We start from the raw sequence: 288358 nt of genomic DNA, 5'->3' as shown, positions 1-288358 counted from the left end.
TGTAAACTGTGCCACTACCTGGAACCTCACACGTGATTTAATGCTCTGCTGGCACTGTCTAGAAAACACAATAATTTTACCTTTGTGTTTCTCATGTATAATAGAGGGTCAAAAGATCAATGGGAGAGCAACAGTGGCTTGACACATTGTACATGGCACACATATGGAGAGAAGAAACATATGTGACCAAGGAGCACCATCATATGCCATTTGTGTACTTATCTGCATAACCAACCATTTCTGCTGAACATAATTACATAGGAGGAAAGGAAAAGACCTAGCAGCTCAGAGTCCTTTTTCTTTTTGGTCCTTCTTTAAGCATCAGTGACCCCAAGTTAGACTGAGTATGTTTCATTAATTCAAATAAAAACAGCCGGGTTCACCCTACGCAACATTTCTATTCCTCGGGAAAAGGCAAAATACATAAGCATGTAAAAATTACAAAATAGCAATTTTATGATTTCAGGGCTTCCATATATGAATTAAAGGCTGCTATATTCATCTTTAAAGTTCATATTGCACAATGTAAATTGGAATGATGAAACTCAAATTAATTAACAGTTTTAATTTTTATTTCCTAATCACAGCATCAAGCAGAATTAAAAATACTGTAATGCCAAAGGGAACATTTTGATACTACAGCAGAAGTCTTCCAATGACTGTTGTTCCTGTCTTTTGTCAAGTAACCCTTGCCACATTCTTGTGTTACACCAGACCTGCAAATTAAGGCACTACCTTTGCTCAGCCTAGGTGGGTATCTGTTCTCTTTGCTTTTAAGTCACAATACATCACTGTGTTCTGGTGTGGTGTTCCAGATTTTAATGGTGATTATAAGCTTAGAACAAGGAAACAAGGAAGCCTTGTTTAAGTAGTTTTCACATTACATAAGTTGTCATACTTATAATTTCATAGCCAATATTAGGCGCATTTCATTTTGCCCATCTTTGCTTAGCTTCTGGCTTTTAGTTCTGCTCATGATACAGAATGAGTTAAGTGCAGGGGGCATCATGTAGCTATTTATGCAAATTACTGCTTTTGCTCATCATCATTGAGACAGTTACATGCTATTGAAAAAAAAAGGGGGGTGGGGTGGGGCGATGCTTGGTAGAACCTGAAATGTAGGAGGTAACATTTTAGTATTTTTGTTGAATAAATGAACTAGAAAAATGAATAGGCAACTGTTTCTCTGCTGTCTAGATCACAAGTGCAGAAGATGGTTGTGTGGTTATTTTTATGGACCACTGTCTTATTTCTTCACTTTACCCAGTGTTCACATACTGCTCATGAGGAAAGTTGGTTCCTGTGGTGTGATGTCTAGTCTTTGCTGTCAACTTGACTATATCTGGAATCAACTAAAACACAAGCAGCTCAACACATCTATGAAGCCTTCCCTGGATTGGATTCTTAGTCACTTCCTTATTGCTGTGACCAAACATCATGACCAAGGCAACTTATAAAAGAAAGTGTTTGATTTGGGCTTATGATTTCAGAGTCAGGCAGGCATAGTACTGGAGTAGCTGAGAGCCTACTCTTGAGACACAAACACAAGACATAGAAAAAGAGACACACTGGGGGTGGTAAAAATCTTTTGAAATATTAAAGCTTGCCCCAGGGACACTCCTCCAATGAGGCCACACCTACTTCCCAAATAGTCCATGAACTCAGGGCCAAGTCCTCAAATCTATGAGTCTATGCTCACAGGCCTATGTTCACTCAACCACCATCATCATAACTTGAGGTGGGAAAATTCATCCTAAATCTGTATCATCTGGGGTCAAAAGATCTTGGCCACACATTCTACTTCCTGCCTACATGGACAGACATGGGGAAAGCAAGCTTCAACTATTTTCCCTGCTTGCCCTTGCTCTTGCTGGTAAGTTCATCTCTCATGAAACTGAGAGAGTATTAGATTAGAAGCCACTTCTTCAAGATACTAGTGTAGACAACAGACCAACTGAGACATCCAGACTTGTGGACTGAACAACTATTGGATCATGGCTTTTCTTTTGAGTGACAGTCACCATTGGACCTATGGCAAGACCATAGCCTGTAAGCCACCATAATAAGTCGTTTTTTTTTTCTGTCTGCCTTTGTGCATGTGTGCGTGTGTGTGCGTGTGTGTATGTGTGTGTGTGTGAGAGAGAAAGAGAACAAATGAATGTGCATTCTCTCTCTCTCTCTCTATCTCTCTCTATCTCTCTCTCTCTATCTCTCTCTCTGTAACACTTCTTTTCCTCTAAAGAATCCTAACTAGTACATACGGTATGTGGCCAACTCTACTAAATTGAATCAATCTCATGGTTTCCTACTCTTAGTTACTGCTTTGCTTCAGAGTGAATACAGGTGAATTCTGTAGTCTTTCTATAACACCAACTGACAACCCTCTTCATCTCCTGGCTGAGGTCTTTTCCTGTAGGAAAAGTTTCTTAGTTAAGTCCCACTGGAAACCAGTTTTCATTTTGCTTTCAACTTGGTTTGACCTTGTACATGGGAAATAGTTTGAGGCATTCTATATGGTAATCTTAACCAAAATTAAACAACTGTGAACATTTTTATTCATCCATTCACTCATCTATGTCTCATATTTACATTAATAGATGATACATTTGAATACAAATATATTTATATTTCATATAGATTAAGATCATATACTAAATTATGAAAAAGATTTTAAAAAGCCAGAATTGGGGATGCAAGGAGCACCAGGAAGACAGATTTCTGGACCTGCATGACGCTTGGTGCCTTCATAATGGGAGTGGGGCTATCTCTGACTTTGTTGCCTGCCTCTTGATCCGTTTCCCTTAGCTGGGCTTCCTTGTCAGGCCCCAGTAGAAGAGGATGTGCTGAGTCCTGTTTTGACTTGAGGTGCCAGGCTAGGTTGGTACTCCCTCTGAGGAGACAGGGGAATAGGAGGAGGGGTTCATGAGGGTGGGACTGGGAGGATAGGAGGGATGGGGATATGATCAGGCTGTAAAGAGATTAAGTAAGTAAGTAAATAAGTAAATAAACAAATAAATGAAAAACTGCATGGCTGGAAGTCAAGGGTGTTATATGATAATCAATTTTTTGTGATGTCTGGAATCTTGAAATCAAGTGAGCTTTCCATGGAGTGTGGAAATCTGAGAAAAAAGGGAAAGACCTAAATAATTCTTCATGGCCAACAGGTGTTATGTTCTTCTTCCACATATCCCTTGGCTTGGCATCTTGATCTCCTTTTCGAGAATGCAAAGAATTTGACTCAGCACTGAAATAAAAACCTTGTTCATGCTTTCTGTGATGTTGTAAACCCATCAATAATTTCTACTACTTGCTGAAAGTGGCATTGTTACACCCTTACATGGTTATGTTCTGACTTGGAAGACTATAAATAACAACAACAACAATAGTAATAATAATAATAATAATAATGATAATGATAATAACAATAAGTGATTTTTCTATACCAGTACTTCTAAGGTACAATATTCATATATGTTATTTAACCCACAAATTATAATATAAAATAGGTAACATTGTTATTATTATTTTTATAAGATTTTTATCTTTGTGTGTGTGTGTGTGTGTGTGTGTGTGTGCATGTATATGTGCATCTGTGTCTATGTATGTAAGTTCCTGTGGAGGTCAGAAGAGGCATTAGGTTATGTGGAACTATAGTTACAAGTGGTTGTAAGCTGCCAGATGTGAGTGCTAGGAATGTAACCTGAATCCTCTGGAAGAGCATCAAGCCCCCTTAACTTCTGAGCCATCTCTTCACCCTCAAGTTACTGATTATTTCCAATTTTCATAAAGAAACCTAAACAGAGTACGGTGATATTAATTAATCTTTCTAATATCAAATGACAGCAAATTGGCATAGTATGCATTCTCTCTGATGGGAAAATATGAGCCCTTGGACACCTCCCTGAGCTCCTTTCCCTACCTGGATTCTTCTAGGAGGTCCATGGTTTCATTCGCATTCTTAATCACCCATCTCAGATTCTACAGAATCTGAAGCCTTGTTTAAAGAATAAGCAAAGTACTTAGGAGCTACTACCCAATGCACATGCAGATTTGAGATGATCCAAGAGACAAATGTAGTGTCTAAGGATGTGGCTAATAAAGCTGGGGGTTGATTTTCATAAGTTAGCCTGGTTAAATTAGCTTTGGATCGAATTAGCATGAATTGCCATCCAGGCCTAGTCAAACCTAGTGTTGCCAGACCAGTGTGCTAATGTGACATAATTGAAAACATATTAGGCCAGCCTGCACAGAATAACCTGCTCTTTATTCTTCCAAAGCATCTCGGATCAGGGATCAATGTGTGCTCAGGTTCTGAGAAAGGGCAGGTGAAATAACGTATTAACTAAGTAGGTTAGGCTAGTAAAATGTACTTGCATCATTTTCCCTGTCCATGTCAAAACTTTTTATCCCAGGCTTCTTTAATGTTTCCGACTCCTCCTATCCTGTCCATCTTTCTCTTATTGCACAGCCACAGCATGGGAATTTACAGCGTTAGTTCTGTGTTCTGGAGTCTCCTTGAATGTTTCTGTTCACCCCATGTCTACGTTGGCCACACATCATGAGTGTTATCTATCCTGATTTTCTCACTTTTTTTTTTCTCTAAGGAAGAAATGTATCCATTCATTTCTTTAAAAAGGCAGATACACATAGCAAATGATAAAAATTTAAAATCAAGATGCCAAAAGACATCAAAGTGTCAGTCAATGGAATTTCAAGAGAAGTATTTGTTCCAGTCTATATTCTCAATTCATGGCCCAGCCTGTAACAGTACATTACCAGGATGTTCCCTGAAGCAAATTAAAGTAAAGCTGAAATTCCTCGTTATGTCATTACATATGGAAAACACAGCCTGATCAGTCCAGAGAAATATGGAAGCCTAGGTTGCAGAAAAGGAAAGAAGGAAAAGCCAAAAAAGCAATGCCTCTTTCTTCATGTTTCCCATTAGTAGGTTTGGGGCTGCACAGTTTTGTTCCCTGGTTCTTGTTCAGTTTAGGGGAGACATTCTTAAAGATTTTATAGTGCTAACATCTTTAGACTGAAAGGAAAAGCTAGAAGATAATTAGTGCGTCTTAATCACTTCAAACATCTCATAAGAGCTCTCCAATTTCTGAGCTTGCATAAATATTTGGCACTTTGATATGTTTCTTAATACTTGACTTATTTATCTGCATATTCTAGCAAAGTAATGAAAAATGATAGTTTATTGAACTGTTTTTTTTTTTAAATGTGTGTTTCTGAGATACAAACCAAACCCCAAACCATTATTCTGTGCTATTGCCAACCAGCTGAGAAATGTAATATGATCTGTTTCAGTAGCTGATGTGACAGGTTCAGCTGGATAAAGAGAGGTGTTCACATGTCATAATAAGTGAACTGTGGCATTACACAACAGAAGAACTGAAAAGAAAGGTGGATGGCCTAGGAAATCTTAGCCTCAGAATTATACATTTTAAGTAGAGGAGTTTTGAACACTGGTGAAAGGTAAATACAGATATGCAATATTTGATGGAGAATAAGTAACAAAACGCATAGGAATTTTTTGAACACTCCTTAAAGTTCCTGTCTGCATCACACTGATGGAGTTTGTAGCATAGAGAGACGTGTCTATCTTTGACTCTAGTCCAGTTGAAGTCATCCCAAGTATGATGTCGGAGCACAATAACAAAATAAAGACTGTTCTAGACTCAGTATTCATACTTTGGGTACTCCATATAGAAACACAAATACAGCGGTAAACTCCCATACCCTCTATCTCACTTACTGCCACACAACTCTGCCTGCATTCTGGAGGCCTGTGGGTACTAGGGATACCAGCTAAGCCCCTCCACACCCAAGCCCCTGCCTGTCAACTCTCCTGAAATCACCCCCAACAGTGGTAAACTGCACCCCACATGCTGTGTTCAATTTCCCACCTCATAACTCTGCCTACTTTCTTGAAGACCTGCCAGCAACAGAGACATCAGGTAAGCACCTCCCCCCTCCAAGTCTCTGCCTGCCAAATCCCCTGAAAGCACCTTTAACAGCAGTAATTGTACCCCATATCACATGCCCGTTTTGTGCCTCACAACTCTTGTCTGTACTTCTGAAGGCCTGCAGAGTTGTGGGACAAACAGGTAAGACCCTGCCCCAAGCTCTTGTCTGCCATATTCCACTAAAACATATCTATCAGCCTTAAATGGCACCATACCCCCCCAACACCCTGTTCCATTTTTCCACCCCACAACCTGATCTGCTTTTCTGGATGCCCTCAAGCACCAGTTACCCCAGTCACACTGGTACTAGGGACCTGAGAGGCAAGGGGAACATCCAAAACTCCAGAGACCACATGGGCCACAAAACCCCCAGGGAAGACACCATGCTGGTATATTCCTCAGCTATTAAAAACAATTGCATCAGAAAGTCATATCCCACTCTCCATTCAAGTGTAGAGACTGTTCTGACCATTGGCTAGATCTGGGTAGGGGTTTAAAGTTTACCGCCTGTATTGTCCTTGGCTGGTGCCTTAGTTTGAGCGGGACCCCTGGGCCCAAATCTGCCTCACATTTGACCATGTCCCCTGGAGGGGGAGACCTGGTGGCACTCAGAGGAAGGACAAGCATGTTACCGATATAGACTTGATACCTTATGAGCATATACAGGAGGAGGTAAATCCCCCTCAGGAACAGTCATAGGGGAGGGGATAAGAGGAAAAGGTGAGGGAGGGAAGAATGGGAGGACACAAGGGATGGGATAACCATTGAGATGTAACAAGAATAAATTAATAATAAAAAATTTAAAAAAAGAAAAAGAAAAAAAGATAAAAACAATTGCATCATGAAATTTGCAAGCAAATGGATGGAACTAGAAAAGATCATCCTAAGTAAGGTAACCCAGACCCAGAAAGTCACTCTCGATATGAACTCACTTATAAGTGGATAGTAGCCATAAAATACAGGAGGATAACCATGCTACAACTCACTGACCCAAAGATGTTATGTAACAAGGAGGGTCCGGGGAAGGGCCTGTTGAATCTCACCGAGTAAGGGAAATGAATACAACTGTTCAATATCTGAAAATGGAAATAGAAACAATAAAGGAAACACATACAGAGGCAATTTTGGAAATGGAAAATCTGGGTAAGAGAAGAGGAAGCACAGACTCAACCATCACTAACAAAATTCAAGAGAAAGGAAGAAGTAAATGTATCACTATCCCCAGACTATATGATAGTGTACATTAGTGGCCCCCAAAATCCTACCAAGGAACTCCTACAGCTGATAAACACCTCCAGCAAAGTGGTTGAATACAAAATGAAGTAAAAAATTCAGTAGCCCTCCTTAATATAGCCACAATAGGTGAAGATGCAACTGTTTATATTACAACTTGATATGCCAAGGTGGGTTGGTATCTATGGGAGGCCTTCCTTTTTCTGAGCCTTTTCCGAGGAGAAAGGGATGAATGGAGGATCATGGCAGGGAGGTGAGGTGAGAAGGAGGGACTGAGAGGAGAGGAGGGAAGGGAAACCATGTTCGGGATGTAAAAATACTTAATTTTTCTCATCTTCCCATTCCAATATGTATTCTTTGGACTCAAATGACCTTGCCAAGTACAAACTTGTCCATGCATTTGGAACCTGAGACATCTTTATTCCTTTACTAACTCTTACAGGCTGAGTCTATTATGATTGCAAGCCTCCCATCCCCGATCCATTTCCATATTTTTGGCCTTGACTTGTTCCTTAGAGCTTTGTCTATTTCTGTTTTCTTCCCTGGGGTATATGACCTCACAGTTTTAGTCCTCCACCCTTGTATAACTCTTTTGTTTTAATTAGACATTCGACTTCCACTTCTTTTAGTCTAGCACAATTTAGATGATTTAAATGTACTGCATCAACCAAAAATTTCCCCCAAAGTATCTGCTTCTTTAACTCTTGGTGGGAAAGTCCTAAAAGTGAGTCCACATTTGCAGTGCTAGACCTTTATTGATTGTTTCCTTCAGAGAGGCTCAAGTGCTAGTATTTATTAGTAATTATAACAAGAGGTCACGTAGACTCAACAAGAGTGGTAATTTTAGGGCAGATAGGCTTTTCCTTGTGTCCTGAAATGAGAATAGCTAGGAATTATGAGAGCTAGGATTAGCCTTGGCTTGGCAATTTCTAAGTAGGACCAAACTAGCCTGGACAAAGAATTAACCTAGCAAAAAAGATTACCTAAGAAAGAAAGCAACTCAGAGTGTCTAATAAGAAAGTGCATGGATGACTTTTTTTTCCCTTAAAAATTGCCTCATTAATCTTACAGATGTTCAGCTTTCTGGCCCAATATATCTGACAGACATATTTGTGAGTCAGGAAATATTGAGGATTTGCTTACCCTGTCTTGGCAGAGTTTGGCCATTGACTCAGCCTGCATCCAACCTTGCCCTTTTTAAGGCAGATTTCTGTCTGTGGTAGAAATGAGTACATATTGCCCATTCGCTTGTTTGCCACATTTTAAGCCATCACCATAAGAGGTTCTTTGATGCTCATCGTCCTCTTTGAGGTAGGATGGGTGTTGCCAGGATGCTCCAACAATGTAGAGAGTTTGGGGTGACTGCTAAGGTAATAAACTGTCTCTGTCATTTTCTCACTTGGGAAGCTGCACCCTCTTGCTGTAGGTTGTTTATTGTACATATGTGTATAATATAAATGTATATGAAAAAATAAAAAAATTAATAAAAATCTTGCAGTTGTTTTGTGACCATTTGCAAGAAAAATGTCTGAAGTGTGAAATCTCTAGTTTATGTCTCTTTGTCAAAGAGATGACTGTGTGTATTGGGGGTGGTTGTGCTCCTGGGAGTGGGGACCAGGATGTCTTTACTGTCAGACTGAATGGAGGTTGCCTGATCATCATCAGCCAGCCACATAGGAGCCTAAAGTCAGCAGACTTATTCATGCTTCCAGAGGCAGCTGGAATCATAGAGCAAGAAACACTTTCTTTGAGGGAGAGCTCCAGGGCATGGGAGTCATGGGATCTGTGAGCTTACTTCACATAAACAGAATGATTTGCTTTTTACTTAGAGAGGATTTAATTTTTCATTCTTGCATAATGTGTTGGGGCTAAAGATTTTATTGTTGTTTGCTTTAGTCTAACTGTGATTCCTTAAGCACTGATCTAACACTGTTTTGTTTCTGAACCTGGTAAGCAGTTTTGATTCTTCAGCTTTTCCTAGAGCATCAGGGGAAACAGTTCAGGTGTGTGAGCATTTGTCTAAGTTCTACACTCATTATTTCTTCATGTAGACAAAACTGTCAGGGACTCTGATTTTTTGTCTCATTACCAGAGAAACGCCACGGTTTTTTTTGTTTTGTTTTGTTTTTTGTTTTTTTGTTTTTTGTTTTTTTGCAATGCAAAGCCATCATTCCTATTGGTCTGAGTGGATGCTGGAGTTTACAGCTCTTCCCAACCTCTCCATTCACAAGACACAGTCCTCCATTTGGCATGGACTATACTCTCCATTGAGGCATTGTTCCTCTGGATTAACTTTATTTTCAAGTTGCCAAAATACAAGCTCTTACTCTCTTTTGTTTGTTTGTTTTGCCCAACTCCTGCTTATTCTCGCACCAGACTCCATTATTAGTGAGCCTAGGAGTCCATGGTGAATGCTTTGAATGTCTGTGCTAAACCACACCTTGGCTTTAGTCCATCTGCCTACACTGAGAGGCATGCTGAGATGTTGTTCTGGAAGTCAGTCTTTTAATTAAGATGTACTTTTGTATGGATGGATGTTTGCCTGGATGTATGTATGTGCACCACATGTGTGCTGCCTAAAAGAAAGAGTAAGACTCCCTAGAATTTGATCTATAGATGATTGTGAGACAATGTGTGTTAGAAGCCAAACTGAAGTCCACTGAAAGAGAAGAAAATCTTCATAACCATGGTTCCCCAAGCCCCCTTCAACCAATATTAATTACAGTCTACTTTTTCTTTTTATGAAGACTTGAGGGGATTTTTTTATATATCAGCATGGGGGAGTTATTTTATATATCAAGTCTTTTTGTTTTATTTTCTTCTTTTCTGTACCTGAAAATAGCAAGCTCAAATTCTGAACTCAACTGAGATTCCCAGCATATATCATGCATCCTAAGCTCTTTCCTGGGTCAATTCATTCCATTTTTTTGCTTAACACTTTCATTTCTTTAGTTATTATTATCTTATTTTGCATATTCATTTTGTAAATTGAAATATATTTGTATTGTAACAGGGAGTGTGTTGCTCTGGTTGGTTATGAAATGTCTTCTGCTGGTTCATGGCCTTGAACATTTGTTTCCTGCATTGATCTGAAACCTTGTGAGGTGAGGTCTAGCTAGGGGGATTTTCCTTGAGATTATGGTACAGACCCTTTCTTTGTCCTATCTCTGCTTCGGCTTTCTGGACTACGATGCTTTCCCTAACACCATGGACTGGAGTCTCTCAAACTGTGAGTCAAAATCAATTTTTCTTTCTTTAAGTTGATCGTGCTAAGTATTTTATTCACAGCAACAAGAAAAGCAATTCAGGTAGAAAACACTTATTTGTATTCACAGTCATTCAAATAAATGAATGAGATAATTAGAATGTTCAGTTTCAGCTTGTTTCCATGCGATAACAAATAGCTGCCTCAAAGATCATCAAAATCCAGAAAATATTAATATTAAAAGCATATAGTTTTATGTTTTACAATTAATTCTATGATCCAATTCAGATTAATATTTGCATATAATGTGTATGATGCCTTGTCTTTCCCCATACACATATCAGGTGATCCAATATAATTTACTGAAAAGATTTTCTTTCCCATTTAATTACATTGGCCCTTTCAATGGGTTAACTGGCCTTTAAAGGCATCAGATAATTATCTATGGAACCAGTGAGAACATTTTTATAGATGTGATTGCGGATCTCATGATGAGGAAATTATCTTGACTTGTCTAGGTCAACCCTAAACTACTGTAAGTATTCTAAGAAAGAGGCAGAAGAGCAGAGACATTGAGAAGGCAGACAGAAGGGTGAAGATGAGAACATAGGGAGATGTTTGAAGATGTTATCCTGTTAAATTTCAATGTAAAGGAGGCCATGAAGCAATGGACTTGCTCTAGAATGTGGGAAAGGCAAGGAAAAGGTTCTTTTGAGTTCTGGGCAGATTCACTTAATAACTTGATTTCAGCATAATGATATCCATATTGGACTATGGCCTCCAGAATTTTTTTTTATAGAAATCAAGGTAAATGAAACTTTTGGTTATGGTATAAACTAACGAGCAAGGAAATACAAAACCAACAAAGGCCATTTTTCCTTTGTTTCTCCAAAGGATAGGGGGCAAAGGAGAAGAGAATTTAGTCTGTAAGGGAGGTTGGAGGATAATAGACAGGGTGTAGATGCTGCCTTGTCTCTATAGGGATCACCATATCTTCTCTTCTAGTCCTGTGGCAGTTAGGAAGGGCAGAGCAGTATGAACCTCAGGCAGTCCATGTTGGAAATCTGAGAGCAGAGAAGGCTGCTCCTTTTCCTGTTTAGAGTTCAAATCCCAAATGCCAGTATTTTGTGGGTATGGTCAAGGCTCCACAAACCAGAGAAACTTCTAGGAAAGAGGACATGAGGGGAAAGGACATAGCTCAGATCCATATAGACTCATGATGTCCTTGTAGTCTCTGTGAGCCCATGTGAGTCCACTTGGCTCTATGGGCTGTGTTCTCATGGTGTTCTTGACCCATCTGGCTTCTACAGTCTTTCCGAAAACCGAATTAGTGGATCTAGGGGAGAGGAGATGTAGGCGTGGGAGGATTGAGCACAGTGGAGGGAGGGAAAGCTGTGGGCAAGATGTAATGCATGAAATCATCATCATCTTCATCTCCATCCTCATCATCACCACATAGTCCAGAGAAGCTTCCAGAAAGCAACAGATAGTTTCTGAGTACTTATTGGATATATAAAGAAGTGTAGAGAAAGTTGAGTGACAAAATTTTTATCAAGACCAAGAGGGTATAGAAGACAAGCTGATTTTATTTGTAGGCAGTGACTAAGATACTGTGTACAGTGACTGGTGTTGGCTTCATTTCAAAATGTCAGCTTCATAGCTATCAGCTGGGGATTCTCAATGACACAGGAGGCCCATGTTAAGAAGTTAAAGTAAAAGAAATGAGGAATTTACAGCTTAATAATATCCTGTTTCAGGAGTGAGTATTGTATGAGCCTCACTAGAAATTTAAGTCAACCTTGAGATTAATAACTGCGGGGAAAAAAAGGAGGAGACCCTCCAAAGACTGAATTTGTTCTCCTGAATAATTAAAATGACAACCAGATTTAAAAATCACCAAGTGCACCAAATTTACTAAAACTTAATAGAATCATAATTATTATTAATAATCTACCATTTGTGAACTGGAGCTCTATAAGACAATATATAAAATTAAATTTTTATTTAGAAAATTTAACTATTAATGTATGAATTTTAATCCTAGTACCTATGTGCCATCACTCAGTTCTATTACAACCATAAGTAGCACAGATTATCATTTTATGGTTAATTGCTGTAAGCTCAACACGCCAAGGAAACTATGCATGCATACATGCTTTAAAAGTCAGAATTGAGAGCGTAGTCTGACTTCAGTTTGTGTCTTTTCCGTTGTTAACATGCCACACAAAGCATCTGAAACTCATTTACACCATAGAGGCTTGAGTTCACTTTCTTCAGCCTGATGGTTTAAACAAAGGTCCTTTCCAGCTGCAAGAAGTTAAAACTCTATTATGTGACCTGGCAGAAAGAAGAACATAAGTGGCTTTTCTATTAGGTGTTTCAAGAATCACCATCTTGATTACATTAAAGGCAAAGCATGAAAAAAATTAAAAATTGCAGCAGAGTGCAAGAGAAAGATTAACCCATGTCATACTCACGTCTTCCAATTGCTGATACATTTGTGTTTGTCTCTGAGAGAAGGAATGGGGTGTCAGAAAAGACTTGTCTGTGTATGAGAAGTAAAGTAGCTGAATCTTTAGAAAATAATTTTGCAATGTTTGTTCCTTTAAATGCGGGTGATGAGAGACAGCTTCTACATATTTTTGACAATTACGAAAACATTTTGCAGACAAATTTTATTACATAGATTGTTTTGGAGATGTCTGCTTCAATTATAACAAAACATGAAGTGGGAACGAGAATTGAGACTATCTAGATATTTTCTTTCTGTGTGAGTCAGGCATTATGTTGTGTTGACAGAATCACATGTGCACACGCATACACACACACATACACACTTATGCACACACTTATGCACATACATGCACATGAGGTTTATTTTAATTTAAAGTTTCTAAAGAGACTACTTCTTCACTTAATGGAAGGGGCAGGGAAAAAATTTAGCTTCCATGGAAATATCCCCAGTAAGCTGCTTTCTCTAACTAGATCCCACTTCCCACAGTCCCATTATCTTTCAGTAACCTATTCAAATACTGAATCTACCAATGTATTAAATCATTTGTCTCAGAAAACTTTCACAGAGGATGAGCTTTATTAATCCCCAGCCCATTCACTTTAAATAGGATCATTAACTATCATACTTTGTTCTAGGTGATTCTATGAGCATTGATAAAAAATGTATTCTTCAACCAATGCAATCGAGCAGTAGAGATAAATGTTTGATCACTTTAAACAAAAGTCCTGACACTCCATAGTCAAGGCTTTTCTGCATTTTTATAATTTATTTTTAACCTGATTAAAAAACACAATATGGCTAAAAGTCATCACAAATGGCTTAGCATTTTCTCTATTTAATCACTTTAGAACCTGACCCCAGCCCCTCCCTCCTGTCCTCCCAGCCCCACCCCTGCACTCCTTGCCCTTGTTCCTCACTCACTTTTTCAGAGAAGAGGAGGGCCCCAAATGGTACAAACCCATCCTGGTGCCTCAAGTTGCAGCAGGATTAAATGCATCCCCTCCCACTGAGGCCAGACAAGGCAGCCTAGCTAGGGAAAAGGGGTCCAAAGGCAGGCAACAGAAAGCATCTACTCCTGTTATTAGGGGAGCTCACGCCTGCTACATATATGTAGAGGATCTAGGTCCAGCTTTATGCATGCTCTTTGGTTGGTGATTCAGTCTTTTTGAGCCCACAGGTTACTTTACTTTGGAGGTCTTCTTGTGGTCTCCTTGACTGCACCAGCTCCCTCAATCCTTCCTCCCACTCTTTCACAAAACTCCCTGACCTTGGCCTACTATTTTGCTGTGGGTCTCTGCATCTGTTTCCCTCAGCTGCCGGATGAAGCCTCTCAGAACACAGTTATGCCAGGCACTTGTCTGAAAGCACAGCAAAGTATCATTAATAGTGTCAAGTGGTTGATCTCTTCCATGGGGTGGGTCTCAAGTTGGGCCAGTCATTATCTTGCCATTATTCCCTCTGCCCCATCTTTATCCCTACACTTCTTGTAGGTGAGACAAATTTTGGGTGCACCGGTGTCCCTCTTCCTCCACTGGAAGTCCCACGTGGCTACATGAAGTGGTGACTTCAGTCTCTATGTCCCCCATTGCTAGGTGTCTCAGCTAGGGTCATTTCCATAGGCTCCCAGAAGCCTTCCTGTCTCTGAGATGCCCTCCTCAATTTCTGTTCTCTCTCCTGTTCCTTCCTTTCCCCCCACACCCAAATCTCCCTTCACCTGATCTTCACCACTGTCGCCCTCCCCACCCCCTCTCCCAGCCAGTCCCCTCCCTCCATCTACTTCAAATGTCTGTTTTATTTCTCCTTCTGAGTGAGATTCAAGCATCCTCCCCTGGCTTCTTTGAGTCTGTTGATTGTAGCATGGCTATCTTGTACTTTATGGATAATATCCACTTATAAGTGTATTCATACCACGTGTAACTTTCTGGGTCTTGGTTATTTCACTCAGAATGGTCTTTTCTAGTTCCATCCTTTTGCCAGCAAATTGCATGATGTCTTTGTTTTTAAAAGCTGAGTAGTATTCCATTGTGTAAATGTACCACATTTTTTTTATCCATTCTTTGGTTCAGGGGCATCTAGGTTGTTTCTAGTTTCTGACTATTATGAATAAGGCTGCTATGAACAGAGTTGAGCAAGTGTCCTTGTGATATGGTGGAGCATCTTTTGGAAATATGCCCAGGAGTGGTGTTGCTGTATTTTGAGGTAGATATAGTCCCAATTTTCTGAGAAACCAACAGATTGATTTTCACAGTGATTATATAAGTTTGCCGTGTCACCAGCAATAAAGGAATGTTCCCCTTGGTCAACATCCTCACCAGCATGTGCTGTCACTTGAGTTTTTCATCTTAGCCATTCTGATGGCTGTTAGAAGGAATCTCAGAGTCATTCTGATTTGCATTTCCTTGGTGACTAAGGACATCATACAATTATTTAAGTGCTTTTCCATCATTAGAGATTCCTCTGTTGAGCATTCTCTGTGTTTTAATCAGATTCTTTGGCTTCATGGTGTTTAATTTAGTCAAGTCTTTATATATTTTGGATATTATCCCTCTGTCAGATGTAAGGGTAATGAAGATATTTTCCCATTGTGAAGGCTGCCATTTTGTCCTGTTGACAGTGTCTCTTTCAGTTTTTCAGTTTCATGAGGTCCCATTTATTGATTGTTGATCTTAGTGCCTGAGCTGTTGATGTTCTCTACAGAAAGTTGACTCCTGTGCAAAGGAGTACAAAAATATTGCACACTTTCTATTCTATTATATTTAATATGTGCATTTTTATGTGGAGGGGTTTGATCCACTTTGACTTGAGTTTTGTACAATGTAATAAGTATTGATGTATTTGCATTCTTCTATATGCATACATCCAATTAGACCAGGATCATTTATTGAAGATGTTCCCTCTTCCAAATGTATAGTTTTGTCTTCCTTGTCAAAAACAGATGTCCATACATGTGTGGGTTTATTTCTGGGACTTCAGTTTCATTCCATTGATCAGCTTGTCTGTGTTTATGACAATAACATCTGTTTTTTATTACTTATTATTCTGTAATACATCTTGAGATCGGGGAAGGTGATATCTCCAAACTTTCTTTTATTTTACAGGATTGTTTTTTATCTATCCTGGCTTTTTAACTTTTCCATATGAAGTTAAGGACTACTCTTTCAAGTTTGGCAAATAATTGTGTTGAAATTTTGATGAAAATTATATTGAGTCTGTAGATTTCTTTTTGATAAATTGTCTATTTTTCTATGTTAATTCTACAAATCCATGAGAATGGGACATTTTTCCATTTTCTAATAACTTCTTCAATTTCTTTCTTCAAAGACTTGAAGTTCTCCTTATCCAAGTCTTTCACTTGCTTGGTTAGAATGACACCAATATATTTTATATTTTTATAGCTATTTTGAAGGGTGCTGTTTCATTAATTTCTTTCTCAGCACATTAAAGGAGGGCTACTAATATTTTTTAGTTAATTTTTTATCCAATTACTTATCAGCTGTAGGTCTTCTCTTGTAGAATATTGGAGGACATTTAAGTATATCATCTGTGACTAGCAATAATTTGACTTCTTCAGTTCCAATTTGTATCCCCATGATCTCCTTTAGTTCACTTATTGCTCTAGCTAGGATGTTAAGTTCTATACTGAATAGATATGGAGAGAGGTTAGCCTTATCTTGTCCCTGATTTTAGTGGAATTGCATGCATTTTCTTGCCATTTAATTTAATGTGATCTATTGGCTTGCTGGATATTGCTTTTATTATGTTTAGGTAAGTGGACTGAATTCCTGATTTCTCCAAGACCTTTAATATGAAAAAGTTTTGGATTTTGTTTAATTATTTTTTCAGCCTCTAATGAGATTATCATGTGTTTTTTTCATAGTGTTTGTATGGTGGATTACATTAATTGATTTTCATATGTTGAAACACCTCTGCATCCCTGGGATGAAGCCTACTTGATTATGGTGGATGATATTTTTGATGTGTTCTTGGATTTGCTTTGGAAGTATTTTATTGAGAATTTTCCCATTGATGTTCACAAGAGAAACTGGTTTGAATTTCTCTTTCTTTGTTGGGTCTTTGTGTGATTACGGTATCAGAGTGATTGTGGCCTCATAGAATGAGTTTCTCAATGTTCCTTCTATTTCTATTTCGTGGCATATTTTGAGGAGCGTTAGTATTAGCTCTTTTTTGAAAATCTAGTAGAATTCTGTCCCAAACCATCTGTCCCAGGGCTTTTTATTTTTTGGGAGTTGGGATACTTTTAATAACTACTTCTATTTCCTGAAGGGTTATAGGTCTGTTTACATAGCTTACCAGATCATTGGTAAGTGGTATATATCAAGAAAATCATCTATGTTATTTGGATTTTCTAATTTAATGAACTATATATTTTTGAAGTAAGACCTAATGATTATTTGGATTGCCCGAGTGTCTGTTGTCCCATTTCATTTCTGACTTCAATGATTTGGATACTGTCTCGCTGCCTTTTAGTTAATTTGTCTAAAGGCTTGTATGTCTTATTTTTTCTCTCTCAAAGAACCAGCACTTGGATTTGTTGATTCTCTTTGTTTCTAATGTATTGATTTCAACCCTGACTTTCATTATTTCCTGCAATCTAATCCTCTTGCTTATTTTGCTTCTTTTTGATCTAGAGATTTCAGATGTGCTGCTAAGTTGCTAGTATGAAATCTCTCCAAAATTTATTTATGAAAGAACATAGTGCAATGAACTTTCCTCTTAGCATTACTTTCATTGTGCTCCATAAGTTTGGGTATGTTGTGCCTTCATTTCCCTTGAATTCTAAAAGTCTTTAATTTCTGTCTTTATATACTCCCTGGCCCAGTGTATATTGAGTAGAGATTTGCTCAGTTTTCGTGAGTTTATAGGCTTTCTGTTTCTGTGGCTGCGAATGTCCAGCTTTAATCCACGGTGGTCTGATAAAATACAATTTTATAAAATATCAATTTTCGTGAATCTGTTAAGGTTTGTTTTGGGTTTTACCATGTGATTAATTTTTGAGAATATTCTGTGAGGTGCTGAGAAGAAGGTATATTTGTGTGTGTGTGTTTAGGTGGAATATTCTGTAGATATCTGATAGGTCCATTTGATTCATGGCAACTGTTAGTTTCTTTGTTTCTCTGTTTAGTTTAAGTCTAGATGATCTGTCCGTTAGTGAGCTGGGGGTGTTGAAGATTCCTATTATTAATATGTAGAATTCAATGTGTGATTTAAACTTTCATAATGCATTTGAGGCATAGATGTTCAGAATTGAGATGTCTTTTTGGTTGATTATTTCTTGGTTGATTTTTCCTTTGATGAATATCAAGTGTCCTTTCTCATCTTTTTTTATTAATTTTGGTTGATAGTCTAGTTTGTTTGTTTGTTTATTTATTTATTTATTTATTTTTGATAGTCTAGTTTATTATATATTAGAGTGGCTACTCCAGCTTGCTTCTTGGGTCCATTTGCTTGGAAAACATTTTTCCAGCCCTTTACTCTGAGGTAATGTCTATCTTTGTTGCTCAGATGTGTTTCTTGTATGCAGCAGAATGATGGATTCTGTTTTCACATCCAATCTGTTAGCCTATGTTTTTAAAATTAAGGACTTGAGTCCATTGGTGCTGAGAGATATTAATGACCAATGATTGTTTTACATATTTATGTTATTTAAATGTTGGTGGATTAGAATTACACATTTCCTGTATTTTCTAGGATGTTGTTAACCTTCTTAGATTGGTACTTTCCTTCTAGTCTTTTATGTTGGGCTGAATTTGTAGATAGATATTATTTAAATTTGGTTTTGTCTTCATGTATCTTGTTTTCTCCGTCTATGATGATTTAGAATTTTGCTGGGTACAGTGTCCTAGATTGGCATCTGTGTTCTCTTAGGGAATGCAAGACATCTGTCCAGGCCCTTCTAGCGTTTAGAGTCTCTGTTGAGGAGTTAGGTATAATTCTGATAAGTCTTCATTTGCACATTACTTCACCTTTTTTCCTTGCAGCTTTTAGTATTCTTTCTTTGTTCTGTACATTTAGTGTTTTAAACTTTATGTAGACAGAGGATTTTCTTTTCTGCTCCCATCTAATTGGGAAATTTTTCTTCTATTTTCTTGAAAATATTTTCTGGTCCTTGGAGTTGGGATTCTTCAACTTCTCCTGTTCCTGTTAGTTATAGGTTGGATATTTCGTGTCAATAAGTTTTTAGATTTAACTTTTTTTTTAGCTGATGTGTCAGAATCTTCTGTTGTATCTTCTACCCCTGACATATTCTCTAGTCCACCTCTTGTATCCTGTTGGTAGTGCTTGTATCTGTTGTTTATTCTCTCTTCCACAGGTTTTCAATCTATGGAATCAATTTCAATCATTTCCCTCAGTTTGTGTTTACTTTATTGCTTCTGTTCCATTTTCAGGTCTTGAACAGTTTTATCCATTTACTTCAGCTGCTGTATTTTTTTTTTTAAAGGAATTTACTCACTTCTTTAAAGGCCTCTATTTGTTTGATTATCTTTTCCTGTAGCCTTTAAGGGATGTATTCATTACCTCTTTAAAGGCCTCTATTGTCTTTATAAGATTGGATTTATGATCATTTTCTTGTGGCTCGATTTCGTTCAGATACTCAGGACTTGCTGTGCTCTGAAGGTGCTATATTACCCTGGTCCATATTGTATTGTTATCCTGGCCTTTAGCTATCTGGTTTGCCCTGATGTTCCTGGTGTAATAGCTGTCAGGAAGTCTGGCCTAATCTGGATGTTCCTCATGCAGCAGGTCTTCAATGGACAGCCTCGGGCTCGGTGTTCTTGGTGGATCTGTCTTGCTGTGGTGACAAGACAATGGATGTAGTTGATCCTGGGGCTCTGCAGGTCTCTTCAGGAATGCAAGCTATGGGATTTGGAGGACAGCCTGCAGCACACTCTGCAAGTTGTGGCCTGGGTGGACTTGGCAGAGAGGGGACTCTAACCTGGATGTTCCTGCAGCCATGCCTGCCTGGATGTTCCATGGGACCTGCAGGTTTCCTAGGAAATGCAGATGATGGGGATTGGAGGACAGTGGGTAGCTCACCTCTGTTGCCTGTGGCCCATATGTACTTGGCAGGGAGGGAACTAGCAATGTGGGTGAGGGTGTCTAACATGCATGTTTCTGGGGTCTTCACCAGTTTTTTTTTTCTTTCAATGTGTTAAAACTACTGATTCACACACAGCCTTTCTTGCATTGTGCCTTATAAGATATCTGCTAGCATCCTTAATATTACTTTTCCTACTTGAAGCCTGTCTTTTCTTTTTGATTGCTTTTAAATGACTTTTAGTATTATTGCCTATTGGATTTTATGCACTGAAATATGCTTCTCTAAACGCTAACCATTAATGCTATACGATTAGTTGCATTTCTTAGAAAATGAAGGGAGATGGTGGAGTCTCAGTGGCTGAAGTGATTGTCACACATACTTGAGGAAGATAGGTCCAGTCTCCAGAATCCTGGTAAGCAGCAGGTGAGCTTTTGATGTCTATAATTCTAGCACAGGGTAAGTGAAGACATGGAATCTTTAGAGCAAACTGTCTACTCATCCTAGCTTAACAATGAAGCCCTGGGTTCAACTGAGAGGCTCTACCTCAATGAATAAAGTGGAGAGCTAGTGAGGAAAACTCCAATGCCAGCCTTGGGCCTCCACACACATTTGCACACACCACTAATATCCATTTTAAAAGAAAAAAAAAAAAAAAGGTCAGGGTATTCTGTAGTCATGCAACAGAGGCCAAATGAAAACATAGCCAGAAGCTGGTTGTCTCTCATTCAAGGAAAGTGTCCCCACTAGACAGCGACCCCCATTATTACCTTAATCTTGTTTTTCCAAGAGAAAACAAATTTAAGTTACTCAAACCTCTCAAGGCTTTGGTGTGTTCTTTTGGCAGCCTGAGCAGAGTGAGACACCAGCAATCTGGTTATGCAATTAATTGATAGAATGGCTTTCATAGTCTACATTTGGAGCTCATTGAGCCTCTGGGAAATGTAAGTTCATTATTTTCTTCAAATGTAAAACATTTCAGCCTATCATTTTTCAAAAGCTATTTCTTCTAGTTTTCTCAGTACCAGAACTCCATGTATTATGCATATGCTATACCACAAACTTAAAACTCCATATATTATACACGTTATATCAGAACCTTAGACGTCCATGTGTTATAGAGATATTATACATATATTAATGTCTCTAGCCATAGGGAAACCTATAATTTTGTAGTAATACATAAACTTCATACTATGTTTAATGCAACTATCCTACATGTCAAGATGAAGCTTCTCTTAAGAGTCATAGATTATCTGACAAAACTCCTAGTGCAAGGAAAGGGATGCTACCCTTTGACTTGTAAGTAAAGCAGAGGTTGGCAAGTGATGCCCAAACAATATACTATTGCTACTGCTGTTGGCTACTTGCCAGACATCAAGATAAGTCTCTATTGATGAAGACAACACACATTTCCACCACAGGAACTGAGGAACTCAAGCTGGCACCGACTTGGAAGCCTCCTTCTTAAAGGCTAGTTCTTATAGTGTCAGAAAGTTCCAGGTAGTCTTTCAAGAGAGACATTTTATCAACAGTCTCATCTACTTGTAAAGCCTGAGAACCACAACGAAAGGACAAGAATTGTACCCTTATATGTGTAATAGTGGGACTTGTATCTTAGGGGCAACTAACAATTGCCCATTAGACCTAAAGCCTGCTCAGTTGGAGAGAGTTCATATTTAAGACTGTAAATCTAACTGAATATCTGTAGACGAAAAAGCTATAGGCTCTAGAGGATAGCTACTACAGCCATATTACTAAAGTAATGTTGCTTTTAATTGCCTTCTGAACCATCATGGGCAATTCAACTCTCACATTTCATCGATAAAACTGTGTTTAATTGTTTCAGATGGAAAGTATTAGAGAGAACTTTACCTGCTAAAATTATAGGAAATAACTAGCTTTTGGCTTCCGAACACCAAATGAAATGTATGTAACACAAGGGCCATATCAAAATCTCAGGGACATCCCAGAAGTATTGTAAGAGCCAGAGGACCAGGATGGTTGCTATAAGATAGAGTCTTCTGAACCAGGCAGGAATGTTGATCCTATGAATTTTCAACAACATAGTTGCCTGCATAAGACCTAAAATGACAATGCTAGCCCACATGTGAACATGAATGGAGGAAAAAACAAGGTCACACCCTTTGATGAAGAGCTACAGACAACCAGTGTGTCTGCTGGGCAGGGGAAGAACCAGGTTTTTTTTCTATAGATGAGAACCTAATACAAAGGTGTCAACCCTAAACACATGCAAATAATAGCAACACTAATATATATACAAAATATATCTACAAATTTATGTACATATATGCATAGCTACAAGTAGATATAGAAGAGGTTACAAGGTGAGGTGGTTGGCGGGACACAGGAAGAGTTGGAGCAGAGAGAAGTGGTGTGAAATGGATATAAATATAGTGTGCCAATGTATGAAATCATAAAATGTGTTACAGACTAGATGTTTGTGCCTTTCCCTCATGTATTGAAGCTGTAACTTTCAGTATGATGGATGATATCACAAGATTACACTATAATTTAATTTGGAGGAAGTAATGAGGCTGGAGCATGTGTGATGAGGCTGATGACTTTAGTGAGTGGATACAGGGGGCAGTGCTGTCTGAAGCTCAGGTAGCACAACTGTATCAGAAAGCAATCAATTATAAGCCAGCTCGAGTGCCCTCACCGAAATCCAGTCATGTTGCCCCCTGTCACCACATTTGCCATTTTCCAAATTCCTTGCCTCTGGAATTGTAAGAAATTTAAACCACTAGGCCTATGGCTACAGCACCTTGGGCTTATTAATACAGTATTCAGTGTAATCATTGTGTTAATGTTGTCTGTCAATTTTTAATCATCTTTGTAATTTCTATATCTTTTCAGTCATGAGATACATTCTTTATATAATCTTTTAAATCATGAATTACATTTATTTATATGTCTATCAACTTTGATTGGGCCCCAGGCAATGGGAGATGTGTGTTGGTGCATTATAGGTATTTCCATTAAATTTTACTCTAAGACAGTGTAAAATCATGAGGCAATAGTTTGTTCTTTTGAGGGTTATTTTGGGCTTTATTATATGTATTGGAGTGTCTGTAGCTTCCTTTAATCTTCATCTTTGCTTTAGTTTCCTCCCATTTGTATTATCTAGTCAATGTCCTGTGAATTTTGTAGTTTTTCCCACCCTTCTTGGATAAAACCCAGCTATTCTTACTAAGTGTGAACTTTACTTTTCTAAAATTTTGGGTTGTCTTTTTATTCTTCCACATCAGGCCTTTTCCTTACAGCTCTCAGCTCTTGACTCATCAGGACACTTTAGGGATTTCTGTCTGTTCTTGTGCAGACATCGTTTCTCTACCAGAATCTGCCTTGTAAACTACCTGACTTGGCCTGTGCAGATTTTCAGCTCAGTAGTCTGTGTTCAGTTAGAGTCTTGTTCCCTGAACTGTGATCCGAAAACTCTTTCTCAATTACAAGTTGATTAATTCATAAGGCTATTTTTATCTGATATTTGGCATATAAAAGCCATTGTTACATGTGTTTTCAACTGGCTTTTGTTTGTCCACTTGTCTTTTATTCAGGAAGATTAGTATAGCTCTTTTGCTCTATTTTGTCTGTAAGGGAAGTTCATTCAGTTTTATTTACTCCCAGCCTTCTCCTTATATTCAAAGACATTTCACTTTATCTTCACAGACCACCTCCCTCTTGCTTTATCATAAACAAGCCCAATTCATTAACTAAGGTTCTTCAGAAAGACATAACTGATATAGCTATATAGATATAGTAGATGTCATGAATATAATATTGATATAGATAGATGTAGGAGAGAGGCTTTTTTGGGAGTTAGCGACATTCCTGTGGGGCCTAAGCCCCTTGGTGTTTTGTCTGCAATCTAAAGAATAAGAACAGTAGTGGCAGGGCTGAACCTGAGGACCTCGAGGACCCTTAGGGCTTCTGGTTCTAGTTCTGCAGCCTACGGCTGGAGAAATAACAGTCCCAATGTCCAAGAGACCAAGAGCAATAGAAGATACTCCAGCTACAGGAGAGAAAGAGAAGAAAGGAGAAAGGGATGGAGGGAGGCAGGAAGGAATAGAGGAGCAGAGGAAGGGTGGTAGAGATAGATAGATAGATAGATAGATAGATAGATAGATAGATAGATAGATAGACAGATAGATACATGATATGGAAGAGTATAAATGAGAATCTTTACTATGATTTTTTTTTTTTTGTTCTACTGAAGCCTTTACTGCATTAGATGGTACCCAAATATCCTGTTGGGTAACAGTGTATCTTCTTTACTTAGTCTGCTAATATAAATGTCAGTCTCTTCCAGATACATTTTCATAGACATAATCAGTAAAAATACATTACTAATGCACCCCAGTTAGACACTACAGCCAATTACCTATTTGAGATTGGCTAGATGCTTTTCTTTCAGTTTTTTATTGCTCATTTACTTATTTCCTTTGTTTTTATAAGTGTGGGAGTAGTGTGTGTACATCATGGTGCATGCTATGGAGGTGAGTGGACAACTTTTAGAGTTGGTTTTATCCTTCTGCTATGGAGGTTCCTGGAATGGAACTTAGACCATTAGGCTTGATGACAGGTATGTTTACTCACTGAGTCATCTTGCTAGCCCCAGGACCATTTTCTTCAATGTTGCTTTAAGCCTCAGATGTATTTAATTCTGAAATTAAGATAGTTATTTCAATAATATAATACTGGGGACTGGGGAGATATATCAATATGCAAAGGGTCTATGCATTTCAATTATATGATTTTAGATCTTCATTATCTGATGCAGTGGCCAGTTTCTGTATGTTTCTGTTGAGTGTCACATGTCCAAATTGAGATGGGCCTTACATACAAACATTGCCTGCGTTTTAAAACTCAGTGAAAAAAATTCAAGTACCTTTAAAATTATTTCTTATATCTGTTAACATTTTAATGACTATAGTTCACATATAATGTTATATTTCCTTTCACCTTTTCTTTGGTGTTAAATGTATATACTAAAAAATAAAAATAAATAGACTTGTGGTTTGCATTATATTTCTATTGGATGTTGTCTTTTAGAACACTTTGAAAATAACTTGGAAACATCTGTTCTTCATCCTAGGCTCGTTGTCGTCTGCATTTTGAGTGCAGAAAATGTTAGGCAATAAAAAGATGACTTGAATTGTCAGCACAGCTCTCTACAAAGATGTCCCGTGACTTTTACAGTAACCTTGCCACTTTCCCCTGGCTCTTATTAACTTTTTGGCCCAGATAAACTTTTTCTAGCCTTGCATCCCCTGTGCCCTGTTGATATAAATATCCTCCTAGGAGAGTGGTTCACAAAGTGTGGTTTCTTCTGTAGCATCAGAATTATCTGGAAGATTTGTAATATGTGGGAATTCTAACACAGAGGAGATTCAAAAACTGCTCAGGTGAAGCCCAGCCTCCCAATGTATCACTGCAATTCATGCTAATGCTCAAGGATCCCATTGTAGGAGCTGATGCCCAACCTACCACATACCTCTTCCTCTCCCAGAGTTCCTTATTTCTACTGGCTTTTCACCTTGTCGCCAAAGTGATTTGTCCTTGCTCTTATCCTCTGCATTCTAATGGTCATTAGCTCTTCTCAGTACTGATCTCCACAGACCTTAGCTTAGCTCCACTGCCCTTATTATGTGTTTCTATGGTCTTTCTCTTTACTCCCATTTTGCTTCCCTCTGCTTAATTGCTGAACTATTTCTTTCCTTCAGTATTTTTATCACAGATCTGTCTGCTACCTTTCATGCAAATTTCTATCTACCAGTAAAAAACTGTGCTTCATTATTTTTTTTTCTTCCCGAGATAGGGTTTCTCTGTGTAACCATGAGTATCCTGGACTCACTTTGTAGACCAGGCTGGCCTTGAACTCACAGCGATCTGCCTTCTCTGCCTCTTGAGTGCTGGAATTAAAGGTGTGTGCCATCACGCCCAGCCTCTCAAGAACTCACTCGACCACGTGTTTCTAATGCTATGCTGAAATGCACCTTCTAGGATTGTCCGCATTCTCCAACCCATACAGATCCCATTTTTGCCAAGTTGAACAAAATACCTACCTCTTGCGTGTTACATTTTTGCTTCTATCTCTTTTTATTAGTGTGGTTGCTTTATGAATCTCTTGAGACTTCCTAAGAAATAAGGAAGATAAGCTAATACTCCCACATAGCCCATTGTTCTGAGATTTTTATAGTTTTTTTTGTGCCACAAATATCCTTCCTGCAACATCCTTGTTGCTTTTTCCTTCAATTGTTTTTAGTCTCTTTCGAAGCATTACCTATCACTTTGGTAACTCTTCTTCCTATTCTTTTGTTTTTTTTTTTAATTGAAATTTATTTTTAAAAATGTATTCATTTCACATTCTGATCGCAGTCCCTCAGTCATCTCCCCCCTGTCTCACCTTCCCTCCCTCTCTTCCCAATGCCCCTTTCTCCTCTGAGAAAGAGAGCCATCCTCCTCAACAACTGACCCCAGCCTATCAAGTCTCACCAGGAGTGCCTGTATCCTGGCCTGGTAAGACACTCCAGTAGGAGGAAGTGATAGGAGAGTAGGCAACACAGTCCATGGCACGGACAGCCCCTGCTCCTCTTACTAGGGTACCAATATAGAGGCTAAACTGCCCATCGGCTACATTTGAACAGGTTCCTAGGTCCTTTCATGCATGGTCCGTGTTCAGTTCCACTCAAGGGGCCCCTGCTCCCAGATTTTTTGGCTCTTTTGGTCCTTTTATGGGCCTCCTGTCCCTTCCAGGATCTTCCATTCTCCCACTCTTCCATAAGCACTCTGCCCAAGGCTTGGCTCTGAGTTTCAGTATCTGCTTCAATCCCCTGCTGGGTGGAGTCTTCCAGAGGATTTATGGTGAGCGCTATTCCTGTTCCCTCTCGTCAACAGCTTCCAGTGTCTATTCTATCTTCCTTCCTGAATGAGAATTAAGCATCCTCCCAAGATACTCCTTGTTACTTGGCTACTTTAGGTCTGTGTATTGTGGTATGATTATCCTGTATTATATGGCTAATATCTGCTACTAAGTGAGTATATACCATGTGTGTCCTTTTGAGTCTGGATTACCTCACTCAGGATGATCTTTTCCAGATCCATCCATTTTCCTGCAAATTTCATGATGTCCTTGTTTTTAATAGCTGAATCATATTAATGGTGTAAATGTACTACTACCACTTTCAAAACATCTATTCTTTGGTTGAGGGACATCTGAGTTGTTTCAAATTTTACGAGTAATGCTGTTATGAACATAGTTGAGCAAATGTCCTTGTATGGTAGAGCATCTATTAGGTGTATGCCCAGGAGTGGTATTTGATTCTTTTCTTTTTAAAAATCTATCCTTTATTTGCCTTATGTCACCTATTCATATCAGGTCCATATTTTTTCAAGTAATAAGAAATAGAATTATTTATGAGTAGATTTGCTTATTTAATCAGTGAGAAATGCACTTGATTCTTAAGTTCCAGTCATGTACTTAGTGTATGGACAAGTGGCCTTAACCCCGACAAGTTAAAACAATAAGTGGAATGATAGAAAGATATGACATAGTATCTGGTACACCATAACAAGTGACACCTGCAAACCATTGTAGTTGCCATTACCACTTTCATGTAGACTGTTTTAAGGTTCTGACTTCTCTCTTTGGTAGATGTTAGTATATCAGGCACAATGTCTATGGATAATGAGGTTTTCAAGAAGAGACAGAAGGTAAATTATTGCGGAATGCATGACATCAGCACATGACACATCCTAGCTGGATTACAGAGTCTTGATTTGTAAACAAGGGAATGAAAATCTCCCGCATCCTTTGGCCCAAATGTCTGACCAGAAACCTGCTGAACAGACTGTGCTCCTTTTAGTGACATATTCCTCCTTTGAAACTTTACAGTATCCTCAGAGAGAAGCAGTCATGTGCTTCTTGGATCTGATGTTTACCAAAAGGCTCTAAATAGTCTCTTTCCTTTCTCTGTAAAAATACATAAGTATAATTGTCTCCATTTCCTCCTGATTGAACACAGTTCTTTCTGACTTTCTGGTCCCCACCCAATGTATTCTTATGATAAATCAACTGATTTTTTATAGACCATGAAATTTTGGTATTATTGGTATGAATTGTGCTTCAGTGCTTCTCTAACACTGGGGGACAATTGAGGTCCATCACTGTGGTCTATATTAGGGATTCCAAGTGTGTGAACAAAGCCAGTTGTTCTCAGAGCTGGGCTACCATTCTGTCTTCCTAGTCTCACTCTCTGCACATCTCATGAGGAAGCAGCTGTTCCTCTTTGCTGTGATTTCAATGAACTATTTGCTGCAGATTTTGAAGTCTGCCTATCTGACTGATGGCATCTTGCTCATTTTTTTGTGCCATGCCATGGTTTCATCACATAGATGGTAGCTTGATTGTTGAGATGTGACCTTTAATCTGGATTTCCAGAAATGTCAGTAATGAGGTTTGAGTTGTAATTGATTTGACCTGTCTGAGGACAGAACATTTCTGTATAAAAGGAGGGGTTTTTTTTTCTTGGAACATCTGTAATTCTAAGACTGCAGCTATCACCTGAAAATGACACAGAAGCTCAGAGAATCAAGTCCAGGGACTTTAATAAGTCAAGATGGTGACAGAGAGCTTGGGAAGTGGGCTTACCAGATAATTCTTTGATTTCTATGTGACATTCCTACAAGCTTATGAGATTGATCACAAGTGATAAGACATACATCACAGAAGCATTCCATAATATTCTGTTGGGCTATCTGACCTTATTATTTGCTTCAAAGATATCGATATATTAAACCATATATATGTAAAAATATGTGTATGTGTATATATACTCCACAATGCACTTTGTCAAAATATTCAGATAAAAGTCAATTAAGCTAAATTACTTAAGTGCTCTATTTCTCTCTCAAGAGCAAACTATTTTGAATTTTTATCTTTTTTCATCTTTATCTGCTCTGTAGCTATTTCATTTGACTTCAACTGTTCCTATATTTGAGGAAGGAGAGATGCTCACTTTGATATCTATCTATCTATCTATCTATCTATCTATCTATCTATCTATCTATCTATCTACCTATCTATCTATCTATCTATCTATCTATCTATCTATCCATTACTTTGATGTATATATCAATTGATACATATCACATTGAGATTACACACACACACACACACACACACACACACACACACACACACACACACACACACACACAGAGACATTGGCCAGGATACCAAAGTAAGCAGATTATGTGACAAATTGAAACAACTAGTTCTTGTGAATATACAGCTACTCAATAGTTTCTGACATTTTAAAAAGACATGAATGTGTTTGTCTGTCACTTAGTATGATGTCCTCCCTCCTGCTCTTGCTGCCATAGCTCCCTTCCTATGATGTACTCTAACCACCTGGAATCATGGGCCAAAATAAACACAACCTTTCTGAAATCTCTTCAAAGTACTACTTTATTTCTCCTAGATGCTCTAGAGGATGGATTTTCCAATGCCTCCCAGTTCTGAAAACCATCCATATATCCTGACACATAGTCCTGCTGTTCATCTTCTGATCTGTCACTGCAGAGCCTGGTGCTTTCAAATGGCACCACTATACTCTGCTCTTCTGCGTCTCCAAATCTAAGGTCCGATGAGTCCAATTTAATCTCTCTCATTTCAAGACAGCGCATTAGAAACTTTAGTTCTTTTCTACAATCGTCACGTTCCATTGCCATGTCACCTCACCTGCTCATCTTGCCACAGGGTGTGGGTCATCAGTCCAAATCCACCTACATCCTAGGTTGCTACATACATGACAGGTGGATTTTTCATTTCACAAACCTACTTCCTACCTTGTCTTTTTTTAAACCCGGATTTGTTCTTATAAAACAAAACAAAAACAACAAAAAACCACACTTATTTACTTATTTATTCACTTTACATTCTGATCATGGCACCCCCTCTCTTCCCAGTCCCCCTCACACATTCCTTTCCTCATTCTCCTCTCACCTTCTCCTCAAGAAGGATGAGGTCCCCGAAGGGTACCAGTCAGCCCTGGCACATTAAGTCCCTTCAGTACTAGGTACATCCTTTTTTACTGAGGCAAGAAAAGGCAGCCTAGTTAGGAGAGTGGTATCCAAAGGCAGACATCAGAGTCCAAGAGGGACCCCACTCCAGCTGTTGGGGACCCACATAAAGACCAAGCTGTATATCTGCAGAGAGCCTAGGACCAGTCCATGCTTTCATTGGTGTTTCTGTATCTGTGAGACCCCATGGGTCCAGGCTAGCTGTCTCTGTAGATCTTCTTGTGGAGTCCTCAACCCCTCCAGCTCCGTCAATCACTCCACCAACTCTTCCATAGGACTCGCACAGCTCTGTCTAACATTAGGCTGTGGGTCTCTGCATCTGGCTCCATCAGCTGCTGGGTGAAGCCTCTCAGAGGAGTTACGTTAAGCTCCTATCTACAAGCATAGCAGAGTAGCATTAACAGTGTCCAGAATTGGTTCTCTCCCTGCCTTTTACAAAATACCTAACAAGAAATATCATATCTAAAAACTACTTGGAAATTTCAAATCCTTAGCTGAATAGATGGATATGAAAAATAGCACTTAACATAAGAATGGTCACTGGCTAAAATAGAATTATTTGTGTTTTCTATCTTCAATATAGGAAGTAAAAAGGAGTCAAAATTAGAAGAGAAGATGGGAGAAATCCAGTAAAGATGGTGACGATACGCACAAGTTTCACTAGATCTTTACAAACAAAAATAACTGACAATCTACTCAACTCTTAAAATTGAAGTTTGTCACATTTGGCAAAGTCTGATGGTATATGAAGGCCTGTTGTGAATAGCATTGCTGCAGAAAAAAAAAAGGAACAGAGGTTGTGTGCACTTCTGAAAGACATAACACAAAAACTATAGGCTGTAAAGCTAGGATAATAATTTAATAGAGGTGAGGTGTAAGTCCAGGGGAAATTGCCTGAACTTCCTCTCAGAAACTCAAAAAAAAAAAAAACTTAAAAAAAAATCCAAAAATATCTCTTGAGATAACATTTAAGTCAAACTTACTTAGTTCTATAGGTCTGAAAACCCCCAGGTATGCAGTCATGACTACATCATGAGTCTGTCCTGTTTCCCCCACAAAATGCATTCTTTTGTAAGCATACTTGTTTTCCCCAGAATTTCAAAGGCTCTCTTTCCTTTTTCTATCATTTTTATCCAGAAGGAATGCACTGTTTCTTGAGTAAGCCTTGTGGAAAAAATGGGAAGTCAGGAAAGAAAGGAAGAAAATAAGTAAAGAAAGGAAGAAAAAAAATGAAGGAAGAAAAAAGGAAAGAAAGAAAGAAACTGTGTTTGTAGGTAGAAATCAGGGCTAAAATTGAAAATAGAAGCAGTTTTACAGGGCAATGTGTCCAGGATGACACAAAAGGGTACAGATACCAATTTTGGCCAGATTTATGAACTTCCAAAATATTTTTAGCGCTCTTGGTGGCATTTCCTACACTGCAATGAATAGTCCTTCCTGTGGTGTTCAATTGCGCTGCTCGGGACAGAGATGTTCAGAGCAATCAGTTTCCTGAACTGTTTGCCAAATGAAAGTCACGTTGGTGTCTGACACTTCGTTTTTCATGAGTTTTGGAAATGATATGTAGCGAGAGAAGACTGGTCTCTAAGCTAGAGGGAGTTCACAGCTCTGGAGGGAGCAGATAGAAGCTAACTAACCTCACCAAAGGAGGGAATGCTTCCTAACACCTACATATTAAAAAAAAAAAAAAAAAAAAGTTGTGTTTTATGTGCCTAAAACCAAAAGCAGCTTGGAAAACTGTCAGCTTTCTTTTCTCACAATACTTTCTCTTATTTCCCTGGATTTCATTCCTCCCTTCAGTATCCAACTCCTTATTTATCCTGAGCCAGAGCAGTCATTCCTCTTAATAAAAGCATTGGAGAGGATGCTCCCCCAGCATTTCAAGGGCCTCCCCCAAACTCAGTCAGAGGCATAGAGGAGGCTTTGTACTTTACTTCTAATTCATCAGAGACCTCCACATGAAACACCCGAGAGTCTGTCCTATGAAATATTACATAGGCTGTTATTAAGTACCCTCTTTCAAGTCTGTATGGAGACCTGAGGTTACATTGGGGAAAAAGGAAGCTTATAGACAAGCTATTAAGATAATGATATAATACGTTCTTTAGTGATACAGATTTTATATTATTTATTTATTTGTTTGTTTGTTTATTTATTTATTTATTTTAAATGATGTGTTTATAGTTCTGTGCCCTCATAGCCAGAGTTGTAGGCAGTTGTGAGCCAACAGGTATGGGTGCTGGGAACTGAACTCAGGTCTTCTGAAAAAGCAGCATGCACTCTTAAACATTGAGCCCTCTCTCCATCTCCACCTTTTTCTCTCTTCTTCATGAGAAGTAGTGGCTCTTTTCTTATGTGGAAACCTATATTCTCTTTTTGTAGACAGGGTGTCATTACATATACCAGGATGGCCTCAAATGTATGATCCTCTGATCTTCCTATTTTGGCTTCAGCTTACAGGTTTGAGATGCCACATACAGCATGTAAAAGTCATATTTTGAACTGTGGTTTATTTGCACTGTTTATTTTCTCACTCTTTTATACAGTAAGTCAAAAGGGAACTCCCACTGGAAACCAGAGCCCATGACCTACATGGTAAACAAATGGTTCTTGCTCAGATATTTGTTTATGCAAAGAGATGTTGACAGCTCCCTTTCATAGATCAACATATTTTGCAGGCAAACACATTCATTATGGTCACACGCTTGTTACTTCATCAGTCCATGTTGAAAAATGTCACTGCTCCTTCTAATCTTAGACTAGACTTGGTTTGTAAGATATAAAATTGGATTGGACAATAGTGATTTAAGATGGTCCATATCTCCTCTGATGACAAAGCAGGATTAAGTTTTTGATTTTGTCCAACCTAGTCTGTTTTCTGATTCTTCGCCCTATTTTCAGAATCTAGGTTGAAGTTCAGAAACAACCTCTCCCATCTCTATTTCTTTCATCTCTCCTGATCTCCAGTTGACTTAAAGTTGGTAGCACATGATCTATAGTGGTTGAGACTGATATTATGAGACATACAGTGACATTAAGATAGGAAAATGATAAGTGAATAAGACTTACTGAGAGCTTGAGATGCTTGTGTAAGGCACACGTGTTATTGTCTACTACTAAACATGTGCTCTTGCCTCATGGAAACTCACAACCAAGTATGTCTAAAGGTGTAAACATTATTCTAAATGCAGATTTTCTCAAGATTTCCATCTACTCAACTGCCAAATTGGTCTTACTTCCTAACTATTATTCACATCCGTCTACCTACTTCCAGTTTTGCTTCTGTGAGTCATAGCAGCCAACCCTTACCAGACTTTGTGCTTCTGATCTGGGACTCTTCAACTGATTTACTTATAGGTCTCAAAGTCCACTGTGTTTCTCTCTTAAAACTATTAGTTCTTTTAAACCTATTCTTACACCTTCACAGTGCATTGGTGAATCAGAAGCCAATTCTCAACAATCAAAAAAAAAAAAAAAAAAAAAATAGTGCCCCTGGAATGTTGTTTAGTGTCAGGTAGGACTCTTGTTGAAGAAACCAGAAGGGAGATTGCAAGGTAGTTGGCTAGAAATTATTTCTCATTCATTGTGTTTTCTCTGGCAGTTTCTTCACATGTTCTCACATGTAGCCTATATAAACATGCTCTATCTAAACCTAGGGTTTATGTGCACATGATAGTAAATATCTTCAGTCCTAGTTAAAGCAAACATAAGAATTGGCAGATTCTTTTATATCAACTCTGAAAAACAGATAGATATTGCTCTGTAAAAATATTTGAAAATCCCTTGCTGGGTGCAGTTTTTCAGAGGACCTACACGGTAGGTTCCCATCCTGTTCTCTATCTTAAAGCACTTCCTGTGTGTATTCTAGTTGCCATTCCGAATGATAATTAAGCATCCTTCTTAGGGGCCTCCTTGTTATTTACCTTCCTTAGGTCTGTGGATTGTAGTGTGGTTATCCTGTATTACGTGACTAATATCTGCTTATATGTGAGTATATACCATGTGTGTCTTTCTGGGTCTGGGTTACCTCACTCAGGATGATCTTTTCTAGTTTCATCCATTTGCCTTCAAATTTCAAGACTTTTAAAAAAATAACTGAGTATTATTCCACCCAGCAGGGGATCGAAGCAGATGCTGAGACTCACAGGCAAACTTTGGGACAGAGCGCAGGGATACTTAGGAAAAAGTTGGGGAATAAAAGGACCTGAAGGAGACAGGAGAACCACAGGAAGAACAACAGAGCCAACAGATCTGGGCCCAGGGGGACTTTCAGAGACTGATGCACCAACCAAGGACCATGCAGAGTGGACCTAGACCCCTGCTCAGATGTAGTCAGTAGACATCACAGTCTCCATGTCAGCCCCATAATATGGGGAGTAGGGGCTGCCTCTGACATGGATTCTGTTGCCCACTCCTGGCTGCAAGGCCATGCCAGCCTACAGAGGAGGAGGATGCAAGCAGTCTTGATGACACTTGATAGACTGGGGTTAGATGGTAAGGGTTAGGGTACCCCCTTTATGAGAACTGGGGAAATGAGGGTAGGGGGGAAAGGGAGGGAGGCTGGCATCTGGAGTAGATGAAGGGGGGGCACTACATCAGGTTTTAAAGTGGATAAATTAAAAATAAACAATTTTCTTTAAAAATTTTGAAAATATAATGGAAAGGATCAAACAGATAGTTTGTTAATAGAAATGTATGTGTTTTGGGAAATGAGTTAGGTAACCATTTGAGAACTCATTCATCTCTCACAATCCTAACCTGTCCTCCTTGCTATAACTTAGAGTTGACTGATCCCTTCCCAGAACTCCAAGCCTGGTGAGTTCCAGGCACATAGAACAGCTTGTGCCTCTGACTGGTCTGACTAGTGGCTCTCTGAAAAGTGCTGTTTGCTTGAGCTGGATGATGTCATTTCCTGGAGCATTCAAGGAGTCATTTTCTTCAAATTCTTTTTCCAACACTTTCCAAATGAACACGGATTTTCTGCATCATCCTTTACTTTGTTTGGGGTTAGCACGACTAAAACATCTGTCACAGCAAAGGAAACCTAAAGCCCAACAAACCACAAAGATGCCAGCCTTCCACTCCCCAGCCCCCAGGGGACACCTATGTCATGTGCTTCTGAAAGTGGAAGGGCTGTGAGGTGGCTTTCAGGTAAGCGACCCACTGCAATGAAGTTAGACCATTAGTGTCATCCACCTATTTGTTTTAGAGGCAAATCTATGAGATCACGAGGCCCACTGCTTTTTTTTTTTTTTTTTTGGCTTTCATGCTAGGGAAAAGTCAGAAGCCTGGAAAAATGGAGTTGGCATTTCAAAGGGTCATACCATATCCCCAGAAAGAGATTTTTCCCTATCTCCACTCGACTTGCCCTCTCCTCTGTCTGTTGTGTGAGACTCTCAACTTGCAAGCTGCATGTCCTGCAGCAGAGTGGGTGTTTCTGGGGAGGGTGAACCAAGAGCAGCATGGAGGTGGTTTGGAAGAAGGATATGATGTGAATTTTGGAGCAGCAAAATGACTGTCTCCACCCACTTCAGAGAAGGAAGTGGTTTTAGTGGCAAACATCTCAGGTGTGGGAAGTGAGCTCCGATGCCTTTCATTCTGTAGTGTGAGAGGAATAAAAAGGCCTCCTCACCATTCAGCTGCTCAGACTCCCCCACTCTCTCCTTCCTGCCTCCCTCTCCTGCTCTGTAAGCTCAGTTCTTTAGAAGCAAATCTTGCTGCTCCAGCATTTAAAGACGTGCCATTGCTCGGCGATAGTTGGGATCAGAAAAGCAGCTCATCAGCAATTTAGATATTAATCATAGGTTCTGAAGTTTAAATAGATGCCTGAACTCTGGAAATAATCTTGGTTTAAATGGATAAAAAGTACCTAAAGAGCTTCAGTGGGAGTTCAAATGTTATCTTGTTCATTTGGTTTCTGAGGATGTGCATCCAATGTGTTCTTTGGGGACACTCAGAATTTTCTTGCTTCTGGGAGAGCAGGATGCAAAGAATCCATAACATGGTAACTTATTGTGCAGGGTCTGTGGGTTTAAGAGAAAGGCACAGCTCTGAAGTTGCTCACAGCCTTTACTTTCACAGCTCCAATTCACAACCATTGATGAAGCAAATGTACTCTCAGCACTGCGAAAGCAAGTGATGGCTCAGAACTTCATTTAGTGTTAGGCTGGACTCTTTATAGAAGGGACAAGAATGGAGACTGTAAGGTAGTTAGCTAGAAATGCAGATAAAAGATTTCTCCAGAATGTTGGGGCAGATACTCAGCATTTCCTCATGGTTGCTAAGTTACGTAAGAAGCAAGATCACAATCAGACTGCTTCTGCAGCAAACACAGAACTCAGTTTAAAAAGGATGTGGACGATCCTATAAAGAGTTTTTGACGGGAGGTGAGCAGGCTTGCATACAGGACGACGCCTTAGAACTACAAAGGCCAACAGTGCTCTCGTGCACTTGCCCAGGGCACACTCCAGCAAAAGTGTGGACAGAGCCTTTCATTTCATGTTGATGCAGGTTTTCTACGGGGCAGTACATTTTATTTACTCCCTAAAGTTTCACATTCTACAGATTTAACATAGCAATCCCAGAGGGTCACGACTAGGCTCTAGAGCTATTATTCCTCCTCACCATCTGTAAGACTGGCATTTGGGAGGGGCTCCCTTTGATTGGGGCTGCCTTGGGCATTACAGCATGCTTAGCAGCATCCTTGGGCTCTAGTGGGGCGGGAGGGGGGAGGGGGTGCAGCTGCACTAAGCAAATATCAGGTTAAGGCAGGAATTTTCAAGGATTCTAGGTTCTTGTGTCCCTGAACAAAAAATTGGACAGAGAGAGACAGAAAGTAGTGGCAGTCTAGGCAGTGTGTCATGAAGAGAGCAATTTTAAGAGAGAAGGTGGACCAGAGCTGGGAGAGTAGGTTAGAAGGCCGACACTCCCCATGCCCTGCATGCTGGGACCTGTGAAAGTCAGCTGGATACTGCACATGCTTTCTGCACACGCTCTGTACTATTCCGGTTTTTGTGGAGATGGGTTTCTAGCCTGTTTTTCTTTTTTCCTCTGTGTTAATTTTGTTTCTATATACTGTCCTCGCTCCTGCCACTTTCTTCCCACATGACCAGGTCATCATGAAAACAATGGCTCGAGAGTTTTTACGGCCATTTTGTAAGAAGCCCATAGTCATTCGCTTACAATCTTATAGGCTGTTTTAGTGTGTGGTGCCGCGTCTTCTGCTGACTTACTATAGTCCCGCCAATCTACTGTTAAAGAATTAGAGTTCATATTAAGCTTCCAGATTCTCAACAATGAAGTATGGAAGAGAATAGAATATTTGGTGTAGTAGTGTTCGATGGCATGGGCCAAAATACACACCAGATAGATTTTTTTTTTAATGTTTCACTAAATGTAATCACTAAATCTATCTTTATATCAAATGCTTATTATTTTATGTTTTCATGCATTTTAACTTCTCTTACCCCTCTTGATATCATCCCTATGAAATGCCATCTGCCACCTGCCATCTTGCATCCCTGATATTTGACCCAATCTGTTGCTGCAGCAACACCCTCACTCAAGCATTATGTAATAGTCTCAAAATCTTCCACATCCTCCTTCTTTATGCTGTTCACTATTTGAAGAAAACCTGGATGCTTTTTGAGGAAAAGGGTTCTTTCTTTGCTTGTAGGTCACTCTTTTTGTAGCACTGAACACACTATATTACCTGTTTATGTGTCTCTTTCTCTTGGAGAGTGAGCCGCTTGAAGACTGTTCTGTGTATGTGTTTTGCATCATAGGGTGGCCCGCTCAGGAGTGAAACATTGTTTAGTGGATTGTAGTAAGTTCAGCTGCAACTGAAGAGTTCACAAAGACTATATCATAAACCAGAGGCTGTGCCAGAGACCAGCTGGCTTGTTTAGGAGCTACTCTGTGAAATTGCTTTCTCTTTCTCTGCTTTACCACAAGGCCCATCTCCTCTGCCTGCTCCTGTTTGTATGCTCAAGGGCAAAAAAACTTTAGGGGTTATAGATTGAAATGATATAGTGATTTCGGAACCAGATTTCCCTAGGTAGAAACAAGCCTCTATCAGGTAGAATGCAGAGTAGACTTAGGAAGGAAGAAGGATACAATTCTGCTAGAAGAAGCATTACCTTAACAAAACAAGAAGCCCAAATCCTTAAATTATGGATGTTTTTAGATTAATATTTCAGTAAAAGAAAGCAAATCAAAGCAAAAGATAATCATTTCCATCGTTGTCTAAAATTCACTTTTTGCACCTGTATGTGTGTGTGTGGCATGTATGTGTGTTTGTGTATGTGTGTTTGTTTATGTGTGCCTGTGTGGGGAAAGGGCAGAGGTTGATGTTAGGTATGTTCCTCAGTCTCCTGATGTACATAGACCCAGAGATTGGGCTAGTATAGCTAGCCATCTTGGTGTGGGTCCTTAGTCTCTGTTTCCTGAATGCTAGACTTACAGGCACCACTTTCCTGTCATATATGTGGTGCAGGGAAATAGAACTCGGCCTTCACACTTATATGGCAAGAACTTTGCTCACGGAGTCATCTTGATCACCATCCACTCTAATATTTTAAAAGACCTCTTCTAGTGTTCACAAAATAACTAAAGCTCAAAAGATAATTAAATTAAGGACTAAAACCTATATATTCCCCCCAGAGAAACTCAGTGTTTCAAAATAAAAATCTGTAATGGGATCTCAAAGAATTACAGAGCTCTAGATCTGAGTAACCGTGGTTGCCTCGACTGTAAATCTGAGATGTTAGAACATATGATTAATGAAGTATATCTTTGCTCAACATCCAGTGAGATTCTTGAGTCATTGGTGGGTGGTTTGATTGATAAAAACAAACTGAAAAATCAGCCAACCAATCAATCAACAATATTACCCCCAAAGACTGATAATCCTTCAAAACAAAAGGTAAAAAATACCTACTTTCTAATAAAACATTTCAAGCATGTCTACTGTAGACACTATTAGCTCTATGTATTCACATCAGGTGTCTTTGGCTATAGCAGCACTGTGAGGCACATCTGAGGGCTATGGTGATGTTGGCTAACATAGGCAGGTCTTTGGAAGAGAATAACTAGGCAGGAATCTGGAAAAAGCAAGACACACGCTATCCAGGTTCCTGGGTAATGTAGCTCTGCTGACTTACATACCTGTTACCACGGTATCCACTCACAATAACAGCATTCTATGACTGAGACCTTAGTGGTGCACATCTTTGGGTAGGTCTTTGAGGATATTTCCAGTGAGGACTGAGGGGGGAAAATCTCATCCGGAGGGTGAATGGCTTCAGTCTATGGTCTGAAGTCCTAGACTGAATACAAATGGAAAAAGAAGAAAGCCAGCCAAGTGTTCAGATTTCTGCCTCCTGGCCTGCTGAGATATGAGAAAGTGGATGCTATGTGATCTTGATGCCAGGGAGCCATACTCAGACATCCCACTGCTTGCCCCTGTGCCATTCCACTGTGTCTCCTCAAACCATGAGTCCAAATTAGCCCTCTGTTCCTTAAGTTTTTTCGTGTCAGTTGTTTGGCCAAAGCCATGTGGAAAGTAACCACTGTAGTCATCCAGGGCTCAGAGTCATACTTTTTGGCCTTCAGAGTTAAAGAATGTTTCCAGTGGAAAGAAAAGGTGTATCAGAAGGTTTAGCAGGTATGGCTTGTCTGTACAACAGAGTGTCATTTCATTACATATCACTGCCCTAAGGAACATGCTCAAAATTGGATCTCTATTCTACTATTACTGATTTCCATTTAGCATTAGAGATGCTAAGCCCAGAGTTCCTTGCACGTAGCCAGTAATCCCAATATTTCCAAAACAGGTGGTTGTCTCGGACAGATCCGGTCTAGAAGTCGAGTTGATTCTTGCTTCTTCTCCTTGGCTCAGGCCCTTCAAATTAAACCCATTTACGGTTTTTTTTTTTTTTATCTGCTCCTATTTTGATGAGGCCAGTTTTAGAATAATAGTTTACTTCTAGCATGTACTTACTGTTATTCAAAATAGTATCATTTGGCAAAGTGGAGATGATTTGGAGAAGAGAGAACATAAAAAGCTTTTGAAAAGAAAACCCGATCATACGATGGACTATTAAGCAGCAAGAATAGATGCGACGGAAGCAACGGAGGATGCAGCAAATGGTTTCTGTGAGGAAGTGAGTGATGGAAGCTTGGGGAGCCCAGGGGGAAGCAAACAGCACTGCGCTCCAGTCAGGAGTTAGATCAAGTGTCTATTCTGCTAAAAAGCCTTGTGACACGGGGGAGCCAGGTGCCTGGACTGCGGCCTTCTTGCTACAGGCCTTTATTCACTTAAGTGCAAGCCAGGCCAGCTGGATTCTGGTTTCCAAGCTGGGGAAGCTCATCCAGGAAAAAAAAAGTTGCCTAGATTTACAGGAAATCTGAAAGCCTTGGCATTGGCGTGCTTGGACCTCAGGTCAGAAAAGCTGAGCTGAGCGGCAGATATGTGTTCCTCATTATTAGAGGGACACGGGGTATTTACTGATCCAGTTTGGGTTCCACCTGGAAAAGGCTTGGGCCAGCACATGGGATGTGACAAATACTTGGAAAGAACAACATACACATTGAGAGAAGTGTTTGTCCCCTCCTTTTCCACAGTGATAATTTTAGTAAGCAGATATACATACATTGACAGTTGACTAAAATATGCCAAGAAACATGAAGACCAGGGACAAGGGCAGAGGGATACTGTCTGCAGGCTGTATTCGCTGTATTTGAATGCAGTCACCTTACGCCATAAGCTCTAATTCTTTTTTTTCAAATGCAGAAATTATTTTAATCTTGGCATAGCATGAAATTGAAGAAAAAATTCTAAGACACACAATGAATGAGTATATAGAAAACACAATATTCTCACGTAAGCAGAGATTATTTTAAGGTCTAGCTTGATTTTGTTATCAGAAATGTTTAGTTGTAATGCAAAGAAATATTTTATGATGCAGTCTAGCAACCATTTAAGCAAAATTAAATGATCTGACTAGAATTATAAATCACTCAAGATTAGGAATCATTCATTTTATTGATATTTAATAAAGCTAAAATTTCCTTTCTCAGAGATTCTATAGCATAGTACATCTGTTGATAAGCAGACTTTGTCTACTCAATAATAATTACTTAAATTGATGTTCAAATATAGAAATGATCAGTAATTCTTTCAAGAATCAGATAAAATCTGAAAGTATTTGCTAATTTTAAATATTAGCTCATTCTATGGAAGACTAAATCATTATAAGTGGGAAACTCATCATCTTTACTCATCCTTTTTTTTTTCTTTTTTATTAATTTATTCTTGTTACATCTCAATGGTTAGCCCATCCCTTGTATCCTCCCATTCTTCCCTCCCTCCCATTTTCTCATTATTCCCCTCCCCTGTGACTGTTCCTGAGGGGGATTACCTCCCCCTGTATATTCTCATAGGGTATCAAGTCTCTTCTTGGTAACCTGCTGTCCTTCCTCTGAGTGCCACCGGGTCTCCCCCTCTAGGGGACATGGTCAAATGTGAGACACCAGAGTACGTGTAAGCTCTAATTCTTATTAGTACAATTAAGGGGGGGAAAGAGGCAGCAAGTAGTCCCAGTCATTCCTTTGTAATAAATACCCATTTGCAAAGGAAAATCTCTAGTTACTTTTGGTATTTTGCCTTGCTCTCCATTATCTCTAGATCTCCCTCTGGCGGTCACTGCCAGCACTACACTACTATTTTTTCCTCCCAGAAGTCTGCAGAAAGTCCATCTAGGCTCTTCCAAGAAAGATTGCCTTGGGTCTCATTTCCAGAACAAAGCCAGTTGTTTCAAATATTTTTAGCAATTGCCTTTTTACCCAACTAGCATCTCACACAGAATCCCAGTTCACAAAACATGAGAGACAGAATGGGAGAGGGAGAGGGAGTGGGAGTGGGAGAGGGAGAGGGAGAGGGAATATATATCCACCTGGTTTCCATCTGGGTGAGGTTCCATGAGGCACAGCTGGGCCAGCACTGGGTTGAACTCTAGACTAGTGTTGGCCATCTTAGCAGACATACTTTTGATCTGAAGGAGCTTTCTTGACAGCAGTATCTCTTCACCATAACTTTTTAGATTGAAATTAGCAGAGACCAGACTCAAACTATTTAAGGAATATGGGAATTTGTTTACAAATCTTGACAGTGCAAAAGTATGTCCTGAAGTAGAATATGTGTAAAGACTTAAACAGAAAGCATCATTGTGCTTTTGGACAATTTTCTGACCCTCCCTACCACCCTTCGGATCCACGGAAAAGGACACAAGATGGTTTTGGCCCATCCCAACCCTGTGTGTGATTCTGGTGATAGTCTCACTGAGTCCTGTAAGGAATGGGGACATTAGCAGTGCTCCCTGTAAAAGAAAATGCAACCTCTCCTTTTTTAATTACTGGAAGGAATAGATAACATGAAGCGAGAACAGAGGTGACTGGGCATCCTGATGTGCACATAATAGTTAGATCTGCAGCTCCATTTCTATGTGCTTTACTTCCTCTTTTTTCACCATTTCTGCTTTGTCTTTCTGATGACTTCACATGTGCTAAGATGGGTGTTGGGGACCCTCAGACTGGATGCTCTCTGCTCAAATCACCTAGCAGAAGTGCAGGACTGGGGCTTCGCTCTGACTAGATCAACTCAGGAAACACACATGTGTCTGAGATGACCCTGCTGTGGAGGACTGGAGAATGGCTGGCTGACACAGAGGGCTCAGTGGATGTGTTAGCTATGAGCTGAGAAGGGAGGAAAGGGGGGGAGGGAGAGTGAGCTGTTTTTGCTGTAGTGAGAAAGCCAACTTCACACAAAGAATTGAAGCAGTCTGTGTTTTGTGAAAAAAGTAGAAACACCAGGAAAATATGTATTTATGGTGGTCTCTCATTCCCATTTTGTGAACAAGGAGAGCAAAGCCTGGAGATCATTTCTCATATCCTAGCTAAGATGTATAAATAGAAAACAAAACCAAGGAATCCCCGACCCCACAACCAATAAACAACATCACCAAAGATTCCAACCCAGATCTGTTTGGCCACAAACTTCAAAATTAGTTCATGTATGACTCAATGAACACACACACACACACACACACACACACACACACACACACACACACACACACACACACACATTCTACTGCCCTTTCAGACACATTCTGAATCAAACTATATTCTTTCTCTCAGAGCTTAACAAGATCCATGCCTTGAGCTCCTCCAATAGGAGACAGTTCTAGGTGCAGGTTTCATTTCTTGCTCTTGAGGAGAGCCTATAAGAGTAGGAAGTCTTGGGTCTAAGCCAGCTGGGAGCAGAGTGGCTGGTTGATAATGCTGGGAACCCAAAGAGCAAAAATTTTTTTACTGAGTTTTCATCCTAATCTCAGAGTCAAGTACATTACCAAAGAGAAGAAACAAGATGCACTTATTAGTGAAACTCCTGGGTATTCTAAGGGAATATCTAAATTGGCAAAGTAGCAGGAAAGACCAGCCAAACAAACAACAGCTCTCAGGCTTTATTTCTTTCTTTTCAGGGGAAAGAGAGCTTTTGGAATCTCTCAGAGGAAGCAGCTATCCTCCAAGCAGCAAGGAGCAGCTCAGGACCTGTGCTGTTTCCTTGGGCTTCTCCCTCCATCCTTCGTGGCAGGATTTGCCCTTTGGACTCACCAGTTTGCCTGGGATTATCTCTGCATAATTACTCCGTGATCCAAATAGTTGATGAGAGACCCTGCAGTATTCTCTTTGTCAATATGTTACCCTTGCTGCTGCCAAACACAACAGCTTTTTAAAATTATTAAAATGTTCATAATGGTAGTATTTAAAATGAATTTCAGGACTGTGATGGTGACATTGTGAGAAAGGCGTATGTATGTAAGTGGGAAAGTGTTACTCCTAATGACTTCTCCTTTGTCCCAAAGATTCTTTCTATGGACATCTCACTGTAAAACTGCACCAACCACAAAAGGTTCTTGACTATACCTCTATGAACAAATGAGAGTATTATTAGTGTGTGTGTGTGTGTGTGTGTGTGTGTGTGTGTGTGTGTGTGTGAGAGAGAGAGAGAGAGAGAGAGAGAGAGAGAGAGAGAGAGAGAGAGAGAGAGAGAGCCACTATGCCTACACTATGCCTACTTTCATCATTCTGTGTCCACTGTTCTCTGTCAACTCCAGGGTCATCAAATCCAAAAGCATCTCTGCATATGGTGTAGATAATTTGAATGTTTGTGTCCCAAAGTCCATCTGGTAACATTATCATTCTTAAGAACATAACATTGGAAGGCAAAGGCCTTTGGGAAGTGGGATTAGTGTCTTCATGGGAGACCCCAGAGAGATCTCTTATCTCTCTGTCATATGGCATGAGTGTGAAAAGATATGGATGAGGGTCTTCACTAGTCACAGACTCTACCAAGGACTTTATCTTTAACTCTGCACATCCTGAAATATGAGCAGTAAATTTTTGTGATTTAAAAATTGACCCAGTCTGTGTATTTTGGTATTTTGCGATGGCAGCCAAACTAATTAATACAGTAAATATTACTGGTACCTGAAACCTTTCTAAACAAACCTAAGCCATTTGAGACTGCTCATGTTGTCATCATGAGCTCATGTTCCAAGACCTCATTAGAAATATTATTTCTGATTTGAGTGTGCATATGCATTCATGTGTATGGGCACATGAGTGCATATACATACACATATGTGTATATATGTTCTGTACATATAAGCTAGAGGTTGATATCAGGTACCTTTGCTGTATAAACACTGAGGTGTTTATATAAAGTATCTCATAGAATCTGGAGCTCACTGATTCGACTGGGCTGGCTCGTCAGTAAGTCCCGAGCCTCTTTTTAGGTCTGTCCCCAGAACTAAGATTACAAGCATGCGTTACCACACTTGGCTGTTACTATGGGTGTTGGGGATCTTATCACAGACCATCCTTGTTAAACTAGTGTTTAACTGACTAATCTGTCACTTAGGCCCCTATGTCTGAGTTTATGAAGAGTCACAGAGAAATTATAGGGAGAAAATTAAACAGAAAAAGACACCACTGTTTTTTTTTTTTTTTTTCAAAAATGTTTTCTTTTTCTTTTGAAGAAAGACCAAAGTATGTTGCTCCACAGACAGGGTGAGCACTCACTGTTCTTTCCATGGCTTATCTATTCCACCTGGAGATCCAAAACTCATAATTGGCCATAAATGAGTAGCTGATGCTTCTGTATTGATTTGTGGTCTACAGCAGTCTTGCTTCCTCTGCTTTGTGACATCATTTTCCTGTTCATTTCCCACAGTTGCATATGTGGGTTTATGGGATGCAAACTAACCCAACAAATGGAAGAGATTATGCATCATGTCAGAGGCCTTTCAGGAATAGAATTTGGAACAAAGGAGCCAATACTTGACACATCCATAAAATCAAAAGAGCGATGCGATAATGGATGAGGAATGCTTCTTAAGCAAGATGAAAGAGTCCTGCTCCCCGAATGTGTAAGGAGATGGTGTGGGGGTGTTCCTCTTCACCTTTGCTCTTCATTCTCCTCAATATGCCCTTCTAGGTCAGTGGACAAGTTAGACTAATGGACAAATGTTTATTCCACAATGCCCAAACGGTTGATCAAGACTGAATATCCATCAGCAAGACTGGGGAAGGTTTCTTAGAGGTCATGTGGTGTGGTTTCAATGATCTGTAAATGATGAATAAAATTCCAGAAACTAAGGTAATAATACTTTCAGGTGGAGAAAAAGAAAATTTAGAATGTTCTGTTCAAATCAAAAAGCTTTTGCAGAAGACTCTCTGTCCCAAGCTACTGAAATTTCTGGAGTCAACAACTATAACAGTGTTCTTCTACCATGATTCTTGAAATGTTCTATCATGTCAGCCAAGTGTCATAGTTATCTCTAGACTAATGGCTCTTGTACTGAAGGAGGCCAACTTCTTTGCTGTCTTTTTCTGCTGTGTGAAGCCCCTGTGGGAACTGCTGGCTGATGTCTTCTGCTGTGCTTCTGGCATTGTAGCACCTCTTAACTAAAACTCCAGCCTTCTTGCAGTGCATCTTGCTATTTGATGTCTGGTCATGCCTTAGGATCTTCATGCATGAGACACTATAATGCCAGCAACCAGAAGAACTCACATGCCATGGTATCTGCGTATACAAAGCCCATTAATCCAAACAGTTTTTACTCAGAGCTTGCAGAACTATATGAAAGGGTGAGTTCTTGATGTCTTATTATCATGTGGAATCCACAGAAACTCACATAGAATGGAGCCATGTTTGATCGTGGAAAGCTCTCCTGCTAATCAGTAGCAGAAATAAGAAAACTAGATCTAAACTTCAAGTTACCAGTTACCAAGGACAGTGCACAGCACAATACCTGTTGCATGCATGATTGCATGCTACCCAGCTTGGATGGCACCTAAGAGAGATTTTCAGAGTCAGGGAGGTAATCCTCTTACAGGAGATAGAAGGTAACCCTGCAGCTGATGGAAAAATAATGCCTTATGCATCTCTCCAACAGGAAGTGAAGGTCATTGGCATTGGGAGGAAGAGCTTGGTAGTGAAAGAGAGCTTCAGACTTTCAGTTTACTCACTTATAAAATGGGATGATAAGTCCTGCAGGGCCAACACAAATATCAAGTAAGATAGCTGTGGTTGTGAAAGCCCTGTGGATTTGTCTATTTGTGTATTTGTCATATACTATTTTAGATGTGTAGGTATACATATATTCATCTTCATCTAGTAAGGATGGATGACGAGGGGAAAGAATGCACATTGACTGAGTACATAGTGTATAATATGGCATGTGGTATGCTATCTACTGCTTGTGATAGCCCAGTGAGGTGGGCGTCTGTGACTTACAAAACTTGTTTGACTCTCAGAATACTCAGGAGACAGTAAGTGATGAATCTCCAATTTAAATTCAAGCTGAACTGATACCCTAGCCTGTGTTCTGCCATTTGCAAATGATACTTCCTTCTAGTGGTAAGTGCAAATTGGGTGAGAAGCATCTAGAAATGTTGGCTTTTTCTAATTTTAGCATTCAGTTGGTGAAACACAGTTTTCGAGCTGTTTTCAAGAACCTTATGTGAGAAAAAAGTGTGGGAAAGCATTACACCTAATATCTTGCAGCCAATAAAACTCACCTTCAAATCAATTCTTGTCCTTAGGAAGTCAGGTAACAGCTAGTATTTATATTTCACTATTGTTATTTTACTAAACTCCCATTTTAGCATTCTTGAAGTACTAAGATGACTGGATAACAGTTTTTTACTTATGATTTTTCTTATAAGTTTTCAGGTCTTTCTTTTACCAACATGTAATCTTCCTCATGATTTTGGGAATAAAACAACTACCCATAGATATACATATGAAAGTATACATGCTACATAAGTTAAAGAGTTTATTCCTAAAATTCAATTACTTTTGCCAATATAGTGATAGACAGGTAGGCAGGCAGACACACACACACACACACACACACACACACACACACACACACACACTCACGTGCACGCATGAGTGTGCACATGAAATACATACACATTGAGAGAGAGAGAGAGAGAGAGAGAGAGAGAGAGAGAGAGAGAGAGAGAGAGAGAGAGAGAGAGAGAGAGAGAATTCTATTCTGGAAATAACTACAGAAAGACACGTAGAAATAATGTTTTATTAGATACCATGGAATTCCTTAGTCTTATTAGTCTTGATGCAAAATTAACTAGCACAATATATGCATGAACGTAGAATATGTATTTATACCAAGACTGTGTGGACCCCCACATATATACTCCTGCATGTTATGACCTTTGAGACCTAGGAAAATTTTTGTAAGTGTATGGCTTCATTATATACAAATACATTCCATTTAAAAGCATGTGAGCCTATCCTGTCAGTACCACATCTGTCTCTTGGAGATAGTCTGCTGGGCTGATGACCCTGCTTTCTTGGTTTGGTTACAGAATTATCAGTAGACTATGTCCAAGATCTGTTTTCTTTCATTTCAGAGGCACAACAGGCGTGGCCCACTTCAAGCTGTGATGTTTGAGTGTAGCTCCTCAACATTAAAGAAAGTACACTTCAAGATGAAGATTGGCCACAAATAAGAAAGATGAAACAGCTCCTGAGATTCTCCACTTGCTCCTGGTGCCTCTGGACCCTATAACAGATACCAACTATACAAATTCCAATCGAGGGATAGAGGTGATGGTGATGCTATGCCTATGGTGACGTTCTGCATCTAACTTTTTAGTGAACCTTCTATTCTCTGTCACAGCAAGATCCCTGGAGGCTGCCACAAGCCACACTGCCACTGCCACATGTCTATATTGACTGATGCCCCTGTATCTCATCACCACCTTTCATTTGTTAACCTCTTTAGGATGACATTGACAACTGGTATCTGCTGGATCATTAAGTCTGAGCTGACATTACACCACCTGCTTTATACACTGTGTATCTTACAGCATTTGATTCTTTATGAGTTAGGACTACTTAGGCATCTTCTTATAATAAGGATTTTCAGTTGCTTCCCTTGGAAATGAACAAGTGTTGGTAGGTGGGTCTTGAACCACATGTGAGGGAAGTGCCACACCTGACTACTGATTATGATGCCCATCCCCCTGCCCATACTTTAAGGCTGTGAATGAGAATTTCAGACTTCACCACCATCAAACACAAGTATGTGTTCATTTTTACCTTCACCTTCATGGGAATCAAACATACATGTGAGCAAAGTATAACAAGTCTTTCAAGATTCTCAAGATTCACATGTGGTGATGGACTGTCACCCAGGATTGTGAGCCAAATAAGCTATTTCTTCTTTACATTCCTTTTGTCAGAATAATTTACCAAGCAACAGGAAAAGAAACTAAAACAGAAATTGCTACCAAGAGGTGGGGCTATAGCTATGATAAACTGGACCACAAAGTCCTTTAAAACTTCTTGGTGGGAAGAGTTTGAAACTTTGGGCTAGAAGTTCTAAACATTCTAAAAGTGTTTGAATAGTGGAAGAAGAAATTAATGGTTTATGCTGCATGGCATTTTTCTGTCAGAAATGATGAAGGAAACAGAAACAGGGTTCTCATGGTCACCAGATTTCAGAGGGTTACAAGGACTGTAGCAGGAGCAGGGCTAAGGGAAATTTCACGTGATATTTTGACAAAGAGTCTGGCTTCATTCTTCCAGTACACTGAGAGTTTGAATGGAGTTGAATGTAAAGTTAATGTGCTCACTTATTTAATAAGGGAGAGATGTGGAAGAAAGTTAAAGTTTCAGACATGGAGAGTACAGACAGCAAAGCATCTGTAAGTGTTACAGGGATTGGTGCCATTAAAGAGATGCCTGCCACTCTGCAGGAAGACAACAGGAAAGCGTTTCCTCAGGGTTAGCAAACAGTAGCCCATACAGATCTAGTCTCAGGCAGGGTACATTTTGAACTGACCATAGAACTTGGCGATGACATCTACATAGTACTGGTTTTGAAGGCAGAGATACAGTGTTGAGGTCTTCATGGATGGTAGATGAGCCCAAACACTGCATGCCAGGATTTGACTCTCTTCAGTGAGGTCCCAAAAGAATGGTATGTAAAACTGTGAGAGTGAAGCCCAGACTTCAGAGGAGACTCCAGGATATTGGAGATGCCGGGATCATGGGACATCCACTAAGGAGGGCTACAGGTATAGAATGGAGATGGCCTAAGCCTAAGAGAATATGTGTCCTATAGACATCAGTACTGGAGGAGTGGGCTCCACAAGCCTTTTGGAACCCACTTGATTACATTCCTCAGGCACTATGCATATATATATATATATATATATATATATATATATATATATATATATATATATATATATATATATATATGATTTGGTGTTTGCCATGATGGATTTTGGTTCTGTTTCAATGGGATATCTTCTTGTTATGCTTTGATTATGTGATTTTGTAATAGGAATGCTCACTCTGTGCCACTATATGCTGGTGGCATGTAACTTGGTTTTCATTTTGTAAGAGCTCACATTTAAAAGGATGGGTTTTTAAACTGTTATAACTGTTAATAAAATGGGAATTGCTAAAGCTGGACTGAATTTTGTGTGTGTGTGTGTGTGTGTGTGTGTGTGTGTGTGTGTGTGTGTGTTTAAGATGGTCATGAATTTATAGGAACTAAAAATAAAGGAGTTGGGTTAAAATGGCCTTTTTGGATGTCACATTGACCGTGGGTGGAGATAGGACAGTTGCCACTACTGTCAACTCCACACCTAGAAGTCAAGCCCTTGGGCATACCTGTTAGAGATTATGTTGATTATGTTGGTTTTTGTGGGAAGACCCATCTTAATGCTGGGCATGCATGGCCACTCACTGGGTTGGAGAGCCTGTACTGTATGGAAAGGAGAATGCATGCCATTAATTCGTTGTTTCTATTATTGACAGTAATGGGTGTGACTTGTTCTCTGAAGTTCCTGCCAGTGTGGCCTCCTTGCCATGATGAACTATTAGCTGGAATTGTAAGCTACATTAACTCTCTCTGCAGTTGCTTTTTTTAATCAGCATTTTATCACAGCAACAGAAAAATAAACTAAGACACAGGATTCACATGTGGTCAGAATCAACAAGCTCAGTGCTCAATTCCATGTTGCTAGGAGATAATGGATTGTAAGGGTTGACTGGCACCTTGCCCCAAGTCCAACACAATGTGAAGTCAGGGACAGAATAGCCAAGTTTATTACAAGCTTAATTGGAGCTTTGAGATTCTTTTTCAATTCACACAAACTGAGAAAACGATACTGTTTGGTGGCATTTAAAAAAAAATGGATAAAGATGCCAGAAAATTAGCCAACTCCTGGTTTTCACCTACCTGCCATAGAAAGTATGTTTGTTAGTCTACTCACCACATTGCATTTGAGGTCCTCAACTTACACTGGTTTGACTTATGAGTTTTTGGTTTTATTATGATATATAGTTTCCATTTTGACTTTCTGCCATGTTCAATGCAGTATGCTATAGGAGATTCTGACCAGAATCCAACTGCAGTTCCCACTCAGCTGCTTGATCATGAGAGAAACACACCTGATATGCTATGGGTTTTTTCTGTCTTGCTAAGGTACATTATCCAGCTTATGTGTGTTTTAATGTATCAAATGCCTTTCAACTTAGAGTATTTTCAACCTATAGTGAGTTTGTCAAGAACTAACTTCATCACAAGGCAGTGAACATCTGAATACATTATTGAAATACATATGTTCTCCTGAAAAACTGTCCATGCCTATCCTATTTTAAATATCCTCAGATTTAATGAGCGAGCATAAATATTCCACAAAACCCTAAGTGCCACCCACTGTTTCAAAGTGCAGCAGCTTTCTTGATCCCAATGGCACAAGGAGATCTCAGGGAAATAGGGAACTGGACTCAAAGCATATACTAGACACTTCAGATTAACATAATTTGGCCAGAAATTTTCTGTTTAATTATCTCCAAAGATAAACTCCACGTGAGTCCAGAAAGTAGATCAAGTTGGCCTCAGACAGAGTCTTAGAGAGAGGTGGGCACAGAGCATTGTCAAGAGTCATTCCCATGACAGCAGTTGGTTGTTTACAATGATTATGGAGAGTAGACACAAGTTACACCTTACAGCAGAATATTTCACAAGAATGTTTCTTGGAGAAGTTCAGACAGTAAGCCATAGCAACTTATTCTTCATATTGCTGGTCCAAGGTCAAAGTGCCAATCTTGGTTCCGATGAGGGCCTTCTATGAGGGTTATTGACTACAACTTTCTTGGTGTTTTCACATAGTACCAACAAATGTGCTGCTCCAGGCCTCATTATAAAGATGTTGATCTCACTATTGAGGTTCTGCCTCAACAACCTAATTGTTTTCCACAGATTCTACTTCTAATGACATCATCTTAGGAGGTAGAATTTGATCATATGAATTCAGGGAGGACACACACACACTCAGACTTCAGCATCTAACATGATTGTCCTTCAAGAAAAATCTGGAAGTATTCCCCATAAAAGACTCTTCTTTATGCCTCTTCTCAAGGAGCACCTTCTTCATGGTATAATTGCCCTTCATGTGTCATGTGACAATCATGTCTTCAGAGTGTGAACTGTTTAACAGCTGGGACCATATTGTATATGCTTTCCAATCCATAGTAGCATGCAACTATCCAGCAAGTTATCAGATAATTAGTGGCATGAGATTTTTGAGCTCTCCGATGATTATATGTATCATGACTTTGCAGTTGATAAGATGACATGCTATGGTAGTTAAAGGCTGCTAACTATTCAAAAGCTTGGCTGTCCTGTAGTGAGAATTTTGGTATTTTTAAAGATCCAGTTATGCTATGTAAACATGTTTTTATTTTAATCCTAGGTATGGGATATGGGGCTGCTTCAGGTTGTCCACAGCAGCAGACTATTTATTTCCCTCATGCATGCTCTGGCAGGGGTATGATTCTGCTGGATGAAGCTAGTTTAATTTTTGGGAGTTTAGGGGAGTATTTTTAAAAACCAGAGCCCAAAGAGAGGGGCACAGCTGTTCCTCCTCTGGTTTCTGATTCTGCTGTTGCTGATGTGCTCTAGGACAGAAAAAGAGAGGAGGAGATGGAGGAGGAGGAGGAAGAGGAGGAGAAGGAAGAGGAAAAGAAGAAGAAGAAGAAGAAGAAGAAGAAGAAGAAGAAGAAGAAGAAGAAGAAGAAGAAGAAGAAGAAGAAGAAGTTGTAGATATCCTTATGAGATGAAGATTGGACTTGCCCCAAGGAACTCAAAACCCTTAATCATCAGGAAGCAGTTTAAAAACAATTCAGCACCCCTTTCCCCTCTAACCTTCTTTCTCTCCTATCTAGTATTGGGTTTCTGAAGGTAAAAGGATTGGAAGTGAAGTAATGGTTTAAGAACCGAAGTAAAAAAATAAACCATATATGCCTACACTATGCGGATATGTACTTCATGCACTTAAATAAGTCCCTTTAGAGAACCCTAAGTTTCTTAAAGAAACAGTCTCACCAGTGAGCAACTCCCTACCTTATCTGTAAAACTTATAGTAGCTGAGAATATCTCAGAAAGAAGACTCACCTAACAAGTTTAAAATCTGCATCCAGAAATGGAGGTATCAGAATGTGTCTGTCTGATCAGTTCCTAGATGTCTTCTGAAGGAGGACTATTTGATAACCTACTATTTATCTTAATGGATGATTTTGTCTCATCTGAGATCTACTGTATCTCTAAAAGTGCTGAACTTTAAAAGCACCTCCTCCAAGCCAATCATAACATAGACTTTCTTGGTATACAAGATGACATATATGCACAAGACAAGTTAATCACAATGAGCCACACAGAAAGGAATGACTTATTCATCGGAGGCTTGCTCTAAGTGGTCACTGAGATCAGTCTTCTGAACTGCCCTGACTCCTCAAGGTTTTTCTGGCTTTGAAGAGCTAACGGTTCTCTCAGGCCTCTGTTATTTCATCCTGACTTTCCTGGACACAGAAGTGCATGTGCTGCCTTTCGCCTGGATAGCCATGACCTTGTGTGTCCTGCCTACATCATTTATTTATAAGTTGGCAGGGAATAAGTCTGGTACTTTCTGTGCTGAGGAAAGCTGATTAACATTCCCTGTTCCAACACAGCCCTGGAATGCAGATGCTCTCAACCTTCAAAAGAGAGCTCCAGCCATGCCTGTGAACAGCCTGGAAGACCCGGGGCCTTGAAGGCTTCGGTAAATGATACAGCATCACATGGCTGTGGTTACAGGCTGTCTTGCCAAGGCTCTCCAGCTGGTAGCCTGTATGTTGGAAGATGCTGGTGCCCCCCGCTGTACCTGGAGTTGCCAGAGGAACAGTTTCAGTGGGGTTTAAAGAGAGCCCAATTTATCTTTTCTCTGAGGCACCCTTGTTCCCTGGCTTCTGGCAGTTCTCAGTCAGCTCAGGTTGTGGTTATGTCTGTGTTAGAGACTAAGCCATCTGTCTTCCCTAGGGTCAGGACTGATTTATAGCAGAGGCTATAGACAGTGGTTGGCACTGTCCTAGCTTGGATTTTACTTCAGACTGGAACCCCTTGGATATGCTGTACTGTGTTCACTTTCCTGCATGGGATAAACATTAAGCATTCCTTCTCTCTCTCTCTCCCTCCCTCTCTCTCTTGTCTCAAGGGTTTGTTTACTACATGGTTATACAATACCACTGTAGCTATTTTTCAGCTCTTTTAATCTCCTCAAATGAAGTTTGTTTTCACCTTCCCATCAGCTTCTTTTTCTACATCTGCCAGAAGCTCTTCAAATTCATGCTTTTATTAAATATTTAAGCATGTATTTCCAGGGAAGAAATGTATTCTTTACTCAGGGCAGTGCTGGCAGATGAATCTCCTCCACTGGAAGGAAGATGACTTTATGGATGGCTTGTGACATGTCTTCACATAATCCACCAGGAAATAGAGATGCAGGGGGCTCTATGTTATTTGAAGCTTCAGACAGGCCTATATTCCTAGAAGATGCTTGGTATGCGGCAGCATGGCGGGGCCATGAAATTCTAGGTCAACACGACAGAATTAAAACGGATGAATAATGCATGTGGATTTAAAGGAAAACCTGCACCTCCTGAAGAAGATGGTAATGCTTAAACTCTTGCGACGCAAGCGCACATCTTTTATTCAGTGAGTAGGCGTTCACATGCAGGCTTTGCAAATACGAACACGGTTATCATTTGTAGGGAATGATTTGACCCCCACTATTTATTGAGGACGTGACAAGTACTTAGCCTACTAATAGGGAAGAAGAGAAGGGTTGACATAGAGTGTAAAGAAAGGGCTCTGGGATTTGGCTAGTGCATCAAGGGTCCAGGCCAAGCCTATCAGGGCATCCTAGGTTTCCGGTTGAGCTTTGCCCTATTTCTGTTGCTATGCTTTCATGGGGAAAACATAACACAGAAGATGTGCTTTTAGAGAAGCAGAATGAAAAGGGCATAGATGTTACAAATACATGGCATATGCATGTTGTAGGCATGTATAATAGAATGTATTATATACATGCATATATGCTAAGATCATGACATATTAGCCTACATGATGATGGAGGCTGAGAAGTTCCAAGATCTCTCATCCACCAGCTAGAGATTCTATAATTGGTGGTGTGACTGGGAAGTCTAAGAACCAATGATAGAGTTCCAGTCGGAGCCTGAAGTCCCAAGACCCAGATGAAGACCTGTATCCCAAGTGATCATCAGGTAGAGTGCAAATTCGTTGTGTATTTCCCTTTGCATTTTCAGGCCTTCAGCTGATAGGATGAACTGCAGTGAAATCTCCCTCTCTCCACTGTTTTTCACAGTTTACCAGTATAAACACTCATTTTCTCGAGAAATCTGTCACAGACATAACTAAAATTACTGTTTGGTCCACAATATAGGCATCTTATGGCCCCTTTAAGTTGATACAAAATTTAACCAGAAAAGCAGAGGAAGACAGGAAGTTTGGTGTCCAATAAGCAAGTGTCTCCATCAATTCTGAGTTATATATAGCAAGAGAAAGAAAAAGAAATATTCAAATAATCACGAGCTAACTTCCTTTATGTGCTTTACACATATCATATGCTTAAGCACCCTAAGAGGACAACTCAAAAGAAGTGGTGATGTCAATCATCTGGGCATCCTTCCTGCTCCCAAACCAGTCGCCACTACTGGTGATTAGTCTTCTAGTTACAACCTTCAGCCCTAACTTGTCCATTGTACAGTGCATGCTGTTAGAGATCCTCCTGGTAGCCCTTGGCCCACCTGCCTGGCACCCCTCACCTGTCATTACACTCTTACAGTACCCCCCCTTCCCCAAGTCTATTTTCTCTCATTTTATGCTGCTTGATGTTCACTTCCATACACACAATACGATCTTTTCCTGCTTATATTATCTCTTTGTAAGATATGCAATGAGTTAAATTTGTTTCAATTCGTTCTCTCCTTCTGTTGTTACACATTTCTCAAAATTGTCCATCTCAAATGATTAAAGTCTCTAGAAAAGCTACAAAGCAACTTTTCACTTAAAGTTCAAAAGTTGCTACAACTTGTGGGGTTTATTTTTGTAGCATGAAGTTCTCAGAGGGGATCACTTAAAGCAGTGGATCTCAACCTTCCTGACACTATGACCCTTGACTATAGCTCCTCATGTTGTGGTGACCTCCAACCATAAAGTTACTTTCATTGTTACTTAGTATCTGTAAGTTTTTCCTGTTATTAATTGTATGTAAATGTGTGTGTTTTCTGATGGTCCTAGATGACCCCTGTGACTCATAGGTTGAGAAGCACAGCATAGGTTAAAATAAACTCCTGAAGTGTCAGTTTATCTTTCCAGAGAAGACCCCCCAAGTCTAAGGTTTTGAGTCCCGTGTATGATTACACCTCTGGAGAGTCTAATGCATGCCCATGCCTCTAAAGGCCATGGTCTAATGCATGCTCATGCCTCTGAGGATCATGGTGTAATGCATGCCCATGCCGCTGAGGTGAATAATAAGCATCTTTCTAAAAGTCCAGTGTTACTTTTATAGCAACATATGTTAAAGCACATTTCCTTTCACACAAAGAAATATAGAAACAAATAACTTTTCTCACAGTCCATGAATAATCTACTTGAAGCAATAAGCCTTTACACATGCATCAGTTCTGTGTGAGGGTGCTAAGTGAGGTGTGAAAGCACATGGCACCATCAGGAAGAAACCAAGAAGAGCAGGGAAGTATCAGAAGATGGAAACAGGGAGCCATGGGACCCACTGGATGTACGCACGGGACAGAACCAGAAGAAGCGTGGTAGAGTGAAGCCATCAGAGGCCAGCCAGAATCAGTGCAGGAACAAAGTTCCACCCAGGAGGTCTCTTAGTTCTTCCACAGCATTTGAAGAAGGAGGATGTAACCAGCAGAATAATAGAAATGAGGGGAACATAGAGAGACACTCATGAGACAATGGGGTTTTTCTGTCATGGTTTGCTAGCTCTTTAGTAAGAGGTGGGAAAATAATTTTCCTGCTATTATTCCTCCTAATTGATTGTTAATATAGATATGATTAAAATTAGCATTTCCCATGGGTACAGAGAGGTTTTTCTTTTTTTTTTTTTCCCTCCTCTTCCTATATGTCCAGAGTAATGTTTTCCACATTAGATGGGAAAATACAGTTAGTTAACCTCGTAACTTAAAAAAAAAGCCAAAAGAAATGAGATGGGATTGAAAAATTAAGAACCATGTGATTGATGTGAGTTCAAGGCCAGCCTGGTCTACAAAGTGAGTCCAAGACAGGACAGCCACGACTATACAGAGAAACTCTGTCTCGAAAAACCAAAACCAAAACCAAAACAAACAAACAAACAAAAGAATAATCATGTGTCAAAAATGTCAGAAGATATAACAATATACAAAAACTTATAAATATTAACTTTAAATCTTTTTGGTTTTATATTCCATGCATTATAATTATGCTGGCAGCTGGTGTGTGCTTTTGAACATTCTGCAATGTCATCCTTGACAATTCTCAGAATGTTATTCTAATTCCTTGCCTACTAACAATGGCACAGTCTCCTTAGAGCATAGTTGTTGTCTGCAAAAAGGTGATACACATTATAAAGAATTTTTCATGAGTTAGGATATAGGACCAGTAACGGGTCACATGATGATCACATGTGGGGATATAAACTCTTAACTCACTTTGCATGGGAAACAAATGATGTGGTCAGTGGAGATTTGAGGAAATTGCAGAAAGGATTTTTTCCCATGAATATCAGATCTTGTCTCTACCCCACGGAGTTGGTTAGCGTTGATTTTAGTAAGCCTATTGTAGAAGCACCTAAGAACAGCATCAGGACATGGAGTGACAGTTCTTGATCTGTACGCCTCTGTCCTGAGTATGACTGCATCTATCATTTCATGTATCATAATTCGAAGGAGTAAGCTGTGAAAATTATTTATTTGACTGACAATGTCACAAGACAGTTAATAGGGAAGTGCTACATATATCTCTATTTATTCATATTTTGTTTGTAAAGGACTATACCATCTTAAAAGGACAGACCAAGTCCTTAACTCTACTTGCATAATTGTCATTATCGATCCCAATTTTTCTCGACTCTACCTAAGTGAGCCAGCAAGTTTTCTAGGAAGTAATCTACAAACTTTAATCCAGTAGGGATTAACCTGGTTTAAAATGGGAAACATTTAGTTTTCCCTGCTGAAATGACAGTACAATGTATTTCATATTGATTCAGTAAGTAACAAAAACATTAAACCCTATCATTCCTAAGTACGTTCGTGGACCATGTCTATTAAGATACTTCCTGCAAATCTTGAATGTATTTAATTGTCATTAATGAAAGACACAAAAGACCTATGCCAGGTCATAGGCAACAATCTTGGAGCATTTCAGAATTTTGCCACAGTAGTGTTTAAACATACAGAGTAATTTGGGGTTCTGTATTTCCCAGTGAGAGAAATTTGTAATAAAGATTGTTTCATTTAATTTTCTTAGATTGGGCTTTGTATTGTTTAATCATGTGCATGATTGTGGATAGGCCTGTGGGTATGTACACAAGGTGTGAGTGCAAGTTTCTACAGAGGCCAGAAGAGGATATCAGATGCCCTGGAGTTAGAGTTATAGGCAGCTGTGAACTCCATGATGTGGGTGATGGACACTGAACTTGGGTCCTCTGACATATCAGCTGTTACCCATTGAGCTCTCTTCAGCCCTAATGGTTACTGGGCTTTATAAAGTATCTTCAGACAAGTCCCTTTTGAGGAGCCTGTATCCACATTTGAGTCCATGTCTTAGTGTCTTTGAGTCTTCCTGGAGAAGTGTCACCCATGCTCATGGTGCCTTGCCTTCCCCCTGAACAATATCCCCAATCCTCTTTAAGTCTAGGTTAAAATATCTTTATCAAGTCTCATTCCGCTTCAGTTGCTTGTGAGTAGTGACAGATGCCAGAAATACAAAGGCTGAAGAGTATTTTTGACTTGCTGTAGAGGAAATATTATATTATATATTATATCAATATTTTAATATAGGAAGCCTATATATAAGCTTATTAAAATAAGTTTGAATTTATAAATTTATGTTTCTTATGCTTATGTGAGTTTTGGGGGCCTATAATTTGAGGTAATTTCAGTCTATTCAATACATAATTAAAGAATTTGGAATTTGTTTATTCTAGAAGGGTAAGACCCTATTATTCATTTACCTATTTTAAGATGCAGATGTTAGAACATGTAGTGTAGTAATTAGGATGCAGAGTTGGGGATCCCAATCATTTTAAACCTAGGGATTAGATAAAGAGGTGCAAATTCATATCCAGACATAAGACAGCAACATTGTCTCATAGACACCACATGCTGATCTCCTTCCTTTGCTCAAATTTGCACAGCTATTATGAGTTGGACGTGAACTCAGATTTTCTGGGTCTGAACATCAATTTCAAAATGTATCCCCTTTTCCTCTCTTTGGTTCCATCCATAAGATCACTATAACTCTTCCTCTGCACTGTTCTCTGGTCATCGTCCACAGCAGAAACTTGGGATATTTAATATTCTCCTAAAGTATGCATAGTAGCTCAAATTTGTAACTTTAAATTCAACAATGTGTACCTTTCTTAAACTAATAATTAAAATGAATAATAATGTGTCTTGAGAAGAAATGCCGGTATAGACATATTAATGATGTTTATTTCTAGTGTTTTGGGTTACATCTAGAAAATAGTATTAAAGAAGGTATTGCATTACCTTGCTTTTCTTCAGGCAGGTTAATCAATGCACATGTGGTTGGCCCACTGTTTTTCTCCATGGTTTTTTTTTTTTTTAACTGTGCTTTGTATCTACAAGTGGCTAAAGGTTGTTAGTTTCCACGTGGCAATACAATATTTCATTCTGTATCCTGGGGAGGTAGAGGAAAAGGAGTGGGACCTGGATGATGACCGAGGATTAGTGCTGGTCCCAGTTGGACAGAATTTACTCTCATTAAGGAATCTGTGAGACTGGAGAGAGAAGTTCTAAAGCCCCCGGCACAGTCTTGCCTACCATACAAAGGGAGGGAAAGTTAGAGGGTGGAGGAGGCGTAAATGAGGTCTGTCTGGCAGGAACTGTTGCCTTTAGGAAACAGACAAAACAACTACAAGATGACAGAGAAACACCAGTAATCTTGTGACAATGCAGTAGCAACAGGTCAGGATTAGGAACCCCAAGACTTCTCCTCTTGCTCTCCTTTGGTTCCTGTCAGAGTCTTCATGTGGCTGAATCCAAGAAGAAATAAGGGGGCAATCAGGTTTGTGAGGTAAATGTGGAGGTGCACCTTTGGGGGCCACAGAGAGAGGCAGGAGATCTGGGAAAGAGGGCAAACAGCAGGGACTCACAGCTTCTAGTCACAAGAGCTTGTAAGAGGCAAAGGCAGACTTGTCTAATTGTAATGTCTTTGCAGCATATGTAATGAATATGTGAATATTATTCTCTAAACTGAAAGCTTTTGGGAACACAAACGTGTGGTTGATAACACAGTTTCCATCTGGAGAGGAAACATCACTGTGATGAACCTAAAGTGTGGGCTGCCACCAGCCTATCCTATTTTATCCACTGATTACCCTGGACCTATCAGTATAGGCTTCGGGAGGCAGACTAACAAAGAGTTGGTAGCATTTAATTTTTTTAGGGAAACAGAGTAAAATGAATGTAACTAAAAAAATGAGAGAGAGGGCTGCCCTCACATTCAATATTCTATTTCTATAGATTGTTGGAAGCAGAGATTTACTTTTATTTTCACTTATCACAAATAAGATGGCAATTTTGTTGTTGTTGTTGTTGTTTAAAGTCAATTAAACTTGGCTAAGGAGATGATTAAGCAAAGAGTTTTCTCTGAAGGACCTGAGGTTTGATCCATGTAAAAATCCTGGGTGCAATAGCAACATTCTGTAACCACAGAGCTATGGGGGAGGAGCTCCATGGCGCTTGCTGGCCAGGTAAAACAGTGAGCTCCAAGCTAAGTGAGAAACCATGTGTCCAAAATATAAGGTAGGGAGTAAGAGAGCAAGAGACCTGATGTCCACCTTGGCCTACTCACCCACTTCGTTCACACACTGCATGCTACAGACAGACAGACAGACACATGCACCCACATATACAGAGAGGGGGCAAGGGAGAGAGAAAAGGAGCCAATTAAATATCTCTCAGACTGAAATAATTGCACACAATGGTTTTCTCATTTCAAATCAAGGGTTTCAGGGCCGTTTGTGAGAAATCAATGTAACCACATTTATCCTTGGCCTAGTATTGAAAAACTATAGTTACAGTAAAATGATTTTTGGTCTTTTGAAACTGTGGGTAACTTGAGTGATTCTGACAGAATGGAAATTTCAGGCATGGCAGTATAAAATTGCAACTCAGTAATGATGTGGGATTTTCTTCTGGAAGGTGCATTTAATCTATAGATGTGTAGGCAATTTATGTGCAAAAATGTTTTTTAAAAAGTAACTATATTCCAGTAAAGGATGTGACCCTGATATATCCATGGTGTGGGCTTGGCTGCATTGCACAGCCCAGGATATTTTTAGTGCTATTAAATGAATGCTGAGGAAGAAGGTTGGTGTAGATGCTGGTGAGTCTTACACAGACCAGTGTTCTATTTACCTTCTTTCAGAAAAGAGTGCCAAGCATTCATCTGCAATCTGTGAAGACGCACTGTGTTCTTCATTGATAGCTCAGCTGAGAAGGTTTTCAGTTGGGGAAAGTTGAGCAAAGTCAAACTTCATGCTTAGCAAACACATAGAATGGATATTAAAAAATTGGAACTTAAACACATGCTTTGCATTAGAAGTTGGACTACAGTCTAAATACTGAGTATCCTCAAATCACCCTGTGCTCACATGAGCATGCATACACACACACACACACACACATCCACACACCCACACACACACACCTTGGACTTCTATCTCAGCACCTGGTTTCACAAGTGATCCCCTGCCAAGGCCAGTATAACAGTTACTACATATTTCTCAACAGATCTTACCTGTTAAGGATAGAGAAGGGATAAATTCACTCTAAGTATGCTCCGAGAATATGTACAAGGTTCCATAAAACATATCAAAGATTTCACTAACGTATCTTTAATTAAGTAACACTTGAATACATGTGCCACTTTAAAATAAAAACAGTAAGCTTGAATAGCATATCCTGAAAGCTGACATATTCACCTCTAACTGCCTTGTGTGCATGAGAAGAATATCTTAGATTTGGAATGAAGGAAAGAGTAAGAATAACAGGATCTTTCCCTAGACACCTCTTGACTCCATTGGGTGGGTGGTTAAATTCAATGGTGGCAGCAGCAGCAGCAGCAGCAACAACAATAACACTGGCTCCTTTTGAGACGCAGCCCCAGGAAAGTTTACTCACAAACCTGAATGTAGCATGTATGTATGTATGTATGTGTGCTTGTATGTATGAATGAATGTAATGTGTGCACCTGTACTTGACAGAAGCTCTGGTGTTCTAACAGTGGATAGTGACATGCTATCTGTTGATAGAATTGTGGGACTGTTATGTCTCAGTGAGCCCTTTATGTAGCAAGAGTCATGGTGCTACTGTCTTTTTCTTCAACCTAACCAATATTCTTTTATCAGCTCCATAAAAGACTCTTCCATAGCAACATGAAGGAACCAATCAATGTTGGTTAACAGGATTGAAGAGAGAAAAAGTGGCGTGTCATATGGCCCCATCCACTCTGTAGTAGTTTGGATGAGAATCCAACCTTCAAAGGCTCCCATATTTTGAATACTTGGTCCCCAGTTGGTTGGTAGCACTGTTGAGTAGGTTTAGGAGGTGCGACCTTGCTGGAAGAAATATGCTACTGGAGGCACGCTTTGAGGTTTTGAAACCACACATCACTTCCAGTTCTTTCCCTTTCTCTCCCTTCTCACTCCCTCTATCTTTCTCTCTTTCTCTCCTTTGTGCTTGTGGTTGGTGATGTGAACCCTCAAATTCATGCTTCCGGCACACCACCATGCTTTTGTTCCAACACCATGGATCCTAACACCCTGGAACAATAAGCCCAAGTAAACTCTTTCCTCTACAAGTTGCTTTGGTCATGGTGTTTTATCACAGTGATAGAAAAATGGTACATATAGAAGTTAGTACCAGGAATAGAGTATTTCTATGACAGACTCAACCATGCTGGGGTTTTTTTTTATTTGTTTGTTTGTTTGGTTGGTGTTTTGAACTGTTGAAGAGTAGGATGAAAGCAAGTAGACATACTAGGGAGCCACTTCAAGAATCCTAGAAAGAAAAGGCAGAATCTCAGACAAGAGTGATACTACTGGAAATGGCTTTATTCCTAAGTACCGTGGACATTTGAGTGAGAACTAGATCTGACAGGTTCAGTTTTAATAATTTTGTCCCCAGCTGGTGGTGCTAATTTGTATGTTTATGAGACCTTTAAGATCTTTCTTTGCTTTGAAGACTTAGAGCCTCCCCCTACTTGCTGTTCATTCTTTCCTCTTCTTGTGTGTGAAGGAAAATGTGATAGCCAGCTTCCTGCTTCCATTAAGGTCCCTTTCCAGGAATGTAAGCTAAAATAAAATTTTTTCTTAAACTGCTTTTAATCGTGGTATTTTATCACAGTAACAGAATGGAAACAATACACTATCTTTTAGCGTCAGCTTAAATGTCAGAGCTGTAGCTCCACCCTCACTCTCCTACCAGGCTGGGACAAATGTACCTGACAGTTGCTATTTTAATCTAATTTTCACTTCTTATATTATTATGTTAGTATATTTGGACTCAGAAACGTGCTGACGTTTATGAGGCATTAAACCAAAAGTAAGAATGTTCAGTAATAAATGACCAAGAGGGGATTAAAGCGCTATTCCCGCTGCATCGAGTAGTTTTTCACACTGATTTATGAGGTGCATCTCTGATGTGTACTAGGAAAGAACTGGAAAGAGATTCCAGCAGAAGCATCATAGAGAAAATGCAGCACCACTCGTGGTGTTTATACTGGGGAAGAATGTTGCGAGCTCTTGTGTCCTGCTTACTTTAGATGTGAGGGGAAAGACATGCCCTATGTTAGTAAAAGTCCAGGTCATCCACGGACCCCTCCCTTTTTCATTTCATCCCTCACATAGCACCTCATGGAGAAAGAAGGAAGCCTCCTTTCTTTCTAGAATTTCTTCACATTCCTTTGGAACTGTTTACCTCACTCTTAAAGCTATTTCTTATCTGCAGGCCTTTAATTTGCTGAAATTTTTGGGAAAGATGATTTATAGACTGTCAAATAATTCATGTTTGAAGGAACAAATATCAACATTCTGTGTTTGCTGAAAATTTCAAATATGAAAGTATTAAAAGGAAGATGAAATCATCTTTTGAGTCTTTCAAGGCTTTTGTAAGAATTATGTGGCAATGTGCAGTTCTTAATCTGCCAGGCATTCTGATTGCTCAAGTAGTTTCTTCAAATAATCAGTGTTTCAAAGTCCCCCCCCATTCCTTCTTAAGTTATTCCCTTCATTTCACAGCCCCTTTATCCATTCCAAATGGGACTATATAAAGAACCATAGTGAAGAAAGGGCTTATCTTTGGTTACAAATGATTAGAAAATCAGGTTTAAGGAGATCTTGGTTACAAAGTTGGGAGTGAATATATGGAAATCCAGGGAAGTTGGAGATGCTTGTATTTACCCCATGTTGTCTCCAAAGAGAATCCTGTCTATATTAACAACCTAAACAGATAGGATAGAAAAGGACAGTTGACATTATCTACACTCCTTAGAGGCCAGCACTCATAAGCAGTGTTTTAATGCTTGGAACCAGGAATAATGGTTATTCATGGCTCTTTCAATACATCATATTGCCTTGCAGAGTTGTTCTAGCTATTGCTGACATGAGCCCAGCTAACCAGAAACAGAGACCAATCTCTGGTGAATTGGCTTCCCCCTCTACTCAAGAATAACATTAAAATTTGAGAACAACCACTCACTTGTTGAGACACTGAGTGAATTAACATCTTCTACTCTGGGAAGATCTTGTTGGGAATCAATCTACATTTCTAACATAGGTTTGCTTATATTGCTTGCAAAGTGTCTGAAAACTGGAGAGTGACTGATCCATCACTATGCCATTGCACAGAACAACATGGTCAACCATGCAGGAAGGAGTGGGTAAGTGACTGATATTATTATGTTCTACAGAATCAAAAACCTGTCAGACCTATAGGATGACAGAGACTGTGGAGAAGGCATGGCTGGGGCCAAGGTGAGAGACTTTGACTTCCTAGAAAGGGACATGAGTCTCCTAGAAGTATGTAAGGTATAAGCTAAACAAACAGCCACTGTATGATGCTGCATATCCTCAAAAGGTGAAACACATGAAAACCACAGCAGGAAAGCAACAAGACCACCAACTGAGCAAATGTGTTTGTGAAACCTGAGCCTAGCTTAGACACTGTAGGGTTTGAGGTGGTGATGCCCTAGGGATATAAGATTGCATCAAGGAATACAAGAGACATTTGTTTGAATACTAGGTAAAAGCTCCCATCTGGAAGCACCAAGCTCCTTATGTCGAGAAACTAGCAGATAAAAGAGAGTAACTGCTATCTTGTAAAGGCGTCAACAAGGCAAGGCTCATCATAAGAACCTGGAACTGCCTATACGCAATGGAAACAGAAGGCGTGTGTTTAATATCTTACTTGATAGTATCATAGAACTCCGCCTCACCCTAATAACGGGATGGTGTTGAGAGGCAGAGACTCATCTGGAATGAAGAGTGGATGTATCTGTGACACTTAAAAAAAAAAAAACAAAAAAACCCACCTCTTTTATCTTCTTGCTAGTCTGAGCTTTGATAGCAAGCTATTATAAAAGGAAAACTGATGTATAAATGAAATTCAATAAGGACTGATGATTTGTGACTGTAATGCCCCATTATGTATTTAATTAAGTGGTTGGTTTAATAGATAAGTAAAATGATGTTGTAATTTTAAAAATACTTATTAGCCATTACTAAAATTTGTATTACTTTTACTAAAATGTTCTAGGACTAGGGAATGAGTAGAAGGAGGTAAAAGGACAATATCCTTGTTTTTACAAGAATTAATCTTCTAAAAATATGCTGAATTATAAGGAGGGAAGTCAAGGGTTATGTGGGAAAAAAACCTCTGAATAGATAAAATAATGAAATAATTCACCAGCTGCAGTGCAACTTCCTGAGAAAGAGGAAGCTCACTTGAGCTAACTGAAATAAAAGCACACAGCACATCTATCCCACAAGAATCATTAAATAGCTGACTCAGTGAATAAGGGGCACGAAGCACACAAAAGCAAAACAGGCAGCTTTGCAGGCTGATGTCACAGAGTTTTGTGCTTAATCATAAAAAATGAGGATGTGTTGCAGGGGGGCTGTGAGCAAACTGCAGTTCAGACTGTCGAAGGAGAGCGAGGGAAACCTTCAGAGTATGGAAGGGAAAGGAGGACACACTGTACAGCTCAGCCTGGCTGGGGTGGAGGCTCTCAGAAGAAGAGCTGGGGAAGCCAACTGCAGACCGAGGTAATAGTAAAATCGAAACAGATTCTTGTATAGTCTGCTCAGTAGACTAGACTTTGTACAACATGGATGAGTCGCCTCCCAAGGAACTGTCAGCAGGAGAATAGCATGACTGTGTTTGAACTTAAGAAGCATGTTCTTATGGCAACGCAGAAGATGGGCTGGAGCTAGCAGAGTATAAGGTTCTAACTCTATTTCAGAATTAAGCATCGGTCTGGAGAGCCATTTGGAATTGAAGGGTTATACAACTGTGTTATTTGTTACCTATCTAGCTTGTTTCATATTTTTAACAACAGACTCCATTTCATTCGAATAGCGACCCCAAGGGGCTGGTTGTTACAGTATGGTTTGTTTGTGTCCTTCCAAAGTTCACACCCTGAAATCCTTACTCTGAATATCTTTAAATGTTGGATTATTTGAAGACAGATATAACTGGTAAGTATGAGGTTATATTGAAATACGGTGGGCTTTTAATTCAATATCACTGGCTTCCTTATAACAGAGAATTGTGAACACATGTGAACACAGAAAGAACACCAATAGAGGTAAAACACAACACAACAAAACAAAATTAGGGTGATGTGGTAGAGGCTAAGATTAGCCATAAACCACAAGGAAAACAGAATAGAGGCACAGAAGACACTGTTCCTTATGGTTCTCAGAGGAACCAATCCTGCTGACCCTTTAATCTTGAAGTTAAGATTCAGAGCAGTGAGATAATTTCTATTGTTTGAGGCACCTAGAGGTGGATGGTTTGTTATGAAAGACATAGCACAATGGGTGGAGTTGTTTCATCTATTTTATGGAAGAAGAAAATAAAGGCTAGCCCAAGTAACATGCTCTCTAAATGCAAGGAGAATAAGAATTTGAACTTATACTCCTCCTTCCGTACATAATAATCATGCAGCAATGCACCACAGCTCATTAAAATCTGCATCTTGTATTCAGAGTCATTGACTGTTGCCTGTAGAGCCAAACTGGGCATTCTGGGTTCTGGATTCTAGTATCCTAGGGAGACTGTGGTGTTATGATATGGGTTTTACTCTTTAGTGTGGAAACACCTTCTAGGTTTCTGAAGGTAAACATGGGTTATTTGTAGCAAGAGATTTTCTGACAGCCAGTGACAGAATCCAGGTCTCATGTTTTGATTGACTTATGTCTATTCTATGAAGACAGGAAGACATGACTGCAGAGACAAGGTGGGCACCAGCGTGTCTCATGCAGTCTTTTCAGAGACCCAAAAAAACACAATTTTTGAGTTCTGCCAGGAGTTTTGAAACCCTGTCATTACAGATGAAAGCTTGCATACTGAAAGGCGCAAACTATGCAACTGAACTTTTCCTGGTTTATTGTGTTTTATGAAAACAATTTTACCTAATATACAACTTTCAAACACCACAGCTCTGAGATAGAAACAGAACACCTCATTGTGCTGCCATGCTCACTTCTGCTTTCTATTTTTCCACTGACCTTTGGTGTGCTCATCCAGACCTGCAGACACCAAGTGTGACACTCTGACTAGGTCTCTCCTTCAGCACCTGTTTATAGTGGTCTTAGTCCCAGGCCATGGTAGGTATAATGCTAAATGACTATATGCAAAAGTGTTTTATCAAGTTTTCTTTTTTTAATGAAAGAAATAAGACAATGATGGCTTCAGACTTCATTATATTTAGAAAAAATTCAAACATGTTATTAATGCTTTAGACTAAGAATCTATCTGGGAAAAATAGCTTTGATATTTACAACAAATTTTACCTAGTCAAAGATTTTTGACGCTTGTCCTCAGAGAGCAGCCTGTTCTCCACCTAAGTGGTGCTACATGCCACTCAAGCCTTAGAGTGTGGCAGCAGGATAGTATTTAACTCAGCCCTCCCTCTCAGTTCCATGTTTTTAGGGGTTTGTGCTTTGGGTATGATGCCAACAAGCACCAACTTTGAAGGTGCCAAAGGTTTCCTCCCCATGTCCCCACCAAGTTTCTTTCTGTCTTCAAAACATCCTGTTTCCTTTTGCACATTTATAAACCTAATCTAGCACTTCAAATTTCCTTTAGCAAGAAGTCTGTTTCTTCACAAATAATATTGCTTGCTTTAACGAAGCCCCCAGAGCTTGCCAGCTGCCCTCCTTTATTTGAGATGGAGTGGAGAGAGATGAAGCAAACAGGTGATGAACAGGATCCTGTGGGGATAGCAGGGCATGTTTCCCACTCTGATTTATTAGGCTTCTGTTGACAAAGAAACTGTAAGCTCTTAAAGGCTTATTTCATTCAAATTTTTTTTGGCTGATGAAAAGTCTCATGGTTGCCAAACAAATATGCTTCCTTTATTTCCCTCACTTCTGCTGACATATAATTTTATTTTAGAAAGAGTTAATTAGAATCAAAAAGCAGCTGATTCAGCCAGAAGGATTGATGGTGAGGAGGTATTTGGTAGCTGATATTTGCTTTTCCTTTTCTTTCTCTTTCTTTCTTTCTTTCTTTCTTTCTTTCTTTCCTCCTCCTCTCCTCCTCCTCCTCCCCTTCTTCTTCTTCTTCTTCTTCTTCTTCTTCTTCTTCTTCTTCTTCTTCTTCTTCCTTGAGATGAGTTTTCTATAGATGAGAATGAGGAGGTGCAGCTCTTTAGCACTGAGGATCTCCAGTCACACTCTGCAGAACTTTCACTATTTGGAAAGGAGAAAAATGAGAGCTGCATGCTCAGTTCCTGCCAATGGGTACTGCTGACCTTGGGAGTTTCAGAAAAATCAACCTGACTTTATGGTTTTGGAATAGCTACTGCAGTGGAAAAATCTGAATCCCTGATTAATTTTTGCTCCCTCCACTCCCCCCCCCCTCTGTGTGTGTGTGTCCGAATAAGTGAAGGTATCCACAAAGGCCAGAAGAGATCATTGAATCCCCTGGAGGTATAATTTTAGGTACTTTATGAGCCACATAATGTGGATGCTGGAAATCAAACTTCTATTCTCTGGAAGAACAGTGAGTGCTCCTAACCACTGTGGCATCATTCTAGTCCCCAAAGTATGTCTTGAAATATTCTAACCTTGCACATAGACTCAGAAAAAATTAAAGATGTGGAGAAAATAATCATAAGTTTGGGGCACGCTATGCTCCTGTCCACTCAGTGCTGGCAAAATCTTACCTGTATGCGCTTCCATCTCATATAATTGTTCTTCATTTTCTTGTTGATGTTAACATTTAATGAGTGTTAAAATTTTTATTAAGCCCTCCTTGACACATAGAATGAGAAAAAGCCCCCCTTTTCTCTGATTACACAAGTGAGTAGAAAAATAAAATTATAGAACAAGGAAATTCAACAAGTCATACTTGAAGCAACACAACATACAAGTCCCCCTTAAATGGACACAAATTTAACCCAATTTCAGACTTCATGATCATATCATGTGTACTCAAAGAAACAAGGAGGGCCCAAGGGAAGATGCTTATTGATCACTTAGAAGGGGAAATAGAATCAATGATGGAAGGGGGAGAAGGGGGAGTGGGGAGGGAAATGAGTTGAGGATCAGATTTAAGGAGGCCAAGCACAGGAGGACAGTGGGCCTGCAGAGAAACCAGAGCATCTAGATGCATCTCTGTGACAATCTGGAGACCTATGACAGGGTAGGCTTTTGGGAGGATATGTGGGTGACTCAAGCTGAGATTCCTAGTAGCAGGGGTCATGGTGATGGAAAAGGACATGCTCTAACTATATAGGACTCCTAGCGGAGAGAGGAGAATACCAACCAACCAACAAAAACTTTGATCCAAAATTTATCCTGCCTACGAGATATGAAGGGATAAAGATGGATCAGAGATTGAGGGAATGTCCAACCAGGGCCTGGCCCAACCTGAGACTCACCCCATGGGAGAGAGACAACTCCCAACATGACACTGTTAACAAAGCTCTGCTAATCTTGCAGATGGGAGCTGAGCATGGCTGTCCCCAGCAGTGGATTGAAACAGATTTTGAGACATTGGGCAAAGTGTAGGAAGTCTTGTAGAAAAGTTGGGAGAAGGACAGAAGGACGTGGAGGTGACAGGAGATCCACAAGAAGGCCAACAGAGCCAAATAACCAGGGCCCAAAGGGGCTTTCAGAGATTGAGGCACCAATCAAGTACCATGCATAGACTGGACCTAGGCCCCCTATATAGATGTAGACAATGGGCAGCTCAGGCTTAATGTGGGTCATCTAATAAGGGGCTATCTCTGACATAGACTCTGTTGCCTGCCTCCAGGTGGTGCTGCCTTGACAGACCACAGGGTAAGAGAATGTGCTCAGTCCTGATGTAACTTGAGCTGGACTGGGTTAATCAGTGGGAGAGGAAGGGAGAGTGGGACCTGGAGGAGAAGAGGGAGGGGTTCTCTGATTGGGATGTAAATTGAACTACTTAGTTAAGTTAAAAATATCAAGTCAATTAAAAACAAAATAGTAACATCATTAAAAAAGAAAACAGAATATAGAATTAAAGGTTTGTCACATTAGTTTAGACAATTATTTTTAAATTTTGTATATGAGCTCTAAAGTACAGATGACAAAAGCACCAATAAATAAATTAGATTTAATAAATGAGAAACTTCTGAACAGGAAAGGAAACAGGAGACAATATACATACAAATGTGAGAAAATATATGCAGACTGTACGTTGTGTGCAGAGTTACTATCCAAGAAATATAAATGACTCAGTCCAATAATGAGAAAAGGAATAACCTAATTTAAAATGGACAAAAGATCTGAGGAGAAATTTCTCAGAAGAAGTTATATAAACAGCCAAAGGTATGTACAAAATAAATGTGCACCATCATCAATTATCCAGAGAAATGCAAATAAAATATCATTTCAGACTTGTTAGAAATTTTGTAGGTAAAGAGATAGCACCTGAAAAGAAAGAAAGGGGTATATAGAAATATAGAGAGAGGATAGAGCAAAAGGTAGATTATTGAATCTACTCCTCATCTCAAGGCTTTAATTGGCACAAATAAGGTTATTTTTAATTCAATGGTATAGAATTTTGTATATTGATGCAAATCATGGTCATGTCAAATAGTCTAATTATTACAAGACTATATATTCTAGGTCTAATAGATATTATTCTATAGATTTATAAGGTAAAATATTAAATAATATCTTCAAAAGCCTCAGAGACCTACAGAATATGGCACTTGAAGATGTTTTTTATTATTCTAAGGATTCTTTAACAAGACAAGTTAACTCTTGGCAATACCCAGCCTGCCTCAAAAAAGATGATGAGCACCAAGAAATCTCCTTATGGAGTTGGCTTCAAATATGGCAAACCAGCCACTGGAAAAAAATGTCCTCATTTCTGCCACAGACAGAATTCTGTCTAAAAATAGGCAAGCATAGATGTAAGCAGTCAACAGCTGAACTCTGACAACACAGGATAAGCAAGTCCTCAATAGTTCCTGCCTTGCAAATATGTCTGTCAGATATATTGGGCCAGAAAGCTGAAGAAGGTGCTCCAACATTATAGAGAGTGTTGGGCAACAACTGTCAGGGAAACAACTGTCTCTGTCATTTTTTCACTTTGGAAGCTGCTAACCGGCATTTCCGGTTTACTCAGGTATTTAAGCTTTATTCCTTTTCAAATCTTTAATGGGGCTGAAGACCAGATAGCTTAGTCTTATAATTAAGCTTAGTAGGTTAGTGGTTAAAATGTTTTTAGATCAAGAAAGGTGTTTTAAGTTAATAGAGATGAGATATGATCGATATTTATCTTCATTCAGAAATTTAGACCCAGCGAGATAAGAAAGATGTTTACCTCAAGTTTCTAAATATGAATAGCCAAATCACTATGAATGTAACATTTATATAATTCCTGATTGTCTCGTGATTCTTCCAGCTGTACATAGTTTATTTTATTCATGTGTAATAATATAAATGTGTATGTTAAAAAAGAACCATAGTAAAAAGTAAAAGAAAAAAAAGAAATATGATTATTAAAAGTACAAAATAGGTATTTGTGAGGATGTTGAAAAAGGAAATGTGTATTGCATTCACATGGATGTTATTTAGTACAGTAATCATGAATATAGCAAGATTCAAGTAATTAAAATAATCTACTTTATTATCTACAAATATTTTAGTAGATACAATCTGTGGGTAATAAAATCAGCATGACAGAGAGATATCTATAATCTGATGATCATGACAACACTTGTCAGAATTTCCAAGATACAGAATCATGTAAAAGGCCATCAATCAATGAATGATAAAAAAACTATGATGTTCAAGCAATACATAGTACATAGAAACAGCATGTACACAGATATTTGAAGCATAGACATGCATGCAAATATCTGATATATAATATACAGTAGCTAATATACTATATATACATACACATATATATACACACATACATACATACATGTATATATACTCTGTTAGCCTGAAAAATACCCAACAAAGGCAACTTAAGGAAGAAAGAGCTTATTTTGGTTTATGGTTCCTGAAGGGTAGAGTCCATTACGGAAATGAAGGCATGACAATAGAAAGGAAATACATAAAGACAGGAGCAAGAATCTGAGTGGTCATAATTTTACCAGTGCATAGGAAGCTGAGGGGTGGGGGTGTAAGAAGTGAGGTGAGGCTCAGAACTCTCTAAGCCCATACGGAGTGATGAGCTTCCTCCATCAAGGGTCCACCTTAAGTTCTATAACTTTCCCAAATAGCATCACAAACTGGTGTCAAGAAATTAAATGAATAAGTTTATGATAGACAGTCCTTATTCATACCACCACAGAGGCCGAAACGTGTGTGAGCATGTACACGCAAACACACACACACACATACACACACACACACACACACACACAGACACAGACACACACACATACACAACTTCAAGAAAATTTAGCCTTATAAGAATGAAACTTAGTAAATGTAGTAACATTAAATATTCTCTAGGACCTATTGAAAAATCAAAATGAGGCAGAAACAGCAATAAAACATTACATGATTTTACATGTTAGATATAGAAACAGTGATCTCATAGAAGAATTGATGGTTGTTTGCTGAAGGAAAGATCAGAGGGATGTTACTCAAATGATGTGAAATTTTAGTAACAGAGGGAAAGGGTTTGAAAACTCTTTTGATTATCATGGTGATTATTGATAATAGGAATGTATTATGCATTTAAAATTATATGGAAAGAGATTACACCACTGTACAATAAAATTGATTTGTATGTGAAATTATACATAAACTAATCAGCTTACCTATTATATAGTACATGTGTATTTCAAAACACTTATTGCATAATCACATGTATTTCCTTGTTACCGTTATTTTTATATAACTGTATTTGTTTCTCTTAGTTTACTTCTTAACCTGGCTATCACACAGATAATTGAGACTCTTTTATATTTGCTTATAATGCTTTACAAGACAATCTTGAGTAGTTTAAGACTGTTGATAACCCTCTATGTTATTCTGACTCCATCTTTGCCAAAATCCCCAAGTTACATGCTTTTTAGTTCTTTCTTTTCTTCAGATGAATCTTCTTCATCTCTCCCGCACCTCTGCCCATGGCTGATTCTCTTACTGAATCTCCTACTCCCTCCTCTAACTCCATCTCCTGTCTGGCAGGAAGTCCAGTCTGGTTATTTCTCCTGCTCAGTGATTGGCTGTAGGCTGCTTTATTGGTACACCAGGGGAAAAGTGAAGAGCAATATTTACACAACATTGAAACAGAAGATTCTCGGAACAAGGATTGCAACCATGAAAGGGCATGGGGGTACAGAAATCAGCATTTGCATTACACAATAACCTTATGCCTACATTTCCTCTTGCAAATTAAAATGAATGAAAAGCAACACCCCGGAGATTCCAAGATGGCAGTGCCCAGTATGTACCATGTCTAGAAAGCAGAGGAGCAGAGGCTTGGAAACAGAGGGGAACAACCCAGGAGCACCAGGACTCCCCTCATCACAGTTGGACAAGGTCCAGTTCATTAGAAATAAACTTTGAGCACCCTGCACTCCTCTGAATAATGGAGCAACTGCAGACTCCCTGGGGAACAGATGCCAACCCAGACTACTATATCCAGGAAAACTTTCAGTCACCCTAAATGGAGAAAACAAGATATTTCATGACAAAACCAAATTTAAATAATATCTGCGCTCCAGCACAGCTCTATAGAAGATAATAAAAGGAACACCCAAAGACAATGAGGACAATGATATGGATGCAGGCAGAGTCAATGGTGAAACTCTGCCAAAACAGTGTAAGTAATTCCTCAGTAGTTCCTGCCAAATAAATATGTCTGTCGGAAGGCTGAAGATGATGCTCCAATGTTATAGAGAGTTTTAGATGACTGTTCAGGCACTACCTGTCTACCTTGATAATTAATTTTATTCCTTCTCAAGTCTCTGATGAGATTGAATACCAGATAGTTTAGTTTTATAATTCAGCTTAGTTGTTTAGGGGGTTAAGATGTTTTTAGGTCTAGATAGATGTTTTGAGTTGATAAAGATCAGATATGATAAACACTGATTCACATTCAGAATTTTAGACATACCAAGATAGGAAAGATGTTTTGTTCAAGGTGGCCAAATACAAATAACCAAAACACTATGAATGTAACATTTATATAATTTCTTAATTTTTCATGTGTCTTCTTGCTATAGGTAGTTTATATGTGTGTATATATGTGTAATATATGTATATATGTGTATAAATGTGTTATAATATAAATATATATGTAAAAAACCAAAAATAATAAAAAATAAACTAGTATAAAAATTGTAAATAGAAAGAAAAAAGAAAAAAAGCACTGTAAGTATATACCTGTAGCTACATAGCATGGATTAATGAAAAAGAAGTCATGAATTTGAAAGTGAGCAAGGAGGGGTATATGGGAGGTTTGGAGGGAGAAAAAGGAAGGGGGAAATGATGTAATTATATTATAATCTCAAAAAAAATTTAAAAGAAGCAAAGCCCTTCAGGCTAAAATAACCCTCAAATGGCCCCAAAACAATCCACAAAGCCCATTTCAGAATGCTGTGCTACCTAAGAAGGAAGAGATGCAAAGAATATCATTGTTTAATTTTTCTAAAAATATGTAGTTGTGATTTAAATACCATTTTAATAATGTCCAAGAGTCATTCATCTTTCTGTGCTCAGCTTGTCTCAGATCTCACAACCAAATCTGTCAACATGCACACTTTATGAACCACACATTTCCTGACTTTTGTCATATTGATTTCAGGTTAAAATTATCCATTTCTCTGAGATGCGAATGTTAGGTTGAGAAACACTTTCCAGGTAATGACCAATCCTCTAGACTGGGTTCCAAGGAAGCTTCTCTTTGAAAGTGTTCCTTTGGAAGAATATTAACTTTTTAAAGAAAAAAACAAACAAACAAACAAACTTGTATACAGAGGAAATCCAAAGAATCTTTAGGTCTTACTTCAAAAGGCTATATGCCACAAAATTTGCAAATATAAATTATATGAACAAATTTCTTGGTAAATTTCACTTACCAAAGTTGAATGAAGATCAGACAAACAAGTTTAATAGTCCTATATTTCGTAAGGAAATAGAATCAGTCATCAAAAATCTCCCAACCAAAAATGTCAAGGGCCAGATGGATTCAGCTCAGAATTCGATCAGACCTTCAAAGAACTAGTACCAAAACTCGTCAAACTATTCAACAAAATAGAGACAGAAGGATCGCTACCAAACTCATTCTATGAAACCAAGTCACCTTAATGCCTAAGAAACACAAACACCCAACAAAGAAAGGAGGATAGCAGGCTACCAAGAAGAGACTTAATACCTTATGAGCATATACAGGGGTCGGAGGTCCCCCTCAGTCACAGTCATAGGGGCGGGGAGTAAGAGGAAAATCGGAGAGAGGGAGAAATGGGAGGATACAAAGGATGAGACAACAATTGAGATATAACATGAATAAATTAATAAAATATATTAAAAAAGAATTTCAGACCAATTTCTTTTACGAAAACTGATGCAAAAATGCAATAAAATACTTGCAAACTAATTCCAAGAGTACACCAAAAATCTCATCCACTATGACCAAGTAGGGTTCATCCTAGGCATGCAAGCATGGCTCAATATATGGAAATCCATCAATGTAATGAAACATATGAACAAACTGAAGGAAAAACCCACATGATAATCTCTTTAGATGCTAAAAAGCATTTGACAAAAATCCAATAACCTTTCATGTTAAAAGTCTTAGAGAAATTGGGGATACAAGGCACATACCTAAACATAGTAAAGGCAATATACAGCAAGCCTATAGCCAATATCAAACTAAATGGAGAGAAACTTAAATCGTTTCCACTGAAATTAGGGACACGACAAGGCTGTCCACTGTCTCTTTATCACTTCAATATAGTACTTGGTGTCCTAGCTAGGGCAATAAGACAGCTAAAGGAGAACAAAGGGATAAAACAGGAAAGGACGAAGTCAAAGTATCACTATTCTCAGATGATAGATGATGTGATAGTACACATAAATGACCCCAAAAAGTCTACCAATGAACTCCTACAGCTGATAAACACCTTCAGCAAAGTGGCTAGATACAAAATCAACTAAAACAAGTTAGTAGCCCTCCTGTATACAAATGATAAACTGGCTGAGAAAGAAATTAGGGAAATCATAGCCTTCACAATAGCTACAAATAATATAAAATATCTTGGCGTAACTAAAAAAAGAACAAGCAAAAGACTTGTATGAAAACAAAACCTTCAAGTATCTGAAGAAGGAAATTGAAAAAGACATCAGAGTATATAAAGATCCCCATGCTCATGGATTGAGACAATCAACATAGGAAAAATAGCCATCTTACCAAAAGCAATCTACAGACACAATGCAATCCTTTTCAAAAATTACCTACAAAAAAATTTTTTTTACAAACCTTGAAAGAAACACTGAGGCCTTATGTGGCTGACATATTCATAAATGTATGGGGAAGGGATCTTTTACAACAATAGAGTACTCAAATTAATATTCCTGCAATCCCAGAGGCAGTCAGTGATGAAGTTAGGCGTGAAATGGTAGATCCTCCTGAGGAAGGTGTTGATATGTGTAATCAAGGACAATCACAAGCTGTGTCCATTGTCCAAACACAAGACATCACAAGGATTCAGTTTTCAAATTTATAAGAGCCACTGCTGAAACACCAACTGACTTTGAAATTGGTATCAAACAGACCTGTGTGGCAAGAGCAGTGTCCCATAACAAATGAAAAATTGTAGGCACTTGAACAACTTGTAAAGAGCAGCTGGAGGCTTAACGTATAGTAGAGTCTACCAGCCCATGGAGTTCTCCTGTGTTTGTTGTTAAAAAAAAAAAAAAGAAAGAAAAAAAGAAATAAAGAAAAAAAAAAGAGAGAAAGGCAAATGGAGATTTATAACAGATTTAAGAGCAGTGAATAGAGTAATTCAAGAAATGGGTCCTTTAGAGCCTGGATTCCTTTACCTTCTTTGTTACCTAAGTCATGGCCTATAATAATAATAGATTTAAAAGATTGCTTTTTTTCACAATTCCCCTTGCATGAGCAGGATAGGTAAAAGTTTGCTTTTTCAATACCTAATTTTGAAAATACTGATACAAGAAAGAGATATGTTTGGAAATTTTTACCACAGAGAATGTTAAATAGTCCAACTTTATGTCAATATATTGTGCAACAACTGCTATAAATAATTTAAATGGAATATCCTCAATCTATTGTTTGTGTTTTATAAGGTGCTCCAGACCTTAGTGTGGGTCCTTTCACTATCCAGAACCCTGGCCTAAAAGTATGGTCATTGAGGTATCTATAGAATGCTGATAATTTTCTTTTTTAATTTTAAAATAATTTATTCAGATTACATCCGGATTGTTATCCCCTTACTTTTCTCTTTCTGTTCCCTCTCCCTCCTCTTTCATCCTATTCCTTTCCCCTAGGTATGTGACAGAAGGGGACCTCCTCCCCCACCATATGATCACAGCCTATCAGGTCTTATCTGGATAGCCTGCTTCCTCTTCCTCTGAGTGCCACCATGCCTCCCAACCAAGGGAAAGTGGTCAAATAAGAGGTACCAGAGTTCATGTCAGAGGCAGTCCCCAATCTCCTCATAACCATGGAGAATGAGCTGTCCATTGGCTAGACCTGAATATGGGATCTAGGTTTACTAAATGCATTGTCCTTGGTTTGTACAACAGTTTGTGCAGGCTCCCTTGGGTCCATATATGCCAGCCTAGATGGTCTTCTTATGGGGTTCCTGGACCCTCTGGGTCCTTCTATCTACCCATTCTTCCATACCACTCTCATGTGGAGTCTATTAGAGAGTTTAAGCATCTTCCCTCATCCCCCACTGAGTGAAGACTCTCAGAGGAAATCCATGTTGGGCTAATATGTAAAGAACTCAAGAAATTAAACAACATCAAACCTCAATCTATTGTTTATCATTACATGGATGCTATTTTGTTGGCTGATTCTGACAAAGGTACTTTAGAGAAAATATTTAAGGAAATACAAAGAATTCTGACATGCTGGAAATTACAGATTGTTCCAGAAAAAAAAATACAGAGAGGAGATTCTATTAGTTCTTTGGGTTATAAAATAAGTCAACAAAAAAGTCCACCACGAAAGGTATAGATCCATAGAGATCAGTTGCAAACTCTAAATTATTTTCAAAACTCAATGTGAGATGTTAAATATATAAAACAATATACGATAAGGATATATGGACAACATAGTGGAAACTTAAAATAGTTTTGAGATGGGGATATGGTTTTGCTTACATATATAGAGGTAATAAAAAATATGGTTACCAACAAAACTTTATAAAAATTTGGTTTGACCATGGAAGACCTCCTACTAGCTGAGACATGAATGTCTTCAGAAGGCAAATGAATCTTACTGGGTAACTGGTCCTCATGACATCCCATCCTTTCATATAGTATGAATGAAGATTTATATTATAGTCCAAACAGACTTATAAAGTTGACAGATGCCTTTCACCTGCTCATACAGAAAATTATCTGTATATATACATATATATGTATATATACAGATTATATATGTATATATATGGAGAGAGAGAGGGAGAGAGAGAGGGAGAGAGAGAGAGAGAGAGAGAGAGAGAGAGAGAGAGAGAGAGAGAGAGAGAGAGAGTTCGTTCTTATCCTCTCCAACTATTCAAACTAAGAAGGCTCCCAGTCTACATATATATAATATATATATATATATATATATACATACATGTATATAATATTACCTTTAAAGTTTATTTTCAGAGCTAAAAACCAAAAAGCAATGAAGAAAAAGCAAGTAACCCAGGTGATTCAGACTCACAGACTGCCTCAGTTACTATTTCCTCAAAAACTTGCATCCAGGTCAATGTCAAAAGGGCTAGTCTAACAGCTGGCTGACATCCCAGGTATTTTAGGGTACCCAAAAGATAACTTTTCCCCCCAAAAAGAGAGGAGTAACTTTAAGAATATGACTCCCCCATTTGCAAAAGATGATGTGATGTTTTTGTCCATTTGGTGGGTTATCGATGTTTGTTGTCATCTAGCGGCCTTGATTATAAGTTGTAATTGATCATGGTCATGAAAGAAACAAAGTAAAGGTTGGAATCATGGATCTCTTTCTTTCTCTCTTCTAGGTCTTTTCTCTTATTTTTCTTTCCTATTTAGTGTTAGGAGAAAGGAGGGAAAGGGGTAATAATAAAAGAAAAGGGGGGATATAGGATGAAAGGCAAGTTATAGAATTTACTAGTCCCAAATACAATGTTATTGATTATTTTATGGTGATAAAAATTTAATATTATTTTGTTCAACTCTTGCTTAATGTATTGTACATATGTAACTCATTTATTAATAGGAATTTACAGTTATTTTGTTCAACTTCTGTTTAAAATATAACTCATTTGGAAATGTGATATGAAGTTCTAGTCTTATGAAAGCTATCGATTATAAACTGTGTAGGATGATTGGAGATTCAAGTTAGTAGTTAGTCACCTATAAATAACCTTAATTGTAGTCTTGTTATGTACTAGTTAAGTTAATTACATAAATAAGCTTTATTTAGCCTTGTATATGTTTTCAACATTAAGCAGATAGTACGTAGCTAGAATCAAGCAATGCTTGTCTATTTAAATGTAATGAGATAGATAGATGGTCTTCAAACATTTTGGATATCTATAGAATATGGCATTTAAAGATATTTTAATAATAAAAGGCTTTACTGACAGAGAGACACAGCTGCTCCTGGCAGTGCCCCTAATCTACTTCAAAGAAGTGATGGGCATCAAAGAAACAAATGTGGCAAGAGAGTCACTGGACAATAAAAAACTGTTCCTACTTCTACTGCAGGCATCAAATTGTCCAAAGTGTTAACAGGCAGGATACTTGGAAACTGACAGTCCAACTTTACAGAGACTAGGTGGGTCAGTCTAGGCTAGTAGGCTGAAGAATGGATGTCCCAGTGACACTGAAACCTCTGATGACTGTCTAGGTTGTCAACTGTCTCTACCATTTCTATATATTTGGAAGCTACTTGCTCTATGCTTCCTATATACTTTGGTAAATTTACTTTTTTCTCAAGTCTCTGATGGGGCTGAAGACTGGATAGTCATAGTTTTACTACAATTAATCTTAGTAGTTTAGAAATGAAAACAATGATTAAGGTCTAAAAAGATGATTCTCAGATGATAAATACAAGTTACAAGAAAGTGATTTAGGTATTAAACTTGGACTCAACAGGATAGGATAGGTAGTGGAATACTTTTCCAAGGTTGCCAAATACAAATGGACTGGACGTTGTAAATGCAATTCTTACTTGAGGCATCTCATAATTATTCTTATTGTATATAGTTTATTACTGTTAGAGAAAAGCCATTTTGGCGATTTAAAAAAAAAAAAGGGGGGGGAATGTGTAGTGGAAGTTTTGGTTTCTTTAAAAATCCCATTATGTTATGTAAACAGATTTTGTTTTAATCCCAAGTGTGGTATATGGAACTTCTTTTAGTTTATCCAGTTGTCTAGTGTGGCTTGAAGAGGGGCGTGATCTATATCAGCTGATAACAGTCTCATGCTGCTCAGAAAGGGGCATGGTCTTTGCCAGATAGAGATAGTTTCACTTTGAGGATTCTGAGAGGATATAAATATCAGATCCCAGGAAGAAAAGGATGTTTTGAAGAGCACTTCAAGGAGAAGGAGAAAGAAGAAGGCTTCTATTTCTGCTGGACTGATGTACATCCTGACAACTGAAATTGATATTTTCCCAAAGGACCTGACACCTGGAACCAGGCAAAACTGTGTCTAAATAAGTATATATCCATGTTCCTTTCTAACATCATTTCTCTCCTACATAGGGTCAGGGTGTTGGAAGGGAGGTACACATAAATTTATTTGGAGTCCTAAGGGACCCCAAATAAATATGAGTAAAGAGTATACCGACATAGTGATTATAAAACTTCTACATGTTTATATAGTAAAAAATGTATTACTTTAAATTTTTTAATGTTGTTCATTGAGTGGAAAAGTTTTGTGTCTACTGTATAAACTCTTACAGTCAACATGATGCCAACATGTATCACAGTCCTCCATCACTCACCCTAACAGAGAACTTTGCTCCACCTCTCACACACTAAAAATTGACATTGGTGATAATCTTTTCTGAAATCAAATTCTCTCCTTACAGTGTAAGTCCTGATTGGAGAGGCACAGAAGGGTGTGGCAAGGCATTTGTTATTTTCCGGAGCAGATCAGGAAATTTATATGTTATGATCAGTGTGTGTCCTGCCTGTCCTTAGTGTAACCAGCATTTGGTTTGTGGTGTTTTCAGGCAGTAAGGTACTGGCCATTCATCATCTCATAACATTTTATTTTCTTAAAAGTAAGAATAATGTTAAAAGGAAAGTTTCAGTCTTCCAATTGAGAAAAGATAATGCTAAATTGATGAGTATATTTGTCCAGTGAAGAATTTGCAGCATCTTTACAAGGCCACAGAAGAATATTACATTGTTGGAATTAGTTTGTCTACTTACAGGTAAAAGTAACGTTTTCAATTTCATGTGCTTAATGTCCCTCCAACTTAGTTATCCCACATTTCCACTGTAATCATCTCCAAAATTAGCCTCAAACAGAACACAAGCTTCCTCTCCAAATATAGCCTCTACCACCACCAAAATAGCAACATTTTTTTTCTTTCCTAATTTTCTTGGCCATAATCAGAAAGGGGAGAATATAGTATAATTCTTCCCTGTGAATATCATGCTGGGCGTAATTCAAGTCCCACTGGGGAAATAACAAATTGTTACAGATGTGTCACTGGCAGGTTTTTACCTATTAATAGTTCATATGGCCACAGTTCCTTCAGCTCTAGAAAGGAATTTGGTTAAATGTGTTGACTTCTCAAGAAGCTAGCTGATGAAGACAAGGCTGTCAGTTTATTTCCTCTGTATATTTTCTTTGTTACAAATTTGCACATTAAACCAATCTTGAGATACAAAACTATTGAAATAAGGAAGGCTTGAGTAGAAAACCCAATTAGAAAATAGAATATGAGATGGGAGTAGTGGAGTAGCTCAACTATTTACTATAAACATTATAAACACAGAAAAAAAAGATGAGGAGAACAACATTATCAGATACCACACATGTTGGATAACTGGCTCGTTCTGAAAATGTCAGCCTTAGCCAAAGAGGTACATGGTAAAGCTTTATAGAGCTTTTCCATGATAGAAAATTAAGAGCACAAAAGAGCTAGGAGATCTCATGCAGAATAAATGTTCAGATAAGTACCTTTCATACCTTCAAAGGGAGAACTTTATACTGAAGCAAGCAAAAAAATATATGCAAGAAGAAATGTAGATTTGGATTTTAAAAAGCTTTTGAAGGAGCTTCTGAGAGGAATCTTCTTATTGTACCACATGCAAGATACTTATGCTTTTTCTATTTCTCTGCTCCAGCCTGAATCTTTGGGTTTTTTCTTGCTTAACATGGGCATGGTTGCACTCACTTCTATGGAATGTAATTTCTGAAAGTGTTTATTACAACGTTAGACCTATGATGAATGGTCATGAAATCATACTTATAAACATGTCAGAGCCTTAAATGTAGCTTTCCTTGAGTTCATTTGTTTGCTTTGATTTTGACAAACAACTTAATGCTGTCACAGGCGGCACTCTTTGCTCTTTATGTGGACAAATCAGGCAATGCACAGATGACTTGAAGTATCACGATGTGTGTTAACCACTTTGAAATTATAAATATATTAGTTTTAGTTTACTGTCACTCTGGCTAAGAATAGGAGAGAACAGAGGGAAGGAGAAAATACTTGTTTTTGCACATGGCATAAGAGGATTTTTACCCATCACCTGCTTGCCAAGGTAGAACTTGCTGATTGCAAGAACACATGGGAAAGGAAGCTATTTACTTCTTGACAGGCAAGCATCAGAATGAAGAAGGGCCTGGGGAGTAGGTGTGACCTACAGAGTCATGTCCCTACTGATATGTTTACTTCAGAAGGCCACACTTTCTGAAGTTTCCACAATTTCCCCAAGTATCATCTCCAACTGCTTACCGATTAACCCACACTCAAGCCCGGAAGGTCATTTTATTTGTGAAATATAGCATTGCACTCCAAAGGCTCATGGCCACCGTATAGTGTGAAATGCATTTATTCCATCTCCAGGAGTCCTCAAAAGTCTCAATAGTTCTAACATTGCTCAAAAGGTTAAGTTCAGTCTCCCCTGGGGCTCCTTGCTGTGAGGCCCTATAATAACATCAAAGACAAATTACACACTTCAGTATTCCATGGCATGCAGCAAACATTCCAGTTCCAAGGGGGAGGAACAGGACAATAGAAAAGAAGGATTGCACCACACCGAGACTGAAATGCAGGGAGGCAAACATTAAATCCTGTGTCTACATGTCCAGCAGCTGGGTCTGGTAGTGTCATGATATGAGTGTCAATAGGCTTGGCCAGCCCCACCCCTTAAGGCCTTGCCATTTGTTTTCCATATGTCCCGTGTCTTGGAGTGTCTCCACTCATTGTCTGCAGCATTTCTTGGCAGGCATTCCATGTTCCTGGCGTCTCCAATGCAGCTTTAGCTTCATCTTCACAGCTTCACATGTTGCCTTCTCAAGAGCCGCCTCCAAGGACTCCAATCCCCATTATACATTGCCTGGCCTCCCAGGCCTTCTGTTGAAATGTGGCTAGAAGTCTCTATGGCTTTGTAACCCTACATGTCTGCACAAGCTTCATGTGGACCATGCCAAGGTCTGCTGCCAGCTGACCAGTAGCTGCTGCACAGTGGACCATGCCAAGGTCTGCTGCCAGCTTGACCAGTAGCTTCTTGCCTTGCACAGTGACTGAAGCTGCCTCTGGATGACTTAGCAGCTGAGCAAGGTAAAGAGAATTACAGAGAAGCAATTGACTTGGCATCTCTGGTGCACAGGCTGACTTGAAAGCAGTCTCTTCTCAGAGGGAATCCCTTCCAATGAAATTCCTCTTTCATGCCTTCAACCTGCAATAGACAGGGTGTGGCCACTTCCCAAGATGCCTTCAAAGCACCTTTCCTTCTATTGTCCAAATTCAAAGAGCATAGATTCTTTTTAACAGGAGTGATCTGTTTAGAGGCCAAGGCTTCCTTGGCCCCAACTTTCTCCAAGCCTTTCTAAGTAAAATGAAATATTTAAAAGCCTTTCTGCTATTCACGCCACCCCAGTTCTTTATTATAAGCACAGAGCGATATTGCATTTGTCAGTCCAAAAGATGGGATTTCTTGACGTTTTCCTCAGCAGGTTAGTTTGTCTACTGCCTTCAGATGCAGCCTTCCACAAAGTCTAGAGTCAGGGACAAAAGTAGACAAGTTACTTGTGAATATATATAATTCACAATATGACACAAAGGATGTCAAGTCCAAATATCAATAAAGTTTTCACCCCCACCCAAAACCTTGTGGACTGGGGCATTACTGTTTTTTGCTAACTACAAGATCCTGAGGTCTTCTAGCCCTGGAGCTCCCACCAGGATCATCCATTGCTCTCCATTTAAAGTATTTTTAGGTTTTCTCTAGCCCACATCTTCCAACTTTTACACTTTCTTCAAACAAACCTGTTTCAAAGGTTTAGGAAACAAGTCCTCATGTTGAGCTACAACAATGACCCCTTTTCTGATCATCCCCTGCATTTCAATAAAGCAGCTTACAGCCAATCACTGAGCAGGAGAGAGAATAAGACTGGATTTCCTGCCAGCCAGGGGAGGAGGCATGAGAAGAGGAAGTAAGGCATTCAGCCATAGGCAGAAGTGCCGGAGAGATGAAGAAGATTCAGCTGGAATAAAGAAAGAACTAAAATACAAACAACTTGGGGATTTGGCAAAGATGGAGTCAGGAAAGCAGAAAGGGTTAAAAACAGACTTAAACTGCTCAAGATTGTGTTGTAAAGGCCTATAAAAATTATAAAAGAGTCTCAATTATTTGTGTGAGAGCCAGGTTAAGAAATACACTAAGAGAAATAAACACTGTTTTATAGAAATAATCTTCAATATGTACCCGTCAATCTTCAAAAAAGTCAGTGAAAAGATGTTTTTCATAGAATACTTTTATTATTGGGAGTATATCCCATTTTTGTTTTGCATAAAAGTAAGAATGTTCCTAGGACAAAACCACCCCAGCCTTCTTGAGTTAAGGTTTCACTGTATAAACCTAGTTTGCTTGGAACTCACTGTGTTCGTCAAGCTGCCCTCAAAACCCACAAAGATCCCCCCTCTCTCTGCTTCTGAGTGCTTGCATTAAAGGCAAACACTACCATGGCTGACTTGAGTATCTTAGAGGAGGGATATAGAAAACCTATCTCCTAACTGTCATATGAGGCATGCACAAGTCAGGGTGCACAAGATGTCTAACACTCTCTTTCACAAAATAAATAAATAAATAAATAAATAAATAAATAAATAAATAAAAATAGCTGATAATGCTAGTTAAGGATGAGCACTAAATACTTCATCCCAAATCCAACAACATCTGGGGTGCTTCAGTTATGGTTGTAGAAATCCAGTATCTTTTAGAAAAACACTCTGATCATCTGTTTCAGTCTTTCAACCAGACGTTTCATTTCCTTTGAATGATATGTAAGAATACTATGAATTTTTCTGGTTATATACACATATTTAGAATTAGTGGGGCATTTCTCCAGTATTCTTATTGCTGTTTTGTCAACATTATATTAACTGCCCTCTTTCCTTCTCAGAACTTCTCTTGCCATGCTCAGAATTTTGTTGTCTTCCTCCCTATCCCAACGTAGGACTGGGCGTGGTGCACTGAGGGTCAGAAACTATTCTCTTGTAGAATGAAAAGATAATTAAGTAGAAACTGGTGACAAACAATGTCCAAACACACAAATTGGGGGTGAAGAAGTCAGGACAGTTTTGTGCCCACCAGCATTTTAACATGATAAAAATTGCCTTGTTAAAGCAATTTGTAATGGCCTATTACTGTCATGCAAACAAAATACTTTCCAGCTGGACTCATTATTTTTCACTTGGCCACTGTGTAGCCTTCATAATCCTTACAAACACATTAAGTTAGCTAAACGGAACTTGAACAGGAGTCATTATTAAAGTTACGCCGCATTGTCATTCTGTATATTCTTAATTTCTTTTAGGTCTGTTACCTAGAGATGTTTCCTATTTTCATATTCATAGTGTCCAAGTTAAGTTATTTCTTCAATGCCAGTTATAGTGTTATATTTCTTATATTTTATCGATGAACATCAAAACATTATGTTACCCTGCTGAGAAGACATATTAGTAAGCATAGCATCACTTGGCCTCTTTGCAGGAGGCAAGTGTAAGGATGGTTTTGCAAACTAGGATTCCCACCTGCGTCAAACTATACACTCCTCCCCTGCAAAACAGAACCACCAGTGCTTCTGACTCAATAACTACTAATAGTTTCCTGACAATCCCCCTTTGTGACCAAACACAATCTAAAGCATATCTTAGAAATAGAGGCAGTGACTCAATCCATCATGAACTGTCGTTGGGTGCATGCACAAGGAGTTGAATTTTGTCTTCTGAGTAAAACTTTAAGGGAAATATTTGTTATCTCATGTTTTGAAATGGTTGGACATGCAAAGGATTAAAATCTAATGCATCATGGGAAATGACATGAACTGTGAACAGCTTATATAACCCATGTCTATCAGTCAAAACAGGAAACCATCATACCCCCAATACCCACTTTCTTCTCTTTTGGGACCTAGAAAATGAATCCCTGAATAATAGCTAGGGACTCTTAAGGAAATTTCTCTCAGGCCTACTGTGGCCTGCATTGTCCTCTGTTCTTTCCTTTTGCTTTTGAACAAAACCCTTGCTGCTTTGATGTTAGGGTGTACTTTTTCCATCGTAGTTGCACAATCAGCAATCCATTCCATGAGATGATTAGTATTTTCTCACACTTTTCATGAAGAATGTAAGAATACAGGAAGTTAAATTTCTCCTAAATTCATGAATCTGGAGAATGACAGTGCCACACACAGCCTGATCATCTGAGTCCTTTAGTGTCCCACCACTGGAACTTTCAATGCTGTTTTAAGTTGCTAGTATTACTGTAATGGAAAAATCTCTAAAGATGCCAACCTACAGAGAAGTGTTCAGACCATTTATTGTTTGCACTGATAATTAGTATCACAACTGGGATTAGAACACAGGACAGGACGTCAAATGTTTAGACTAGTATTTCTTCATATACACTAAATTATTTCCAAATCCCAGTGGTTTAGGTGAACACACTAAAGATGAATTGAAATATTTTTTTTAAAAATCATGTTCATTCATTTTAGAAAATTGTTATTTGTTGCTATAAGATGTCCTTTTTCTAAAAGTTAGGAAATCTTAGTTTTTCTACTAGTATGAGGGAAACGTTTGAGATTAACAGCCTTCTATGAAATCTTCTGTTCGTGCCTTTTTTTTTTAAGGGTAAAATGTCTATATGGAAAATTCCGTATTCCAAGATTAGAGTAACAGGGATTTAGCTTATCCACCTCTTTGGAAAGTAAGAAAAACTTAGGAAAGATAAAGAGAGCAAGAGCCTCTGAGAGTCCCTTGACAACAGATAGCAAGGAGAAGAATTCGTTACATGGGATCGAGGAGGGGTGAGGGGGCATTTCTAAGACTAGCTCAGCCTGTGGTCTTAGGGGATGCTATGGTCTAATGATGATTTCTCCTCTAAATTCTTATATTGAAACTTAATCTTCAATGTAATTATGTTGATAGGTAAGACTTGAAGATGATTGGAAAACGAAAGCTCTGCCTTCATAAATGGAATCTGAAAATTATGAAAGAGACCTGAGGGAATCAGACAAGGAAGAACAAGGTGATGTCTGAAGCAGAAATACCTTACAGAATAAAAAAAAGCCTTCTAATACTTTATTTCTAACTTAATAACTCCAGAATTGTAAAGTAATTTTCATTATATCGTATTTTATATTGTATAATATATTTTATCATAACACATAAATTACAAATATTATACTTATGTGTACATGTATTTCCCTTCCCCCTCCCTTGTGTGTGTGTATGTGTGTGTGTGTGTGTGTGTGTGTGTGTGTGTGTGTGTGTGTGTGCTACACACTGAAGAGTGCATTGTCTCACGTGGAGCTAGAGTTACCAGTAGTTGTGAGCTACCACACATGGGTTAGGGAAATTGAACTTCTGTCCTCAAGCAGAGCAACAAGTGTTCTTGACCACTGAGCCACCTCTTTAATACAATTTGCATTACTTTTAACTTATCCAATTCATGCTATGTGGATATAGAATCCCAAATAGATTAGACAAAGGTTTTCTCCAGGCTATGGTATAGGAATGAGGAACTTCAAATGAACACAAGAAACCCTGAGATGAGGAGATAAAACTTAGATGCCAGGGTATGGATTCAAAGCTTTAAGAGTTCAGATGAGGAACATGTTAACCAAATGCATGAAAAGAACTTGCCAGAAGCCATAAAGAAGGGTCTATGTGAGAGCTTCTGAAGAACTAGTTTTCTCTGCTTATATAGGACCAGCAAAGTGCCTGATGTCAACTGTCTGAGAAACCACATCATTCATGAATCTCTTTGCCAAAACCTCAGAAAGTCTTGCTTGGCTTTAAGGCAATAATTAACATTTGACCAGAAGCTGCTTTTGTCCCGTTTTAACTTTAAAAACATCTCATTCAAGGATCAAACCGTTTTCAAGTAACTTAGCCTCATTCGGGAATTAAACTCAAGAATCGTCATAAGAGCATCAATTAGTCCACACACCACACTGTGAAATTCATATATCTGTCATTCACCCAAGAGCTGAAGGGAGCAATATTCATACTAAAGAGAAAAAAAATCATCAAAATGGTAAAATCATCAGGTGAGGGCATGGTAACCACCAAAACTGTTCCATGTGTTCAAGATGTGGATGAGAAATGTAATAGATGTGGAAATAGGAGCTTGATGGCTTGTTCAGGCCAGAGTCCTTCATCATGGCTGTTTGTGCCACACTCAGTTCCAGCAGCACATCCTGGCCAAAAATGCCCAGCTCACTAGGAGCTCCTGTAAAATTCACTGGCCGTTTCCTAGTGGAACTTCTCTAGGCTAAGAATATCCTCTCCAGAAGCTTTTCCTGGCAGTCAAGAGGGAAAAAAATTCCAGAAAGTTCCATTTGTGCAGTTCCACAGTGACTTTCCTACCTATGCTGAGTCACAGCTCATGCCCTCTCAATCAGACACTGGTGGCTTCTTTTATTTTATTATTTCTAATTTCTTTGAGACAGGGTCTCCTTTATCTCCTGAGCCTCCTGGTTTACCTTTTGAATACTAGGATTACAGACATGCACTACTGTGCCTGTCTAGGCACTCATTTTTTCATAGGCACAGGATTATTCCTTGAATATTATATTTTTGTTTTATGCATAGTTGCTTCTCTTTGTATTTGATGTTCTAGGATTTTATTATTTTCTTCCTAGGCATAGTTACTACTCTTTACATTTGATATTCTATTTTCTTTAGAGTTATAGTTAGTTTGAAGATCATTTTAATTGCTAATAGGTTTACACTAGGACACACAACTCAACAGATAAACAACCAAAAGAGGACAAGAAGTCTTATTCTTGAGTTACACAGATTTCTGATTATAAAATCAATATACAAGATGGATGAATAGACAGAAGGTAAAAATAACAAAGTAATACCATTCTGGAGGTATCACCATCCCTAGTTAGAAGATGTACTACAGATCAATAGAAATACAAATCATATGGTATTGGCATTAAAACAGACAGGTTGATCAATGGAATCTAATTAAAGATCCAGAAATAATCCCACACACCTATGGACAGTTGAATTTTGACAAAGAAGCCGAAACCAACAATGGAAAAAAGAAAGTATCTTCAACAAATGGTGCTGGTCTAGCTGGATGTCTGCATGTGGAAGGATGCAAATAGATCTGTATCTATCACCCTGCACAAAACTCAAGTCCAAGTGAATCAAAGACCTCAACATAAAACCAGATACACTAAACCTGTTAAAAGAAAAAGTGGGCAAAAGCCTTGAACTTATTTCCACAGGAGACAACTTCCTGATCAGAAGAATACCATCAATTTAGGCACTAAGATCAACAATTAATAAATGGGACCTCCCAAAAATGAAAAGCTTCCGACACTGTTAATAAAACAAACAAAACAGTTCCCTAAAGACTGGGAAAAGATATTCACCACGCCTAATTCTGACAAAGGGCCAGTATCCAAATTGTATAAAGAACTCAAGAAATTAAACAACAACAAACCGAATAACCCAATTAAAAGTGGGGCACGTATCTAAACTGAGAATTCTCAAAAGAGGAATTACTAATGGCTTAGAAGCACTTAAAGAAATGTTCAACATCTTTATTCATTATGGAAATGCAAATCAAAACAACTCTGAGATTCCATCTTACACCCATCAGAATGGCAAGGTCAAGAAATCAAGTGACAGCACATGCTGCCAAGATGTGGAGAAAGGGGAACACTCCTCCATTACTGGTTTGAATGCAACCTTGTACAACCACTTTGGAAATCAGTCTGTCGGCTCCTTATAAAATTGGGAATAGTTCTACCTCGAGACCCAGCTATATCAGTTCTTGGCATATACTCAAAAGATGCTCCACCATACTACAAGAAAACTTGCTCAACTATGTTCATAGCAGCTTTATTTGTAATAGTCAGAAACTGGATGTCCCAGATATCCCTTAACCAAAGACTGGAGAAAGAAAATGTGTTACATTAAACAATGGAATACTACTCGGTTATTAAAAACAAGGAAATCTCTTGATACCCTATGAGCATATACAGGGGGAGGAGGTCCCCCTCAGTCACAGTCATAGGGGAGGGGAGTTAGGGGAAAATAGGAGGGAAGGAGGGATGGGAGGATACAAGGGTGGGGATAACTATTGAGATATAATATGAATAAATTAATAAAATATATTTTAAAAAGCAAGGAAATCATGAAAATTTGCAGTCAAATAGATGGAACTAGAAAATATCCTGAGTCAGGCAATCCAGGTCCAGAAAGACACGCATGATATGTACTCACTTATTAGTGGATATTAACCACAAAAAACAGGACAACCAGATTAAAATCAACAGACCACAGAAGTCAAGTAACAAGGAGGTCCCAAGGGAGGATAGTTGACTCTCACTCAGAAGGGGAAATAAAATAGACATCTGAAGTAGATGGAGGGAGGAAACTGCATGGGAGGGAGTAGGGAGGGTAATGTGTTAGGGATCAGGAGAGGAGAAATGAAAGAGCTGGGAGAGAGAATGCAAATCCACAGGGGCGATCTTTGGGACAGGGGAGGGTTCCAGTAGTCTAGGGGGGAAGAGGGTGATCCTAGCTGAGACTAGCAGGAGAAATGGAGCCTGAAGTGGCCACCTCTTGTAGCCAGGCAGGACTTCCAGTAGAGACAGAGGGACAGCAACCCACCCAAAAACTTATGTCCCAAAATTTGTCCTGACTACAAGAATTGTAGTGATAAAGATGGAACAGAGATTGAGGGAATGACCAACCAATAACTTGCTCAATTTGAGACTCACTCAATAGGAGAGCCCCAAACCCTGACCCTATTAATTATACTCTGCTGTGCCTGTAGACAGAAGCCTCACATAAAAATCTTCTGAGAGACTCCACCCAGCAGCTTATGGAAACAGGTGCAGAGATCTATACACAAACAATAGATGTGTTCAAAAGATGCTGCTCAGAGGGTCTAGGGAGGTAGCATTATTGGTAAAGTGCTGACAATACAAACATAAGGATCTGAGGTCAGCCTCCAGTAACCACTTAAAAGCCAAAAGTAGTAGTCTCTGTTCGTAACCCCAGCATTGGCAAAGCAGAAGCAGGCACATTCCTGGGGCTTTCTGCCTAGCAACCTAACCTATAGCCCCAGGTCCAGAGAAAAACTGTGTCACAAGGAAGAAAAAAAAAGGAAGAAAGGAAGGAAGGAAAGAAGGAAGAAGGGGGGAGAGAGGGAGGGATGGAGAGAGGAAAATAGATGGCACCTGAGGAGAAAAGACATCCCAGGTTGATATCTGTTGACATCTTACCTACCCCGACACACATGAGCACATCTGTGTTCATCTACACATATGTGAACACACAAAATGACACCATTAAGAGACAAAAATGATAAACTGAAGAAAAATTTCAGAATACGCATAAGGTAAGACTTTATTTTATTATATATTGTATCCCTCAAAGCTCAATACTTTATAGGAAAAACAACTTCTAAAAATGAACAAAATAATTGAACAGACATCTCACCAACAAAGATTCACAGATGGTAAATAGGCCCCTGAAAAAGGCTCTCCTTAGATGATAGGGAAACACAAACATGCTGTAATTGGATACGTCTAGATACTTATCAGAATAAAATGAAAATTTCCATATCCTACATTTTCAATAACTCGGGAGACTGAGGATTCACATTCCCTGGGGAGAATGTGAAAGGTGCAACTATTTCGGCAAAGTTTGCCTGTTTCTTAAAAACTTGCACCACATGATCTAGCCATCCCATGTAGCCAGTTTTATACAAGAAAAAAACATATTAACTCATACAAAGGCATATACATAAATGTGGACAGCAGATCTACTTATGATATCTAAAAACTAGAGATTACCCAAATGTTTAAATTTAATTTAGTAAATATTCTATAGTTTCTTTCTTAAAATAGAAAACCACGCAGCAGTAAACAGGAACGAACTATTGACACCACTCACTGATACTGGGGAGTCATATTACTATCATGGAGAGGGAAAGAAACCAGACATAACCATGTGTAGGGAAGGGTACAATTTACATTCAGAGCAACAGAGAGCAAATCAGTGTTTGCTTGGGATGGAAAATGACAAATTTGGGGAGATAAAGTACTGGAAGGTGAAACGGCCTTTGATGAGGAGGGCCTTGTCATTACCTAGTTTGTGGCAATGAGGTCCCAGTTGTGTGACCATCTCTAAACTTTAAGATTATAGATATTTCACAAGAATTTTAATTTACATACCTCAAATATATATGCTTAATTGCATACTAGTTATACCTCAAACAAATTATGAGGTGGGTGCACTAGTTCATAGGAGGGTGGGGTTTGTTTGGTTTTTTCTTTTTTTGCCTTCTAAGATGAGTAGTTACACGCAAGTGGACAACTCCATGTATTATTATTTACAGCAAATCATACTTAGGTTAACTTCTTCCTCACAGTGTTAAGTGTTAAGTGCTTTGTTACTTCTTCACCTTTGGCTATCGTTGAAAATATAGTGTTTTTTCATTACAACTGAGTTGTGCAAGTGGTGTGAAGTCATGCTGTGTACCAGCCACTGTGACAGAGTCCCCAGTTCATTGCTGATGATCTGAAGGTCTTTTCAACTTAGCTATGGATAGCTTAGCTTAGACATAAGAAAAGAGAGTCAAGTCCTTTAACCTTCCATGTTACATCAAATTGGAAAAGGCACATAAGATGCACTCAGCAAATTGCAAACACCAACAGCTAATGGCTTCTATCACTACCTTGGCATGAAAGTGTTTGCTCTCATCTTTCTGGATGTCTGTTTTCTAGGGGACATGGGCCCCCAATTCCTGCTGATCTATGAACTACAAAATATGGCCCAGGACCATAATTACTTCAGTTGTATGTGTGTGTGTATATATATATGAAACAAATTACATAGGTTTTTAATCAATGCATTATCTTTTATATTCCCATAAAAATTACAGACACTATATTAGAGTCACTGTTTCACAGGCAAGGAGCAGAGACTTAGAGAGAAAACCTAACCCTCTAATCACCAGGAAACTACTATAGCCACTCCACTCATTTCATTTCAGTAGGATGTGCAGGGAAACTGAACTGTGATTCCCTAACCCTCAACCCACCAGGGTATTGCAAAGTAAAGAGGCTAAGACATTGGCAAGGATATAGGAGACCATACCTCTTCCACACCCTTGGCAGAGGGGTGTGGAGATTTCAGTGGGAAATGCCCATCCTCCACCACAAGCTCATGTGTCAACACTTGGTCCTCAGCTACTGATACTGCTAGGAAGTATGTAAATTCTCAGGAAGATGGAGCCTCACTGGAGGAAGGGTGCCACTGGGGCATGGCTTTGGCGCTTTATAACCCATTCCTGTTTTCCATTTACTTTTCATTTCCTGATTACAGGTGTGATGTGATCAGCCAGCTTCCTGCTCTTACTAGCTTTGCTGATCCTGTTGTGTTGTACTGTATCCCTCTGGAACTGAGAGAAAAAGTAAACTCTTTCTTCTTAAGTTGCTTTTTCAGGATATTTTATCACAGAAATAGAAAAATAGCCAGGACAGTGTAAAACACACAATCATTTGGAGAATCGGACAGCCACTACTAGTAAATTTAAGCATTCCTATCATACAAAGCCATCTCAATTCTGCTTTCATATCTTAGAGAAAGAAATAAATACTTATTTAAAAACCCTCCAATTAATAAAACACTAAACTAGAAACAATATGATATAATCCACCTAGAGGGAAAAAAATGAACTGTGATGAATTTATATCATGGAATACTACAACACGCGACAGTAAAAACCACAGCAGTAGCTAATGCATGGTGGGGCTCAGGTGTTATGATGAATAACAGGAGCCACATACAGAAAGGCATATATACATCTTTGCATCTATATGAAGCTCAAGTACATCTCTCCATAGAGAACAGAACAGTATTTCCTCTTATAGGAGTAAGGCTAGATGGCAAAGGATGTAAGTGCCTTTCTGGGACCATGCTTACACTTAATATATAATCTGGTACACAATAAAAGTCAAAATCATGAAAATTGCAGAGACTGTTTCATGCACATTTGTTTAATTTTTATTTGATTTGTTTATTTAACTGAATGATAGCATGGCCTTGTTAGCTTTTTTTCTTGGAAAAGAGCAATACCGCTTGCTTTCTCTGCAGTTCCCTGAATCATTTCCCACTGCCTTTGACTGTGTACCCTCCCACTGCCAAAAAGCCAGATGCTCTGTCTTTGATCTGTATTTGTTCAATGCTTGTATTGTGTATGCTCTTAATTAGTCGGTTGGGACCTATAATATTTATTTCTTCATGAGCCAAACAATACAAGTTCTATTGAGGGCAGAGAGCAGATGTGGATGTATTTTGCCCTACAGACCTTATTCTGTGAAACATCCATCTGTACTTACATTTGCCCTTCAAAGGGGGGGGGAGTCAATCTTCATCTCACAATTTCAGTTGTATTACCTTCCACCAACCCACCCTAACCCAGAAAACACTTGAAACATTTTATGCAATAACTTTGGCAGTGATATGTATACACATGTTCATGCTTGTGATGTGTGCCTTTCATAAAAACATTCTTCAGTTGATCACACCCCAGAAGCTACCTGGCTGTACTCCTAAACACTTGGCGAAAGCTTGTCCCAGCACAGGTATCCTTGCCCATGGCAATTCTTCATGGTGCCTGGTGATCCTGCGCTTCCTTGATTGAATACACTATCAGGTATGTCTTTATGTTTGTATGATAGTCTCCAAATTCAGACATCTGGGTGCATGTGTCCAGAAAGTGTAGAAATCTTCACTTTCAAGGGACAGTCAGCTGTAAGTACCATGACTCACTGAGTAGCAGAGCCCAAGGAATGATAAGGCTAAGGAGAGGTTGATGAGATATACATTTTGGTTAGTGTCTGTCCACTATTGTGCAAACAGGATCAAAGTTGGATGTGTGCGCTACTGAAGGCAGCTATAGAAGCTACATTCGTCAATCTACTGCATAAGTCCTATATGTAGGTCTGAGTCATTTTGTCTGGAAGGCAGCTGGACTGTCCATGGGCCTTATTCCTAGTGCTTTTAGACTATGTCTTGAAAAAGCTAGGGTTTGACCCATTCAGAACTAAGGTAATTTTCATTATCTCCAAGGTCTCTATAACACTGACTAAATATGGAGAATAATGTATGATTTTGAGTTAGAAAAAAACTTGTATTTATAAGGATAGGTATGAAAATTACTGTTTTTCTACTTCCAATCACTGCCCAGACTCTTGAGTTTTCATGTTTGGAGAAAGTCTACAAACCTCTTGTTTAGATGTGAAACAGTTTGCTCAGATGTAATCTAAATATAGAACACAAAGCAAATGTTATCAACCATTTTTCTATAAAATATACATTTACAATTTTATGAGGAAGTAATAACTTTATAAATGAAAAATCTGAAAAACAGAAAAGGAAAAATTCTTATAAACATAAAAACAGGACACCACTTTGGTCCTTTGGGACTATTTTCTGTGATGGATCCTTTGTTTTTCAAAGCCATCTGGTGATTCCTCTAAAATTGTCCTTATAATATAAAATTTGAACATCTGCTTTAGGTGTTGAGTGAACCACAGAGGAATGAGAGAATAGAGAAGAGTTAGGGTTGGGTGTTGTTAAAATCCATGACATTGTTCCCTGAGCCATTACCTAATGTCTGTGAGCCTCTTGTGTCAAATACTAATAGTACAAATCAGGCAAGGGTACTGTGTGATAAAGGATCTGACAAAATAGTGAACACACACACACACACACACACACACACACACACACACACACACACACACAATGGGGGTGGGGAGTGAAATGGACTAATAAAGATCTCCAATTATTTTCATTTGTGGTGTCAGAAACGCATTAGATACAGCCATAGTCTGCTGTGATTACATTTATTAGGGATAGTGGCTCTTATCTAACTTTGATAGTTAATGAATTATAAATTTCAATTTGACTATAGATATGGAAACATCCAAGAGGCATACCTCTTAAGGTGTTTTTGAGGCATTTCAAAAGAATAATCAAACTAGGAGAAAAGATACCCTAAATATGGGTGACACCATTCCATGGGTTGGGGGCCCAGCCTAACTAAAAATAACAGAGAACAGAGCTAAAGAGAAAGCCTGGTAATCAACAGCATTCATTTCTCTGGGCCTCCTGACTGCTGACACAGTGTGAACTCCTACCTTCCACCCTTGGGTTATATTAGCATTGAAGACACAGTAACATGCTGCATCCTGTTCAGCATGTCTATTCTGTACATCTCAGAGAGGAGGAGTTAGTGAACATGTGTAGAAGAACGTGTCCGTAGGTGAGCAGTCTCAGGCTGTAAACATCCTGGGGGAGGAAGCTGCAGTGGCTAGTTTTGTCATAAACTGGCCAATTATTTGTAAATACTCATATCCAGATCATAGAAAGAGTTCACCGTTCCAAGCCTGGCCCATATGTCAGGAAAATCTTTGCTAATCCCATGGGTCTGAGGTATTGTGTCCTTGATATGGCCATAACCGTGTTAATAATATGCATTCCTCCAGCCTTCATCCATTCCCACACATTCACTGCTGGCGTCCTTGGATTCCCCCTCATTAAGGGGCAATTATTTCCTTCTAGTCAAGATAATGACAAATCTGGCCTGCTTAGAGACCTAACATTCCAGTTGGCCAGGTCAATAACCAGGTGGAGTCTATGGGACTGTCTATGCCTATCTATGGCAAGCAGCTACCATCTTAGAGCATTCAGCTGTGCCTTCATGCAGAAGGTCATCCCAGCTAGGCTTTTTGACAGTTAACAGCTCCACATTGTGAGTACCCTGCTGGCCCCCACCACCTGCAGTACGCAAACCTGCCTTGATTGCATGTGGCCCTGAGGAGGGATAAGAGTGTTAGAGGTACAAAGGACCAGACTCCAATTATACGGCCACTAAGAAGGCCCCATCCTTGCTGGGTAAAGACTTTGCAGGCTTGGCCAATTAGGATGGGGAGGAGAGGCCATACTCCTGTTATTGACCCCTCATATCTCAGTTTGTGGTTGGGATCTTAGGGGAGAGAGTATATCCTGTTTATCTCATACCATAGGAAGGAATTTTAGGAACACATGGGATAAAGAATCACCATCAGGGAGGCAGATTCACCTTAAACCACGCTAAACAGTTAAGAGGAAATATTAGGTTTTTAATGAGACAATGTAGTTTTCCTTCCCAGAATTCCTGGCTGCAGCACATTCCCTCTCATCTGTCATTATGGTTTCACTGGTCTGCCCACCGTTCTAAGGCCTGACTCAGGCTTTGCGTCTCTTTTCTGTCTCTTTCAGATGCTGTCTGGAACCTAAATATGCTTTTTCTGGGATGGTGAGCTTCCTTACTCCTTCTCCGAAGCTTCCCTCTATACCATGTGGCTGCTTCTCTGCTATATCGATGGCCTCATGCTGGCTTAATTTACATACATGGCTTTCCACCATTCTCCATTCTCTGCTCAATGCAGCTGTGGAGATTTACAGCCTGCCTGCCCTTATGTTTTTATTTTAAACTGGAATAAAAATTGTCTGCAAAATTTTGTTTTAATCCAGTCCTAAGTTATTTTTTAATAACACTGAGAACCCCAAGGAAGGAGTACTTTTCCCCGTATCACTCACTGTCATGAATTTTTTGTGATGATAGTCTTCATCTGCTTAACCTGTGGGATAAAAATAAATCCTATTTACTTTAATTCTTTCCTGCTGAGTATTTGGTACAGAAATTAAAATAGTAATTAATATTTTAAAAAATCAGTTATAAGGAAGTAAAACCATTGGCTGAAATAGACCTTACCTTGCCTTTAAAAGTTGGTTGGCAAGAGGAATATGGAAAGATTTGAAGAAAAACCTTAGAGTACTTAAAGCAGAACTCAAGAGGACATTCTGGTGAGTTGCATACAGAAAGATGATGCCCATAAAGTTTCAAAGAGAAACAAGGACTCAGTCAGAAACTGTATAAAGGCTACTTACTAATTTGTTGGGCAGAGGAAGTCATAAGAAAACATAGTGCCCAGGCTGTGGCATGGGTACTGTTTGGTGTTTTTAGCTAGGTCTACAGTGTGTGCATATGTGGAAGGGCAACAGACAAGTAGAACAGAAAGTTATGGAAAGTGTGTTATCTGATAAAGAAAGGAGAATGAGAGAGATTAAGGCTGCTTTCAAGGTATAGACAAAGACCTTTGATTATTTTAAAAGATGGTTCCACGAGGGAGAAACCAGGGAGCTTGGGCTTGCACAATAGAAAAAGTGCTTTGAGGACAAGACCTTACCCATTAAGAGACCTAGAGTGTAACTGTGCCAATTTATGTAAAAGAAAAGTTGCAGGATAGATGGTTTTCAAAGCATCCTGATGTAAAGCTGACAACTGTGGAAGCCTTTCCCTAGATTCACCAAAGAAGGCACACAGAGGTCACTGTAGGTGTGTTCTAAGAGCACCAGTCTATTTCTTGATCTGGCAACACAACATAGTGATATCCACATGTTGCTGGTTTTTCAAGCATGAAACATGCAAGTGATGGTTTCATGGAAATTTGGGTCATAGCTCCAGAAGGCCTCTGAGGCAAGGCAATGTTATGTAGGTCAGGTTCCTAGCAAAAGGGTACCAAGGAGAAATTGTTAGAAAATTTAAAAGCAAAGCTTATATTGCAATGAAGAGTACAAGATATTTGAGAAATGAAACTTATGGGACATTTGCCAATGAAAGCTACATACACAAAGTGGAGCTTGTCTAAGAGAGAGGCCATATGCCCCACATACAATATTGCTGCACTGGTAGGGTTTCCCAAAACCATTTGAGTCTAGATGGTGTTATGGAGAAACCAAGATGCCAGATGTGTAGCTACGAGATTTGACATTTGCTCTTCGGGGTTTGATTGTTGCTTTAGCACAGTTTTCCCCCTATGTCCTCATTGCTTTCTTTTGGAATGTGGTCTTTTGTGTTAGATATATATAACTGTAAAAAAAAAAAACAGTTACAGGAGATCACAATTAAGAGATCATCTTGAGTCTTAGTTAGACTTTGGAGTGATGTTGGAACTGTTAATATGATTGGAGATTAACTAAGTGCATTTTTGGCCATGAGATTTTGAGGGCCAGTGATAGAATATTACAGTATAAAAACTGAGATGTTTCTGGGTCAAATTGACATGACATAGACTTGTGATAGTTGATTGTTTTCTACCCTCCTGAAAGCATTGTCAACTAATATAAAGAGCAATAGATTGAAATAAGAAAATTATTTTTCCAACATGCAAAATCTCAGCAAATGCCAGCATAGAATAAAAGTTAAGAGTATGCATTTGGGGGCCAGTAGTTGAGTCTCAGTCCTACTAATTACACGATATGCTTCTCTGAAATAATATTGCCATATAAATTGTTAAATATATAAATAAATAGTCATTTAGAATACATTTATGACAGTGCCTGGGACATAGAAAGGGCTGTATTTAAATATTGGTTGGTATAGTGGATATTTTTGTTAGCACTCTGACTAAATACTTGTTAAAGTGCAACTTAAGAGAGAGAAGACTTATTTTGGCTCATGGTTTGTGGGCCTACAGTCTTTCATGGCAGGAAACAGTTTTAAATGAAATAATTTAAAGCTGGAACAGTAGAGAAAGAATCTAAATGTTTTCAAGTGAAGATGAAATGAAGTGCTGTAAGCCAAAATAAAATGCCAGTGGCACCCAACTGCCACACATTCCTTTTAATGATATAAACTATATAAAATCACAGGAAAATGCACTCCTTAGGTCCAGGGTTACTCTGCAGAATACTCAGAAAGAGACTGCAAGGGCTTCTGAAAAGAATATAGGGTGGAATTTCTCAGTGCCTAATGATTGTGTGAGTCGCTGGGCTAAGGGTTTCACAGATAACCAAGACCGTTTTTTATGTGTTTATCTATAGAAGTTTCTGGAAGAAATCAACATTTTCATGTAAAGGTTGAGTGAGAAAGATTGCCTCCACCAACTCAGGTGAACATGATGCAACCTGAGAAGAGTCTGAATAGAACAAGTTGAGGGAGAAGTGGCAAATTTTGTCATGTGCACTTGAGCAGATGTCTATCCCTTCCTGCCCTGAAGACCATCATTCTTGAACTTGGGGCCTTCAGATTGAGATAGGGAAACTCTCTCTCTCTCTCTCTCTCTCTCTCTCTCTCTCTCTCTCTCTCTCTCTCTCTCTCTCTCTCTCTCTCTCTCTCTCTCTCTCTTTCTCTCTCTCTCTCTCTCCCCCCTCTCTTTTTCTCCTTTGGAATTGGCCTTTGGTTACACCACTTGCTTTCCTGGCCTCTAGGCTCTGGTTCTCTCTCTGTCTCTCTGTCTATGTCTCTGTCTCTTTTTGTCTCTCTGTCTTTCTGTCTCTCTGTCTCTCTCTCTGTCTGTCTGTCTGTCTGTCTGTCTCTCTCTCTCTCTCTCTCTCTCTCTCTCTCTCTCTCTCTCTCTCTCTCTCTCTCTGTGTGTGTGTGTGTGTGTGTACGTGTGTGTGTCTCCATCTCTCACTTTCTCTGTCCCTCTCTCTAGTCTCTCCTCTCCCTCCCTCTCACTTCTTTCCTTTCCTCTCCACTTTAACAGCTCTTCCTCCCTCCCTTTTTCTTTCCTTCTTCCCTCTCTCCCTCCTTCCCTTCCTTCCTTCCTTCCTTATGGCCTTTATAATTTTTTCCCAATTGGATTGAAATTGTTTTTTGAACTATTCTCAAACTTGTAAAAGGGCAAGCCATACCCACATGAGATAATAGCATACTTGTTAAGCACTACTTGGTACTCTTATGGACAATGTTGGTGTTTATAATAACACCTAGAATGTAGTTGGTAATACTCTTCCCTCGCACATGTTGAGAGGAGACTCTCAGGGGTGAGGGATTTGCTCAGGACTACAAAGTGACTATGAGTTGACCTGCAATTGGAGTGAGGGACAACAAAAACAAAAAGCCCTACAACAGTTTTCCCAACTAAGATCTATCTCAGAAACTTTGAAGCTATCAAGGCTTGGCATAAATTTGGTTTTTAAAATGGAATATTTCCAGAAACGACTACTTAACTCAAGAGCAAGTTGTTATTGCCCCTTACTTGGCTTGACTGACACTAAAGAGGTGTTGGGTCCTGACTTAGCCTGTAAACCATGACAGAAAAAATAAGTTTTATGAGGCATGTATTCTTGAAAGCATGACTCCAACGGGCCAACAAATGAATGAGGGAAATGAGATCGGCAACGCAATGATTCCCCACACCACCCACACAGCCTATAAAACATCTTCCAAACAGGTGTCATGGGGTGGCAGTACTTGGAGAGTGCAGCATGGAGTGAGTCCAGACATTTCTCAACCATACATTATAAAGATCCCTTAAGACCAGGTACTTGGATCTATTACTCTCTACTAAGTAATTAAATCAAATGAAGTTCCCTCTCCCACACTGACTCCCACATGCGTACATGGTTTGGTTAATGGCAGCACAAAGCACTTTAATGTGTTTAGCAGCACCAGGTGTGGGGTATAAATCTGTCTAAGGAGTTAGAGACAAGGCATGGAGAAAGAAACTTCTTCGTGTGTCTTTGAGTAACTTCCAGGAAGAGCGGATAATAAAGAAAAGGCTTAATTCCAGCTCCTTAGTGCTGTTCATCAGAGGGCATCTCCCCAGGCAATAAACCTATGAGTCCTGTGGTACTGTGGATATTGTTTAACCCCTTTCTCTTGGCTGAACCATTATGAAGATCTGCACAGATTCAGCGTTTACAGATCGAGCATCATTCTGTGTTCACTCTTCATCTTTCTACCATGGAGTTATGCTCCATTTGGCACTGATATCACCCTGGGTTTGTGTAGGTGCTTATGCTGCTGTGGATCTTTGGAGTCCACATTGTGTTCATGTGGCTGGATGGCTGGATAAACCAAACTTCAGATTGGTTATTACCATGGATCTCAGTGATCGTTTAACTAGAAAGCCTGGGGAGTAGAACAGTGACATTGACTTTGAGACAGTTGGGTTAGGACAAGCCTGAAGGCCACAGTTTATATCACCTGATACTGTACAAGCCCAGGAATTCCTGTCTGGCTAAGACCACAGCTTCCATACCAACTCCATCCCCTTTAGTTCTTGCTTTCTCTCTGCCTTGCCCTCTATCTTCTCTTCTTCTATCTTCATCTTCTTTTCTGTCTTTCTGACCTCTCTACTCACTCCCCTTTCTCCTTTTTTCTATGACTTCAGGAAAAGAACAAACCCAAAGACTCAATATTAAAATTAGTAACTGTTAATTATAAACTCACAGAAAGATAGAAATGTTGAAATAAAGAATTAATAATACCAGGGAGCATAAAGCTCAAAAATAAATACAGTTAATACATTTCTGATTTATTTATATTTGTGTGTGCACATGAAATCCATCAATCTCTTCTAATATTTTATCCTATATTGATCAATTCTAAGATTTTAGGGTGCTTAACCATGTAAAGTAAATGTGATTTTACCCCTGATTTCCATGAAATAATATTGAAGTTTGAGCACTAAGTTATTGTAATTTGCATTGTCTATAGCAAATTAATATTCTCAATATGCTAACGTGACCATTTAGATAATTTTAATTTTATATACAAGTTACAAGTATAGCAGCAAAGTTTTCTGTAGGACTTTGACTCTGGTTCCCAAGTGTCAACATCCAATCACATTTATTTTTCACTCAAGATCATTGATTTTTTTTCTCTGTAGATGATAGATTGATAGAGAGTATTAAGGAAAAACCCATTTTGCTGTACATGCCAATGGGATGGTCCTTGTGAGCCCCCAAATCACGGGTTTCCTCACCCAGGAATTCCAAAGCTCTCTGCAGACACCAATTGGGTGAGTCATGTTTCAACTCCATCATGATCTTGTTTCCTTAAAACTCTCCAAATCTCACATGCCAAGTGCAAGTTTCAGGTTGCTTGCTGCCCCTTTCTTTAGGTAGATATAAATTGGGGTTCTATGAACTCTTCCTCACATTCATTAATTTGCTTAGTTTACAGATATCGAGAAACATTCTACTTACATTCATCATTGTATTGTGAAGGAGACTGAAGAATAATCTGGGGCAGAATTATGGAGAGTGGGTCATGGTAAGGCACATGGCTCTTTTATGTCCGTCTTCAGTATGCCACCCTTCCCAAACTTGCATGTGTTCACGAGCCTAGAGATGCCCACTCCCATTCTTTTGGGAATTTTATGGAGGTTCCATTATGTAGGCATGATGAATTAACTGGTGACCCATGAATTAATCTCCAGCCCCATTGCCATCTCAGAAGTTATAATTGTAAACAAAGTTGAAGATTCCAATCCTCTAGTGTGATGATTGGTTCATCTGGCAACCAGCCCACAGCCTGAGGCTACCTAGAGGCATTGAGCATGCAGTTACCTCATTATCATAGGAGAGGAGACTTTTTTCAACTGCAGAGACTCCACAATCTTTGAAACTCTTGTGCCAGGAAATGAAGACTAATGTCAAACATTGTAACAGAAGATGCTTCTGTTACCCAGGGCAATGTACAATAACTCTAAAAATGATTACTAGAAGCAAAGATTATACATATATATCTATGTATGTATAATATTTCTAATTATATCACAGTGTCTTAGAGGCACATTTTTTTCTTTCATTTCAAAGTAGGCTCTCAGTTACAAGCACAGTGTTAGTTTATTCATGAATACTTTAGTGTATGGTTCCTAAATGGTCTCCTATATAACTACAATAGAACAATCAAAACCAAAAGTAGTGGTGGTGACATACACCTGCAATTTCAGCTACTTGGGAGACTGATGAAATAGGACTGTGATTTTTGAGGCCAGCTTGGGTTGGGCTATATAGTGGTTTTGAAATCAGTGTGAATAACTTAAGGGATCTTTGTCTCAAAATGAAGATGAAAAAGGGATACTGTAGTTGACGGGGGTGAGATGCTTACCTAGTGTCTACTGAGCCCCTGGGCTCAATTTTCTGTACCACCAATTTATTTATTTATTTATTATACATTTTACTATTTAAAACAAATATTAAATTAAAAAGTTTTTGATTATATGCCCTCACACACCAAGTCTTTTCAGATCTTCTCCCCCTCTACCTACCTAACTTTAACTTCTTTCTCAAAAAGATAAAGAAAGAAGCAATACAACAACAAACCCCCAAATCCAAGAAAGCAACAGGCAAACAGAAAGAACGAAACAAAACAAACAACCTCACAATTCACCAAACTGTAACCAAATAAAAGCACATTTTTTTTTAAACCCATGGAGTCCACTACATGCAGGCCCACTACTCTTGAAAATAAAAACATTTTTAAAGAGTATTAACAAATAACACTGAAAGCACCCCCAGTACTGGCTGACCCCAGGATAGCACTCGGGGAGCAGGCTCAGTAGAGCTGAGAACAAAAGAAGAATGTCTGGCTTGCATCTAGAGCTGATGCCCCAGAGTGAGGCTTCAGACCTTCCTGTGAGGTGCATGGCCCAGCATGTGCGCTAGCTGTGGGAGGAAGCCGTGCCTCCACAAAGCCCTGCTGCTTCCTCAATGTCCACTTTGCTTCCAGTTGCATTTTGCTCATTTTCACCAGCCAATTGGAACTATGACGTACTTTAAACATGTCTGCATCATAAAATTGGATGCATAGAGTTCCAAGCTAGTATGCCACACCTGCCTTTGTGGTTTTTTTTTTTTTCTTGATAATAAACCCCAATTTTAAAAGTGTTAGTCTCCTTGGCACTGGAGGGATGGATCAGACGTTAAGAGTACTGGCTGCTCTCCTAGAGGAATTAGGTTCAATTCCTAGCACCCACACAGTGGCTTACAACCATCTGTAACCCCAGTTCCAGGGGATTAAACACCCTCTTCTGGCCTCTGCAAGCACTAGGCACAAAAATGGTCCACAGATGTAAGAGCAAGCAATATACTCAAACATACAAAATAAAGTGTACTTTTTAAAGGTGTTGCTGTCTGAGATATACTGATGCAATTACTTCACTTTGAAGGCCTGCAGTAACTGGCCCTTGCACTTGAGGCGAAAGGATCTCACGTCGGCCTTCAGGCCCTGCATTCCATGGTTCCCCTCTCACCTCAATTGTCACATGCTGTTCTTTAGACACTACTGCTTCTTCCCAATAAGGATTTTTTTTTCTCCAAATAATGTAATTCACAGTGTGAACAGATTTAGAAATTTTTCTAGGCACCACATAAGATATTTACAGTAGGATAGAAGAGTGGCCAGGAATGCTCGTTGGCCCAAGGAAAGAAGCAGAGCCGACAGTCAATGAACAAGTAAACTGATAGGTAAGTCCTTGCCATGGGGGTTAATGTTACAAAGCAAATAAGCATGGCTTTTTGCTACCCTGGGGATCAATAAGCCTCTTCTATAAAGGACCAGGTAGCAACTGTTTTCAGTTTTGTACTGTTTTGCTACATTAACAACAGGCAAATGAACAAGATGGGCTGTGTTCCAATACATGTTATGAATTTACAAACAGAGGTCAAAAATTTCCAACCTCAGTGATACAAACTGAAGCATACTGTATTCTTGATACTTGCAATGGGATCAGCATGGAAGACTCATCTGAGGACAGTCTTCGAGCAGAGACTTTCATGAAAGTCAGTTTGTTCTGGGAAAGGAGGGAGCAAACACAGGGGTTCTGTGCATTGGGAGTGGCTCTGGCTGTTTCAGGGTTGGCTAGAGTGTGGTCAGCCAGTGGCAAATAAAGAGGAACAGAGGGCAGAGAACATCAGCAGGGTTTGAAGATCAGCATCAGGGATGTGGATTTCCTTCCAAGTGCAAGAGAGAATACTGAAGAGTTTAAAAGTAGAACAGTGGCTTCTGGTATAGGTGCTAAAGGATTCCAGTCAGCAATAGAGAATGGATTGCAAAGAGACTTGAGGAAACAGAGGGCCCAGGATACCCTTGCTCAGATCATGTGAGGATACCAACATTTATTTGGTACCTACCCACTGATTTTATTGACCCTGTAAAAGGTTATCATGCCTGTGAAGTAGTTGCAGATGTTCCAAATTAAAATATAAAAAATAAAATGTTTGTCCAAAGTGATGGAGGCAGGAAGTGCAGTTGGAAAGTTGTATCCTGAAGTCTGTCTTAGCCAATTCCCACAAGCCACTGACAACTGTGTGCTTGGATACTTTTCAGATGTCTTGGTCCTATAGACCTTGAGCCAGGAGGAAGGAGCACCACCCTTGGCTTTGTGGCTTTTGTTTCTGAAAGCCTATGTTCGGTTCCCGAATGCAAGAGATCTAGTGGTCTCCTCAGCAGCCTTCTCATTTCAGACATTGTATGCCAGAGCAAGAATCTCATTTCAGCTACTTAGAACTCCCCTAATGTTGACAACATGACCTGGTCATCATCAAACAGAACTCTGAGGAAGCCTAAGCCCCTGGAGACAGAGAGAGAAAGAGAGAGAGAGGACAGATTGGGGGAGATCAAGAGCAGAGGGGGGGGGGGGCAGAGGGAGGGAGGGAGATATCAAGTGAAGAGGGCTTCCTTCCTGTCGAGCATTTTCTTAGACTGTACTACGTATCTGAATAAGATTTTTAAAAGGAAGGAAAATTTACCATGACAAAACCAAATTAACTACCTACTCTGATGCCTTAATGTTTACAGAAAAGTGAATAAAGACATGGAGAGATCAGACAATATACCTATGATCATACAGAGTTGGTGTGAGAGTAAAAGCTAGAAAGTCAACCCTAACTTGTGACCTTGAGGACTCCTGACTCAGCCCTCTCTAGATGTTCATATGGGCTGCTCATTTTGCCTTTGAAAAGCTCCCTACATAGAAGTGGGTTTTAGCCACAAATGAGAGCTCATGCTGGTGAGGATTTGGAGCAAGTGCTGGTGGGACATCCTCTATGGAAAGCCATATGGCAGAAAATTGGTAATTGATCTACCTCAAAACCCAGATATACCACTCTTGGGCATCTATGTATCCAAAGGACACTCCATCCTATTATAAGGGCCTTTGCTCAACCATGTTTACTGTGCCTTTATTCATAGTAGCAAGAAACTGGAAACAACCAAAAGAACAGATTTTTAAAATGTGGTACATATACACAATGGAGCATTACTCAGCTGTTTTTAAAAATGGCATCATGTAATTTGCAGACAAAAGGGTAGAACTAGGAAAAAACATCCTGAGTGAGGTAACACAGACTCAGAAAGGCAAATGAGGTATGTATTCACTTATAAGTGTATATTAGCCATTAAGTAAATGAAAACCAAGCTATAATCCATAGGCCCAGAGAGGAAGAGGAGGGCTCTAGGGGCACGCATGGCAGTGGGAGGGATCAGGTATAGGGAAGATGTGATGGAGGGAGAGAGTATGGGAAGAGACTACTGGAACTGGGGGTCATTTGGGTGGCACTGTGGAAACCTAGTGTATTGACATCTATGCAGGTGATCCTAGTGAGGACTCCTAGTAATGGGAGATAAGAAGTCTAAACTGGCCATCTCTTGTATCTAGGCAAGGCTCTCAGTGGTAGGACTGGGTTGCATTCAGTTGAGTTGTTTGCTGTGAAGATCCCCAAACAACTAAGGATGATGCTAGGACAGAAGGTTGCTCTCCATACTGACGCCAGAGCCCCATTGTTGAGGACAGCATCCACACAGCTCATTGAATGTGGAGAGCTTGAGCTGGTTCCTGCAAGGAGCCTTCTCCCTGAATTTCCAGACCCTTTGGCATAGGAAGGAATTCTGCAGAGTACTGAAAGAGAAAGATGAACACCAACCCAACCACAAAACCTTTGCCCTATAATCTTTCTTGCCTGCAAGATATGCCGGGGCAACAATAGTGGTAGTGCAGAACTTGTGAGAGTGGCCAACCAGTGTATGATTTAACTTCAGGCCCACATGCCTGACAAGGCTTGGATGGTCAGGAACTGGAGATTGGGTAGCCCAGAGCCCTAGAGTATAACAAAACACAAATAACTAACCAACCAACAAACGAAAACAAAAACAAAACAAAACCATGAAATGATTCCCAGCGATATTCTTCTGTACTCATAGATCGGTGTTTTATCTAGTCATCATCAGAGAGGCTTCCTCTGGCAACCGATGGGAGCAGATGCAGAGACCCACAGCCAGACATTATGTGGAAAGTCTAAGTTGGAGGTCTTCATCACATCCCTCCCTTTGGAGCTTGGGAAAAAGTCATGGAAGAGGTTTGAAGACATCAGGAGAACCTCGGTCACTTCATCAGTTAAGCAGGCCTAATAAAGGCTCACAGCGACTGAAGAGGCAAACATGGGGTCTACATGGGTCTGAACCAGGGCCCCTTCATATATGTTATGGCTGTTAGCTTGGTTCTTTTGTAGGACTCTTAACGTGGAAGTAAGTGTGTCTCTGGCTCTTTTGCCTGCTGTTGGGACTCTTTTACTCCTGTTGGGTGGCCTTGTCTAGACTTGGTGTGAGGGCTTTCATCTTGTCTTATGTATTTTGTTTTTTCGTATTGGGTAGTTGTCTCTCGGAGGCCTGATCTTTTATGGAGGGAGACTGTAAGAGAGTGGACCCTAGTGAGAGGAATGGGGGCTAGGAGGAGTGGAGGGAAAGGGAACTGTGTTGGGATGAGAGAAAAACCTGCTTTCAATTTAAAAAAGAGAAAAGAAAAGGGTTTTAGCTGTATTTTGTTTCTCTTCCTTTCAATACAATTTTTTTTTTTCTCAGAAACGCGATTTTAAACAAGTAGGGAAGGGCAGGACAAAATTTAAAGACAAGGTTGGGGTATTTCTCCTTTCTTTATTGCCCATGTGCGTTCACCAAGAGCACGGAGCATGTTTTCCTGATTTTTTATTTATTATTATTATTAAAGATTGCCAGGCCAGCTCTAAGCAGGAGCTTAATATTTGTGCAATGCATCTGGCTCTACCAACCTCCCAGGATTGGCCTATCTGCTGTGTTCTAAGGGCTGCTAGCCTATTGCTAATAGTGCAATGCCATCTGCTGGTGATGTAAATGTTTACAGTTGCCTGCCTGAAACCAGTATCTTTGAGGTGATAGATCTCTGTTTTTTTATATTGCTTTAACAGTATTTAGAGGAGTGCAGGAAGAGGTTGGATAATTTCATTGTCTTATAAAATAAATCCTTTTAATTTCCCATGGAAAATGATGGGGTCTGTACCCTCACGGGAGAGAGCGCTAACAGCCAGGAAGAAAGTGATTATTGTTTAAATGATTTGCCAGACTGAAGGAGCTGAAGAAGGGAGCAGAGCGCCACCCAGTGGACTCATGGAAGGGTGAAGGCTGGCTTTCGCAGTGAGATCACCAAACCTTTGAAGAAACAAAGCCCAAGTGTCTCTAGTTACCTGAACTGCTATATCTTTAAAACAATATCTCCCCTACCAGCTGTTTCCCAATCATGCCTCCCCACTATGCTCAGCTGAAGGAGTCCAAGGCAGGTTGTTGATGAGTGAGAGTGAGTGAGGCATCTCTCGATTTCATCCATTGGATTTCATTCAAACATGACTGATCTGGAATAACCCTGACGATCGTTAAATCCAACAAGAACTTCTATTTTTCCAGCTTAAAAATAGCCCTTCCGAGTCCTGTCCTTTCTAGTTTAAAGGAATGAGGGATCTGACTTAGCAAGAGGAACTTTGCTGATGGGGTTAAAGCAAACCGTTTGAGATGAAGGCTCACCCTAAAGCAGCGCTTGTTATCTTTCCTAATGCTGTGACCCTTTAACACAGTCCCTCGTGTTGTGGCAACGCCCCACCCAGCATAAAATTATTTTTTGTTGCTACCTCATAACTGTAATTTTATATTTTAAATTGTAATGTAAAGATCTGTCTTAGATGACCCCTGTAAAAGAAAGGTTCATTCAACCCCCAGAGGGGTCACAAGCCTCAGGTTGAGAACTGCTGAACTATGGCAGTAACATCAACACTAGGAATGAAATGCGGGAGTTTGTTTTCTTTGGTTTTGTTTGCAGCACGCAGATGGAATGAGGGCTCTTATACATCCTTACCGCTGCTCTTACTATTACTCTTTTTTTGTTGTTGTTGTTGGTCTATGGATCAAAAAAGTATCCTAAGATAAGGGTACCAAACCACAATCTATCTATAGAATGATAAGATAGAGAGTACACACAGGTAAATGAAAAGTTTCAGTAATTTTAGACACTGTATCCATGGTAATGTGGAGAAAGCAAAGGTCGCAGTGTGGGAACTGCCAGGAAGTAAGGCAGACATGCAGGCACGGAGGTGGACACAGTAACTACTCGAGTGACTTGAGCAGGTGTTTGGAAGAAAGGTCATTCTAGGGTCAGAAACACTAGACTACCCAGAGGAGAGAGTGATAATCTTAGTCGGAGTCCTATGTGCAAAGCTGACCAAAAATAATAAAGGCCACTGTGCATCTGGAAAATTCTTTGTGCAAGCCTGAAAGTCATGCTGCCTGGTTTCTTATCTCAAACTGTCTATAGGAAAAGGGAAGACTCATAAGTCTTATGAAAAGTTTCCCACATAAGTTGTGCCACTCATCTGCAAATGCTTTTCTTTTGTTTAAAGAGTTACTTCGAGAGGACGACCAACAACCGAAACCGTTCCCGGAAGGTTTTTTTTATATATATATTGTTGGGTTTCGTTTGATACAAGGACTCCCTGTATAGCTCAGGCGGCCTCTGACCTTTCAGTAATGCCCCTGCTTCTGCCTCCTGTGGGCCAAGGAGCTTACCAGACATGCTTGCCTTCTATTTGAATCTTCCTTATTTTTGTTTAGGGACCTCGAGGGCTTATGTTGGAATCTCTAGTATAGTTATTGTTTTGTTTAGGGAAAATTACCCCCCATAAATGCTTTCATTCAGCAAGGAGTTATGTGGCTAGCTCCTGGGGAATCAGTACAACTACAGGTGAAAAGTATGACTGAGTATGCTATCACAGTGGTGGGAAGGGGGATGGGCTTCTCTCAGCTGCTGCAGTTTACTCATCATGGCAAAAGACACACCTGCCCTGACCTCAGCCTTCAGTAAGAGCAGGTGCCATCAGATCAAGCGGACATCACCTCTCCTGTCTTTGAAAGCCTGACTGAGAGCTGAGAATGGGGCAAGGGCTACAGTGGTAGTTTGAATAAAAATGGCCTCCGTAGGCTCAAGGGGAGCAGCACTGTTAGAAAGTGTGGCCGTGATGGAGGAAGTCTTTGAGGCCTCAGAAGTTCAAACCAGGCCTGGTGGCTCACTGTCTCTTCTTGCTGTCTGTGGACCAAGGTGTAAAATTGTCGATTTCTCCAGCACCATATCTGCCTGCACACCACCACATTTTCCACCATGACAATACTGAATTAAGCGTCTCAAACTATAAGACAGTCCCAGTTAAGTCTTTGCTTACTAAGAGTTGCTATGGTCATAGTGTGTCTTCCGCAATAGAAATTCTAACTGAGATAGTTATCTAACAATAATTTGTCCTTCACATTGGATGGGGGTTAAAGATCTATAAAATCTGAGATATTAAGTGACCCGCAAAATTCCACCAGAGAACTCCTACAGCTGATAAACACCTTCAGCCAGTTGGCAGGATACAAAATAAACTCAAAAAAGTCAGTAGCTTTCCTATATACAAATGACAAACAGGCAGAGGAAGAAATTAGAAAAACTACTCCCTTCACAATAGCCACAAACAATATGAAATATCTAGCAGTAACTCTAACCAAGCAAGTGAAGGACTTACTCGAAAAAAAACTTCAAACCTCTGAAGAAAGAGATTGAAGATGACATCAGAAGATGGAGGGATTTACCTTGTTCGTGGATCGGGAGAATCAACATAGTAAAAATGGCCATCTTACCAAAAGCAATTTACAGATTCAATGCAATTCCTATCAAAATACCTACAAAATATTTTGAAGATATTGAAAGATCAATTCTCAAATTCATATGGAGAAATAAAAAATCCAGAATAGCAAAAACAATCCTATACAATAAAAGATCCTCTGGAGGAATCTCCATACCTGATCTCAAGCTGTACTACAGAGCAACAGTAATTAAAACATCATGGTACTGGCAAAGCAATAGGCCGGTGGATCAATGGAATCGAATTGAAGACCCAGCGATGAATCCACACACATTTGCTCACTTGATTTTTGACAAAGAAGCCAAATCTATTCAATGGAAAAATGATAGCATCTTCAACAAATGGTGCTGGTCTAACTGGATGTCTACATGTAGAAAAATGCAATTAGACCCTTATTTGTCACCATGCACAAAACTCAAGTCCAAGTGGATTAAAGACCTCAACTTAAAACCAGAGACATTAATTCAGTTAGAGGAAAAAGTGGGGAAGAGCCTGGGACACATAGGTACAGGAAACAACTTCCTGAACAGTACATCAACAGGCCAGGCCTTAATGTCAACAATTAATAAATGGGACCTCATGAGACTGAGAAGCTTCTGTAAGGCAGGAGACACTGTCAGTAGAACTAAGTGACAGCCTACAGACTCGGAAAAGATCTTCACCAACCCTTCATCTGACAAAGGTTTAATATCCAAAATATATATAGAACTCAAGAAATTAAACACCACAAAACCAAACAACCCAATTGGGAAATGGGGGTTGGAACTTACCAGAGAATTCTCAACAGAGGAATATCAAATGGCCGAGAAACACTTAAAGAAATGCTCATCCTCGTTAGTCATCAGAGAAATTCAAATCAAAACGACACTGAGATTCCATCTTACACCCATCAGAATGGCTAAGATCAAAAACTCAAATGACACCACATGCTGGCGAGGATGTGGAGAAAGAGGAACACTCCTTCATTGCTGGTGGGAATGCAAACTAGTACAACCACTTTGGAAAGCTATCTGGCGCTTTCTCAGAAAAATGGGAATAGGGCTTCCTCAAGACCCAGCTATCCCACTCCTTGGAATATACTCAGAAAATGCCCTACCACACAACAGGGACATATGCTCAACCATGTTCATAGCTGCTTTATACATAATAGCCAGAACATGGAAACAGCCTAAGTGTCCCTCAGTAGAAGAATTGAATAAGAAACTGTGGTACATTTACACTATGGAATACTACTCAGCTATTAAAAACAAGGAATTCCCAAAATTTGTGGACAAATGGATTGATCTAGAAATTATCATAATGAGTGAGTTCACCCAGAAGCAAAAAGAGACAAACGGTATATACTCACTTATATCAAAACACTAGTCCCAGGGATACGTACCATGAAAAACTTTACTTTCCAAGAAAGTGGGTCACGGGAGAGGACATCCTATTGAGACTTTAGGCAAGAGTAGCATGGAAGAATAGGGAAATAGTAGGACCCACAGGGTCCTGGAAACCTACAAGAAGAACTTTATGACAGGCAGATCTGGGTCCTGGGGTCCTCCTCAAACTAAGGCACCAGCCAAGGAGAATATAGGCATTAAACTTCGAACCTCTACTAAGACCTAGCCGACAAACATGATATTCTCCACCGTTGAGTGGAGAATGAGATCTGACTCTCACACGAACTCTGGTGCCCCTTTTCTGACCATGTCCCCTGGATGGGGAGGTCTGGTGGCACTCAGAGGAAGGATAGCAAGTTACCAAGAAGAGACTTGATATTCTAAGAGCATATATTAGGGGGAGGAAGTCTCCCTCAATCACAGACATAGGGGAGGGGAGAAGGGGGGAAGTGGGAGGGAGGGAAGAATGGGAGGAAACAGGGGAAGGGCTAACAATCGAGATGTAATATGAATAAATTAATAAAAAATGTAAAAAAAAATAAAGCATGAGGGTTTTTTAAAATTAAAAAAAAATCTGAGATATTTTTAACTCTTGGATTTGTATGTTCCCTCTTATTTGTTATAAAAAGATTCAATTAACCCTGTAGTCTGGTAAGAAAGAGAAGACCTAAAGCTGTGTGATCAAAAGCTGTTTTTTTAATTTTGTAATTTTTAAAATTTTTTATTTATTTATTTATTTTGGTCTTTGGTCATTTGTTATGTAATACATAATAAACTCTTTTTTTCTTTCTGAATTCTTTATTTTATTTTATTAATTTATTCAGACTACAACTCAATTGCCATCCCATCACTTGAATCTTCCCATTCCTCCCTCCCTTCCCACTTTCACCCGATTCCCCTCCTCTAGGTCTATGACCAAGGGGTACCTCTTCCCCCACTATATGGTTGTAAGCTATCAAGTCAGTATGGAAGAATGGGGGAAAGCTATTTTTTTTAAATGCAGGATTTAATTTCCCCACATGAGATCATGTTATAACCCATGAAAATACATTTTATTAGCTTTAAGCATTTATCATTAAATGTTGTAAAGGGCTCCTGGCCTTTTGGGATAAGGAGAATAAGGTCTGGCTTGTCTTCATCTTGTTTATACTCAGTTCATACATTAGAAGAGAAAACCTGCAAAGGACCACAAGATGCAAAGGACCACAAGATGCAAAGGACCACAAGATACAGAGGACCACAAGATGCAAAGGACCACAAGATGCAAAGGACCACATGATACAGAGGACCACAAGATGCAAAGGACCACAAGATGCAAAGGACCACAAGATGCAAAATTACAAAAGTAAGAAACCAGTGCAATGGGCTCTTCTAGAAAACTGAAGAGATTATAGTGCTGAGCACCAAGAAAACGAGGACTGTCTTTTCATGAGTTAATCACCACTAGTAGCTGTGGTAAAATACTTGAGCTAGGGCACTTAATGGATGAGCAGGTGTTCTGGTGCTCAGCTTCAGGGTGCCTTTTATACTCTAGTGAGATGATAGTACATGCTGGTGAAGGCGACTGGCAGTGTTTCCCTCGTGGTGGCAAGGAAGCAGAAGCCTTCAAACGTATGCATCAGTGACCCACCTCTTCCAAGGAAGCCCTGACTCCTAAACCTTCTATTATTGTCCCATGGAGCCACAGCTGAGAATCAAACCTTCTCATGAACATTTGCATGACATTCCAGAAGCAAACCATCACCCTTCTTGGTGGAATGACTGCGCTAAGTTTACTTAGAAAAGACAAGATAGCATCTCTTTTTATAAAGAGAGATGTATATGTTCATATTACCTATGTTTGTAAGGTACCATCAGCCCAGAATGTGCATCCAGAAATGAGGAAAAATGTAACTGAAGAGGGGAAGCAAGCATGGCATTTTGAACTACAGGAGCTGTTGTGTAATTGACATAGACTGAGTCAACCTACAGAGCAAATGGCAGAGAAAAGTCTTTCCCAGTGAATTGGGAATTGTTTGGAAGAACAAAAGCCATGGCTATGTTAGCAATTCAGTAACAGGCCCTGTGGGTTAGAGAAGAGCCTTCCTTCAGAACTGCTAATGACTTGGCTGCTACTGAGACAAAGGTCTAGTAAAATAGTTTCTAATTCACATGTTTGCAATACTCGCTTGGAATTATTCTAGAAATGACAATGTCATTTTAAGATTCTGTGTACCCAAAGCAATTCTTGAAGATTTTTTAGTCTTCATTGTTTAAGTTCTAGGCCATTGCTTCCCATGAAAGTGCCTGCCACAGATCCAGGAAGATCTTTAGCAGCCTGTGATGTGTTTACCTTACAGTTCTTTCATTTGTATATTATAGCTTCTCGTTTTGTGTTGTTATTGGTTTTGTATCCACGTTTGTGTGTTTGTATGTGTGAATGTATATATGTGTGTCTGTGTGTGTACTCATGTATGTGTCTATGTGACTATATATGTCTGTATATGTGTGTTCATGAGTGTGTATCTGTGCATGCATGTGTATGTGTGTGTGTGTGTGAAGGTGTACATATATGTGTGTTTGTATGTGTGTGTGCATATGTGAGTTTCTCCTGGTTTTTCTGTTTTTGTTTGTTCATTTTGTTTATCCTTGTTTGTCTTTTCTATTTGCCTATTTGTTTTATGAGGAGAGAGAATAAAAAGGAGTGGAGTTGGGTCAGGAAGTGTGAAGGATCTGAGAGGAGATGGGGGAGGGTAAGTAGTGATCTGAATATGTTATATAAAAACCTTTATTTTCAATAAAAATAATAAATAAAATATTCTGAGCACTTATTTTTAAGATTCTCTGCATGGCGTATAAACACATGTAGTATCATTAACCAAAAATTTGAAGAAAGGACTCACTTTAAGATGGAAATGCTAACTAGAGATGAGCCAGACAAGTTGCCAACCAATTTTTTTAAACAGGGAATAATTCTTTTTCTTAAACGTTAAGTCACTAAATGTGCCAATTTCCTGGTTGCTTAAAGCATCCTTCCCATGCCACTCTTCTTATTTCCACAACCACAGAACAGGCCCCCTGGTCCTGAAGTCTGTGAATCCATATTTGAAACAACTTACAATGGATGCTCTGAATCTGGGAAACCTAATCACACACATCACAGGCTGCTAAAGATCTTCCTGGATCTATGGCAGGCACTTCCATGGGAAGCAATGGACTAGAACTTAAACACAGCTGCCTTTCACTTAATAGTCTTCAGAAAAAAGGTAAGCCCAAGTACTCTGCTGTGAGACCCAAAGTATGGGCTTGCCCAGTGACGTCCACCACCCTCAGATGCTGTATTCTCAGTTGCCCAGGAGAGCCCACACACACACACACACACACACACACAACCACAGTGTCCATCTGACTTACTGCTTTTGCCTTTCCTCTTTCTGTTTTCTCCTTTTCCATGTGGACTTTGCTCTTTTCCCATAACTCCCAGTTGGTGGGAGAAAATGCGGTTTTGTCTCTGGTGCTTACTTGGGATTGGTGGTTTACTAGGTCATCATCTCCTTTACATCTGGAAATAAGTCTTCTTACAAGTTCCATCCTTAGAAGACAACGAATATGCTGAAGGTACTAAATCATGTGTTCAAAGAAAACACTTATTTTGGAAGTGAAGAAGTATATAATAGATGTATTCCTTTGGACAATCCACATTAAATTAAATTAAATGTCCTATTGGACATTCATATGTCAGCCTTTATTCTTTTTGTTTCAATGGGAAGTGACAGGTTTAAACAGTTATAAAAATTAAACATTATCATGAGGTTCCAATGCTAGGAATATTTTGGTTGTTATCACCTTGTTTGCTTCACAGGTAATCTGAGGCAGGCCTATAACCAATAACCTCCCACACTAAATATCATTCACTAGCAGAAGAATGTTTCCTACAAAATGACTCTGTGACATTTTTTATGTATATTGTGACCCCTCAGAGTAAAGTCACTGTTGGCTTTAGCAGAATGGGCTCAGTTTGTCTTTCTGAACTTTACAGTAATTGTAACCACTGTCTTCTCTAGTTTCTCTCATTTTTACTGGTTACCCCTATTGCAGCTTACCAGCTTCACTAAAGGCTTTCTAAGGTATGGAAACTTCTAGACAGATATTAAGAGAACCCAGGCTAACGTTAGGCTGAAACGCAATTGAGATTTAATTGCAAACAGCTGTTCAGCATCACCCCAAAGTGTCCAAGAACTATTGTATTTCTGCTCCTCATTTGACAACTGTTCTCTGAGCAAATGAACCACCAAATTCTCAACAATTTAAATGTAGAGACTTTGAAATCATAGTTACATGGTATTGAGAACCAGAGCTAAAAATTTATAATTATATTGAAGACAAACTTGATGTAATTCACAAATAAGTGTAGCCATGGGATGTGGAGATGGCTCAGTCATTAGAGCACTTGCCTTGAAAGTGTGAAAACCTTGGATTGGATCTGTAGAACCATGTCAACAAATGGATATGGTAGCACTTGGATACAGTCCTAGCAAAGATGATATGAGAGATGGAGATGGGTGGGTTCTTGGGAACTCATGGACCACCTAGCTTGACCTGTGGGATGAAGTGCCAGGCCAATGGTAGATTTTGTCTCAAACATAAAGGGAAAATGTATGTAGTGGATGTAAACGTGTTTTTGTTTTGATCCCAAGTGTGGGATGTGAAACAGACTTGTGTGAGGGTGTGCAGTGTTTTTCCACTGAAAACAGACTTGTGAGAGAACAGGTAATGTTTGTCCACAAGAAGAGGAACCACCTCTTGTGGGGGCATGGTCCTTGCCAACTCATAAACATCCTACTATGGATTATGAGAGGATAATTACATGCCCGAAATGAGAGGTGGGGCTTTTTTGGTCTTGGCTATTCACCACTCCACTTCAAGATGCTCTTAGAGAGAACTGCTCCAGCCAAGACTTCAAGGCTTAGGGTTCTGGCTGCTGCTCCAGGTTCCAGCTGCTGCTCAGGGTTCCAGCTAGTGCAGTTGCAGTAACCTTCACTGAATTGCTGATTTACTGTTTAACTGCTCTATTGGAATCCTGCCAACTACACCAGTGGAATCACTCCAAGGAAATGGGTGTAAAACAGGTCCATCTCTTCTGTTCCTTTTAACCTTTTTCCTCCCATATCTAGGGTAGATTGGCTGGAAGGGAGGTGTAAGCATTAAAGAACCCCAAATAAAGTAGGTTTAGAACAGTTCAAAGCCTACAAAGGTGTCTGCTGTGGTTTCATTGTGAAGTGTTTCTTAACAAGCTCATGTGATTGCTCATGTCATCTGCAGCAGGTAGAGCTATTCGGGGAGGTTGTGGACTCTTTCATGCCACCTTGAGGCTACTGGTGGCATGCTTCAGTGCTTTGTCGCTCAGCCCCACTTTGTGCTCAAACTCAAGTGTGGATGCAGTATGAAAAACAAGCTGCCTGCTCATGCCACCGTGCCTCCCCTGCTGGCTGGCATGTTTTTCCTGGCATGATGCATTGTGTCCTTTTGCAGCAGTAAGCTGAAGGAAAGCCCTTTTTCTTTCAAGTTGTTTTTGTTGAGGTATTTCATCCCAGCAAAAGTGGCTGAGATAGTGCTTGAAGACTAGCACCTGCACCCCATGAATGTAGACACACACACGCACACACACACACACACACATGCATACACACACACACCACCACCAACAACAACAACAAGAGAAAACAAAATAAAACAACAACAACAACAACAACAACAACAAAACCCTTTAAACTGCAGGCCATGGTGGCACCTATAATCCCAGCTCTTGGGAAAGCAAAGGCAGGAGGATCACTGTGAGTTAGAGGCCAGCCTGGTCTACAAAGTGAGTCCAGAATAGCCAAGGCTACACTCTAGAGACACACTGTCTCACAAAAACAAAACAAAACAAAACAAAAAACCTTAACCCCTTATCCAACCACAGCTATGAAAGGTGGGTGGCAGTATCTAAATAAGCCAAACATGATCTCTTTATGTGATCCAGTCTCGTGGCTGCATGTTTTACTCAAGAATGTGAGCGCTTGGGCATAGACAATTATAGCAGCTCTATTTACTGCTGCCTAAAAGTGGAGGTTGCCAACATGCACTTCATCAGGGAAAAGTCTACCTAAACATTGGTACAAATAGGCAATTGAATGCTATTAAAATATTTTTTTAAGTATTATCTTTGTCTTGTGTTGTTAAAACAGAATACCATGACTAGCCAATTTATAGAGTAAAGCTTCCTTCTCATAGTTCTGGAAACTGGGAAATCCTGTTCAGGTGTTGACATCGGCCAAGGGCCATCATGCTGAATCATGTCATGGCAGAAGGCAGAAAGACAGCAAAGAACACCTGTAATCAGGAGACAGCTGAACAAGTTTTTATCACTAGTTGGTCTTGTGATGGCTAACCCACAGCAAGGATGGGTTATATAGTATTTGTTCATGAGTCTTCATAACCTAGCATTAAAATATCTTCATTTAATTTTCATTATGTGTCTGTGTGTGGGAAAGCACACCTGAGAGCAGGTGCCTAATGAGGTCAGATGTATCTGACCATCCCTCCACCCCAGGATCTGAGGTGGTTGTGAGGCACCCTATATGGGTGCTGAGAACCATACTGGATCCTCTGTAAAAGCTCTATGTGTGGGGAGCCATGCTAAATTCTGCCATGTTAGAAATCCCATGCTTAGGCTGCATGCTGTGACCTTCCAGTTGCTGACCCTTATTGAAGGAGGTCTTGAGTTCTAGGCTGTCTTTGGGTTATTTACCTTTGAAAGAAATAGGGAAGTTCTTGCAGGGAATGGCCCAGAGGATTAAGGAGGTTCCTACAGGGAGCTATTCAGGCTATTGTGTTCTTGCCTGGGGGCTAGAAGAGTGGGGTCAGAATAGATCCTATTGACCTTGCTATATATAGTCTTACTTGTCCACATTCAAGAGAGTCTTGATCAGAAATTTCCAGACTTGACTCAATATTTCTTGCATCTCTGTACCCCACTTTCAATCCCCACTCCCTCTTTCAGGTGAACCCTGGTTCTATTTATCCCACAGGCCGGGCTACACCAAGTATGTACTTTTAACTGCTGAGCCATCTTTGCAGCCCCATAACCCCTTCATTTGATGTTAACACTGAGCTCTGTTGCGTTGAAGGTTGCTTTGGAGACACATTCAAAGCAGAACAACTATTATAGCTGTGCTTCCCATCCATCATCCACCACCAGCCCCACCTATAGGTCCCATCTGAACCACCCACTCTCATCTGGTGGTCTTTTAGTTCCCGTCAAATACTGCATTCCATCCATAAGGACGCAGACAGAGCAAATTCCATGAGAAACTTTTCCTTGTGGTCATCTGCCCTTAAATAATCACCTTTCCTCCTTCCTACTGTTTCCACATTGTAGGACGTAGCATTCTCACAAAAGACTGACTTTCTTTCCTAGTTCTCTAGCCCTGGGCAAGCCTCCTATGGGCTTGCCTATAGGCTGGAGGCTTATGGCAGTATCACATTAGTCCTTAAATTGGATTTTCCTGTGGAGGTCTGCAGTATTTTCTCTCCTCCCCGAGTTCAGTACTTCCTTCTCACCAATCTTCCACTCGCCTTCCTAAATCCCAGCTAGACTCGGGCTCATTTGGCCACCAGTCTCTGTGACTATGCTTGCTTCTGTCAAGCTCACCTCTCTTTAATTAGGTCATTGAGCTCTTCCCATGATAGCATAGTCTCTGCATTGTCTTCACTCTGTAGCCCCCTTTCCACACCCTGTGATCAAGCCATTCCAACTCTTTTCTCCTCAGTGCTCTGGGCTTTCTGACCTCTATGCCTGGAATAACGTTCCTTATCCCAAGTCTGAACTGATGAGGTCAAATCCTTACTCAATCTTTTTAACTTCTTAGTTTTATCTGAAGTTCTAGAAGCTTCTCTTCAACTTTCCTGGTGATCACATGGACCTTGGATTATTTTCCTTTGTACCGAAGGTCATGGGTGAAAGCTAAGTTTCCTGAGTGGAAGACAAATACCAGTATTACCTCATAGAGTCACAATAAAAATTACACACAATGACTGATAACCAATGTGCTCACATATTTTATGAGTTTCTTTTCTGTTGGGTTCAAATTACTCAATTTTTATCTGAGCTCTCTGTAGTAATAAAATATGAAATCCTTCTTTTTCCTCTATCTCTTCTCAAAAAGGAGACTCTAAATGAAACTATTTGACAATTTCACTTTTATTCTCACATTTTCTTGAGGGAGGCAGAAAAAGAACATGAATCATTTTTCCTTGAAATGAACTAAGGAGGAAATATAAAGGAGAGAGATGGAGTGAAAAGGAAAGAAGTGAGAATACGTGGGAGATTAGTAAGGAGTGAAGAGAGAGCTTATCTTTGGATGTGAAAGAGTAACACCTTATTAACTGCAAACTCCGAAGTCCAGGCAAGGCACTGCATTTACAAAGCCAAACTCATACGGATTTCAAACCTGCTGTAAACATGGAGTGGCTGGAAATGGAACACAAATTTCCTGTGAGCTGCGCTGCTGCTCACCCATGCTTTCAGACGTGACCGGATCACTCAGGTCTGCAGATGGCCCTTGAGCAGCTCCTGTTTTCTTAGCATGACTTGGCCTAGAGTTGTGAACTTTGGCTCAGAAGGTCTGCTTTTGCTGTGACCTGCCAAGGAGGCTCATGGCTTAGTGCTGGGCACACACTACACTGAGGAAGACCATGAGCCAAACTGGCTTTGGCTCTGTGGAAAGGAATGATTCTAAGTTACTGAGGAAAAAAGGAAGTGGGGTACCTCTGTTCTGATCATACAAGTAAATTTAACTAAGACTCATCATTTTCCAAAAAATAGCCTCTTTAAATGTGAGAAAAACATCTCAGGCCCTGAATTCTACATAAGACTATTATGTTCCTTTTCTTTATTTATTTTCATCTTTGTTTTTTTTTTTTTTTTGGGTGCTTAAGACTTTGCTTCAAAACAAAACAAAACAAACAAAACAAAAAGCTTAGAACCTAAGTTATGTCGAAGCTGGCACACAACCTGGCTCCGCATCAGTTATCCTAAGAAATTCTAACCTCAGAGTGCATTAATTCCAGGACCTGGGCCTTTGTCACACATTCATCCCCTAGTGTTTTGGAAGTCACCTCATGTCATTGGATTTATTGGTGGCAGGGTCATTTTCCAGTTGTCAAATAATTTTTTCCTATTTAAGAGTCAGAAATAGAAACATTCCCTCATAAAGGAACTGAATAATTTGGAACATGAACAATGTAAGTATTTATTTGAAAAATCATTTTCCATTTCAGTAAAATGGCAAATCAGCTTTAGCAGTTTCTCACTACCAACTCTAGTTTGCCCTCACAGTTGCTTTTAGCCATCATATTCAAAGATATTGCTACAGAAAAACTATTTCACAATTTTTATAGAAAAAAAAATACAGTCTAACTAAAGCAACAAAGCTGGGTGATAGAAAGCTAAGATTTGAAACAAACTGACATGAACACAAATAAATAAATATGTACAGAAGAGACAATGCCAATGAAAATCTTTACATGGTAAGACATAGTGACAAGAATGGAATTTATCTAAGGGCCCTAGACTAAAACTTAACACAACATGGTGAAAAGAGAGGGTGGCCAGTGAATAACCAGACTCTGGATTGGTATTGTTTAACACTTGTCTGTAGGCTGCACTCTGGCTTGCCAGTTGAATCCTGCCCCATTCTTTTGAGGGGCCAAATGCAAATGAGAGCCACATATTTGGAGCTGAAGGTAGAATTTAGATCAGCATTTTAAATCCACTTGCAAATATTTCTAGTCTATTGTTCCTTCATTTTTTTCTTACTTGGTTATTGGGAATTTTTAAAGTGGAGCTGATGTTATTGCCAAATATGAAAAAAAAAAAAAAAAGGTTTTCTCATATCTGAATGCTTGTAAGAAGAAATCAAAGCAAAGCCATTTTTAAGCTAATTCATAATTTCTATTAGCTGAATATTCACTTTGTGCAGAAATCTCACAACAGAAAGCTAATTCAAATCTATCATGAACACCTAACTTTGAGGGGGAGTATGTGAATATTCAGTGACTATTTGAGATTAAAATTTACCTATATGTGTCCTCTGGTACAAGAACAGCCTGCTAAGAGAAATGGATTGTCTCTACTGAGGTGACACTTAGTCCTCTTCAGATTCACTATCCCTTTCTCATACATGGCCTCCTCCTCTGTGAAAACCAGGCTTGGCAAAGTTCACATCCACCAGGATGGCAGGCTAGGCTGCTACAACCCACCACCACATTCTATAAACAACATTTATAGCTTAGCAAATAACTCCATGATTGACACTAGAGAAAGGAGAGGACCCTTTAGCTGGGCAAAGCTACATCTTAGCTGAGAATGAGCTTTCTGCACAGAGGTTCAGTTCTGGTCTCTGCCTTCTAGCTGACTGGCTTTGCCAGAATCTCTCCCCTTGTCATCACCTATCTTACCAAACCTGAAACTTCCCAGAGAAACCTAAGCAAGGTGAAAGGCAGCATGTACTGAAGCCAGTGGATAGGGCTCCATCACTTGAGGTCAGCCCATACCCTCATTGGCAAGCCCACATTGTTTAGGCTAGTTTAAGCCACTAAATGTTACGCATGACTTGCACATCGCAGTCTGATCCATAAAAATTACAATATAGAGTAGTATATCTCGCCACCACCCCCCTGAGGCTCTTATACACTCTGATTGGAGGGCTCAGTGCAAATAGTTTTTAGACTAGCAGTTGTAGACCTAAATATATATGTATAAATTATTGTGACTAACAAAGACAGCTGTGTGCTTCAGTGAATGTTCCTTGGAACAAGATGATCACTTGGGCAAGTCAGATGTCTCTGAAGCTTGTATGATTTGAAATGTCTAGAAAATCATTAAAGAAAGAATAGGACCCCATAGTCTCTAAAGTGTGTTCTCTAAACAGTGAGAGGCCATTGCATACAATGGACTCAACTGGAATTTTCATTCCTCTCATGAGCCTGTGGGCCCATAGCACAGTGGAGGAGGATGGAAGAGGAGCTTGTTCTTAAATCCCATGATGCTTCCTTTAACGCAATGTCCGGATTCCACTGGAACTATGTACATGGGATGATGGTGATGTTTAAGCCGTATGCCTCGAGAGATTAGAAATTTATACATTAACTAGACCAAATTTTTAAAATGCCTTTTTTAGCAAGTTATGTTTATGAACATTCAATATTTGCCATAAAAGGAAAAAAGTATGTTTAATACGTGGGTGAAATATTAAACATTCTTTTCTACTTATGGTTGAAGTTTCACTGAAAGAGAAAAAAAGACGCTGCTATCTTCATACAAATAGCATTGGAACAGAACCAGTGAGCATCCAAAATCACCACAAACATTAATTAGCGTCTTTTCCACACCAGCTTTATAAAAGTCAGGCCACATCAGAACCTAACTATGAGGTGTAGTAAAAGAGATCTAAACTAGAGTTTGTTCTTGGGTTTCTTCTTCCAGCGGCCTCTAATTTTCAGGCCTTTCCTCTTACTCTGATGAGGGGACTGATTCAATTACGTTCTAAACCATCCTCTCTCCTGGCAGTGCTCAGCGTGCCCGTAGTTCTGGAGTGTGGTGACGAAGCTAGTCCACAGAAGGAATATTCTGAAAAGATGAATTCTGCACCTCACAGAAGCTTCCATAACAAGATGCAGTTCTCGAAGCGCTGCAGTTACCTAGGGAACAGCATGTTGACTTCTGCCGGTCATAGCTTTTGCTGCTGGTAATGCTTCACACTTCTCCAGACAGGTTTTCTTTTTCTTTTCTCTCATATTGGTGACATTAGAACTTTGTGCTGTGGCTGAAGGTATCTGACAGGATAATATTTTTATAGAAGTTATCTGAATGAGCATTACAGTAACCCTTGACCTTATCAATAACCTGATGGACGGGGATGATTGACATCTGTTCTCCACCAGCATGGGTCAGTTTTGACAAGGATTTGTCCATGGAAGTGCTGTCTGCAAGAAATGATGAAAGAGATTAGTCCGCAGGATTAGCTTGTCACAAGCCCAAGGCCATGGCACCCAAGAGGAACAGGAATGAATGGAAGGGAGTTCTCTGTTCTCTGACAGGTTATGGAATAGGCAGTGGTTAATTATGCTCCCCCTTCAAATGAACTTTTAATGTTCACTGAACCTCAGCTTGCTTTCAAATAATTTCTGTCGTGGCATGTTATAGGAAAATATCCCCCAAAATGACACTCTTCAGCATTAATGAATAAAATAGTTTAACTTTAAAAAAAATACAGTATGCACCAAATTGCTCCAAAGTCAAAAACAAGGGTAAAAACTTAATGAAAATGTATTGAAACATGCATGAAAAGAGAAATGTGAGGTATATTTTACAAATAATATAGAGTATGAAAAAGTGAGCATATAGCTGCCTCTGAATTTAGGAGTACAAGACTACATTCTACTTACATAAGTTTGACACTGCCTAAATGTTAAATAAAATTTAATTTAAATGATTTTGGAGAGTAAATGTTAATCAAAATAAACATGAAGGGCCTTGTTGAGGGCATTCCCTCATGGCTGTTATTTGTGAGATGAATGGAAGTTAACAAAGGCACTATCCTATTATAAAATCAAAATTATTTTTACTAGAAATGTTTCAAAAGCAATGTGAGAGAAATTAATAGCAATTAAGGGCTACTAGATAAATTTCTAGAATTTTAAAATACTACAATAAGTACATTTTCCTCACAGACTCAGAGACTCTAAAATTGCCTCAGGTAATGATCTGAAACTTGAAAGTCACACTGTCCTCATTATCAGTGTAAAGCTCTGTGTTTATATGAATACAATCAGTGTCTGTCTTCTCCTTCCTAATATGCTTTGGGAAAAGTTTTACCCCCAGATTAACCAAATTACAGATTTCAGAGTGATGATAAAGGGGAAAAAATGGTGTCACTGTTGTCATATCTCCTTTTTGTGAGAGAAACAAACAAGCAAAAAATGCTACCTCCATAACACTGATCTCAATAGCCAGAGCTCCCAAATTGGAGTATTTACTTAAATCCTTTTATGTTTTGAGTATACTGGACCCAATATATGAAATGATTTGTAAAATGCATCATTAAGTATCAAAGTCTAAGACATCAGTGTGGCATCTACTGCTCCACTACTGTTCTGTATTAAGGCAAACACCAAGTCAAAAGAAGGCTAACACAGGAAATGGTCATCTCATCCTAAGCTAAAGAAAACCAGGGAGAAGAGGCGATGGCTTATTGGATGATGGCTGGTGAAATGACGGAATGAATGACTGGCGCATGTCTAGCACTGATTAGGAAAAAAGCCTGGAGGAGTCACATACAAGGGACTGTCCATGAGGCTCTCAGCAAGCTGGTTGATTTTGTGCTGCCTTTGGGCTCACGGATTCACTAGTCACTGGTTTTCTGTTGAGGATTGTCTTATTAAGTTAAATTTTAATAATGAATAATTTGTACTTGAAGTTTTTTAGCAAATCACAGGTCCTTAGAGAAATGTTGATGATGCATCCCTTTTGGCTCTTGGACAGTGTCCAAGGGCATGTATTTTTTAGAGACTGCAATTGGCCTCATTCCAAGAAATTGATCCTACCAGGTGTACTTCATACACTCATAGAGTAAAACTCTCTCTCTCTCTCTCTCTCTCTCTCTCTCTCTCTCTCTCTCTCTCTCTCTCTCTCTCTCTCTCTCTCTCTGTGTGTGTGTGTGAATGCAATACATCATATAAAAACATGATGTCCCATGGCTTCTGCTTAAATATCACATTATAAATAACAAAGATTTAGATTGTGTTTCTGAAAACCAGGGGCTAGAGCTATGAACCATGATTAGGCATATATTGAAGTCTCAAGCAGATAAAAATCACCACAAAGCAGCTTGCAATCAACAATTTCTCAATCAAGACTTCTATGAATGTACCATGACACACCCAGTAATCCAAAAGACAGTAAAAAAAAAAAAAAAAAAAAAAAAAAAGAAAGAAAAAAAAAAAAAAAGAAAAAAATCACATCATATAACAAAAAGTTTATTAAGTACTTCTTTTTTTGCTTTTGTCATTATAACACATGTTATGTGACTCACACATCTGGGGCATGGTACATTTCCTAGAAGGTGCAGCTTGCACAGCCCATGCAGAGAAGAGCCGGCAACAGCCCCCTATCAGAAACTTCAGATTGCAGCTCAGTGCAGGAGTCCCATTGTGCTAGCTGAGAAGAATCGTAAAGGACAAGACATTCTCCTGGTGAAGCAAGCACCTTAGCTTCATCCATGCACATGTTCCCATTACCTTGCACAAATTCATGCATCCAAAAACAAAAATGAAAAGCGGGAAAGATTACCTGAATGTTCCACTTTTGCTGAAGGATTCTCTTAGGAGAAATTATCTACACCGTAAACACATGAATGTCTAAATCAATTTCAAGAAATAAGCCAACTACATATTTATGAGGGACATGGAGTGGCTTTCTGCACACCCCAACCCATCCTCAGTAGACAGCTGTCCCACCAACTGCCAGGGATTTCGACTTGCAAATAAACTGTAATTCAAGTGCTTGCAACATGAGTTGCAAGTATAAAACACCTCACTTGTATCACTCCTTTTTAGAAAAATGTCAAGTACTGGTCTTCTCTGTGCCATTCCCTTATTTCCATCATGCTCTTAGGTGCAATTTAGGATTACAGTGTGCACTAGGACACTGCAGCTGTCGGTCAGGGGATTTAAACTAAAACTAGAAATCCTATCATGAAGTTAAGCGTTTAAAGCCGTTCACACGTCTCACTATCAAGTAGCGCAGACATTATTTCCCTGTTGTAATCAGGGATTTTTTGTGCAGATGCTTAGTGTCAGAACATGTGGCCACCAGAGCTCTGCTGAACAAGCAGCACATGAACAAAGCAAGAGTTCTGACAGTCTATGACATCATGATTGTTGTGTTCCCTATTCTTTCCTATTTTATTAGCAAGCTAAAGGGTAGTTGCCACTTACTGTTTCTCATCTCTTACAATGGTTAACAAGTCAAGTCTTAAACAAAATATTCATCCTACATGGTGCTTCTTCGCCCCCTCCCCATTCCAAATTTCTGGTTTTATACTTGCAAGTTTCACGGTGGGTTGACGGTTGAAATGTTTTGCAATTTGATTTCTATATTTTTTAAATAAAAACTGCTTTAGAACGAAACATCACAATTTCGAAGAGAAAACTGTTTCAAGTCAGACTTTGAAGGTATACTAATATTGAAAGCTAGTGATGCTATAGGCATGGAGATGTAGTTGGATTAAACTATTTGCAGTTTAAAATTTACAAAGCTGATGGCTTGAGTCTTTAGGTGAACAGGATACTTTAGATAAAACAAAACCCATCCCTCCAGTTGGCACTGGGATACACCGGTCATTGCAAGTCAGCATTGTGATGAAAGCACATAAATGGAAACCAACCAGACAGGAGATTTACAGCCCCAGAATGACTCACCTGAGTGGCTGTTTCTTTTGAAATAGGTATTGGAGCTGGATTTTGATTTGGACGTGAGATACGTTGAATTGGAGCCAATGGAACTTGAAGATAATGATTTCCCCAGGTTATCAGAGCTCTTCTTGATGATATTGGTAGCTGTCTTACTCCAATCTGGAAAGAAAAAAGAAGAGTATTTTATGAGTTGTCTTATGAAAAATGCCAGCTGCCCCAGAAACCCATCACTGTGTCATTTAATCTTTCCAGAACAGCCAGTTTCCTCATATAATCAGTGACTTAAAGAGACTGATAAGGCAATCTTAGGAAGCCGAGGAAAGAGAAGTGTCTTCCTCTGACCCTGTGCATATATATACTATTTCGTATTCCACTTCAATACCCTATAGGTGAGAAGTGTTTGCAGGTATTTAAGAACTTAGTGACAGCTTTCTCCAAATGTTTTGTCCCTGAAGAGCAATCTCTTCATGCAAAATGCAACTGAGAATCTGGAAAGGTGGCAAGCAGATCTAGTGTAGTGGAGCCTGCAGACTGGAGTTGTCAAACAGGAGTCAAAGCTAGAGCAGTTTTAAAACCCATTCGGATTTTATGCTTCTTCTCTACAGTATTCAAAGGTGGAGGTCAAATGTGCTCGGATATCTTCCAGCTCTAACATTCCCAGATGCCAACACAGCCTCTTCACACGCTCTGCTTGTAAGGCACTCTCCGTGGATTGGGCTTCTCTGACCACTGTGAGGGGGGATGCCAACAGTTTCAACTGCTTCTCCAAATGAAGCCCAGCTAACCCCGTCCCTTTACCCGAGTTGTCTGCTAGCCGAAATCTGCCGCAGCAGAGGTGACGCCTCCACTGCTTCTGAACGTTCTCCTTCATTGCACAGTGGAAGATGAATATAAATAAGCCTGTGACAAGAGAGCATGAGACTATGTAAGACAAATGGCACATTATTAAGACACACATTAATATGTGTGTAGACTTATCTTAAAATTTTATGACTAAGTCATGGAGGGACAAAAGTCTTAAAGAATGGACTCCCAGTGTAAACAGTAGGCAGTTTACTCTTTACAGAAGAACATATTAACTCAGAACTCACAATAAGTGCATGGATCTGATGCTGTCTTTGCCTGTTCCACCTGGCTGTTGACATAACTACACTCCTAAGATTCAATAATGATGTTCACCTCTGCTTTTATTCCCATCTCTCTCCAATACAAGATTCCAACCCACTTGACTTCTAAATATCTTGCCTTAGCTGAATCTTTCGTTAGCTGCATCTCAAACTTCAGATGCTCTTAATGCAAGTTCTGACTGTGACCCACCCCCCCAAAAAAAAAACACTTGAACATTTTGTTTTGCAGTGTATCAGGCTTGTTCTCACCCGACACCATGCTGAGCACTTATTCTTCAGGTCATATAGTAAAAGTCTCCTGGCCCAGACTAGCCATTAACTCCCTAGAAAGGCCACTGTCTGAAGTTATAGTAATTCATTCTCAATTTAGCGGCTGCTCGTCCTCTTTTGTGTATGCTGATCAGAACACGGCACTCTTGTATTCTTTGCATGCTCATTGGTTTGTTTGATTATCTTTTCCTAGTGGACCATAAGGCTCCAAATACAGCTGTTTGTCTGTTTATCTTTGTGCTGTAGTTGTTCCTGAAATAATGCCAGGAATTATACAACAAATAAATATTTCCTTAATGAGTGAATCTTAGTAATCAGGTTAATAAAATGAATTCACCCTGTGTTCAATACATAAACATATACTCATTTTAAGGATGATATGTGATTAGAAGTAGAGAGTTCAAAATAAGACCTATTTATGGGCTGGGGAGATTTACCAGTGCATAAAGCACCTCTTAGAAAGCCATGAAGAGAAGAATGCAGATGCCTATATCTTACATAAATACTAGGTGGTCAGGGCAATGGTGGAGACATAGGATTCCTGGAGCAAGCTGGCTTGCCAGACTATACTGATTATCTTTAGGTTCACATGAGAGACCCTACCTCAATCAATAAGATAGAAGGCAAGTAAGATGTCCAGTGTCAACCTTGGGTGCCACAGATGTATACAAAGATGTACACACACACACACACACACACACACACACACACACACACACACACACATACACACACACCCCTGAACTCACATATACATGAAAATTAAAAGACAATAGGACTACAATGACAGTACTTTTGAGGCAAAAGTTGCTGAAAAACATGTGAATGAGTTTTAAGGTAACAGTCTTGTTCTGTGTTATACTAATGGCAGTGATGATGTGTCTACATAGGAAGGGCCTTGGAGAAGATGCACGCTTGAATGGAACCTTTAAAAATCTTGGAGAGGAGGGAAAGTGAGGGAAGTATCTAGAAGATTAGGTTGGTCTGTGACTATGTGTAAAGCACTGAACTTGACATTTCAGATTCAGAAGTAGAAGGAAGAGGAGGAGGAGCGGAGGAGGACAAGGAGGAGGCAGAGGAGGAAGGGGAGGCTGACCCTTGTATTCATAGATCCAAGGAGCTACACAGTACACAGAGTGGCATAAAAGTAGTTATTACAGTATTGTTTGGGGACAATTAAGCATATCCATTGCTTTTGAATATGACGTATTCACTAAGAAAACTAAATTATGCCATAGCTTGTATAATTAATAATATGTGGGCAGGCTAGAGGGAGTGCTCTGTTGGTAAAGTGCTTAGCACACAAGGCTGGAGACCTGAGTTTGGTTCTCCAAACCCGTGAAAAGGTGGAAGGAAAGAATCAACTCTGTGAAGTTAATTTCTGACCTCCATGTGTGCCATAGGACATTGTGTATGTCATTTAAGCATATACTCATAAACAAATAATAAATAAAAATGTTTTAGAAGATAGCACAAGAAGGTTTTGAAAGCTTGATATGTAAGTTGTTTTCAAAATATGATGAAACTTATATATGATAGTTACTATTCTAATACCACGTGGTTTCTAATTTTATATGATTGTGTGACAACAGAGATGAAGCTTGCTGTATTTCTGTTCTAGTCTTCACATTAGTGAAACAACTTGGGGTGTTTTCCTCTGTGTTTTGGTTCCTTTTGTCCATCAGCCTCAAGCACAATGCCTAAAATGAGGACGTGACTGTTGGAAATACCTATTAATATGTTGTATTACCTATTCTGACCAGAGGAGAAATGCTAATTTGAAATGTATTAAATATCTTTTTGTCACTGATTTTAAATAAAAGAAGTAGCCTACTAAAATTCATGGTAAATTCAAATATTTATTTAAAAATTTTCACTGTATTTTAGTGTGTGTGTGTGTGTGTGTGTGTGCGTGTGTGGATGACAGAGGTCAAAGGAAGTCAGAGTCTAGTTTCTGTCACATGGGTACAAGGAATGAAATCAAATTATGAGTCTTTGTCAAAGGTCTTTACCTAATTAATGATCTGTCTCACTAGCTCCAAAGACATTTAGCTTTGAGAGGTATGAAAAGTATCCACAAGATATCAGCTCAATAATTCTATCATAATTATCACATAATTTTAGGTTTAGTTATATAAATATGCGGTTTCATTACAATATCATTTATTACTATTTTGCTAGTGATTATGTTTAATAGCCTACTTCTTTGTCAGAAATGTTCTATCAGATAGGTTAATGAAGTTCTGAATCAAGTTTATCCTGGTCATAAGTTTCATCTCTACCGGCTAGCTTTCACATGGGTTCTATGCATGCTGCAGAAGGAGAAAAATAAATATCAGTCTATGAGCCCTGGGTACTACAATACTGACTGATGTGGTATAATATTCACCCTGATGTAACTGGGCATAAATGTGAGAATAACCAGTCACTTTCTCATTAGATTTAAGATCTTGTCCAAAAGATGAAACCGTCACCTGCAACCATTATTAGCCAAGAACCTGTGGCTAGACGGGTCATAAGTCATGGGGTAGAGCCCACTGCTTTCTGGACATTCTCCTAACTGGATGCAACATTAAAGCAGCCTCTAACAACTCATCATTATCCCCACAGATCAGAACACCTCTCAACGCTAAGCCTTGTTTCACAGTAGATAGTCATCAAACACCACAAACACCAATGTTCAGAAAGTAAGAGACTGCAAAGTACTCAGCCCTAAATGGGACATGTACATCACAGTTACAAATCTCAGAGATCATCAGGGAGGAGGGGACAGAAAGGGTGTAAGAGTCAGAGCAAGGAGATGACTAGAGGAAAACAGTGTATTTTAGACACAACATGGCAGTTACCCACATGAACTCATGGTGGCTATGGCTGTATACACAAGATCTGCCTAAGATAGAGCCAGACCAAAAAAAAATCTCAATATGGAGATGGTCACCAAGTCCCACACTCAGCTGGGAGTAACTTGTGCCTGCTAGGATGAGAAGTCATTTTCTATGGTGGTATGGCCCCTGAGAGGGTACCCATGCTCCGGTAGATGATTCGGTTCTCATGTACGTACCAGCAGCATAAGTGGACTGAGAGGGTTATTAAAAAAAAAAAAAAAAGAGCACATGAACTTGGGAAAGAAAAGTGTTGGCAAAGAGAATGGGGAAGAAGTGGAGTGAAGGGGATGGGGTGTGGACTCCAAACCCCACTATACACAAATATGAAAGTCTCAAACAGCAAAGGAGTTTGAGGAGTCCTAAACATGAAAAGCTTTAGTAAATGTGAAATTTTAGTATCCAGAAATACAACTCACCCCAAGATCCCTGTGCTGTGAGTTGGAGGAAGAGGGGAAAGAGGAAGATGCCTGGTCTACTGAAGGCATGAAAGTTCTCAGAGCAAGGAAGGGCTTCCTTCCATACTTGATCACTTAGAAGCAATGCCTTGGGGCTGCCTATCCTCCGCAGGGAGCTGGCAGGAGGCATCAGTCAGACCAGACCTCATCTCTACATCCAAATGACTGAATTTGAGGCCTGTGCCTATCAAATCCAGTGTGCTCCTACAGGACGTTCTATAAACATAATGCATGTGTCACCAATAGTGCCTACACAGAATTGCTTACTAGATGTTTCTAAGTTTCAGGGTGCTGGCAGAGTACAGAATCCAAAGACTGGAGAGTAAGGAGGCCTGAGGTGGGATCTACGGTGCTGAAGACAAAGAAGGCTATTGTTTAGATATTGCCTGCTGGTTTAAGTTTACTCTATTTTTCATTAATGAAGTCAGAATTTTCTAAATTTGTTCTTTGAGGGGTTTCTTGTTACGTAATTTGGAATAGAAGTAATTGTGTGTGATCTTAAACAACTATATGATGCAATCCCCTGTGTCATCTGGAAGCTACTATACTCATTAAAGGATGTTCATTAGCAGCATACATCAAAGGGTTACCTTGGGCCTAACACTGGGTCAATGGTTGTTTTTCAGCTGAGAGCAGAAGGTAGTTTTGTAGTCATTATTTTCCTTCATGCTCTATTAGTATCCTGTTTAACAGTCAGTATTTTCATATGTCATATGGGGAGGAGAAATGAAACTTCAGAGAGCCTTTATGGTATTTTCAGTAAATATTCAGTAGATATTTCACTAGAAAAGAACCAGTCTTTAAACATGACTTTTGAACTTTTGAAAGAGCTAAAATATGTTATTTTTGAGAATCACATACAGATCTTAATCAGAGAGAATAAGTTTAAAATAAATTGACTTAGTGAAACATTTTTCAGGATTATATAACCAGGGGTGGGAGATATGGCCCAATGGTTAAGAGCAATGGTTATGTTTATAGAAGATCTATGCTCAACCTCCCCATACTCATGGGGACAAACAACTGTCTGTGACTCCAATGCGAGAGGGTCTGATGCTATCTTCTGGCTTTTGAGGACATGAGGCACACACTTAATACACAGACATACATGTAGGCAAAACACCCACATGCATAAAATAAAATAAAAAATAAATCTTTAAAAATTGAAGCACCAAGTGCTTCAGTTGCTGTTCTTCATCAGAATAAGACAGCTCCCAGGACATTTTCAAAGAAAGCTTCCAATCTCAACTGGTCCAGAGTTTCAGACTATCCCACACAGGATTCTAATTAAGCCTGCAATTTCAAAACATTTAGAATCTGGACCAAAAATGCTATTCCTAGCTTGGTTAGCCATTTCCACAATTTTATTTGGACACCTATAGAGGTCTATTCATCCCAAATCATCCAGAAGAAACCTTAAAAGAATTATGCCCCATTTCTGTTAAGGGGGTTGGCTAGGTTTTTGGTTGGTTTCTTGGGCTATGGAGGGTTATTATCAATGGAAGTTGCTTACAAGTTATCATTGGTCTTCTTTAGAGAGAAAACAAGGTTAGACTCAGCGATATCTCTCTTTTCCTTTATCTTAGATTCTTAGGTTGGGAGATAAGGGTTGAAAAGAAAAAAAGGAGAATGTAGAAATAAATAGGGACGATAGAATAAAAAATAGGTTAGTGAGTCTACTCCTCAACTTAATGCCTTAATTGTTACTCACAAGGATATTTTTAATTCACTGGTATAGAACTTTGTGTATAGATGCAAAATAAGTTTGATCCTAGATACAGTGGTATATCAATTCAAATGTATATTTGAATTGGTATAGAATTCAAATGTAAGTTTATTCTTCACACATTTTATATATATATATATATATATATATATATATATATATTATTTCTACTCTAATATGAGGTATTGTAGCCATATAACTAAATTATAATACAAAGTTTACTTCTAATACTTTTAAAATGCTATTGCAGGCTGTTTAGGATAAATAAGTTATACAGGTTAATTGTTAGTTGGTAAAATCATGGTCATGTGAATTACTACTCTATTTTTATCAAAAGAATATACATCTTAGGTGTGGCAGATAGATATGATTCTATAGAAAGATAAGGTGGGATAGTTAGATAACTATCAAAAACCTCAGAGGCATGCAGAATATGACATTTAAAATGTTTTTATTATTTTAAATATTCACTTACAATGAGAAAGGTTAACTGCTGCCAACACCCAGCCTACCTCAAAGAGGATGATGAGCATCAAAGAACCTCCTTATGGGGATGGCTTCAAATGTGGCAAACAAGCCACTGGGGAAAATGTCCTCATTTCTACCACAGAATTCTGCCTTTAAAAGGGCAAGCTTGGATGTAGGTAGAGTTGACCGCCAAACTCTGCCTAGATAGGGTAAGGAAGTCCTCATAGTTCCTGCCTCACAAATATGTCTGTCAGATATATTGGGCCAGAAGGATATTGAAGATGCTCAAACATTATAGAGAATTTTGATGACTATTCAGGTAGCAAACTTTCTTTGTCATCTTCTCATTTGGAAAGCTATTAACCTGCAATCAGGTTTATTCCTTCTCAAGTCTCTGATGGAGTTAAAGACCAGGTAGCTTAGTTTTACAATGAAGCTTAGTTGTTTTCGGGTTAAGATGTTTTTTAGGTCTAGATAGATGTTTTAAGTTGATAATGACAATATATGATGGAAAGTTATTTACATTCAGAATTTTATACGTACCAAGATAGGAAAATATTTTCTTCAAGGCTGTCAAATACAAATAGCCAAATCACTAAGAATGTAACATTTATATAATTCCTGATTGTGTCATGGTTCTTCATGCTATAGGTAGTTTATTGTATATATGTGTAATAATAAAAATGTATATGTAAAAAAATAAAAATATTTAATAAAAAATATATATACATTAAAAAAAAAAAAAGAATCCAAGCCAGAATTCCTGAGCAACAGTGTTATCATCTTGTAAACTGCCTTGATTACTTATTTCATCAACTTTAAACCCCTCCATGCTAGATGAGCAATGGATTTCTAACGATTCCCTACTCTCTTGTTTCCCTCTTGCCCTGGTGACTTTTTCAATATCAGTCTCCTACTGTGTGTTCACTTCACACCAATACCACTATTACTTCAGAATGCACATTTTTTAATCTTCAGTAACTGTGACCATTGTTTTTTTTTAATTTTTGAAATTAACACTATTTCTAGCTCTGATGACGAAGGAAGAATACTATAATGCGTGTTGGGAAGCAGGGCCTTCTGTGGGAATTCTGAAGGTAGAAAATGTAACTTAGTCCATCTTATCACATCCTTTTGGAAGGAAGACTGGCTATGCAAACACAGGAGAGGAAGATGGTGAATGGACAGCAGAGAGCACCTACGAAATATTATGAAGGGGTAGATTTGGTTTCTGGCCTTCAATCCTGTCATTGAACCCAGACCTTAGTAGCATTTTACAATATCAATGTCAATATCAATATATATTTGCCTCCTCTTAAATTCTGGCATATATTATGTGACTTGTCTTTAATCTTGATCCTTCTGGAGCTATTTAACTGTTTGAAGGGAAAAGATATTTTGACTAGAGATTTGACTCCCATCTAGAATTCATTCCCTTTGTTTAACTCAGGCAGAAACGTGGCTTTCAGGGATACATATAAAACGAGTAACTATTTCTTAGGTGTTGAGACTAATTATCAAAAGCTTTTAAAAAAAACACCAGAAAGACTTTCCCTAAATATGATGGAGTAAATCCAACTCAGTGTAAGTGGCCATCTGTCACTGTTCCAAAAGGTCTCAGTCAAATCCAGATAGAGGAGGGAAATGATAGCTCTGAGTGCTCACCTGAGAGCTCTTTACTATCTAAAGGAGGCTGGTACTTTCCAAAAAAGGCAACAATAAATTTTGGGGAGGGGGAACCAAAATTTACCTTTTATGAACCTGGATGATAAATCTATAGAAACAGAGGAGAGACATAAATATTAACATAAGCCTAACTTCAGGGGTATAAGAGGAGGTCAGGTGAACCACAGTGGCTGACCGTCATCTTAGACTATGGCTGTAAGTTTTTGAGTTTTGATGGTAAAATGAGTCAATAATTCATCAAACCAGCTCTTTGGGAAGGACGGGTTATGTGTACTACATACTTATCCATTGGCGAAACCATCTGGATGGCTCCTAAGCTCCTGAGTGAGTTGGTACTCAAGACTAAACACATCCTGGGTTCTCTTATTACTCAAACAAAGACAGCTGTTGTTAAATTGGGTTTATGGCTGTTTTTGGGAATGTGTTTTGAGTCTTCTTTTCATACTATAAAGACACCCTTTACAAAATTGTTTCTCTGTGGCACAAAATGCTCTGTCAAAAGATGAGTAATGCGTTTCCTTGCAGTGTGTCATGCTTCACCCCACTTGATGTCATTTCAGGTGTCTGGGGTTGAGAGGTACCCACCTTTTAATTATATGTAATAACTATTTCATTTTTCACCCTGGCAGAATTTACACACATGCATTTTGTGCACTATTGTGTCACAGCCTTAACTTCCATGAGGCTCCTCACAGGCCCAGGAAGATGCAGCTGGTCATTTAGAGTTTGGCCATCTGAAAATGTAACTTAATGTCTTAGTCTGCCAACAGGATTGAAATTAATGACAGTGATAAATTCCCATTAATTTATTGACAGTACATTTACTATCATTTGATAAATGGAGGTTGATCCTCACTTCTTAAATAAGAGCATTGATATGAACTGAAGGAATTTGCCTTAATTCTCAGTTTCTATTAAAATTATACATTTTATACTGTAGCACCTAATAATATGCTCTTTAATTTTCATATACATACATACATATATACATGTATGTTTATATTGTAATTATTTCATTATCAGATGTAAACTGCTCTTGGTAAAGTCATTAGCTTTTCTTACCATCAGTTTACCTATTAAAAAAGAGACTATGGAAAAAAAAGGAGACTATGTCCTCTTTCTGAATTTCTTGGTTTTCAGACCTACAAATCTGATGATAAAATTACAGATGTTAGATTAAAGTGTTTTAATAACTCCCGTGTACTACACAGATATACATGACTTCTGTGGCTCCAGGTGTCCAGGTATCTAAATGTCTTCATTGTAACTAACAGCAGACATCTCTGAGCTGACCGATAATCCCTGTTTTGTGTTCTCCTCAGTAGCTTCTGATTACAGAATTGTGTGATGTATTTATTATGCTCTCACATTTGGGTATGTACAATGGCCTGGTTAGACTTGACTGATAATCTATATTTTTTTTTAATTTCTGGAAATAGAAAATTGAGGATCAAATTCCAGGTATAGATTAAATCTTATAACCTATTGAACTTGTTAGGAAACTCAAAATTCTCCATATGTTGGAAGAATACAAAAGGATGTGGGAATTATATAAAATTTAGATAGTATTTGCACCAAGTCATACTGTAGGGTATTTTTATCCTCTTCATTTTAGAAAGAAAAAGAGAATTTTTTCACTTTCATTGCCTCATGGTTTTACTCCCCTTTCTCTTTAAAAATAAAGCCTCTTTATGTAACCTAGAATTGACTTCAAACTTATTCTCTTTCTGTCTCTGCCTCCTGAGCTCTGGGGTTACTGACATACACCACCACACAAAACTTTATATACTTAGACGAAAACATCAAGTTCTTACAAACATAAGCCTCATGTTGAAGGTAGAAGCTAGCTCACCAACAAAAGCCATTAAAAAAATTTATATACTGCTCCAGGAATCTTTTGTACAGCCTGGCTGGTGAAATAATTGTCCATAGGATCATTTCCTCAGTATCAAGGCCTTTGCATTTAAATTTTTGTTTAGGGGGATGTTTTTATATCACTGGATGTGAATAAAAATGGTCTGAATTTGTATGACTTAAAAGCAGTCTTAAAAGTCAGTGATTTATGAAGAACACTGACTTGGTGACGGTTGGCAACATTTTTCCCTCTCGTCAGGAGACCCATGCTGGGAAAATTAAAGCATCTCAACTCTCGTTAATGGAAACTGAGCCTTAGAGACAACTGGAGCTGCTGAAGTTTGCCAAGGTTGCCAGGAAATCCTAACTGTGAAACCAAGCTTGGCCTGGCAGATGACTGTGCCTTTCATGTACAATCCTGAAATATAAAACCATGGAATGCCTAATGCGAGTGGACACTTTTGTCAATATTTACTTGGGCACTCTTATGTAGTATATCATAAAAGAGATTAAATAGAGGAATATTCCCATTGCCTGGCTGGATTCCTGTGCTACAAATTCCATTTCCAACTTAAGGATATACGCTTGAGGTTTAGTATTCCCACATACTCATGATACAAAGGCTGCAGATTTGGTCTGTCATGAGTCTGAATAAATTTGCTGAATTAATTAATGAGTATTTATGCCAGAGGCATCTCAGATTGGATGCAGGCCATGCCATAGGCCTCTCCTTTCTCTCATCCAGCAATCCACTTATTTAACAGTCACTGAAACACTACTCTGTGACAATTGTTTTCAGTTCAAAAGCTAGTAGAAACTGTGGGGTGACAAGCAGTGAATGCTAATCTCCTTCAGATTAGCAGAGATGTCTTAGAGGGTGGTAATCGGGAACACCCAGTGAGGTTCCTGAATTTGAGGGTTGAGTAACACAATGCTGTTTTCTACCCCAGCTTAGATTTGTTTTGCTTTATTTGGGTGTTGATCCAAGATCCACACATCCGTGGTTGTATGAGCAATAGCGTAGCTTCAGGTAAGCGATTAGTAGTGTCCCCTTTGAAAATGTCAGACTGTGAGGGTAGTGGTAGCAGAGGCCTATAATCCCAGCACTTAAATGGCTGAAGTAGGATTTTGAGTTTGGGGCTAGATGGGACAACACAGTGAAATAAACACACACACACACACACACACACACACACACACACACACACACACACACGAAGGGGCAGGGAATAGAGGGAGGGAATAGGGAGAGAGAGAGAGAGAGAGAGTTCAGATCGTACCATTTAATTTCTTAGGCTGTGTTGACCTCATGGTGCTTCAGCATATGAAAGAGTTTTGCCATAAGATCTAGCCAATGGACAGGACATTCTTCACAGTTGAGTGGAAAATGGGTCTGACTTTCACACGAACTCTGGTGCCCCATATTTGACCACTTCCCCTGGATGGGGAGGCCTTGTGGCACTCAGACAAAGGATAGCAGGCTACCAAGGAGAGACTTGATACCCTATGAGCATATACAGAGGGAAGAGGTCCCTCTCATTCACAGTCATATGGGAGAGGAGTAAGGGGAAAATGGGAGGGAAGGAGGAATGGGAGGATAGAAGGGATGGGATAAAAATTGAGATGTAATATGAATAAATTAATAAAATATAGTTAAAAAAAAGAATGAAGTATGCCAGGTGTCTTAAAGTTTGTTATCAAAAGACTTGTAGTGGAATTCAGGAATCCTCCCTTGGGCTCTCCTTGTTATAGAATAGGCATCAGAAATGGTTGAAGAGACAGGACAGGACAGGAGAGGAAATACAGAGGAAAACAAGGGTGGGGATCAGATGTTGGGAAAGTGGGGACAGGAGGACAAAGGGTTTGCAGAGAGAAGAGAAACTGTGGGAAGGGGCATTTCTGAGGCAAGCTGGAGACGTACAACAGGTTAGGCTCCAAGAGGGTATGGGGGTCCTAATGGAGTCCTACAAAAACCTCAACCCAAAATATACTCTGCCTACAAGATGTACAGTGATAAATACAGAACAGAGATGGAGGTAACATCCAACTAATACCTGGCCCAACCAGAGACCCACCCCATGGAAGAGAGCCAACCTCTGACACTAACAACAACATTCTGCTCTGCATGCAGACAGGAACCTAGCATAGCTGTCTTCTGAGAGGATCCACCGAGAAAAGGATCAAAACAGATGCTGAAAGTCACAGCTAAAGATTGGGAGCCTTGTGGAAGAATTGGGGGAAGCATAGAAGGACCCAGAGGGGACATGAGCTTCACAAGAAGACAAACAGAACCAACTAACATGGGCCCAAGAGGGCCTGAGGAGACTGCAGCACCAAACAAGGACAGTGTGTGGACTGAATTTAGGCCCCCTACACATATGTACCCAATGGGCAACTTGATCTTCTTGTGGGTCCCTTAATAAGGGGAGTGGGACTTGTTTCTGATGGGGACTCTATTGTATGTGTTTTTATCACTGCCCCCTGGTGGAGCTGCCTTGCTAGGCCACGCTGAAAGAGGATGTGCTTAGTCTTGATACAACTTGAAGTCCTGGGGTAGGATAGTGGGGGAGCGGGGACAGGCTCCCTTTTCCTAAGGAGTAGGGGAAGCAGGGGAGAGGGAAGGAGGGTGAGACCAGGAGGAGAGAAGAATGGGAACTATGATTTGGATGTGAAGTGAACAACTAAATAATAAAGTTAAAAGTTAAAAGAAAGAAAGAGACTTTGAAAATAGCTCAGAGGCCTAACATGTGTAAGGCCCTAAGTTTAGCTCTCAGTACCACAAATGAAAGAATGCCATTTAATTTTCAAGACATAATTGACAGAAATCCATCCAGAGGCCACTAGAGGGTGTGTCATGGAATCAAACTTACTATGGTAAGGGCAGGTATGTTGGTGTACGCATTTAATCCTATCACTGAGGAGGCAGAGGCAGGTAGATCTCTGTGGGTCTATGTAACACACACACACACACACACACACACACACACACACACACACACACACACACACACAGCCATGCACACTCATTGTGGTAAGATCCTAGACGAAGATACTTTATAGTTTTCCCCAAATAAAACACTGATATGTTTTAGAGGTTGAATTCATTTCTGCAAGTCAAAAAGTCTAAAATACAGTTGGATTTCATTTCTAAGTCTGAGGAGCTAAGGAAGCAAGGTGAACGGTTCTGCTCATGCATAGAAAACCTACACAGTTTGCAAGAAGGGCAGCATCAGTGCCCTGAGCTAGAAAGAAGACAAAAGTTGGCTGTGCTCCCTTAAAATTCCTGTTAGGCTCTCAGCAAACACTTCATACCACTCCATACTGCTTTCCATGACAGTATATTTATTGAATACCTACTCCCTACCAGGCACTGTTTAAACGTGTCTGGGATATGTTGCTCTATGAACATTCTTCCTTTTTACCTATGCAAGAGATGTTTAATGAATGACCACTTGTGCCTGGACCTATGTATGCTCAACACCTGGAGTAGCAATAGAAACTTGACCTGTGCTGTCAGCAAATATGATAAAATTAGAAAGCAGCCACTGCTCAGGTGCCATTTATCTTACCTTGTAATGAATTGAAGATGGAGAAGAGGTACATGAAAGGGATATTTAAGGGTCCCCAGGCAAAGAAAGCAAAACCCCATGTCATGCCCAACAGGAAGGTCAGGCTGACCACACTGCGCAGGTTTCTTAAAACCTCTTCTCTCAGGGTCCGGTTGCTTCTCTTTCCGTTTCTCCCACAGATCTGTACCATGACCACAATGAACATGGCAACATTCAGGAAGAACATGACTCCAAAGTATCCAGCACAGCTCACATAAAATACCACAGGATCCTGAATCCAGCAGCTTAAAGAAAAAGAAACAAGAATAAGATAAGAGAGTGGCTACCACACCCTGTTTACTTGTAACTTTCCTTAGCCTGGCTTGCACAGCTTGCAGAATTCTTTCTGAAACACCTATGAAAAGTCCACTCACTTCTGTGAGCCTCGGTTTCTTCTTTGATCCTTTCATAGGTGGTTAATCCCTTTGGTTAGTTTTGGATGCCCACTGTCTTAATCTCATTATTTAAGTCAACATTAAAAACCAAACGAGGTTGCTTGTTGAATTCTGGTCAGTATGAGAGTACGCTTGTTTGACCAGCTCTAAACCACATCTGACCCTTTTCTCTTGTATGTCTTTACTTTAACAATGAGTATTTTCAGCACTCAGTTTTGCTGTGCTTTCCTGTCAAAGGGTGGCAGTGTGACCCCATTCCAAGAAACAACATGGAAGTGGTAGTCTAAGATATTTTGTGAGAGCTATAGTAGTCCAGCTGTCAGCTTCTAACCATGTGAAAGAGGCCAGGAGACGTGCTGAGATGTTGGCTCTGGTTGGTTTTAGCCACAATTTCAATGCTAGTGGTTACCTATGTCACTAGTTCCTTGCTGTCTATGATTAGCTAATTTATACTTTTGTCACATAGAATAGATGATTGAGGATCCAAAACAAATATTATTCATATAACTGTTTTAGTCAAAGCAAGATATAGAATTAAAGGATTCCTGTATAATTTGGAGTAGCTCTACAACAAGACCCAGCTATATCACTCCTGGGTGTATACCCAAAATATGCTCCACCATACAACAAGGACACTTGCTCAACTATGTTCACAGCAACTTTATTCATAATATTCTGGAATCTGGAAATGAACTTGATGTCCCTCAACTGAAGAATGGATAAGGAAACTGTGGTACATTTATACAAAGAAATACTATTCAGCTATTAAAAACAAAGAAATCATGAAAATTTTAGGCAAATGGATGGAATTAGAAAAGATCTCTTGAGTAAGGTAACCCATACCAAAAAATACAAATATAGTAGGTACTCACTTATAAGTGGATTTTAGCCATATAGTACAGGGTTAATATGCTACAATGCACAGACCCAAAGAAGATAAATAACAAGGAGGATCCAAGGGAGGATGCTTACATCTCACTCAGAAGGGGAAATAGATTAGCCAGAGGTAGTGGTTGAATAGAGGGAACAAAGTAGGAGAGGAGGTGTAGAGAGATATGAGAGTGGAGAGAAGAGCTGGAGAGAGTGGAGATGGGAGGACAGAAGGCCTGTAGAGAAAAGAGAAACTGTGCGTAGAGGCATCTCTGTGACAAGCTGGAGATCTAAGTAGGCTCCTGGGAGGATATGAGGAGCACTCTAGCAGAGACTCTAGGTAGCAGGGGCCATAGAGATTGAAGAGGACACCCTCTAACTAGACAAGTTTCCTAATAGAGGGAGGGGAACACCAATCCACCCACAAAACCTTTAACCCAAAATTCATCCTGCCTACAAGACATGCAGAGATAAAGGTAGAACAGATAGAGCAAAGATTAAGGGGAGGTTCAACCATTTCCTGGACCAATCCAAGGCCCATCCCTTGGGAAGGAACCAATCCCTGACAGTATTAAGTGTACTCTGCTATGCTTGCAGACAGAAGCCTAGCCAGCAGAGTTGTCTTCTGAGAGGCTCCACCCAGCAGTGTTTTTGAAACAGCTACTTAGTGCTTAGACTCACAGTCAAATATCGGGCAATGCATAGGGAATCTTGTGGGAAAAGGTGGTGGTGGGGTGACTGAGGGGAGCAGGAGGGGACCTGGATGTGACAGGAGCTCCATAAGAAGATGAACAGAGGCAACTAACCAGGGCCCAGAGGGGCCTTCTGAGACTCAAGAACCAACCAAGAACCTTGCAGGGAACCTAGGCCCCCTACGCAGATGTATCAGATGGGCAGTTCATGCTTCATATGAGTCCTCTAGTAAGGGGAGAGGGGACTATCTCTGACAGGGACTCTGTTGCCAGCTTTTTGATCACTTCCTTGTGGTGGCACTAACTTTCCAGGCCACAGAGGAAGAGGACAAGCTCAGTCCTGATGCAACTTGATGAGCAGGGTGGATGAGAAATGGGGCTCCCCTTTTCTGAGGAGTAGAGGAGGGAAAGTGGAGGAGAGGGAGCGAGAGTGAGCCTGGGAGGTGAGGAGGGATAAGGCTATGACCAGGATCTAAAGTGAGTAACTAACTAAATAATAACCAAATAAAAATAAACCCCAAAGTTAACTACTGTATAGATGTTTCTTGCACACAATTATAATGCATATGTAGATGATAATATATCTTTACTAAAAGCATACTCAGAAGGGCAAATAGAATAGATACTAGAAGCAGTTGAAGAGAAAGAACAGGATATGAGCCTATCATAGAGGTCCTCTCAAAGATATCACCCAGCAGGGGGATGAAATAAGATACTGAGAATCATAGCCAAATTTGGGGGTGGAGTGTAGGAAGTCTTATGGAAGAATTGGTGGGGTAGAAGGAACTAGAGGGGACAGGAGCTCGAAGGAGACCAATAGAGTCAACAAATCTGGGTGCATGGGAGCAGGGGGTGAGGTTACTGCAGAGACTAGTGTACCAACCAAGGATCATGCGTGGTGATGATCTAGACCCGCTGCTCAGATGTAGAAGATAGGCAGCACAGTTTCCTTGTGGGTCCCATAATATGGGGAGTAGGCATTGCCTCTGACATGGTCTCTGGTGCCCATTCATTGATCACTTCCCCCTGGGTGGGTAGCCTTGCCAGACCACAGAGGAAGAGGATGAAGGCAGTCCATGTGAGACTCAATAGCCTGAGGTCAGATGATAGGGGAGACGGGCTCCCCCTTTCTGAGGACTAAGGGAGTAGGAGAGTGGGAATGAGAGAGGGAGGGTGTGACCGAATTATACAAGGGAAGAGACTACAATCAGGATGTAAAGTGAACAAATTAAAAATAAAAAATTTTAAATACTTGATTTTCAGAAATATACCAGATAATAGATGGGAAAAATATGCAAACTATTGTGTATTGCAAGGTCTAACATGAATGAAGCTGAAAAGGAATGCAATTTTCAGATGTTCTAAAGCTTCTTTAAGCTATGGAAATTCTTAAGTACCTAAAAAATTCAATAATTTCAGGAAATGCAATTCAACTTAAAATGAATTATCCTCATTGTGTTTACTGAGGTAAATGCTTTCATGAAGATCCTAAGATCTTAGAACTCCGCATAATTTCTAGCATACAATGAATGCTCACTAAACGAGATTTCATGATGGCACAACTTTAAAGAGCTTTAAAATCCTATAACAACTGTGTAAAATAGATTTTAAATTTTCTCATGTAAAACTAATTTAGCTTAAAATTCAGTGTTTCTTGTAAGGGCCCCCTAAAGAACACTGCATGTCATGCCCATGGCACTACATTTTCTCTAAACATGGAAGTCCCAAAGATCCTAGAATTCTTTTTCAGGTCCAATGTGTTGGGGTTTTGTAGTGTTGCTTCAGAAACCCAAAGAAAGGAAGGCCATGAGGGAAGAGAACTGATTATATATACAAATGTAATCTGTCCCTGAAGCTTACACAGACATGAGGCCTCATGGATCTCACACAATAAAAAATGTTCATTAAGTGATCAGTAATTCCTCCAATCAATAGATATTGATGATCCACAATATGGTTAATGAGGAATATGAAAGATAATTTCTTAAACAATATAATAACCATAATCTCAATGACATTAATTTGTGAAGGAAGGTTTTACTCAAGAACTCTTGGGTCTACCTGTTTTCTGTAAACACTCATATTGAGTCATTTCTGCTATTACTAATATGTATGCTTTGATGGAGGCAAGAGTAATCCAGAATTTCCTCAAAGTGAATGAGTCATTTGCGTCTAAAAAAAAAAAAGTATCTCAGCCATCTAACTCTCTAGAGCAAAGAATACAGTGTTATTAAGATAAAGAAAGGTGGCTCTGAGCATTGATATCATTAAAATTAAAACCATTGAAATCTGTGGCAGAAGGTTTTATAATTCAAATAAGATAATAAGATGCCAGACAATGGATAGTATGTGAGATTTATTAAGTGATCCTGGGGAGAGAAGGAAAGAGGGGAGGAGGGGTACCCCAGAAATAGAGAAGGGAAGAGAAGAAAAGAATGGGAAGAGACAGAGAGATAGGGAGATAGAGGAAGAAAGAGAGAGAAGAGAGAGAGCCAAGAGGATGATTTGGCTTTTTATAGTCTTGGGTAGGGCCACGCTCCCAAGGCAGGTAGGCAATGACATCACAAGTAGGCATACTGAGGTAGAATCCTAACAGAAGGACCTCTGACAGTCTCACATGTGAACTAAAACCTTCACAATCAGAGCGTTAATATCACCATAGTAACATCTATTACACTTTAGGAAAGAAAAACCCACATTTCCTCACAATCCCCAACAAACATATGATACTCACAATTCATCCTCCGCCTCCTTCCCATAACTTTCCTTTCCATACACTTCATTTTGTTTTCTGCTCACTAGAGTGACTGACACAATCAAAGCCGGCAGACCTGTTATAGAAAGACCATGACATTGAGACCTCTCCTGAAGACTGTGGAACTGCCTCGTCAGACAGATACTATCAAGCAAGTTGGATGGTTAAAACCAACAACAAACTTCCCTCCTCAGTGTGGGACGTATGACTCTAAGTGGCAGTAGTTTAAGCCTACTCTCTAGTGATAAGATGCTTAAATCTGCTCCTGGGTCTAGTGATACTCACTGGATATGTAGACTGTGATTCTACAGAATTCAGTGCTGGACAGTGTGGTTGGGTTAATGATGCTACACTGGGTCTCCAGTGTTTGGAAAGGTAAGGTGTATACAGCTTCTTTTATGGCATAAATATTGTATAAAAAGTGAGGGTAAGCAGCAAGTGTATGGTGTCTTTTCTTTTTTTCCTCCAAAGAATCCATAATATCCCTATGCCTACTTCATTGACCCAATTCATACCTCATCAGCTCACCAAGAAACCCTTTGATTTCTCAAAGGGGGAACGTGTGAAACTAAGGAATGTCTCAGCTTTGAATACAGTCTCATTTGAAAAAGATTGTGACTGAGCTTTTTCAGATGCCTAATTTGACACAAAATCCAGATAAAGAAAGTTGTTCATTGAGAAGATTCTATACAGGCTAACCTGGCTTTGGGATATCCGACTGAGGATTCATGGTAAAAACTCAAGGCAACAATTCTGAAAATACCCTGTTTGCACACGTAAAAATAACACTCTTTTTCTGGCTTCCACAACATGGATGAGTAGAGCTAGGAGTTTAGCTGCTGCTATATTTGGAAGCATAATGGGCTGTCAGCTGCTGCTTTAGCCCTGGTGGCCTGGCACTGGCATCAGGAAATGAGTTTGTGGTGACTTGGGACTAAGGCTTTTCCTTTACTCCTGAACTTAGTGAGTACTTGTGAGAGCTGCAAACAAATACTGGGGAACTTGGGATGTTCCTTCTTGGCATTGTCTTATCTAATGCATGTTTCTCTATGTGTCTTTTAGGATGGTAATGAGGAAGGATGTTTGGGGGAGGCTTACCCCAGCCAATGATGCAGAATTTTAGAATGTAGCGGTGGATGTAAGTGTTAAATACTTTTACAAGAGCGATGTACATGTGGATGGCTTCCAGCCCCATCCAGGTGAAGGTAGCCAGGAGGAAAAAATGCAGCAGTGCAGCCACAGCCGTGCAGAGTCCAGCCACACCAAAAGAAGTGATCCAGCCATCCAGGAGGAAGATGAGGTTCAGGAAGAGCAGGGCTGAGCTCAGATTCATCAGGATTTTGGAGGGATAATCCCTGCGCAGCTTCCTAGGGGTAGACAAGAGAAAAGTGCACAAGAAGTAACACGGCACACCGACGTTTTAAACACAGAGGTCAATTCCTGTCTTTTGCTGTTATGTGGTGGGTAACTCCATATACAAGATATAGCCCCAACAAGTGCAGGAGTGAAGAAATTTGTGAGTTTCTGCCAGGCTGAAAAGAGTTTTTCAATGTGCTTTTCATTTCAAAGCTGTTTCCAGAATTCCCAATTGTTTCCACAGAATTCATATTTACTGTCTATTCTTGAGTCAGGGTCTTCTGCTGCAGCACAGAGTGACTTGCAATTCACTATGTAGCCCAGTCTGTCCTCCAACTCTTGGAAATGCTCCTGCTTGAACTTTCTGAGTACTGGGATTAGAGACATGAGCCACTATGTTCACAATTTTTTAAATTTAGGTATTTTTTCCAGATTTACAAGAACTACATATTTAATCAATTAATCCATGTGTTTGGTCACGTGTGTATATCTGTGTATGTGTGTGCATCTGCATGTGGATGCTAGAAAAAGCCAGGAGATGGCATTAAGGGCCCTAGAACTAGTGTTACAGAGGGTGTAAATGAAAGATCCAAACTCAGATCCTTCTTCAAGAGCCAGTGCTCATAGCTCCTGAGCCATTCCTCTAGCCCTGGCATTTTTATTTAAAAAGTAATTTCCCAAGAATTGTTTGGCTTTTCTTGATTTTTTTTTTTAATGAGTCAGAAAGCACCCCCCCTTTTTTTTTTCAGAAAGCCCTTTTTAAAAACTTTCCTGTTTCAAGAATGCTTGCATACAATTCAAAAGGCAAATTATCTTTACCTTTACAATGTGAAAGTATTTCATGTCATTCAACTTAAACAAATGCTAATAATCTCTAGCAGACTTGAATCCATTTTACCAATGGATACATAGTAATCATACACTAAAATTTGATACCTAGAAAATTCATGTTGTATGATCTCATGAGAAAGATGAGGATTAAAAGTGAGACACCAAGATGATTAATAAACTGTATAATTGTGTCTTAAGGTGGAGGTAATTTTCATGCTCACATTTGCAATTGTTAGCACTGGGCTTGGCAGATGGAAATATACTTACTCAAAAGCAACATATGTTAGGAGAGTTGCTGCTGAGAAAATAGCTGATATTCCACATCCAATATAGGTGATGAAAGTGAGGGCTTTTGTATTTCTCCCATCTATTTGCGAGGCACTCCTTGGAAGATCCTAACAAAACATGGGAAGCAACTGTAAGTAGTATTCCTCTTCCATGACAGTGATGCTTTATGTTTCTAGAAAGTTTACTGTCAACATTAGGGAGATTCAGTCTCAGGGGCTAAAAGCAGCAATGCCCATCAACACTGTCATAGCCACTTACTGCACTCTTGTGGACCAACACAAGAAAGAAAAAGGAAGCATTATGGTAGAAGTAGATACTCGCTGTCTTAAATGGTCTAAGCTCTTAGTACATTATTATAAGCCAAAGAGTGAAAACACTGGTGTCTCCAACAGAAACGGTGTAGGATGCAGTTGCCTTATATGGTAAGTTAACAGTCACACCTGTTTCTGCAAGGATAGAGGCATGAGTATAAATGTGGGCCACTATGCAAAGATGGCCAATCCCTAGGCCCCTAGATTGTCCAGTGTGTGAGAGGTGCTCAGCCAGGAACAGCCAGAGGTTGCTGTGAGTGGTGTTGAGTTTTTATGGTTATTTCAAATCCTGGCATCTGTAAGGTTAGGCTGATTTTTTATTTTACTTTTTCATAAAAATGAAGCCACCAAATGTATTGGGCTCTAGCAATTAGTCTTTATATATTTAAAATGGCATAATTTGAAGTGTCAGGAGCGGGGCAGAGTGAAGAGAAGCCAACATGAACAGAAACACACTAATTCCACATGTTGAAGTGAACGTAAAAACTCTGGACCTCACAGGAAAACCTTCCTTCTCCTCCTTAAATAGAGTATCGAACAGGGATAAAAATCTGAGATAAGATCACTGATCTTCTCTGGTGGGAGATGAAATTCACTTCCAATGTACAAGTGCTTAAAAGTGAAGGAAGCAAGTTGTTGAACACACAATTTAAACATTTCACTCTTATAGTAAAAGTAAACTGTTCTTTCTACATGTCAATTTCCTTTAATTTTCATCAAACGTCAAGAAAACTGCTACTCTCTCACACTCTCATAGCATCAGTGTTTCTCTGTGTGTGCAAATATGAAGAAGCTGAAGTCAGTTCTAGAGACAACTAAGACAGGAGGAGCATGTGCAGTAATTTTGAGACATTGTCAAATGCACAGTGGCAGAAATTAGAGGTGCGGGATCAGAGCCAGAAAAAGCCTTCCCCGTCTTCAACATCCTGGGAATCCCTCAAAACACAGGGAAGACCTGTGGCCATGGCACATGGGATGGAGTTTAAGTCAATGCCACTAGACTCTAGAAGGGTGCCTATCTGGTACAGTTCCTGCAGGATCAGTTAGAGTAGAGAAATTAAGAGTTTTGAAGAATCGCCAAAGATGAACTCTTCAGGCAACTGTTTCCATCTAGGTAAGACAAATTACTGATAAGCAAATATGTAATGTAAGAAAATATAAAGTAATTCTGCACACTAATAGCAATTCACACACAATTCTGAGACTGATCACATGACAATTTTATCTTTCTAAGCCAGTGACCATGAACATATAAGAACAAAAACAACAGGAAAATCAGTTCTGTAACAAATGTAAGAAAGGACATTAGATTTTTAAAATATTTTTAGATTAAAAGATATAATTATGGGTCATGAAGATTTAAACTCTGAGACTATCTCATACAAATGAACAAGGAGTTTTTAGAAGAAAAAAAAAAACATGACTCAAGAGTTTGTGGTCTGGAAGAGCCAAAAGGATGCTGACACATTTCCAGAAAGGATGAATTTTGGAAAGTGTTTCTTCGAGCAGTTTATAATCTTACCAGACTGGCCAAAAAGGAAAGTGGAAGAGTTCACTAACATGCAAATCTCCATACAGGTAAATGTAACTTTTTATTCAGACAGCAGCAGAAAACACCACATAATAAACCCATAATAAAATTGATGTAGTAAAACTGGCCATCTGAGTAATGTGCAGAAAAATCGGACTGCATATAAATCACTTTTTAGAAGTCACTTCTGTTACTAGCATCTATTTATCTACTAGAAATAAAAGTCATAATCATTTTCAAACATATACATGCACACTGTTGAAATATTTAAACTATTTGAACTGATGTTCATATATCTGAATGACTAATTATACAAAAGAAGCATTTTCTGAAGTATATCTTTAGGTACTTTTAAAGAGAAGATGGGAAGAAATTTGAATTTCTGTTTCAAATGCTTAAGGAAGGCACACTATAGTTTAGTTGTTCATTTTCATGTCCTTGAGAAAACAACATATTTTGAGAGCATTAAAAAGTTACTTTCTGTGACTCATCACCTTTGTCGAGAGAATTTGTATCATTGCATGTCAGTAAATCTACAACTTGTAGAGGTGTCATATGACACCCGCCATTTACATGGGCCAAATAATTCATCATCCAAATACTAAAGACCGCAGTTGCTCATTGCTTCCTCCCAGACCCCACAGGAAGAAGGCCGTAAGATTTCAGGGAGGAGGTGACTACAACTTCGTGTCTGTGACTCCAACTGGAAAAACTGCATCACTTTAATTCCCATTCCTCCCATCGTCTAAGAAAAAGCACGTGTGGTTGGTCCCTTCATAGAATCTTTGTCAAAACAATGGCTACAGTACATTCTAGATGTTCTGCATATTTGATAGGTGCTTTTACAACACAAATGGACCAGATAACTGTATTCAGTCATGGACGAGCTCCAACAGGCCCTTGGGAGTAAGGTGGGTCTTGAGAATTGAATGAGATAAAACAAAAACCCTGATGTGACATAAATTTTTATGCAAAATCTTCAGTATGATGGCTAGGCAGGTTTTTTGTTTGTTTGTTTGTTTGTTTTTTAAGGACAAGGAAAACGGAGAATAGAAAGAATGTTACGAATTTGCCCAAATGAAAGAAACCTCAAACATCTTATTTTTCCTGTAGGACTGACATCACTGCTAGCTGTCCTAACAATTTATACAAATTATACTCTTCAGGAGAAAAATCAGTTGGCACAGACACAATATCAACTGCTTCAGCAAGCATATTAAATTAAACATAAGAATAAAAATCTTACAGTGTTCATAGTTCTCCTTCATGGTAGCACCAACTCAACACTTTCTTCTTCCATTGTTTTTTTCTTTTGTCTCTGTTTCACCAACTCCTTCTTCCTTAACTAAAGGAGTTCCTCTGACCCACTTTCTTGGTAAGTAAAGTTTTTCATGGTATGTATCCCTTGGACTATTGTTTTGATATAAGTGAGTATATACCGTTTGTCTCTTTTTGCTTCTGGGTGAACTCACTCATTATGATAATTTCTAGATCAATCCAGAGAGGACATCCTATTGAGAATTTAGGCGAGAGTAGCATGGAAGAATGGGGAAATAGTAGGACCCACAGAGTCCTGGAAACTTACAAGAAGAACTTTATGACAGGCAGATCTGGGTCCTGGGGTCCTCCTCAAACTAAGGCACCAGCCAAGGAGAATATAGGCAGTAAGCTTCGAACCCCTACCAAGACCTAGCCGACAAACATGATATTCTCCACCACTGAGTGGAGAGTGAGATCTGACTCTCAAACGAGCTCTGGTGCCCCTTTTCTGACCATGTCCCCTGGACGGGGAGGCCTGGCGGCACTCAGAGGAAGGATAGCAAGTTACCAAGAAGAGACTTGATAGTCTGAGAGCATATATTAGGGGGAGGAAGTCTCCCTCAATCACAGACATAGGGGAGGGGAGAAGGGGGGAAGTGGGAGGGAGGGAAGAATGGGAGGAAACAGGGGAAGGGCTAACAATCTAGATGTAATATGAATAAATTAATAAAAAATGTAAAAAAAAAAAAAAAAAAGAGTTCCTAAGGATTTAGGGAAAGTGTGGGAGGGGGTGCCGGAATTGTTTCTTGTTAATGCTACAAGGAACATAAGAGAGAATTCTTCTGTATGATGTTGCTTGGTATAAATACATGGCCTTTGCTAATTGGATGCTTCTTTAGGACTCAAGATCCAGGGTATAGATGGGCATAATTAGGGAATAATTTTTATAATCTATAATCTAAAAAATGTTAGGCTGGCACAAAAGAAGTGTGCTTTTAAAATTATAATGTGTCTAAATGAGCCGAGAAAGCCGTCTTACCATCAGGACTCCAAAGTGAGTGAAGTGGTTACACAGGCAGATGGTCTCACCAGCAACTGAGTCAGAGTGTGCAACACATCCTGAGGTGTTCCATCCTCCAAAACTTTCTGCAGAAAGAAACAATGAACAAAGGACAGCTGTGGCTCAGTGTCCTCTGTAAGGGACAAGCCCTTTATCTGCATCATGGAGTTTAATCCGTGATGTGGGCATCATTCTTGCAGGGACCAAGATGTTGAATGATTTAGAGTCCTTGAAAGTCATCTCAAACTTATTCGGGCAGTGGTTCCCAATTGTGCTCCACTGAAATGCCTCAGGGCTTCTCCAGAAGCCCACATTAAATTTCTAGCAAATTTTAAATAAACTTCTACAAAAACTAAAATTTCTTTTCAAACATTATGCTCTAATAAGCTCTCTGAAGACCAAAGCGTTGTTTCTCTCTCTCTGGGGTCAGACTAACTTTTTGTGAAGACATGAAGAGGTAGGCTTAGACTATTTTGTTATGTACACAGTGGTCATCATTATGAAAATCAGGGCAAATGCTTGGACACATCTTATCTGATTCTTTGGCATTATATTTGTCCATATACTCAAATATATTATGCTACAAGGTGATATTTTTAACCACATATACAAGTCAATCAGGATCTCTATATGTGTGCAGCTAAAACACAAGCAACAATTAAACTATACGTTTGTTATAAGTGAGAGAAAGGCACCACAGGACTGTATTTTTCACAGACAATTTAAAAAGATTTAGAAGCAACGTGGTACTGTGGCATCCATACGAAAGATGACCCTTAGCAGATAAACCCAGGAGTTTTCCTTTCACATCTCCCCTTTTTCATGTCCACACACTCTTAACCTAGTGAGTTGTTGACTCCTTACATGCTCCTTCCTCTCCTGATTGCTCAATATCATCAGAGAGGTCATTTTTCAAGTAATTTCTATTCTTTATAATCATTTCAGTAGGCTCTTTCACCCACCTCAAACTTTTTGTGACTTGTGAACATCAAATCATCTCATCAGATCTACAATGGAATGAGTGTGAGCCTATGTCCACCTGAAAGTGCCTATAATAAACACGCATGTCACATTGCACAAATAACTGAAACAAAAGTGGTTAATTCATTCAAACTGTGAGCCAAATATGCTTACTTACAAAAAGTTATTTTAAAAATAATGGCTTGGTTGTTTCCCAAGCTGTCTAAACTACAGTTTGAAGCTCATTTGCCCTTAAGTTGTGATTTGGGGTGAAATGGGAGAGGGGGATGGGAATGCTTTGACAACACTCGAAATTCTATTAAGTCCCCCAGTATTTTACAACTTACTGTTTTTGTTCAGATCCCAGAAGGCACAGATGGGACGATGCACTTCCTACATTAATATAAGAATAAACATGAAAAATTGTATTTAAAATTGTTTAAAAGTCACAACTGAAAAGAAACTGTCCAGAACCACTTGACAAGGTCAGCAGCCTCAGTAAGTCTTCACTCCTACAGACTTCAAATGAAAATCTTCTAGGAACCCCAGGAAGAACTATGTTCACTTTTCTTCAGGACACTCACTCTATGTTCCATTGTTAAATACTGACTCTACTACCATTTTTCATGCCTAGCCAAGCTTTTTATAATCTAATGTTCATATCATCTTCAAAATTCTCCTGTATGTCTTGGTATAAACAAAAGCAGGCACTCAAGAGACAGTTGTATGCCTACAGCCCGATTGCATTATTCACAAAATGTAGCCAAAAAAAAAAAAACAAAAAAACAAAAAACAAAAAACAAAACAAAAAAAAAAACAGAAGAAGCCCAAATGAGCATCGATGGATGAATGGAGAAAATCTGTTATGTTCACACAATGGAGTATCAGCCAGTCTTTTATTCAGACACATGCTACAACACAGATGGATCCTGGAGGCTTTATGTTAAGGGAAATAAGGCCCTTCTGAAGGATAGCTACTGTAGGGTCCTCTGAGGTGATTGTTAGACTCAAATTAGCACTACAGGAAAGTGAAACTATTAGAGGTTGCTAGAGATTTCTGTGAGTAAGAACAGGGAATTGGTGTTTAGTGGGAACAGAGTTTCATTTGGGGTAGATTTTTAAGAAGTCTAGTAGAGATAGATGGTATATACTGCTGACAAATTGACGTGACTGAACTATATACCTAAAGCGGCAAGTTCTACTAAATGTGTTTCGCCATAGGGAACAAACCCAAGTCTTCTTTTATGGATGCTGAAGCAAATAAGGCCAGAGATGAACAAGAAGATCTCTAAGGGTTTTACACAAGAGAGAGTGAGTTTATCAATGTTTTGACTCCAGTACTCAGCCATTATCAGCCTGCTCGCTTCCTGCCTGACTATTCTCAAACCATGGTCTTCAAGGTCTTCAACAGTGAGTGAACGTATTGTTGGGGCTCAGAGGACAGTACACCTCCTTGTGGCACATAAATGGAGGGCAAAGAGGGTCCTGAGGCAAGAACTCTAACACTTGGCAACATCGTAAGCCACTGCACATCTCTCAGAGGAAGTGTTCACTCTCTTCCGCCGTCCCTTGAGCTTTCTCAGTTGCAATTATCTTTGACTTGAAACATGACAAAGAGACAATTACAACTCCTAACCAAAACTGTGCCTGTGTTCCTGTATTTGGAGATGACCAAGTCTTTTATTAAGAACATTAGCCCTCTTGATTATTTCCATATTCTTTTCTGATTCTTGAGTACGAGGCAAGACTGACTCCCTCACTGGTGGCTGCTGCCATTTATGGTGCCTGTATCCTGTCCCCAGCCTGACCAGCACATCTCCTCTCTGGAGGATGATCTTGCTCCCTGATAAAATGTGTCAGTTGCTCTATATCATTTATAGTTCTCTGAGACAGTGTGCACTCTTCAGTCACTATCTGCAGCATTTTCTTACCTGCGTTCTGGTGTGTTTGATCCTGATTTGAACTGGATCTTTCAGATTCTGGATAGTAATGTTTCCAATGCTGCATGCCATCACATAACTCACTAGAATTTTTCTTTGAGATCCAACATCCTTTTAAAGAAAATAACAAATCGCGTGCACTAGTCATAAGTACACACATTCATGCTCCAAAATAAGCAAACTGTCAGCAACTTTTACACTTAAGATCTTCAGTTCTAGAACATCCTGTTTATAACTTCCAATCACTGGCTTTCCTGAAGGGTCTATGCTACTTCCCTTATTTTAATAAATACATTGAGGGGGCAGCACGAACCAGTGTTTTAAGGGAATGTTCATACTAGTCTATTCTCCATTACTGTGATTGATGGCAGCCAATTGACAACTGAAACAATACAAACTCATAAATCATAGAAACCCATAAAAAGCCGTGAAGCAGTGAGATCATTTCCAGACTTTAGAAAACAAATGAAGTTATTTGCATTGTAAAAATTAAAAAGCAATCCATCATTCACACCCACGCTAACAGCCTGACGTGTTTACCAGCTTATACCTAAGTGTAATTCTAGTGGATTGAAGGTCCACCCAGAACTTCTGCCTTTTACTCTTTTGGACTTGACAGCACTTGCAGATTTCACATAGAAATTAGGTAGCAAGGAAAGTCCCTGAACTTGTGCTGTCCAATGACTTGGAGCACCAGTAAGCCTTTTTAGTAAGTTCTCTGGGGTTTTCCTCCATCTTGGTTTCTTGTCATACTTTAATTTCTCTAAACTATAGTTTGTAAGTCAGCTATATTAAAAGTAATGATAAAATCTCCTAAATTCCAAATAGAATTCTAAAATATAGCTTTTGATTAATTTTATATGTTTGTTACTATCAACACAGTTAACTTTGGCTTGAGGATGATCATCGCTTATTGAAAATACTCCCAGAGGAATGATAGCAGGCTACCAAGAAAAGACTTGATACCCCATGAGCATATACAGGGGGAGGAGGTCCCCCCTCAGTCATAGTCATAGGGGAGGGGAGTAAGGGGAAAATGGGAGGGAGGGAGGAATGGGAGGATACATGGGATGAGATAGCAATTTAGATGTAACATGAATAAATTAATAAAATATATTAAAAAAAAGAAAATATTCCCAATTTTTCTAAAGTATGGGAAGAATGCTCCAGAATATTTACTGGTGTTGTTTGTTTGTTTTAACTTTACTTTTTTACTTTTTTGTTTGTTTACTTTTAAAAATCCAAAAAATGTACTGCTGTAGAAGCATCTTAAAACATATACACATGTGAAAGGAATCCAAGCAGAGTCACCAAGTAACAGGGAAAACAAAACACCAGTTAGACATCTTACACTACCAAGCAAAACCTTCCAGTGCCAGGAAGATTTGTTGAGTCATTGACTAAAGAGGCTCCATACAGGTCCCCAATAATCACAGGCTGCTGTCAAGGCTATTGATTGCTCTCCACAAACCCATGGTAAGGTCCTCTTGCTAAAGATGACACATATTTCATCAAACCTGAAGAAGTCAAGCAGGTCCCTAACTCAAAGCTTGTATAAAAATCTGTTTCATTTATATTATACATAAATATTTTACAAGGCCTGTTCCTAAAATATTTGCAGGTAAAATTTTAAAAATTTTGGAATGACATTTCACCATATTCATTGCCTTTATCCTTTATCTCTCTCTCTCTCTCTCTCTCTCTCTCTCTCTCTCTCTCTCTCTCTCTCTCTCTCATTCTCTCTATGCCTATCCTTATATCTCCCCCCTCTCCTCCTTTTCTTCCCGCTACCTTCCAAGTTCTGGGATTACAAAAGTGTGGCAACAGGCCCAGCCGTTCCCTTCTCTAACTGAGGGATTCATAGGGTGGCCATACAAGAGACATTCCTATGGTCCTATGCTCTCCTGCACAGGGCCCACAGCTGGACAAACTCTGGTACCTTTGATTTAATTGGTAGCTCTTCTGAAGAAAGGGCCCAGCAAGGGCCCAGATGAGCCTGTCCTCATAAAGGCCACCAAGGGTCAGTAGTGTTTTCTGGCAGTGGACCATCTAGTATCTGAGCCGATGCCAATAAAAATGATAATATGTGCTCAGCACAATGCCACCCTACTCTGCGGATATGAGAATGCCAAAGGTCATTTGAAATACTAATGGGAAAAATGATTAAAGCCAAGAATGCCGCGCATTATGTAAAAGATGCTTCCTGCTGAGTTAAAAAAAAAATCCTTTCCTTTGGTGCACGAATGCTTTAACTCCAGAAGCCTCAGGGCCAAAGAACAAAAGGATTAACAAATAATAAATAGTAGTGTCATAACTAACTTAATTTCTCATTATATAATGCAAGTCTTAGCCTGATATTTATTTTTAAAACTCAAGCAAGTACTGTTACATGGAGATTATTTGAAGTAAAATATTTTAATGTTTACATTATTTTTTTAATTTAGAAAATATAGATTAGTTTTTCTATAACTGCGACTGTATTTCAAAGGAACCTGAATGTTTTAACCTTTAAGCAAAGACTTCATTTGAAATTGGAAAAAAAATAATTTAAGAAGTTCTTACCTGGAAAAGTCCAGTTTTGTTGAAGAAAGTGAACTGTGCTCTTCTGACCGATAAAGAATCTTCTTGACTTAAATTCTCAAGCAGGGTTGGAGGCAAAATCACAGAGGCCAATGGATCTGTCTGGCCATTCTCAAAGTCCATCTGCCACACACAAACATGTTGGTAAAACAGTCATCATGAGGGCAATGGTAGCAGAGCCCAGTCCCCAGGCTGAGTCAGATGGGATAGCATCTGCAAGGATCCCCTTAGCCAGAACCAGGGTTGGCCTTGACCTCTACAGAAGGTTGCAATTCCTGGGGAAGCCCCTTGCAGTCAGAGGCAGAGATTGCATCAGGAGTTCACAGGAGAATTCCTTGCTCTAAAGCATCCTAACCATTCTAGAGACCAACTAACAGTTGTTGAGTATGAGGGTGGGATTTAAAAGTGACAGATTTCGATATTTTCTCCATGCTATCGGCATGAACTAACTTTAACTGCAGAGATTTGTTGCCTCTGTGAAGAGGCAGCAGCTGCTTTTGTTTTGTTTTGATATCATGGCCCTCAATGGAAATGAGACAAGTGGACAGTGACCACTTGCATTGGAGGACTCACACAGAACAACTCAGTCTTGACTGACACTTCCCCGGCTGCTTCATGGACAACAGATCGGAAAAACAGCCAGTACTATAAACATGCTTGGTTATCCTAATTCAGGCTTAGAGATTTCCTGCCTTCATCATATGAAGCTAGGACCAATGGAGCTCGTGCTGTTTGAATATGAAAACCCCCGCTGCCCCACTCCCACGAACCCTAATCTAAAATGAACAAAAGTCAAGCCTAGGCCTTTTCTATTTTCAGTGTGATCTGTCTTGAAAGCAAGCAAACAAATAAAACAAACCAAAAAACTCAACTATGTTCCACACAGACACTCTCTCAGGTCAGGAATGGTGCTGTATTCACTGGGTTTGCTCAGCTTGGTGACACTGCTCAGGACATAGTGGGCACATGTAAATGACTGGATGAGCTGTGATTGTAACATATCCAAGAGGGTTAGTGGAGCCCAAGATTACTTGTCAAGTCTTATTGCTTCCTGCCCCTGCCAAGTCTCTTCATTGTGTATTTGCACCACGCAGTCCTCAGAACAGCACCAGCAACAACATCTGAGCTGAGCTGAGCTGATTAAATTGGACACGACAGGGCTCTACACAGAGCCTGTCATCTTAGGGCTCTGAGGCCAAGGGCCAGAATCGTTTTTAACATGTGTTCCCTGGGACTCTAAAGTCCGTTTTGAGAAGCAATGGCACAGAGCAGGCTTCTCCCACACCTCTTCTCATCTGAAGGTCTTTAATAAGACTTTTTAATCTCTTTAAACTGGCTCCCAGCCCATACTTCCAACATGGTGGTCTCTACTCCAGTGCTAGTGTTTAGCTTTGTCTCACCTCCTTTAGAAGGTGCCCTTCCCTGGTCTAGGTTATGGGCCATATGCTCTCCGTGCTTCTACTGGACCTGAGGATGCTGGGGCCATTTTAGCCAACATTCAGATCTGCCTATGGTCTCTAGGATCAAGACTTTCTTGAGGTATCTAATATTAAGGAGCCAGTAAACTCATTCTCTTTCTCACTAGTTAGTTAAAACTAAAGCAAACATGGGCTTGTTACCTGGAAGTATGATTCATTATTGCTTGGAAGGCCAATGCTAAAATTTGAAGGTGCATTCACTCCTGGGATCAGGGATGAGACTCCAAGAGCCAAATTCTGTGTCTCAATATTCACGCGAGGGGTACTATTCAGGTCTATTTTGAAGGCTAGCTCATCAATTGTTTTTAGAGCTCTGAAGAAATGAAAATGACATCACTGTTAGGTTACACTATGTGTTAAGGACTTGCTACCAAGACAAAATACTAATAAAGAAACTATCTTTGAGTTCTCTGATCTTAATGCATAGAGCCATAAAGCATCCCAAACCCCAGTGCTACCAGCTGAAACACAGAATCACAGTAACTGATTCCACCTCAAGAAAACTGTACTGTCCTAAGGGCAATAGCAGCTAAGTCAGCAGGCATGAGTTTTGTTTTCCACAAATAACTGAGAAACAAGAAGATACTGACAGAATGTTAGCAATTAGCACTATAAAGATAAAAATAACCTAGAGGGCACATTAACAAATATATTTTTTCAAAGACATATTACTTAAAGGAAGAAAACAGAAGAAATTAATGATCCTAATGTCAATAACAAATGGAATAATAAAATAAAGAAATGTAATTGCATGTATCCGAGGCACTCTCATTTTAGAAGTTCACATAACTGTAACACAGCTGTCTAGAGTGGCAGATTTATTGCGGCCAGGTCCTGATAACTTTAGACAACCAAATTTTTAGAATGCAAATATATTATACTCTACTGGGTATGTTTGGGGAAAGGCTCTTTATACCAGATGAAAACCAATCACTCTGTAAATTATACTTCTAAAACAGAGACCTGTAGAGTTTACTTTGTAAATGACCATGGGAAATGCTTGTGCATCTTCTAGAGTTGTGAATTATGGAGTGTGAGCACAAAGCAGTCAGAAGGGAGCAGTGCTCTCACAACACATTGATCCAGTTTAGCTCTTCAGAGTGGGAAAGCTACTTACTCAGTAGAAGACTCAAGCAAATCACTATCCGAACTGCTTAAGATATTAGAAAATATATTCATTAGGGTGGAGCCAAGCGTTATGTCAATATTTTCTTCTTTGTTCACGATCCTTTTGACCTGTTCTACAATGCTGTTAATATTGGCTGAGGTTAGGTTCTGCCCATCACTAGTTAAGTCTAATATCTCATTGGCCACTTCATTTGATTGTCCTAAAAGAAGGGAAACAAACAACATAAGGCTTGCCTGGACATTTCTAGAAACAGACAGTATGAACAGTTTATTATACAGCTTCAGGAAGTGGGAGTTCCATGCATACCCCTCACCCATCCTTATAAGGTAACATTTCTTTACACAGGGTGGTAAATTTCTTAAGTATGGTATGACTTAGAGAGATCATTGTTCCCTTGAAATCATTAAGTACATGTTTTCTACTTTAAAAATAATACAGAAATATGAAAAACATTGATAGAAATAGCAACTTGCACATTGCTTTTAAATCCTCTATACAATTTTCTTATCATTTGTGTTTCTCTAGGTTATGCATGTGACACAAAGTATATTTTGTTACTAAGATATGTGAAAGAGTCATTAGCACGAGTTTCAATATTGTAGTACTATCACATGGCAGAATATCACGTCTGAAAAACATAAAGCCTTGACGATGACAAGGTCATTTCACTTTGTTTTTGGGATGGGAAGACAGATTGAACTTACTTGAACAGTTGGAGGCATCAATGGGGCTCCAGAAGGTTGACGTTGCATTAGAAAGGCTGCAGTAATTACCAAACAAGAAGATGGTTTTTTAATATGTGGCACTAGTGCAATTAAAGTTAGCAAAAGCAATTCATAAGTTGCAGGACTTGGCTTGAAATCGAGCTAAATTCCCTTTGAAAATAATACTAAAAAACGATGCTAAGAATCCTTATTGGAAAGCTAGTCAGTAGCTCCCACTCTAGAAGGGAAACGCCCACTACATCCTGCATCCTGACCTCACATACACTGTCAAGTGCTGCTTTAAGGCCTTTACTGGAAAACTCAAATTTTGATTTCACATAACTCTGAAAAGCAGATTTCAATCCATGTTATGAAAGAGGAAATGCATTTCAGAGAAGCCAAGGAATTTTCCCAAGACCTCGAGCCAGGAAGAGGTAGGGCAATGTTTTAAACTCGAGTCCATAAATCTCGCAGCACTTGACTCTCCTCCGCACCAAGTGTCACACACAGCCCTTGATGCAGAGGACTCACACTTGGGCACTTTCTGTTCCTGAATTCCTTCCCATAGAACTAATGGGGCTCCAGGCAGAGGGTGGAGCACAGCAGGGTGGTTTGGCCTTCTCCTGCAACTGTCTCATCTAAGGTTTATTAGTCACACAGGGAATTGTTGTCTCAGCAGCCCATGTCAACAGGCTGTTCAACCTGGGTCTTGTCTTTATTTCCCTTTGCCAATTCTCTCTTCCTCAAACAAGTAGGAATTCATAGAGGTTTTGATCCATGTTCCGAGATCAAGTTAGCTACAGGCTCCTTTACTCTGGAGCCACACTTTGCTTTCCAGCTTCCTCAATCTTGGAGAGAGCTTGATTACTTCACCACTCAGAGGAAAGGAGCCTTGTAGGTAATGCTCTTTCCTTATCTCTATCTGCACGTGAGTGTGTGATTTCTGCCCTACTTCTCCAATCAACACAACGAGTGAGTACTGATGTGGTAGACAGTCAGCTTAGACATGTGGTTTGCAGGTCAAAGAAAGAATTACCATGTCCGTGTCATAAAAAAGCCAGGCTTGTTTGGACATGGTTGCTTGTAGACAGAAGGTAAACTGGCCGGCCAGCTAACGCCCTCTGGATCCTCCAAGGCACTGCACATACCTGGGAGAAATAAGAGCCAACATGAGATAGACTCGCCCTTAATTTTCTGAACTTAAAGGTGTAGGATGAAGCCAATTATAGCTCTGGGAATTCAGTAACTATTTATATACTACTAAAATAAGTAGTGTTTTATATCTAGGGTTTTTTTTTAATTAGGAAGAATAAACATATGCTTCAGACAAAGAATTATTATATCCTACAAAACCATTTTTGAATAAAGGAACATAGTGTAATAATGAAATGTACATGATCATTCATATAAATTATTAACAGGATATTAGTAAATGAGTTTCATCCAAAGACTAAAAATGATAGGAATTGAGAACAAACTTGAAACTTTCGAAATGTAGCGCAATCATTTTTAAATAGGGGAGGGCATCAAAATGTGTATGTATAAAAAACTCCATTGATGAGCTATAAGCAGTGGTTATTGTTTATAGAATAGTCTATGGATTATTCACTAGCAGTTCTTGTAGCGTACACTTCCGACATGCTTACTGAAAAAGAAAAACCAAGGAAGTTCCCACAAGCCAGCTTCATCTGTTTTATCTTCTTTCATTGTCAAACTTTTCCACAGGTGGTTCTCAACCTGTGGGTCATGAGTCCTTTAGGGTTGAAGGACCCCTTCACAGGGGTTGCATATCAGATATTTACAATATGGTTCCTAACACTAACAACATTATAGTTATGAAGTAGCAACAAAAATAATGTTATGGTTGGGGGGGGGGGCGGTCTCCACAACGTGAGGAACTGTATTAAAGGGTCATGACATTAGGAAGGTTAAGAACCGCTACTCTAGGTCATTGTAATGGAAAAAAAAATGTGATTCAGATTTTATCATTTGAAAATGTCAAAGTCACAACAAGATACCAGGCACCACAGTAAAACCTTTTAAATACTGAAAACACAGTGAGTCTTTCTGAGAACCAGTATTATAGGTACTAATTGAAAATTCAAATGACTTTTCCAGTCCGCCCTTTGAGTTTTGGTGGCTTTTCTCTAGTTTTTGTTTTTGTTTTGGATTTGGATTTTTGAGACAGGGTTTCTCTATGTATCCTTGGCTGTCCTGGACTTAGTTTGTAGACCTCAAACTCACAGAGATCCACCTCCCTGAGTGCTACGATTACAGGCATGCCTTGGGAGGTTTTAAGCTTTTGTTTTCAAATGCCACAAACCTTTCTTCACAGAGTCACTTGTAGAGAAACATATAAAACAATATCAAATAACTAGTATAAATTAAATATCCAGGTATGCACAGGAGGCCGTCCTAAGATTGTCCAGCCTTTGAGAACAGATGGGGCTGGTCCCTCAGGGTTCTGTGGTCACATCTTGCTTGCCATTTGTCATAATTCTTCTTTGTGGAGATCCTTGTGCAGGAAATCAGAGCTCTTGCTCCCCTCTGGAAGCCCTGCTTGTGAAAAGGCATGCACTTTCTCAAAGCCCCAGAAACTGTTTAGGGGAATCCTCGCTACTCTGGCTGCTATTTATGCTCATCCTCCTCTCCGAGGGTCTCTGTAACTGCATGTCAACACAGTTTAGAAAATGCAGGTGCTCGCAGAAGTGGGGATTTATCGCACTTAGATCTGGCCTTGGTTGTTTGCAAGTTTTCAGGGGGAACAGCACCCACACCCTCACTGCAGCTTCCTTAGTGCACGGGAGCAAAGCAGAACATCTTCTTTTGTTCCAATTCCTACTCGAGTCTCTGGTTAGAATAGAGTCGTATTCGTAGAATGACATAAGAGCCATCGGAGCAATTACTCTTGTTGTGCATAGTTTTAAACATTTGTCTGTAAACCATTAGGAGTCCATTCACTTATTCGATCGACAAGTGTTCAAGTGCTGGGGCTAAGCATTAAAAAAATAAGGCGCTGTATCATGCTAAAGAGCAAAACATGTAAAGAAAACATGCGTAAGAAGGCAAATAAGTCAATAAAAGACTATACTCTTCTAAGGTATGTGGAGCATGACGTATGTGAGTATCTTGAAACAAGCTAGACAATGGTTGACACGTGTTACGTATGATGATGTCAGAAAAGGGCTCTAGGGACAGGTGGCTTGGTGGCTATTATTGAAGATATATAGGCGAAGGGGAGCGGGTAGTGACAGTATAGGGTATGCACATGATCTAGCTATAAAAAGAGCATGGATGCTCAGGAAAGTACAGGCTGTGCCACACGTATCATGACACTTAGGATGCGGAAGGTGGGTTGCCGAGAATTGATTCTCGGTTCAAGATTCCTGGCTCATTCCTGTGAAGGAAATGACATCATTAATGGGCAAACAACACAATAAAATGAGATGTTTTATAATACGGAGCTTATCTTCATTAAGTATTTTATGAGGGTTCTTGTAAATGCATATATGCAGATTTTTAATCTCGTAAGTAGAAGGTAAGGAAGGTCAAGGTTATTCTGGTACTTTGCTCCTTTTAGATAAAAAAAAAAAAGGATAAACACAAACAGCTCAAACTAAGGCACCAGCCAAGGACAATACAGGAGGTAAACTTTAAACCCCTACCCAGATCTAGCCAATGGTCAGAATATTCTCCACAGTTGAGTGGAGAGTGTGATACGACTTTCTCACGTACTCTGGTGCCTCACATTTGACCATGTCCCCTGGAGGGGGAGACCTGATGGCACTCAGAGGAAGGACAGCAAGTAGCCAAGAAGAGACTTGATACCCTATGAGAATATACAGGGGGACGTAATCCCCCTCAGGAACAGTCATAGGGGAGGGGAATAATGGGAAAATGGGGGTGGGGGGGAGGAATGGGAGGATACAAGGGATGGGATAAACATTGAGATGTAACAAGAATAAATTAATTAAAAAAAAAAAAACACACACACAAACAGCCTGCCTCCTTCCTTCCCTTAGATCCAAGGTATTGAAATGATATTCTTAATGTAATGTTACATACTATTAACAGTTTCTATATAACAAATTTCACCAATTAAAAATGCTTTACACAGACATATAACAAAAGAACACTGTGTGTCGCTTAGCTAACTCTGAATGTGGTAAATGACTTGCGCTCTGAACTCACATACCCAGCTGCTTCACGTCGACTGTGTGCAGCCTCAGGCCATCCTCTAGCGACGCGTTGTTTGTGAGCAGCTTCTTTTCAATCATCTCTCCCTCCAGGTTGATGTTATTGGTGGCATTGTAGACTAGAAGGGCCCACAGCACCAACCTAGAAAAAAGATGTCAGAGAGAACTAGTGCTCCTGGGTTTGCTGACTGACGGGTTGGTTTCTTTGTCTTTGGGAGGGGTGACTAGAACATGGATGCCCTGACACCTTGAGACTGAGAAGATCAACCAAGGTGTCTTGACCTCTGTGGTACAAATTAAAACATTCATACTGCTTCACCTGGAACAGATTTTACAAGATATTTTTTAGAATTTTATCGTGGCCCCCCATTTTTGTCAGGAATATTTAAATGTTTAATATCAATAGTTCATATATTTGATAAGAACACTTGTATCATCTACTCAAGAGGGGACATTAGCTTCGTTCCTCTACATGCGAACCTTAAAATTTCAAAGGAAAGGAAACTGAACAGTAGATTGGACTCTTGAAATTGTTATTGTGGTTATTATTATTATAATTGGTATTATTAACAAAAATGTAGCATGTCCCACAGGTGGAAACTTTTACAAGTTCTTTGTATGTTTAAAATTTGTAAAATAAATACTCAAAGTGATACCCAGTTTGGCTAGTACACTACTACAAATAGTTTTAGAATGTGTGACTTTGAAAACATTTTTATAGGAAGCAAAGAGATAGATTTTAAAACCCTCATCAGAACTTACAGCTGAGCCATAATCACAGTTTCCATCAATAGCAAAAACTCAAGCTAATTCAGTATTGAGGCAGAGGTACATGATGTCATTTTTGTCAGGAAAGGAGTTTTTTGTTTGTTTGTTTGTTTTTGTTTTTGTTTTTTGCTGTTTCACCTGAAAGTGCTGCATTTATATTTTCTCCACCTTCTGAAGAGAAATGAAGAATATTGCAGACATGACTGTTATCCAGATTGATTGCTATTCACATGTCAAAGAGAAGAGGCAGGGTGTAACCTCAAAGTACAGAGGATGGCACATTTTCTTTATGAAATTGTGTTGGTAAGAATAAAAGTAAATACAGAGCTAGTACATTTCTGGTGGTTAAAAAATAAAGAATAAGTTAAATATTTCTTATTCATGGTTAGGTGAAGTAGATGGATTTTATGCTCTAAGTAGCCAATAATCTCAGGAACAAAGTGTGTTTTCTCTCAAAATCTTTACTTGTAAGACGATCCTGTTGCTGAATTGTCCTACATAAGACATACTTCAGCAAGAGGTAAGGATAGATGTCAGCATATGGTGGAGGGTGAGCCCTTGATCAGTTTCTAAATGGCAAATGATGAGGTGCCCTTTGATTAAATGGCTGTTGGAAGAAAAGCACGGCTGAGAAAATTCACTTCCTGAAACTGCACAGCTGTGGCCAGGACAACATCCCGATGTATTGTGGGTGTATTCAATACACAAACCCAGCCATTCAAGAATAAGCCTGCATTTTCACAGTCCTTATCTGTGTTCTCCTTCCCATCTGAAAACAGAAACTACTCCATGGTCCTACAACAGTCCAGGTCTATCGCTTGCTGCCATCAGCCATTCATCGTTGGCATAGGCCACCTCTCCGGTGGTTTCAGGTGCCCCGACTGTCTCGGCAGTGGAACACAACAGCATTATCTGATGCTTGAGCTGCAAAACTGAATTGAAAGGAAGAGTTTGTGGGGGGAAAGAATGGATGTGAAACCAGTAGACTTCAGTGTAAAGGAAAACTAGAGGAGAGACTATAAAGCCTCGTTAGTGAGCACAAGAACAGCAGAGAACAGACTTGTAAAAGAGGGGCGAGCTATAAAACAGACAATGCTGAGAATTTATAACAAAGGAAAAGTAAGTTAAGTGGATTTTCCCACAAGCTGGATTTGTTCACTCTCCCTATAATCTTCTGTGAAATTATTCACTGGCTTGAAAGACTGGGAAATTGAGATTTTATTTATTTCAATGTCTTTCACACAAGAGCTTCTGAGATGCTGACTACACCCACTGTGACTGCTTTTAGTGTTCTCTGTAATAAAATAAACTCTGTGAGAAAACTGATGAGGTGCTCAGTTCCTAAGGAAGTCAACTACTGGTTACGCTCCAAGCTATGTTTGTCCAAATGCTACGTAAAGCACCCACAGGATCCTGGCGGCTGCTGGGTCCACTGTTGGGACACAACATGGTATGGGAAGGGATCATTTTCCTAGGAAGAAGAGAAAAGTCTATCCTTTACTATCTTGAAATATGTTACTCTGTTTTTAGATCATAATGAATGATGTCAGAATAAAAGGCAAATCAAGCAGTAGGATCCAGTTTATTGAATATATATAGAAATGACACAGTTTAAAACATTTGTTTTTCTAATATTAAATAGAAAGAGGAAATGATAATCTGGTCAACTCTCAGATATTATTTTATGTGTGTTTTGTCATAATAGTGATATATCATAGTCTTCAAGGCTGTGTTTTCAGTTTTTAAAAAATATCTAATTATATTTTGGAGTGTGTGTTTGTGTGTGTGTGTGTGTGTGTGTGTGTGTGTGTGTGTGTGTGTGTGTGTTCTGCAGAGCACAAGTGAAAGTCAGAGGACAGCCTCTGGGAGTCAGCTTTCTTCTTCCACCATGTAAGTTTTGAGGATCAAACCTAGGTCACCAGGCTTAGCAGCCAAGTACCTTTACCTAATGAACCATCTCATCACCCAATAGCTATATTTCCATAGCCTCAAATCTGTATATTAAAACCTAGCAAGGTTTCTAAGAACATTAGCCTTTCAAATGATTTTTTCACAATTCTATGGAACTAGGATACACAACCCTAAGACAACTATTTTTTTTTTTTCACTCAAGAGTTGAATTGTTCATTTTGCATCAATCTATCCTTGTGTGCTGACTGCTGGTGCATGCTGGGTGTAGCCATTAATCACCTATGTGGTTAAGTTACCATCTTAGTACAAACCTAAAAATGGAGACCTTAAAAATAATTATGATTATAGATACTAAAATAATTTGCCTCCATTACTTATATTTTTATGTGTGTAATTATAATATTACTCACAATAGAGGTAGCTGGGGTAGTTCCGGGCCTAGAACCCAGGACATGCTAGGCTGGTACTATTAATACACCCCATAGTTTTGCCTTCCACCATAAAATTACTTCCTTTGAAAGTCATTTTGGAATTTTGTATACGGAGTGATGGGTTTTGATGAGCTACGAATGGTAGGCCTGCTCTCTCATCCCTCTTAATTATGCTGCCTCTCAAGGGTTTTTCATACGCTTACATTTCTAGGCCACTTGCTTTCTCTTTCAGCTTCAAATAGGAGAAAAATGTGACATGCATTCATGCTGAGGAGATAATTTGAATGTACTAGGCAACTAAAACATTTTCTCTGACCATTGATTCATTTTTCTTCTAGACAGTCAAAGTTATGAACAAGGAGAAGAAAACCACCGCATTTTCCAGTTTTGTTTGGTATTACCTTTTGTCATCATCCATGGTGTCTCTCTTGACTTTAATCCTGTCCTCTCCCATGCCTTTGTGAAAGCTGTAAAGACAGACACATGTATCCATTATCAAGCTCATCCACTGTGCTGAGTCATCAGGAGCGGAGCTGGGGAAGGTGAAAGAAGGAGAAGAGATGGATGCTCTAACACAGTTTTTCCCAAGTTTGGGTTCTGAGGTGCCCAGTTTTGTACAGCTAGATAACTGTGTGCTTGCACTCTCATGAAGATCCACAGTGCATTTTAGTAGACCACAGACCCTAAGACGTTCCGGGAAAGAACGTGCTTCTCTTTGTTGAGTGAGCTACCTCCTGAGCTTACTGGACAACTTAGTCTTTTTCCTGTGCCATTACATCTCTGAAGTTTAAGTGTTAGATTATAAAAGCATGATCATAGGAGCCTCTGTGGGCATTATTTCCTGAAAAAAAAATAAGTAGAAAAATAATGAAAGTTTATATTTTTTAAATGAGGTTGTAAACAGATTGTTGATATCTTATTTTGTAGAGAAAGTGGTCTTGAAACTGGCTTGACACCTCCAATGCCTACTCAGTATTATCTACTAAGGAAAGATAAACAGAATTTTTGTTTTTAATTCTGATACATTAGAACACATAATATTTTGATTCAGTTATACATATGGAACCATATACACAGGTAGTCAGATACAATCAGAGACAGAAAGAATGATAAATTAAGCATTTCTATTTCTCAGAAAATTAATTGCATTTACCTTATATTAACTACATAAACAGTGTAGTTCCAGTTCTGGAAGGTTGAATTGAGCTGGAAGACACAATGGAAAAGAATGAGTTTCTGTAACATTCTTTTATGAGTCAAGTTTATCTTCCCTCCAAAAGATGAGCTGTCATTGGTAAAACAAAACAAAACAAAATTTTGGGGAATGCTGTAGAACCACAGGAACAAATGATAAAGAAAGGGTTGCTGGACCAGCTAGCCAAGAACACAATTAATGCCACTTCTTTTAGTCTTCACATTAATCAATGAAGTAGATATGACACCACCACTCAAACTCCACCCTCTTATTTATGTAGAAATGGGTGTTTGGAGAGGGGAGACATATTTTCCAGCGTCCTCTGCTAATCAATAGCAGATTTAGCCCAGGAACTCAAGCCAGTATAGAGGAAATACTGTCATTTACCCTCTAGCTAATACTCTCCTAGGACTCCCGCCCCCACTAACACTTTCCTTAGTATACATTTAAATAAGTATTGAAGTCAAACGTCTTTTTGTAATTGCCATCTCAATAAAACAGCAGTTATAAGAAATAGTATAAACAAAAACATGTCTTTGATAAAGCCCAGTGGCATAGGGACCATGTCAACTTTCTGTGGTTAAGAGTGGAATGGGTCTTCATATAAACAGTAAAGTTCCACGGTGCAATGACCAACTCACAGTAACAAACCAAGATCATTAACACGAAATCCTGTTATCTTCAGGTCATCTCCCAGGGCTTAAGTCATACTTCATACACATCTTTATTTTTTCTTCTAAACATTATTAAAATGCAATGAAAATTTTAGAAAATATTGACAAAATAACGATAACTATTTTGTGTATAATTAGGTTGTTTATGCTTTATCTAAATTTAGTACTTGGGCCCAAAAGTATTTCAAGTTTCTGATTTTTTTCCCCTGAGTTTGGAATATTTACATAGACTTCACTGGTTTATCATACCTAATCCATCAGAGTTTGAGTTTTCAGGTTAGATAGCCTGCCTGGAATGGGCTTCGGGGGCATCACTCATACTTGCTGTTTTCGAGCAACTGCCTTGGAAGTTTGAATCACAAAGGAAAGAGCTTGGAAGCTAATAAAGCTTAGCTCAGCTGACAGAGGCTTTGGGATTCAAATTACGCAGGATTGAATATAAGCGTAAAATTGCACCCTGCCTAGTGCAAGCCTCCCAGTTAACACTCAGCTTCATGATTAGTAATATTATCCGTGACTTGAGGCTGAAAATAAATACTTTTATTTTTAGAAATCATTCTGCCTGTAAAAACAAATAAAAAGAATATCATGGAAAGAAGATGGGATGCAAGGAGGCACCCCTTTCCACGGCCTGCTCTCCATCGAGAAACTGAGCACATAACTACTGTTTCTATCCATAAAGATGATTTAGGCTCAGTTTTGTGTCTCTTTATGTACATAAACACAAGACCTTGTTTCTGTTTAGTCATATACTATTTAAAATTTTTTTCGGTTTTATTTTTAATTAGATGTATGTCTTGGGTGGTGGGTAGGTAGGGTAATGGACACATGAGTGCAGTGCCCACACAGACCAGAAGAGAGCAGTAGATCTTCTGGAGAGGGAGTTGCAGGCAGTTGTGAGCCAACGGAAGTGGGTGCTGAGAGCTGAAACTGAATGGTGTGGAAGAACGGTATGCACTCTTGACCCCTGAGCCACTTCTCCAAGTCCCTGTTCATTTATTTATAATGAGAATTATTTGTGCTGCAATGAAATCTATGGTTCCATCCAGAATCTTTACAATCTATAAAGAAGTTACGTTTTAAAGGAAAAAAAAAAAGTCAATGGAATAAGTGACTTACCCACTCCGCTACCTTGCTCTGTACTTTTGCTTCAGGGTGATTAAGGTCATTGTGAATCACAACAGATATTCTGTACATTATTCCATCTGTACGTTGGAAACAGTGTTAACACTTAATTATATTTTATACTAAAAACAAACAATGCAAATTCATAATCACATCATTTCGTATGATTTAGTAGATGTAGGCACAGAAAGTTTGGGACAAGTTTGTCATTAAAATTACTGTTGCAACTGCTAAGATGTAGCTTTTGATTTGTTTTCTCTTACAGATGCTTCACTGCTTCTATATTATCACTTGGTTATGACCGTTGCAATAATTGCAAGCTAGTTTTTACTTCTATAGATCTCTGACACCTAGGGACGATAGAGTGATCAGTTTCCATGTGAAGTTTGATTTTTGATAATAACAAATTATGCTTTTTGTATATGATTAGAAATGGTAGCTGCGAAACACTAAGTAGATTGTTGGCAAGATTTACACTGGAATTGAACAGGCATACACATATCCCCGCTCCAGGAAGTCTTTCCTCCCTTCCCTGTTTCCTCCTCTCCCTCTCCTCAGTGCTCAGTGAAGTATGCAGTTCTAGTTAAAGTACTGGGTTGGAGTTGACCAAATTGTTTTTTCAGTTGCATTTCTAAGGACAGCTCATTTACCAAAGCAGAGAGGAGAACACTAATGTTTGCAGGTAGATTTCTAATTGGCCTAATGGGTTTTATAAAGTTCAAAACCATATTCTAAAAAGAAGGTTCTATTTCTTTTCTTAACGGTTCTTTAAAGTGTTGAGACTTCTCATGCTCATGAAAAATAAACCCATCAAAAAAGGGCTTGATAAGTCCCACTACTCGGGGAAGTAGAGCAGGTGGATCTCTGTGAGTTCGAAGCCAGCCTAGTCTACAAAGAGAATCCAGGACAGCCAAGGCTACACAGGGAAACCTTGTCTCAAAAAAAGAAAGAGTGAAAGAAAGAAAGAAAGGAAGGAAGGAAGAAAGAAAGGGTTTGATAGACTATAGGCACTAACTCTGTGCCACAGGGAACACGACTCAAAGTAGCCAGTGGAAAATTACCACTATAAAATAGAAGTTAAAGAGATGGGGAAATTGGTAGCTATCATTGTTAGCCATCTTTCTCAATGCTGTATAGACAAGTCAAGTAAAAAGCATAAAATATCTAGAGATATATAATTACAAAATGCTGTGGAGTGCAGTCAATGAAAATTGTGGGGCAGCAGTACAAAATACATACAAGTATGTGTCTGGAAAGTCCCAACTATATCAAAAATGCAAATCCCAGTCCTGTGATTCTCATGTGAAATAATATGTATCTATACCTTATTACACAGTTATGCAAATATGTAAAAATAAGCCCAAAGACTGGTGAGCTTAATTTCTACACAGGAGGTTATTTCAATGTCTAAAACTACTGTTTTAATGATCGTGAATTTTTATATTCCTTCAAAACATGACCTGAATGGAAACTATTTAGAACACATATAAATGAGATGGTAATAAGTCAAAAATTTAAAAACTTACACTTGAGGTCTCATCCCATCACACATGGACCTGTTGAGTGGCTTGGAGGATATTCAAACTGTAGAGGTCCAAGTGTGCCAGTATCCCGTCAACAGCCACAGAGGCTTGTTGAGTGTCCAAAATTTACCACTAGGTGGAGCACTAAATATAAGTAATTACTTTTACTTAAACTGAAAATGTTACAAAACAGTAAAAATGTCAGTATTTTCATCACTGACATTTCTGAAATGGAAGCATGCAAATATGTAACCCAGTTTGCTTCAGTTTTAAATGCTTCCTGCCCCACTTCATTTTCAGTTTGTTGTTTTCATAAAATAAAACAATCAGCATCAGATAAGCTTAGTACTCTTCAGTGTTGTTCTTGAAAGACATAAATAGATTAATATCTGAAATAAACTAGTGTCTGCATTGCAGATTCTTTTGTGTTATGAATAATTATCAAGTTGTCTCTATTTGGGAACTTAGCAATTTGGGAGTTGCAAACTTAGCAAAAAAAAAAAAAACAAAAAACAACAACAACAAAAAACTTAGGGAGACCTACTTGTTATTTAAAACTTTTTGCATTATTCATTCAATAGGTAGTTCTATGCTACATCCACGAAGAACCAAAGGAATCAAAGAACCTACTGGTGGTCTGGTGACAGAGATCTTTTTTTTTTTTTTATGAATTAATTTGCTTAAACTTTGTCACTGGGGGAAATGCCATTAGGAAACACAAACAGCCTCCCCTATGTTATCAGAGCAGCAAATCCTTGCCTACGAATAGAAAGTGACATTCTAGTGCTAAAGCCATCCAAATATACATGCATCCACATGACCTCAAACAAGGTATGCATTGTCCTAACAATAGCATGTGCACCAGAAGCACCTATGATAGAATTTAAAAGAAAAAAAATAAAAACAAAGAATCAGACTAAATGAGTACATCTCTCTCTATTTTCCAATCAAGTAACTCTTCTAGCCGTATGAGGCTTCAAAGAGCTATTGCAGACGTGGTATCAAAACTGGTACCCCCTATTGTAAGTCTCTCTTCAGTTACCCATCCAAGTTTCTTGAGGAATTAAAAAAAAAAAAAATCATCATTAAAGTTATAAAATATAAGACTGAAATGATGATACTGAATTCATTTATTTGAAGAGACAAGGTAAAATCCAACTCACATGTCATTTTAGTGTTCACATTCTCCTCCAAAGCGGTGATGAGGCAATTACGACAGTTACACGCATGGCGATGCGGATGGTAATGTGAGCGGCAACCTGCAGAGCCCTATCCACCCAACTGGTGTAAGACCTCTGGCATGTGAGTCTGCAATGACTAGTAGATGCCCACAAATGTCTGATAAGCAACTTGGTTATTTGACTGGCTAGCCAGATGTGAGAATTCGGAAGGAACGTTGCGATTTGCACTGGTGGACTGGATTTTCAGAACAATAATGGGGATGGATGGATCTAATTCCTTTGGTGAACATCACAGACCTTCACTGGGTAGCAGCATCGGTGCTCATTCATGAGCAGACAATATCATGAGGAGTGGAAATAATCATTATTCCAGCCACATTTGGGGGAAGGTCAAGGAAACTGGGCAAAGACCCCTTATTTGTGGGAATACCTAGACTATCTATGACATCTTGAAATACTATGAAAAGTTACCTAAACAATGGCTCTTTTGGTATAGAACATGAGTTTTTGGGTTCAAAGTCTATTAAAAATGGTGAAAAGAACTTTGCAAAGGAAAATAGAAATATTTCACAACAATTAGAACCATTTTGATTGGTATAGTGAGGTAGAAATTCTGACCATCAAGCTATCTAGTTCTCTCTTTCTCTTCCCCCACTGATAGATTATTATTGATGAACTCAATAAAATTCTGACAGGCCAGAGCTAAAAGCACTGGATAAGGTAGATCATCTATTTGACAGATGTCCCTACCTTACTGGCAAAAGGGAAAATAAGATTTTCTAATATATCAGATGATAGCCTGGGAGTGTTTACTGTACCAGTTTCTCAAAGAATAAAAAATTGTTGATATTATGTGAATGACATTAAAGAGTCTGAGGTATGAGATAAGTGTGATTTATTTACACAGAGAAAATAATCTCCCCTCGAGTATTTTAAGTTAGGATAGAGGGGAAACCCTTATTTGAATATCTTTTGTCTGTAATACTTTGTTGCTTTTCTTTTTTAGAAAAGAAAATGGAGAAGTCAGGCTGTAAGCCTTCAGAAGTCTAGTAGAGTATAAAAGATAATTGTGGAACACAGTGGCATTGTTCTTAGTTTAAGTTTTCACTTCTGTTGTTATTGTATCATTATATAATAGTGAAATCCCACATAAATACAGATAAAGGAGCAAGTCAGTAAATGCAAGAAAAACACATGTCTCAAGTATATGATTAAAACTACTTAAAATGATACAAATGATTGGAGCACAAAGTTTTTGAGGCAGTTCTCACCACATTTTATATTTTGACTGTTAAAATTGTATGTTACGCATAGCCGTCTTTCGATTTAGATTCCTCATTATGAATGTGGTCAAGATAAACCATTTTGACTGACTCCAATATTTGCCAGCTTTGGTGAAACTCCATTGAAGGTTATGACGCAGAGAGGGATGGCCCGAACAAGGCCCCCTTCAAGAGTGTCAGAAACGGCATGATTAAATGAATGCAGCTCCAATCCACCAAGTCAAGGGCTCTGAAGCACTCATGTCTGTGTTCTTGGGCAGCAAAGGATGTGCCAGCTCTGAAGGGAGAAGGCCACAGAGGCTCTTTGTGTGCTCAGACAAAGAGGGAAATGCTTAGTTAGAATTATAATATTCTCATCTGCTGGCAGAAGTCCATGTGAAGTGTGCATTGGAAACCTCAGCTGCTGTTGCTGTTTCCTTGGGAGGGGCTGTGTACTGGAATCATAAATCTCCATGGTTTAGCTAGCAGAAAAACCATAAACACTTCCTTGAATCGATGTCTTTATGCCCTAATAAAATTTATATCTATGTTTCATGTAAAATATTCCATACTTCCAATGTAAATGTCCTTACAGAGGAAGTTGACATAACCTCTGAAGCCATAAGGGGAAAATAAAAGGGAATTATGTGGGCTTATTTTTTCCCTGGTTTTTGGACCCCTAGTGATACATTACAGATGATTTGACCTTACAAGCTGAAAGACTGGGTTTTATAAAACTCCTTTCTTCTTGTTATCATGTATGTGAGAATATTACTATGTTGAAGGCAGTGGGACAGTGACTTGATTGAAATTTGTCTTTATTACAAGAAACTGATACCACGAACTTTACATTGCAAATGCCTATATATGTGACACATATGCGTAGCAGAATTGTAAAGAACAGAGTCATCTGGCTTCTCCTCTACTGGTTTCTTAAAAGACATAACTGGTACATTTGAATATTATGATTAGTACCAATAGAAAAATGTAAATGTGGGCTGGAAAGATGGCTCAGCCATTAAAGGCTAGGCTCGCAACCAAAAACATAAGAAAAATATAAGTGGAGAAAAAAAAGGACAGGAAATCCTGGAAATTACTTGAAATTTTATCATTCAAAAATTGGGGCTTCAAGTGGAGCTCAGAGGTAGGGAACTTGCCTAGCATGTGGAAGCCTGGATTTAAACCTCAGCACAAGAAAACTACTTCACAACTGACTGGAGACTTGACTGATAGCACATCCTAACCAGTGTTCCTCAAGGAGTGATAAGAAGGTGCAAACTGTCACCGTGCCACTGATACAAATGCTTAAGTGTTTAAGCACAAAGATGACTTTCATGGAAAATTATATGCCAAGAATCAGGTTTCCCAACTGCCATAACATCCTTTTAAAACCTGTTTCCCCAAGGTACCCTTGTTTCTGCCCAGCCTGTTGCCCTTTGGAGAGAACAGAGAAATCTTATTTCTCAAACAGTTTCTCAATTGTAGTAATTTGTCAAAAACACTATAAAAATGTACATGTAAAAAAGAAAAAAACATTAAAAACAATCACATACAAGCTTGTCTCACACACACACGTGTGTGTGTGTGTGTGTGTGTGTGTGTGTGTGTGTGTGTGTGTGTGTGTGTGTATTATATATTATATAAAATGGTATTTACAAATGATCCAAAATACTGGTTAGGACAACCTGGTGATCCAGAAATAATCTAATATGAATTTACATTTAGCTTATGATTGTATATTGAAAACACTTGTAAATCAAAACTGAAGTAACCTGTGGTTTTCAGTGGACGGTATGATGATCCAGACCCTTTTGGAGCATCACACAAAATGATGTGGAGTAAATATCTTCACAAAAAATCAATTCATTTCTATAGGTCTGCTTCTATCAGATAAATATTTTGTGAAGACAGAGAGAGAGAGAGAGAGAGAGAGAGAGAGAGAGAGAGAGAGAGAGAGAGAGAGAGAGAGAACTTCTTTTTCTCTCAGATGTATTTTCAATGAAAATTAATTCCTTTGAATTAAATAGCTTTTGAAGGTCAAGGGGTGGTTTCTAGACAGGGTTTCTTTGTGTAGCCCTGGCTGTCTTGGAACTATCTTTGTAGACCAGGCTGGCCTTGAACTCACAGAGACCTGACTGCTTCTGCCTCTGACTCCCGAGTGCTGGGATTAAAAGCATGCGCCACCACCACCATTACCCAGGTTTTAGCTCAAGATGAAGAAAAGAAGTGCTTGGAACCACTGGTTCAGTTGGGACTCGAGAAACAGAAAAGATGTTTGCTCCACCGGTCTTCGAATGCGCAAACAAACCACGCGTTTCCAGACATAGGATGTTGCTCGAACATTCTATATTACCACTCTCAGAATACAATTTTACATACTGCAGACACACTACACGTAGCATCTTACCAAATGAGCCTTACCATTCTTTGGTTTATGGATTCTGTTAGTAACAGGTATATTAGTGGTGACAGTGGGTGATGTAGTACTAGGAGGGTTTACAGTAGCTGGCAATAAAGATGAGAAAGATGCAGTTTTACAAGATGCATAAAACAGTTAATACGGCTAAGCAATCTACAGCTAATATATGATAATGCACAGGAGAGCTGAAACTACTTCATGCTATTAATGCAATAGACTAAATGCCTACAATGCATAAAATGAAGCAAGGATTTCTACGGTACACTAACAGCCAGTTTGCATGGCGTTGGTGCTACAGTGCACAAAGCTGACACTGAGGAGCTGGGAAAAAAAAACACAGGTGGATCCTATCCCCACATCTGCTATCAACAGGCTTGTAATTATACGGGAAATTACCATCTCTTTCCAGGAACAAGGTCCCAGAGACTGTTTAAAGAAAGTTAAGACGCAGGCAACGTGAATAGCTGTATACCTTAGGAGTTTCCCAAACTGAGTCAGCCTGGACTGATATGGAGACTAGAGAAATACAATACCAAAGTAAAACATTTCTCTACTTGAAAAGATGAATGTAAAAGAAAAAGGCAAGGGGATGGTGGAAATGGACTAAACCAATCATCCTGAGGCCCCAGAAGCTTCACAAATGCTGATTGAAGTATTCCACAAAGACATCCCATAAAGGGGAGCTATTTTCTAAGCCCTGTGTCTGAAGAGTGCCAATGATACTTTAAAGGGCCCAAACAAGACACCCTTCCGCAATGCTTCCATGGCTTCTTTCTCAGGGACCACATGCCTCTGTAAAAATAAAATTAGCCGAGCACATAACTGTCTTTCCGTTTATCTTACGGGCGCATTTGTGTTAAGAGCACAGTAATGTGTACAATGACTATTATATCTTTTAAATTAAATTTTACTTAAGAATAAAATGAAGGAAGGTACCAGCAAAAAAAAAAAAAAAAAAAAAAAAAAATACTGAACTCCTTGATACAAAAATGTATGCAGCTATAATAATTTTCCATTCCAGAATAATATAAAAACTTAGGGGTGGAAATCATTTGGATTTTTAAAAATTCTGAACAATTGTGTTCATCTTAGCGCAAATACATGGTAAAAATGATTTTGTTCATTAAGTAAAAAACAGGGAACAAAGCAAGAGAAAGCTGAGTTTTCGGTCCTTTGGTCCATGGAATGAGTACTTTACATGCTTATATTAAAATAATAAGAAATATTGAGTTTTTGGAAGCCTCAGGTCACAGTTCGTCTGTTCTATTTTATGCAACTATGTCATAACTGTGTGATGTTCATAGAAAGAAGAAAATTAATTTTTCATATGGAATTGATTGGGAATAATATTCATGTATCTTAAAAGGAAAATCCAAAAATAGTGAGTTCCCTCCTTGCTCTGTCTACATTGATCTTACTGCTCATCTGTCACATTTCTGCCATGAACCTCTTAACAAAGCCACGTTTTATGGAAAAGTAAACCCATGGGTCTCATGTAGAACATAGAAAATGTTACTTTTTTAGAGTCTTTTCATATGGCAATGGATGAAAACAGGTCATGAAAAATTAGAAGGAAAAATGATAACTTTAAGGCAACATATTTTTACATACATACACAATTATATATTAGCATGCAACTACTTAGTATATAAAACAATTTTATTCAAATATGATCATTAAGCATCAAATATTAACACAGGTGATATTAACATTAGATTATTTTAACCATTTTTAATCTTAAGACTTAAGTTTTATATATACAAAGCACCTATTGCCTCCTGGCCTCTCCTTCAAATCATACCTAAATATTCAATGTAAGCTTCCACCTCAGTTTATAGATAGGAGTATTTCTTCAAAGTACTACTTGATTGCATACCCAAGATGCCTGTAATACACTTTAGAAAGACTATGGGGAGAGATGAAATCAACTCTTGTTGAGCAGCAGATAACCATTCACATTTAGAAAACTCAAGCTTTATTGAAATGTCGCCAATGTGACCAATAAGTCCTGACAGCACATTATTCGTGCACACACACTGGTACTGTGCACTCACACAGCTGAGACACACCCAGAACTTCTGTTTTGCTCTTTCTTGGTTTCTAGGTGAAAATTAAGATAAAAACTAAAGTGGTGACAACGACCTCACCCCCAAACAGCAGGTCTAAGAACACAAAAGGATTGAGAAGTCGATGTCAGCTCCCTACCTTGACAAAGAGTCCCCAGATGTGAACAGTTCGCGAGCTCTGCTGCGGGGAGCGGGATCAGGTAGGAACCTGTCAACACAGGTCAACACAGAAGCGTATGCAAACTTAACTTGTGACTTGCTGATAATATCCAAAAAGTAAATATTATGAATCATGTAATTGGGAAAGCAGAAACAGCCCTCAGAGAAACAACTGACAGCGCTCCGACATGAAAATGTCTTTTAATGTGACTGTGCCTTACTTTTCCTGAACTGCAAAATTGTAGAACTGAGACCCCCACTTCGAGATCTTGAGCTCAGTGTTTCAGCCATTCACACATGAAATGGAAGTTTGTCTAAAACATTTGGAGCCTTTTTGAATAAATATGAACACTCAGGGTACTTTAAAAAAAAAAAAAAAGAACTTAGATAATATGGATTACTCATAAGTTGCAGGTTTCTTGGTTTGGGTCTGTACTCCGCAATCCCAGAAATACCTTTCTGTGGTTTCAAGTCAGTCTTCCTTCTTTTAACTTCAGGCTTTCAATGACTCCTCTTCAGCATGAAACAAACACTGAGCTGATTTTTCTAGTAAAAATATTAGATGTCTCTGTTGCTCTAAATTTTCCTGTACTGAGTGTGGCCTGAACTTATTTCAAATGATATGGCATTTTAATACAGACATAAAAATTAATTCAGCATTATATACATAAGTACAATATATTAAACACATACACAATATAATGAAAGACATTAGTGTCATGGTGAATTCATTCTAGTCTTTAAACATTTGCCCACTTTTCTCATGGAGATACTATGTGAAGGCAGAGCAGGTACATGAAGCCCCACAAAGTGTGTCTAGTTAGGTAAGTTATCTATACAAGCAGAAAATCTCAAAGGCATGTAGGAAGGTATGGTTTCCTCTTTCTCGGATGCCATAGGCTCATGGAAAGAAGTGTGGTACAGCAGAAATGAAATGTCCAGCTGTCCTACAGGCACGTCTATCATGTGACATTTGCTGGCAAGAAACTACATGGGTTTCCACAACACAGACACTTTGCTTATAGCTTATAAGGTATGGAGGACAGAAAAATGCTGGTTCCTGCGCCTACTCTCAGAGAGGCTCCAGTGCAGGCTGGCCTCACTGTAACATGGGCCTAGGTGCCACGGGAAGCAGTGACAGCAGCTTGATGAGAAGATTGAACAGGAAGTCCAGCATACAGGTTTCGAGAGCTCTGAGGCCACCAGACAGGATTTCTGGAACATATTCCTGTGAGGCACTGAAAAGGCCTGGCAGCATGTACGCATGGCAGCACTGGAGTAGAGTAATTACAAAGACTTGTGCATATGATCTGATTTGTGTGAGTGCAGCTCGTGAAAGGCCTTCTGGAATACAAGAGCAGGACCACTGAGTCTCTCTCCCAGTGCTGAATCCCGTACACAGTAAGGATGCATGCTCAAGCTTCAAGAAACAAATTACTGAGTGCATTATGATTGACAGCTAAAGGACTGGACTCTTTTTTTCTTAAAAAGCAACTGGAATAAATGAAGGGGCACCTGATGAAGCCATAGACTATCTTTTGAAAACATTTTTTTTAAATGTGGGGAGATGCAAGGAGGTAAAATAATATAAATCATTCAAGCCCGACACCATGAGTGTCAAGAAGATGCACTAGAAGAGACCAACAAAAGAAATATGAAGACAGATTGTGCCAGATTTAGTGACTAATTGGAAAGAGGAAGAGAAAGCAAGGCCTAGAGGACAATTTGCTGGTTTCCAACTTGAGACACTGGGCATGATGACATCATAAATGGAAGAATACAGGTTTGAGAAGACAATGGGATTAAACTTTATAGATATTGCTATATTTAGGTTTCCATTGCAGAGATCTGGGGAGATAAAAACAGCTCTTGGTCAAGGTGGCTTCGCAGAATTGAAGAAAGGAAAGTTGAGTGGAGGGTGTGGCAAAAACAAGTTGAACTGAAAGGTTGAAGTGATAAACACTGAAAAGACCTTTAACTCCACTGTGCAGGAACCCAGTGTCAGTCTCGTGGGAACCATGAAACTCAGACTGCAGAGGTTTGGAGAGTGAATGCAACGGGAGGAAGCCTGGTTGTGCGAGGAAGCAGAGATAGGGAAGGGGAGTTTTTAAGGCTGAAAACCTAAGCAAGTTTGTACCCTGGGAAAGGCATGTGATGTGGCCAAGTGGAGGGAGGGTGGAGATAGAGGGAGAACCTTATCTTGGGAGCTTTCTGCCCCTTGTGCATGTCCACTCTTTTCAGGACCTCGTTTCTACAGTCACTCAGAGTTTAGAAAGGACTTCTGAAAACTAACAAGGCTATCAGACTCATGTGACTGGAGAAATCGCAGCCATTGTAACCCAGCCCAGTGGAGACCCTTGGATGGGGTTTCTGTAGTTCTCAGATTACACACAATGCTGGCAGTCAAGGGCTCCTTAGAGGCTTCTGGAACTGATACGATATCTCTCCAAGACAAAGAGAGATAAGGGACAATGTTGTGGGAAAGAAGTTCTTGGGCTAACTCCATTTCCACTGTAGTGTATCTAAGAGCTCAGAGGTGGGAATAAGGGAAAATATCGGAAGAGCTATGATTTAAAACAAGATCTTGCCATTTTTATCAGATTCACTGTATTCTTTTCAATCTGTGGCTTCCTTTCAGGGAAAATTGTAAACATTTGCTTCTGAATATTTTAATTAGTTATTCTTTTTAGGGGAAGGGCAAGTTTATCAAGTTGCTAGTGTTGTATAAATATTGAGTAGATACCATTGTATTATGATCCCATGGAGCAACAAAAATTACACCTGACTTTTTTTTAATGTGAAAATGGCAAAAAAAAAAAAAAAAAAAAAAAACCAAAAACAAAACAAAAAAAAAAAAACAAATGACATAATTTAATTAGAAGGAGGTTGCGCTGGTAAAGGAAATCTCACATTATAAATATGTGGGGCTATGTAAACAAATAGATGAAACACAAAAAGCAAATCCTGCCGACTATGTTGAAATTTGTACTCTTAGACCCTTGGGAGGTTGAAGCAGTAGCATCAGTTGAGCCCCGAGTTCAAGGCTAGCCTGGTGAACATAGCAAGATGTCACCTCAAGTAAATCAAGAAATACTCCAAACACACGCAAACTCTTCATTTATACTCAGTGGCACTTTTGTTACACAGTTTTCTAGGCTTAAAGATTTACAAATTGGGAAACTGTGAAAGAAGAGATGAATCCTTCTTTGGGGACAATGACCAAGCATCAATGGTGCTTATGTGATCTTTGTGTTTTCTAGCTCTTCAGTCTTCTCAAAGATATTTAAAACTTAAAACAGAGAAATTTAGAGTCATGTTTTATTCATTAAAAAAAAGAAATCTTGAACATGGGGAGCTAGGAATGGGTACAGGTCAGTGGGTAGAGTGCCTGCCCAGAACCCATGATGCCTTGAGTTCCAGTCCTACTGCATAAAAGTGGCATAGGGGCACACATCCTAGCACTTGAGAGGCAGGCACGGGAAGATCACATCAAGCTCATCTTTGGTATATAGGGAATTTCAGACGAGCATCAGTTAGGGATCTTGCCTTGAAAAAGAAAAACAGGAAGTTGGTAAAAAGCCACTAAGTCTTCGGACTTCCCTTTCTACTTCTCTCAGCTACACTGTTGAAAGGAGTCACTATTATTTACGCAGCTTGTGCTAGAATGGACTGATGTGTAGCCAGCAGATCATCTCCTGTCCTCATTAATAATTTTAATAATAGTACAATAGGCTGTAAAATATTTGGAAAGAATATGTTTTTCAAATTTCCCTTTGGTGATGTTACTAAGATAAATTTTATAATTTTTCATAAATAATAAATATATCATAACATTATTTTATAATTTCTATTTTACATTTTTCTTTTTCTAGTTTTTTTCAAGACAGGGTTTCAATGTATAGCCTTGGCTGTCGTGGACTAACTTTGTAGACCAGGCCAGCCTGGAACTCACAGCAATCCGTCTGTCTCTGCCTCCCGAGTGCTGAGATTAAAGGTGTGCGCCACCACTGCCTGGCACATTTCTCTCTTTTTTTTTATTATGTTGTGTGTGTATGTTGGTGTATATACATGTTTGTATGACTATGTGTATATGTGTATAGAGACCCAGAAGTTGATGGCAGATGTCTTCCCCAGTCACTCTTCATCTTATCCTTTGATGGCAAGTCTCATATTCAACCTGGAACTCACTGATTCCACTACACTACCTAGTTAGTGTTCCCCAGGGAGGCCCTGGCCTTGCCTCTCCACCACTGTGGTTACAGACATATCATTAAAGGATATTTAAGTCAGTGCCAGGATCCAAACTCAGGTCCTTTACCATCCCTCCAGTCTTCTTTTATGACACCACCACCACCACCATCATCATCATCATCATCATTTAAGGTCACCTATGTTCCTAATAAGTTTGAACACCCTCAAAGAATAATACTTGTCATGATAAAGCAATTATACTTTCAGTTAAAAGTGATCTAATAATCTAACAATGGTGAACTCAGTAATGTGTTGTGCATGAAACTAAGGACCAGGAATTGAATTTTAGGACTATGAAAGTCAGGACTATGATTTATTACATAGTTAATTATGAGAGGGTTGAAATTAGAGAGTGATTGGGCCTTAGTAGTCAGGAGAAAAATTTTAGATTTGAGAACCAAAGTCCATTTAAAACTCCATAAATTTCTAGAAAAGAATAACAAAAAAAATGTTGGGTACTTACATCTTGTATCTTATCTCTACATCCACAGTGACTAAGACATGGAAGTGCTTAAGAAATCCTGGATAAATAAATATAATTTGTGTAGACTGTTCGTTGAGTTATACTATACCACTCCTCAGGAAAGAGCAGTAATCAGTTAAATAAATAAAACCAGCAGAGAAAGTACTGTCTGCTCTTTGTGAAAATTGGTGGGTATTAGCCAATGTCTAAATTGTAATCATAACATAGGCAAATACTTGTACCTATAATTAGAGGGTCAGAAAAGGAAATGACCTGTCCTAAAGGTCATAAAAGTAGATATGTTTGAAAATTATTCTAAGAAAAATAAAATGCTATATCATTTAAAAAGAACTATTGATAATACAATATTTGTATAAGGAAAGATACAATATTTATATCAGGAAAGAAATGACAAGATTGACTGTGGGTTTTAGAAAGACAAACCAACTAAAAATGTTTGATTCAGAGATAATCCTACAATACTTATAAAAAATATAGGAAAACAAAATAGTATGACTATAAAATTGTTCTAAGAGTTATTAAATGACATTAGTTTTATATTTAAATGTGATATAAGTGACAGCATATTTATATATTAAATATACTCTGTAAAAGTAAGGGGTACCCTTACTTTCACTTTATATAATTTATCCAGTAACACACAGATGGAAAACATATTCATTTTCTATCACAAGTGGATACTAGAATAGTCAATACTTGGCAGGCATTGCCAGTCTACTGGAATGCAAGGAATGAGACTGCATGCTCCCATTGGTTACTGTATTCACTGAAAGCTTGTGGAATTATGATGACTCTAAACAGCAATCACAATGTTTTCTGGGGGGACAAAAAGGAGGTTAAAATGTTAATAGAGCATACTTTATTTTTCTGGATTATTGAAGTTTTGCTTAACCAGCAAGGCCAAGATGCAATCTTAGGTACAGGTATTTCCTGTCAGTTAATAAGTGACTTGGATTCTTCAGCCCCAGGCTGATGATTAAGCAGCAGGAAATTCCTTCTCCAACAATCCTCCTAACATACATAGCAAGCCTTCTGGGTTCACACAGTTGAGGTGTGGGGGTAGTGTCACCCTGGAATGTCAAAGATGACTGCTATAAAGTTCATGAAAATTAAATGTATTGAGTGTGTAAGAATGGGCTGGTCTTACGATGAAATCATTTTGCTGACTTACAGATGTCTAAGTTGTGGGAGCACACATTTGGTGCATTCTGGTAGTAGTCAGACTTTAGGATGAGACCCTCGGGGCCTGTGTTTAGGAAAATAGAAGGAATTCATAATCTCACGTATGTGTGGAATCCCAAGAAGTTGAAATTATAGAAATAGAAATAGAGTATTGGTGATTCACGGGGGCTGGAGGGCAGAAGGTAGGTCACAGGGACTGGACATTATCAACTAAAGGCTACAATCCCAGGAGTAGTGAGTTTAGACGATCTATTACACTACCTAACAGTTGCAGTTGCAAGTAATGTAGTGTGCACTCAAACTTGCTCAGAAAAGACTGACAACGTCACCGTTCTCTGTGTTCCTTCCCCTGAATGCAAAATACTAAAAGGGAATTGCTAAAGATTCAAAGTTTGCTTGCTATGAATACATGGCTAAGTATGAGCTATTAGCTTGGTTAGGCATTTCACAATTTATATAACAAACCATCTACTGAGACGTACAACATAAACACATGCAATTTTGCCAATTAAGATAGCATTGATTAATTAAAAATGTAAAAAAGGGTGAAGTTTCCAGGTAGAAATTGATGATGTGTATATTAGCAAATTAACCACCTCAACAACTGGTCTGTCATATGCTTCATTTCCCTCTCTATTTAGCAAAAGGAGTGGATTAAATTAGATCTTCAAACTTAAATACCAACCAGTGTCAGTCTAAAGAGGAAAAGCAACCCTGGGTGTGTGTGTGTCTGTGTGTCTGTCTGTCTGTCTGTGTGTGTATGTGTGTGTTTGTGTGTGCATGTGTGTGTGTGTAGGGTTTACAAGTGTGATAAAAGCTGGGTGAACTCTAAGGCCTCCTCAAAAGGCATAGTCACAACTTCACTCTAGCTCTATTATTCATGAAGAAATCCTAGCCAGGCACTGGTGTTTGTCAAGAAAACCGAATAAGCCGGGCGGTTGTGGCACATGTCTTTCATCCCAGCATTTGGAAGGCAGAGGCCAGTGGATTCCTGTGAGTTTGAGGCCAGCCTGGTCCAGGACAGCCAAGGCTACACAGAGAAACCCTGTCTTGAAAAAAAAAGAAAGAAAGAAAGAAAAGAAAAGAAAAGAAAACCAAATAATTCATTTTATGTGAAATCTAACATTCTAATATTTGAGTGTTAGAAACAAAGTCACATCGAAAAGCATAATACGTGATAAGTGCAGGTGAAGAACGCAGGTGAGGCCACCAGAACCTCCCAAGCCTAAGGGCTTCATGACCTCTGGACAGTCTTTTCCACTGCTGTTCAAAGTGTGAGTTTCAGCAATTCTTAGGATGCTTTGCAAGCTTTGTTCTAGGGGCTTAGTAAATGTGCTCATGAAGATTAACAGTAAATATTGTAGGATGATAGGACCTAGAGGTATTGATAGCAAATACTTTAAGATTGTGGGCCATGCTATGTCTGTCACTATCAGACAATTTGGCCCTGTTAGCATAATTACAGCCACTTATAGTGCATAAATCTATGGGCATGCTGTGTGTCTATAAGACGTTATTTATGAAGCAAGTTCTCTGCCATAAGCCCTCCCACTTTACCAAACTATCGTCTATCAGATTTTCTCTAATGTCACAGAAAAATTCTTTTGGATAGTAGGCCTCTCTATTTAACTAAAGTTTATGTCACTGACACCTGAGAATCCATGCTATGGTATTTTAAATTGATAACAGAACCATTTTTTGTGGGTGTTTAAATCACTCCCATAATAAAATAAAATTATCTCTAGAATTAACTTGTATGATATAAGGAATAATGAGTAGAAGTCTACTTCAACATGCTTTTTGTTACCTGTAATCACTTCCCTAAATAATTTACACTTGACTATTTCCAATGTTGTTACAGATAAAGTTTCTTAAAAAGGAACCTGGGAGGAAAGAGCATTTAAAATGAGGCACAAATGTTTGCTGTCAAATAAATAGCGATAAAATTTCAAAGAAAAATATTGATACTTCTAGGTTAACCAAAAATTTCCATAAAATACACAGCTTGATATTTGATCATGCTGAATAAACACCATCCTACACAGTGAGTGTTTAGGTAATGCAACTAAAATTATGCTCCAGAATTATAAAGATTGGTATACTAGGGTAGCATTTTGGTGAGTAAAAATTACAAAATGCTTATTAAGTTCTCGTGCTTCAAATCTTGTGACAAAGGTTTTCACCTGTCAGTCCATCATTGTGACTATTTTGTTAGTGATGAACTGACACTTTGTGACCTAGGCAAGCCCATTTTCCCCAAGTAAACATGGCTCATCATCAAATGCATGCTGTGAATGGCTAAACTGGTAACAGCTTTAAAGCGAAAAGAGCTCTTAGTCATAATTCTACAAACAAACAAAACTTCATGCAAATATGATGATTATGCGTATGTATACATAATTTCTTAATGATAAACATTTCCATCTAATAACGTTGAAAACATGAAGAACGTTAAGTTTGCATCGCAAACTTACCACAGCTCAGGTTGTTCTCTGCTTTCAGAGCCTGGGTTGAGATGCTCCAAAAGTCGTTGTGCCAGTCCACGACATTCCCAGACACACTACAGCTGAGGTTAGAGAGGGCTTTCATATCCATTGTGAAATTCCAAAGTCGAAAGTTATAGATGCTGCCCTTTAGAGAGGCAATTCCAACTCTGTCAGAGCCCAACAGCAATGTCCCATCCCCAGGTATGAAAGAACCGATGGTCGAAACACATGGAACTGTTTCATAGTTCTTTTTGAAATTTACACCAATGGAGCCAAAAGTATCATCCCACACAAGACAGAGCTGCTCAAAACTTTCAGTGAAGATGTCTTCGTTCTCCTTCACAGGTAACGCAGGGTTCAACAAGCATCTGGATCCAGAAATGAACAGGAAGTACCCATTGTCGACCTTTTCAAAACTGAGCAACTGTGTAAGGGACTCGTCTGAGTAGGAAAAAGCTATCCAGTCATCATTTTCATTGCCAACTTTGGAGGCTTCAAAGCAGAGTGTGAATGCACTGAACTCCTTAATGGAGACACTTTTTGCAACTGATACCTGGTAAGCATCTAATGTCTGGGGCAAAATGACCTTTTGATTCCTTAAGGACACGGCAACTAGGAAAAAGCATAAAGTAATAACATAATTCCAGAATATGAGCTAAGATACAAAATGTCAACTGTCCCTTAGTCCTGTAGCACATTCTTCTGTTTTTCTACTTACTCTGGGAGCCTTTGTTATCCTCTTCTCTGTCTCTCCTCTATCACCTATCTTTTACCAATGGTCTTACATCAAAAGACAACAATAGGCAATCCCACCCATTTCATCTTTTGTTATGGTTTCATCTCACAATGATGTGAGTGACAACCATGATGTTTTAAAAAATCTCTGTGCAAAAACATTTAAAATTAGGAAACAAATCTTATGAATTAAGAAAGAGCTAGTTTCAGGGTGATTTTACTTGCATATTATGAATTTTTAAAATATGCTCTTTCTTAATTACTTTCTAAGTATTAACTAGCTCCACTTTTCACTAACAATGGCCTTTCACTCTTTCAAATATTTCCAGGCAAATCTCATCCCTTCAGAATTTCTGTACCTCCTCCGTTCCCTTGAACACTGATTTTCAGTTTGTCTTCTAATAAATTTACTTTAAAGAAAACATCTTATACGTCCAAAATAAAGCAATTTCTAAATAGGAGCGTTTACACCTTCTAGTGGGGTGATATTAGAACTACAGATTTTCATTATTACCAGTGGACTTCCTTTAAAAAAAAACAAACAAAATGCAGATCTGGGCATGCGACATACTTGGAAGGCAAAGGCAATCAGCTCTCTGTGAGTTCAAGGCTGACATGATCTACTTAGCAAGATCCATGCCCATCATAGCTACAAATAAAGACCTTAGCTTTAAAAAGTAAACAAATAAATCAAAATAAGATAGATGTTCTCCAGATAGTCTAGAATTCAGCTCTTCTGAAACCAGAGTTTGGATCTAGTAATTCTAGTTTGGTAATGAGGATTCAGAGCCTACTAGATTCTCACCCTTAAATTCTGATCCTGGCCAGTCACATAAAAGAGCACAGCTCTGTTCTCTAGTCCTGATGTTTACTGCAGTGCATGTTAAATGGAAGCATAAAGGCTGGTGTTGCCTGTAGTTTACATACCTCTGATGTAGCTGACATTGAAACCTTTCTTCTGGATGCTAAAGTCACTTGAAAAAGACACGTGCATCTCATTCACACTTGAGTTAAATGACATGCCTTTGGCAGTTACTCCACACAATTTTGTCTGGCTGTCTCCATTATCAAGGGATAGTGAGTCATAGATGCAATTGGGAGCTTCCTCAACATCGAAGTCATTAAACGTTATCTGAATGATGTAGCCGGTAGGGGCTTGGAGGGTCCACGAGCAAGACTGGGCGTTAGGGTAGTCATTAGGGTAGCAAGGAGAGGCGAAGGTCCCAGAAGGATTGGAAAGGACCATCCTGCAGTTGCCACATCCACACACTGTTGGCCATCAAAGGGGGGGGGGGGGAGAAAGGGTGGGGTTAGATGATTGTATAATAATCCAAGAATATGATTTACTGGGAGCAACCAGATAGTAAACATATTTTAAATGAAAATTAAGAGCAAATGAAAGCATCTCAAGGAGAAAAAAAAGAAAGAAAGAAATGCCAAGAGTGTTTCAAAATGTAAAGACAAAAACAAAATTTTAGAGAGCAAAAAACTTGAGGCTCTGAGAATGCAGTAAAGCATAGAGCAACTTTCTTATGCAAGATGGACTGGGCCCCTGCAGGTACCACAAATGAGAGAGAGAAAGGGAGAGAGAGAGAGAGAGAGAGAGAGAGAGAGAGAGAGAGAGAGAGAGAGAGAGAGAGAGAGAGAGAGAGAAACTCTTGGGAAATAAATGCTGAAATATAAAGCAGATAAGTAAATTAGGCAGGTTATCTTTTAGCAGTTTTTTTTCAAATTGAAATAACTGTTATCACTGTCCTTTTTGTTTATCCTGGTTGGCGATAATACTCTTGTGTGATCATCTCCTTTACTCCTACATTCAGCAAATATTTATTGGGTGTCTATTATATAATAAAAATTGTTCTGTATAAAGCATGATAGTCTTTATATGAAAGGTGCACGCTTAGATATAAACAAAACAATAATAGAATATATTGGAAAGTGGTGTGATGGTTTTATTTGTCAGCTTGACACAATCCAAGATAAGCTGGGAAGAGAATCTCAGTGCAGGACTGTGACTTGCCTGCAATGATGGACTATACAATGGAACTGTGAGCTAAAAGAAATCCATTCATCCCCAAGTAGCTTTGTTCAGGGCCCTTTATCACAGCAACAGCAAACATAGCTAACATGAATGATGACAAAGGTAGGAAGAAGAGTAAAGCAAGGGAAAGCTCTGTGGTGTGGTAGATGGGACATAGCATAGTTCTCTAAAGGTGATATTTGAAGAGAAGTCCTTCTGAAGAACCCATGCCAGAAGCACTCTATGAGATAAACAATTCAAAGGATACAACAGAAATAAGGCCCACTGTTTTTAGTCTCTACCATTGAACCATAGGCAGAGACTGAAGTTCCAAAGGCCAAAGGTTCCTTTATACTCCATGATGTCCATGTCAATTGAGTGAATGTATGTAAGAAAGTCTTGTTGGATAAAGAGGGAAATGATACTATAGCATTTTTAGTAAGAGAACATTGAGGATATTTTTGGTTAATCTGAACTATGGTCTTGACACCAGATGGAATGAGAAACAAGGTTTCCCATGTCCTCAGTTACAAGTGCATCTTCAGTTAACATTCATTCTTTAAAAATATTTGTATAACTAAGAATAACGACATTGTGTGCACAACATTCTAAATATATAAATTACTAGAAAACCAATACACAAAGCTTCAAACAATAATACTTTAATTGCGTTGTGTAAACCACTTTAAACCCACTGTACTCCTTCATTTACTGGGTGGAGTAGAATGACTACGCAATAGCTGTTTTAGAGAGCGGCAGCTATTACACATGCCAATTCTTCTTCTTTGATACAATGATACACTCAAAGGCTAATAGCCTGCCGAAGTTAGATTTTTCCTGTTGCCATTCCCTGAGACCAGCTTGTGTCATGATGTTTTTTCAACCCTGTTCTCCATCCAGTCTGTCTAACACTTTCTGTTCTTCCAGAGTTTCTGACATTTTGGACAAGGTCAAGGACAGTAATAAGAAAACAAACTATGGTTGTCAAGTGTCTGCCCAATCCTTCTCTTATCTATCTCCAGAGCATCATGTGCCACTGCTGCCATCATCGCACTAACTGGGGATGTTGTTTTGCTTCTGTTTGTGGGATTATATGCTGTGTGTCTTCTCCCATCAGTCTGCAAGCTCAGTGAACAAAGGCTGCTTACTGGGTAGTTTAGCCAGGCTCCTGGAAATAGTCCAGGGTGTTTCCAACACATGAGACATCAGTGGTCAAGTTTGTAAAGCTATAAAAGAATAGCCTAAATGAACAGAAATGTGTCTAAATTAAAGAATGCACCCAGAGTGTGCAAAACCATGTCCAATGAGTTGTAAGTCTGAAAAACAAATAAAGAAGACAGGAGTTGTAGCACGTCTCTGGATAGGGCTTGGCGTTCTTTCTTGAAATTAATTCATGCATAGCCTGAGACTGAGGCAACTGGGACTCTCAGACAAGTTTAGCTTCTTTTCCTAAATCCTAGGCTCAGGAGAGAAAGAAGTTATCCTAGCCTATAATTTATACACAGCAATAGACACCAGAGTTTAAAAAAGGAAAGAGAAAAAGAGAAGGACTTAAAAAACAAACAAACAAAAAGACCCACCAAGCTTCATGCTGTGTGAGCATGGAGACAAGAGGCATTGTTTCCTTAAGATGAGATACATTTCCCCCATATCTAAGACCCAAGTAACATGCCATACTTCCTGTGTCCATTTACCAAATTCTTCCCTAAAAGCTGAATGGAGAGTACTAAGAATGAAAATTTGGCTTGTACCACTGGCTACGTATCTGGCTTAGGTCTAAAGAGTTATTTATGTGGGATTGGGCGGTGCCCATGTGTGTATGCCACAGTATACCCAAGGATGACAGAGAACAACTTTCAGGAGTCAGGGCCCTCCTTCTACTGTAGGACCTGGGCATTGAACTCAGGTCCTCAGGCTTGCATAATAAGCTCTTTTATCCACAGAACCATCCTGTGGTCCCTTGACCCAGGTTTGTGTCTCAGTTTTACCTCCTTTGCACCAGAGGTAATGAGGAACTTATACCCCTCCTAAGGTTGTTGGCAGGATGAAATGGGTTAATACTGGAGCATCTTGGGACTTGCACAAGGTATGCAGCTCTACTATTTAAGTGTTGACTTTCCTTGCTTATTAGTACAACACAAAATCTTTGCATCAATAATTTCCAAGAGTTAAAATAGCACCCACTGGTAGACTCTTTGTCCCTCAGTAAAGAGAATTAAAATAACTTTAAAAAAATTCTCCCACATGGTCAATCTACAGTGGCCAGACAGCATCTCCAGACAGTGCTGTCATACAGACATTATGTTAATGGGTGAAATGCCATGTCAGGAGCCACAGGAGTGTGTTCATTAAAGTCACAAACTACATCACTACAAATGGGTTTTGCTATGTATTTTCTCATTCAGCATCATAACAACTGATGGCGTTATTCCCGTCTCCACCATTGGCTGAAACAAATATCACTAACAGAGATTATATAACATGCTCAAAGTTATAGATCTAATATTCACCATAATCAAAATCCAAACCATTTATTCTGACTATGAGAATCCTTCATGAAAAATAAAAAAGATGGACACAGTGAAAAGATGCAGGACAAAGTGGAACATGGGGATAGAAATTATTAATGGTAATGTTACAATAAGTAGTGCCACTGTGTAAAGTGAGTATGTTTTCAGAAATTCACTTGCAATGGTAGCAAGTTTAGAATATATTGGTTTGGATCTGAGTATGGAATAATAAAATGTTAGTTGATTCCTATACTATAAGCTATTCCATTGAGAAATTAATTTGCCATAGGAGGCTTATTCTTTTCCAAAAGAGATGTAGAGGAGGAATGGATAGTGTAAAGGTGGGATGGGACTGGAGAAGAGCTGGGAGGAGAGGAAAGAGGGGAAACTGCAGTTGGGATATAAAAATAAATTAATAAAATTAAAGGAAATAAAAAGTAATTAATTTGGGGCTTGGGAAATAGCTCAGCAGGTAAATATACATTCATGAGAAGCAAAGTTCAGATCCTCAGCATCCATGTAGAATGGGCATGGTGGCATATATCTGTAACTCTGTAAGTGTTAGGGGCCTAGAAAAGACAAGTGGATCATGGGCCACATTGGCCAGTAGGTCTAGCTAAAATGGCAAGGTTTGAGTTCAGTGTAGGATGTTACAAGGTGGCAAAGTCATAGAGGGAAACTCTTAGCATCAGCTTCTGTGCTTCCCATATGCACCAGTGATTGCACTCCTGCACACATATGTGCACACAAGCATACATCTTGTGGGCATGCACATGCATGCACACATGTACATACAGGTATGTACCTGCACCACCCACACAACTGTATACAATAATTTATTCTGTTCTAGAAAAGGCTTCTTTCAAAGTTAACCTCTGTAGTAGCCACTGAGTGGGCCTTCAGCAAAACCATGATTGGCATATCTCCTTAAGACCTACCCAAGTAAAAGTCTCTGGCTCACTGTGTCCTCAAAGACATATATAGTAATGTATGTGTTCTCAACTCTAGTTAATAACAGAAAACGTTTTCAGGTAGTGTAAATAATACCAAAGCAAAGCCTAAACTGAGCTTTTCTGTGTGTATAAGTAAATACCTAGCACTAACTTGTTTGTAGCCTATTCTTCAGTTAATCTTAAGTAAACTCCAGGAAACCTGTCTGTAAATGCTTTCATCAGATAGAGTTGCACATAGACTTCATAGCCATTACCTTTTAAAACTTTTTAATTAAATTTATTCACATTACTTTGTGTGTGTGGATGTTTTGCTGCATGTATGTATGTGCATCATATATGTGCCTGGTGCCTGGGGATGATGGATGTATGGGGGCATTGGATCCCCCGGAACTCTAGTTACATATGACTGTGAGCAACTGTATCAGTGCTGGAAATAAAACCCTGGTTGTCTACAAGAGCATCAATTACTCTTAGCTTTCATGTCATCTCCCCAATTCCAGTGAATATTCACTTAATGGCTTCTTTTTTTTTTATTATTATTATTTTAAAGATTTTTATTGTTCCTCTCTGTGAAATCCAATGTGCATGTTCTTTCACTCTTTCACAGGTGGGGACTTCTGATGCACAATTGTTCAGTAAATCAAAGTAGGAATCACTTGTAGCTGATTTTTAAGACCTACTGTTTCTATACTGTGCTAAATGGTAAACAAAACCCAACTGTCTGATACACCTATAATCTCAGCCCTCGAGGCAAAAGAGTCAAAAATTCAAGTGCCGCTTTGCTATGTAGAAAGTTCCAGGCCAAGAAATGCTTCGTGAAACCCTATTTCAACACCACCACCAACAAATTGAAGAAAATAATTACATCTAAATGTTCTTAGTTAGCTATAGATAGGAATTTGAGAAGGTAGACAGTAAACATATTCCGAGAAAAATGTAACTTAAGTTGGTTGTTTCTTTCATAATTCTCCATCATTGTCTGCAACATCTATGGTGATATGTCAAGTTGCAAGGAATTCAGAGCTCATGTGAAGCCTTGAAAGCTTAAAATATCTAGGAGCTCTGGCAGTTTCTAAGGATTAACCCTAAAGTCAACAGTTGCAAATTCTAGGGCAAGATGAATCATTAAAGAGTCAAGATAGTCAAATGTTTCTCCAGATCAAGTCAGCAGGTGCCAGATGGAAGTAACACATTGATGACATGTCAATAACATTCTAGATTCCGACATGACCTGCATGGCTGATAACATTAGGAATGGACAACTTCATCAGGGCAAGTATTTAATTCTTTTCTGGCTACTGTGCACATTTCCAGCATGGGAAGGACTCTGAAGGCAATCTGGCTGTGACATCTGTGATTGTGTTAATGTGACAGACTTGGCAAGGGCCCCAGCCCATGCTCAGCACTCTCTTTAAGCTCTGCTTTCAGAGAGAGCCTTTACATATTGGGGTAGGTCTCTGGCACGCCCGGCTAACACCGGCCGTTCTCATTTCCTACTGGAGCTTCGAGCAGCAATGTGCGGTTCCCACTTCACCCCACACCCTTATGACACCGGTCCCCCCAAAGTTAACCAGATGATTGTTTCATTTCCTCTTGTGATTATTCAACCTCCAAAGCTCTTTGGAAGCAACATTCATAGGAAGTTATCACAATGATTTAAGTCTAAGTTCAAAAGGGGATTATTTACTTGAATTGGTTCAGTTAGGTTTGACACAAAGAGAAACCTAACAAGATACGGGACTGAAAGTTCTCTAATGGGGCAGTGTTCAGTTAGATAACATTTTCAATCTCTAAGTGTATTCCCATGCACCCCACCCTCCAACACATCTTGGTCTTCTGTAATACTGCTCATGTTTTAACTTCGAACCTTGTCTTTCCTTAATCACCTTGTCAAGAGAGCATTCCATACTCACCTACAAAGGCAAATATTTCATTAAGCAAGTGAACTTTTATAAATCCTACTAAAGTCAGCGTGTTCTGTCACTATACTGTAGAGCCCTTGAAAGAAGATTAGACACACAGCGAATGTATGTGTGTATATGCACACCTACACCTACACCCACACCCACATACATTTTCATGGGAAACTTTCCTCTCTCAAGCAGCGGCTGAGCCTTTCCTGTCTCTCATAAAACAGAAACTTGAAGCAACATGAACTGCATGTTCTATTATGTAACCTAATTTTTGGCTTAGCATAATTATGTACTACTCTTTTTCTGTTCATATTCATGGGCTACAAGGGCCCAGCTCTGGATTAATGAAATCAAGGACCTTTTTTAAAAAAAAAAATAGAAAATACCCTTGTAATGTACTGCTGAAATGAATGTGTAGACTCATGATGATTATTCATATTGAGGTTTCTAGTTTTGTATCTCTCATGCTTTACAATATTGATGCCTCTGAAGACACTTCCTTGCTGGTCTGTTAACCTTTCACTCCTACCCTCTCAGCCTTCCTCTACTGTGCTTCCTCTTACTGGCCTTGTTATTTAGAGTGTGGTCCTCAGGCCATCAGAAGTAACTGCCTAAACAAAGCTTTCAGGTTAAGATTTTCAAGCAATTCTAAGATGATGTGTTACTTTAAATAATGACATAAGCTATAATTGCTCTGAAAACAACAGAAATCCTAAAAACAAACAAACAAAAAACCTCCCACATGTACGGCTCAGGGAACATTGCAGAAATTAAAAAAAAAAAAAAAAAAAAACAGTGGAAAGACTGTAAGAGCTATAAGATCAGAGAGATTGCTGTGAGATTGTGTCTCATAGTAATGTCAAAAGCTACACGCATAAATTTGTACCAAGGTGACTAACCAAATGTGAGCTTAACAAGGATGCCACCAATGAACATGCCAAAAAGGATGGGGAAAGGTCCATGAGACCTCAACCATACACAAAGGAAACTGAGGAAAGTTGAGAATAACAGAAGTGGTCTTCCCCAGGGAAAAGCATACCAATTGCTTGTCCAAATGTTTAGCCCTGAAAACATATTATATGAATGGACTGACCAAGTAATACTTAGACATATATATGTATACGCATATATGCAAGCAATAATAAAGTTTAAAAAACAGTCTGAATTTGAAGGAAAATGGGACAGGTATATGGAAGGGCTTGGAGGGAGGGATGGAAAGGGGTAAATGTCATCATTACAGTATAATCTCAAAATAAAACCAAAAAAGAAAAAACAGAAAACACCTAACACTGATTCAAAATAAAAATAAGTGAAAGTAGACATAACAAGGTTTCATCACAGACTGGAAAACAGCTCTTCTCATTAAGGAGGAGAATATCTGCAATTAAGTCCTCCCCTGATCACACAGACAAGGAAGCTGGCATCCCATTGTACTCTTAAATAAGAGAGAGATCTACATTTCCAGCTTAAATTCTACAAGGAGATATTCGAACTGATCAGCTCAGTCCACAGCTCAGTTCCTTCCCTCCAGGGCAGGGCCACACCCACTGGGCCACAGTTAATGACAGTCTCCAGGCACAAAGATGCTCCTGAAAGTCTGTTTCCCCTGCAGCACTTACTGCCATATTTGTACAGCTTGCCCCCAGGGGTGGCCCCTGACCTGATGGGAACCAAATCACTCACTTCCTTAGTTAGATTGTCTTTCTGAGAAGTGAGAGATAGAGACACAGAATATTTATTTTGCCAGAGAATGAAGCAAATGGGGCTGGTAAAGTAAGGGGGTGGGGTGAGAGTGAGGGACAGGATGCGGGAGTGGGTGTAGAAAACACAGATGACAATGATGTGGACCAATGCCACTGCAGCCGAATGTGCTCACCCGCAGCTCACATGCCGCCAAGCACTCCTCTCTATCCAGATCTTTCTCTCTACTCATTCTCTCTGGATACCATATCTGAGCAAAGGCTTCCATGGTGTTCAGGTGGTGGCAGCATACTTGCTGATGTCCACCCTTGCTTGCAAATGTCTGCTAGACATCTTTACTTGGATATTCCTCAGGTCCAACAATCCAAACACCATTCCACAAATACTTTGCATCTTCTCTGATAGTTCTTAGTAGAATGAAAAGACATCCAGGCTGGAACTCTTCTAGTACCTTTCTTCTCTCTTCCTTCTCCAAAGATTCAAATATCTCATCATTTATTGTGTTTGTGGTATTCAAATCCACCTCTTCATTTCCTTTCCTTCCACTGCTGTGCAGCTTAAGCTCTGTATGTTTCCTCTCCAGCAGCTAGTCTCCCAGCTACTCAATACTCTTGCCACCTCCAAGTCACCCTCTGCATCACTACCAGAAAGACCTATCAGAATTCAAGTATAAATTTGAAAGTATGTCATCTCTAACTCTAAAATACTGGAGTGTGACAAGTGACTTGAGTGCGACTTCATTTCTGCCCTGTTCATACTTCCATCTCCTATGTCCATTCACTCAATAAATACTTCTGAAACATTTATGTGTCTGCATAGTCCCAGGCTCTAAAAATATAATATCATATAAGATAGTATCTATGACTGTATGGGATATACAGATTATTAGAAATGCACATATAAATGTATTGTATACATTCTCTCTCTCTCTCTCTCTGTTTCTCTCTCTCTCTCTCTCTCTCTCTCTCTCTCTCTCTCTCTAGCAGATCAAGTAGCTGAGTGCAATACTTTATGAGTATAGCCTTTGTAGAAATGGTGCTATGGTCAACTGTTGAAAAAATAGTCCATAAATTACAAGTACTGCTGGTGGCTCTTCTAGAGGACTTGGGTTAAATTCACACACACCCATGGTGGTTCTCAAACATCTTTAACTGAAATTCTAGGGGACCTGGCTACTGCAGGTGGCTACTGCAGGCACTGCACACACATTATGCACAGATAAGCACACAGGCAAAAATCACATACACATAAAGCCATGGGTGTGGCTTGAGGTATGAACCAGGGGCAGCAGACCATTTCACCAGCACCTTGTAAGGCCCTGGGTTTGGTCCCCAGCATTACAGAAAAGAAAAAGACAAAAGGTGAGTGAAATGAGAAACAAAGAGAAATAAAGGAAAACGAGCAAGGAGAGGAAAGAAGTAAGGGATAGAAGGAAATATGACTAACAGATATGTGAAAACTCAAGACATAAAGATATAGTTTGGATGTAGACCACGTAGGGAGCAAGGCAGGAGAGAAACAGAAAAGTGATTACCAAGGATGACTCTGTGCCTGCAGGTAAGAACAAAGCTGGATTGCTCAAGGAACCTACCACAATAGGGAGAAACAGAGAACAGACAACAAAAATTGAATGAGGTTAGTTTATAGGGTTTCTACAAGCCCTCCCTCCCCAGCTAGGCCAGTAAAGAAAAGAAAATGGATTTAATTATAGGAAAGTAAAATCCTCAGAGATTTGTTTAGCAAACACCGTTTTATATATTCACACATTTATATGAATAAAATATGCCTTTGACAGCCACTGCCACCTTATCCAGAGGACTTGACAGATGGCAAGAAAAAGTACAAATGATGACCAGCCACCTTGACCATCTGCTCCAGGAAGGAGACTGTGGTCTCCGCGGCAGAACACACTAGTTTCTCAAGGGGTCGGTTCGCCAGAGCAAAGCCTGTACTAAGGGCCATCAAAGTGACGTTAAGTGTTCATCAAAGGTCAGCTTTACTTGTCTTCCGTTTTGTTACTCACAAAGAGAGACTGGAGAAACCATGGGCAACACTACCGTTCATTTCACTTGACTTCACCACAGAAAGAGAAGCTTTCCGTGTGAATTGTATAGGCAGCGTTGCAGGGTCAAACTGGCCTACCTGAAAAAATACTGCCAATATCACAGAAGTAGAAAATCCCTGCCCCATAGAAGTTAACTGCTGCTCTTATACCCAGGAAGGCGGTGATGTCATTACTGGCTGCATAACACATTGCTAAGTCTTGAGTGCATGCGTTATCCACACTGAACTGTACTCGGCCTTCAGCAGGATGCTCAAATGGGACATTTTAGTGTTCCTTTCACTATGGTTGTCATTTAACGGCACCTACCATCCATTCGCCTCTCCATCCATCTATCCTACTTTCTGGACGCCTAATTTCATGATACTCAGTCTTCTTTTAGATGTCATTCTAGATAGTCAAGGGAGCGTGGTCAGAGCAGAGGTAGGGGAAAACAAACTCCAAGAGCTGGCAACTGTTAGCACTTCCTATTTACTTCATGTCATGCGGTGCAGGTGATGAACCTGAAATTAATAGTTAGAGCAAATTTGGGTTTGCCAGTTTGCCTTCCCAATAAGGTGAGAGGGGCATATGTGAAGATGGCAGTTGGTAGGGTGGATCTGGATGTTAGCTCAAGTTTTCCACATGAGCCTTTAATTTGAGGGCATTAAAAAAGCCACTTCAGTTGGTGCACCTAAGTAGAATCAGGTTAAATAGTGAAGGGTTAGAGAGAAGCACACTGCAGGCACAACTGACATGCCTTCTGTCTCATTACAGAATATTTCTTTATACAAACTTCTTAGCAATAAGGGAAGCTGGTACAAAATTCTGTAATGCATATCTTTAAGCAGGATTTTCTCAATATGAACATTCTATACGTGAGGAATTCTTGTTTAAATGTGCTGTCCATTTGCTTTAAACCATCACCAGAATTAATTACTTTTAAAATATTCACATAATACTAGCTTATCATAGAGATCTCAAGATTTTAGCAAAGTTCATTGTGAAAGACAAAAGAAAGGGACTACTTTTAAATTTTCCTAAAAAGTCTCACATTGAACTTCTAAAGGTTTTTTCTGACTTTACGTAAATCACAGGGCTTAGCTGATTAAAAAAATATTTTCCATCACTATGGAAAATCATAGTGTGAAGGACAAATTCAGTCAGGAAGCTGAACTGGAAACTCTCCAGATTCTCTAGTTTGAAGTGACCCCTTTCAAGGCACAGTCTGTAAAGTCACAACATGCTTGTGGAAGCACCTACACACTGTCATACGTCACAGTAACATGTAGAGAGACAGAGAAATTAAAATAACAATAAACAACAAGAAGGGAGTGATTATCCTCTCCCACATGGGAGTCACCTCCTCGAAACCATCTAAGGTGACAGTTGCTGTAGGTCCCTATTTCCAGCGCATCCCAGAGGCTCTGGACTTGGCTTTTTTTTTTTTTTTTTTTTTTCCAGTAGCCCACCTTGTGATAGTAAAGAGACACAGAAGCCTTGGTTTCCACATGTTTAAAAAAACTCTTTGGGTCTTAAATCCTCGTATTAAGTTCAGTCTTCATACACAGTAGAGCTCCATCTGTTTCTTTGCAGGAAAGAAAATTCCAGAAAAGTTATGAGGAAATGTGAAGTTTCCCTAAGGAAAAGAGTCATGATGTGCAGTTTATAAGGTCAAGAGGCGAGAGGGTCTCTTTGAGGGTTCATGAGACCCAGACTATTTATGTTCATCTGTCTTCTTTGAAGCCCCAAATCGAAGTCCCGAAGGGACAGCCAACACAGGTTGAATACAAGTGAAGCTAATGGCCAGCAAACATCCTGGCTCCTGGGGTACATCGTTGCTGCTCAAGAAACTTTCCACATCTTGCTAACAGTACTTATTGTGCTATTTTGAATATTGCTGGCCTGGAATTATAGAACAAGCTGTGACAGATCATGAAGATTTAAAGTGTGGCTCTATGCGGAAAAAAAAATCAGCTCCTTTCTATTTAATATAGCTAAGTTAGTGTGCGTGAAATGCCAACCAGTTCCCTTCACAAAGAAAATAGTTTATTGCTTTCATGGAGTTAACATGCTTATTAAGAAGCAGGGGCTGGACTTGGGTTAGCCACACCACTGCCGAAATGGTTATCTAATTGCAGGTTAGGGGCCAGGTGATGGAGGTGCTAACACAGCCCCTGGCAGGTTATAGACATGAAGGCAACCCACAAAATTTGCCTGCAATTCAACAGTTTTTCCTGGGCCCCAGGGGACCTCCACATCAATCCCAGGTCTGCAGCAAACAACACCCTTTAAAAAGTTCACAGGGGTCATGAAAGTTTATAATTGTAAGTTTCCAGGAGGGTATAAAAACTGTCTTGCTTACTATCTTCTTTTGAGCCAGTTGTATTTTTAAACTTCAGGAAAATGGTAGCAAGACTCGGTCTAGGTGAGTGAGGTCACACCTGCAAGCAAGCCAGAGAGAAGCCAAACCACCAAAAGTGGGTGGGCTGGGTGGTCCACCAAGCAAACAGCCCTGTGTGTTTCCAATTGAGGCACAGGCCTAAAAACAGAAGCTCTCTAGAGCCTGTGCAGTCCGGGTGGTGGCAAACCTCACTGTTGCTGGGAGCAGAGTGTAGGAGGGCTCAGCTGCAGGCATCTGTTTCCCTTCTCCTGGAGGAGGTGAATTTACAATTTCAGCCAAATTGCCTCTATGCTCTGGATTACCATTTAGGCTTGTGGGGGTGTCTGCAGCAAGAAAAATATTAATAGATTCCTTTCACGGTCCCCTTGGAATATCAAGTAAGTAGGCTCTGGGTCGTATGAACCGCTGGGTCATACAGTAACAGCCTGTAACTGTAAATTTGGTCTCCCCACTCCCCGTGACAATAACACTAATGAAGAGAATGAGCTCCAGTGTTTACTGGAATTACAGACCATAATAATATAGGGAGCTGTGTCTTCAGTATGAGTAAAAGGAAATTTTCAAGCAAAGGCAATTTGGCTTCCCATATAATAACAAAGCTGAGGCATGTATATTGTTTCCTTAGCAAGGGAATTTATGGTGCCTAGGATGGCAAGAATACTCTGTCCTCAAGTCACCACCAGAAAAGATAAGGAACCTGAGACATACAGATTTTTTTTTTACTAACGAATAAAAACAAGTAGGTATGTGGATAACAAATGTTATTTGCTAAAATAATAAGCTCAATCTCTACTCAAGGAAATCAACATGATTTTCTCATTTCTTTCCACCTCCTTCTTACCCTCCACCGTGTGTGTGTGTGTGTGTGTGTGTGTGTGTGTGTGTGTGTGTGTGCATTTCTAGGGACTGAAGCTAAAGAAAGTAGACTATCACTGAATTATACCTGTAGCTCCCTCTTACTTGCCTTTTGTCTTCTGAGGCTGCGTCTCACTCAGGGGGCCTTGGAGCCACTCTCTATATAGTTCAGGCAGGCATTGGATTTGCTATGTTCTTGCTGCAGATTCTTGAGTGGCTGAGATTAGAGACCCACACCACCAGGTTTAGCTTCAAAATGATTGTTTTCGTGGTTAAGCTTCAGACGTTTTTCTAAAGCATCATCCGGATTATGGCACAAGTTCTAAGTGGAAGTACTGCTAGCCTTCTTCCACCGAAGGGAACTGAAGTTCCAATAGAACATTTGCTTGTAAGTGTATAGAGTTACTTGACATGTACATGACTTTGCTTCAAAGGAATAGATTTTTTTCCACTGTCAAAAATACTTTAATCGTTTTTTTCTGTAAATATTATGTCTTACAAATGCCTTTTCTATAAAAACATTAAGCATGACTCACAAGCAAACAAGGAAATATGGAGTATCTCGATCACTATTTATCTTACCACAAATATAGTATGAAATGTTTCACATTGAATTTAAAATTCATCTCAAGCCATAAAGGAGAGTGTTACAAGGGACTGTGTAACGGACAGGGGAAGCTCATATTTGATCAATCACATCTCAGGTACACAAACATCCCTTTGTGTATAGAAGACTACATGAAGAACACAACTTTACGGACCGCTCACTTCATCGTTTCCATTCTCTAGACTTAACGGAACTCAGAGGAACGTGCTCAGAGAAATGCTGTGTAGTCAACACCTGTAGTTCGTATGTACCAGCCTAAGCCTCTCTCTGAACTACTTCTGTGTTGCTCCAACTCCAACATCTCTACAGCTGCTCTCAGCATGGAATGTAACTGCTGCTGGAGTGGAAAGAGCACACTGCCTGGCTGGAACTTCCAGCTCAGTGTGTCAGTGAAAGACACCACTGTCCTCCAAGCACATTATTCAACCATGTCGATTCAGGCTGCTGGAGCTGGAGACAAAGGAAGTACTATGTCTATCTCCCTTTACCCATGCACTCCATGATGTCATTTTTAGGTACTGTCTTTCAATTCGAAGCATGGACTTTTGTACAAGGAAAAAGTGTACATGCTCTCCCATGGGTCACTCTTCTCAGAAACTACGTGTTTTTTTTTTTTAAGTCTTTGCTTGAAAAAATATCATAAACTTGATTATTCTCTTAAAGCAAGACTATTAATAAAGACAAATTTTTATATTAATAATATCTTAATGGAAAAAGCACACAAACCCTACTCTAATAGGTAGTATACTCCATAACTTCTATTATAATATACTATTATATTATAATAATATATGGATTAAAAAAGAGATATTAAAATAAAAAAATTGATAACAAAGTTCAGTGTATCTGATGTAGAATTTTAGGAGAAAGGTGGAAAACCTTACTCAGTAAGAATATTTGACATAAACCATTATTAAATCATCTAAAACAAGTAGATTTTTAAATATGTATTTAGACTTGCACTGCAGTTGGTTATATGCTATCACATTTTACTCATGATCATTGACCATTGACAGTAAGTATATAGAAGATTTTAAAAAAATATTGGACATTGTTAAGTTGGGAATCCTGTTCTATATACTTCCTTTTGACTTGATTCTTTGAATTTCAGCCAATAGAAATGGAAGTAGAAGGGGAAAGAATAAACAGCAAGTAGCTATCTAAGAGATAGTGGTAATGCTATCAGGAGTTCACACTGTGACATTGGATGATGCCAGAACGGAGTTACAGGCTTTCTTCATCTTGCTGGGACAGCCTGGAGGCTTCTCGGCATGAGGGAGAAGGGAAAAGGAAAAGAGAGATTATCTGAATATAGTGAAATACTCTCTCTGAAATTTAAGACAGTTTTTCTTGGTGTATTTCACCAAATTTTACTCACTTGGTTTCTTCCCTGTTGTTGTTGTTGTTGTTGTTGTTGTTGTTGTTGTTGTTTAATTGATTGAAGACCACAGACTCATAGAAAGATGTCAGGTTTTAAAAGCGCATTCAAAACCACACAAGTACCTTGTATGTCTTCTGGTACTGAAGTGCCATCAACACTTGGTTAATTTTTAACCCTCCAGTGTTTGGCATTCTACCTGCCACTCAAATGTGTAGAAATTGAGCAAAATGATCAAAATATGCATTTTATCCACATGTATCTACAGTTGATAAGTATCTATTGTATGCCTTTTTTGAAATAAGCTTGGATTTTTGACTTGGTAGAAGAAATGATTGAGTTGATTACATTCTCCTTCTGCTGGTCATGCTACTTAAATTCAATTCCATCCCTGGTAAACACTACATTTGTTTTTTGTATAATGTGCGCTTTCCTCATTAGAGTGACTTACACATTCTCAGAACTTATTATGTATAAGGCTCACACTACAAATATCAAGGAGAAGATGAATTTCCTGTGAGAAAGACAGGAAGCCTGGTGCAATGCTGTGACCCTCCCCAGCATAGAATGGCCTCCAACATAAGACTGGCTTCTAACTTTGCTTTATCTTAAACCACAACAAATTCTACCGTCAGCAATAGCTACTTTGGTTTAAATATGATGCTTCATCATCTCGCCCTTTCCCTCTCATCTTTTTAAGCTTTTCCATACCCCCTGCCACTCATTCTAAAGTTTATAGCTTCTTTTTTATTTGACTTATTATTTTTACATATACAACCCACTGAGTCCATTTAATATTGCTTATGTGTATACATTTTCAGGGATGACACCTTGGTATAGGATAATCAACTATGGTGCTCATTTCTGAGACGGCTAGTCTTCCCACTTTGACTGTACCTCTTCATCTATGGGTGGAGGCTCTGAGATTTCGTTACCCACATTAGCGTGACAAATGGTATTGTCATTGTTTAGGTTTTATTTAGATAGCCAAATTATTGAGATTTCATGGGTGTAACTTCCTTGTTAAATCTAGAACAAAAAATTTTGCAGTAGATTTCTTCTTCCTCTGGCTCTTAAAATCTTGGATGAGGGGTGAGAGATACTCTTCTCCATGGGTATTGAGGTAAGTATTTATAAGTTGATTAGGAATTATATCATCTTAAGAAGGTAGTAGGCTGTTTTAGGATTTATGGCCTCACTAGCCACAGACTGTTGACTAGGCTTATTCTGAAAATTTTATAGTATCAGGCCATGAATTCCTTTTTATTGAGTGGGCCTTAAGCCCAATTAAACAGGCACTGGTTACCTCTAAGATATGGGTGCCACTATTGCATCTTTTCAATATCTTGCCATGCTAGTCATCCCTGTGGTCCATATGCATCATAGCTGGGTAGGACGACTGATTGCCTTTATCCTTTGGCATCCTACAGAGCGCTTTCTGGTACTCTGAAAGCTATATTTTAGGGAGGAAGCTTTCATGTCACATCCAGCTTGATCCCTCTGAATCCTATGTTCAAAGTACTTGGCATCTTCAGCCAAAGGGACTTGTCTTTAATTTCTGGGAGGCAACCAAGTGCAGTAAAAATAATCTGTATTGTTTTGAAAGTCTCTGAGATTGCCCTGACCAACCACAAGAAAAAAAGTTTCTCATATTTTGTACAAAGAGATGAATAGCAGTGATATGAAGGAGGAGATATAAAAAGGAGAGGATTTTAACTGTGCAGGGGATGAGGACAATACAGAAGGAGAAAGGGGAGAGAGGAGAGACAGAGAGAGAGAGAGAGAGAGAGAGAGAGAGAGAGAGAGAGAGAGAGAGAGAGAGAGAGAGAGAGAGAAAGGCTATTAATAGTAAAAAGCATGTTTGAAAAAGGTATAGAAAATCATACTATCTTAGATTTACCTAAAATTACACACAATACAAATAAGTATATACACACATATGTATGGTTAAAATGAAGTTATGTCATTTGGGTTGCTAATGATTCCTTGGGAACCATATATTATGTAGCACTTAGTCTGTTATTATTGTGGTATGAACCTGTTTCCCCCAGCCTATCATCCCAACTTTACAGATGAGAAAGGTAAAGCCGAGATATAATCTACTGACTTGCCTAATGAGAAAGAGCTAATAAAAATAAACATAAGGGGAGCTGGAAAGATGGCTCAGTGGGTATTCTTCCAGAGGACCTGGGTTCAATTCCTAATACCCACATGGCAGATCACAACTGTCTATAACTCCAGTCTCAGGGAATCTAGCAGCCTCACACAGATATACACTCAAGCAAAACACCAATGTACATAAAATAGAATAAATCATTTAAATTTAAAAAAGAAAATACTCTTTTTTGAGGAAGGTCAACAGTAGTGAAATAAGTAGTTTCTAATATTTCTTCCTGTACTGAATTAAAATAGAGAAAATAAACCCTAGAGTGTGTAATAAGTAATCTTAGTAGAGTAAATTAAATTATTATAACTTCCATATATACGTGGAGGTCTTAATAAGAAAATCAGTTTTTGCATTTCTTGGTAATGAGTTACTTTACTTCCATGTCCAGTCTATGCCCTAAAAGCTAGAGATGGCATCTAATGTGGCTTAATCAACATTAAGCCCTAAGTCTATCTCTGGTGTTGGTAGTGTTGATGATCACTGTATTAACCAGGACAACAATTCATGTTTTCTCCAGAATCAAATGTTTCAAAAAACCATAACATTGAGTTGGTTCTTTGCCTCATCTCTTATTCTAAAACACAGCTTCTAGGAGGAAGATCATATGCTTTGGGCATTCAATATGATCTTATACAAGTCTAAACATGTCTCTTCTTAGAGCAGGGGAAACATCATAGATTTTGCTGTAGTCACTGTGTGAGCTAGTAGTGTCCTGCACAGAGTGAATTAATTAGCCATGGGCACAGAACACCCATTCCATTAACGAGGACACACTGGAGCACAGTCCAGATTACACTTCCAGATTTTCTGACACGGGCATCTCACTATTGGATATCCCTTGGAAGATGGCCAATAAAAGCAGAGGCACCATACTCAAAGGCATGTTTCCTGTCTGGAGCAAATCCCACTCAGTGACTGAGTAAAGTAGAGGGTACAAGGACCAACTCAATGGTCTAAGGTGTTGGTCCAAAGTCCCTGGCTAACAAATCCTCATCTTGGAATCTGGCATTCTATAATGTAACGTGCAATCTCTGGTTATTTACAGCTTATACTTGCCTGGACCAAAAGGCACCAGGGACACTTAAGAAAGAACTCAGCTCAAACCACAGTAGTGGTGATGACTATGTCATCTTTTTAGGACTTAGAACTCAAGAAGGAGACAAGCCTCTGAGCATTCCTGGGAAGGATTATCTAGATTCAGTTAACTGAAGTGTGGGTGGCACCATTCCATAGGCTATGGTTCCAGAGGGAATGAGTGAGGAAAAAGGAGAAAGAGAGCTGAATATACACATTCATTTCCCTCTGCTTCCTGGCTGAATCCATGATATGGCCAGTTTTCTGGAGTTCCTGCCTTCATGACTTTCCCACTATGATGGATGATATCCTGGGACTGTGTGCCAAAAAAAAAAAAAAAAAGCCCTTTCTTAAGTTACTTCATGCACATATCTGGTTGAACAAAGAAGCAATATAAATACTACTTATGCAGAAATAGAATTTTCTATGTTTCTATCGAGACTGAATTTTAGGATACCATTTTTTTTTCTACAAACTCTAAATCAATAGAGTACTGTATAATCAAATGTTTTTTGTCATGGTCCATGAATACATATTTGCAAAACATATATAGGAAATTGGTTACTGATCTATGCTTTGTATTCATGATGAGGACACCAATACTTTGCAGTGATGCTGTAAACGAGTGAGGATGGTTCTGGTCTACCAATGTATGGGCACTAGAAAATGGTGTCTGTCTGCCCTCCTATTTAATCTAAATATAGACAGCATCTAATCTCCACCCCTGGAGTAACCTATGTCATGCCTGTGCCTAAATGTTGGCTCACACATCTGGTCTTCTAACATGTGATGTCCAGTTCAATCATAAGAAGGCTCAATTGATCAAAGTTGGAGTTTCATGTCCTTTTGATGTAGCCTCTGAAGGGCTTACCAAACCTCATTTTAAAAATATACCATGCCTAGAGCATTAATCTATCACTCATGTTTGTTTTTTATTGAATTTCTGGTAAGCGGGTACTGTGATGATTCTCAAAACCTTAATTCCACCACTCCATTACCATGTAGCTAATGGTTTCAGAAAAATCCAACCACAAAAAACATAATCACAGTAGTTCTCTGTAAGGAGGTACCTGAAACCTCATTGATTACAACACTTAAAATGTTCCTTGTGAAGGTCAAACTCAAAATATATTTATGAAAAATAAACCTTTATGTTTAGATTTTGAATCTGTTGGCCAGAAAAAACATGGCAGTTTGGTCCAGTGTATGAAAAGCTAACATAGCATCCAGGAGAATATTTAGCTACTTTATTCAAATAGAAATTTGTCAGCACTTGGGAGCTATGATGAGGGCTTCCTGGTAATGTAGGGGTCAGGTTGTACTTTGATTATTAAAAGTTAACTAATCTGCTATGATACCAACTGGACAGCTATTTTAGAAAGTAAATCTTTCCTGGAAGATTAGAAATTCACTGTTACCAGACGGAATGAGGAAAAGCACATTGTGCACAGTAAAGGTTGAGTTTCAAAGAGCCCAGTAGTCATTTGCATCCAAGTGTGGTAATGCATCAGCAAGCAACGATCCAAAGTCCAAGTAGAACTGATAAGATCAAGTCTTTCATCAGATCGATTCAGAAAGCTCACTTGGTTTGTAGTATTGAAGATTGGTTCACTTAGACTGTCATTCAGTTTACTATACAGATGGTACTATCTATTACCCTTCTGGCTCCTCTATAATGTTAGTCATTACTTAGTACCAACTGGCTCATTAAAACTTGGTTTCTCAAGTAGAGAGAGAAGCCTCACTACAGTGATATAACATATGTAGCAACCTGTAAGAGTGTGGATGAGGGTCTTGATTGAGCAGAGTAGATACTGACCTAGAGGCAAAACTGCTAAAAAGGGCTGAGTGTGAGCTCTGCTTACAAGATTTTTTCTTAACTTGTAACTAAACATTTATTTGTTCACCATCACTTTCTTAAATGTTGAGTTTCTGTGCACAGGGGTTATGCTTTATTTATTACTGTGGCTTCAAAGAAGATAACTGGAAAAGGCTTCACTCAGAGAATTCATAAAGAAATACATACATAATGTCATGCACGTAGTTTAGTTTAGCTGAATCTACCTTTATTGAATGACATCACTTTAACTATCTTGCAATTTAACAGATGGAGACCAGTCTACAATAAGGTCACCTGGAAGAGTTTAATCAGCCTACCCTGCTATGCTGCTCCAACCTAGACATGGACAATTTTCTCTAGATCATACAGGGCCTTCCACTGGACTATAAATGACCAAAAATAAAGTAGACTCAAAGCCCTCCGTCAAAGGCTTTGATTGATGTCTTTTTCTAAAAACAACTTATTGTATGTTGCTAACCTAAGACTAAACCACAGCACCTAACTGATTTAACAAATTAATGTAATAAGCCGGTTTTGCTGTCAATTAAAGTCTGGCTACAGTAACAACTTTGATTGTTGAAACAGTCAACATCACCTATCTAGTGGGGGAAACTTTTTCTTTTTAATTTGTTGTGCTTTAGCCTCACCCTTGCTGCAATTGGGAAATATATTTTTAGTTGATGAAAAGATTTGATCATAAATTTATATTACACTATGTTGGAGAGCAGTCCAGAACACACTGTTGGAAGATGGAGACCTAATGTTTATGATATTCTGTTTCCTTCCCTTGTGCATGTCAGAAACACCCACTAAAAAATGGTGCATTTAGCTGACATGTAAACCAAAAAGCCTATTTTTGAACTCATAGTTAATCACGCTGTGAATAACATTTCTAAACCAAAGACTAGTTGCTTAATATAGTGCTTAATTTTGTATTTACAAACCAGACTTTATTCCAGTATTTCCATTATGTATACAATGTTTATAGTTATCAGCCACTAAGTGTGGACAGAACAGCCTTTACGTTGCCTGCCAAAGCTATCAAGATGCCATTTTCAACTTGCTCATACTTTCCCTTAAGCAACTTCCTAACTGAAAATTAAGATAATTCAAAGTAGAAGACATTGTTATTTTATTTATTTTTTGTGAGTGAGTTAGGGGGTGAGAGAGAGAGAGAGAGAGAGAGAGAGAGAGAGAGAGAGAGAGAGAGAGAGAGAGAGAGAGAGAATATGAATCAATGCGACCCTACATGGCATATTGCACATGAGGAAGTTAGAGGTTAGACTGACTTGCAAGAGTCAGTCCTCTCATTTTACTGGCTTAGCTATCTGGCCAGACCAGGAAATTACATTTTTATATTAAGAATACTAATTTCTCAGTGAGTCTTTGGAATATATCTTACCCCTTTGCTACTGTGTTGAACACTTTTGTGGTGTGAAATTTTAAAAATACAAATTAACTATTCCTCATATTTCGTGACATTAATAATCAATGATATTTTAAAACCCTACTATTGAAGGACCCATAATTCTAACCTTTTTTGGACAGACTGGAACTCTGTTCTTTATACTCCATGCCCTGTTCTTCCTATGTTCCAGCTTTCAGTTTCCAGAAGTAGTGGGAGAATGGTAGAATCAACTTGGTTCCTGACATCCCAACAGATGAAGTGACTTTGAAATATCCTCATAGGCATTGCTTTGTTTATTGTAAAGTCACCTTGTAGCTACAATTTCAGATTGACCTTGACCATCACTGTTTAAAACATTATTGCTGGGGTGAGTAGTCAAAGACTCCTTCCTATAAATGCTTGCCTGTCAATCATTTCTTCAAACAGAAGCAGGAACTGTTCTTTACTGTTTAAGGTATCAAGTCAATTCAACAGTTGAGTTGAAGGCTGATGATGTACATGCTACTATTTCATGCAGAATCAAATGTCTAAAAACCATCAGTTATAAAATTCACGAGATAAGTTGTCTATAATTCTCCAGTTTCAGAAAATGTCCTTTCTCAGTCCTAGCAACTAAAGCATTTATTTTTCTAATTAAAAAAGTATTTATTTTATATGTCTGAGTGTTTTGTCTGTAAGCACGGGCACCATATGCATGCTTGGTGCCAGCTGAGCCCAGGAAATGGCATCAGGTCCTCTATAACTGGAGTTTCAATGGTTTGAGGCTGCTGGGAACCAAACTTTGGTCCTCTACAAGTGCCCTTAGCTGCTAAGCGATCTCTCTATTTCTATTCAGCATGTGTTCTTCTGCAGTGTTTTATTTAAAACATGTTTTAAGAAATAATCATTCATTGATAATTTTGAATGAACTCAAAGGACTAATCACATCAAAGTTATTTAAGGTGATTTTGCCTGGACACACTGAAAACATAGTCAACGTAAATCAGAGTAGCATGGTAGGATATGATAAAAACAGGAACATGTGCAGACAAAATAAATGAAGCTTCCTTCTGACTCCAAAAATTTCTTGTGACTACAAAATTATACTAAGAAAACCACACATGCATCCTTACACCATGAAACAGGGTTTTCCCAAGAATCTGTTCCTTTTTACCATTTTAGGCTCATGTAATATTTCTTATCACTAATATTTTGGAAACAACCCGTGACACCACCTACTGGATAATTTTTTGCACATTTCACAAAGCAGTAAATCTAGAATAATAAATCATATAAAGCATGTGAGAGGAATCTCTCTGAAGTCTCTCAGAACACTGGTACAGTCTTCCCCTCCCACCCACCCCCAAAAAAAGTCCAGTGGGAACTCTAACTATGGTTCAGGAGCTTTCTCTCTCATATATCGTGAGGCATTTGGACAAGCTCTAGAAACAGAAATTGCATGGTGTGGGTGTCAGGAGTAATGAACTGCCCCAAGTTAAACACTGCAGGATACCATGGATCTTTGTCTTTCAGTTCAGGAGCAAATATATTGAGAATGCCGTCTTTCAAATTTTCTTCCCTTTCACTAGAGCATTTTTATAAAGCTTAACTTTCAGTATTTTACTAATACAAGTGAACTACACATTCTCACGGTTTTAGATTTGTCTATGAAAAAGTTGTAGGAGGTCTAATGTTATAATGTTTAAAAACTTAATGTGCTTTAGAATTACTTGATTATTTCTCTCTTTTCCAATGCTAGCTATAATATTAATAATATTCTTCTACTATTGTAATTTTAAAACTTATAATTTTAAAACTGTAATTTCATAATCTCAAGAAACTGAATTTATGTATGTGTATCTTTCCATCTTTCATGGGTAAAACAACATAACTTAAAAAAATAAATGTTTATTCAGAAATATTGATACCACATCTCATTTTTATTAAGACAAATATCTATAAATTGTTTTTCTGAATGTTGTGTTAAGGAGTTAAAATTTATTATTATTATTTGTTATTCATCAGCTTCTAACTGACTCATGGTCTCTATTTACAGTTCTTAACTATATGCTAATTTATTCCTTCCATGTGCTGATGTAACCAAGTTAGTGTTGCTTAAATTCTTGATGACAATGAATAATTCAAAGGCATTTATTGAGATGACAGAAGATTGTTGAGTTAAAAAATAGAATAGGTGAAAATGGATAGGATATATTTGTCAGAAAGAGGCATCTCAACTCACAGAGACTATAAATATATTTTCCATATATTCAAACTGATATTTTACACAGTTTAGTACAAATAATTCAGTATATGTAACTAACACATGTTACAATATCTATAATAGTATTGCAATTTCAGCTGTATTATCAGCAGAAACTTTATCTATTACGTATTATTCTTATAAAAATGTTGGGACACAATAATTTATGCCAGATGTATATATTTTTGTTTACTTTTCAATTATGTGGTTGACTTTTTCATGGAGTTCTGATAATTTCAAACTTTTTAAATAAGATTTGCAAAGATGTAAACAGATTATTGCAAGAGAAAATTGAAAGAATAGAAGCATCAGTCTTAGGTCTTACGAATGTTGATTTGAATAAAGCAACATCATAGTTGCCAATTGTGATTTTATTAGGTGGCAACATATGAGTAATGCTGAGCAAATTCGAGTCCTCAATAATAAATGTTTAAGCTAATGGTAGAGAACTAATTACATTCAAAAGAATATAAGTATATTTATATATTTTAAATGCATATATATATTACATACACATATTGTGTTCTAAGGAACAATAAAAGTAACCAGCTACCTGCTGTCCTTCCTCTGAGTGCCACCAGGACTCCCCCTCCAGGGGACATGGTCAAATGTGAGGCACCATAGTACGTGAGAAAGTCATATCACACTCTCCACTCAACTGTGGAGAATATTCTGACCATTGGCTAGATCTGGGAAGGGGCTTAAAGTTTACCTCCTGTATTGTCCTTGGCTGGTGCCTTAGTTTGAGCGGGACCCCTGGGCCCAAATCTGCCTATCATATTGTTCTACTTGTAGATTTCTAGGACCCTCTGTATCCTTTTATTTTGCTGTTCTCCCATGCGTCTCTCATTTAGAGTCAAGAAGAGACTTGATACCCTATGAGAATATATAGGGGGAGGTAATCCCTCTCAGGAACAGTCATAGGGGAGGGGAATAATGGGAAAATGGGGGGGGGAGGAATGGGAGGATACAAGGGATGGGATAAACATTGAGATGTAACAAGAATAAATTAAAAAAAAAAAAAAGTAACCAGCATTTGCTTGTTAGTTCATGTTATAAAAATTCCCTATTTTGAGAAATAATCATAGCTGAGCCTTAGAGTAGGGATTAACTAGAACAGCATCCTGGAAACGTACCTCCTTGGGACACATCTCTGGGATAAACTTAGCTTCTTATCAACTTCCTCCCAACAACTTTCTCCAGCCTCTAGCAGAGATTTTCTACTTGGTAAATCTGTCTCTCTCTAATGGCCACATGGCTCCTTCCCTCCAACCCCCACCACGCTAGCATTCTACTCACCTCCATTCCTACTCTGCATGCAGGCTCTTATAACTGAGTCACCAAAATATAAAACTATGTGAACCACACACATAAAAAGTATTTTCTAGATGAACTTTATATAGTGAGCCTTTGGGACATGGCAAAAGGATTCCAGGTTCTACTTTGTTCATTTACAAAACAAGTGTCTTAGTGGGTGGCAATTTCAACATGTCAAGTTTTTCAATTGCTTGGTTTCTATAATTATTATTCATTTGGTAAATTGCTCATAGAGTGACTGAGTTCTCATTGGGATAGAATTAGAAAGCACACAGACTGCCATCTTCATGTATAATTTAGCAGGAAATGGAAAGGGAAGTGTAACCTGTCCAAGATCACTTGATGACTTTGTAACTTAACTACAGTGAGGATCCTGTTCACATCAGAAATATTCAGGAAAATATTTCTAAATAAGCCACAAGCCTAAACTGTGATTTTTGGTGAAAGTATACAACAGCCCTACCACACAGCCCTATTAGAAGTGATAACTCCAAAGCATGGAAGAATTAAGGAATTGCCAAGTCACAATTTAGGAGATGTGGTATAAGGGTTCAGATTCAATGAGTCCAGCTCTCAAAACTTTTTCTGTTGCTTCCCCATATACTTAAGAAATAGGGGTTATATAAATTTCTACTATAATATGCATAATTATACCCATACAACTCAAGTAGAATACAAGGTTTACCTCCAATACTTTGAAAGTGCTATTGCAGGCTGTTTAGGATAGTAAACTATACAAGTTAATTGTTAGTAGATCAAATCATGGTCATGTCAATTACTAGTCTATTTTTATCACAAGACTATATATCCTAGGTGTAGCAGATAGATATGATTCTAGAGATAGGTAAGGCAAAATAGATAAGGTCTTCAAAAACCTCTGAGTCCTACAGAAGGTGGCATTTAAAGATGTTTTTATTGTTTTAAAGATTCTGTGACAAGAAGACAGGGTAACTCCTGGCAACCCCCAGCCTACCTCAAAGAGGATGAACATCAAAGACCTCCTTATGGAGATAGCTTCAAATGTGGGAAATCAGCCACTGGGAAAATGTCCTTGTTTGGGCTACAGATAGAATTCCACCTGAAAATAGGCAAGCTTGGATGCAGGCAGAGTCAACGTCCAAACTCTGCCAAGACGGAGTAAGCAAGTCCTCAATACTTCCTGCCTCACAAATATATCTGTCAGATATACTAGGCCAAAAGGCTGAAGAAGATGCTCCAATGTTATAGAGAGTTTTGGATGATTTTTCAGGTAGCAAACTGTCATTTTCTTCACCTTGAAAACTGCTAACGTGCACTTCTTGTTTACTCAGGTAATTAATTTTACTTCTTTTCAAATCTCTGATGAGGATGAAGACCAAATGGTGTAGTTTTACAATTAAGCTTAGTTGTCTAGGGGTTAAGATGTCTTTAGGTCTAGATAGATGTTTTAAGTTGATAGAGGTAAGATATGACACATATTGATTTACATTCAGAATTTTAGATGCACCAAGATAGGAGAGATGTTTTCTTCAAGGTTACCAAATACAAATAGCCAAAACACTATGGATGTAACATTAATATAATTCCTGATTGTTTAGTGGTTCTCCTTGCTGTATGTAGTTTATTTGATTTTTTTCTATTTTTTCATTTTTATTAAAATTTTACATATATATTTATATACCACCTATATACAATAAACTACCTATAGCAAGAAGAACTATAAAACAATAAGGAATTATATAAATGTTACATTCTTAGTGTTTTGGTTATTTGTATTTGGCAGCCTTGAAGAAAAAAATCTTTCCTATCTTGGTGGGTCTAAAATTCTGAATGTAATCAATGTCTATCACATCTCGTCATTATCAACCAAAAACATCTATCTAGACCTAAAAACATCTTAACCCCTAAACAACTAAGTTTAATTATAAAACTAAACAATCTGGTCTTCAACCCACCTTATATATGTGTAATAATATAAATATATATATGTAAAAAATATTTTTTAAAACAAAGAAACAAGATTTAGCCGGTGTGGTGGTACACCTTAATTCCAGCTCTTGGGAGGAACAGGCAGGTGGATTGATGTGAATTTGAGGACAGCCTGGTCTACAAAGTGAGTCCAGGACAGCCAAGGTTATACAGAGAAACCCTGTCTCAAAAACAAAAGAAAAGAAAACAAAATGTAATCATTTCAGCTGTGCCACTCCTAGGCATATACTCAAAAGATTCTCCACCATACAACAAGGATAGTTGCTCAACTATGTTCATAGCAGCTTTAGTCATAATAGCCAGAATCTGGAAACAACCTAGATGTCCCTCAACCAAACAATGCATACAAAACTGTAGGGCATTTACATGATAGAATACTACTTAGCTATGAAAAACAAGGACATCTTGAAATTTGCAAGCAAATGGATCGAACTAGAAAATCATCATCCTGAATGAGGTAACCCAGGGTCCTAAGGACATGTATGGTATATACTCACTTATAAATGGATATTAGCCAAATAATACAGCATAACCACACTACAATACACAGACCTAAAGAAACTAAATAACAAGGAGGACCCTAGAAAGAATGCTTAATTCTAATTCAGAGGGACAAATAGAGTAGACACTGGAAGGAGTTGAAGAGAATGAGCAGGGAGCCTACCATAGAGATCCTCTTAAAGACTCCAACCACCAGGGGATCCAAGCAGATGCTGAGACTCACAGCCAAACTCCAGGGTGGAGCATGGGGAGTCTTATGAAAGAGCTGGGGAATAGAAGGATGAGGAGGGGTCAGGAGCTCAAAAAGGAGACCAATGGAGCCAACAAAACTTGGGGCAGGGGAAGGCGGGTGGTATAGAAACTGATGTAGAACTCAAGGACCTCGCATGGTGAAGACCTAGACCCTAGGATCAGATGTAGTAGACAGGCAGCACAGTCTCCTTGTGGTTCCCATTATATGGGGAGTAGGGGGCTCTTCTTACATGGACTCTGATCTCCACACATTGATTACTTCCCCTTGGCTGGTGCCCTTGTCTGGCCACAGAGGAAGAGGATACAAGAAGTCCAGATGAGATTTGATAGGCTGAGGTCCGATGTTAGGGGAGGTGGGCTCCTCTTTTCTGAGGACTAGGGGAAGGAGTGAGGGGGTATGAGGAAGGGAAGGTGGGACCAGGAGGCAACCTGGGAGGTGGGCTACAATTTGGATGGAAAGTGAACAAATTTTTAAAAAAAGGAAAAAAGGAAGAAAGGAAGAAAGAAACAGGCGCTAACTCAGGGCTATATCAGTATCTATCTGTAAAGAGTTGTTTTATCCTCAATGGCCTATAACAAGAAGGTTATTTTTTATTACATTTAATTTTAGTTTTTGAGGCCCATTTTAGAGTGTCTATGCACATGTGTGCACATGCTTGCACACTTTCATGCACACACATGCCTACACATACCATCCATGTGGAAGCAGAAGACAATTTTGCAGTCAGTTTTCTCCTCCTCCTCTTTCTCCTCTTCCTCCTCCTCCTCCTCCTCCTTCTTTGTCCTGAGGACCAAGTTCAGGTCCTCAGGTTTGGTTGGCAAGCACGCCTACTTTACATCAGTCCTCTTTCTAATTTTATTTTTTTGAGACAGGGTCTCTCTATTATGCAGTTCTGGCTGTTCTAGAACTCATTACATAGACTAGGCTGACCTCAAACTCACAGAAATCCACCTGCTTCTGCATACTGGAATTAAAGGTACATATTGTCACAGGCAGCTTCTTTTTATTGTTTTAAAGATATGGCTTCCTGGAAAGATCCTATATATACTGAGTCTGTCATTCCTCATACATATTAAAATGTCAAAAGCTACCCATTAATTAGCTTACTAATTAAGAGTTAAAAATTTCTCTGATTATACTTGGAATAAAGTTAGAATGACAAAGTTTCCTTCTTCCTCTCTGGAAATCAGTATCGAATATGAGATGCATTATACAGATTGAGCATGCTATATTTAGAAACACTATACATACATGTGTATGTACATGCACACACATATGCATGTAGTAATTGATGAAAAAGAGGCTATAAATTTGGAAGACAGCAATGAGGAGTGTAAGTGAGCATTTGCAAGGAGAAAAGAAAAGAGCAAAGTGAGTAGTTATCTTATAATCTTAAAAATAAAAGAAATGGTAAATAAAAACAAAACCAAAAAGTATACCGCTGAAAGGACTTCAGGATAAGCACAATGAACACCTCTTTGTTTTTCATTTCCTTCTTAATTATGAAATAAGGACATTCGAGAAGAATTTATACAAAATAGACATGTACATATACAATTATATATTCTGAAATTGTATATATCAATATCTCTATGAATTCTTTATTGCTTTATCACTATGACAACTCTATGTAAATTAAATGCAAATATTGGCATTTGAATAAATACAAACTAATAATGACCCAGAAGATTTGACTTAACATTTAATAAATGCTTGTCAACATATAAATTACTGTGAATGGACTTCTTCCTATGAATACATCTGTATTTCATGTTGTTTTCTCTGCAAAACATTTTACCATTGTTGGTGCGTCAGCACACCGCCCCTTGTTAACCTCACTCCCACTTCTAATGTTCTTCATTTCAACAGATGTGGAGTGACTTACAGGGAGACAGCTTGGTCCAATTGTGTGCAATTGCCCTGTTTAATATTCAGTGTTTTCTATTAAAAGGTAAAATAAGAAATGTGTTAAGCACCACCTATCTACGTCTAATGTTTGAAGACATTTGTATCTCTAAAGCAGAAACTTGAATTCCCAAAGCCAGCTACACCTGCAGTACACATGTGCAACAAGAAAATTCAGGAGGGAGCACTCAGCCTGCTGGGTTAAAAAGCAATACACTAGAGTAGAAAAACAATCACCTAGTTTCAAAGTTTCCATGATGTAAAGCAGTCTAGACACAACCACCTGGGATAAAATGTAGAAAGCTGCAATGGACAGTTAATACAGTCCATTTCGTCGTATATTTTCTTCACAATATGGAATAATCCTTGAAATGAAAACGGTCTAGAAATATGGGTAATCTAGAAAGACCTGCTTATCACTGCCGATTATAAGAGTGCTGGGTGTGTCTAGTCCTTGCTACAACAAAAGAATCATGATTAATAGCATCAATTAGTAGGAACAATCCAAAGGGGAACTCTGGTTGTGAACATAGAATGGCAGAGAGCAAGAAATGGCTATATTCATATCAGCTCTTACCCTTGGCAGTGGGAAGGAGAGGGGGTGTTTTAATTTCTGGAAAGCTCCAAGGTCGACCCTGATTGAAGGATGCTGGGACATTCCCAATCCAACTCCTAATCTCAGTGTGTGCCATGCCAGGTTTTACTGTCTTCAGGTCTCCAGCTACTCGGGAGGCATTTGTAGTGTTGCCATGTTCCTATAGTTATGGGAAGTTTTTAATTTTGGTGGGAGTCTCTGTCTGGTCATGTCTTGTGTCTACCTTTTTGAGTTGTGTACCATGCTAAGGTAAGTGCTCAGGAGATATTATGCATAGGGGGACATTGGATTCTCAAAAGCAAACACAATGCAAAAATGTGAAGAATACCATTAATTATCAGTTCTGGAAATAGAACCTTATGCTAGGAAGAACACTGTACTGAGCTATAATCACCATGCCCTAAACACATAAAAATTCATATAAATAGTAAAATAGTATCTGAGGTTGGACATGCTTATAATACAAGAATGGGAAAGGCTAAGACAGAAGACTTGTTATTAGTTTAAGGACAGCCTGAACAACAACAGCAAGGCCCAGTCTCAAAAACATGTACATTCATATGTGTATGCATACACAAACATATAGTGCAAGTTCACATTTCAACATGGCTGGATAATAGGTTAATAATTAATAACTATCCTGGATGCAATGATTTAGGGACCTAAAGATAGAAAAATCTTCCATTACTTTAGATGACTAAAACAGTATAAATTGCACTGTATATAAATTGCACAGTATGAATTGTATAAAGTGTGGAACATATTTGAAGAGAGATAGGAAGAACTGTAAGTATTAGAACAATCTGTTAGTTGCTGAAAGAAAAAAATAGATTTATGTTTTGATAGTTTTCACATTGACCTGTGGGGATTGAGGGTGGTGTTAGAAAACGGACAGAATAAAAGGACAGATGTGTATGTATTTCTGTAGAGAAAGGAACTTACTCCATAGGGAAGAAGATTAAAAACATCATAATGTGTCCTATTTCTATTAGAGAGTAACACAATTACAAACGCAACAATGTTAACTACTGTTGCTATTAGGATGTAAAGTATACCCCCATGGGTGTGCACACTTGGTCCCCAGATGCCAGTGCTATTATGGGAAATTGTGAAACCTTTGGGGGGTGTAAGGCCTCACTGGAGGAAATAGGTTGGGCCCTGGGATTTATGGCCTGCCTTTTCTATCCAGTCTCTACTTTTTCATCTGCTCAGAGATCAAGTACTTGACACCTGCTCTTGCCACCCCAGGGCCTCCTGTTACCCTGCCTTCTGCACCATGTTGGACAGCATCTCTTCAGATTGCCAGCCAAAACAGACCTCTCCTCTCTTAAGTTGCTTGTGGGGTCTTTTTGGTCAGAAGATCAAAAGGAGTAACTAATAAAACTACTTTATAATTACGTATGAAACAATAATTACTTCAGTAAACTATTATTGAGCTTATTGTATTTAAAAAACCAGACAAAACAAATTTGGACATATATAGGGTTTTGTATCTAAAATGAATTTGATGCTGAGGGTGTGTCTCAGTGGCTAAGAACACAAATGTCACAAGAATAAGGATCTAAGTTCAAATCCCTAGAATCCACTTAAAAGAGAAAGGCGTAGTCATGATTGCTTGTCTCTCCAGCACTGTGGAGGAGGAGAGGCAAGAGGATTTCTATGAACAGCTGCCTATAAGCCTTATTTCCAGGTTTAGTGAAGGACCCTGTCCCAAGGAAATAAGGCACAGAATGACAGAGGAGTCACCCCAATCCTCTTCCTCCTCCACACTCATATACGTATGCATATCTGCACATACATGTGGACATGTACCATACACAACACACACACACACACTTTTAAAAATAAAGGAAATTTGATGATATATGTCAGCTATTACATGCTATTTAATTGTGAAGTATTTTATTTAAATGGTCAAATTTATGGACAATAATGAATCTTTTCTTTAAAGCCTTTATTTAAAAAGATAATACTGAACTATAAATGAAAATAATATGAACATAGTTTAAGAAAAAACTTAAATTATTGGACTTAAATTTGTATTTTTAAATCTCCATATAACTGTAAGATATAAAAATATCTTCATTAGAATATTTGTTCACTTTCAACATATATATATATATATATATATATATATATTCAGTATATTTATATATGACCTGATGAGATAGGAACTACTCACTGTCTGTCTGTCATTCTGTCTGTCTGAAGGCTCCCTGTCAGGGTATATTCCTCTTTACTAAGCTTAAGATAGAAATGGACACTTACAGTAAGAACAGAGTTGCAACAGCATTATGATTCTTCAAAGAGAAGGGCTTATCTCTGAGCTCAGAACCAGGACACTCAAGGTTCTGACACCAACAGTTCATGCACAGGAATCTAAGAGTGGGTCTGTAAAAACATGCTGGAATGCATAATGGCTATCGCTTGGTGGGTGGATAATTTCTTAAAGGAGAGCAACCAGGTTTACTTTTCACAAGCTTTTTTTCCTGGTAATGCACCATTCCACACTATAAGACTATAAGACTATAAAAAAATTTGTCACACAAATTGTAACAAAATTCAAGTGTATTATGCTAAAGGATGCTAATGACCATAAATTTTAATGATGAAAACTGGACAACATGTTCTCTAACATTAGTTCAAGATGCAGCATGCATATGAAGGTATCTTATGGTGGAGAAGATATAGCCGTGGTACATGCAGACCTGCTACCTCCATGCCTTCTTAGCTGGGGATGGACCCCTCTCTGCCTACTAGTTTTCTCACTTGCATATCATGACACTGGACTGGAGAACATCCTGTTTCCAAAAACACTGCCCCACCCCTAATTCTCAGCTCAGTTCTTGAGTCCATTCAGTTTGAACATCTAAACAAAGTTTGCACAAACTAGGGCAGTTAACCAATGTAGCAAAAAAAATACCACTACTCTAAGTGGCTGTTATAAAAGAAGACCAAAGGTATACATTTATGTATTGTGTATGCATAAAATTTTATCTGTATATAATATAGATACATATACATATGAGTGTAAAGGCATAGACACATATGCATAATGCCTTCCATAGTGTACACTACCTAGTATATGCTTCAATATGTAGTAAGTGTTGTATTTCCTATAACATTACTGTACTGAATTAACAGAGCATATAGTTATTACTATTTTTTAAATGAACCATTTGAACCAATTTATTGCAGCTAGTTTCACAATCCCAGGCAGCATACAATAAGGACCAAATATTAACATATTACTCAATCATGACATTATCTGTTTATAGGAAAAATAGTTCCAAAATCAGACTTAGGACAAAGCCATTCTACACAGGACAGCAATGCAGACATAACTGAAAGCTCCATCCTTGTGTATCCCCATCATCTACTTCCCCGTTATTTGATGAAGCATGGTAAAATATGATATAGTTATTCCTAGTTAAAGTGTACCCTTGACAGAAGTGCGAACTGTCACATGAAGAGAACTAGGGTACACCTTGGGCAGAGAGATATACCACAATCACCCAGGAGGGAAGTGAACCATCATCCAAAGTTACTTTGAGAAGCCAACTTTTCCTGACTCCTGTTTACAAAATAATATTTTCACCTGTGCTTGGAGCTCTTGGATTAGCATCCTCTTCAGAAAAGTCCCTTTTGGGACAGTCTTAACTTCGAGTAATTGGTTTCTCATTCTCAGCTTTGTTGCCTTCTACTGAGTATCATCCCTTGGCTTCTCTCTTACTCACTCTTGCTTTCTCCTTGATCCATTGCATAGTCTTTTCTCATCAACATCTCTGATTGCTTTCTTCCTCCTTTCTCTCTATATTCTCCAGCTCCTCATGGTTCAGATTAAAAGTCTCTTTTGTTTTGCTCCATAGTCTTTGCCTTTGCAGTTTCATCAATTTTCATGACTTCAGTTCCATTTGCAACAAAATTCTTGATTCCATGCCTTGGATGCTTGACATCTTGGGTCATTTGCCAATTCTGCATAGGAAGCCACTAAGAGTCAAGATGGGCTTCCCTGCTACTAAGGTCGCTGAAATCTTCTTTCCTCTTGTTTCTTATTTCCAGGAAGCTCACTCAATGTTCTCACGTGTTGACTTTTCCTCTTTATAATTCTAAAACTTCTCTTAGACCCCTTCTATAAGGCCTTGTTCTCAGTGCTTATGGCATAGGCATCCATTTTTCTTTTCTAGATGCTTTACTATTGTCCTTTCCAACCTCTCCCAATTATTCTGCATGACTCCTGTGGGATTGCAGGCAGGGTGCCAAGCCCACTAGCTTTTTTATGTGGGTGCTGGGGATCTGAACTCTAGTTGTAACATTTATGGAGTAAGTATTTCATTCATAAAGTCATAGCCTCATGCCTTTTGTTTTCTTTCTCTTTTTTCTTTTCTTTTTTTTAAATTTATTTTTACTGTTATTTTTTAAAATTTTTGTTTAAGTAATTTATTCAGATTCCATCCTATTTGTTATCCCCTCACTTGTATCTCCCCATTCCCCCTCCCTCCGTCTTTCATCCTATTCCCATCTCCTAGGTCTGTGACAGAAGTGGACTTGTCCACCACTATAAGATCACAGTGAATCAGGTCTCTTCCTGTTAGCCTGCTTAGTCTTACTCTGTCACCAGATCTCCCCACCAAGGGGAAGTGGTCAAATAGGGGCACCAGAGTTCATGTCTGAGTCAGTCCCTGATCTTCACACAGTTGTGGAGAATGTGCTGTCCATTGGCTAGCTCTGGATAGAGGTTCTAGGTTTACTGCATGCATTGACCTTGGTTAGTATAGTAATTTGAACTGACCCTCCTGGGTCCAGACTGCCAGCCTTAATGGTCTTCTTGTAGGCTTTAGGATCCTCTGGTCCCTTCTATTTCCCCATTCTTCCTTACCTCTTTCACCTAGAGTCTCAATAGGAAGTCCCAGTATCTATCCTAATCCCTCAGTTGAAGAATGGATAAAGAAACTGTGGTACATTTACACTATGGAATACTACTCAGCTATTAAAAACAAAGAAATCCCGAAATGTGCAGGCAAATGGATGGAACTAGAAAGGCTCATCCTGAGTGAGTTAACCCAGACCCAGAAAGACACACATGGCATATACTCACTTATAATTGGACAGTAGCCCAACAGAGATGTCCCCTGAAAGTCTTCACTTAATGTTAGGTTTTTTTTGGGGGGGGTTGTGGTTGGTGTTTTGTTGTTTGGTTTTTGGCCTTTTGAGACAGTGTTTCTCTTTGTAACAGAGCCCTGGCTGTCCTGGACTCAATTTGTAGAATAGGTTGGTCTTCAACTCCTGAGTTCTGGGATTAAGGCATGCACCACCATTCTCCCTACCTTTTGTTTTCTTACTACTGTACTCTGTATAAGCGGGTTCACCTGCTAGGATCTCAACAGACAGATTCCTACATGTGTTTGTGTCCACTGCCAGTTTTTAATTCATTCCTCTGAGATTTATGATTCCCATGGCTTCAGACAATAGCACTTTCAGAAGAAGCTCATGCTTTATTTTTCTCTCTAAAGTAAATTTGTTTGAATTTTATCTCATTACTTTTTCAAAAGCTTGTCATAGCTAATCATATTTTGTAAACTCAAGTCCTCCCCTGTGTGCATTGAGGGATATTTGTGAAAATCAATAGGACTTTGAATATGAAAGAGAAATAAGGTGTAACCAAAACAATAATAGAATCATGACTCTTGGCAAAGAACTTTAGATTATTCTGATTCAAACTGTGACCTCATGCTGGAGCTCTCAATGGCATTCCAGCCATGTGATTTGCTAGCTACTACCTGATGCTGCAGTCGGGAGGGTCAATCAGGAGAACAGGACATTCCACTGCCCACAGCTTTGCTTTACTCTGGGCTAAGACATACTTCTTGAACTTTGCCTTACTACCACCAATACCAGGTCTACAAACACTTGTGCTTCTCCTATTTGCCAAGTTTCAGATTCATGTCACTGTTCCACGCACAGGATGCTATAGACTAGGTGGTCTGGATGACCTAGCTACTGTACCTGGTGGTGCTGAATACTAGTTTTGCTTTCTATTCTGTTTTCTTTATTGATCACTCTCTCGCTATCACTGAAGGCTCTGCTTTGATTCTCTGATTCTTAGATGAAATATTTTTATTCTTTTTTTTTAACAGTTTAAAATTTACTTATTTATTTTCCTAAGCATGTTACATTTTTCTTTTAGTGACCATGTTATTTTTAGAATTTCATGTTTAACTGTTATACCTTATAGTTCCCTGGAAATGGTCTGTAACTTCTACAGAATAGTCTGACGAACTCATTGAAACCAGTTATTAGAAACATTTACCCTCATCAACAATGATATATCACTCACACCTGTTCATTTTCAATAAACATTATTTGTCCATGTACAAATTACCAGGTACATTTGTAGTCAGAAGAATGACAGAGTGGGAAAGGGAGACAGAATCATGGCAGACAGCTTCAGTTGAAATTCTTCTCTGGCACATAGTCCTAATAGGATAATTGGAAAACCAATGAACTTCCTAATTTCTTCAATTCAATGAGCTTTTCCACTTTACCCATCCCAGGCAACCTGGTAATTTCCTCATTTCTCAACAATAACAAACTGTACTGTCCCTGAACATCAAGTGTATTGCTCCAGACTCTCTACAGTATAACAGATATATTATTGGATCCATTCTCAACAATGAAACCATTAACTAATATTTCTCAAGGCCCAGAGGTTGTAGCAGAGAGGTGGGGAAGGGGAGCTGTCAGATGCAGCCTGATTACAACATCTCTTCAGTACAAGTCCTGCTAGTATGAGAAGAAAAGGAGCTGACAGTCAAGGTCAGCCAGAACTCATGATTCTAATGATAAGTGCGAACAACTAAAGGATAGTAAAATTATTTGGGGAGCATGGAGTTCTGACAAGGCACACATACACACACACACACACACACACACACACACACACACACACACACACACATGGTGAGGAACTGAAACAAATGAGTCAGCACAATGCTCTTTCTATACTTAATCTGTGTTCTCCATTCCACCCAAATTTGTCCTCTGGATGAGGAGTCTGTTCAATTAGAAATTGATGAATTAGCACATTCAAGAATGAAAATCATTTATCATGATCTTTGTCAAGTCTTGTGTCATGTATTTTCTTTACTCTGAAATTTGAAAGGACATGACAGGCTCATATTCTTCTACTATGTAGTAGATAAAGGTGACTATACAGTCCAATTTGTGAAAGAGAAATGTTATCAGTCAGTAACTAAATGCCAGGCTACATTTACACTCAATTTTCTAATGGAGCAAGGTTAAAAACAAAACACAAAACAAACAACAACAACAAACAAACAAATCTCTACTGCACCCTGACACTGCCCCATGCTTACTTCTCCAGGCCCCTGGACCAAAATCGTCATCCTTTGAGAAGTTCATAGGTTCTTCTGGGCCATGATGGCTCCTCCTTCCTGCCAAGATGCTTAAGCTTTTTCTTTGTTTCTCTCATAGAATAGAATAGGCTCAAGGACATCCTGACACATTTAGAACCCCCCCAGATAGAGAAAATGAATGAATACACAAAACATCAAATACCATTGTCTACTTGTTGCATCTTTTGCAAAAGCAATCACTCTCGGTTCCCAGTAAATAACAATGTTCTGTCAACACAATATTCCAGGACCACAGCAAGATTTATAAAAAAAAAAAAAAAAAAAAAAAAGGAAATCATTTCCTAGAGAAAATGCCTTGGAATGAGGTGGTTCATTATGTGAGCCAAAAGAATGTCAACTCTGCTTAACCCAAGCTTCCTTCACAAGAGACAGAAAAAACATCCTGGTCAAAAACGTTCTGGTTTAACGGAGAACAGAAAGCCAATTGAGGTCATCAAGTCAATAGTTTATGAATTTTCCTTTTGTTAAAAATAAAAGAATTCCAGTGCCCATGTGATGGCATTTAATAGTTATATACAATTAAATATCTGTGAATTGAATTAGAAGAACTATATTTTGAAACATTCTATGTCCTCATGACTATGCTGACATGAACAGGCTCTGCTGAAAAAGTTCAATGTTTGAAGCTTTTGAAACACCTAAATATGCTACAGATAGGGTTATTTTCATAACCAATAATGAACAATCATTCATATTGTGATAACTAATTTTGGTACTTTTGCTGTCAGAAGAATTGCATCCTGCCACCCATATTTATTTATGCTTTTTCTTTTTTTAAATACCAATGATTTACATTTTATATGTGATATGTCATTCTAAAGATTTACATTTCATTACCTCCTCATGGGGTTTTTATCACTACAAAAAGCCACAGTCCTGTTAATTTATAAAAATGCAGTTAGCTATTTTGGGGAACATTTTCTTCACATCTCATTAAAAATATGATGCAACAATTAGGGAAAAAAGTTAACTGGAAAACCTGCCAAATTCCACAAACTGTGAATAAAGATGACTAGGTAATGGGGGGAGGGACAGAGGTGGCAATACATATTCGTCCACTTAGTCACAAGTAGTTTACCCAGTTGGGGGAGGGGCACAGTGGCTTTCATCTATTATTCTGCTTCATTAACTCTGCCAGTAATGAGCAATCAATATTGCTACTTTCTTTCTTTCTTTTTTTTTTCTTTTTTTTTAAGGGATAACAATCTATATCTATATTCAGTAAGTAAGACTACATTCAGGTCTATTTTCCTCAAAGGATGTGACACAAGGACACGTTGACAACATTTCTTAAAAGACTTTTTGCATGGTTTCAGAGGACTGTGTCATTGCTGGATTCCTACAGCCTTTTCACTCACACAGGGTACTGACTGCACAACTTAGACAAACACAGAACAGAAGGGTCTCTTTTCATTTCTGACTCTGCAAGATGAGGTCACAGAAAGCCTCACACAATGCCCATGGGCTGCAGGACATGTTTCACTGGGCCTAAAAAGACACAGTGCTTTTCACTGGAGCTGGTCTTTGAACTGCATGCTTTAAAGGAGTCCCAAGATTCAAGGGAGGAGGGGAAGGAGTAGAAGAGAAGACAAAGCAGAGCCAACATATCCCTCCAACCTGGAAGCAGAGGGATGGCAGGGGTTATACCTTAACTGGGGAGGCCAAGACAATTGAAAACACTGGTTTGATAGCTTCATTTTTAGTACACTTTTCCATTGAATATCATGCTATGTTCAACATATACTCATGGCCATATCTACCTTAACTCCAATTTCCAGACAAAGAGAAGCTCTATATTTGAGCTCACAAAGCAAAACTACTGAACAAGCCTACTTATGTTAATAGAACTTTAAGAAGAATTTTTTTAAAAATCTTTTACATGGGAAAAGATTTTTACATCCTAATAAAAGTACTGGAATATTGGTTCAGTTCTTCCAATGTGTAATAAATTGAAAATGACTTTTCAAGCTAGAAATATGTTTTATAGCTGCAGATTGAAAAAAAGAGTATATTGAAAATTCCTCCTTCTTAATACACCAAATTTATAATCAAAAAGCATATAAAATATTGTCAATGTGCAAGCCCCTAAGTGCACTCACTACTGTGAGTTTTGATAGATCAAAACTAGCTTCTTCACACCCACATGCTGTTTTCATGTTCGTATTTTAATTCTTTTCCTGCAGGGAAAGGCCAGGCATCAAGACTTGGCCACACCATCTGTTTCATGATTGGGAGCAGTGAATAGAAACGTGCAAGGTCAGGAGAGGAACTGGTGACCTGGAGAATTACATGGAAGGTTAAGGAAAGTCCTTTTCTTAATATGGTTTTCATGAGCGAGAGATGCCATTGCCAATGGTTCTCATGAGCGAGGGATGCGTTGCCAATGGTTCTCATGAGCGAGGGATGCCATTGCCAGTGTTTACTCCCACCCTCTTCCGGCTTGCGTGCGCCACTTCGACTAAGAACGCCATCATGGGGAAAGAAATATTTTCACCACTGGATTTTTAACCTCCTTCCCTTGTTGTTCTGCTTTTACAATGACTGCAGTGGCAAGTGGCGAGGATCTCCCAGAAGGACACTTGTCCCTCCCTACCCTGAGCCTGGGAAAAATTAAGAGGAGCATGCTTCTGCAGGTTCTAGAATGTGCGGAAAAGCAAAGCTCCTACACAGGCGGCACCTGTGCTTGCACGGCACTCAGGCCAACTTATGAGGTGGCTGCAACCTTGAAGAGTAGCTGGGAGTGCCTAAGGTTAAGTACTGGGGTACTTGTCCTTAAGTGACAAAAGAGCTCTTGGTGCACAAAACCTATTGACCATCCACATATCTCTTTGAGCTGCTCATAGGTAAACAACAAAGTTTTTTTTTTTTTAAAGCAAGGATAGAATGCACTATTAGATGATGAATATTAAATTCACTGGCTGAATTTCCTTTTTCTTTTTTAAGAAGGATAGGGATATGGCAGTAGATTAATAAGAGAAGATAAGAAATGTTGTAATGATGACTAGGGTACTTATGTAAATTTTTTCTTTACTTTTTTCTTTCTTTCTTTCTTTTTTTTTTTTTTTTTGTTGTTGTTGTTTTGTTTGTTCTGTTTTTCAAGACAGGGTTTCTCCATGTAACCTTGGCTGGCCTGAACTTGCTTTGTGGACCAGGCTGGCCTCAGACTCACAGAGATCCTCCTGCCTCTGCCTTCCAAGTGCTGGGATTAAAGGCGTGTGCAACCTCACCCGGCTTGTTTTCTTTGCTTTTAAATATGAAAGCTTTAGAGAAGTGGGTATCACTTTGAATAAGTTACCTGTAACAGTGTTCACTTCATGCCTGCTTTAGTTATTAACAAGTAATTCTATTAGGACAATAAGCACTAGCAGGAACAGAGCCAGGGACGTTACACACCACAACTGGAAAGTCTTTTAAATTGGTTGTTTCCCCAAAAGATAATTTTCAAGTCCGTAATTAAAACATAACATTCTCAATAACAACATTTACTTGTTCACTCTGCTAATCATTGTGCTGGTGGATGATAAGATTCGTATTTAACACATCACAGGTGCTTCCTATGGAGTCAGACTCCATTAGAAAACATTAGCTGCATTCACTTATTTCTCACAGTGATCCAAATAGTTTGCAGCTCTCATAGCCTCACTTCAGAGCAGTAACTTTCCCAAGTGCATGTAACTTAGAAGTAATAAAACCAGTGTTTCAACTCTCAGGTGGTCTTCGGAGCCTACATCCTGAGGATTGTACCATACTATCTTAGGTAGTCAAGGAGAGGGTGAAGATATAAATAAGAGAGGTATCATAAATGCTAGATTAGCTCCTTACATAGTCTAGAGAGGGAGGATAGGAATGAATCCATAATTGGCCTAAGTTCTAATTGCAGTAACTAAAATTTGAAAATGGTGGTCCTCCATCTTTTAGCTTATATGGGGATTGCATTGAGGGATGGCAAAAGCTGACTGATGTGGTCAGCTCCTAGGTTTCTGATTTAGGGTGAAGTTCCAAAATTTGCACTTTCACAAAGTTCACCCATGTTATTGTCCCATTGGTCTCAAGACCAGATCACAGTTTAAGAACTTCTGTTTTATGGGCTGAGGAGATGGCTCAGTGGGTAAAAAGCATGTGCAACCCCGCCACCCCCCTCACCAATAAAAAAGAGGAATGGTATACTACATTTCTTTGGCAATGCTTATAAGTGAAGCCGGATGGAAGAAAATTGTGTTGAGTACAATTACCGGGTTAAAATTATGTTTAAAAACCACAGCCCTCGTCTTGGCTATCCAGGCAAAATAAAAAGTAAGCATGTAAGGTTGAGGGGTATTTCACAGCCTTGGCTTGATATTGGCAGGTTCTTTGGTAATTTGTGTCTAAAGAAAATGAAGAAATGATGACAGGAGACTGGAAGCCAGAAGAACTACACTCTGGTCTTACTCTATGCGACGTCACTCAACCGTCCCTAAATAAAATTAAACTGTCCTCCTTTATTTACATAAAAAAGAAAAAATAAAACACTTTTTGTGGTGGTAGCGTGTCTGAAATAATCTGCTGAGCAGTCAGTAAGATAATAACTACTTTTTCACACTGAAAAATAATATTCAAAACCAATCGATCAAGTTTGATACAGCATTAAGATGTAAAACCCTTTCCTTTGAAGAAAATTAAGTTCTCTATTCGTTTCAATTGGTGATTATTTACAATGAGGTATTTAACTCAAATATTCCCTTAAAGGTCAATGGAAGAAGCAGAAGCGACAGTGAGATGCTAGTCTTTGAAACTTACTTTATACAGAAATAAGTGACTTTTCAATTCATGGTCATTTAATCCTCTGCAGAGAAGACGAGGGGAAGCTGGAGGAGGCTATGTTATCTAGCACCAAGCAAGGTTGTGAGAGACACAATAACAGAATACAATCCCCTTTGAGTGTCCAGCCATTTGTGTTCAAGTTGAACTGAGTAATAGAATTCTGCTGCAGAAGTTCAACCCAAGTTGATAATAAATGAGGTCTGTATTTTTTTTTCACTGATTTCCATACTGGGCTCAGAAACAACACTCCCTACCATGAAAAGTGAGCTCTTTTTTTGCTAAATTTGAATCCAGGGATTTTTTTTTTTTTTTTTTTTTTTTTTTTTTTTTTTTTTAGTTTACATAGAAAGTTCTGTTGTCATATTTCTAGTTCCTTCTACAGCTCAAAACATAATTTTAAAAGAATTCCTCTTTTTCACTTTTGTTACTGTCATGAAAGCATGCTCCATTTGTTTTGTCTTTTTTTTTTTTTTAATGAGGCTTTAAACAATAAAACATTTTTAGAAAAGTCATAATTTCCCACTGACGGATGCATTACATCTGTAAGCATCAAAGGGTAAATACCCCAAAAAGTACTAAGGATGAAATCCTTGCCTTTCATAATCAGACCAAGCTGAGAAATAATACTTTCACAGCACCCAAGATTTAGTACTGAATCATTAAATGATGGGCTAGAATTTTTCTGGATGCTACAAGTTTCAGAAGATTCTTAAGGTGAAAAACATATACATCAAAAGAGTGTACTGTGTATACAAATGCAAACCCCAAAGTCTACAAAGGGTCCCTGGGCAACTTAGCCTCCCTTCCTCACATCTGTGCACACACTGAGCCCTCCCTTCTAGCTCCGCAGTATGGCCCCTCTGCAGATGTGCTCACTTCAGCCATGAGGTCTGTCTCCACCTAATAACAGTCCTGATAACAGATGACCTCAGTCTCCTAGAATGAGTTTGTTCTTGCACCATTAATTTAAAAGCTCAGTGAGCAGTCAGGGGGCATATAAGAACAAAACAACTTTGTTCTCTGTGCAGAGGGAGCAGGCGCTTTCAGTGTGACACCCATCTTGAACCATATTCAAAGGCAAAAAAAGTCCAAAGTCTGAGAAATTATGCTATTGTAAATAATTAGGCACAAAGAGATATGCTTCATTGTCTTTCTAAAATTCTAACTGTCTTTAGTGCCCATCTATTTTTATATGGGGCTTTAAAAAAATTACGGCTTGCAACAGGCCTGAGAAAGAGAAACACAGCAGCTAGGAGCCACTTGGTACACATAACATTTTTTACAACCACGATGCAGAGGAAACGAAGTACATTTCTAGTTTATCTTTGATAGGCAAGACTGACAATCTTGGCAGCTTACTGGGAGGGAGATAGAGAAGATGAAAACTCATGCCTTTTTGTTAGGGTCAGAAATGCCAGGCTCACCAGCGTAGCTGACTGGTAGGAAAGGTTAGGACAAAGAATGAGTAACGGTGTATGAAGGAAGGGTCATGGAGCTAGGCAGTTAAGGAAATATTCCCAAGGATAAGATGGGAAAGCCCCATGAGGCAGTTGAGGCAGAGCATCTTCTTCTAAGAGACATCTACATGTTTATAGAGCCTGGGCTTTTCTCTCTCCTGCTCTGCACCTTACATGAAGCTTAGGTAGGGATGAGCTTTCAGGCTTTCTCTGCCAACTGCCTTCCTTCAGGCTGTTAAGGAGAGTGCAGGTTTTTCATTTTCAGTCTCTCCTCTCCTGCCACATGCCCAACGTACTGTCAGCAAGTCATCCCATATTCTTGCCCCAGAAGGAACCTGTTGAAAATCAAGTCAAATGCTGGAGAGACGGCTCAGAGGTTAAGAACACTGGCTGCTTTTCCAAAGGTCATGAGTTTGATTCCCAGCAACCACATGATGACTTACAGCCATCTATAATGAAATCTGGTATCCTCTTCTGGCTTGCAGTCACTACATGCAGACAGAATACCATATATAATAAATAAATAAATCTTAAAAAAAAAAAAGAAAATCAAGTCAAATTATTTAAGATCCATTTTGAAAAATTAATAGAGGCAATATTGTTAATTCCTTAGCCTCTATTTTAGTGTCTGCATGCCACATTCCCTTCACCTAGATACATGTGTATTTTGCAAACATGGCACACCTAATATTTAATATCTTATTGCAAAGGGGTATGTTTTACCTGATAATTATGTTTATTTTTGCCATTGTTAATTAAACTATTCTGTATTAATGGAATCTAGCTGTTACTTTGTTTTTCTGTTGTTTCCAGTATTAAAGTATTGTGAACATCTTAACATGTAAAGCTTTTGCTTCTTTTTATGTACACCAGTAACTAATCAAAAGATATAATGTCTCCCTATATGAATATCCCATAGGTTTCTATTTATAAAAACTAAAAGCCCATTAATTATAAGATAGATAAGCTATATTTTAAATTTAAAAGTACTTAAGTATGAAGAGACCTAACATATAATGAAAAACCTGAAACACTAGCATATAATATGTCTAAATGATGGCATAAATAAAGAAAGGGACATTTTAGTCTTAATGTAAAGAAATAGCAAGGAGTTTTCATATATCTAGTCTTTGCTAAATTTAAAAACCAACTAAAATATACTAATTCACCATGTTGCCAAAAAAAAAAAAAAAAAAAAAAAAAAAAAAAAAAAGAAAAAGAAAAAGAAAAGAAAACAAACCATGGTTCAAGTTGGTTATTTGGATCTTAAAATTATTTTCCCCATGGAGATACTATAAAATTCAGTTAAAACCTCAGGCCAACTCATAACATAGCTGAAAAATTAATAACAGCTCTAAGTCCCAGCAACATATACTCCCATGGAGCTTCAACTCAAGATTTTGCTAAACTCTTGGCCTCTTGGGAGGTGAAGGATGAGGCTGGACAAACGCCCCAGTCCATCTGACCTGCTAGGAAATGGGAAGAGGGGTTGCTGAGGGCTGGAAGCAAGTAGCACAGTGCCTCAGGGATGGCTCAGCCAGGAAAATACAGGAAGGCAACTTCATGACCATGTTTAGACATGTTGACTGCAAGTCCAGGCTTCTGATATGATCAACTGAGAAGTTTTCCTTAAAGTCAATGCAAATTTTAGGTGTAGTTGTTCCTGAATGATCACAGAGCAAAAATATCCAATGAACAAAATTGTTCTGTACTTAACATATACATACCTTTTATTGTTTTCTGCCCTGGATCTTACTCTCTAAACAATATACCATAACAACTTACATAGTACTAACATCACATGAAGAACCATAAGTAGCCTGGAGACAGGCTAAAGAATGTGGGGAGGTTTTGAGTTATACGCAAGTACTGTATCATCTTATATAATAGAGTTGAACATCTATAGATTGATACTGACTGGGGCCCTAAAACCAATCCTATCAGGATATTAAACGGAGAGAGGGAGAGAGAGAGAGAGAGAGGGCTGAGAGAGGGAGGAGGAGGGGAGAGGAGAGGAGACAGGGAAGAGAGAATAGAGGTGAGCGAGAGGAGAGGAGAGGAGGGAGAAGAGAGAGAGAGAGTGAGAGAGGAGAGGAGAGAGGGAGCGAGGGAAGAGAGAGAGGATGAGAGAGAGAGAGAGGAGAGAGAGAGAGAGAGAGAGAGAGAGAGAGAGATGAGAGAGAGGATGAGAGAGAGAGAGAGAGAGAGAGAGAGAGAGAGAGAGAGAGAGAGAGAGAGAGAGAGAGAAATAACAAAGCACTCAATGAGTCAACAAAACTAACAGCCTTCTGAATGAGTCCAGCAAATGCGTTCTCAATATAATCAAAATGAAGGTTGCATCTTGCTGTATTTGGTCATATCGTCTGTGGATAGGAAGGCTAGCCCTACATACAAATGCCTCCCTCAGTTTACCTCCTGTATTTCCATTCATTATTAGCACAGAAGATGAACTCTCTTTGTTTTATGGAAAACATAAAAATAAAAGACACACCCTGCCCCTTTAGGCCTAGTAACAAATATGGAAGAAAATATAAATGTATTAATAATCAGAAATGGTAATATGCTAACAAATATTCAAGAAGTGCAAATGGAATTGTGGAATTCCAAAGGAGCTTATGGGGGAGTAAATAAAAATCCTGGACTGCTCTGTTTCTATTTTTAAAACCCTATACCATAGGTAGCTCAGTAGAAACTAAGAAGAAAATAACTGCTTATCTGTCTAGCTCTGTTTTACATGCTCCCTGCATAAGGAAGCATTTGAGAAAAGTCTCAAAATAAGGAAGCATTTTATTAGGTTACAAAGAAACAAAAAAGAGTGAAAAGCCTGGTATGGAAACAGGAATGCATATGGAATGCCGGGGGCGGGGATGTTTCTCAATCTGTTCATGCCCTAGGTTATAGATAAGTAATAAAAATCCCTTTGAAAACACTGGTTGATAAACAGTGAGAGAGAACAACCTCAAATGTTAGTCACTAAGAGCCTTATTTAATTCAGAAATTTAAACTGTCAAAGCACCCAGACAAATTACACTTTAAGAAATGATTGTGTGAAAGTGGTTTCTTGTTAGATTCAAAGTTATTGTTGGATTGCCTATGCTGTCAGCCTGCCCCTTCAGGTAAGGAAAGACAGGAAGCGCCAAAGGTTTGCACTACTATGAAGTTCATCTAGAAAAAAAAAAAAAAAAAAACGATGGTAAACTAAAACAGTTAGCTACCACAGCAGCAGCAGACATGATCTCACAGTTGCTGCCAAGGAGGTGTCAGAGATAGTCTTTGAAATGTTGATTCTGTATGAAAAGAAAATGACTACGTTATGAATAACATTAGAGGTCAGGAGGTAGTTTAACTTGAAGAGTCTAGATTGTTACAGAGAGCTCTTCCTGTAAGGAATTCACAAACATCTTCAATCGATTGATTGACATGTTCTCAGGACTTTTCCTGAAAATGAACTGACTGTGAGTTGTACGATGGTTAGATTTTGTTTTCAAACTTCCTTTTGTTAGTTGTACTCCATATCATGGCAATAAAACTTATCTATATATCTGAGCCAGGAAAGATGACAAAAAAGAAATACATAATTCTGGGAAAGCTTACTTTAATGGCTAAGAAAATTATAAGGATGAACTTTATTGATAAAGATTTGAATTGATCTTTAAGAACTGATGGCAAATTTCATAAAAATAATGATTTTTACAGTCCCTCTCTTCATAAACAGAGTTGAAATAAAAAATATCTCCAACAATTAAGTCAAGATATTATTTAGATACAACAGAAAATCCTGAGGTCCAATGAACACGTCTATCCACAACAACAACAACAAAATTACCTGGCTCTACAAATGGAAAATGAATGCAAGATTGCCTTTTGGATTCAAACACAATGTCAAGGATTCCTGGCTTCAGCAATGGTTAGGTAACAAGTATTGTGTTTCCCCTTGTATTATAAGTAAAACTAAAAGTGAATAAAACATTTTTAACTGTTTTCCATTAACACACTGCTGATGTACAACTAAAGAGCAGTGGTTTTAAAAGATCAAAAACACATCAATTTCCCCCCTCCCCCCGTGTTCTTATCACATAGACTAGGTTCCAAGGTACCACTGTATCTTGCCTGCCGTCTAACATGCTTACAATACTATGAGAATTAACTGTTTTCCTGCTCAGTGGCTACAGTCAATGACACTAAGCTATTGTTATAGGCCCTAATAGCAATGTATCTGCTACATAAGCTTAATTTTAAGCAGTAAGAAACTCACAAATATGCTCAGACTGTAAGAATCAAAGTTGGCTGCCATTGTTTTGTAATACATATTTAAGTCCAAAATTATACTATTCTCACTTTGGGGATTTTTTGCATCAGCCACAGTACATTCTTGCACCACTCACCCAGTGCCTTTCAAGTTCAGATATTTTTTAAAAATAATCTGAGGATCATCTGTGACATGGATATTAAGAGGTGATGATTATGTCTTATTGTTTGGTGTCCATCAATAGCGCTGTTTTCATTATGTTCCTCATAGTGATAAAAATGAACTTTAGCAATGAGCTGCTCATAGCAGGTGTTCATCAGAAATTAGACCATCTTGATTGATGCTTTCAACTCACTACTTAGCAAGTAATGGCTCCAGCCAGTATCCATGGAAGAACAAGCAACCCTTCAGAAGGCACTCACCAGGTGCCAAGGCTAATCTCAAGTGTTTGGCTGGAATTTACATTCTGATTCATGCCTTATATTTGTTGAGCAATCAATCTACTTCATAATGAGATTTTTGGTGTTTTCACAAAGATCACAGGCTTCAAAAAATGATGACTCTATAATAAGCAAGTGATAAACTATTTATTGCAGGAAAAAAAGCAGGTCAACAGACAGACGAACAGATGCATACAACAACAACAGTGGGCAGCGGGCATGCTCCTGGGCCACCCCTTTTAATCTTTAGTTTTTATTAAACTTCACAAACTAAAATTACCTGTCAACCCACATAAGGTCAACTAAATGGCAAAAAATCTATTAGGTAAGTATGAAATATAACTACTTTAAAATAAACTGATTATTAAATTATTTTTTGCTAAGTAAAGGAAAGAAGCTATGAAGGAAGGGGACTCCAAACAAGTGATGTGGACACTTGGAGTTGTGCTGAGCTAGTCAGTAGCCTTTGCAGATGCTGTTGGTCCCTCCCCCTATAACTATTCACGACTACCACTGAACATATGTGAATGAACCACACCAACACAAACACAGTAAAGCTGCATTCACTTTCCCTGCTAGAAACAGGGAAAAGAAAACGCTTCAGCAAACAGCAAAGAAGCTGTGCTGTAGAAAGCCATTACAACTTACCTCCTGGTTGAGCCAGTAAAATACAAACAATTCTGAGGATAATGGAATTCTTATATACTAAATCAATTTCAAATACATATTTCTAATCTAATTAACGAGATTTCTTAAACTTCAGTAATATATTTGTGTGCATGCAAATGTATGTATTATATAAGTATATATGGGCGTATAGTACCTCAATCCATATATGTATGTGTGCATATATATATATATGTGATAAAAATTACAAAATTTAAGTATACTGTTTGATAATATTTTCCATCATTGGGAATGATCATCTACCAAGCCTATCTTACTAAGTCCCCTTGCAAACAGTTGCTCCAATAGGACAGCAGTGTACTGATTTTAAGATTGCCCTCCAGAAAACAGAAGAATCGTGCAGTTTATACTCTACGCCCATTTCTTGGTTCCACATGTCTGAACGATTCATAGCTCACATGGTCGCAGGTCTCTACAGGCCACTTCAATTGCGCTGAATAACATTGTATTTTATGAGAATAATAAAATCTGTTTATCCATTTATAAGTTGATGGGGACTTGAATAGTTTTCAGCTTGGGACTGTAATATGAAACATGGATTTATGAAATTCCTGTAAAGTTGCCTTTTTGTGAACAACGTAGTTAAGTACTCAGTGATTCCGTAGTGTGTGTGTGTGTGTGTGTGTGTGTGTGTGTGTGTGTGTGTGTGTGTGCGCCTAACTTAGAAGGAACAGTTCCACTCAGTACATTAGTTTACATTTGCATATGCAGTGCATCAAAGCTACGGTCATCTCACATCTTCATGAACATTATTTTTAATCTTAGCTAAGTTTGTGAAAATAAATTAGTGCTTCCAGATTCTAAGGCAAGATTATTACTATTTAAACCATTTTTCTTTTATGAAAGTATTAATTACTAAATTATATTAGATAAGCATTATAAATATATATTGTATATATATTCATGAAACAAGCACTACACTTACATATGTCTAGTAAGAATAGGACATATGTACTGATTCTATATTTTTGTTAAATTAATATTTGCTTATAGAAATCATTGTTCTGTTTTTAAAAAGGAAGAAGTTGCTAGATCATAAAAACATGAATGGCTATCTTGCTTCATTTCTTATTTATTCAATTACTTATAACTTAAACTATTGTTTTAAAAATACAATTTGTAGTTTTATGTCACTTTTTGCCTACTATACTTGACAAGGTTACATATATTTGTATCTTTAAAATTGTAAAAGAAACATGATTATTAAAACATTTCTTGTTAAGATACTTAAATTCTCTTAATGGGAGGCTATTACAACTGTTTTGTGATGACAATTCACATGTGATGTTATCCTTAGTAGCTTGCTGTTGTATAAAATGTGATACAATGGGGCTGGAGAGATCGCTCAGAGGTTAAGAGCACTGTCTGCTCTTCCAGGGATCCTGAGTTCAATTCCCAGCAACCACATGGTGCTCACAACCATCTCTAATGGGATCCGATGCCCTCTTCTGACCTGCAGGAGCACATGCAGATAAATCTTTTTTTTTTTTTTTTTTTAATGTGATACAACAATTCGGGTTGTATATATTTAAGGAAAGATTTGAGTATCCAGCTGGGGGCCTCTACGGCCTGTGTTGAAAGTGCATAGGGATTTACCTTCCACCTCTGGAGGGCAACCAAGGGCAGCACCTATAACCTATAGTACTTTGGTAGTCTCTTAGACAAGTCTAACCAACAACATAAAAGAATTCCCTGCCTGGTATTGAGTTTTTGCTAGATGGTCTATGGCTAGTGCGAAAATTTCATTTAAAACATAAATTTATATTTATATAACAACTTTCATGCATTATATGTGTTTTGGGGTAGATAATTAGCAGTATGATTCCTTATAACCTTTTCAGACATTTTATTGTGATTGTAAAGGTACATTGCTACATATTTTCATCCCAAACTCTGCCTTTTATCCTGTGCTAGTGACTGCTTTAGTTAGCCTTGAGACTGATGTGGGAAATAATTATTTTCCCTTGTCAGCTTGGGTACATCCACAAATTTCTTTTCTCTTTTTCCTTGTTTTTTTTTTTTTTTTTTTTTTTTTTTTTTCAAGATAGTGTTTCTCTGTGAAACCTTGCCTGTCCTGGACTTGCTTTGTAGACCAGGCTGGTCTCGAACTCACAGAGATCTGCCTGCCTCTGCCTCTCCCAGTGATGGGGTTATAGGCATACGCCACCACGCCCAGTTTACATGCAGAAATTTCTTGATGTTTCCTCATGTAGTTCACACTGACATAAAATCCAGCAGTTTTACATTTAAAAACCATTCATTCCTTGAAGGCATATTTTTTCTCTCCAACATCATAAATTATACTTACCGATGAAGCCTTATTTCTATGGCTCTTACTCCTGTTTCTAGAAAAATCTTTTGCAATTGCCCACTCCCTGGCTTAGATTCAGCCTTCTCTCAGGCCACACCCATTCTTGTGCTTCCCACTTTCTGCTATCAGTGAAGGTCAAGCTGACACTTGGTAGATATAATTCACCCCCACAGCAGCAGTTTTACAGTCAGCCAGTCAATTAATTCAGTTAGGGGGGAAAATCTGTTAGAATGCCCAATGATGAAGCATACTCACTTTTAAATATTTCACTCTTAGCCCTTACTGGAAGGCCGTTTTATATTATTCCCTCTGCGAACACTTTTCTGAGATGTTTTCTGCCATCAATTGATGTCATGTTTTCAATTCTAGCAAATCACATGTCAGCCTGTATCCTACTATTATGTCCCCTGTCGGTCTTGCTATAAGGTAATAATTTAGCTTTGAATAGATAGGAAACCAGATAGCCATTGAAGGAAGGAGAGAAGGGATGGAGAGAGGGGAGAGGATGGAAAAGAAGGAGAAAAGGAAGGTAGATCTCACGTATGATATTATGACGCAGCCCTTAGCCTTTAAAGTTTATGCTTATCAATATTTACTCTGAAACTTTAATAAGAGATGGGGAGGGAGGAGGCTCTGATTGAGTACAGCGAACATTTAGATAAACTAAGCTCATCTTGCTAGGAGAAATCCAAAATGTCAGTACAGCGGTTTAGAAAGCAACTCGGTCTTTGGAACAGGTTTACTAGACACATTTCCCCACCGTGGAAAAAACGTGTATAATATTATGTTTACAAACAAATACCACCTTAAAAGAGAAGAAATGACTTAAAATCCACAGAACAGCTTCTTCTGATCTGATTCCAGAAGAGGCAGGCCTCTGTACCCTGCAAGTGTAAGGAATGTGAGTGCAAAGCAGGAAGTGGGAAGCAATGGACATCTAACCACACACCAGCTGTGACATCAGCCTTATGAAAGTGAAAATCAAACATGTTACATCACTTTCACAAATCCCACTAGAGAAAAATCTCACAACTTAGTTTTTGTTGAAATGTTAAAGCTTCACTGATATTGAAGCAGAAAGTTTGTAGTCATGACCTTCTCCCAAACAACAGAATTCCAATTTACCATTCTCAAGAGATGAAATTAGGAGTCTAAATAGAGCACTAATACTTCCGTAGGGCCAGGAAGAAAGCAAGTGGCATACGCAATCTGACTAGGAGAATTGAAAAGGGTAGAAGCATAACACAAGGGTAAACACTCTGTAAAGGCCTAGCTCTGTCTTTCATTTAGCACCATTGCTGGAGCCAGTGGTAGCCCTGTGATCAGAGAAATCTCATTTTTCACCTTTAATTTTGCCCAGTAAGGCCACAACTCTTCAAAATTGTTATTCATACTCACTATATACAATTTCTGGACAGGTAGCCAAGAGATAAAAAAATAAAAGAGGGTAACACAGAAGAAATTAGACATGTACACAAAAGCAGGGGATAATGCAGGCTCGTGTTTGAAATGCTTTCCCTTTTCCGGATCTATGTTTTAGTTTAATGGTGGTCTTTCAAGTTTTAGTCAGGCAATGGATCTTCTGAAAAGGAAATTGTATACGTTATGAGCATATGCCTATTCTCATGGCCTGTCTAAAACCAAGACTAAAGAGGAGTGTGATCACATAGTTAATGAACAGGGCCTGATCATTTAAATGGGTTGGCTCATGCTCTCCACAGGCTTCTAGAGCAAATATCTTCTGGTTTTCTAAACTAGAGGCACCAGGCTTGAGGTTGAATGTGCTAGAGGATCCATGGCTTTGGATTCACAGTGGTTGAGTTTGTGAAGAAAGAGGTGGTTTTTTTTTTTTTTTTTATAGCAGGTCATTTCTAAACCACAAACTGATGAAGTTGATTGAATGACTATAAATCAAGATATCTTGACAGAAATACAAAATAAGTTGAAGTGTCTTCATAAAAAAATCCTTCAAATGATTAAAATAGCTTTAGGATATTTTTTAAAGCAAGGAAATGAGCTTCAAGTACAAACTCCCTATTGCATAGCTCCTATTGAGCTACGCCATTGGTCCCAGAGAGTGTGAAGGTTAAGGCTAGTCTGAACAAGCACAGACAAACCCATTTCGCAACTAACAGCCTTGCTTTCTTTCCAGGCGTTTAACTGTTGTAGTTCAATGGTGGGGAAGCATAGTTCTGTGACATCACCACTCATCATGGGAAGAGTATATTTTCTCATTTAACCACCCATGAGCTTCCTTTAAATTATATTTGCTTTGTATATTTGGGCTGTGATTTCTCTCTCTTTGGTTCTTTTCCATTTACTATTTTCCACATTCATTACTTACTGAGAGCCATAATATTATAGTCTCAACGAGAACAGTGTCAAAGCAAAGTCTAGAGTTTGCCAAGTTTAGTTTGTACAAGAAAGTTACCTGTCTGTCCAACTCTAGGTCTAGTTCAGTGTACCAAATGATACAGTAAAATTGAATGGGATGACGCATCAGAGGAAGTTCTAAAGTAAAGTAATTTTGTGTCTGCATACAGAAAACACTGCCCACATAACTCACACAGTTTACAGTAGGCCAGTGGGCTGAAGCTCCCAGCACCAAGGCTCCCAGCACTAGGTTCTCCCAGAGAGAGTTTCCCTCCTTTTCCAACTGATGAGAGAGGATGAGAACAACAAGTGGGTTTATTTTCTTGGTAAGCAGTTGTTGAGAGAGTTGTTTGGAGCTTGGAGCAGCATCTGCTGGGATTGAGATTTGCTCTTTAGGATAAACATCTTCCAAATGGCTGCTTTTCATCTACAGCCATACCATCCTGCACACGCCGATCTCCTCCAAATGACCACTTTTCAATCCTTAAGCCATCTTCTTTGTACTTTTAACCTTACTATTTCAAAGCATCATTTCAGTGTGTGTGTGTGTGTGTGTGTGTGTGTGTGTGTGTGTGTGTGTGTGTGTGTGTGTGTGTAGAATGTGCACACATGAGTGTGCATGCTTGTAGAGACTGGAGGTTGATGTCTGGTGTCTTGATCAATTGCTGTCCACCTTACTTTTTGATGAAGTGTCACCCACTAAACGTGGAGCTCACTGCTTTGGCTAGAATGACTGACCAGAAACACCCAAGGAATCCTCCTATCTCTGCCTCCCCAGGTCTGGTATTCTAGACAGGCCTCAATATTCATCTTTTACATGAGTTCTGGCCATCCAAACTCGACTTGTTGCTTTTGCATCAACAGAAACATAGGAAAGGACACTTGTAGATGTCCCCGAAAGATAGCAACAGCTTACTAGAGGCAGAACAAGCCCTGGACTATTTCCTGAATGGCTGGAGACTCGCCTGACTCTTAGTGTCTACATATCTCTGGGTATGATTTCTTGCTAAATAATGTCACTTGCAATGAGGTAGGAATGCTCAGACCTTGGAAGAGAGGACTCTATGTCAGCATCCTTTTTCTGTAATACCATCTATGTCATGTCAGTCTTATTGGAGACTCCATCATCCTAGTTATCCAGTTGTAGGAGACAATCCACTTCCATTCCATGTTTAATTAATTGACTTTGCAACCTTTCCTGCAGGATTTCTTATTTAATTTCATCAGATTCCACTTTCTAGGCTTTGTTTGTTCAGTCTCACTGGTTCTTTCCACCTGAGGCCTGAGATGGGAAACTGGTCCTTTCAGTCCTTTGCTTGAAAGCTTCTAAAAATAGCAAAGCCAGAGCAGCTTGCCATTGACCAACACATGAATACACTTCAACATATATATATATATATATATATATATATATATATATATATATATATATATCAGTGTCTGCAAAAAATATTGAGTCACTCTACATATACATTAAGACGAAAATAGCTTAAATGCTTGAAGATTTATAAGATGATCATTTCTCTGGACATTTTGGATCAAATCTTAAAATATGTACAGAGTCTATTTACGATAAATGCAGACTTCAGTGCAATAGATAGTAGATTAGAGTTGCTCATTCTATGATCATGAGAAAGATTCAAAGAACAACAGAAATCAAATATTTTGTCATTTGTCCAATCACTTGCCTTATGGAGCAGAAAGTACCCGGCATTTGGGGCCAAATTTACTTTCATAACTGCTTCCTCTTTCTGTAGTTGATGTCTCATGGATATCAGGACACCAACTTGCTGAGACCACTTATTTTCTGGGAAGATGGGAGGCTCCTCCCTCGGTGCTCATGACTCGGTCTGTCCATGTGGAAACTGACTTTTGGTTGCCTAGGAATTCATTGGCTTATGGCTGCTTGTTCCCCACTGTACTTGAAGCCATAATTTCTGCCTTCTTTTATATCATTACTTATCTTCAGAGTCAAAGAGTTCCATGCATAAAAATGCCTGAAACATTTCTAAGAATCTTCAAGTGAAAAAAGAGTGTCAGTTCAGTGACTCAGAAAATTAATCATTTGCCTAAACAGTCAGCCTGACCAGTTTTTTGGTGGGCTCTTTAAAAATTAAACAACAAAATTGATCAAGTTTTCTTTAAGTCAAGTAACTAATACATGCTCTTGGTAAAAAAAACAAAAATTTGGGCAGTGTCATATCTTAGGGAGTAAAGGCACTTCGTCCAGTCTTGCAACCTCAGTTCTACCCCCAAGGCTCACACAGTGGAAAGAGAGGGCGGATTCTCACAAGTTATTCTCTGTCCTTAGTTTGTCTTTCCCCCATCATATATAACAAAGAAAAAATTTAATTATTTTTTAATCTTTAAGTATACAAACCATCACTGTCTTCTCCTTGCCACAGAGATTACTCATTTTAAAAGCTTGGTGTGCTTCATTTAATCTTTTAAATTTTATTAATTTATTCAGATTACATCTCAACTGTTATCCCCTCACTTTTTTCTTCCCATCTCTCCCTCTTTCACCCTTTTCCCCTCCCCCTATGTCTGTAACAGAAGGGGACCTCTTTCCCCACCATATGGTCACAGCCTATCAAGTCCCATCCTGGTAGCCTGCTTATTCTTTCTCTGAGTGCCACCAGGCCTTCCCACTGAAGGGAAGTGGATTTCCTTTTTAATTATGTTTATGAAGCCATACAAACATACAGATACAAAATGTCCCGTTTCTATAATATGACCCATTAGAATGTGGGATAACTTCACTTTCCTCTATAATCTTATTTCTAATTGTGCATTCTTATCTCAGACAAGCCATTACAGTAAGCCAGTACGCATGGTTTTACATTATTAGTCTTAAGGACTCTGCAGAATTTCCTGGTAGGAATGTAAAATAACTCCACGTAAAATATCACCATCATCTTGCTGATGAACAATGAGCACTTTCCAATTTCTTGCTGATACAATAACACACTAACACACATCTCCACAGGTGCACTTTCTACATTTTTATAGACAGACACCCATATGTAGAAGTGGTATCCAAAGACAGTATATACCTTTTCAAGTTTTATGATGTGTTTCCCAATCACTTTCCTGAAAGGGAACGAATAGTGTTTTCTCAGCAGCTTCAATTCTGCTGCCAGATATTTTAAAAGTTGGTCGGCTCACGACAACAAGAGTAACTGTATTAAAGGTTTACAGCACTAAAAGGTTGAGAACCACCGTGGGAGAGGAACAATTACACAGACAAGAGCATAAAAAGGAGTGGGCCAATTCTTTGAGAGAACGCGGGGATTGAAGAAAGGGTTTGATGAGAAGGTAAAGTCAAACCATAGAGGTGTGTCTAAGAAACAGAGGGCTGAGAGAACCTAGAGAGGCTGATAAGGAAATAGAAATGGGACTTGGAGTAGGAATCGAGATTACTGTTTACACATGTAAAATCTGAGAGGTCCTATAAATCTAAGGGAGAAACACATCAGTAAACACATAGGAGACGCTAGGATCCATGACTGAAGATTAGGACTTAGGAGACATTGACATCAAAATGACATTAAAAGACCCCAGGATATGAGAAGGTCCAGTTGTATACAAAGGCATGAAGGGTTGGAATGTGCACATAAGAAACATGACAGCTAAGCTGTAAGTATTGTCTTCAAAAACAAACAGCATTGAGCTGACTTCTGCAAACGGCAACGATGAAAGTTAAGTTTGTCTCAAGTTATGATCAGAATTGTTTTAGACATCTTTGAGATCCCTTTAAGGATGTCACTGCTGAGTTAGTACACAAAGCAAAAATTTTATATCCGAATGTTCCTAATAACATCAGAAGTGTGTTTGTGTGTGTGAGGGGTGGGGGGGTTTCAGATGTTTGGGGGAGTTCAGACATATATGTATGAGGTTGTGGCACACTGAGTGAGAGAAGGCTAAAGAGAGAAATTGTATTTGATGTACTCTAAGGGTAAGGCAGTGGAGAGGTTTGTTAAAAGAATAGACACTTGGGGTCAGAGAGCCACTTCAAATGACCTTCTGATTGCGTTGGCTCCGATGTGCCTGCTAACAGCCTTCACACCCTTAGGCTTCTTGAGGCTCAGCTCCAGTGTCAGCCTGGTTAACTTATTTTAATTGACTTTAAAGTATATGTTTCATTTCACATAGTCAAAAGACAAAACTTCAGGAATGCACATACGTCAGTTAAAATGATGACATGTAAAATACAAAGGCCCAATTTGAGGTACGCTGGTTTGCAGAAATGTTGAAAGTTAACAAACGCATGACCTCACAGAAACGAAAGTAAACAAACCTAAACTCATTTTCGCCTCATAATTCATCTTACATCATCCAACTGGTTCTTGAAAAACCACTTTGAAGGTTAAGAAATAGTTCAGCACTATACATCACAGAAATTCCATCTACAGTTTGCTTTCAGATCTCCTTAAAGCACGTTCTTTTGGCAACAACTAAGGAACAGAAAGACTGACTTTACACAGATATTCTAAAGAACACACACACACACACACACACACACACACACACACACACAAACACAAATGCACCCAGACATTAGTTTTGTTTTGAAAACTTTAAAAAACATGCCAGGGATTTTCCAAGCAACTAGCTGAAAATGCTTGACCTAGAAAAAAAAAGTCTTTACATACAGAGAACAAATTGTGGATCTTGACTCATGAGTAAGCAATTTTGGTGAATAATCAAATTAAAAGATTCCTTAAAGGTATTATTTATAATAGCATACACAATAATTTGGAACTGGTTAATCCTCATTAAACCCTAAGTCGTATCACATAAAAATTAAGTAGTTACTTTCTTAGTCAACATCTTTGGCTCTATCTAATAGAAAATGTAATAAAGCGACTATAACAAGATAAAATAAAGAATTATACACAGTGAACTTAATAGAAAAGCATACAAGGTAACAATTTCCTTGAAAGTATTGTTCACATGGCACAGACTAGATGGTCTACTTATATAATTATTTGTAGAAAATGTAATTTTCAATATCTGAAAAAACCTAGTTCAAGGATTAGGGAACAGTTCAACAGTTCATTTACAAGATAATAAACATTTTAATTTAAAAATGTAAATAAAATGAACCTTTTCGTACCAGATAACATAAGGAAACTATAAGCTAAAATATATAATTTCAAATTCCCTCAGTGAAAATTGCAAAGTCCATATTGTAAAAATTTAATCAAGTCGGGATTAGTGAAATTGGCAAAGTCTGCGTTGTCCATAAGTGACTATATGAAAACTCGGCAGAAGTAAGTGCGGTATATTTATTCAGCAGAAGAAACAGCCAGTGTCTTTTCCCTGTCAGTTAAGTGGTTATCTCATCACTCAGTATAGATTAAATAAACAAATAAAATGAGAAGGAAGACAGCAAAGATTAAAAAAATAAACTCATTAGGAAACAAAACAATGATGGCAGTGATAGACTTCACACAGAACTAGAAGGTGGAGACCAGAGACCAAAGGAAAACATAGAACGGTGTGAAGTAAGGGGGATGGGACTGTAACTGATACAAGTTAAGATCATTTTCTCCACAAGAAAAACCCACAAACCCAACTAACCAGGGCTCATCGAAGTTCACAGAGACTGAACCAACAACAGGAGCCTGTATGGGCCTGACCTACACCTTCTGTATGTGCACTGTCATTGTGTAGCTTGGTCTTCTTGTGAGACTACTAACAATGGGAGTGGGTGCTGTCTCTGACTCTTCTGCCTGCTGTTGGGACCCTTTTACTTTTACTGGGTTGTCTTGTCCAGCCTTCATATGCGTGGAGCAGAGGTTCCTAGTCTTTACACAACTTGACATGTCATGTTTGGTTGATATCCCTGGGAGGGCTGCCTTTTTCTGAAGGGAATAGGAAGAGAGGTGGATTGGGGAGAGAGGAGGCTGTAGGGAAGGCCTGGGAGGAGAGGAGGGAGGAGAAGTTACAGTCAGGATGATTACATGTATGAGAGAAGAAAAGAAAGTTAAGATCATTTCAATAAGATGCACACTTCCTAAAGAGCTCATTGAAATCATCACTAATCCAGTTGTACAGAGTCCTACCTGAGAGAGGAATACACATAATACACAAAGCAAACAGGAGCAGAAGGGCACTTGGCTTCCACCTCCAATGGCAGCACCTCATTCCCCGTGTGTCAAACATCCTGCAATTAATGACAGAAAGTCATAGTCAGGACAGGGACCCTTGAGTAAGGCATTAGGACAAATAATGGAAAATATGGTTCCCAACAGGGACTGAATGTAGAAACATTTTTAGTTTTGTTTTCAAATAAAAAACTTAGTAATAAGGGATAGAACTCGGGACCTCAGGAGAGAGGAACAAGTGCTCTCAGCCACATTCCTAGAGGAGACTTAAAAGGCAGCGAGGACCACATCATTCACTTCAAGCAAAAGAGAAAGAAAGCAAAGGCTGGAGAGCTAGTCAAGTGCTTGCTGGGCAAGTCTAGAGTTCAGATCTCTAGTACCCATGTGAAAAGCCAGGCAGTTCCTGTAACCCCAACACTGAGAACTGGCCAATAAATGAGGACAGTGATTAAGAAGGACACAGGGCACTGATCTCTGGCTTCCATAGGCATCTGCATGCACATGTATGAACACACACATACACACACACACACACAAATTCATCCATTTTATTTGTTTAATGCTCCCTGTCTTTTATCTCCTGTCTGTCTCTTGCATGAGTCAGAATCTGTGTCTGCCTGAAGGCTGTCTTGTGAACCTATGTGCTCTTGTGTCTCTTTCTATCCCTGTGTATGTCTGTTTCAGTGTGTGTGTTTGTGTGTGTGTATGTGTGTGTGTGTAGTGTCTGTATGTCTAAGTATGAATGGTGTCTACCCCTATTGAATAGTATAGGAAGCATCATCACATTGGGAAGGTACTTTTGAGAAATCTTTAACAGAGTTTTAAAAGTGATTAAGTCATAGGCTCCAACTGATCCCAACTGATCCAGACAATAAAAACCACTGTTTAGCAACCAGTAGCCATAAAGGGTTGTATTCAACCTTTATGGTAGATTTCAGGAAGTTGCTTTCAACTTCCATATCTACTGCTTTCAGCAAATGATACACATACACTGTTTTGGGCTGAGGCATAAGGAAGTACATAATTTAGGATTTCAGCTACGCATTAGCTTAGGTTGTGAAAGCTAATTCCAAGGGAAATCCAAGGCAAATAAGGAAGGTTACTACTTTGTTCTCTCAAAGGCAGGCTAAACAAACAGGCTGAGTACACAGTAAGATAGTAGTCCTATCTTTTAAGTGACTCAAGGTGTCCTACTAAGTCTGTCTGTGAGGACCAGCAGAAGTGCCAGTAAATTACTAAGTAATGTTAGATGCAGGTAAAAATGTTCAATCTTTGTGGAGAGCAGGGCTATCTTTTCCCATTTTAAACTTACACTTATTTCTTGTGTGTTTTTGTATGCCTGTACATGTGTGCATATAGAAGTCAGAGAATAATTTCTGGAAGTTAGTTTTCTCCATCATGTGTGCTCTAGGGATCAAACTCTCAGGATATCAGACTTGGTATTCCAGGCCTGTACTGGGTAGGAATCCTATTTTGCTGGACCAGCAGTGTCACATCTAAATTGAAAAATGTATTTACTAAAGATTTCAACAGGATTGCATGTTATCACGACTCACAACAGATTTCATTGAGTCAGTGTGATTAAAAGAGGCAAGCCTGCGAAGGGTGCAACACGAGTACAGGCCATTTGTTCACAGGGGCCACAAGAGGACTGGTACTGAGGGGAGGCAAGGACAGGTACGCTAAAACAATAGAAGGAAATCACCAGATTTTAAAATACCCAGAGAGACAGTAAAGTTCCAATTACCACCAGAGAGTAACAAGACATTTTCTTAAAGTCTACGTTCATGAGCAAGGTGTGTAACACTACATTGGAAGCCAAGAAAACACTCAAGTGAGAAAATATACATGAAAGGATTTCTGTACTTGCCTTAAGAATACGTTTTGAATCATTAATTTTACTTTGAGAGACAAAAAACATGTCTGACTTTGCTATCTTAGACCTGTGCAATCCCAAAATTTTATTTGACCTGTTGCGTCTATGTGTCATCTGTAAAGTTAGGAACAGTGTGCTGTTCCTATCTTCAAAACAAGATGATGGCTTCAAAAGTTGGAGCTGGTACTTCACAAGCGTTCTATAAATAACAGCTGTTATTAAAAATACTGTCATGAACGACATGCCAATGTGAATGTTTGTTCTATCTGCTGTATAATAAAAGGAAGACACTTAAACAATAACATATGGCAGGCTTAATCTCTTATGCCAATATCCATTAAATGACTCTAGGGTCACTTCTAGGGTCACTTGGGAATAAAATAAACTAATTTATGTCTGCTATGAATGGGTGAATTTTATGTAGTGCCTGAAGTTCACAGCACAGTCTTGCACACCACATTCTAGAAGTTCCAGCTACAGACAGCTGCCCTTTTGGAATTTCTAAACTAAGACAAGATTAAGAACTGAAGAAGATTTTTTTTTTTTTTTTGGTGTGGAAGACATGTTTGCATATATATTCTGTCTAATATGTTTGAAGCTAAAAGCAGCCACCAATTAAGAGGAATGTGGTTGAGTAAGTAAAACTACTTAGGATAACAAATCTGGACTCTAGAGTGGCCAGGGTGTATGTCCTGTTCCTCTGTTAACCATATGATTTGGGGGAACAGGCACTTTGAACTGTGTGCCTTGCTGCATTCCTGTAAATGGACTCCTGCTGCCCAGAGAGAGAACTTTTACCTCTAGCTCAGTTAGCAGGGGCTTTTTACAAAAGGCAGTTACATACTTTGTCTCAGAGAAAGGTCACTTATTTGGGAGAATGAGCCTGTTTCCTATTGATGTTACAGGAATGAGGTGTTCCCCATTCATGCTGGGGATGAATTAATTGATTGTGATTCTAAAACAAAGCAACAATTACATAGTCAAAGAAATTTAGGGACCGGGAAATCCAAAAGATGATGAGTAGCTTAACATTTTCACAGAAGAAAAAACTGGGGTCCAGCAAAATGAAAAAGAACAAACAGAGCTGGCTGCCAGCCTCTCTAAGAGACTTACACCAACCTTACATCTTCTTCCTTTCTGTGGCATATGGTAACTCTCATCCATCAATACGTGAGCAGTGTCCCCTCACGTAGGTTCATACACACCCTCACACAGGGTACTAGACACTGTTTATTTTCCATGCAACTTCTTCTTTGCTATAAAAGGTTCTGACATTAGGAACTCTACAACTGACCCATGAGTTGTTTTACCAAAGCTGACTGCAATCCTATCGAGCAAGAGCTGCAAGTGGAGAGCAGGGCTTGATACATTCCAGGACTCAAGGCTCCATCACTTTAGACACAAAAGGAGCCAGGATAGAGTAAGCACTTGTAACTGAACATAAACCATATGACAAGCCAACTTTCATCTACTTTACTGTTTACGGAAGAACAGAAACAAATAAATTGAGAATAGAACAGGGGAGGGAGAGGACTATGGGTCTTCTCAGGGAATCACTTAGCAAGGACATATCTCTGAAATTTAAATAACTTTCTCAGAAGAGTGGAAAATCCCAAGCAGGGTTACTGAGGTTCTACACAGGGACTTCCAGTCTGTACAGTTTCAATAATGGTCTCAGAGTTTGACCAAAGAGAACAGAAATATTTTTTTCAAAGATTTACTTTTATTGGCGTGTCATTGCATGTATATGCCAGGTGCATGAGAATACCTGTGGAGGTCAGAAGAGGTTGTGTATTGGATGCCCAGGAACTGGAGTTACAGGTGGTTTTGAGCCAGATGATGTGGATGATGGAATCAAATCCGACCCTGGTCATCTGAAATGATAGCAAGTGCTCTTAACCACTGAGCCATCTCTCCAGCCCCCAGAAACACATTTTAAAGGAAAATGAATTCATAGCCATATATAACTTGAAACGTCTTTTTCTTTATTCAGACAAACTTATCATTTCACAGGTGAGAAAATAAGAGATTAAATGACTGTGCAGCTTTCAAGATCAGTGGTAAGCCTCAGTCCTTTAGTGTCCCCTAGCTTTCAAATCAGCTGTCCTTTGTGAGGACCAGTTTACTTCTACTTCAACCTTATGTCAAATCAATAGGCTATAAGTATGATATGCTCAAGCTCATTTTGGAAAGCTTTGGGGAAAATACATTTCATAGGAATTTTTTTTTCCAATAGAGATGGTGCACATGACTTTATCCAAAAGTGAGCAAAAGATTTTCAAAAATCTACCACTTCCAATCACTTCCAGTGGTTTACCCAAAGTCACAATTATAAGTGAGATTAGTAAAGACATTTTGAAATTAATAGAGAAATTGAGAAGATATTAATTCTATTAATACCAATAGTCAGAATTCACTTCCTCAACTATATCCTTACCATGTTTCTATGGCAAATCTTTTCATAAAGGGGTTTGGGAGTGGCAGAGAACACCTTGAGATTCTACCAGGATAGAAAGAACAGTAATTTAACATACTCAAGCCTGCACATAATAGCATTTCTTCTTTCGGTGAAAGCTCATGTTCCTGAGACTAAGCAATGGATAAAGAAGAGAAAGTGATATCCTATCACTAAAGTGAGACCCTCTCATTAAGTTGGCTTCACCTCCCACCACTGATGAAGGCTCACTATTCAGGTCTTCACAAAGCTTGCCTTATTTGAACAAGAATATGCACGATTTAATCGTACCATAAAGTCAACTTAATAAGTTATACAAATGCATACACACATACAGAGAGAGAGAGAGAGAGAGAGAGAAAGAGAGAGAGAGAGGAGGGAGACACACACAGGCACAAACACTTGAGTGCATACACATACAGGCACTGAAAAAACTGGGAGAATGGCTGTAATTTGTCAACATATTACAGTTTATTTTGCTCTATAATTGTATAAAATATTCTTAATGAAAAATTAGCCATAGGATATTGTCATATTCTTTTTTACAATTTCGATAGAATCTACAATTATCTTAATATTTTTCAATGAAAAAAATAAATCGCTAAGTTTTGATGTGTGCAACTTAATTTCAGAAGGTTCTGAAAAAGACAAAATTGGGGCTGGAGAGATGGCTCAGAGGTTGAGAACACTGACTGTTCTTCCAAAGGTCATGAGTTCAATTCTCAGCAACCACATGGTGGTTCACAACCATCTCTTCTGGCCTGCAGGCAGAATGCTATAAATATAATAAATAAATAAATCTTTCAAAAAAAAAGAAAAGAAAAACACAAAATTATAGGGTAAGGGTGTGCAGAGAATGATCAAACATGTGATGCTTGATAATTTTTATAATACATAACTAATGTTTATACTATATGACTTTAGGAAAAGGGTTGCTAGGCTGTTCTTGGTATTTTTTAAGAATATATATACTATGTATATGTTAAATGTGTGTGTGTGCTTGTATTTGTGTATGTCTATGTGTGTGTGAAAGCAGCTGTGTGTATGTGCCTTTTGAGACCAGAAGAGGGTGTTGGGGAAGGGGGGGAGCTATAGTCATAGGCAATTGTGAGCCACATATTCAGCTGAAGGCTAGGAACTGAACTAACCTCTCAAGAGCAGCAAGGCTTGTCACTGCTAGGCCATCTCTCCAGATCCCTTTGTATTTTTCTTTTTATTCTTTAAACTTCTTGTAGATTTACAATTATTTAAAAAATAAAATTAAAAAACCCCTTAAATTCCCTCATAATATGCCCTGGGGCACATTAGTGCTGAAACCCTTGTGGGTTTGTGACACCTGTGTGGGTAAGTGGTATTGCTTTGATCACTGTCAGCTGACGGAAGTGTCTCTCTTGGATTTCCTTTATTTGGATTGGCAGGATCGAGTCATATACATACTTTCTATTACAGTATAAATATTTTTTCTTTCTGATTGTGTTTTTTAAATCAAGTCTACCATAAACATGTAAGCGTTCGCTGTATTTGCTGCCTTTTAAATCATCTTGAAAGGGATTCCAAAGAATTCCACTCCAAGTAAATGGAAAGTTAAGATGATCTGTAGGTAGCCACATTTGTTATACTGGAGATTTTCATTCGACTTTGTACCTCCTTTAAATGTCATTTCCCCCAAGCGTATACATCATAATGTCAGCTAGCTTTGATAAGGTAGTTATGTCATTCAAGTAGGCATGGATATATATGTCTTGCCACAATTATTACACACACTTTCTGTTCCACCTAAGCAGTAGATAGTCGCTAGAAAGTTCTTCTTTCATCAGAAATGTAAATTCTATTTAATATGTAGACAGTTAAAAACATGATTGGGTCTAAAGACATTATCATCAGTTTATTTTTAATATATAAATGAAATTTCTCTCAAATCATTATTTGTAGAAATCAGAGTGACACTTCACTTAAGCAGTAACAGCTATGAGCTTCTGTTTTTTCCCACAAGCCAGCAGACAATAGCCTCATTGACCACTCACATTGGAAAGACACAATGTCGTGTAACTTATGGAACAGTATTTTCATGCAGCATGAGACCAACAAAAGCTGGCCTTGCTGAATCTACTGAATTTCTCAGAGAATGAAAACTCCTAAATATATTTATAAAATCTTTACCTTCAAACCGTCTGCTTAACAATATACAAGTTTGTTCTCCATAAGGAAGACATAGCCAAGACATTTAAGTAGCCTGTGTATTTTTATTTGCTGCAATTAAAATCTGAAAAATACAATTTCTGTTTCCCATTTTAGCATTTTCAACAACATAATAGAAATATTTACCTTCATCAGATTGGCATTATCTCCTTGTATTCTAACTCGCCCAATGGCTGAAATGAGTCAACCATCTCAAACCATTGCACAGAAAATATACATAACCACCTTGAAACCCATGGAAGAAAATCCCACTAGAAGAATTAGGTAAAGAAATTTAAACCAAGTGGAAAATCTTTAGATGACTGCTTACTCGTGATTCAACCTGAGAAGACATAAATTTAATCACACTAAATTCAAATGGATTAGGTAACTTAATTGCGTTATCAAGAAAGTTTTCCCATCACCCATTGATCAACTTCATATCCTTTATTTTTAAAACGTGTGTGTGTGTGTGTGTGTGTGTGTGTGTGTGTTGTGCTTTCAATACCATGAGCTCTCAGTACCCAGGGAGGCTGAAAGAAAGCTGCCTAAATATCTCCTGTGAAAAGCCAGGGTATGTTTTCAAGGAAAAACTGAAGTTGGAAACAAACTTAACAGTCCTTCCAAACCTGCATAGGAGAAGGAGTCTTATGTTAGACGGCTGGCTGTATCCCAAAACCAATGCTTACAAGTTATCCCTTCGTCCATTCCACTGCCATAAGCAAAACTGTAAGACTCACAGGTGTGGCATTACTTCACATGGAGTTTTAATAAAAAAAAAAAATAAGTGGTATTTATTACACAGCACAGTGCTGAGATCAGAGCTGCAGAGTGGAGGGTGTGGCTGGGGTTCTCTGTTCCATCTCTCACCTTTTAAAAAAATGTTTAGGGATGCAGCATAGGGGGAAGAAGACGCAAGACCGTAGGTGCTAACCTAAAAGAGGAAACTGAAGCAGAAATAAGAAAGGATGGAGTAAGCGGAGTGGAGGGAAGTATCAATTTTCTATAACTCCTCAACAGCTTAGTGGAAGTGAGTTTAAAAGTCTGTCAAGTTGTCTGCCCAAGAATAAATAAAACAGCAAAGGAAAAAAAAATTACACGCTGTGAGAAAAAGTAACTCCTAAGCTGGCCACAAAGGTAAGTGTGGTCCTTCAGAAAACCATTGTCCAGTGGGGAAGGCCAGGCTGGGTGGTGCGCGAGGCCGTCCTCTCACCAGGTTTCTCAGAGAAGCAATTCCATCCAAGCCAAATCTTGTAGCTGTTTTTGACCCACTCGTTCTCTCCCCTATGCTTGCTGCTTGTAGTTTTACAGAAAGCCCCCATCATGTTCCTCAATTATTTTAATCTGCGTAGTGCGTTGAGAACCTTTTTCTGGGTTCTTCAAAGAAACAGAAACGGGGCAGGGGGCTTTCAACTGAATAAAAAATGCTATTTAAATATCTAAGGGATCTAAGAACGACTTCTACAAGCAAAGATGACAGCTGAAAGCCGAAGTCTTTCTCGGTTAGTAGTACCTTCCCAGGCCCCAGGTGTTGGTCCTGGGAGCGCTGGCTTGGCAGCACCAAAGCCCTGCGACAGCTGCACTGTCAGTTACTCCTTGTTTAATTTGAATCAAAACCACGTTTACCTCATACTTTAAGCCCTGACGTTCTTACTCTGCTTTACACTTCCCCAAACTGAAGTTTACCTCTCTCTAAGGGAAAAGGGGTTAGAGAAAAACACACACACACACACACACACACACACACACACACACACACACACACACACACACACACACACACACACATGCCCAAGCTCCGTTTGGCAAAACTCTGTCCCCGGGGCCTCAAGGAGGCACGCTAAAACCTCTGTACAGCAGTCGGTATCTTTCAGGGAAGCTTTGAGCTTTAGGGGAGAAAGGGACAGATGGAGGTGTGAAGGGCTCCGAACTGGGAAGCGACTTACGTGCTGGCATTACCGCGCAGAGATCCCCAGAGGCCACAGGCTCATCATCCAGCGCTCTTCTGTTCTGCAGCCCGAGAGCTCCACCGACAGGGACCGGGACGGACGGGACCGCGCCCCGCAGGACCCTTCGTCACGCCCTTTCTGGAGAGTTCATAGGGTTTCCCGGCAGCTGCTCCTCGCCTGCGCGCGGGGCGGCGCAAGGTGGACCCCGGGGGCGCGCCGCGGAGTTCAAGAGCTGGTCCCGCGCGCAGGGGCGCGGTCTGACGGCGGCAGGTTCCGCCCGAAGGAGAACTTTCCAAGTAGTTGGGGCGAAGGGCTCCAGCGAGCCGCTCGGGGAGCGATCCTGTCCGGACGGGCAGGAAGTCTGCGACCCGCAGTGTCCAGAGCCTGCGGCGCGGCACCGGCCTCGGTTTCCCCTGCGGCTCAGGTGTGGCTCCGCGCGCCCCGGGGGCGGCCCAGGGCTCTAGACAATCGGAGGCTGGGTTGAGGACAGTCAGCTGCCCCACCCAGAGCCGGCCACCGAAGGACTGAGGGAAACGGAGAAGTCGCTACCACGCGGGGCGGGACCCGGCGCGGGCGGCGGGTTGGGAGACTGGCACAGAGCCAGGCACAGCTCCGGGGAGGAGACCCTGCTGACCCCAAGATCACTCGTCTGCCGCGAGCGCGGAACCCCACAGAGGCTGGGTGAAGGAAAGGAGCTCGGAATGCAGGCGCGCCAAATGGGCATCTGCTCTGCCAGCTGCCAAGCACCCCAGCTGTCCTGTACTTTTCTCCTCTTCAGCTCTTCCTATCCCTGTCACCTCTATCTTCCTCCCTTAAGAAACAAACAAAATGAAAGAACAGAAAACAGAAGAGAGGAGAAGGAAAAATTAATGGGGGCAAAGGAGGGCTTGGGAGATTTGGGGCGATTTGCTCTTTTTAATTTTCTTTCTTTCTTTCTTTGTTTCTTTCTTTGTTTCTTTGTTTCTTTCTTTCTTTTTTTAAACTTTTTCTTTTCTTTTCGAGCAGGATTAATTTACCAATGTAAACCAGCCACTCACTAGGGAAAAGTCAAGCCTGCTGGGCAATGTTTCTGCCTAGAAGCTGCTTTGCAAGGGATGTGGGCACAATTACTTGTTCAAAGACTGGGTAGCACTTGGCAGAGGGTCCCTTCACACTGCATTGCCCAACTAAATTCAGAGTGCTAGGGGAGGCCTTTCCAGACTTGAGCATGTTCAGAGCAGAGCAGTTAGGCTTTCATTGTACGCAGACACATACAACAGCCATAAAAAGCAGATCAACCCTGATTGACTAGTGGTAGAGAAGGGCTGAGGTAGGAGAAGAGGTAAAACAGGATTTGAGGACAGATAATTACAGGCAAAGAAAGAGGAAGCTGGAAGGCCCCCAGCAATCTAGACCACTTCTGGTCCAGCGTGTGTTCTTGAGATTTTTATCAGTATTTGTTTAATGGTTTTTTTTTTGTTTTTTTTTTTTAAGTAGAGTTAGTAGAGACTTACATTGCTCCAATTAAGAAAACTGAGACCTTCTTGGTATTGCAAGTAGGGAAACGAGGCACCAGGAGGTATAGTCTGCACAAACTATTTAGAAATGGCCAGCTAGATTCTCAGGTCCATCGACTCTCAGTTCAAGTCTGTGTCTGTGACACTAGATTGTCCCAAGGAAATATTTAATGTTCCACCCAGAACTTTCCAAACCAACATAATTTCACAGTTTTGTGGGTCTGGAATCTGGGTACAGTGTCGTTCTATGCCTACCACGAGACTAATCAATCAAAACAGGAATTAAAGTTGTGGTGGCTGCTGAAGGCTTCACAGGGAATGTGTCTACCTGGAAGCTCGTCCAGGAAGTTGTTTCAGTCATAAAATTCGGTTTTGCCTCCTTTGACAATGATTATTCTCTTCCCTCGTCTTCTTTTATCTCTCTCTCTTCTCTATGGACCCTAGTCCTTTCTACATCCCCGGATTCATGACTTTGGGTTTGACTTTATAACCATTTACTTTAATCATTGCCATCTGTGTGACTATTGGATTCAAAGTAACACATTGGAGCCTGGTAGGATCACAATGAAAAGCAATGACTCCCCATTCCCTGAATCGGATAGTGTCAAATAATTCATCAATTAGACATAGTGCCACCTGAGTTCCTTTTCTGTCGTAGGATTTGCTGATTTGTGCATTAGTGGTGTTCCTACTACTGGGGTAACAACATTCTAAAGAGATTTGAGACCTGCTCTATAGAAGGAATGCATGCCTGGTTCCATAAGCCTGGCCACAAATCCATGATTGGGAGGTCATATACTTTTGGGGTGGGGTTAACACATAACATTATTTTCCACAGTGGTGGTGAATACAGACACTCATGGTTGTGCAAGGTGCTGAGAATAAGTTACAGATGAGTGCTCAGTCCTGAGCAAGACATATGTATTACCATTTCCACAGAGGACACTATGGAAGAGGGGTATTAAATTTAAAAAAATGTAAGAGCCAGAAAATAGGACAGAAGGCTGTGAAATGACACCTTCTGAGCCAGACACAACCACTGCAATCACAAACTCATAGAAGCTGTATTTGCCTAAACTGGGTCTACACATGCATAAAATTTGCAACCTAAAAGTAACCAGGAAACGAGAGAGACACACAAGTAATGACATTGGCAATGCTCTTCCCCAGAAAAAGAAAATCGCCCAGGCACATGCATGAACACACTGAGATTACTTTCAAGGAATTGGCTCACACAACTATGGATAGACAGGAGGAGTTGCAACCAGATGGCTGAATCCATTCTTGCCTTCAGGAAATTAGCCATTATTCAGTTAATCATTCAGAGACCAGGGATTTTTAAACACATTTTATTAAGATTATTTTATTAGCAAACTATAAATATTTATGGAGTATGATGTAATATTTTACATACATATTACATGAAATAATTCAGCTAAATAGCATTATCTGGGACCTTGTTTATGTCCCGTTTTGTAATGAGGACACTTGAATTTTATTTTCTTGATAATTTTAAAATACACAATATAATTATTATTGATTGTCATCACTATGCTATACAAATTATATAAAAATGTATTCCTAGTTAGGGATGGTGTGTCATACCTGTAATCGTAGCACTGAAGAGGCTGAGACAAGAGGATGGAGAATTTAATATCAGCCTGGGTTATATAGTGAGTTTGAGGCCAGCCTCTGATCCTGTTTGTGTTTGGGAGAAGGTGGTCCTACTGACTGAAATATTGTTTCTTTTGCTAAACAGACCCTCATTTACAGTCATCCCTGACGTTTGGCAACCATCATCCTACTTTCTACTTCCTTGAGTGTCTGGTTTTTTTTTTTTTTTTTTTTTTTTTGTGGTTTTTTTTGAGTGTCTGTTTTATATTTTCCAAATAAGTGCTATCACATGACAATTGCCTTTTGTCCATCAAAAAATAAATGGGTGTCTTACGGTTTCTATTGCTATGAAGAGACACCATGACCATGCCAACTTTATATAAAAGAAAGCATTTAATTATGGCTTAAGTATTTAATTGGGACTTACTTGCACATTCAGAGGTTTAGTTCAGCCTTGTAATTGTGGACGTACAATGACACACAGGCAGACATGGTGCTTAAGAAGTAGTGTGAGTTCTACGTGCTGATCTGCAGGGAGCAAGAAGAGAGAGACACTGGCCTTGACTTGAGGTTCTGAAATCCCAAAGCCTGCCCCCAGTGGCACACTTCCTCCAACCAAACCACACCTACTCCAAGGACCTCCTAATAACTCGCTATGAAACTGTAGGGGCATTTTCATTTAAACCACCACAATAAGGAAAATGAAATACACACACACACACACACACACACACACACACACACACACACACCACATCACATCACATCACATATTCATATACAATGGGAAAAATAAGGGAATTCTTCCATTTTGAAGGCGTCATGCAATGAAAACTGATTTAAATGTTAATTTCGTTCTAAAACCAACCTCTTAGGCACATCCAAAATGACATCTGACCATATAGCTGAGCACCTGATCAAACCAAACTAACAGGTAATATTAATCACCACATTACCCAAAACCAGGTGACATTCTTCTGGGAATAGAGAAGTGGCTATTACCCTGTTACATAATTTCCACATTGAGGTTTCCACAGGGATGGAGGGGGTGGGATGGGGATGTGAATGATGGCAAAATACTCCGCTATGCCTGTGCTGGCCACTGGTCAGTATGTTAGGAGCATCTGCATATTTTGAAATCTGTTCTCACAAAACAGATTGGATATTTATTTTTGGAAGAGTATGTGAGAGAAATGGTGTGTTACGCAAAGTACAGTCTTTTGATGCAATAGACCTGACTTAAAGCGTGGCTGTACTGTTTGCAATCACTGTAAAGTGCAGTTTATCCTGCTTTATAAAATAAGGGTAACCATTAAGCATGTTTCAGTCAGATTCAGTAGTCCACGGACAGAGAATTTGGTTATACCACTTGCCCCTCCTGTTCCATATAGTGTATCACCTTAAAACTGAAAGTGCCGGGACCACATTCCTCTGCACTCAGGAATCTTCTGACAGCATTCCAGACAAAAGGAATTTTGGACATCTGTGCAAATCTTTTAATGCTGATGAGCACTTGGCTATGAAAAACTTCCTTTTTCTATTGATTGACTTAAACATTCCTTTCTTTAGCATCTATTCAGAGCAGGGGTCTGCCTTTCACAATGAGTCTTTCAAATATCTGAAGGCAGAGGTCATCTCTATGTCCCATCTTCCTTTACTCAGTGTTCATAGCCCTAGTTTTTAATTTTAACTATTTAATGCCTGGCTTCTTGCTTTATGTCTGATTTTCTCTTCCCTGTCTCCAAGTAAGCCAACAAGTGTTCATTACCAAGTACACAAAGTGGGTTACACATCATAACTGTGGCATTCTTTCTTCCCTGTACTGGGTATTAGTCTTATGTAAATCTGAGCAGTTGTTGACTTTTTGAGAAGCAATGTGAAAATGCAGTGAAACAGCCATAAAAAAAGTGTTGCTAAAAAATTATAGAAACTTTATTTCACAAGATAAATTGTTCAAGACATATATCATAACTTGTAAACATTCAAACCCAAATGGAAATTTCTGGGTCTTTTATTCTATAATCAAACTATTTTTTTTTCATTAAATGTATTTCTTCAGCAATGAGGAGAGAGAAAACTAATAATTGACTTGTCTGAGTCCATGGATATCAACTTGCCCAGTCCCTAGTGATTGGTCCAGTATGGCCAGTGAGGCTTTTGAGGTTTTCTCTTGATTCCCCATGGCCATGACTGTCTTCACCAGGCCAGTCCTTCCAAACCCTTGACTCACCAAGGGGTCTCTTTCTTAAGCACAAGAACTGATTCAACACCCTTGGGAGCCACTCAGATCTTAGATCTCACAGACTGACTATCCAACTACACCTACCTCTTTTCTGTGTGCACCAGCCATAAGATTGACTGAAGAAAAGGAAGGGGAGATAAATGGGGAGGCAATTAATCTCTCAGAAATATTGTGAATTGACAAAATCAAATTTTCTGTAAATAATTCGTATCCCCACTTTGAAATAGAAAACTGAAATACAAAATGTACTTGTTTTAGAGTCATTTCTATTGTTATGAAACACTTTGGCCAAAAGTAACCTCGTTCATATAGATTTTATATCCTGTAGATCTATTAATGTAAATGTATTTATCCACCCAGAATATGAGCTTGAAGTCAGGAGTTGCTTCAAATAATCCAAAGACAATTTGGGGGGGTTTTATTTGTTTGTTTGTTTGGTTGGTTGGTTGGTTGGTTGGCTGGTTGTTGGTTTGGTTTGGATTTTGGTTTTCTTTCCCATGATTCTTCTTTCTTATTAAAATGAAGAGAACAACTTATATGTTATCTTAAGATTTTCATAATATATGTTGTAAGTCTGGTCCTTATAATTAAGTAACAAATATGGGCTGGAGGAAAATAAGACTGACATTTCCAATTTTCTTTAAAATGTCTGGGGAAAAAAGTCACCAATTGATGTCATTGAAAAAGAGACTTGAGTTAGTGGGAATAAACCCAGTTATGTGGAGCAAGAGTGTTTCAAACAAGGAGAATAAAGTGTGAGACTGGCTTGAGGGGGAAAAGAGCAAATGAGGTTTAAGAGAGCAAAGGGCCAGGAAACAGCCTTGTAGCCAAGAGATTAGTCATCAGGTTTACTGCAAAAGAAGTTAGCAAAGAGGATGAGAATATGCTGCCCCCAAATGCCAACTCTGAATGAAGATTACTTTGAAGCAAACACAATTAAGAGGCAGCAAACACAAAAATAATTCTCTGTCCTCCTTCTATTTGCCCAGTGGCAGAACTTAATTTGTTATGCGATTTTCCCCCTTCCTTTACCTATCCTGGGAGACTCAAAACAGCTCTTTCTATTGGAGATTGGAAATTAACATCTTAGTATGCCTTCACAAATGTTACCAAATTTGTTGTATTTTCCATCAGTTTCCGTGCATATATTTACATTCCCACAATTCACTGTCTCTAAGAACTCAAACATCTTTTTATTTGCTTGTAAACTTTTAGCAAATGTATCGCCCTTTGTTAAGATAGTATATAAGCCCCAGACTCTGACCTTTGAATCATTCATCTTTGATTGTTCTGTGCATATGCTCATTGTATGAATAAATAAGTCCTGAAGTAATTTCCCTGACTTTGTTGATTAACCTTTCTTATTTACGTCTAACTCATGGAACTGAGTCACAACTTAATAAGGAGGAGGACGGTTTTACTTCCTTCCCGGTGGAAGTCTCTGGATGATTCTGAATAGACAAGAGCAAGATTGAGTTTATGGAAGACAGATTCAAAGTAGTTCAAAAAGTGGAAGCGGGGAGACATTTTAACCGGCACAACTCAGTAAGAGATGACAGTAAGTAGTACTGACTAGGGAGGTAGAAATGAAAGTAATTAAATTTTGGGTACTTTGAAGGCAGTTCTAAAATTAGGGCATCAAGAATAAAAAGAAAGGAATACAACTTGAGGTTTGCACGCACGCAACTCAGTGGATCTGAAGTAGTTAGCAAGGACTGGATTTAGAAAGAAAACCCAAAGTTTCAAACTAAACATCTTAAGGCCGGCATCCCTATCAGTCTAACATATTTAACTACACACTACCTAGAACTTACTTAGTGTTTGAATGAAGTAACTGTTAACAAGCAAAAGTATTTTGTTCTCATGTTTTGTCTAAAATCAATGTCAAGCTAGTGAATGCTTGTTCACACAATGAATTTTCCTAGTGAATTAGGATTTTAATGAGTCTTGAAGAATAGACTAGACCGACAATAAAAATAAATAAATAAATAAATAAAAATTTAGGAACACTAGAACCATTTTAGCCATGGTGTAGGAGAAAATGGAAAAAAAAAATAGGAAAATAATTTTCCAGAAAGTTAGCAAACACTCTGGCTGAAGCTGGAGATCTTAGAAACTGGTAGGGCGATAGAGGGCAGAGTGATATTAGAAGGGTGAAGTTTTGTGGTTAAGGAGAGAAGGTGGCCTTAATGTCATGAGATATACTGAACCAGCCAAACTTAGGCTCAAACATTTCCATCTAGGGAGCCACATGGTCCAGGGAGGTTACAAGGATTAATCAGGACGGATGGTGATAAAGAAGACCTCTGCAAGAGAAGGAGATATGGAGCTGTCGTGCAACATAAGAGGAGTAATAATGTGATGCTGTTGAAAATACATGTTAATGTTCTTGTTCCTGTGACCAAATACCTGACAAGAAGTGGCATAGAGGTTTTCTGGTTTGGGGTCTGGATTCTTGTTGTTGTTGTTTTGTTTTGTTTTTAGCATGTTACATAAGAAGGGCTACAGCGCATTGTGGGAAGGAAGTCATGGTAACAGGAGCATGAGGCAGTTCGCCACATTGCATCAGTTATCAGGAAATAGAGAACAATGAATCACGATACACTGCTCGCCTTTCTCTTTTTTAATTCATCAAGGGCTCTTGCCCACACACCGCGCATAGTCAGGACGGGCTTCTAGTCTTAGTTCAAGCTTTCTGGAAACACTGTCTCTGACACACCCAGAGTTGTGTATCCATGGTAACCCTAAATCCAGTCACACTGACAGTGGAGATTAACTATCACAACTATGACAAGTAAAGATTAACTGACTGCTATGAGGTCAGAGATATGTGAGGAGGAAAGTTGAACTCAAGAAGCCACAGTTCCAGTCTAGTCTATCCCTGTAGGACAAGTGTCTGAGGCCTTTATGCCTGACATCATGTAGACAAAGCAGGGTTAGCAGATTCCAGACAGTTTATAGCATCACACACACACACAAACCCTTTCCTATTCTAAATGCCATAATTATGAGAATCATAAGGACTTTTGTGGGGGATGGGGTTTTCCCTTCTCTGCAAATGGGAGAATTTATACATTTTTTTCTTTTTCTTCTTCTCTTGCTTAGGCATGACAAGGAGTTGCTTTAGAAAAAAGAATGTGACTGACATTTCCCCTGTAGTCCAGAAGCTCTTATGAGTGCGACTTATTCTCTTCCCTTGCTCCAGTCCTAGAACACAGCAATATTCTCAGTGATGAAGATGCCCTCAGCCTCGATTCCAAGGTAGGGATGCAGTGTAGCAGGGACTCTAGCCAACTGGCAGGAAAACTTTACAAATCACACATACAGTATGACGCACTATGCCATGAGGGCTTGGGCCTACCTATTAGAGGGGTCTAATTAAACTCCTCGTAACAAACACAAGAACTGTTATGTAAAGAATATATAAGCTAGAAAGTGCTGGGGGAGGCAGAAGCAGGCAGACCTTTGTGAGTTCCAGGCCACCATGGTCTGCAAAGCAAATTGAAGACAGCCAAAGATACACAGAGAAACCCTGTCTCAAAAAACCAAAAAAAAAAAAAAAACAACAACAACAACAAAAAAAAAACCAAAATAAAAACAAAGAAAGAATAAATAAACTAGAATGTAAAAAAAAAAAAAAAAGTAAATAAAGCAACAAATAATTGATTATGAACGGTATTTGAGTAATTTAAAGTATTATTTTATATGAAAAACTTTTTATGATGTTCAGATACTGAACAGCAGATATACCACTGAAATATGATGATATTCATGAGGGTAACCAGCAAAAGACAGGCATAGGCATGAATTCTAGTTCATGTTACATATTTGCTTTGATTTGATTTTATGCAAGTTTTCCTTTTTAAAGTGAAATGAAGTAGTTCTCTAGTGCCCCAGGAAGTGGGAAGTGTGTGATGGGTGAGGTGGGGGAGAATGAAAAACAGATAAGGGGAGGAGAGATCAAATTTTCCACAGGAGACAGGTAAATCTAGAGCTCAATCTAACATTGCGAAACCAATACTTTTCTGTATGAAACTTCTTGTCAGAAAATTTAGTATCAGAGATACTTTTCCTCACCTAGAGGTGAATCTAATACAAAAGAAAAAGGTACATTTTTTAATGCAAAGAATGTCATGCATTTTATTTAGAACTGTGCAGCTCAAACTGTTTATAGAAGGCAATCAGCCAACATCAGATTTAGAGATATTGGTGCACATTTTCTATTACTTTATCTTTTAAAGGAATGTATTGGGAACCTGCAGACCTAGCTAGACTAAACTATGTAGCCAGTGTTTAAAATAACGGAAAAACCATTCTGCGAATAAAGAGTGATAATTTAATGAGGCATGCCTACAGAAAATAGAGTGAGCAAGGTGGTTAGATCTCTGAACAAAGCAGAATCCTATATGCCTCAGCTTAGGAAAGAACGTTCCTTGTTCCTACAGAAAACACATAAAAATAATATGGTCCTTGAGTTGAAAGAAAGCAGGCATATCTCATCATTATCAACTTAAAACATCTATCTAGACCTAAAAACATCTTGCCCCCTAAACAACTAAGCTTAATTGTAAAACTAAACTATGTTGTCTTCAATGCCATCAGAGACTTAAGAAGGAATAAAATTAATTACCTGAGTATACACAGGTGCAGGTTACCAGCTTCCTAAATGAGAAGATGACAGAGATAGTTTGCTACCTGAGCAGTCACCCAAAATGCTCTATAACGTTGGAGCATTATCTTCAACCTTCTGGCCCAGTATAACTGACAGACATATTTGTTTGGCAGGAACTATTGAGGACTTGCTTAACCTGTCTTGGCAGAGTTTGGCCATTGACTCCACCTGCATCCAAGCTTGCCCTTTTTTAGGCAAAATTATGTCTGTGGTTAAAAAAAAAGAGAGAGAGAGAGAAAGAACGTTTTGCCCAGTGGCTTGTTTGCTACATTTGAACTTATCTCCATAAAGAGGTTCTTTGATGCTCATCAGCCTCTTTGAGGTAGGCTGGATGTTTCCAGGAGTTAACCTGTCTCATTGTCAATGAGTCTTTATGAGATATGATACATATTAAATTACATTCAGAATTTTAGATGCACCAACATGTTTTCTTCAAGGCTGCCAAATACAAATAGTCAAAACACTGAGAAAATAATCTTTATATAATTCCTGATTGTTTCATGGTTATTTTTGCTCTAGGTAGTTTATTGTATATATGTGTAATAATATAAATGAATATGTAAAAAAGAAGAAAAGGAAAAGAAAGCAGGCATATCTGAAGAGAATAGAGATGGAGGTCAGAAGGCCAGGTTACACTTTTGAAAGATTCTTAAGTCAGCATACAGACTAGAATTTAATTTACAGTTCTCTGGTGTACTACAAATGGATTCAGACAGGAACTTGGCAATTGCCTACTAAGTTGAAGATTTATTAGAAAAGGACGATAACTAAAAACATGATGTGACAGTTTATTTTGTCTGTCAGCTTAGTGGGTCCACAGGTTGTCCAGATAGTTGGCTAGACATTTCTCTGGATTTTTTTTTTTTTGTAAAGGTGTTTTTCTTTATTAGACTAATGTTTAAAGCAGTGGTCTTAAAATAAAGCAGATTGTCCTCTATAAAAGTAGCTCTCCTCTAATCAGCAGAGATTTGAGTAAGGGAGATGTTGGGGGAAGGAATGTCACGAGTAAGGCAGGAATCTTCAACCTTTGGACTTCTACAACATTATTTAGGACAAGCACCTGTCGAAGCCAAAGGAAACACTGGCTCTTCTGTGTCTCCAGCCTTCCAGAGAGACTCTGCACGTGAACCAATTCAAATTCTCTCTCTCTCTCTCTCTCTCTCTCTCTCTCTCTCTCTCTCTCTCTCTCTCCCCCCATACCCCTCGCCCCTCTCTCTCTCTCTCTCTCTCTCTCTCTCTCTCTCTCCCTACTTCCCCCTTCCATATCTACCTCTTGCTCTCCTGCCTTTGCTTACTCACTTTTGTTCCCTCTCTCCCAGTGATCTCTCCCTGTCCTATTGGTCCTGTTTCTCAGGAAAGTCCTGACTAATAGACAGGATGACCACTTTGGAAGGTGCTGCTGTAATCTTGGTGGAAGATAAAGATGATCCTGTTAAAAGTGTTGATAGTAAAGGGTCCTAAAAGAAGTACATAGTTCTGAGAAGGTTTTAGAGATTGGGGTAATTGGATCCATGATGCTCTGGGTTCAGGAGAGTAAAGGAATGAGAAGGACCAAGATGGATGTTCACGTTTTAGACTTAAACAGCAACACAGATAAAATGAAAGTTAACCCAGGAGAAAGAGTAATTTTGGAAGACTGAGGATGGGCAGAAAGAAGGTAAGCTGCCTGAAGAAGTCTACAGAAATCACCAGATCATTGGCACACATATCTGGAGCTGTTAGCATGTTTGGGAAATCGTCAGCATACAGGTGGCATTTCATGCACTGAGAATGAGTCATATTCTATCTCTATGTACCGATAGAGAAGATAAAGATGCTGAGGCCTTGGCATGGAACAAATGAGCACTTAAGTGGAATGAACTAGCAGAGGAGACTGGGAAGGAAAGCCTTGCAAAGTAGTATAAAAGTAGGAGTTTGACATTCAAACATGTTTCAAGAAGAAAGAAGGATTTGGCATTGGTAGCAATGCAAGGAGAGGCTGGAGGACACTTGAGTATGGAAACTGAGCGCTCCCTCGGCAACTCCAACAGGAATGTGGGTGAACGAAGGAGCCAGAAACCATGATTAAGCAGCATGAGAAGAAGATGAGCTGGGCTAATTTCCCTTAACACAGTGTCCTCCAAGCTCAGCGCTGTTAAAATTACCCCCTTCTTTCTTTTCTTGGAAAGTACTGAATGACCCCACACATACGAGGAGCCTAAAAACAGTCAAACTTAATGGAGTCTGAACCTGAGATGAAGTGAAGCTGGATGTGGAGCTAATATGAGGCACTGACCAACACACAAAGTTCCTGCTAAGCAAGAGGAGTGTTTTTGAGGTCTGTTGCACAGCGTGCAATCACAATAGTAGTCTTCATTTATTTAAAAATCACTCCAACGCTGAATGGCAGTGAGCTAGTTAGCCAGTAAGATACTTGCGGTACAAGCATGAAAACCATGGTTCAAGGCCCAGTGCTTGCATCAAAACTCAGGCATAGTTGTGCACAGTTGTGATCCCGGCTCTTGGGAGGCAGAGACAGGGGAATCTCTGAGGTTTGGAGGCAAGCCTAGCCTAATTATCAAGTTCCAGGTGCCAATGAGAGACTCCATCTCAAAAAAATCAGGTGAGCTTCTTCTAAGAAATGACACCGAGGTTGACCTCTGGCTTTCGAACATAAGCACTTGTGCTCACATACATGAATTGAAAGAAAAAAATTAGTTTATCCATCTCCCCCCAAAAAATGTTCACGAGGTAAAGGTTATTGTCATTTGCTTGATGTTCCTCAACATGTATTTATATAAAAGTACTACATTATACTGCATAAATACGAGCAATTATTATTTGTCAATTAAGACAAATGTAAAGGAAAACGATGGGTAAATAAATTTAGCTCTAAAATAGAGAAGAAACCAATGAAACATCTTCTTGAGAAGGCTAGTAGTCATGTTTTGCTATTTCAGGGGATATAGAAAGTAGTAAAGCTCTGGGGAGAAAAAAATGGAATGGGGGAGTCATCCAACAGAGGAACTAGGTAACCGAGTCTGGCTTTGGACTCAGAACCTTCTCCCTCAGCCTTCCGGGAGTTGGTACTAAAGGAATATAATACCACATCCATCATCTGTTATTCTGTTATATCTCGCTGCAACGACCCAGAAACAAACAGGTGTTATGTCAAGTTTTCTATCGGAAAATATATAACAAATAACAACCGAAACTGACGAATTGCTCAGTTTTCTAAAAAATGTAGCAAACATCACAAAAATGTATACCGTTTATAAATTTCTACTAGAGTTTAGAGGGAAAAAAAAAACTCATCAAAGGTCTGAGGCTACATAGTCTTTACTGTATTTAAAAAGAAAAAGTTGACAGAAATTTAAAATTCACAATTTGGGGCTGGAGAGATAGCTCTATGGTTATGAGAGCTCCTACTCTTGCAGAGGACCCTGTTTCATTTCTCTGTGCTCTCATCAGGCAGAGCACAACCTCCTGGGACTCCATCTCTAGGGGATCTGATGTACCTCTTCTAGTTCTGGCCAGCACAAGCATGTACCCACACAAACATATCCTCAGGGGGAAATACTTACACCTTGGAAATTTGTATATGTATATATCAGCATGTTAAAGACCGTTGCACTTTTTTTCCACTGTAAGTTCATGCATGCTAAACTTTTAAGCTGGATCTTTGGTTGTCTGTTTGCTATTTGATATGCCATTGCCAGAATTTAATCATTTTCATTTCTTTAATAACGGTTTCAATCATATAATCTCTCTGCTGGTCTTGAAGAAGCTAATTTTATTGTTTGAATTGTCTGCCAGAGACAGAACAATTGGAAACAGAAAGTATAGTCTCAGGCCAAGAAATGTGATTGAAAACATGAGCCCTGACTCTTAAATGGGAGATGAGAATGGTTAGGAGAAGCTGTGTGGAATCAATTTTTGCTTGAATTGGTTCACAAAGAGTAGCTGCTTATGAAATGTAACTTTGCAATAGAGGTCTCAGGAAGTAAGAAACTGAAGGTTCTGAGACCTAGAACTAGTAGAATGGGCAAAGAAATTGGAGCAACAGTGGAACTGGGCATCCTACAAGAAAGGCACCCCTTTGAGAGTCACAGGAGCAGAGACTTAAACATAACCTGTGTTGCTCAGTGGCCTCGAGTGAAGACTCCCCAACCTTGGTCTAGCTCCATATCTATAGAATGGAATAATTGCCACCCAGCCTTGTTGACTGATGTGTTTTCATAGTGTTAGTTAAACATCTGGCAAAGCAGAAGTTTAAAAACAAGAATAATTATCATTGGTAATTTAAAAATAGAATCAGATTTTCTATAGGGAGGAAAAAAAGCAAAAAACAAAGAAAAACACCTCAGATTCCCTGAGTAAAGAAAGTAAAGTTCATTAACAGAATAATTAGGCAAAATTACTATTGAACTCATAAGTTGAAATTTGTGATTCTGTTTTGTGTCTTTATGTTCTCGGCATGGAAATGGTTGGTAGTTAGCATTCCTAAAATTGTGGTATAAAAGATCATACCATCTCAAATTTTCATGGTTTGGCTGACACACCCTGCAGTAAGGACATAGATCTTGGACCATGGACGTGTGCTGCAATCACTGAGGAGAAGATAGACTTCGTTTGGCTGAGTGTTTCCCAGATTCACAGAACAGAGAGAGTTCGGTAAAGCGTTTGTTCAGGACATCTGAGCTTACCTCCACCATCCGAACCTACCTTTCCTGAGTTCTATATGAACTGCCTTGGTAAATTTAGAAGAAATCATTCAACTCTTGTTTATGATTTCCCCAGTTTTCTTTGTCTCTTACACAGTTATTTTATTTTATGGTATTGTATTTTAGTACACAGTTATTTTATAGTTTCTTGTTTTTATTGAAGTGTTTCAAAATATCTTTTCAAATTACAGTGAAAGCCATATATTGACATTTTGCTCACTTCTTTATTATAGTAAAATATAGATAACAATTTTATGTGTGAAGTCCTGTGGCATTACTTGCATTCGCACTGATCTCAGGTAGCACCAGGAACCTTCTCCTGAGCCTGTTGATGAGCCAAACCAAAACTGTAAATTCACTAAGTAGCAACTTGCTGCTTTCTCTCTTCCTACCCCTGCTTATGTCTATTCTAGTTTTGTCTCCAGGCCTTTGTCTGTTCCTGAACATCATATTAGGACAATTGTATGATAATTGGCTGCTTATATCTGCTTATTTCACTTAGCATAATGTCTTCATAATTCATCTGTGTTAAAACTTCTATGAGATTCTTATTCTCTGTAAAGTTTCTAGCAGATATAAATTTTGAAAGTTTTATATCTATCTATCTATCTATCTATCTATCTATCTATCTATATATATATATATATATATATATATATATATATATATATATATATATATATGTTCTGAATGAACACAGAAATCTCTCATCCTATTGCTCACTGACATTTGCTAGCATTAAATATTTGAGCAAAAACAAAAGCATTATAAGAGTGATTGTAACAGTATCACAGTACCGGGTAAATGCAAAGGCAAAGTAGATGTCTACAGAACTTGCAGCAACATCTTACTCCTAATGAAAGCCTCTGCTTTGCAGTCAATTTAAATATGCCGCAGAATGAACAATTATATTTTAAAGGTCCATAGTGTGTGAGGATACAAGAAGAGGGTGCCTGTCATTAAATTCATAACTTAAGCTTTGGTTTCAAACTACAAAATATCATTAAACTTTGAGCAAAGTAAGAACAATCTTCCTGCTATTTTCATGTGGGAAGCACAAATAGTCTCAGAAACAATTTTTTTTTAACATGGAAAACTGCTAGTGGATTTGGACATGGGCAGCTATGTCTATAAACCAAGATGATTCAACCAATGAAATAGTTTTTTAAATGAGTGTCATTAAAACAGTTTCTTTTACTATGAAATTAAACTGTGCCTACGCTGACTTTTGTTAATTAAATTATGCTGTATTAACAAACTTTGCTGTCAATTTCTCATCAGTGTCTGAAAATATGGCCAGCATCAAAGTATCATTTGTACTGAAAATCAACCTTTGTTTTATTTTGTTAGTATCCACACATGATATAAAATTTAATAAAGTTGATTATAAAAATCAAACACCCTTTCCAGCTCATGGAATTGATCTCTTTCCATATTTTCTCTTTTTTATCTGGTCACTGACTTAAGTGAAAACTGTTGCCAGGATTAATAAAGTTTACATCTGTCGCCGTGTGGCAGTGTTTTATGGTTTCCCTAAGTGACCGTGAATCATGGATCTTACTTTCCCAGATCAGTTACACTCGATAAACTTTACTCTTACAGTGAAAGCCCAGGCCATTGCTGAGTGAGAACAGACTCCAGGTGGGCTCAGGGGGACTATTCAACTGCTGGTAGGCAGTGTGGGACTCGTCTTCTCACACTGACACAATGCAAAGCCATATTGCATAAGGACTAAATTTGTTCTTCGAATATGCTTGAAATGGTTACAGTCTCTTTACGGAGCCGTTTTCTTTCTAGTGGATCATTGTGAAAATGAACACATGTTTTTTAATTGTGCTCTGTTTTTTGTTTGTTTGTTTAACTTTTGGAGCTAGACTTATAAATAAATTGGGGGTTTTAATTTTTAGTTATTAGCAAGTTAAACTTTTCTGAGTTATAAAGTACACAGAACACATTAAGAGGTGTTTGGTGATTTTTTTTTTTCTAAAGTAGAAGAATAGTCTGAGTCAAATACTTGTTTTGTACGTGTGTTCATATTTAAAGACGTCATTTCCTCACTCAGCACCGCCTTTTCTTGTAAGTGGAGTGCGCATGCTTCAGGGCTGTCCAGTCAGCCCCAAGCTCGGTGTTCCAAGCAGTAACAGATTAGTCTCAAGGTTGGAGGCTTATTACTTATTACCATACTCGTTCTATTTATTTATTTATCTTTATTTACATTTATTTATTTACTACTGAACTTCTGAACAGTTTTCTAAAAGTTTGCTTTTTAGCTGTAATTGAAAGGGGTGATCTACACAAAGCATCTGCTAATTATGGAGTCTGATAACCTGTAAAGGAAGCTATGGTGATTATTATTGGTAACAAATGTATCAGAATTAATTTTCATCATGTTCTTTTATCTTTAAAACAGTCACCAGTCGGCACCTGTCATTAAATGAGTTAATTAATTCCAGTGGTGTGTGTGTGTGTGTGTGTATATATATATATATATATATATAATATATATATATATATATATATATATATATATATATATTTCTTCTTCTTCTTAATTTCTTCCTTAAAATGTGAACTTAATTCCTTTTTGATTTTACAATTGAAGGGCTGAAAAAATGCTTCTTACTGATGACAGTATGGAAACACTTATAATGTTGAATTATAATAGAGGTGCTGAGTATACGGGTACTCTCAGGCACTGCAAGAGAGAATGCAGAGGTGTCAGGCACAGCTTTGCGTTCTTCAAAGTAAGTAATGAGCCTCCAACTTTGAGATCAATATGTCATTGTTTTCAGCAACCAGCTTGGGGTTGACTGGACAGCCCTGAAGCATGCACATTTCAGTTACACGAAAAGGCAGTGCTGAGTGAGGAAATGTAAAAACATGTCATCTATGCCCAAAACAACCCAAAAGCCTAGTAGAAGGTGGAAGAAATCTCACAGCCTGACAGTGCTGCAACTATCAAATTTCATGAGACAAAAGAAAGACATATTTGCATATGTACACATCAAATAAAACATATGTAATTAAAAATTTAAACGCTATCAACATATCAGATATCCTATGGGAAAAAAGTATATAAAATCATATATAAGTCAATACAAAAAGATATAATGATTTTAAATGTATTTATACCTATAACAAAGCTCCTCCAAATTAACAGAATTAAAAGGAGAAATAGTAACATTTGAAGCCATCCAAGATATTCATACCCCTCTTTGTATTTGATAGAGAAAATAATTTCATGAATAGTGTGGAGGGCTAGAACACTATGGATCAGTTGACACATACTAAAGATGCTACAGAATCTCATCATGAACTATCTTTTCAAACCTGTGTGGAGAGCACACTTACAGAGCTGAGATGACAGCACTGTTGTTAAAAACATAAAATACTGAACTCATGCAAAAATGTGTTCCCCAACAAACAGCACAACTAAGATTAAATTTGAAACAGAAATGTATCTGGAAATCGCTCAAGTATTTGGAAGTTAAACAACATGGTTTTAAGTAACTCGTTAGTCAGAAAAGAAAGCAAAAATAATTTCAAAATATTTTGAGACGCTTGATAATGAACATATTTTATATTAAAATTTATGTAATGAAATTAAGTAGTTCACGAGAAACATGGCATTCAATACTTATTTTAAAAGAGAAGAAGATCGATAACTGATTGTGTTGGCTTCTAGTTTAGGACATAAAAAAAACACTAAAATTAATGTTTATCTAAACAGTACAAAAGAAACAAAAATGTAAACATGAATGAAAATATCAGAAAGGAATATAGTGGAAGACCTTCCACTTTCAGAGTTAATGTGCACAATTTTTAAAAACAACCACCAAAGATAAAAACAAAAACAAAGCAACAATAAAACAAAAACAAAAACAAAGCAATGCAAAAACCACCAGCAACAAAGTCGTGGTGTGGGGGCGCACGTGTCTTTAATCTCTGGATGTGGGAAGCAAGGCAGGTGGCTATCTGTGAGTCCTAAACCAGCCCAATCTATATGGTGAGACCCTATCCCAAAGAAAACAAAAAACAAAATAAAACAAAACAACAATAAAACCAAAGGAGGAGGGAAAAATGAAAAAAAGCAAAAGTGATTTCTGAAGAAACAAGAAATCTGAATAGCTGACACTAACTAAACCTAATGAAGCCATAACTAAAATGATTGTTTTCTGTGGCTTGATTGGTATGTTGATTTAAACGTTTTTTTTAAAAAATGTTAATCCTACAGAAATTCCACTTGAAGATCAAGGGAAGGAGATCACTTCCCAACTGACTTTATGGAGCTAATTCACCCAGAACACTTATCAGCATGATAGTTACCACAAACGGTAATCCTCTTAAGCACAGTCGCAAGCGTTTTAACAATTCATGAGCAAATTAACTGCAACATACTGCTGAGAACAGGATGGACCAGGAAGGTCAGGAAGCTGAGAAAGACCTGCATCTTGGAAGGCAGACCTGTAAGATCTCTTTTCTGCTTTAACTCGCTGCTGTGTATTTCCATCAAGATCCTCAATCTAAATGAATGTTTTGGGCTTCATCTAAGTCAAATTGAGGGAATGTGAAATCTAAGGCAGAAGTAGGAGATAAACCGTTCCTCAGGTTTGGAGCTAGATGAACCAAGTGTGATGCTGAAGAAATTGCAGGCATTCCTTTCTTTTCTTTTTTTTAATTGTATAATTAGTTTTATTAGGTCACAGCTACCCTCATACCTAAACTAATAAAGACCCACCAAAGAAAGAGATTATAGATCAATTTCCTTTATCAATTCACAACATAGAAGGCATTCTTTTCTTAAAGGGGACTGGAAAGGCATTTATTGTATTCTTTTTTTTTTTTTTTTTTTTTTTTTTTGTATTGCAGAGTAGTGAGCCTAGAGCCGGTTTACTGGGCATGACATTCTTAGCACCCACTAGAAGGATCCTTAAGGAAGTTTTTTTCCCCCCTTCACTAATCTTAGCTTTAGATAATCTCTTTGTATTTGAGGGTGTGTGTGTGTGTGTGTGTGTGTGTGTGTGTGTGTGTGTGTGTGTGTGTGTTTGCACTGGAGATTAACCAAATCCTGGCATCAACAAAGAATCCCTGGCTTGCAGTGAAAGTGAAGATAAAGACCTTCCCTATGCAAACATGATTCTTACTGTTATTATTCAAACTACACGTAGGCTGTTCACGGGATGCTTGTTTAGAGGAGGCTGCTATCTGCCTTACTGTATGCTTTTCCTACAGCCAAAGGCAGTTCATATGTGCGCTGAGGTTGTATCATTTGTTTTCAGGACAGACTGCCTTTGTTCTTCTGCCTATCCTCCTTTGTCAAGAATCCACTGCTGTATTATAAGTGGCTCCCTCCCCTGGGGAAATCCTCCTTAGGAATTAGTAGAAAATAAAATATCAGATTAAAAGTTATAAAACGAAAGCCTAAAAGTTTGTTTTTAAAAGTTGCCACAAGCAAGGAAGCATGTGAAACTGCTCTGATGCTAACACAGTCTTACTAGGGTGGAGAGGATATAGACATTCCCTCAGCTACTGACTGGGCCACGCTAGAAGACTTCAGGGAAAAGGTGGCACTAGGCTGGCTCTTTTTTCTTTTTAATTTTTCTTTCTTTCTTTCTTTTAGATTACAATATAATCACATTATTTTTCTCCCCCTCTTCTCTTCCTCCAAATCCCATCATGTACCCCTCTTTTCCTCTCTTTCAAATCCCTGGCCCCCTTTTTTTTTATTAATTAAACCCATCATACCTAACTTACCTAAACAGCGTTCTCCCCTGTGCTGGCGATTTTGTGTCAAATTTGACATAAGCGGATAGGAGGGAACTCCAATTGAGAAAATGCCTTCACAAGATAGATGGATAGGCAAGCCTGTGAGGCATTTTTTTAACTAGTGATCAATGAGGGAGTGCCCAGCCCCCTCTAGGTGGGGCTATCCCTGAGCTGCTGGTAGTGGGTTCTAGAAGAAAGCAGGCCAAGCAAGCCCTGGGGAGTAAGCCAATAAGTAACATTCTCTCCATGGCTTCTGCATCAGGCCCTGTCTCGAGGTTCCCTCCCTGTTTCAGTTCTTTCAATGATGGACTATGGTGTGGAAGTGTAAACCAAACAAATCCTTTCCTCCCCAGTTTGCTGCTGGCCTAAGTGTTTAGTCCCAGCAATAGTTGCCCAGGACATACCATTTTCCTCTTGGTTTTCTACTCAGTTTTAAGTACCTTCCTCAACTCCTCAGGAGCACACTTCTTCCTGTGTTTCTCTTCCCTCCTACCATTAAAAGATGTTGCCAACTAAAAAGTCGGGGAAAGTGTTAGAATGATTAGAGTTGTCTTCTTCCTTGGGTATTTGTGGTACAAGGCATGGAGGAAAAAAAATCAGTAAGTATCTAGGACTAGAGTTCTGGGAAATTAGAACAGTTATCGCGGAGAGTTTTGGAAGGTCCTTCGCAGCATCTGGGAAGCCAGTCTTCTTGTGGCTGTGACTTGATCCCTAACCTGTGGCTGCATTCAAACAATACAAATCAGAAAATACAAGGTCGCTGGGGTGTGACCTTTCCAGTGATTGCCTTTAAAAATATCAAAAAGCATCTCATTCGTGCAACATACCGACATCAGGAGAGAGTTGGAGAGAACATTAAGAGTGTGCGGATTTTGATAGACTGGAGACAAGTAATCATGAGGAAATTCTACTGAAAGAATAATCTTATTTGTGATCTCCAAGGTGTTTAGGTAGGTGAATTGCAGCCACTTGATGCCTGAGTCATTGAGAACCATAAGGACTATAGAATGGAAACCCTATAGCGCATGTTGTTGCCAAGACATGATGAAGTTCCTCCTTGACAGCAGCAAAACATACCTGGCAGACAGCTCTCTTAGGATTTCCCCAGCCCACCTGTATCTCTATTCTTTTAGTATTGCCAGAGATGCATTTTTCAGCACGCCGGTCTCATTTCCACCTCGACACACCTTCCTCACTTTTTAAAAAAATTAAACAAAAAGGGAGAAATGTAATGTTATGCACTCCCATTAGCCTACTTCTAGGTTTCCAGGCAACCTTTGACGTCACCACCTGCCGCTGCCAGGTGTGCATCAGATGCGCTTCAGTTGAGCATCAGCGCCAGATATAAAGGGCCTGCTGTCACTGCACTCTTTCTCCTCCTTGGTTTCTCTCCCCCTCTCTGTGTCTGTCTGGTCTCTCCTCCCCTCTTCTCTTTCTCTGGCTCTCCTGGGTCTCTCCAGGTTGCTTTCCCACTGTCTCTCTGTTTCTGTCTCTCTCTGCCTTCATGGCTCACTCAGACTTTGATTTCTCTCCCTTTCTCTCCACTTTTATACAATAAACCTCTCTGTACCAGATTTGTTGCATGACATCATTCTTTATACATTACAACATCTACCTTTCCCTGTTTACAGAAAACTTAACTCTGTGTACACCTGGACCTTGTTGTAGCACTTGCTTCTCTGCCTTCACGGAAATGCCTATGCATCATGGCCAATTAATAAATGCAAAACTACCCCAATTTCCTCCCCAGAAGGTAGGAGTCTTCATCAGAAATGCTGACTGAAACATGTATTTTGCATGGAAAATAAGGAACTGGTGGGTGGTTAGGAACAATGCAGTGGTTAAAATAGAAACCAGAGCAACTTGAAAAAAAAAAAAAAAAACCTTGTGGAAAACACAGCGTGCTTGTCTAAAGACAAAACTGTGAAAAGACTTGTGTCAGGCAGTGAGCTTCTATACAGAAAAGAACGCCATTTAATGGAGCTGCAAAACAGCATTCAAGTTGATTGGACTACGAATCACGTCAACAGAAAGCGAGTGAGGAAAGGCTAAAAGACCACTGAGCTCAGTCGTAACAGAGGCTTCCTGAAAGAAGTAGAATAATAGACACAGTTTAAAACTAAGCACAAAGATCTAGTACAAAATACTTCCTTCTACTGGAAAACTGAGAAGCCAAGACCCACATTCCCACTTTAGGTTTCTGGGACTGATTTCTAATGAGTCTGAATTGTGACTCTCTTGCCTCTGAGATTCCTGAGCCATAGACACTGCTGAGCTAGCTGCCTAGAGCACATAGGAAGTTTTACCCCTGGGGGAAAGGGGACTTGTGGTGGTCCCTGAGTTTATGAAGCACGACACAAAGTGCAAGCAATTACCATTCTATTGCCACTGTGACCTCTGCCCAATGAGCACTCTAAAGTATTGAAGATGTATTCAAGCTTGATAACACAATATGGAGATTGTGATACCCAGCGTGATGGTGGGGGAAGGTGGGTTTGTGAGTGATTTGGTCACTGAGAGGAGCCCTTGCAAATGAGGTTAGGTCTCAGGGAGTTCCTATGTTCCACAAAGACAATCTTAGCTCCCTCCAGGCTGGCCTATAGAAGGATTTCTGGCTGTTAGATAAAAGCCAGCATTCCTCAGGAACCTGTGAAACCAGTTTCCATCCAAAGGAGCGCCAGCTCCTACACCTTGTCTGCCTGTCTGCTGCCATATTTCCTGCTTTGAGGACTAACCCTTTGAAACTATAAGGTTCCCCCCCCCCAATAAACTCTTTCTTCTATAAGTTGTCATAGCCCTGGTGTCTCATCACAGCCAAAGAAGAGTAAGTAAGATAGCCTCCATCTTCCATTGGTGCCATTTTGACAGAGCCGAAAGCAAACAGCCTTCCATCGGTGTGTCAAGAGGTAAGTACAAAGCTAAAGCTACTGAGTCAGATTTCTCTGCCGGGATTTTGAGTCTTTAGCTTAGAGTCAAACAGGATAGCTGGAATTCACACCCTGTAGTTCTGATGGCTCACTGAGGAAGTCCTTGGAGGCATTTGTTGCCACTGAAATCCCCAGAGTTAGCAACGTCCTGAATTGTCTTACCCTGGTTCCTGTGCTTCCTCTTCAGCTCTATGACCTACTTCAACAGCAATTTATAATAAATTCATTTTCACCATAAAAATCCAGAATCTGTTTACATTGCTTATAACATAAAAATCAAAATGAAATCAGCATTTTAAAAAGTGAAATGTATATTATGCATAATGTATACATAGATATGTATATGTGAGTGCATAATGACTATATACACACATATGTATGGGAGGAATACATACATGTATATATATGTGTGTGTGTGTGTATCCTCTTCTTCGCTCTCCCTACATCTCCTCCCATACATATCTGTGTCATATATATGACATATATATTTATGTATATACATGGAGAGACAGCAAGACAGACAGACAGAAAGACAGACACAGAGAGAAAATAAATGGAAGTCTAGATGAAAAAGAAGCTATCAGTTTGTGGGAGGTCCTTTGACTTTCCTTGGTGCCTTATTAAGTAAAATATAAAAAAATCAACTATATATTTCTAGCTTCAATATTTTCTCTCTGTTAGACCATTAGTTCATTTTGTTATGCCATTACAGGTGGACCCTGGGTGTACAGTAGTAGAAAGTAGCTCTTGTTCACATGGGCTATGCGGATACCTCTTATTTCGTCTTTTTTGCTAGTGAATTCTGTTGTCTTGATTTATTCTCTCCACTCAGGATTATAAACATGTATTTATGGAAGGAACTACAGTATTTTTTATATAAGATTTAATTAACAAATGTTAAAGATTAGACAAAAGGTAAGTGATTAGATGTGATGACCTACAAAATTAAAGGCAAACTGATATGAAAAGCTAAAGTCTTGACTTCATTATTTTTTCTAAAGATTTTTTTGGGAGGGCATATACATTTTTATGATTACACATTTAAAAAAACTACATACTGCAAGAAGAACCATGAAACAATCAGGAATTATATAAATGTTATATTCAGAGTGTTTTGGCTAATTGTATTTGGCAACCTTGCAGAAAACATCTTTCCTATCTTAGTGAGTCTGAAATTCTGAATGAAAATCAATATCTATCATATCTCATCTCTGTAAACTTAAAACATCTATTTAGACCTAAAAGTATCTTAACCCCTAAACAACTAAACTTAGTTGTAAGACTAAACTATCTAGTCTTCATCCCCATTAGAGACTTGAGAAGGAATAAAACTTACTTACCCTTACAGCAAGTAGCCAAGAAGAGACTTGATACCATTTACTTATTTTTTTATAATTTTATGTGTGTATGTGTGTGCTGAGTGTATGTGTATGCACCACATGTGGGCAGAAACCAAAAGAAAGCTTCTAGAACTGGAGTTACAGATGTTTGTGAGCCATCTGATATGGATGCTGGGAACTGAACCCAAGAACAGTGAGTGCTCTTAACCCCACAAGCCTTCTCTCCAACTCAGAAATATTGTAGCTAAGAGCTTTTGTTTTGGATGTGCTGGCTGTAGAAGAAAAGGATCAAACAAATTCACCATGGACTAGAGAGACTCAAGAGCTGTCATCACCACTGACAAATGTGCATTTTTGTGTTATTGTTTGGTATGGCTAAGATTAGAACAGTACTGAGCCTATGCAGTTCTGTTATTTATGAAAAAGACAGACTTTTCAGAGGAGAGACAACTATCCATAGGGAAACTGTGACCTTCCAAATAAGGGAGTAAGACTGACTCATATTTTTAAAAAATCAGAGTGAGTACCCCTGACCACTAAAGTTAAATAACAAAGCTTTGCCCCAGGCAGGCACTGTTTCAGCTAGATTCACCCGTGCTATGGTGATCCTTGTGCCCTAATTGCAGGCATGGTGCTTTACTCATTCATAACAGCTATCCCATGAGTGGGTGTTCTTGTTATCTCCATGATATATTTGAAAATATTTACTCTATAATCACTTACTGGAGAGTGAGAAAGT

General features: G+C 39.0%; 1 protein-coding gene across 1 annotated transcript; it reads right to left on the bottom strand.

The window, feature by feature from the left end:
* Positions 1-126742: 126742 nt before the first annotated feature.
* Positions 126743-263194, bottom strand: Adgrg6 (adhesion G protein-coupled receptor G6). The gene is made up of 26 exons (XM_051164634.1): positions 262857-263194; positions 258046-258151; positions 254360-254460; positions 193811-194152; positions 192137-192760; positions 183726-183794; positions 181523-181606; positions 175130-175215; positions 173295-173347; positions 172543-172608; positions 169031-169173; positions 165872-165983; positions 164836-164891; positions 164120-164330; positions 163144-163315; positions 161507-161647; positions 158936-159055; positions 157352-157397; positions 156024-156130; positions 151862-151989; positions 150506-150774; positions 149387-149483; positions 144657-144940; positions 131415-131516; positions 130623-130775; positions 126743-127127 (listed from the first exon to the last, which is right to left on the bottom strand). Exons 3-26 carry the CDS (start codon positions 254457-254459, stop codon positions 126949-126951), a joined length of 3744 nt encoding a protein of 1247 aa, XP_051020591.1. The 5' UTR covers position 254460; positions 258046-258151; positions 262857-263194; the 3' UTR covers positions 126743-126948.
* Positions 263195-288358: the final 25164 nt, after the last annotated feature.

This window comes from Acomys russatus, chromosome 21 (genome assembly GCF_903995435.1).
Source record: "Acomys russatus chromosome 21, mAcoRus1.1, whole genome shotgun sequence".
Lineage (NCBI taxonomy): Eukaryota > Metazoa > Chordata > Mammalia > Rodentia > Muridae > Acomys > Acomys russatus.
Note: the sequence above shows the minus strand (reverse complement) of the source record. Positions and strands in the feature narration are given on the sequence as shown.

Excerpts from the sequence above, each read along its gene's own strand:
- Adgrg6 (XM_051164634.1), bottom strand. The coding sequence starts at position 254,459 with ATGTTTGACACACGGGGAATGAGGTGCTGCCATTGGAGGTGGAAGCCA. Across the intron at positions 149,484-150,505 it reads ATTCTGCATCATTGGCTGGG|GTCTGCCGGCTTTGATTGTG; the intron begins GTAAGCCTCCCC and ends TTTCTATAACAG. Across the intron at positions 144,941-149,386 it reads AAGGAGGCGGAGGATGAATT|CTGCTGGATTCAGGATCCTG; the intron begins GTGAGTATCATA and ends TTTTTCTTTAAG.